This window comes from Vicugna pacos, chromosome 19, assembly GCF_048564905.1.
Source record: "Vicugna pacos chromosome 19, VicPac4, whole genome shotgun sequence".
Taxonomy (NCBI): domain Eukaryota; kingdom Metazoa; phylum Chordata; class Mammalia; order Artiodactyla; family Camelidae; genus Vicugna; species Vicugna pacos.
Genome location: NC_133005.1, coordinates 45,801,217 through 46,075,394, shown reverse-complemented (window position 1 = coordinate 46,075,394; position 274,178 = coordinate 45,801,217). Strand labels below are relative to the sequence as shown.

Below are 274,178 nucleotides of genomic sequence, written 5' to 3'. Positions count from 1 at the left end.
GGTCGGTTCCTCTGGAGGTTCTGTGGGAGGGTCTGTCGGGTGGGGCCCGCGGTCCTGGGGTCCTGGGCTTGTAGGTGTGTCACTGCATCTGGGCCTCTGTCATCCCACGGCTGCTCTTCTCTGTGTGCCTGTCTCTCTCCTCTTCCCACAAGGACACTGGTCGCTGGATGAAGGGTCCACCCCACTCCAGTGTGAGCTCATCTTAACTACTTAACTCTACAACAGCCATACTCCCCTGAAGGGTACACTCTGACGTTCGAGGAGGGACACCGGTCCGGGGGGGACACTGCCTAGTCCGATGTTCGAGGAGGGACACCGGTCCGGGGGGGACACTGCCTAGTCCGATGTTCGAGGAGGGACACCGGTCCGGGGGGGACACTGCCTAGTCCGATGTTCGAGGAGGGACACCGGTCCGGGGGGGACACTGCCTAGTCCGATGTTCGAGGAGGGACACCGGTCCGGGGGGGACACTGCCTAGTCCGATGTTCGAGGAGGGACACCGGTCCGGGGGGGACACTGCCTAGTCCGATGTTCGAGGAGGGACACCGGTCCGGGGGGGACACTGCCTAGTCCGATGTTCGAGGAGGGACACCGGTCCGGGGGGGACACTGCCTAGTCCGATGTTCGAGGAGGGACACCGGTCCGGGGGGGACACTGTCTAGTCCGATGTTCGAGGAGGGACACCGGTCTCGGGGGGACACTGTCCAGGCCAGTACAGGGGCCTCTTAGCACCAGCCCGTGGGGGGCAGGGCGGAGCAAGCAAGAAGTCGGGGGGCAGTGCAGTCCCCACAGAGGCCTCTGTCACCCCACGGGGATCTCTGGAACCTGACAGTCTTTGGGGTTGTCCCAGCCCCCAGGCTGAAAAGTCATCAGATTCAGGCTGACCCTGGGAGAGAGACTCGGCTGAGAGCTGCCAGCAGCCCCGAGGCCCCTGCTCTCTGTGACCCTCCCCGGCCCCCTTCTCCCCACTTCCCTGACCTGCTAACCCTGGACAGCTTCAGGCTCCTTCCTCAAGCCTCCTCTCCAGACCGCCCAGGGCAGGATGCGGGCTCTTGGAGCCGCACCTGGACACCGTACAGCATCCGAAACCCCACAGTCAAAGCCTGCCCTCCATTTCCCCTCAAACCTCAAGGATCAGCAAATCCTTCCAAAGCTGAGGAGTACCCCGCCAGGCCTCAGCTCCACCTCCACCGTGTGGTCCAGGCCAGCCTCGCCACTCACCTGCCGCCAAGCTCCCATCGGGCTTCCAGCCCTTGGTCTACTCTCCGGAAAGGGGACAAATGGGCCTTTTTATCCCTGCTCTGCCCAGAGACCTCCAGCAGAGTCCTGTCAATTTGGAGCAAACTCCACAGGGCTCTGTGGCTCGGGCCCCACGTCGCCCGGCCCCTCTCCTCTCTGCGTCTCCTCTCAGCCCTGCCTCAGGACTTGGCATGTGCGGCTACCTTCCAGGGACAGTTTCTTCCCCCAAATCTCTCGTGACTTTTCCTTCTCCACCCTTAGGTCTCCGCTCAGATGCCGCCTGGCCCGGGCCTCCCTCTCCCCAGCTAGGGGGCACCCTGCCCTCTGCCCGGTCCTCACCTGGCCTCACTGCTCCTCGAGCCGCTGGTGCCGCTCAGGAGTTTGCGTCTATGTGTCTGTCTTCCCTGCTACATGAGCTCCCTGGAGGCAGTGGCTGTGTCTGCTTTGTGGCGAGAAGGGCAGGATTCTACCCTCTGGGATCCACTGACTAGAGGGCAGCTTCCCCAAACGCCCCCGCCCCTGGGGTGAGAGGGCCGTGGAAAGAGGACATGAACCTGGGCGGCCTCGGCAGCCACTCGGGACAGCGGGACTGAGCCACGTCTGCTGCGTTACCAACAGGCCCGGGGAGGCACCGGGCCAGGGACTGACCCCGCGCGTGGCAGCCTCCCCTGCAGCCCTGCCGATTGTGGACGTCGAGGCCCAAGCAGGTGACACAGCACATTCGGCGTCCAGCGGCCTGGCTGCGGGCAGAGGTGATGTTAGAAACATGTTGTTCGGGCTTGTAAATTGAGAAAATGTGATGTGGCTGTTGTTCGGGGCTGTGAATACGGAACGGGTGTCTCCGGGCTATGCCGAGTGGGCTGTCCCTGACCTGGCGCTGGACACTTGCAGGCGTGGACTTTCGTGGTCAGCCCGCTAATTGACATTCAGTGCTTTCTCTGATCAATCAGTCCTCTCCATCATCCCCCAGGTGAAACCCTTGGAAAAAGGATTGGCCCATGATCGGCCCAGGCAGGATGAGCTCTGACTTGAAACCGCCCACAACGCTTTTGCCAGTGGCAAATATGTAACACAGAGCTTTTATTTCGGTTTGAGGTAGGTGACCTCAAATACCAGCCACAACTCCGCAAACCCCGAGATGTCCACTTTCTAACCTGGAAATGGTGCGGCTGGTCTGGGGGCCTCCCTCCGGTGCAGGAAGCCAGGGGCCTGAGCCTCCCCCCAAAACTTGAATTGCATGTGGAGTTATTTGGGACCCTAAGACACCCCTAGTTCAGATGGGGACAGCACACCACCAAGTCTCAGACTCAGCTGGGACTGGGCGGCAGAGGCCTTTCCCCTGGGAGGTTCCCTGGGGCAGGGCAGCCCCCAGGCCAAGCCACCCCGGGGCCAGGCCCTCTCAGCCCTTTCCAGGAGAGCTGCCTTGGAGCTGGCCCTGGTGGGGAGGGGCCCTTCCTGAGCCGCCCTGAAGCCACAATGCCCCATGCTGTCCAAGGGTCTCAGCTCCCCATCCCTGGGCCCCCAGCAGAAGTGGCTCCCTAAGCAGCTAGGGAGAGCAAGCCAGGCTCCCCCAGATTTTGTGGGCCTGCCCCCTGCCCCGGAGACGCCCGCATGCCCGCCCACAGTAGCCGCTCCTCCCGGCTCCCGGGGGCTGACGGGCTGTCTGATGGTCACTGCTCAGAGCCTCTTGCAAAGGAAAAGATCAGCTGCCGGAAACCCCCTGACGCGGCCGCGGGGAGAGCGGCGTGGCCCGAGGTAATCAGCAGGCAACGGTATTATCATTGTGCTGCTAATTAATTCCCAGCTCATTACATTCCCTGCGGCTAATTTGTACTTGGGCTGATTTGATTAAAGTCATCTCTATGCTAATAAATGTGTTTTCCATTTGTTTTAGTGGCTGAAGGAAAAGAGCTCGATATTTACATATTTTGACGTTTATCGGAGAAATTGCAGCACCTGAATTAATTCCTGGCTGGTTTGTAAGTTTGTAGAAAGGATCGTGGGGTCAGGCACTTCCTGCAGGCTGTCCCTCTGCCTGGTGATCCTCAGGCCCAGCCCAGCGCGGGGTCTGCACCCCGTCTCAGCCCACCTGGGCAGGGCCCCCTCCCTGCCCTCCCAGATGCTGTGGTGTCCACGCTCCTCTCTGCTGACCAGCAGCTGCGTTTCTGGGGACAGGGCGAACACCATCTGTCGAATCCCCCCAACCCTGAGCAGCAGGGTGACCAGGAACCATGCTACTTCCCTAAACCAACCTCATCTTGACCTCATTTAACCCCAGTCCCCCCCAACCTCACAGGCCCCTCCAGCCACTGTGTGAGCACCACCCCGCCCCCAGAATGCACGCGCGCACGGGAGCCAGTGGCAGGGCCCTCACCCGCCTCCACTTGTCCTCACGTCTGGTGGGCCTATGTCCTGGGGTCTCGCAGCCCCTCGGTGTCCAGGCCCCTCCTGGTGGAGCCCCTGAAGGCGCTGCTCCACGGGGCCCCTCCCAGCACTGCCCGGGTTGCAGTATCCTGGGCTGGGCCTGGCCTCTGGAGAGTGGAGTGAAACGGCTGCCTCCTGCCTGCCCGGCCTCTCGGAGGTCGGCGGCCCCTCTCCCAGCCCCAGGGCCCTGCGCTGGCTCTCGGCCCCACTTGCTCCACACTGGCTCACCCCTGGTCCGGTCCAGGTCTCCTAACTCAGCCTTTGTTTCTCTTCTGCTGCTGACTGGCCTCCTTCTCTCTCCCCTTAGGGGCCCTGCTCCCCAGGGCTGCCCCTCCCTCTCCTCAGGGGCTTCCCCTTCCTCCTCCCTCTGAGGCCCCCGGGCTGGAAGGGCAGCCAGGACCCCCAACCCACCGGCTCGGGCAGAGCACTTGTAGCAAGCCACCCTGGACCGCATCAGGTCCAACCAGCGGGGCTGGTGGTGGGAGAGCGTCGGTGGGCACAGGTCGGCCCCCACAGGGTCAGGGATCAGGGATGTTGTGGACCCTGCTCCACAGGTCCGGGACCAGCCTCCAACCCGGGCCTCCCTGGAGACGGGCACACCAGCCTTTGCTGCTTGGATGAAATGCTCCAGGATGAGTGTAGCCCAGGGATGCCTGCGTGATGGCCCCGGCAGGACAGTGGACACACCCGGCACAAGCGTGGAGGGGCCAGGTCTGTGCTGACCAACGGCGGTGAGATGGGAGTGCAGTGGGCCTACAGAACAGGGAGGGGCGGGGCCGGGAAGAGGTGAGGGTGGGAGTGGTTGGGGCCTTGGTGTGGGCGGGGCCTCAGCAGAAGGAAACAACTTGCGTTCTGAGGTCCAGTGCCCACACCTATTCTGGACACACCTGCACCGGTCCCCCTCGTGGCAGAGCCAGCACCCTCTCGGGATCATTCCGTAGGGAAACGGGACTTGGGGGCAAATCATGGTTTTGCTCAGGCTCAGCCAGGCTCTGACTCAGTCTATCTTTCCCTACGGTGATGTCCCAGCCCAGGCATCTGTCCAGCCCAGTACTGCTGTGAAGGGCCTGGAGCTGGACAGGGACAGCACATGAGGATGGTGGGCTTGCAGGGAGGGGAGCTGGGGCAAGGAGGCAGGGATGGATGCAGGAGCTCTCTTGCTCAATGGCAGCCAGGATGGGAGATACGGGATGGAGAAGGGGGGAGGGGCGGTGGAGGGGGTGACACAGAGCCAGCTGCCCAGCAGCTCGGCTGACCAGCCCACACAGGGGTAATCTGGAGCCTCCCAGGAGTCCTCCCCGGGGCCCAGCCCAGGGTCTGGACCTGCTGCATGCACTTGTGTGCCACAGTCTCTCGGTGTAAAGGCACCAAGATCCAAATGTGTCAACAGCACTGTTTTATGAAAAATAGGAGCTTCACCCCAAACTCAGTAACAGCCCATGTTGTTTCAGGGCCCTCTTGGCTGCAGGCCAGCAGGTGTCAGTTCCAGATTCCAGATCCCCAGGGTCTGCCCTGGTGATGCTTCCGGCCCCTGTGGGGCCCTGAGTCCTAACCCTTCGTGCAGGGGCCGGTGGGGGAGCCCCCCCCCGGCACTCTGCGAGAGAGAATGCTCCGTCCTGCTTGTCTGGTACAGCACCAGTGTTGCCTGCGTCAGCACAGGCCCTGGGGGCTCATCTATGGTGGTCTGGCCCAAGGGGAAGCCAAAGGCTTCCATGCTGTGTGCCCCCACCACCACACACGCCTCAGAAAACACCACTGGGGCCTCTCCACACTGTCCCTCTCTCATCCACTAGCTTCCCCACCTGCCAATGCAAAGGTGACAGGACAGCCCCTGCTTTCTTGACAGAATGCTGCCCCCTCCCCAGAGAAGGGGCTCTGGTTCTCACCACCCTCCCCTGCACTTGGGTTCTGCAGGGGACGGGACTGAGGGGACCTTGAGAAGACTCTGCCGATCTGCCTGAGCCCCAAACCTCAGGGTTAGGAGAAACTTGAACATTTCCAAATTACTTTTTAAAGGGATCAAGAAGAGGAAGGGTGTCCTTCTCTGTCTCTTTGGGGAATTGCTGTGGGGAGAGGGGGAGGGGAGGAGGGAGGGAAGAGAGGAGGAAGGAAGGGGGAGGGGAGGAGGGATCAGATCAAGGAATGTGGCGGGAAGACTCAAGGTCTGACCAAGGTTAATAAAAAGACACGTTCCCAAAGACACGCAGGCAGAACCCTAACTCACCATGTGTTAAAGCAAGGCCCAGTCCAGCCGGTGTTTGTCAAGGCTGCTCCAAGCTCTCCGAGGTCGGAACGTGGTGTCTTCAGCACCTTGGAGAGTGCCACCAGGCCCAGAGCTGAGTCCTGGCTGGGTCCCAGCACCGCGGACAGCAGGCCAGACCAGCTCGGCGCACTGGGGACTGGTGGGCACAGGGCCCGGCCCTCTCCAGGCCGAGGTAGGGCCGGACGGCTGCCATGGCCCTGCCAACAGCCAGGCCCGTCGCCTGTCCTGCGAGTTGGCTGTCTTCCACGGGGCTCTGACGCGTGCCCCTAACGCGTGATGACAGCTCAGCTCCCTCGGGGCTGCGAGAGCCTCTCTGGGCCAGGCAGTTTGACTGGCCGTAGCCAGTAGGTGTGAAGGCCAGAGATGCTGAACACCCCTAGGAGGGGAGGGGTGTGCAGACCCTTTAGGGCAGGAAAGGGCTGAGGATCCAGTGCCATCTGGCGCCCAGACCCGCTATTTCTGGGGAAATGTTCCATTTTGCCTTTCTTCCCATGCTCCCTGCCCCAGGAGGCCTAGGTGTCTCTGGCCTCCAGGAAGGCAGATGGTTTCAGTGGGGTGGGGCATGGGGCCCAGATCTCTGGAGCTGGGCATCTGCCTCCCGGCCTGGCCGCTGCAGGTCCTGGCCACTGCCTTTTCCCCTCCTGGGCATCGGGAGGGAGCTGGGGGCAAGGGGCTGGAGAGGAGGGAAGGCCAGGCTGTCGTTGCGAACACTTCTTTGTTGTGTCTCTTTGTCTGGGGTCTTCACTACTGCGTGGAGTGGGGGCTGGGCTGTGGGGAGGGGACAGGTGAAGAAAGGAACCCACTCAGGGTGGGGGGAGGAGGCAAGACGGTGAGTCAGCACTAGACCCGGGTTCCCACCTCTGCCCCCGGCTCCGAGCACACCAACCCCTCACCCGTGCCTCCGGCAACCGGTTCCCAGCTGGTCAAGGAAGCTGATCAACGCTTCACAGGGAAGTAGGGAGCCTGCACCCCCGTCTCTCCCACCCACCCACCCAAATAAACAGCAGGTCAGGCTGTTCAAGGAGGGAGGGAGTGAACAAGTGAGTGTCCGAATGAGTGAATGAGCGAGTGGGTGAGTGAGTGAAGGAGAGACCGGGTGCTAGGGAAAGTCAGGGAGCGCTGCTGGGCACTGGGGAGTCAGTGTGAGTGGAGCTGCCGCCCCCTGCACCTGCCGCAGGATTTTTCTAGACTGGAGTCTGGGGCCAGGAGCTGGTGATGGTCTGACTTGGGTGGTCGGACACCCAGGGCCCCCTCTGTCCCCTAGGGCCACGGTCCCCCACCTCCGCCAAGTCTGGGCCCTGCTGTCACTGTCTAGGAGCTCTTCCTGGTCCCCTGCTCAGAGCTGCCACCCTCGTCCCCTCCACACCCCCCACGTCCTCATCACCATCAGGCACCGTGGTCATCCCCTTGCATGTCCCTCCCCTCCCCTATCCCTTCTTAAGCGCTATGGGGAGGGGGTTTCTGGCCACCCCCCCCACTGTCTCTTGGCACCTGACACGTCCTCATCGGTACCCGGTGGGAATTCCTAGGTTCTGCAGGGCCGGACTCCCTCACTTGTGTGCTTCAGCTGGGAGTCCTGGTTTCGTGGAACCGGAGCAGAGGGGACCGTCTTGGCGGCTGCAGTGCTAGTGCTGGCTGGGGTCAGAGCTGGACACGTGCTCCCATGAGAAGTGTCTCCTTCAGGGCAGAGGCCACTTGTTCAAGGCCTGTCTGATGGGGTAGGTGAGGGTCCGGGCCAGTGGACGAACCCTCCCGAAAACAAGCCTGCTCACTCGAGCACGAAGAGGGACCGCCCTCCATCATCGTGGTGGCCCTGCCCCTACGGATGCACTTCTGACCCAGGTGATCTGTTGTCAGCACTCTGGCTCCACGCGGTCTTCCCGGACAACAAGTCGTCTTTATTAGCATTGTAAGCAAACTGTGGAAACCTTAAATACTGTATTTTGTGATCCTCACAAGGTCACAGCACCATTAGGTCAAAGCTTTCCCTCACCTAAAGGACATCCAAGGCCCCATTGTCCCCAGATCGAGGTGAAGGAAGGTTCCATCTGCACCGAAATCGAGACCTCAGCCTGGGCGGTGCCGGTGAGTGAGGAGGAGAATCAGAACACGACCTGGGCAAGCAGAGAGCTTGCAAGTGTCGCAATGCCACCTCTGCTCCAACACTTAAAAGAGCATTTCGCATTACCCAACCTGAGCAAAACATTAGCTGAAAACCACCCTGATGCGAAGCAGGTGTCATCCCACCTAAGAGAAGAGAGCAGCCCCCAGGCCCCCCAGAATGTTCCACGGCCTGTGTGCTGCATCACGTGTGGTCCCTTGGAGGGCTGCTTCTGACCCGGCCCCTAGTGACTGGGAGAGACTTCCGGCCCTGGGGAGGGGATGTCGGGCCTCAGAAGGGTCTGGACTGGAGCCCCTTTCCCAGAGAAGCACAGCACTCACCAGTGGCGGACAGCCAGCGAGGTGGCCGTCACCCTGGCCGGTGCAGACGCTGGCATCAGCACCCGCGAGGTCTGAAGTCCGAGACGGGCAGTGTCCAGGAGCCGCCCAGGGCTAGCCGCCCAGGGGGGCAGCCTGGCAAATGGGGCCCATCCTGGTGATGTTACAGTGCTTTGGCCCCTGCGGGGAGACCTCTCCCAGCCCAGCATAAGCACGTGGGAGCAAAGCTGCTTTAATCTCTTGAGATTCTCCTGAAATGTGCTAGTGAGCGAGGATGGGAAGCAAGGGACTTTTGAGGCAAAAAACCAACCACAGGGATGAAAAGAACTCTGCCCGGCGTTGTGTGTCCATCAGCGACTGGCTCTCCTGGCAAGGAATGGGGGAGCCGGCGGGTACATCTGACCCCGGCCACAGCCTGTGACCTCCCTGAGGTCTGGGAGGACCACCCAGCCTAGTCCCAGAGTCACAGGGCGCACGTCCACCCGGGACAAAGCCAGCCAGAAAGAGAAGGCCTCGGATGCAGAGGAACGGAGCACTCGTCCCAGCCATCAGGCGGGGTCCGTGTCCCACCTTGCGGGCGGCCAGGCCGATGACAGCCCGGCCCACCGCCCAGCAGCCCAGCGGGTTTGCAGGCACGACTGTCTGCCAGCGCCCAAAGCAAACGGCAAGGGCGCACAGCCGTGGCTGCAGCAGCTGCTGGGGGAGCGGGAGCCTGCCCTGCGGGGACGCGCTGCACTCCCTCCAGCGCAAGGTCTCTATTTCTGTCCGTTCTGCCGGCCCTCCTCCTGGCTGGCGTGCTCATTTAGCATCCTCTGCTGACTGTTTAAGGCTTGTTTTTAACCATGAGAAACAGAGCTTGTGATGAACAATAGCTTCTAAAATTATTTCAGTTCTGACAGCTTGGGAAAGAATTAACGCCTTGGCAGAAGATACAAAGATTCTCTTTTTCCCATCTTCCATTCGAGCCGACGCCAGCCTCAGCTGATCCTGGACAAGGAGGGCAATCAGACAGCTCCCAGAGACACCCACGGCGCCCTCGGGGCCGGAGCCAGGGCCGGAGCACAGTCCCTCCCAGGGGCTGAGCCGGGACACACTGGGTGGCGGCGCCCTGACCAGAAGCAGACACAGTGGCCATGGGTGGACACAGACGGCTGGAAGGGGCCTCACCTCCACCAGAGATGGACGGGAACGTGAGGCGGGCTGCAAAGCCCCCTGCATCCTCCCGCCAGCCCAGGGGTCCTGCCGAGCCCGGAGCCTGCGGGGGGCCCTTCCTCCTCCGCAGACCCTTGATGTCTGGGGGCTGATTCACACTCACATCCTCCCTTGCAGGTCAGTTTTCCACCCAACTGGAGACACTGCATGCCCTCGAAGCGTCCTCTCTGAAGGACTTTTAATTCCTGTAAGTTGCCTGTGGCTCCCCCGTGACCGCAGGAAGAGAGGCCCTGCTTCACTGGGTGGACACTGCAAACACTGGAGCAGATAAGAGGTCGCGGGCCCCGTTTTAAAAAACCAAGCATGATCCAGAAACGGTTTCTGGACAGACCCTGATGGCGAGATGCCTTGGGCCCCATGAGGAGGCAGCCCCGCATTCAGGGAACCTGCACCAAAGGAAGAATTTAAAACCGTTCTCGGAATCACTGTTAGTGAAACCAAAATGGGAGTGGAGGGCACGCGTGATCGGCTTCGGCTTCGACAAGACGCACAGCAGGTGGGTGGTGTCTGCTCAGCCCCTCCCTCGGCTGCAGGAAATCCGCACAGGATGTGCCCTTGTCAGGAATGCGGGGCCTGACCAGGATCCTGCCCAGGATCCTGCCCATCCTCGCGGGAAGCCACCGTGGGTTCACAGCTGCGGAGGGTAAGTATCCCCGAGAGGTGCTGGTCTCCCGGGGGCAGGGCCATGCAGCACCTGAAATCAGCCCTGCTCTGTGCTTCTTCCAGAAGCTCCTGCCTGGCCCCAGCACCCTGAGGGTGGCCGCGGTGACGTCCAGCCTTGCCCTCCCAGCCATCCTCTCTGCTCTGAAGAGCTGGCCACCACATTCCCGTCTCCGAGGCAGATTCACCGACCCATTAGGTTGAAGCTGATGCCTCCACCACAACACAGGATCTTCCTCGCGATCCGAGGGCCTCCCCCCAGCACTGACCCCTGTGCAAGTGCCTAGCCCTGTCCAGGTCCAAACTGGCCTGGAGGGTATGTTTGTCACGGTGGAGGAAATGCCCCCTTTGCTTTTACCTGTGGGGAGAGGGGCAGACCCTGCCACTGCTGGAGGGAGAGAGAGCTCCAGCAGGAAGCCCCTCGGGCCAGCCAGGAAGAGCACAGCTTCCCAGCAAGCCCCCGCGTGCGTGTCTCACTGAAGAGCAGCCAGCCCACAATGCTGTGTCAGTCTATGGCGCACAGCACACGCTTCAGCCGCACGTAAGCACACGTACATCCGTCTTCATATTCCTTTTCACCGTAAGTTACCACGAGACGTTGACTGTAGTTCCCTGTGCTGCACAGCATGAACCTGCTGCTTATCTATTTTATGCACACGAGCAAGTGTCTGCAAACCTCAGACTCCCAGTTTGCCCCTTCCCACTCTTCCCTGCCTGGTCACTGCAAGTTTACCTTCTATGTCTGTGAGCCTGTTTCTGTTCTGTAAATAAGCTCGTTTGTCCTTTCTATTTTTTTCGATTCCATATATAAGTGATCTCATCTGGTATTTTTCTTTTTCTGTCTGACTTACTTCGCTCAGAATGACGATCTCCAGGTCCATCCATGTTGCTACAAATGGCGTTATTTCATTCTTCTTTATGGCTGAGTAGTGTTCCATTGTATACATACACCGCAGCTTCTTTATCCAGCCACCTGTCAATGGAACAAGTTCCCAGGCAGCCCACGGAGGGAAGACAGCTGACGGCCATGGAGGTCACGGTCGGATGCTCAGCTGCAGAAGATGCCCCAGAATAATTCACTCTCCTCGGAGGACCGGCTTGGTGGAGACCCAGTGTCAGCTGAGCAGGAGGAGGCCAGTCAATGGGCCACGGTCAGCACAGCTGTTTGATATGCAGATATCATTTCCCCCAGCCTCAGGAAGTAGCTTTCCATCTAAGCTTCAACCCCGCGCCCAGGGGCCCCACTTTGTGCCACCTGCCCAGGACACTGAGCCCTCTTAGGTCCAGGACCCCCCTCAAACAGGGTTCGGAAGCCAGGTGCACCCCCAACCCAGGGCACTGTGACAGACGTGGGCCCCTAGCTGGGTGGGTGACAGGACGCTGTGGAAGCAGCCTGGGGTCAAACCACCCAACCGAGTCTGAGCCGCAGCTCTCCCAAGTGAGCCAGAGACCACAGAGAGCCTTAGCTCCCCCAAGAAGCCAGGTGCCTCCCCAGGGGCGGCTGAAGACACAGCTGCCATCGAGTCAGGAATGTTCAGAGGTTCTGTGGAGCCGGCACACACAGCCCGGCCGCTAATCCGTCCTTAAAACCTGGCGCCGAGAACCAGGTCTGGGTGGCCGCCCTGACACCAGCACCGCTTACCACCAGGACCCCAGCGGGAGAAAGAAGGACCCGGGACAGTGAGGCTGGGGGCGTGTTCCCTCCCCGTCTGTCTGCACACGTGTGCTCACACCTGCCTGCCGCTGGGGCCGGGGGCTTCCATCACCCTGGCCACCACCACGCTCATCCCCGGAGGAGACAGTTGCCCCTCCCCCGAGGAGCGGCCCTTCCCTGAGGTGGGCGACCAGCCCTCCCCTGCCAGCTACTGGCCTCCCTCCTGTCCAGCTGACCCGAGTAGCGCTGAAGGGATCCTCTCGTGGCCTCCTTACCGGGAAGAGGGAACAAGGGGCAGGCAGCCTCCGCACTCCACCTCTGAGGGTCCCCTTGTGGCTGGAGCGGGTCCTGCCTGCAGGACCCAGGGTCAGTGTGCTGAGCACACTCAGGCGTACACGCACGACTGGAGGACAGGGGCACGTACACAAACGCGCACTCCCAGACACGCACCCACACGCGTGCAGATCACACATGTGCGTGCACAGAGATCACATGCGCTCGTGTGTGCACACAGGGCACACAACACAAACACGCGTGCACGAGAGCACTCCCGCTTCATGACGCAGCACACGGGGCAGGTGGTGGCTGGGCGGCAGGCACCTCCTTCGGGGCGCAGGCCCTTCCCTCCTCTGGCAGAGCCCCCTCTCTCTGAAGCTGTGTCCAAGTTGGCCTCCCTCTGGCCACCAGATCCCCAGGGCAGGCTGGAGGGGGTCTCTGAACTGCAGCCCCCAGGGAAGGAAGGCAGTTAACCCATTGTCTCCCAGCCCAGGCCTCGGCTGGGTTTCCAGCTCTCAGCAAAGCTGTGCAGGCCGTTCCCCCCATTTCCAGCTGCGGCCAGCCTGAGGGCTCCGCCCCGCCAGGCCCCTCCTCCTTGCTTTGGACGCCGCGCCCCCTCCCCCGTTCTGCCTGTGCTTTTTTCTTTCTCCACCAGACGAAGTCTTTGGATTGAAAGGTCACAGGAACATTTTGTCTTCCTTGCAGTTAAGACATCAGACTGACTGCAAGGGCGGAGGAAAACTTCAGACAAGGAAAGACAGGCGGCTGGGCCCCCACCTGAGGGGACAGGGGAGGCAGTTAGGCCAAAGTGCCCCCATCTGAAGGAACAGCGGCCCCCGCGGCCCGCCGCAGGGCCCAAGTCCCCACCAGACCAGCAGGCCAGACGCTGCTGCTGGCAGAGGTGTGAGCAGAGCGGAAAGGTGCCTCCCCACCGCCCGCGTCCTTCCGAGTTGAGTGAGTGAGTGAATGAACACATGTGCAAACGAGTGAGCAAGTCCCTGGAGCCCCAGTGGGGCCACACCCGCCAGGCTTCCCTCAGCGCTGTCCCAGGTGCGGGGCTGGGAGTGGCCCGGACACCCTGTCCATCCCTACAGCTGGGCAGAAGGCAAATCCCCCGACGGGCCGAGGACCACACGGGCTATAGAGATGGACACACCCTGTGGACACACCAGGTAGACACGCTGTTAGAGGCTGTCACCTGCCTGCTGCTCTCCACAGGGTGCTGGCCTCCGCATTTGGGTGGGAGACATGGAGACCTCAAAATGTAGGGTTTACTTCCAGCCAGTTACCCCCACCACCCCCGCCAAGGAGCGCCCGGCCCACCACCGCCCTCTGCTGGCCCTGCAGGCCCCTGCGCTCCAGGCTGGGGGCAGGAGAGGGAGGGGACCACAGGCGAATTGGGACGGTGTCAGCTCCAGTCAGCATTACCGAGCTGGTCGCCATGGCAACCAGAGGGTGGGGTGGAGGGGCTGCGGCGGCGAGGGCCTTCTGGAAGGCAGGGAATGTGCATTCCTCCTACCGCTGAGCCAAATTCCTCACGCTCGGCCTCCCCTGCGAAGCCCATGTGCCACCAGGCCTGGGGAGGGGGAGGGGAGGAGGCGTAACTCTGCTTGGACGCTGTCTGCAGCACTGCCCCCTCCTCCCCGCGGGCCAGTGCCCTGAGTGCTCTGCAGGCCACATCCTCAAATGGACCTGGAGGCACTGGCGGTAGTCACCTGGGAGTGGCCACCTGGGGCTCCTCCATCCAGTCATGGAGGAGTCAGTGGGCTCAGCCAAAAGCAGAGGCCAGGGGGCCCTGACACAGAGGGGGCAACCCAGGTCCTCATCCGACCCTGGGCCCCCAGTGCTCACACCCCTCGGGGAGGGTGGCAGCTGGCCCAGCCTGGATGGGGAGGGCAGGCCACAGAGCTGTTTGAAGCCGAGGCCCCAGACCCGCAGCCAGCAGCCCCATTAGTGTGCGGCTCACAGCCTTGGGGAGGGATCCCACCACCACACACATGGGGCCAGGCTGCAGCCCTCGAGCACCCTAACCCCCATACCCCCGTCACCCAGCGGGAGTGGGCAGCTGAGCTTGGGGCAGAGTCGGGAGGGGGCCCAGGAAGCCCCTGCTGGGGGGCTACCCCCTGGGAGGCTTCCTGGGCCCCCCCACCCCAAGCATCAGTGTCCCCCAGATGCTCCCTCACCATGTCATGGCTCCTGGTTCTCCTGTTACCGCTTTATGTAAACAAACAAGAGAGTCACTGGCTCTCAATAGTTATTTGTCGATGTAAATTAATATATCACATTCTCTCCTGAAATGGAGAGAACTATTTGTCTCTGGAGGAATCAGGTTCAAGACTGACACAGGGGAGCGCTGTGCCATGTGCATATGCAGATATGTCTAATTACTCAACTTACAATTAAAGGCTTGGTGTCAGCAAATGAGACTAATTAGATACATTTATCTATGATAATCAGCTTTTAACAAACAAAATAGATCCCCCTTCGCGTCTCAGGGAAGTGGTGCATGAGCGCAGCTGGACGTGGGAAGACCTGCCTGGAGGCTCCCCAGCACTGGAGGGAGAAGGCCGCCTGTCTGGACGGTCCTGAGACAGACCCGCGGGGTCCTGAGTGCAGGACAGCGGAGCGCAGGCTGATGGAGGAGGCACTCTGTCCCTGGAAGGGAAAGGCAGGTGTGTCCCCTCAGGGAGGGAAGGGGAGGGCCTGCAGGGATGCTCAGGACACAAGCACCATACCAGCGTCATCACAGGGCAAGAGAGTGACTGTGGCTGCGGGCCATGTTCTGCTGTCGGTCCTGCGGCCGTGGCAGTGACCTGCTCACTGACCACACTGTTCAGAGTTCACCATTCTCACTGTCTACTTGGGTCCTGGCACCCTAGGGGTTACCTCCAAAAGAAACAAGTTGTCCTCCTGTAATGGGTTGGATAGCAGCCCCCTCAAAATACGTGTACCCAGAACCTCAGAACATGACCTCCTTTGTCATAAGGGTCTTTGCAGGTGTAGTTAAAGTAAGGATCTCCAGACAGATCTTCCTGGCTCTGAATCTAAACCCAGTGACGTGTGTCCTTCTAAGACAAGGAGAAGCAGAAACAGACACAGAAAAAGGGCCGCTTAAAGGCAGAGACAGAGATGGGGTGAGTTTCTAAAGCTCAGGGACCCCAAGGGTCTCCAGCGACACCAGGAGCTGGGGGAGGGGCCCGGAACACTTTCTCCGGAGCCCGGAGGCACCTTGATCTCCGACTCCTGGCCTCCAGAACTGGGGGGGAGTTTGCCTCTGGTGTTTTAAGCGGCCCAGTTTGGAGTCACGTGTTGCAGCAGCCTTGTTTCGAGGTCTGCTTCCAGGGCAGCCCAGCCCGAGCCTGCGGCGGGGGTTTTAGGCTAAACGCGTGGACTGATGCGAATCCCTCTGTTAGCCTCTGACCGTTGCACAAGGACCTGTGAACTCATAGGCCTGCTGTCTGAGCTTAACTTTTCCAAAACTCAGAATAAACACGTGCGATGCCGAGGGTGCTCGTGATGCTGGGGAATCCAGCCTCCGCCGCCAGCGCCTGCCGGGTCTCGGGTGCCTCCGCTCTTGCCAGGTGGTGAGGGGGTCCAGCTTCAAAATGACCCACCTTAGAATGCCTTTCAAGAGCCGTGTCTCTAGAGAATCCAAAACATGACGATTTTCTGCAAGTGCATTTTCAAGACCATCTTGCAGGACCTGCAGTGCTGCCTCAGGCCGGGGACGGGGTGTCGCTGGGACCTGGAGGCAGCAGATCCGGCAGCGGGACAGGACAGTGGGAGGCACAAGGACAGTCAAGGCTGAGGGTGGGGAGTGGCGGGGAGGGCACTGCAGCCCCTTCGAGTTCTAGGGGCGTGGTCTCAGGCAGGCGGGGTCGGGGTGCGGCTCCATCTGCAGCTGGGGACAGGAGGAGACTGGCGCTTCCGGAGCCCAGCTGAGTGCCCCTGAAGGCTGGCCTTTCCGGGCGGTGAGTCCTTCCTACCAGACGCCTGCTGGGGACACATGCACGCTCTTTTGGCCTGGAGCTCCCTGTAGCTGCCTTCAGTGGGTGGGGGAGGCCCTCAGGGAGCGTGGACCACCAGGTGGGGGGACGCTGCAGGTCTCCCCAGACGCATTCCTGGCGGCAGTGCCCTGGCTGATGGGGCCACTAGCCTGGACATTCATGGAAGTTATGCCCCTGGGCTCAGGTGGCACTGGCTTCTTGAGATGGGGGTGCACAGCCCCGCCCCCTACCTCGAGGCAGGACCACCCTGATGCAGTTCACGTCCCAGAGGCACACTGGGATCTGGCCGAGAGCCCTCCTCACACTCCCTCCCAGCAGGCCCTCCTGAGTTCACCTCAACGACCCCATGTCCCCGAGTCACAGTCTGGGGTCTGCTTCGGGAACCCTGCCCGAGATGCTCTGGGACCTCTCCCCCCTTGCCCTGCTCCAGGTGCACTGGGCCAGAAAGAAGACCCCACACCAGGCTTCTCCACCTTGTTGCAGGCAGAGGGAGCAGCAGAAGCACCCCCACCCCTCCACGAGCAGGGCCGTCGGGGCTCAGCTCGGAGCTCCCGTTCTCTGAGACCCCGGCCTCCTTGCCTCGCACCCCTCAGGGCTGCCTTCCTACCGCAAGCCTGCTGTGTGCCAGGCCCGCGGGTGGGGGGCGCAGACGCCGAGGCGCACAGAAGAGCTAAGCTCTGGACAGGAGGGCTGCCCTTGGGCCCGCACCCAGCGAGACCACGGCCAGCACGGCCGTGTCTGGGCACAGGTGCAGCGTCCACGCAGGGAGGGCCGGGGACCCAGAGGCGGCGTCCACACACCACAAACCAGTGTGCTCCCACTTTCTTTGCCTTCCAAACACCTTGTCAGAGCCATCCATCTGGGGGCAGTTAAAGTCTTCATTTAGAAAAGATGGAGCACCAAGTTTCCTCAGCCCAGCAGCATGTCATTAACGCGAGCTTGTCCAGGGAGCCTCCTGTGATGAGGCAGCCCTGCCCCCAGACGCTGCCCCTCGGGGGGACGGAGGAGATGGCCCAGGGGAGGCGAGGCGGAGAGGGGAGCGGCTCGCACGGAGGGGCCGGCGGGGCCGCGGCGGCTCCAGGCAGCCTGTCTCTGTTCACAAAGCCGGCCTCTCTCCTTCTGACGGCTGAGGCTTCTTTAGACTGGATGCTGCCCCACCAGGCCCCCTGGAGTTGATGCAGACCTAACCAGGAGGCAGTCTGGCACCAAGCGTCCTCGTTTCCCAGCGCTCAGGGACGTGAGTGTCTCTTTGCGGCTGTGGCCCAGTCCCACCTGGCCTTCGCCCCATTCTTATTTTCTGAGCCGACCTGTGGCTGTGTCAGGGGACGCCCCTCAGAAACCTGACTGTTTTCAGAACCTCTCATTAATTAGGCCCCGCATCCGAAAGGCACTTAAAATAGCGCCGATGTGACAAAGCAGTTCAGGACCTGAGGGCAGCCGCCAGCGGGGTCCCCGTGGGGGCGAGGGGTCAGCCGCCTCTCCTACGGGAGAGACCCTCGTGAACCTCCGGCTCCCCCCCCCTCAGGGTCCAGAACAAGGAGAAGAGCCGCCACCCATGAGCCTGGAAGAGAAGAAACAGGTCCAGGGCCCAGAAGAGGGACCAGAGCAGCACCCGGTGCCCTCGAGGTCCCCGGGGGCGCCAGCCTCTGGGGGCATCGCAGGTGCCCCTGCTCTGGCTTCTGGGTGGGTTTGGCCAAAAGGGCCCAACAAAGAAGGAGGAGGGGTAGGTCTGGACCTCCCTGTGTCTCTGATGTTGGCTGCGCCTCTCCGAGGGCCGGGGCCCAGAAGCCCAAGCTCTGCCAGCGGCTCTGCCCTGTGCCCTGGACTCCGGGCAGCCACACCCCCTCCCCTGCCCCCTCTCCAGGGCCCTTCTCGGCAGGGCCCCCCAGTGCTCCGGCCGAGGCCCGTCTGCAGGCAGGGCCCAGCTGGCTTATTTGCTTGTTGGTGAACTCGCTCTGTCTCAAACACTTTCTGAGCCCCTAAGCACTAGAGACACGGCAGAGGGGAAGGTGGGACAGGGCCAGGCTGCTGCTGACGCCCAGGGTGCCAGCACGTGGGCAGGGCTGCAGCTTTAAATCGGTGGCCAAGGGTAGCCTCCTGAGAAGGCGGCATTTGGAGGCCTGGAGGGAGCGAGTGTGTGGCTGTCGGATGTGGGGACCCAGGTAGAGGTGGTGCAGGAGCAGGGGACGCAGGGCAGGGATGCATAAGGTCACTGCTGGGGAAAACGTGGCCTCCTGGGCTCAGCAAGATGAGGACCCACCCAAGGCCTCCTGCAGGGGAGGGACCCATCCCAATTCCCAAGTCCATCTCCAGGAGACGACAGCCAAAGAAGGGGGACAAGGGGACAAGGGAACGGGGGACCGTCTGGGAGGGCGTCAGCACTTCTGATGGGAGGTGCTTGTGACGGGGCGGGGCCGGCTGTGGGGGGGTCAGGGGACCAGACTGGAGCGCGGAGGCTCCGGGTTCTGTGGGCCAGTGGTGGGAAGAGGCTGGCGCCGCCTTCCCAAAGCCTGCAGTTAAGCCCACGACACAGGGGACAAGCGGGCAGGCTTCTCTGCAGGTGACTGCGTTCCAAAGACGTTCTCCCCTGATGTGGGTCCCGGCTCTCTCAGTAAACCGTCTCTCCTGCTTCTTCTCTTATAGCTGACCTCGTTATTCCAAGCAATTCACAACATCTGAGTCAGCACCACAGAAGGAGGGGGCTCAGGTGAGAGTCCCGACAGCCAAGTGCTGGATCGAGTGTCCCGACAACGACGCATGATCCCCTGCTGAGTGCAGGACCCCAGCACCCTCCCCTGTCCCAGCTCCTAGTCCAGGACGGGAGCGTTCCTGTCCCTGACAGCAGAATCAGGCCACAGACGGCGTCAACTCAGCAAAGCGGGCAGGGAGGGCACCTGCCGGAGGGGATAGTGCCCATCACCCACGGCCCAGACGAGGTCTGGGGGCGCGGTCTGGGGGTGCGGCCTCCGGCAGGCGTTCAGCTTCTGGGAGCCCCACCTGTTGGGGGGTACGAGAGAAGGGCCCGGGCCCACCTCCTCCACGGTCGCCAGTCCACCACGGGCCAAACACCTCGGATTTCCTGCCCTCACAGGCGCACAGACACACGCGCACCACGCGCTAATCCACGGATCGAGCGACCCCTCCCAGCTGTGGCGTCTTCACCGAGGTGTCCGTCTCTAGCCTGGACACCCGGACAGTGGGTCCACAGCCCTCCCCGCCAGGACGCTGCCCCACAGCTGTCCTCTCACGTTCCCCCTCTCCCCGCGACCCTCCCATCAGCCGGCCCATCACACATGGCCCCCAGGCATTTCCTCAATCCCGTGCTGCCTCCCCCTCACCTCCCCACCTCTTTCCCACCCCACTCCTCCACGTCTGTGTCCCCACCGCCCCCTGAGGCGCTCCTGCCGAGAGGCAGCCCTGGTCAGAAGCACAGACTCTGGGGCCCGGTGGCTGGGCTGGAGTCTGGTGACCTCAGGCCAGGACATCAGGGTGGTTGTGAGAAACGGTCATTGACGGTCCCTTCACATAAAACAGGGGCAGCAAGATGACAGTTCTCAGAGTACGGTGTTGTGTGCACTGGTCGGTGATGGTGACAGTGATGATGGTGATGATGGTGGTGGTGATGATAATGGTGATGGTGGTGATGGTGGCAGTGAGGATAGTGGTGGTGATGGTGATGATGGCAGTGACACCACACCCAGGGACCGAGCAGCCTCAAAGATGCTCTGGTCCTAGAGGAGCGGGCAGAAGGACAGGCAGGGGCCAGCTGAGGGTGCCCTGGATGATGGCCCTTGTGTGTCCCTCCCAGAGCTGGGAGGAGAGAGCCGTCCATGTGGGCAGGTTGGAACACGCCCGGTGCAGCGCCCCAATCAGCGTCTACAGAGTGGGGCTTCGAAGTCAGGGAGGATTTGCATCACCCACTCATGTGAGCATCCTGAGGCTGTGACTCAGTTTGGAGAAGCCCCGTCCTAAATCCTGCTCCTGGTGTGTGGGGTGCCCCGGGGTCCCTGTCACCGGCCCACATGTTCCAAGCATGGGTTCCCTCTGGGATCATGCTTTGCAATCAACCAAGTTAATATGTTACCCCTACATAAGCTAATTATTTTATTACTTTCTGATGCGGCAATCAAGATTTTTGTTTTGATGCTAAATTCAGTAAAACTTTAAATTAGGGTAATTAAATAATTAGCTGTAATTAGACTGGCAAAGAACTTCCCTCTCCCTCTGACACGCCCAGTTGGCCTCATCTTTGTGGAAACTGCCTCGGAGAGCCGCCTGTGGCACCAAAGAGCTGGCGCCAGGAGGTGGCCCCAGGGCTGTGCCGGCCCCACTTCCGCCCGCCCCAGCAGATCAACCATCCAGGGCACTTGTCTGGGGATCAGGCCCAGCAGCCTCTGTGTGTTTGGGACAGGAAAAGCAGGGCTTGGTGTGAGCTGTGCTTTGGGGCCTCCCCGCTCCTTCTGGGGCATCACTGCCGGGACAGTGGTGGGCTCGCTGCTGTTAAGATGGACACGCACTTACAGAGCTGTCCCCGCGGCAAACCGAGTGCTCTGTCCCCACGGAGGTTCCGAGCGCGGCAGAACTACAGAGCAGCTTGGGCGCAGGACCAGGGGACACCCGCGGCCGCCTCACCGCCCCCAGGCCCCCCCACCCCCTCTTCCTGAAAACACGCCCAATGACAGCAGGGCTGCGTGCTCTGGCTGTTTGAAGAGGCATTCAGGTTCTGGGTTAATGTGGCGTTTTTAGGACCTGAACTTCCAAGGAAGCAGTATTCGTGGAGTGTGGCCTCATTTCTCTCCAGGTGAACCCCTGCTGAGACCGGGCGCCAGCTCTGAGTGCGACACTGCTTCCTTCTGCTTCTGGGCTCCACTGGCTTCTGCAGCATCGGGAAGACGTGGGACACTGATCTGCGGTGACCGCGCCCCCCCGCCCCGGCTTGGGGGGGAAACTGCAGGTTTCACGGGCTCCTTGGTTACATGTGCGCATCCTTGCAGCCCACGTCTGGGGGAGGCGAGGATCTACAGCCTGCCCCGCAGGGTGCCGTCAGCAGTACAGACAGCACGCTAGAGAACCGCGGGTTCTCACACGCATCCTGAGTGACCTGTAACCCGGACCTCTGGGGATGGCGCCCCCACGTCCACGATGTCCTGTCCCAGCAGGCACGGCAGCCCCGGTGCCCCCCTCGGCGGGCTGTGGCTTGCCCAAGCCCCTGGCCGTGCTCCGCAGCCCACCCTGCTGCCTTTGGAGTCGGGGAGTCATTCAGTAAATGCAGGTGAGGATGTGCCCCACTCCCCGCCACCTACAGATGCCATGAGGACGCAGGTAGTACAAGGAGAAAGTGGCCCAGATCAAGGCCAGATGACGCCCGGGCTGGGAACCCCTGTGGGGCTGCTCTGCACGCTGGCTCACGAAAGAGACGCTCTCCTCCCACAGGGCAGATGCGCTGCGCATCCTTCCCCTCATCAGGGTCGTCCTGGGGGAGCCACGGCGGGGGGCCGTGACCAGGAAAACAGGGCGCTGGCCGACGGCCCCCCCAGGGCTACGACGGTGGGGGGGCAACACCCCCACCTTACTCTCACTCTTTCCCTTCGCGGCCAAGTCTCTGCTGGCCCTCCTGTCTCCCGGCAGCAAGTCCCCTCGTGAGCTCTTCTTCACAAAGGAGAAGGGGAGGGGGCTGAGGAAAACCCAGGAGGCCGGAGGAGACCCTCCCCAGGAATGCTCAGATGGCAAAGACGGGCCGTCGCTTAATCCATCCCCAGCGGAAGCTCCCAAATGCGGCTTGAGCGTGTCAGGGGCAGGCGAGGGTTGGGGCTGCAGTGAGTGGAGGCGCCTGGGTCAATCGGGCTCCAGTGAAGAGGACAGAGTCTCCCTGGATGTGTAGCTTGGGCCCCAGCTTCAGAGGAGCTGGGAGAGCTGGGCGCCAAGCAGGGGATGGGGTGCTGTGGGGTGGGGGCGGCCACAGGAGCCATCGCCACTCTGAGGGCTGGGGGCCCAGGACACCGGCTCCCCTGATGAGCACACCCCCCCCGGCGACCTCGGGGCCAAGCAGTCTCCTGGCGGAGGGCACATCTGGGCTGGCCTGTCATTAAAGATGTTTGCACAAAATTTGGGGCTTTGCTGTGCGCAGCCACTCTGCACAGTCCTTGTCTGAGGATTGCATTTCTGAGTTTGTTTATGCCTCCTTGAGTTTTCAGAATCCGCACACAGGAATGCCCTTGGTCCCGACAGCACGCTGCTTTCTGGGTCTGAAGGAACACCCATCGTCTAATTCCAAGCCCCCTGCGGGGCTTGCAGCAAAGACGAAGAAGACCAGACGGGGCTGCGTCTGGCTCCGGCTGCAGGATGCTCGGCACCCGGGCTCCAGGCGAGCTGCGGGCCCAGCTGCACGGTAGCGCCAGCGCAGCCTCCCCACTGCCACCGGCTCCCTGCCCATCGAGAGACGAGGTTGGGGGGCATATTTGTTTTTGATTCTTTCCTGCCAATGACCAGATGCAAACGTTCAGTCTAAACACCACGTCCGCGCTTTCCACACCGCTGCCTGCAATGGCTGTGCCAGATTATTAAACACTTCATGAATAATCACGTGGCACCTTCCGATTGGACGTCTGATTAAGTAGCTGTTCTCTGCAGCCTGAGACTGTGGGCAGCGCAGATGGCTGACGTCACTTTAAAGCACAAGTTCAAAGACAAAATTATTAAGAATTTCAAGATTCCAGCAGAGCGTTGAACCGGGGCCTCTCGCTGCCCAGGGCACAGCCCGTGAGGCTGGCCTTGGCCCCCACGAAGATGGACGTGACCCCCACCCTGGGGAAGGGCACCCGCACCCTGGAGGGGAGTCAGGACCAGGAGGCCGGCAGTGCAGGAAGAGGCAGCCCCTGGGGGCGAGAGCCACGTGACACACACGCACACGCAGGCACACACAGCATCTTCTCACCATCAACGTTTCCTTTTTGCGGGTTAACCTCCCCTCACCTACAACATCGTATAAACTCGTGTCCCCAGGAAGGGACTGGGGTCCCTGCTCCCCCAAACTCCTGCTGGGTCTGCTGAGGCCCCTCCCCGCATTGCTTCCTGATTGTATACCCTCGTCCGTGGTGGGCGGAGGGAGAGGCTGCTGGGGAGACCGGGCGCTGTGGAGGCCTGACCCCAGCAGAGACACACTACCTGCAGCGACGGTGCAAACAGGGATTTCTCTCTCCTCCCCACAGCGCCCCCTGTGGCTGGGCCCTGCCCTGAGGGAGGGCGTGGGAAGCCCACCCGACCACACCACGCGCCCCGCCTGCACCGTAAGGACAGCCCCAGAGCCACCTGGGGGGCCAGGAGGGGCTGCCACACCCTCCCCTCTTCCCCAGGAGAGAGCCGGTCCACCTCTTCCCTGAGAGGGGCAGAGGACCCCCCCACAAAGGCTGGGATGGACTCCATGAGGGTGGCTCGGGGTGCCCCGTGCTGCTCCACACAAACCAGCTGCCCAGAAGCAAACCCGGGCCTCTCGACAGCCCTTGCCCTCCACTGCCTGGGCCGTCCAGGCTCCGAGGCCCCCAGCACCTCTGAGCAGCCTGTGTGGGGAGCCCCACGTGCAGTTTACTGAGAGGGGAGCCAGGTGGCCTCACATCTGACCACTGTCCCTGGTCCCGGAATCTCAGTGATGCCGCACAGACCTCACACACACACTGGGCGCCCACCACGAGCCCCCATGTGCAGGGGCTCATTCTGCAGATCCACCCCTTGGGGTGGCCCAGGCTCAGCGAGGCATCACCTGCCCAGCTCCACTTGGCTCCCAAAGCCCGTCAGCCCTCCTGACCTCTCACGCCCAGCTTAAGGGGTGCCTCCTGTGGGAGCCCGGCCTCCCCGGCTGCTCAGGCTCCGCCCACCCACCTCCGGCGTCTTCCCAGCACTGGCCACAGTGGAAGGTGCTGCTGGCTGTAGGATTCCTGCTGGTCACTGGGGCTGTGACCCTGGAGAAGTGGGGCAGGGCAGATGCCAGTGACTTGGCCAGACAGTACATGGCCTTAGAGGAGCCATGGAGCAGGGAGCAGTGGTCCTGACTGAACCTCCTAGAAGGTTCTTCCTCTCAGAGCAGTCGGCAAGGGGCTGGAGGCTGGGCCAGGCCGGGGAGCCCGCTCACCTGCTCAGGGCGCCACCTGTGGGCTGGCCCCCAAGCTGAGGACCAAGCGTTGGCCCTGCAGGGTCTCCAGGTCCCAGGCTGCAGCCTCGACCAGCCCAGGCCTTGCCTCGGGTCCAGCTCCCTCCCCTGCCACGGACAGCCCCCAGCACCGCTCCAGAGGCCCTCGCAAGCTCTCCGTAGGCACCGACTCTGCCCCCAGCTGCAGCTTGGCAGGTTGCAATCTTGCCCTAAAAGGATGAGCAAAACAAGGAAGCAGAAGGCGGACGGGGCCCCATGGCGGGAAGGCCTGCACGAATCACGATGCCACTGTCGACCTCCTCCCGCACTGACTGGTCCAGACCATGAAATACTTACTTCCCTCGTTGCCTCTGTGCTCAAACAGCCTCTGACTGGCTCCCTGCTGCACCAGAGAAAATCGGCAGTATCTCAACAGGATGCACAGACGATGCGGCGGCTGGTGGCTGCAGGGGAACCTGGGCCAGGGGGCGCTTGGCAGAGGGACGGGCCCCACCGGCTGCCCGCGTCCCCGGGCAAGCTCTTGGACGCTGCCCCTCGGGGCGCCATGTCCAGCGGGGTGCGTGGGGGCGGAATCTAAATGTGCCCAGCGGCCCTGTTGTTCAGCCAGGATGGGGAGGTGGCCTGTGCGGGCAGGTCTGTGAGCTTGAACCGCAGAAAAAATGCGAAAGGCTCGGAGAGTGGGAAGCGTCCAGAACCTTCACCAGAGAGGATGGAAACCATCACGGACAGAAAAGCAGCCCCACGCCTCCCGCTCAGATGCTCAGACTAGGGCGGCTGCATCTGTGGGATCCGGTTCCCCCGTTTATTCTGAGAGTCGAGCTTCTTAAAAATGCAGAAGTCATTTTTGAAAGGAGAGCATCCCAGCTCCCCCCCAACCCCGGAGCAGCCCGCAGAGCAGACAGGGGAGCTCGGCCCGTTTTCAGGAAGCTCAGCGGCAGGGCCGACTCCCTCAGGGCAGGCCCAGCCACAGGGGGCCGCACCCCACACCCCACCCCCCAGGGCGAGGCTCCATGGAGCCAGCTCCACCTGGCCAGCCTGCCGGCCCTGCATCTCAGGCGCCAGACTAGGCGAGCTGCTGCCCTGACTCCTGCACCCGGTGGGCATCAGAGGCCCTTGGGAGAGGGGGCGCCCAGAGCAGAGGTCCTGGGGGCGGGGCTGCGGGAGGCAGGGGGTCACAAGCTGCACGTTGACACTTCCATCCCAACACCCCACACCCTGGTCCAGGGGAAGGATGCTGGCCATGCCTCACAGCGGGTTCCGGAGTGTCAGGAGGGAGAGAGGAGGGGAGGTGCCCGACTCCCTCCTCATCAGAGGACACGGTGCTGGGAGAGGAGGACAGAGGAAAACGGGACTCCAGCGGAGCCCCAGAGAGTGGGTGTGCGCGCCAGCCTTGGGGCACTGGCTCACCTGCCCCCCCCACCAGCGTCCTCCGCTAACCGTATGCCTGATCCAATGACATCAAATTAACTCAGTCTGTCTCTGTGCAGCCACACCAGCCACCCCTGTTAAGGGGAGGGGTGCGCACCCCACTGTGGTGCAGGCCTCCCGGTTATGAGCCGAACTGTGCCCCCCAGCGGGGGTTTGCTTCCCACGGGGCAGGGGCCCTGCCGCCAGTGACGCCAGGACGACACCGTGGCTGGCGCTGGCCAGCATTCCAGCAGCCTGGGGACTCCAGAGCCACAGCGCCAGTCCCAGGGGCGTGATCCCCGGGGGTCCCGACCCCACCTGGGACAGACTCAAAGCCTCTTCTCTCTCGTCGGGAGATGCTGTGTGCGTTCGTGTGGCAGTATTTTTTTGCTAATTAACGTCTTTATGCTGCACACTCTAATTTTCACATCATTCTAGAGGCTCACCTTATCCAGAAAATGTGGAATAATTCCGAGCTCCCGTCCGGTGTTGAAAAGTCGCTCACGTTTGCCTGATTTCAAAACTTGGAGGCAGGTCGGCTGTAACTGTCTTCCATCCCCACCAGGTGGCGCCGCCGCGGTGAGCGGATCTGGCCTCTGGGGCCGCGGAGGCGGACGCCGGCGGGGGCGGGGCCCGGCGGCATCCCGCGCGTCTGCGGCGGGGCGGCACCCGGGACAGCGGGCGCTCTGCCGCCGCCGGGCGCTGGCAGGCTCCCTCCGCCCCGGCGCGCAGCCCTCGCGCCCTCCCCGCTGCCCCTTCGCTCCCGACTAAGCCGAGCTCGGGCTGACGGCGTCCCTTCCGCTGGGATGGGCCCAGGGAGGGCAGGCACAGCGGAAGAGTCCCAAGTGCCAGCTGGGCTGGGGCGAGAGGGACCGCGGAGGCCAGACGCTGAGCAGAGCGAAGTCCAAGCCGTGCTGACGAAGGCAGTCGGCCGGGGAGACCGTCCCTCCCTGGGAGCAGGAAGTGACTGTGCGAGCCCACCCGCCCCGGGGTGGGGGGTGGGGGGCACCGAGAGGCGGGGCCTGTCCAGCCCCGGCCCCAGGGGGCAGGGGGGCTGGAAAGGAGGGTGGTGAGTGGAGCGGGCGGGCAGCTCGCAGTGCCCACCAGGCCAGTCCCAGCAAGCCAGCGGACCCCTCGGCGGACCCCCAGACTCCAGCCAACAAACTTGCTCCGACAGATTCCGTTTATTTGCTTTTAATTGTGCCGTCCGTGTTTAGGGGCCTGAATATCACCTTCTTCATTTTCTATGTATTCATATTTAATCTCAGCCAAGTACAAAATCACTTGTGCAGTAACCTGGGAGGGGCGGGAATGAGAACCAGCCACAGATGAATCCATTCTGCTCTCAGTGCGTCTCCAGGTCCCCAGACGCTGCGGCTGGAAAGGGCTCCCGGGGAGGGGAGCGTACAACCCGAAGCCGGAAGGAACACAAGCCGACAGAAACGGCCCCAGAATGCAGAGGGGGCGGCACTGACGCGCTGTCACCCAGCCCCAGCCCCCCAGCGTGCGGGGGGTGGGGGCGGACGCGGGGAGGCGCGCGCCTCCAACAGCCCGCAGTCAGCTCCAGCGAGAAAAACGCCGCGTCCGCAGCCAGGAGCACGGCGGGCAGAATTGACAGCGCGTTAGCCTTTGCAAAGAAAAAAAGGGAAGTTAAAGACCTAGCAATCCAAATATCCAAAAGGAAGCCCAGACAGCAGGGGGAAAAAACTGAACAAAAAAACCAGGATGTCAGTGGCACGTGGCAGAAGACAGAAAAAGAGACCTTAAAAGGCAATGGCTGATTTTCTGAATCTGTAGAAAATCCAGAGACTGAAAGAGCTCCAGGAGCCCTAAGTGGAGGTGACACAACACAACCACTGCCCCACGAGCCTAGTAAAACCTGAAAACCAACAGTAATGAAAAACCTTGAGCTATCGAAGAAAACAGACAAATGACACAAAGATGGACAGAGATGTGAACTACAGCAGAATTCTCGTGAAACCGCACAGGCCGAAGACTGCGCTGGCAAGGCGGGCGGGCACAGCTTGGAGGTGGGGCGTGTGCTCAGCTGGCTCGAGGTCCTGGGTTCAGTCCCCAACAGCTCCATTAAACAAATAAATAAATAAACCGAATTGCCTCCCCCAAGCAAATAAACAAACTAAAAACTTTTTTTAAGTTTAAAAAATGAATAAATACAATATTAAAAAAAGATTTTAAAAAATCTGTGAGTTGACGTGTTTAAGTGCCGACAGAAAAAGGAGATCTGCCTGGAGAAATCTCTCCGCCCGGCAAACACATCCCCACAGATGAAGTTTCTCTAAACCAGCCAACAGAAGCAAAGGCAGGGGACTGACCTCCCCGTGGGCCAGCACAAGACACACTGAGGCTTTTCAGGCAGAAGGAAGGCGGTGCCATCTGGGTCTGCACAAGGGGGAAGTAAGCAGATGTGGAAAATACACGCATAATGTGAACCAGTGTTATGATCACTTTTGATTCTTGAAAGATAATTGACAGTTGAGAGCAAAAATGTTACTGATGCACTGTGGGGTTTACAGCAGCTGTAGGTGTGACAAAAGGTGTGACACGCAGCCCGGTGAGGGAGGGAAACATACGTGGTCACAGGATGAGACTCGCACGTGGCTGTTTAGAGGACGCCGTGGGCACTTGGGGGGTGGGTGCCAAACCCGCCGGTGGTGAAGAAGCAACCTCCAAAAATGTAAAACCCAGATGAATGTCTGAGACACCAACAGTGAAGGTGAAAACGGAGTCGCTGGAAAACTCAATCCAAAATGATAAAGGAAGGGCCTACTGCAGAGCCCAGGGAGCTATATTCAATATCTTATAATAACCTATAATTGAAAAGAATCTGAAAAAAATGTACGTGTACAACTGAATCACCTTGCTGTACCCCTGAAACTAACACACCATTGTAAATCAGCTCTACTTCAATTCAAAAATTAAATTAAAAAAGTAAAAAGCATGCCTGGCCCACACCTCAGACCGTTTACGTCAGACCCCTGGAGGTGGGTCCCACGCTTGGGGAGCAAGGTTTCCATTTTCCCTGGTGGTTCTAGCGAGCAGACAAGGCTGACACCATGTTTTTGCCAATAGGAATACGATCAAGTCTATGGATGTAACTTCTGTTTAGAAATATTTGATAATCTGTATTAGGTAAGTCAAGGGAATGAGTGCCAATTTTGTAAAGTGGGACGATGCATCGCAGTTGTAAAAGTGGCCTTATTTTTAAGACGTGCACAGGAGTGCAATGACATGATGTCTGGAACAAACTCCTAAAACTTTTCAGCAAAGAGTAACAGAGAAGAAAAAGTGATGAATAAAGAAAATGTGGGGAAATCTTCATAACTGGTGAACCTGGGTGTTGGGCATATTGGACTGCATATAGTATGTTCTTTTTTGTGTATTTTAAAATATTTAAATATAAAAAATGGCACAGGAAAAGAGAGACGGGGAACAAGAGATGGGACAGGCAGGAGGAGCTGGTGGCGTCTGTGGAAGAGGTGTGTTCTGAAAACCAAGAAACACCGACAAGAAAAGCCAAGACGTAGGTAAACACAGAGACACCTCAAGACCCTCGCAGATGGAAAGGCGACGGTTCAGGACCCTTGAGAAGGTAAGACCCGTGCTCCCCCACTGACCTGCGCCCCATCGGGAAGCGCTCCAGCCCCCGGAGGACGTCGGGGCGCCGGCCAGAGTCCGCGGTGTGGGCGGCAGACGGTGTGGCTCAGGGGCAGAGCTGGACCGACGCTCTCGCAGCACAGCTGACCCGCAATGGCCCAGTGGAGGCCAAGAAGCCACGTCCTGGCGTCGGCGCAGGGCTTAATGCAAACACTGCAGCAGGCACTGGCGACCACACAGACAGCTGGCAGCCTGCGGCCACCACTCACCAGGGCAGCTCTGGACAGGGAATTCAGACCGCCAGGGACCCAGGACCGTGCGCCTCGAGATGGGCTCTTGGAAGCCAGCGCAGCACCCAACTGCAGGTCTGGGTGCGAGGACCATCCTGACCTCCGGCCCAGTGTCGGGTCCCCACATCTGGATGTGTGCCACGGCATCGGGGCTCAGATGTGTGTCCAGGGCTGAGGGACCAAGGAGAGGGGCACCCAGGGTGGGACCTGACTCCCCCATGGTCTCCCAGGCAACCTCTTGGCCTTGCTCCCCATTTCACAGACTCGGAAACAGTGGGTCTCCCACTCAGGAGGTCCCATGGAAGAGCCAGGCTGGGTCCACGCTGCCCGTGGTCATCCCAGCAGGGCTGACCCACCCGAGTGTGTGCGGCGCCTGGCCAGAGCACGTGAAGGCCTGTCCCTGGACTCGCCTAAGCGCGCAGCCCCCGAGAGGCAGGTGCCACGGCCGGGCCTTGGTTTACCCATTTTACAGGTGAGGAGAGAGTCGAGGGTCCAGCGTGGGCTGCCAGCAGCCTGGCTCTGGGTCCTGGGCCCTGCTCACTGTCCTTCCTAGGCCTAGACCCTCCCTGAGGCCAAGCCACCTTCCTTCTGGCTCCAGGCCAGGCCCCCAGCTGGCATTGCACGAATGCCCCTGCCCTTCCCAGGCCCAGACCGGCTGCTGGTGTCTGCAGCCCCCGCTCCGGAGCTCCCCTGACTCAGAGCTGGGGAGGGCAGGGGACGGGCTTCTGCATCCAGAGCAGGACTGGGGGCGCTGGGGGCCGGGGGAGGACGGCAGACCCACCCCCAAGCCCGTCGCCCCTCTTTCTGGCCCACCGTGCAGGGCCCGGCACTGGTCACCCTCCTGGCTGCGTCCCTGTAGTCTGGCCCAAGGACACACTTGGACACCAGGCTCCTGCTGCCCCCAAACCTTCCTCTGGCCACACAAACCTAGGAGCTTGCTGCCCCCTGGAGGCCAAAAGGCAAACTGCCCCTAAGGGGCCGCCCTCCCCTCCACTCCCCCCCCATGACACCCCTGCTTGGGGGGAGTGGCATGGGGGTGGGGGTCCTGCTCTCTGCCTTAGGCCCTGGACACCCAAGCTGTCCCCTGACTGGCAGCACTGAGGAGCCAGGGCAGAGCTCGCTATAACCCCTCCCCCGTGCAGGCCTGCAGCCCACACAGAGCCCCCTACTCACACCCACGCCTATTCAGTGCTCAGCAGGGAACTCAGGCGACCCCAGCGGGGCTGGGAGGTCACTCTGACCTGCTCTGTGGCCTGCAAAGACGGTGGAGGCCGAGGGCACGGACGGTGGGCGGGGAGGACCAGTACCCGAAGCCGACAGAGAGGAGCAGCCTGGAGAGACACAGGAGGGACGCAGGCCTGGCAGGAAACGCTTCGCCTGCAGGTGTCCCCGAGGCGAGGCAAGGGGACAGGGCAGCAAGGCTGGAGGGTGCTGGGGAGCGGCGGGGGGCCGGCTGGAGCGTGCGGAGCTCACTGGCCCCGGCTGGCGGCGTCACGAGGGCCACGTCGGCCACTCCTTCCCCTGAGCGAGGGGCCCACAGAAGGGCCGCTGTCCGGCACGTGTTTGACATGGGGTGGGGGGTAAACTGCAGGGGAGCAGGGACAGAAACAGGAGACGCTGTCTCGGTTATGACTGCCACTGGCAAACCCCAGAAACTTGCTGTTCGAAACAACTGTGGTTGCAGGGGTCGTGGTCCTGGGGGCTGGGACTGGAGAGGGCTGGGGGCGGGGCGGCCTCGGGCTCCTCACCAGGCAGGACTGTTGTCAGCAGAAGTAGGGGAGGTGACGGGGGCGCAGGTCTGGGGGGAGGACCAGAGCCTAGTCACGACTGTGCCGAGTTTGAGGTGACCCACCAGACCAGCAGGCAGCTGGACTCGTGAGTCTGGAGTTGGGGTCTGGGCAGGACCACGGGAGCCACGGGCACAGAAATGGTGCGGGAGGGGATCCCCAAGGGAGCAGGCGCAGGCAGAGAGGAGGTGAAGGACCCAATCCTTATTCCTCTGAGACAAGATCATCAGGAAAAGAAGGAGCCAAAGGGGCTGAGGGGGTGACCAGGAAGGTCCGAGCAGTAGCTGCGCTCTCACAAGAAAGTGCCCAGGGCTGCCCCCCCGCCGCGCCTCACGACACTCCTGTCCCTTGTCTTCCTGGTGACAGCCATTCGGACAGGTGTCGGGGTCTCCGGTGCTTGTGATCTGCGTTTCCCTGACGATCAGTGGTGCTGAGCCGTGTGTCACGTGCCTGCTGGCCGTCTGTGTTTTTGATTTGGAAAAACAGCTCTTCAGGTCCTCGGCTCAAGTTTTAATTGGTTTGTTTGGGTTTTGTTTTTTGTTTGTTGAGCTGTATGAGTTCTTTATATACCTTGACTAGGAACCCCTCATCAGACACATGATTTACCACTGTGCCCTCCCACTCAGTGGGCTGCCTTCTCCCTTGGCTGATGGCTTCCTGTCCTGCACAGAAGCTCTTCAGTGTGATGTGGTCCCATTTGCTTATTTTTGCTTTTGCTGCCTTTGCTTTCAGTGTCGAATCCAAAAGCTCACCCCCGAGACCCACAACAAGGAGCAGGTGGCTCGTTTTTTCTTCTAGGGTTCCCCGGTTTCGGGCCTCACGTTCACGTCTTTGATTCACCGTGAGCGGGTCTGTGTGTGTGGTGCAAGACAGGGCTCCCGTGTCAGCCTTTGGCACTGGGCTGTCCAGTGTTCCCAACACCGTTCATTGAAGAGACCGCGCCTTCCTCGCTGAATATGCTTGTCTCCTTTGTCGTGAACTAACTGGCCCAAAGAGCATGGGCTTACTCCTGGACGCTCTGCTCCGTTCCGTTGATCCGGGTGTCTGTTGTCATACCGATGCCGCGCTGTTCGGCTTCCAGGGCTTTGCAGCAGTTTCAAGTCAGGAAACATGATGTCTCCAGCTTTGTCCTTGTCTCTCAGGATTGCTTTGGGTATTCAGGGTATTTTGCGGTTCCACGTGGACTTTAGGACTTCTTCCTATTTCTGTGAAAAGTGCCACCAGAATCTTGGTAGGGACCGCGCTGCATCTATAGGTGGCTTCGGACAGCAGGGACATTTTAACAGTAATTCTTCCAACCTGGGAGCGTGACGTGTCTCCACTTCTCGGTGTCTTCTTTGAGTTCTCCCATCAGTGTCTTGCAGGTTTCGGTGCACAGTTCCTTCACCTCCTTGGTTTAATATATTCCTGGGTGTTTTATTCTTTGGGTGCAATTGTAAGTGAGATTGGCTCCTTAATTTCTCTTTCTGACGATTCGTTGCTAGTGGCTAATTTTGTCTCCTGCGTGTTTCCTGAATTCTTTCGTAGTTCTGACAGGTTTCTGGTGGGGTCTGTAGGGTTTTGCATGTATAAGATCATGTTACCTGCAGTAGAGGCGGTTCAGCTCCCCTTCCGGGCCTGGCTGTCTCTGCTCCGTTACCACCAGGGATATTGGCCTGCAACTGTCTTCTGCTTGGCGTCCTTGTCCGGCTTCAGTAGTGGGCAATGCTGGCCTTGTGAAATGAGCTTGGCAGTGTTCCCACCTCTTCAGGTTTTGGGGAGATTTTGAGAAGAATTGGTGTTAATTCTTCTTTAAATGTTTGTCAGAATTTCAGTTTGGGGGCACATGCATGCTGACACACCCACATTTGTCTCCAAGAAATCTGCCTGGACTCCCAGCAGGTACCACCTCCACGGGGACCCGAAGGGCCGGCTGGTGAAACCGACGGGGTCATAAGCAACATTCGGAAGATGGTCAGTACCAGGGGACTGTCCCACATGTACCCCATCCAGAGGCTACAAACCAGTAGCTCATCTTTCACTGAAGCCTCCTCTCCCACAATGTGGATGAACCTTGGAACCCCTCACTCAGTGAGAGAAGCCGGCCACAAAAGACTGTCTGAGTCCATTTATATGAAACATCCAGAACAAGCAAACCCAGAGAGACAGAAAGCAGACAGCTGGTTGCCAAGGGCATCACCAAGGGAGGAGGGGCAGTGATGGCTAGCGCATCCGGGCTTTGGGGGGACGATGGTGTCCTGAAATAGACTGGAAGGGTGCGTGACACTGAATACACCGAAAACCTCTGCATTGTACGCTTTAAGTGGGCTAATTGTGTGGTAAGTAAATTATATCTCAACAAAGCTAGTTTTTTAAAAATAAATAAATAAAACTTCTCACCACCCTGGAATCGCCTGGCACGGTGCCCGCTAGCTGGGTGGGGGGAGAGAGGGGAGGGGGAATAGCGGCCTTTGTAAACTGTCGAGTCCTGTGCAAATGTAGGAGGTGGTGGTTTTGTGGAGCTTCAAACAACAGCTTGAACAAAAGCAGGATCTTGTAAGTGGACTGGGAGCTGTCTTCCTTACCCTCCCCAAGGGGAGTGAAAGGACAGGGAGACGGTGCACAGTCGGACCCCAGAGCCACCACCCGGAGGCTGTGCCGCACGACCCAGAAGACTTTGAGGGCAATTACCAAGCACTGCCCAGAGGAACTCGGCAAGCAGTACCTGGTGACACGTGCCACCTAAAGTGAGCTGACCAGCAGCCCCCAGAGGCGGGGCCTTGGGACCACCCCCCATCACCAGAGACCCACGGAAACCACTGGGGCAGGGGCAGAGCCTCACCCGAAATCCAGGAAGGATGTGGCCCCAGAGGAGCCGCCAAGCCTCTTCCCTGCCTGGCGCGGCCGGAGCTGTCCCGGCTGCCTCAGCACGCTGCCCTCGGCCTCCCCTCAGGGACCTCGCCCCGGAGGAGTTATCCACACCAAACAGCAAAGAGCTGTGACCTCATTTAACCCTCTGCACTTAGGAAATATTGCAGAAATCACAAGCCAAAAGCAAACTTGCTGTTGTAAAACAAAATCAGTAAAAGCACAGAGAGGTTTGGGATCAATATTCCGTAGGCGTCTGTCAGCCAGCTCCCAGGACTGGCCCTGCCTCTTATGTAAAGGACGCTGCTGGTCACTGATGTTTGAAAGGGAACGGCTGAGACGCCAGAAATGATGTAAGGAACCAGGAATATCCCCGAGTACCAGGTGGGAAGCCCAGTGCTCACTTCTGACCCTGGAAAAGTGGGGTCTTCCACCCCAAGGCTGGCGTGACCCTGAAGAAGCCAGCTGGTCTCCGTCCAGGTCTGGCGCAGCGGCCCCGCCTGGGCATCTTCCCTTTATCCAGTCTCAACTCTGTAGCAGGTGCAGGGGGTGACGTGCTGGCCTCCGGAGCCTCCACCCACCAGAGGGGAGAGGCTGGGCTTCCCCCGTTGCCAGTGGTGCTTCCCCGCTGTCCCCAAGGCCACGCAGCAGGGAGCTCCGTGGACCCCAGAGCTGTGTCCTCCCCGTCCCCAACCCAGTCTTCCAGCTGGGCTCCCCAGGTGAGTCCCCTGTGCCCCATGTCAGACGCCTTCCCGGACCCCGACACCACAGCCTAGCAGCAGGGGCAGCCGGTGACATCCACATGGGCCATGTCATCTGATCGTCACACCCCCGAGAGTGAAGGGGCCCAGAGGTGGCAAGTCTGCTGCGTCAGCTGGAACTCTGGATGATGCCCTGGCGGCCTGGTACACTGGGGACCGGGTGGACCCCCAGGGCAGGGCATGGGAGGTTTCTCCACTCCCCACCTGGCGCCTGAGAACGTTCTTAACCAGCAGGGGTCCCCGGGGAGCGCAATCTCCCATGCGGCCAGCAGGTGGCGGCATCTGACCAAAAACCGCTCCTCTCCCTGCGCTGTCCGCCCTTGTGGCTGAGCCCCGCCCAGGTGGGCCCCCGACGGAGGCCACTTAAAGGCCTCCAACCCCAGACCAAGGCCCGCCCCCTGGCCCCACGCCCACCGCTGCCTCCAGCTCTTCTCTGAGTTAAAGTTTCTGGGTTACCTGGCCATTCAGAAACTGGTCCAGAACCTTGGCCCCCTGGCCTGGAGTACAGACATCCCAGTGGGCAGCCGGGACCCGGGCTGCGGGTGTCAGGTCCCCTGGGCGGGGCTGGACCTTGGCTTTAACGTAATCTCCCGGCTATGCCGACCTGCGGCCACAGCCGGGCGCCCGCCACAGCCCTTGTTCTCAAAGCCAGTCTCCTCCATGCCTGTGGCTCCAACTACCGCATATTCCGCTGGCCCCACCTAACATTTCCGTGTCCCCACGTGCGCCTGCCAGACACGCCCTGGGTGGTTAAAATGCCTCCACTCTCAATTTGTCCACAGCATACCCTCCCCCTCAACACGGCCCTCCCCCGAGCCAGCGCTGAGTCCAGAGGCAGGATGGGCTACCTGTCCCCACCAGTGACGCTGGCCTCGGAGTAACTGTGGAGTTGGCCCGCCTCTCTCCACGTCCTCTTTCACCCCGGCAGCTCTGCCCCCCTAACTGCAGCGGGCACACTGCTCTGCAGAAAACCTTCCCTGAGCTCCCTCCGTGACCACCTCTGCTCTACCACCAAAGACCAACCTCTCCACTGTGCCTGCCACCCCCAGGAGTCCCTGGGCCACGCCCTGGCCCCCTGACGCCCCTCCTATGTGCCTATTGCCCCCAGGGTGCTCCCCCGCCCCCATTGTTGGCCTAATTGACACCCACTCACCCTTCAGACCTCAGCAGGCTGCCCCTGCCGCCCTGCCTGTGTCTGACCTCAGCCCAGGGGCTGTCCAGGGGTTCCTTGGAAAGGGCCTCCCCCAGACCCTTCTAGTCCCTGAGTCCATCTTCAATCCCAGCCAGGACGTGCTGGTGGGTGAGGCCTGCCCTCGGGCACACACAGCAGGGCAGAGGCATCAGCCGCCCCCCCCCCAATCTGCAGGGCTCAGAGCACGGGGCAGCCTGATGTTTCCCATGGCTGATTACCCACATGCTTGTTCCTGCCTCAGAAGCTCACATCCAGCCTGGAAGCCCTCGAGAGCTAGGATCCCGTCATTGGGGGATTTCTAGAACCTTCCGGAGTGCACACAGCTCTCATCCATTCACTCCACAAAAGCACCTGGCACCCACTCACTTTCCCCAAGCACCCAACAGCACACAGGTCATCTCTGTGATTCCTCTCCCTGGCGGAACCTGGGGTACAGAGAGGTTAAGCGACTCTGCCAAGGTCACACAGCAGGGCCTGATGAGAGGTTCCCAGGCAGTATGGAGCTGGAGGCCAGGGTGACACCCATCTCCTGACGGAGCGGGGAGCACCCATCCCTCATCAGCTTACGGGCCTCCAGCAGCTTCCCACCTGGGAGAAAGTTTGGGGTCCTTCATCCCCTGCTGGAAGGTGGGTCCCGAGGCTCACAGGATGCCTATCAGATGGAGCTGGATCGGGGAGCAGGAAGCAGCTCTGAAAACTCCGGACAAAGCCCTGCAAGCCAGTGTGCGCTCGCCACACTCGGAACACGGAGGAAGGTTAGGTGGCAGAGCGCTGGCGGTGAGGTGACGCCCTGAACCACCTCATAGCCATCGTGCTAAACAGGGACCCAGGGTTTGAAAAGGAGCAAAGCTGCCCTCCTAGGGCCTTTCAACCTGTGTTAGAAACTCCGTGGTCACCCCACCTCTCCCAACCTTCAGACAGGTCTGGCCTTAATCCTCGTCCCTAATCTCCACGGGGACTCTCCTGGCTGGCCACCCCAGTTGGCCAGCCCCTCACCCTGAGGACAGCTGTGCCCAACGAGCAGCACCCCCCACTCACCCCCACAATCACGCACGGTGCATCCCAGCTGCCACCCCTGCAGAAGCTCAGGCCACATCTCCCTGGTCTGACGCCCCCCTGGGGGCACCACCACAGAGTCCTGGAGAGGTTTCTTGATGGAGACTCAGGCCAGGACACAAGATCCGCCCCCACTCTGGTCTCTCATTGGCCCCAAAGTCCCCACTGTCTTCCTCCAGCAGAGCGGCCATTCTCCCCAACTCCATGGTGGAGCCCTCGCCCCCCTTCCCCAGTAGGAAACCGAGAACATTCTCCCTCTAAGGTAAGACAAGCCGTGGGGAAAGCCTTTTGCGTGAAGTAGCAACTAATTGAACCAAGAGTTTTAGCCTAAACCAGAGGGTTTTGTCCTTGAAACCCGAGCCCTGCTTCAAATGACTATGACTCTGTGGAGCGTGGAAGCAACCTCAGGACGCACTTGTCCCTGGAAACGGTGCGGCCGGGGCTGGCGGCCTAGGAAAGGACCGGCTGCGGGCAAGTCCCAGCCCAGTGGGGCCGCAGGGCGCCCGGAGCACCTCGGGCCGTGCGGCCGTGCGGCCGCTCCGCGAGCGCGTCCACGCAGAGCTGCAAGCCCTCACCCGGGAGGAGGCCCCCGGCGTGCTCTCCGCACCTGCTCCTGCCTCTGGGCGGTCAAAGCGCCCGGGGCTGCTGCGCGCTCCCTGCTCTGACGCCTGCCCGCGCGACGCTGGAGGTGACTCCTGCAAGGGGCATCCAAGGCGAGGACCAGACGGGCTGAGGCGGGTGCCCCAAAGGGTCGAAAGCGTGTTGTGGCGGCCCCCGGGAGTAACAGGAGGCAGCAGCCGGAGACGCCGAGAAACAGGAAAAGTTCTCTCACGTCCCTCTGCCTCCACCCTGTCTCCAGCCAGACCTTCAGCTCCCTCCATTCCGGCGGTGCCCCCCATCCCTGGCCGTCGGTCTGCGCCCTGGTGAAGCCGGGCTCCGGGGAGAGGAGGTCACCAGGTCCTCTCTGATTGGACGGCCGCGAAGTCCCAGCGGGCGCCTCCGCACCTTAAAACAGGAGCGGCGCGAGCTGGAGGTAGCGCCCTCCCCAGCGCAGCCCTGCGCGCGGTGGGAGAGTGGGCGGGGGAGAGGAAAGAGGAGAGAAGGGAGCGGAGGAGGAGGGAAGGAGGAGGAGACGAGCAGGAGGCGGGGCCGAGGCGGGACAGAGAGGCCCCGCGCGGGGAGGCTCGGGGACCGACTGACTGCCGGACGGACGCGCGAGCCGGGAGCCGCACCTCGGAGGACCCCGGGGCGGCGCGGGCCCGGCCGAATGAGCACCTGCGCTCCTGGCGAGCTCTCAGGCCCCGGCGGCGTGGCCATGGCAGAGCTCAAGTCGCTGTCGGGGGACGCGTACCTGGCGCTGAGCCATGGCTACGCGGCGGCGGCGGCGGGCTTCGCCTACGGGGCGGCCCGGGGGCCCGAGGCGGCCCGTGGCTACGGCGCGCCGGGCCCGGGCGGAGACCTCCCAGCGGCGCCCGCGCCCCGAGCCCCGGCCGCGGCGACCGAGAGCAGCGGCGAGCAGAGCGGCGACGAGGACGACGCCTTCGAGCAGCGGCGGCGGCGGCGCGGGCCCGGGGGCGCGGCGGACGGGCGGCGGCGGCCCCGGGAGCAGCGCTCGCTGCGCCTGAGCATCAACGCGCGCGAGCGGCGACGCATGCACGACCTGAACGACGCGCTGGACGGGCTGCGGGCCGTCATCCCCTACGCGCACAGCCCGTCGGTGCGCAAGCTCTCCAAGATCGCCACGCTACTGCTTGCCAAGAACTACATCCTCATGCAGGCGCAGGCCCTGGACGAGATGCGGCGCCTCGTGGCCTACCTCAACCAGGGCCAAGGCCTGGCCGCGCCCGTAGCCGCCGCGCCCTTGACGCACTTCAGCCAGGCCGCCGTGTACCCCTTCTCTGCCGGCGCCGCGCTGCCCTGCCCCGACAAGTGCGCCGCCTTCTCCGGGACGCCCTCGGCGCTTTGCAAACACTGTAACGAGAAGCCGTAAGGGCCCTGGGCCGACCCCTCCTCCGCACGCGTCCTCCATTTTGCCTTGTCCCCAATGACTGTGTCACCCTGCCCCAACCGGACCCCGCCCACTGGGAGAAAGCGGCCCACTGAACAGTTTGGGCCCGCGGGAAGCTCAGACCCCGTTTGGGCGCGGGATTGGGCCGGACGGCGGGGCGCCGGAATCCGTGCTGGAATCCTGGAGCCCTCAGTGCCCACTGGGCACCCTCCCGACTCCCCCAGCCGTCGGCCTTAAGAACCGGGCGGGGGTGACCACCCGTGATCGTCCGGGCCCCGCCGCTCACTCGCCAAAAGGAAAGCAGGGCCGCAGCGAGAGCGGGGACTGGTGCGACCCCGGGCGGGCGTTCCTACCCCGAGCCACCCGAGGGACAGCGCAGCCCGGCTTGGCGAGTCGTGGACCTCACACTGGAGCTCTGGGTGGGCGAGTTCCCGAGAGCGCGCCGCTCCCCCGGCACCTTCCGCCTCTGCGGGCCCACAACCCGCGCGCCGCAGAAGCCGAGACGCGGGATGCCCCGACCCACCCGGCAACGGTCGTTTGCAAAGGAGCTGTACTGCGGACCGGAGAAGACCCCGGGCCAGTAGCTTTTCGGCTTTCCCAAGTCTGAGTTCGCTGTTTATGTTCTTGCCTGCCTAGAGGTGCTAACCTCTAGAGGTAAGCGGACGCCAAAGCCGGCTGCCTCCAAGTCTGCATGATTTGTCCCCTAGACAGCCCCTGAACTCCCCAGCCCCCACTGCCCCGACCGGATCCTTTACACTCTAGTGAGACCTGGGCGGAGCTGGATGGAGACCGTGGTGCGTCCTCTGCTTGAAGGCTGCTGCAGAGGAGAGATCCTGGGGTGGCAGGGGAGGGCCCTGTCTAGCCCTGCTGACCGGCCAAACCCCCTCCCCCCCAACCCCGACTTTTCCAGGAGAGGAGACCAGGACACGGTGAGTACGCTGGTGGGGGCTGCGCCCTGGCCGGTACCAACGGTGATGGGGTCTCTTTTAAAGTCGGTGTGATGATGGGGTCTGTGTGAGTGCGCAGCTCAGAACTCTGCCACCACCCGGGGTCCAGGCGCCGCGCATGGCCGAGCCAGTGCCCTGGGGACCGAGCTGTCCGCGCCGGTTTGTGCCGGTGCAGCTCTGCTACAATATCCAGCTTTATTAACCCAATTTCCTCGGCTGTCCTTAATGCTATGCTAATAGGGAGAAGACCGCGGTCCTACAAAGCGGCCTGTCTGCAGCAGTTAACTTTAATTAATACATTTCAAAAGCCTCTTTTGTATTTGCAAAATGAAGTGTGTGATTAAGTCTCACTCATAAAGACATATGCTTAATACTGGTTTTTGCTAATTTCCGTAGTTATTTCTTGTCTTTTTTTCCCCATAACAGATTAGTTTATCAGTTTTGCACATTCAAAAAGTGAGTGCTGAAAACTATGTTTCAGTCTCTTTTAGATAGCTGTATACCTGTGTCACCAACTTCTAGGGTCATTTCAAAGTGATACCAGATCAGCTTTATAAATCACTTGCTGTAATCTGAAACAGTTTCTTACTGGTGAAAATCACGCATGGTTAGTACATCAGTGATATTCAGAATAAAGTGTTTGATTTTCATAATAATATGATAAAGTTTTACTATCAAATTAAATCATGTTCATTTGTGCCTTGAACTGATAATTTCAATTTTCAAATAGTGTCGACTTGGGCCACATGCTTCTAAATCACAGAGTCTAAAAAAATTTCTAAGATGCAGGAAACTAATCTGTAAACAGCCACTCATCAAATATACAAAATAGTAAGAAAAAGGTGAAGGAAAAAATCTCTCTGCCCCTCGTAGGTGAAAAGCAACAGTTAAAACATTGTTTACTGCTCCATTTAAAGTAGTACTTTATATACTCCTAAATCTCCCTGGTAGCTTTATTTAAGTAAAAGTTAAATTAAATTTAAGCACTTTTTTTTTTGAAGTACAAAGCTGTTTATCAATTGTTCTCCAAAACGTCAGCGTGCTGGTCCCTGGTGTTGAGTGGGTCGTTTTTCAAAGTGAAATTCGGTGCGTTTCCTTACAGCAACCATTGATCACACCATACGGTCTGTCAGAATCAGTCATTCGGCCTCTCCCAAGCTTAGGCCGCAAACTCCTCATTCTCAGACAACCTGAACATTGGAGGAACTTTCCCAGCACGAAAGGTCTGATTCCCTGGGGCCCATGTGCCCCCAAACAACCAATCAAAGGTGTCTGTTGGCACTGCCTGTTTGCAAGCGGGAGACTCTCTGGAAACTTCTGATGGGGGTCCTTGTGTCTTCCCTGAAGGGTTGCTCTGCTACAGGGGTGGCAGGAATTGCTGGGGATCAACTTGAAAAAACCCATCACCCCGCACCTAACCCAGAGCTCTCCTTTCTCCGGCACTGGGAGAAGAATGAAATAGGAAAGGGCTTTCCTTGTAGCTCAGACTGGACAGCCTTTTCAAGGTCCCTCTCAGGCACGGAAGATGCACCTGCTGTGATGAGGTAGAGCACGTGGGCTCCACGCGGGACCAAGATATTAACACAAGCCCTGGAAACTGGGGCTGCCCCCTAGACAGCGTGCAGGCCACGTGCGGAACTTTACATGTTCTCATGGCCACGTACGGAAAGGAAATAGAAGCAGATCAAATTAGTGTTAACTATTTATCCCAGTGTGGCCTTACCTATTATCATTTCAGCATGTGATCAATCTTTTAAAACTATTAGGGAAATAGTTTATATTCCCTTTTTTTCCTAGTCTCCAGAATCAGTGTGTCTTGCACTCAGAGCCTGTCTTGGTTCAGGCAAGTGCCCGGTGGCCGCGTGTGACTCGTGGCTGCCACAGTGGAGAAAACTGCTCTAGGTCATAGAAAAGCCAAGCGCTTGCCACGGGCTTTCACACCAGGCAGGTAACCTCCACCGGTTCAGGGGATACATTTGCAGGCTAGACAGACAGGAAGCACGTGGCCCTAGTCATGCTCTCAGTCCGGGCTCACCAAGTCTAGCCGGGGCAGAGTGGGGGCCGAGAGGAGCCCCCAGGAGTTCTCCACCTGGAGTGGAGGCTGTGTGTCTCCCCAATCGCTGGTCCTAGTGCGTCAGCCTGGCTCGGGCCAACCACACCCACGCCTGGAGCCAGCCTCGAGGTAGCATAGCGACAGTGGGGTCCTCCCCACTGTGGCCGAGGGGTTGTCTTGAGCCAACAGAGCCTCTTCCTCTGTTGACCCCACAGATGAAGGGCTCGGCCACACTGGCTGCTGCCCCAACAGCTTGTAGACCAGGACTCCTGCCAACTCAGGTTAGGAGCCTGTGAAGCCCGGCTCGTGGGGGCTTGGGCTGGCTCCTCAGCCCGGTGGCTCCATAGGGGTCCCTGGCCGGGGTCAGAAGAGGCAAGTTGCTCAGCCAGGGCCCTGGACCCCATCTTCGTCACTGACCTGCGTGACCGGCACGGCCCCAGCGCTCTCGGTTCTGAAGGTGCCCGAAATCTTGAAGCCGACAGGTCTTTGTTTTCCCTGTTTGGAAATTCATGCACCTAAAACAGCATCCTGCTTTCAGTAGTAGGTGGTGGCACCCAAGCCACCAGGACAGGGCCCTTCCCAGACCCAGAGCTGCCCTCAAGGACCGGGAGCTCGGACCACGCAGAGGCCTTCCCGCCCGCGTGCCGGGCTCGTGGCTTCCACTGTTTCGTTCTGTTTATTTCATCCCCAAAGATGGGATTTGTTTGTCACTTATGCAGATGCCACAGAATCCTCGGGGAGCCTGGTTTTACCTGTGAGTGTCCCGCTGCAGACGCTGGCTTTGCCAAACACGCCTGTCTGTCTCCTTGCAGGCTGGAAACGTTAAAAGAAGAGATACCTCCTCAGAAAGGAGAGGTACCGTTTTCCTAAAACGGGAAATGCAGAACCATCGCTCCGACCGGCACAGCCGGCCGTGCCTCTCCCCCGGCCGGCCGCCAGGCAGGACTCCTCCTGCAGCCTCAGGGCCGAGGCTCCTGAGCCCTGGTTAATCCCACGGAGAGTGATTACAGCCATTTTATCATGTGAATTTGCTTGTGATATGTTTTTAGTCTTTAATCGCTTTTGGCATCCCATTTGAAGGGATGGAAATAGAGGGATTTACAATGTATTAAATTATTCCTCCAACAATTACCTCTTTGGGCTCATAACTCTGGACGTCGTGTTCCAACTCCCCATCTGCAGTCTGGTCCATGAAATCAGGAAGTTCGGACACATTTGCAAATTTAACCCCAGAGGAGCCAAGCCCACATTACCATAAATGCAGAAAGGCTGAAATAATTAGCCAAGTTACCTTTGATCGAGTATTTTCTGTTTTGAAAAGTGATGTATGCTGTTTTCTTCCCAGTCTCAAGTGCCCGAGGCATGATTATTCATATAACAGTTTAAAAGCTGCTTTTAAGTGTGGCTGTCCGAGTGGGAAGACAGCCAGAATTATCCTTATCCGGGAGGTCAACATGGAGGGGCTGGGCCCATAAGATGCAGGCGTCTCTGAATAAACTGGCATTCCTGCTCTGTGGCCCACCTTGCAGACCTGTGGCTATGGCCTGCCCTGACCCCAAGGCCTCCTCTGTGTCTCCTGGGGGCACGACTCTCAGACACAGCGCAGAGCCACACATGGGCCTGGCCAGTGGCCTCTGTCCCCCATGACACTCGCGGGCATGGGGTGCCGGCCCCACCTGGTGCAGCCGGCTTGCACACATGGTGGTGCCCCGGGAGGGGAGCCCGGCCCCGGCTCAGGGGACTCTCAGGCGCAGCTGCCTGGGCGTCGGAAACAGCCCAGCCTGCCCAGCCGGCCTGGTTCTGCCTCTGTCTACAGCGATGAGCCCACAGTCATTTGCTCTCCTGGGGGCCCTGATTCGGCCTGACGGGAGCCCAGTCTCCCTAGTTCCACATGGGCGGCTCTTGCTGCCCTAATGAGGCCATAGCCAGCCTGGGAACCTGGCTTCAAACCCTGAGACACAAGCAGGACCCGCGAGGCTCTCCGACAGCCACGAAGCATCTGACAGGACGCGTTTTTGTCGCCTTTGTCACTCGGGGCCCGGCTGGCTCGCAGCCCAGAGCTGTGTCCTGGCCCTCTCAGCGCTTCCCTGCATTTGACCACAGACAGCACCAGCGTTGCCAGGTCCCTGGGACAAGCGACCTCTGCACCTTGTGCGCACAGACAGAGCGGTGGGCACCGGGGCCAAGAGCGAGGGCGGGTCCCAGCCCGCATCTGCCTGGGGGTCTGACGGGAACCAGCTGCCCAGAGAGGGGCTCGCGTGACCCCAACCCACGTCGTCACCCTGCAGGCAGGAGCCAGGTCCCCTCCGCCAGGGTCACTCCGGGTCCCAGGATGGCTTGTGCAGAGCAGCCTGGATACCATCCACTGACCGCAAGCTGGTGAAGGGCCAGCTCATCCCTCAGGAGTGGACCCACCCACAGGTACTAGTAACGGGGATGCAGAAACTCCGCTGGCTGTGAGTCACCGGTGCCAGCGGGCCCGTGGCACCCAGACTGCAAAGGGAGGAGACTGGTCTCAAGACCCTTCCTCCCCTAGCCCGTCACTGACCAGCCCGGCTGCCGAGTGTCCTCGCTGACTCTCAACGCGCTGAGGATTCTAGGAAGGCAGTACCTTCCTTTCAAACATCACAGGCAAATGGGAAGTTGTTTATTTTATATTCAGGAGTCTGGGTTCCGAAAAGAAATGTAGAACCTTTACCTTCTGCTGCTACTTAAAAGTAACTGCTCTCCTCTCCCCTGGAATCATTCCTCGGGCTGTGGGGTCCTTGGTGACACTCAGAACCAGCTGGTTCCTCCAGAGCGTTGTGTCAGCGCCTCCTCTATCTGAGGGACCTGCCGGAGGGGTGAAAAGCGCTGTCCCGAGGGGGGGACAGATGACGCCCCCAGCCCAGCCCCCAGCCCAGCCCCGCCCCGTACCTCTGCCCCTCTCTCTCCTGCAGCCCTCTTCCCCTAACCGTCACACGTGTTCCTTAAAATATCACAAATCTGGGATCTCAAGACCCTGGTCACTGCCCCCAGTGCTGTGCTGGTTGCACGTGGCTCAGGGAAGGCCTGGCTGGTCTGGGAAGGCCGATCCAGGAGGACAGCTGACCGGCCGCCTTCGGCACAGCCTGGAGGCAGGTGGACGCCAGGCAAGCATGCTCTCTGCCTGAGTCACCTGAACTCACATGCGTGTGAGCGTGTGTGAGCACGTGTGTGCCTGTACATGCGTGTCACGCTGTGAACAGGTTCACCCCCTGCCGAGGCCACGTCGGGCCTGCTGCGGGTGGGGGTGGGGCTCCTTGCTGTGTGCAGCTGTTCTGGAAGGTGGGTGAGATGGCCCTACGCGGGCAGCGGGCAGAACCCGAGAGGGGTGGTGTTCACGTGGTCTCAGAGGATGTCCTCACGCTGAGAGCTCCAGGGAGCCTGCACTGCTGAATGTGGCCACAGTCAGGAGTGACTGCAGAGGGGGCACCGCGGGCTACCCAGTGGGGGCGGGGCCGCACTCCCAGCGCTGCAGTCACTTCCTGGGTCGCGCAGCCTGGTTGTCCCCAGCGCCGGCCCCTCCCAACTCAGCCCGCACCCCATCCTGATTTACCAGAGGCAGAGGGGAGGCCCCCCTTGGAGAGTTGCCCCGGGAGTGGCAGGAGCTGGCTGCAGAGGGAGGACAGCCAGCGGCTGCTAATTGAAGACGTAGGAACGAGAGGTAGGCAGGGACCAGCACCTCCTGATGAGCATGTTGTCAGGGTGGCCTCGCTCTAATTTTCTGCTTAATAGGGCTGGTTTAAAAAGCGATTTGGTGCGGCCGCGCATCCCCGGAACCTGTTCGTTATCATGACGGCCTCTCTCCGCTGCAGGGGCCGTGTGATTAATTACCACGGCGTCGGTAAGTGGCTGTGCTGACAGACGAGGGACGCAGACGAACTTTCAAGGATACCGACTTCACTAAGCAGCCTCATTACAGCCCGCGGAGCCGCTAAACACATCGTTAAAAAGGAATCGCTCAGCTTCCAACTGCTCCCCCTTCTCGCCGCCCACCGTGAAGGTGAACCAACATTTCCAAAATAATTACAAATGAACAACCAGGCCAGGGGCCCCAGCAGGGCCAGGATGGCAGAGCCGGCTCCCCCGGTCCCCCCTCCACCCAGGGACCCTGGTGATGCAGCCGCGGGCACGGAGCTGCCCACAGGACTGAGCCGGCGGCCCCAGCACGGGCTTAGGGACGGTGCCTTGTCAGCGCCAGCTATGCTCGGGGCCAGGCGAGGTCAGCGGCTGCACGGCTCCATGCCTGGGACCACAAGCTCGGTGGCACTTTGCCCTGCATCCCAGGCCCCCTGGGGCCGCCCGACAAGCCTGCAGGTGGAGCAGCCGCGGGGCAGCCGACCAGAGGGGCCGTCCGTTCATTCTTCCCGGAGCCACTGCTTCCTCTTTGTTTTCTTTGTGCGGAAACATGCTTCACATAAAATTTGCCGTTTTAACCGTTTTTAACTGTACAGTTCAGGGGCGTTAAACACATTCACAGTGTCTTGCAACCATCCCCACCTTCTACTTCCAGAACTTTGTTATCACCTGTAATTGGACTTTTTTCAAGTCAGGCTTATTGACGGGTAATTTACACAGAAACCCCCCCCACCACGTGCAGTTCCTTGAACGCTGGTAAGCGCCTGCAGCACGAGCCCCTGGCAGTCGGGACGCAGAATCTCCTTCGTGCAAGAAGCCCTCGGGTGCTCGCCTGACCCTGGAGCTGCTGCCTGCTCTCCGGCCTGTAATTTTGCCTTTTCGGGGATGTCTTCTAAATGGGGGCACAGGTCTGGGGCCTGGCCTCTCTCATCAGCCTAGTGAGCTCACCAGGGTTCCCTCTCTGCCTCGATCTTGCCGTCTGCGAGACGGGGCAGTGAGCTCAGGAGCACAGGAGATTTGGGGGCACTGTGTGAGGCCCCCGAGCCTCGGCACTGTGCCTGCCCCCATAGACTGTGTTGCTGTCACCATTGGCCCCTGTGCCCACCATGGGGGCAAACAATCTCTGAAAGTTGTCACGCCCTTTAAGCACTGATCAAATGCTCAAGCACCTTGATTTTTGCACCAGTGATCCTGCGTGAACCGCTGTGGCTTCGGGGGATGAAGTGAGTGGTCCAACCTTGCTCTTTCTGGGAATAGCCCATTGTGTCGAGATTTCCAAAGAGGGCTCCTGGCTGCAGTTCCGGGCAGTCCACAACGCTGAGGATGCCGACTGCTCCGAGACTGTCCCCCTCGTTTCTTCCTCTTTCCACAAACACATCCTCTCAATTAAAGCCGCAGCACCGCACCCCGCCGTCCACAGCGGTTTCCCCGACAGGAAGGGCTGTGAGAGTTCGGACGAGGAGGCACTGAGGCACCCGGGACAGCACGGGTGTGCAGTGGGCGCCCTGTAAGCACTGATTAAATGAAGGTGGCAGCCGTGGTCGGGGCGGGGCCGCGTCAGGGCCTGGCGGGCAGGTGCCCCGTGATATCACTTTCCCATAAGCGCAGCGCCCAGGGCTGCCGCTGAGCTGCCTGTCAGTTACTGTTAACCTGGAGACGCCCAGCCCCTCCTTGGGAACCAGGGGATGGAAACCAGCCAAGGGAAACCGTGGAGCGCCTAGGGAAACAGGAGGCGCTTCTACAAATGAGAAGGGTCCCAGACTGGTGGGTGCAGTCGGTTCATCGCTAGGAGATGCACGGGACGGGGCGTTGTCGCCGCAGAATCAGGACACGGTAGACGGTTTTCTACTCGTCTCATCTCAGCTTTTGCCTCCTGTCACACTTTTTTGACAGAGAAAAATCTGGAGACGTCTTCAATAAGCAAAGTGAGCTGAAAGGGCTGTGGCCAGGGTGAATCGCTGATGCCACGGTGAACCACGGCTGCATGTGACCCCGACCTCCATGCGCCCAGGCCCCAGATGTCAGCGGGAAGCTGACCTCATAAACAGGAGGCATCCGTAATCCCCACGTGGCAGCTCAGTTATCTGTCCGCGGCGAGGGGACGACGTTATAGATGGGGCAGTGATTAAATTTCCTCCTGTAACGACCCTAAGTAAATCTTTGCAATTTTCATTTTGTGGAGATTTACGATAGACCAGGGCCCTGTCATTGGCTCCCATTTTAATCCAAAATCACTCATTAAATGAGACCGGCAGACGTCGGTGGGCGAGGCCTGTGGGCTGAACTGTGGTCTGGAGCCACGGGAGCGCGTTCCAGTTGGACGGCTGCCCCCTCGTTCTGGGGTGAGCACTGATCTGAACCGTGACCTGCTCCCTGCACACTGCATGCACTAATGCACCAAAGCTCCGGGGGCGCCGGGGTCCGCACAGCTCTCCCCCGACACTGCTGGCCCAGAGCCTGACCCCGCCCGCCTGCCCCACTCGGAATGGCCGCCCCGGATGCCAGGTGGTGCCCGAGGACAAACCCCTCCTGGAAACCAGCAGGCTTCCCCGCCCACCTGGCTGGACACCCTAGCTGGGGCTGCCCGATAACAGCAGGCTGTGAGATTTTGCCCCAGATAACTGCCCGGCATGGACTTACACTGAAAACGTGTTTGTTGGTGATCTGAAATCCAGATTTCAGTGGGCGTCCTGGACTGACACTTGCTGCTCTGGCCACTTTCCCAGCTCCTGCACACTTAGCCCTGAGCCTCCCCAAAGCACTGACCAGGTTCGCTCAGACGGCTGCAGACCCTGCCAGACAGCCCTTCCTCTAAAGACTCAGTGGGTTTTCTGGCGCCAGGTGGGTGGACTACAAATTTGCAGTCCCAGTGCAAAATGGAAATATGGGGCCCTAGTTCCAAAATGATTATGAATTACAGGGGAAGGGTACAGTTCAGTGGTCGAGTGTGTGCTTAGCATGCACGAGGTCCTGGGTTCCCAGTACCTCTGTTAAAAAAAAAATCCAGAAATCCAGTGAGTAGAGCTGGCTGGGGACATGGAGCAAGGTGAGAAGCCCCGGGGCAGAGACTGGGGGCTGGGGGCCAGGGGGTTCTCCCCACCACGACCTTAACATTTTCTTCTCACCTGGAGATCAGCCTGGGTCCTCACTGGGTGCATTAGGTATCTGTTGCTGCATAACAAACTAGCCCAAACTTCACAGCCTAAAACCACAACACACATTTGTTCTCGCACGGTTTGTGAGAACCAGGAATTCAAGCATGGCCTGGCCAGGTGGTTCTCACTCAGGGTGTCTGATGAGGGGCAGTCCAGGTGTCAGCAGCGGCTCTGGTCATCTGAAGGCTGGACTAGGGCTGGAGGGTCCCCTTCCAAGTTGCTGGCTTACAAGGCCCTTGGTTGGAACCCTCAGCTCCTCGCCCCTTGGACTGCCCACAGGGCTGCCTGAGCATGCGGCGTGGTCCCCGGGACCACGATGACTGGTAACCTCGTCTTAGCAATCACCACTGTCCCTTCTGCCACACTTTGTCATGAAAAGCACGTCATTAAGTCCAGCCCACACTCAGGAAGAGGGGATGAAACCCCCTCTTGAGGAGAGGATTGTCAAAGAAGTGGAGATGTATTTTAAAACCACCACATTAGCACAGTTCACTTGGGACTGAAAGAAAATGTTCCCACAAACAATCACAGGGCCTGAATTCAGCCTTTAGAAGCTCACTTCTTTGAGTTAAGCGTTGAGTCTCAGGTCCTGTAGTTGGATGTGAGTGTCTCAACAAGGGGTCCCACGTGAGGACCCTCCTTCCTCAGTTCCTCTCAGGGATAAACTGCTATCTTCTCCCTGGGGATCTTGGCTGACCATCCTCTGGGTCAATCTGTTGTCCCCCAGCCCCGTATTTGGTCCCTGGGTCGTTCTCAGAAGCAAGAGGCAGACATGGTTGCACTTTTCAGCTTCGGCAGGACATCTTGCCTTGGACCCCAACAGGGTCCCCAGGCATCTTCCCTGAGTCCCCCGCCCCCGCCCCCCAGTGCCCTGCCCGAGCGCTCAGGAGGGAGACGTGCAGATACACCGGCTCCATCGCTCTCCCGATACTGTCTTTTACTGGCAGGAATAAATGCCTGTGCTAACTAGCAGAATGAGTTTAACTGCAGTAATGACTTTGTATCACAGGAGGGGCCACCCTGGGTCCGATATAAAAACCGCATTAATAAAATTTCCTCTGTGATATTTTCATTAAGTTTCCATTGTCCGTTTCAGTAAAGCAGCGGCTGTGCTAGAACATTCTGGAAGGAGTGCCAGGGCCTCACACCCATGTTCTGCTGGGACGCAGAAGGGGTCCCAGGACGAGAACATGCCTGCCTGCAGGCTCTCTCCCCCCGCGACGCTCCGGGAGGGCTGCAAACAGCCGGCGGGGCTGAACCCCCATTTCACCAAGGCCTGGACCCTCCGCTGGCCGCCCCGAGCCCCAGCATCCTGCTCTGTGAAATGGGGGTAAGAGATGTACCCCTGCGGCCCCTGGGCTGAGCAGACAGGACTGGCAGACACCCAGGTGGGTGTCGCCCTCTTACAACCGGGTCCCCTGAAACCAACCCGTGCACAACCTTCGGAAGAGTAGCGCTGTTCTCCAGGACATGACCCATTTTCTCCCTGAAAGGGATTCACTGGGACCCTCACCTGGTGGCCAGACCCCAGGCGATGACTGTGCCGTCTGACTCCATGCCACAGCGGGGAGGCCACATGGTGGCCAAACCTCTCAGACGCCGGGCGAGAAAGCTGAACCAGGACACGCTGGCCCAAACCAGAGCCCACCCTCCGAGAGGCCTGGGCCCAGCCCCTGACCCTCCTGACCTGGAGGTGACCTGGAGGTGAACAGGTGAGGGATGGGGACCAACAGTTGTCACCAGGTCAGAGCCAGCACATCAGTGGTGCAAACGAGACCAGGATGGACAAGTTGCACCTGGGAGAGCAGGGTCTGCTCCCCTACCCCATCAGTGGAGCCAGCTGTCCCGACTGTCCCAGACTCACTCGGCCAGTCCTTCCGGAAACGGACATGCAACTCTAGGAGCACAGTGCTGGAAACCAAGCGCCAGACTGACGAAGAACAACCAGGACCAGGCCTCCTGCTGATTCAACGTGCTCTCAGCTACATCCCCTCCCCCAGGGCCTCCCTTCCCCCCAGGACCTCCCCCCAGGGCCTCCCCTCCCCCAGGGCCTCCCCCAGGGCCTCCCCTCCCCCAGGGCCTCCTCCCAGGAACCCCCCAGGGCCTCCCCTCCCCCAGGGCCTCCTCCCAGGACCCCCCAGGGCCTCCCCGCCCCCAGGGCCTCCCCTTCCCCCAGGCGTGCCCTTCGCCCTCTCTTCCCATCAGTCTGGGGAGAGGTCAGCATTCACATAGGGCCTGGGCTGACCTCTCCCTCTCCCAGGAGAGGGTCGTGGCTTCCGTGGGTCCCTACCTCTCCGCAGGCTCACAGACTCGGGAGGCAGAGTTACTCTTCCTCAGCCAAAGCCAAGAGCCCCTGCCACGGAGAGGCTGCCACCATCCGGACCGTGAATATTGATGGCTCTTCCTTTGTGCCGAACGTCCCGCCTGAGCTGCCGCAGCGCGGCCACCACTGAGACCCATCCAGCTTTGTTGAGTGTCTCGGTGCGACAGATGGACACTCGCCTTCAGACCCCCGCGCCTGAGCCCCGCGCAGAGGGCCCGGGACGTTTCCAGTGTCGCACACTTGCCTCAGGGCTTGTTTTAAATCCCACTTACCAGGGGCTCCAGCTTTTTATCAGTCAAACGCCTTAAGCACTTTGTCAACTTGGACATCTGGCCTCTCGTTTAAACATTTTTTTATTTGCTCAAATATTTAATAGTGTGGCTGGGGTTTCACCAGGGACCTGGGCTGCCAGGCATTTGTGGACTCCAGCCACTCCAGCAGAGAACCACAGACCCCGCTCGGCCGTCGCCCGGGCGGCCATGATAGCAGGCGCCAGTCAATACGAAAAAGGAGCCAAAACGGGAACTCACCAAGTGCGCACCAGCCAAAGGGGCTCTAGACGTGGGCTATCACACCGCCACACGCTGCAACGTGGGTGCACCTTGAGGACATTATGACCAGCGAGGGAAGCCAGACACAAAGGCCACACAGTGTCCAATTCCACTTGTATGAAATGCCCAGAATAGGCAAATCCAGGGAGAGAGAAAGTGGATTGCGGTTGCCTGAGCTGGGGGTGAAAGCGTCTAGGGGTGACTGCCCGTGGGTACAAGGTATCTTTTGGGGGTGATGAAAACGTTCTGCAACTAGAGGGAGGTGTTGATTGCACAGCATTAAAAATGGTTAAAGGGGTAAATCTGTAGAAGACGCGCTGATCCTGGTGCTGATTGTAATGGCCTTAACCCTGACTGATCACCAAATGTCGCTCGTGATCAAGGGTCCCCTGTGCGCTGGGCACAGCTGTCTGCAGAGGACGTCAATGAGCAAGCACAGCTGGCCTCAGCCCTGGCAGAACGCACAGACCACAACCAGGTGAGTTAGCTTGAGATGGAGAAGAGCTTCTCGGAGGAGGTGACGTTAGGCTGAGCTTGGGAGAATGGGGGTAGGGGGATCCAGGCAGGGGAACAGCATGTGCAGAAGCCTTGAGGCAGCAGCATGGCCCCAGGGATGAGCGAAGTCAGGAGCAGTGCCTGGTGCCTGGCTGAGCAGTGGTCGGGGTGGCGGAGGGAGGACCAGAGTGGGGCTGGGGAGTCTGCTTTCTGCCCGAAGCAGTCGGGCATTGCTGTAGAAAGAAGGCGGGTTCTAGGGCAGCTCTCCTGCCTGTGATCACCCCATTCCCTGAGCCCCTCCCCACACCGCTCCTCTCACAGTGGCCCAGTTTTAGCCATGGTCCCTCACACTTCCCAGAGAGTGACCCTAGCGTCACTGGCGGAGGTCATGCAGCTTCCAGGCAGGGCCTCAGCCCAGGTCTGGGTCCAGAGCTCCTGCCCGGGCTGCAGCGAGTCCTCCGGGTGCCAGCAGAGGGCGGCAGGGCCTGCCAGCTCCAGCTGGACCCCGGGCACGGAAACTCCTAAGGAGTCCCAGGAGGCGGCCAGAGGGCTGGGGCGCGGCAGCCTGGCTCCGGCAGCCGAGGGCTCGCTGTGGGAAGCAGAGGGTTCCCACACCCTCTCCCCAGCCACCTCCAGTTTTCACAGGAGCAGCCAAAACCAGCCGGTGTGTCCAGCGAGGCGCCGCCTCTGCTGTGCAGACCAGACCCGCTTCTCCTGCCCGCTGGGTTCTCTCCCCAAATTCCTGAGCACCAACTCCAGGATGAAGGGGCCGTAAAATGGATTTATGTTTGCCTGTTAAGGACACGTTACCCAGGAGCCCTGGGAAGGTGAGAGCTACAGCCCTAGTTGTGGTCCTGGGGGCTGTGACCTTGGGCTGAGGGGGCTGGGTGGGGTGGGCAAGGGAGGACATCACTTGTTTTCTGACCTAAACATAATTCTTTCTCCAGGCTCATCCTACTGCACCTGGACCAGCGGGGAGGACGCCGGGTGCCAGGACCCAGCCTCAGGTCAGAGATCAAGAGGGTGTTCCGACCACACCCCTTGGGGCTGCCCCAACCTTTGGGTCCTCAGGCTCCCAGTGTCCAGCCTCCAGCGGAGAAGGGCACCCAGCTCTGGGGCTGCACACAGTCTGGCAATCCCATCCCGGAATGCCCAGCCCAGGGCCAGGCCAACAGGAGACGCTGAGATGGACACAGTGTGGACGCCAAGGGGAAACAGCCCTTTCAGGCCTGGAGCAGCCACCTAGCCTCCAGAAGGACACACCTGGGAGGAGACGGGGGTGGGGGGAGACTGGAGGCGGGTGCTGTAGAGCCCAGTCTGAGCAGACGAGCAAGGCAGCTGTGGGTCACACTTCCTGTCCTCAGAGAGGCTGGAGGTCAGTGGGCAGTGCCCCTGCACCCAGACCCCGCTGGCCTTGGATGGGCCACCCTGCTCTCCCCAGCCCCACTGCCTCCGCTCTCGGCCCCTCCATTCCCATGACACCCAGGGCCCTCCGCTACCCCCACCCTGAGTGCAGTCATGGCATCTGCCCACCCCCAGGACCCCCGCCCTCTCTCAGCCTGCCTGCTTCCCCAGTCTCTCACCTGCACCCCCGTCTGCAGGCTCTTGGTGGGTGAGGACCGAGACAGCCCCCAAGAGAACCCACAGCAGGCTGGCCTGGGCACCTCTGCATCCCTGGATCCAACCTCAACCCTTGTGCCAGGACTTTCCGGACAGGAGAGGAGATTCCGGAGGCTTCCAGGCAGCCAAGTCACCCCGACAATCGCTCTGCAAACAGCAGTTTCCCAAGCCGGCAGAGCGAGGCCTTAGCCTGCCCACTCTGAGCCCACCAGAACTTTGCACGCCTGTTTCCGGAGCCTGTCTCATCCACCAGATCCCAGCCGGATGCCACCTCTTCGGGGAAGCCGCCCTGACTTTCCTTGGCCCACAAGCAATCCAGGCCTGTTTGCTGAACTGGTTAGAAGTCAGGGTTGATGCCTCAAGTCAGCACCTTGGACAGGGCTGGGGGCCAGGAGCCCAGCCAGGACTCTGGAAGGGGTTCACACAGTGATCACCCCGAGCCCAGGAAGGGACGACAGCAGGCGTGAGGGTGGCAGCAGGGGCTGAACCTGCTCGTCTTGACCCCGGGAGAGACTTTGGGGCCCTGGGAGGCGGAGGAAGGAGGAGGGGAGTGTGGGCATCGGCATCGCCGTCGCATTGCATGGGGGCCGGGGTGCCCATGCAGCCCCCACTGGAGACACCGTGTCCTCATCACTTCTTCCAAGGGGATGCTGTCCTCCTCTCAAGGAGATCGGCTCTTCCCTCCTCCTCCTCCGGGTGAGCTTTCATGTCCTGGCAAAGGCACCGAGGCAGCATGAAAGGGTCCGCCAGTCTTGCTCTCCTGTGGCCGTGCATCTCAGGCTGACCCCGGGGCACCTGCACCCCGTCCCTGGGGGGCCCCCGCAGGTCTGGGCCCGCGGGCCCCTCTGCCGGCAGCACCCAGCCCGAGCTGGCCTGTTTGGGTCCTCTTGTCTCGCTTACCTTTAGATGTTCAGCAGCATGAATATTCTTATTTTTTATTTAAAACTAATTTGGAGTTCTCGCTCTCCAAGGGGCTTCTAATCACCAAAAGAGTGCCTAAGGCAAGAGCTGATTGACAGGCCAACGCGGCCACTTCTGAAGAACAAATTGGCCATTGGCAGTGCCACATACAAAGGGGGACGCCAAGGGCTTGTGATTCAAGAGCTGTTAGCGGGGCGCAGACAGCAGCTGCTCCCCATGTGGGCACAAACACCTGCCAGACGTCAGGAGGCCATAAAATGCACTAGTTTAATAGTTACTTTGTTTAAAAAGTCATTAAAATTGAATGTCAGCTAAAACTTAGGAAAACATTTATTCTTCAAACCCTTTTGAATCTTGCTGGTGAGCCCGAGACAGGATTGTTTCTGCCCAGGACAAAGACGCGGGTTTGTAAACAGGCAGGCGTGTCCCCAGAACGGCCACAGCCACGGAATGGGCCACGAGAGGCAAAGCATCGCTCGGGGCCCCAGATGAGGCTCCGGGTCCCGGGCTGCCCTGAATGTCCCCACCACCCCTGGCAGAGTCCTCACCCCACGCTGACCATGGAGGAGGGACCTCCATTCACCAAGACGCAGCTGCAGGCCCCTGCCTCTCATCTTGCCCAGAGCTGCCAATTAGGGCCAATTCTGGAGGCGACTCCAGCCCAGGGTCCCAGGCCCAGGATGGGGTCTGAGCAGGGGCGAGGCCCTCGGGGTGCTAATTTGGAAGCCGGAGCAGGGCCGGGGTTGCTCTGACAGGGTCTCCGTGCTGGCAGGTTAAGACAGCTGGCTGCCCCCTTCCCAAGTCCCACTGCTTCCGAACAACAGGCATCTGGCCTGAGGCATCTTGCTGCCCACAGTCATGACTCAACATGGACGGATCGCTGAAGATGAGGAGGGGTTTGCATCAGAGTGGCAGGAACGGGAAGCCCACCAGCACCCCAGCACCGCCGGACTCGGGGTTAATGAGGCCCTGGCTTGCAGGCGCTGCATCCCTGACCAGAGCCGCATGGAGCAGGAGGACGGGGCTGGGGCATCAGACTTGGGTCAGGCGCAGTGACCAGCTGGCTCTGGGGACTTTGGTCCAGCTCTTTTGGCCCCAGGACGTCCATCTTGCCCTTGATGTGGCCGTTCTTTGCCCAGGGCCTGTGTCGTGCTGCTGGGCTCAGTTCAAGGCTGCATTTGGTGTTGACCTAGGGTTGATGGAAGGAAAAGTTCTGCCTGGCAACAGTTAGGCCTTCAGACCTGCCCCGGACAAGCGGCTGAGGTGGACACAGGCCCCAAAGAGATCAGACGTCATAACAGGCCAGTTTTGACGCAGACCACGTAGCCAAGCCTTGTTGTGTGTTTTTCACGTGAAAGAATCAACCCTGGTGAAAACCATTTCAGCAAAGGAAATAGTGTGTGTGGCCACGAGGAAAGATGACTGAGGAATTCGGAAAAGCCCCCAGTTTGTGGAGACTGTCCTGGAGTCGGGGAGGGCGCGGGGGATCTGCAGCTCCGGTGCCCTCACGGTCTGGTGCCTTGGGATCTGTCTGCATTCAGACCATCCACTCGGGGTGAAGGTGCTGGAGGGGGAGGAGGCACGGACACACTTGAGGTCTCATCAGCCTGGGGAGAAGCTCCAGGGAGCCATGGTGCTGAGGGTCCACAGGGGGCCCGAGGCCCTGCAGCACTGCCGCTGCGTCTCCCGCCTCTGCAGCTCCCCACCCCGCAAGCAGAGGGGGGAAGAGGTGCTGCCTGTACCCAGCCCGACAGTCCCGTGGCCGAGGGGGCCCAGGGCTGCCTGGGGGCGCAGCTGTGGAGGCCAAGTGACCCTGAGGGAGTGGAGGAGCCAACTGCGCAGAGGTGTGGGAACACACGGGGCAGTGGGCGGCGTGGAGGGGCGAGTCTTCCTGTTCCCGACGCTCTGACGGTGGAGAGGACATCCCGGCCCCAAAGGGCCCAAATAGCTTCAGGAACGACTTTCGGACCTTGCGCTGTTGGACAGGCCTCTAACCCCAGTCTCTAGGACAGGACCGCTGTCGGCGGGGAGGAAAGAGGAGGCCGTTGGGGTGTCTACAGACGGGAGGAGGGACCCCAAAAGAGGAGGGCAGACCCATCCTCAGTCACCTGGAACTGGGGCGGGGCACCTAGGGCTGGACCCTGGGGCTGGAACGGACTGGAGCGGCCCCTTGGGGAGTATCCACAGGTAGGGGGCCAGGGAGGTACCTGTGAGGGACCCAAGCAAACGGGAGTGACAGGGTCACCGCCCTGGACAGGGGCCACCCGGCTGAGTCCCTGGGCGCAGAGCACGGAGCGGCACCTCGCTGTGGTTTGCTGTGCATGCCCCATCAGCTACTGATGTCCCCAGGGTTTGGTCCTGTGGCCTCCCTGTGGGAGCTGTCATTACTGACCACCGTTCGCTGGGGAGGTGAGAGCGCTTCCTCCGTGCGGCGGTCTCCCAGCCCGCCTTCGGCACATCTCCCTTTTGGCTCAGACGCAGAAGACACGGGTCCCTCCCGAGCTCGGGGGCGCTGCTGGGAGCCCCCAGCCATGGATGCGGGCTTGTCCCAGGCCATGTCCCTGCAGAGGACAGCAGGGTGGAGATTTGCCACAGGAGGTCACAAGGTGGGGGTGTCTCGGCACCAGCCTGGGGGGCAGGACAGGGCAGGGAGGACGTGGGGTGCAGTGTGGTCCCCACAGGGCCCTCCATCGCCCCTCGGGGAGCTCTGGGGCCTGATGGCCTTTGGGGTTGTCCCAGCTGAGGCGGGGGCAGGGCCTCCCTCTGGGGGTCTGAGTGGCCCCCAGCATCCACTGTGGTCTCCAGGGCAGCCTCTCCTGGGCTCAGGGCAGGTGGAAGCAGGGGAGCCACACTGTTAGAGTTGAACTATGTTCCCCAAATTCGTATGTCGAAGTCCTAACCCCCAGGACCTCAGGATGCGACTGCATTTGGAAATAGGGCCTTTACAGGGGTGACTAAGTTAAAATGAGGTCCTTAGGTTGGGCCCTGATCCAACCTGACTGTATCCTTATAAGAAGAGGTGATTAGGACACAGACAGACGCGGAGGGATGACCGTGTGAGGACGCCAGCATCAGACCCGGCCTGCTAGAGCTGCTCCGAGGGGAGGTGCCTGGTTCTGTCACAGGTAGGAGTGGAAGCACGAGATGGGAGGAGAAGGGCCAAACGAGGGGAGGGGTCCCGCTGGGTGTGACGGCGCAGGGAGCAGGTGTCACAGGCTTCCTCCTCCCGGGAAGGGCCTCGCCTCCCAGCCCCCCAGCCCCCCCAGCTCCCCCAGCCCTCCCAACTCCCCAGCTCCCCCAGCCCTCCCAGCTCCCCAGCTCCCCCAGCCCCCCCAGCTCCCCAGCTCCCCCAGCCCTCCCAGCTCCCCAGCTCCCCCAGCCCTCCCAGCTCCCCCAGCTCTCCCAGCTCCCCAGCCCCCCAGCCCTCCCAGCTCCCCAGCCCCCCAGCCCCCCCAGCTCCCCCAGCCCTCCCAGCTCCCCAGCCCCCCAGCCCCCCCAGCTCCCCCAGCCCTCCCAGCTCCCCAGCCCCCCAGCTCCCCCAGCCCTCCCAGCTCCCCAGCCCCCCCAGCCCTCCCAGCTCCCCAGCCCCCCAGCCCCCCCAGCTCCCCCAGCCGGAGTGCTGGCTGCTCGTTCTCCCTGCCGGCCAGAGAGGAAGGAGGGGAAGCGGCAGCCACACGCAGGTTTGCAGGACGGCAGGCCGTGCTGGTGGGTCAGGTGACTCAGGAGGGCGGGCTGTATTTCACATGCGTGTACCTGCGCGTTTAGTGGTGTCTCTGGTGGTCTGTCCTTGGCACTGACTCTCCCTTGCCTCTTTCCTGAAGCAGAAGCTAAGTCCACTGCCCACCTGGCCAAGGCGGGACGCTGCCTGCAGGAGGGGGTCAAATTCTCTCGGAACATCTCGAGAGCCACAGAGCCGTCAGGGACCCTCACCAGAGCCAGCACGCAGGCATCCCCACCATCTGGCGACGCCCCTGCTGCTCAGGGCTCTTCCCTGGGGCTGCTCTCTCAAGCCAACGCCCCCCCCCACCTCAGCTTGCTCCAGACCCCGCCCAAACACACCTGCCCCTGCGCTCCACCTGGACGGGCACCCCTCCTTGAGCCTCCAGCGGGGTCTTCTCTCCGCCTCTGATCGGGTGGCTATTCTGCTCAGCGAACCGCCCTGAAACCTGCCATTTCCCACCCATCACCGTGTGCTCTCCGCCTGTGTCTGTGGGTCTGGCATTTGGGGACAGCTAGTCTGCTCTGTCTGGGGGGATCTCCCACGGTCAGCCAGAAGGCAGCTCCACCCTGTTCCTCCCACGAGGCTTGCCTGGCTGTCCTCACAGCCTCAGGGCGCCTTACCCACAGGACGCGGGGCCAGCAGGGCTGTGTGGGCATCATGGTGCCAGCTCAGGGCCAGCGACCCTAGGGGCTCTCCCGCCCGGGCCCCCCCTGTGCTGGCCTGTGACCCCGTGTGACCACCGCCTCTGGGCTCAGGGAGGAGCAGCCAGAGCCCCCTGCCCGGAGAGCATAAAGGCGAGGGGTCTGCACTGGGAGGAGTCTCCGGTCTGGTGGGCCCTGGTGGCCACTCCCCCCGCCGCCTGCACCAGCCAACCCAGCGGCTTCTTTGGAAGTTGGGAGAGTCTTTTGTATTCCAAAGGTCAAAGGGCCGAGCTTGCCTTTAATTAAAATGCACATCCTTTAATTAAAGGCCCCGTAACGTGTGAAGGGCATCCACTGAAATACGACGTGTGACAGTCATTTTCTTGCTGTTAATTACTAATTAATGAAGCTATTTCAATTAATAGCTTCCCCACCTCGCTCCCCCTTTGACAGGCCCCCTGCTGGGGCGCGTCCCCATCAGGCAAGACTCCGAGCCTCCTCGCTGAATATTCATGCCACAGCTTCAGCGCTGTTCAATTAAGCACAATAAAGTAAATCCGCGTCAGAAGTGCACTCCAACGCGCAGCCCGCCCCTCCTTCTGTGGGAGCCAGTGGCAGGGAAGGTGGCTCCACTGTAGATGTGACAGGAAGTGGCCCATGGCCCCGGGAGGTGCCTCAACCACCCAGCATGGCCCCTGCAAGGCCCCTGGGGACAGATGAGTGGCAGTCCCCGAGGGGGCCAGCGGGGACCCCCCGGCCATTGCCGGCCTACAGCTGAAGGACAAAGCCAGAAATGGGGGGCAGGCAGCCCAGAGAGGTGGCGGGGCCATTAGCATACTAATGTGAGTATTAAGTGGGCTGTTTTAAAGAAATGACAGAAAAGTGTCACTTACGGTGACCAGCAGGGGACAACCCCACATGTGAGCCAGAGATGGGGAGAGGGCATCCAAGGAGGCTGCCACAGGACAGCCCTGCCCCTGTGCCCTTGGGAGGGAATGCAGGGAGGAACACTGCAGCCTCGAACCAAGACGTCCTGGCCGCAGGCCCCTGGGCTTCTCCTTGGAGGGCGACACAGGAAGCCCCACGTGTGTGGGCCCAGCGGCCAGTGGGAGGGACCTGCAGTGTGATCCAGACTGAGGAAGGGATGGGTGGGAGGGGGTCCTTGCCCTTGAAAGTTGCCCCAATACACAAGACCCCCAGACCCGGCCACTCCCCAGGTCCCACTCCCACCCTCCACGGTGTCCAGCCTCGTGCCCTCCCTCCCCACCATCGCCCGCGCCCTCCCTGCCTGGAATGTCCTTCCAACCTCTCCCCTTCTGTGGAGCTGAGGGTCAGGAACCCGGCGGACATGAGCCCTGGTGGCCGAACCCCGTAGCTCCCCGTGTGGCATCCCAGGGAGGATCTGGGACAGCTGCTGGGGGCTGGGGGGACAAAGCCCTGTCGGATGGCGCCCTCTGTCGGCCAGCTGCAGGGAGACAGCGCTCTCGCCCTCCTGAGGCACCTCCTGGTTGTGGGCAATGCAGACACGTGCACAGACACGCCGTACACAAATACACACACGCCATACACAAACGTACACACAAGTGGCCAGAGCCCCTCCTCCTGGGGGTGAAGGAACAGCAGGTTTGGTGTCTGGTGGTGGTGACCCTCCAGACCCCTGCCCTCCCCCCCCCCCCGCCGCTGCTTCATGGACGCAGCTGCTTGGGCTCAGGGTAGGCGCTGGCCCTGGGATTGTGCCAGGGATGCCCAGGGGTGGGGACGTATTTGAGCCTGGCTGCACCAGATAAAAACATGGGCCAGGGCTGCCCTCCCCGCCTCTCCCTGCTGACAGCACCCTCCCCACCAGGGAACACTTCTGCCAGGAGTCTGGGGAGCCACTCCCAACATTGGCCCTGGGAAGGGTTAGGGGGTTATACCCAGCTCCTGGTGACACTGAGGATCAGGACCAGCAGTGATGGGAGAAGGCTGGGCCCAGCCGCCCCACAGCAGGCCCAGTGCCCCCAAATCCCAGCTCCTCCCTCTGTGGCTCTGTGAGGCGGAGGCAAAAGTGTGACCAGACTCCATGTCCCGGAGGCCTGGGATCCCAGTGTACACACATGCCCTAGCCTCCCCTTCTGAGCAGGGCCCACCAGCACCTCCGGGGTCCTACACCCCTTCCGGGCTCAAGGCACCGAGACCCCAGATGACTGGGTTCCCGTGGGAGAGCGCTCTCTTCTCTGACTCTCACCAAGAGTTCACAGTTTGCTGTGGGTTAAAGAGACAGGTGTTACTCTCACACTCAGGCCCACAGCAGCAAATTCACAGCAGCCCAGGAGTCCTGGGCGAATGGACAAAGGAGGAGTGGTCCACCCTTTAACAGAGCGTCATGCACACGGCTGCGTGGATGAGCCTTGAGGACACTTTGCTTAGCGAATCGAACCAGTCACAAAAGGACCAACACTTCCACGAAGTTCCCCACAGAGTCATTGTCATAGAGACCGAAAAAATAGATGGTGGCTGTCTGGGGCTGGGGGTGGGAAACAGGAGTGAGTGTTTAGCCGGGACAGTCTCAGTTTGGGAAGATGAGTCACGGAGATGATGGTGGGGACGGCCGCCCCCACCCCACGTGGGGGGTTTCCTGGCTGGGTTCCCAGCCCAGGACCCAGGACAGCACAGAAGTCCCCCATCCCCTCACCCCAGGCTTCCCATGAAAACACATCGGCCTTTATGATAAATTAACATTCTTGCCGCACCTCTGTAAACAACCAGGCCAAACCCACGGGGGACAGACTCACTCTGTAATCAAGAAACCTTCTTCCAGATTCTTTGTGATCCAAAGTGGGGGGACTGGAGGGGGAAATCTGGGCTTACGTGGAAAATTACGAGCTGGCTGACCCTGGAAGCTGCACAGCCCTGCACACAGCTGACAGCAACGCCGAGCCACTCTGACCCGCGACACGCAGCCAGGGTCCGTCCCAAGCAGCAGCGAGACCCTGCAGCTTCGCTGCGGCTGCGCACTCAGGGAACCAGCCCCCGGAGTCCGCTCTTGGGATTTCCTTTTGACCTGTTTGTAACGCTTTGCTGGTTTCCTCGAATGAGTGAAATAAATCTTTAACGTGCATTTATTCTTTTTATAAAAAGAGTGTTAAATAGTATCATCGTCGTCTCTTTAAATACTTTAATAGTCAGCATTTAAATGAGGCTCTGGTGTAATTTTCCACATTCCCATAGTTTCTTTTGTCTACGTAAACATCTGGCAAAATCTATTATTAATTCACGAGACGACAGCTTCTCTACCGTGAACAGGAAGGGTGAGAGACAGTGCGGAAAGGTGGCTCTGCCCGGGCTCCGGGGTGCGTCCTGGCCCGGAGGGGTGCCCACCCTCCCCTCAGGGCCGGAGGCACCAGGGAAGCAGAATGAATGGCCAGGGCCCAGGGATTCACGGGAGGGGGTCACCGGGGGTGGGGTCGCCAAGGATGGGCAAAGGCTCAAGACCTCACAACCCGTTGAACTGGGGGCCTCAGCCTGACCGTTTGGAGAAGCAGAAATGCCTCCCCACCCTCCATGGCCTTCCTCGGGAGCTGTGGTTCCCACCGGGGGCCGGTCCCTGGGGACACTTGGTGACGTCAGGAGACACTGTTGGCTGTCATGACTGGAGGCTCGTCTAGTGGGTGGGAGCCGGGGGTGCTGCTAAACACCCCGCAGTCCCACCAACCCTGAGAGGGGGGTGCAGTCCCCCACGGGCAAGGAACCAGGCCCCACCCGGGCGGCCCAGGGCCAGCGACGGCCCCACCCTCCCGCCTGACCGAGGCTCACTCCGAGGCTCACTCCGAGGCTCATACACCAGGAGCAAGAGGCTCTTAAACTGGCTCTGCTCCCCAAGGCTGGTGGCGCCGGGTCCTCAGGGGACGATGGGCCAGGGCAGCTAGAGGTCCTCATGGATGGGGCTCAGGTCCACCCGCTGGGCCTTCCCGAACACCAGGAAGGTGCACAGCCCCAGGCTGCTGATGGCGGCCACCAGGTTGAACACAGACGTCCAGGAGCCCGTGGTCTCGATGAGGTAGCCGCCCAGGCACACGCCCACGACACCTGTGTCCGAGAGATGGGACAGGCAGGCTGGGTCACAGGCAGCTCCCCCACCAGAACCCCGAGGACAGTGCAGGAGAGGAGCTGGGGCTGGGGACCTGCAGGAAGGCCGGCAGGTCCTGAGGGAGTGAAACCCCTCATTTCCATGGGAGCCCTCGACCTATGGGGACCCCGGACCTCAGGGCTCTCAGTCACGTCTGTGGATCAGGCTGGTGGGGGTGGTCATTACGTGACATCAGGAGAGAGACCCTGGGGAAGGCTGCTCTGCTCTCTCTGGGGGCCAGCTCTGCGGCCTAGGCCACCCAACCCCACCGCACTAGTCTGACAGTGAGACCCCCCCCCAAAGGGCGCCACGCCCCATCCTGCAAGCCTGAAGCAGCCGGAGCGGGTGGGAGGACATGAAGTGGGGCAGCCAGGCGGCCCCCCAGGGAACTCTGGGCTTGAAACCTGCAGGCAGGGAGCCCTGGCCCACCTCTCACCTGCTAAGGCCCCAGCTGTGTTGGCCACACCTGTGAACAGGACAGAGAGAGAGCAAGGACAGGTCAGAGGAGGCCAGCTGTGACCCTCCCACGGCCACCTGCCTGGGAGCCCAGGAGGGGTGAAGGGGTGAGCACGGCCCGGGGTGGGGGCAGCCACTTCCTATTCAAACAGGGGCCTTGGGCCTCACCAAACAGAAAGCCGGCACAGGATGGGGCCAGATCCTGGATGTTGACGGAAATGCCACTGTGGGAAAGAGGAAAGGAGGCAGGCGAGTGGCCACAGGGCGGCCGCCACCCACTGAGCCCGCGGTCAGTCCTCTGAGCACCTGGATCCCGGAGACCAGCCGCCTGCCAGGCCGGGAGCTCGGCCCCCGCCCAGTGGTGCCACGGCACAGGAGCCCACTCCCGGGACGCAGCAAACAACGGGAAGGCAAGTTTGCTCCAACACACACGTGTCTGCTGTCCACTAACTGGAAAACAACGTCAAGTCGCCGATTCCCAAAACAACGTCAGCGCAGTGCTGGTTAAACACTGAGCTGCTGCGCAGTCAGGAGGACGGCAGACCAGACGGAGGACGAGGACGAGGACGAGGACGGGCCCACGTCTGGTCAGAAGATGCTGCCTGGACTGCAGGCCAGCACCTCCCCTCCTGGCCCCTCCTGAGGCACCGGCTTTGTTTTTCCAAATGGCCCAGGTCCACGCCAGCCTGAAACCCCGACAACCTCACTTTTGGGGACCTGCCGCGTGCCCACCATCCACATGTGTCCTGAGCCAGGTGGCTTTTCCAGTGTGCCCAGGACCTGGAGCCCAAAGGCAGTGTGGGCAGCTCTAGCGGATGGGACACCCAGCCCTCACCTGTGGTTGAAGGTCTGGAGGCCGATGGAGGCCGATGCAAAGACCACAGACATACAAAAGCTCGAGGTGTGACCCAAACACAGGACGAAAACACCGGACAGGCCGAGGCCCATCACCTGCAGGAGAGACGAGTGGGGACGGGGCCCCATCCCCCTTCCCCCTTCCCCCTTCCCTGGCGGCCTGGGCACGGGTCAGTGGGAAACCCCTCATGGGCCTGGGCCTGCCCAGAGGACACGTGGGACGAGGCTGCGCTACTAAGCTGGCCCTGCTGGCAGGAGCCAAAGGGAGGAGGCCCCATTCAACGTGAGCAGTCCCAGGCCCAGAAGACCGGGGCTCAGACAAGGGCCTCAAGTCAGCCAAACCAGGCCCCAGCACTGACCCAGGGTGCCCTCCGGCCGCCGTGGTGCACCAGCCACTGCTAGGTCAGGTGATGGGGGGACACGACCCTCGGGTCCCGGGAACAGAGCAAGGGCATCCAGAGAGTGCCATCCAGGACCCTCCTACCTGCATGAACTTCCGCACGGTAATGGTCCTGTAACCTGAACAGAAGGGAAGCCAGGAGACGTCCCGTTGGCCCATTTGTTCCCCCACCGACGCCCCGGGAGTGGGTCCCTTAGGCACAGCTCGGGGGAGGGGGCGGGGAGAGGAGGGACAGGCCCAGCTAGAGGTGGGGCTCCCTGTGTCGTGGTGAAGTGTGAGCACACGTGTGAGTGCTTGTGACGGCGTCTGCCCTGCAGGACGTGTGTACTCGAAGGGTCCCCAGGGCCGAGGCCGCTCGACGGTGACAAAGTGCTTTCTTTGCGTTTCTGCAAATTTTCTAATTTTTCCACAGTGTGTGGGGTGGCCCTTTTGTAATTAGGACAAGACATTTAAGAAGGACCGCACATGTAATGCAGGGTCATGGGGAGTGTGCGTGTGTGCGAGACGGTCATCCTCGGGGAATGTGCCCTCAGGTCCCAGGCCAGCACCTGACGTGCACAGCCCACCCAGGCCTGCAACTTCTAACCTCCCCAGGTGTCCTTTCCTCCTCTGAAGGGGGTGGTGCTGCATCTAGGCCCCAGGTCGGGGAGCTGCATGGTCACAGCACGACTGTGTCCTAATGCTGGGGGTCCCACTCACAGCCTGGTCCTCCGGGGGCGTGGCCTCTTCCCGTCACTACAGCTGCAGCCCAGGAGGGGTGCCTCCCTACCCCCCAGGGGAGGCAAAGCCCAGGCATGTCCCCCCACCCAGCCCCGCCCCCAGAGCTCACCCTGACTGATGAGACGGTCAGAGAGAAGCCCGCTGAGCAGACCAGCAGGAATGGCCACCAGCCAGGGCACCACGTTGAAGACCCAGCCCTGCAGGAAGGAGGGTGGAGAGCCATGAGGCGGCCACCCAGGACAGGATGAGCAGCCATGCCCACCGCAGCCCAGAGGGGCGCTCAGCCCACAGGCTGGGCCCCTCCAGACCCTAACTCATCCCTCTGGCAGAGCTCTGGGCCCACTAGTGCAGTATCTCCCGTGGGCAGAACCTCCCTCAGGGCTCCCCACATCCCGCCAGGCCGACCTGGGGGGACGCACCCCGTCCCCTGGTCACAGAACCCGGCAGGTGGCCAAGGTGGGGTGGAGTCAGCCTAGCTGACTGGCAGGTGACGTCCACGTCCACATCACGGCCCCCGTGTGGCCCTCGCCGGGAAGGGCCGTCCCGGCTGGGCTGGGCGGACGGGGCAGCAGCTGCGCCCCTCCAGTGCGCACCCAGGCGCCGGCATCGAGCCGCGTGGGGTCAGGGCGGCCAGAGTCCCAGTCCGAGGAGCCCAGGGCCCCTGTGCACGCCTGGCACGTGCTTTGTGGCGCCCCCACCCTGTGAGCCGCCAGCCGCCGGGTGGCCAACCCACCTTGGAGTTGGGGAAGGTCTCCTTAAAGAAGGTCGGCAGCCAGGAGAGGAGGATGAAGAAGGAACAAGCCGCCGAGAGCTGGGAGATGATGGCTGCCCTGGGGGGCGGGCGCCAGGCTCAGGGTCCTCGCCTCCACCCAAGCCCCGTCCCACACCAGGGCGGCCAGGGGCCTGAGGGCGCCTTGCGCGGCCGCTCGCCCTGTGGTCAGTGTCCCCAGGGCCCCAAACCCCATCCATCCCGGCACACCTACTGTGACTGCGACTCATGGCAGCCAGGCTCACCAGACAGAAGACTTCCAGAAGAGCCGTCTCCAGGGCACTTTGGTGTGCCTAGTCACCCGCAGGCCCTGTGCCAGGACGCCCAAGGCCAGGAGGAGATCTGAAGGGAGCAAGGCATTTCCCCGTGAGCGCCATTCGAGTCAGGCCAACGGCTCTGCTCCCAGAGGCCAGCGCTGGGGCAGCTCGTGGGCACCCTGGCTCTGCGTGGGGCCACCCCTTCCTCTCCGTCAGTGCCCGGGGTCGGCAGCGTTTGCCCTTGGGGGCCAACACCAGTGTCTAGTTTGAACAAACTTTCTGTTTGTTCATCTATCCTGCCCACACCCCTTGTCCTCAACCCCCCAGGCTCCTGCCACTAGAAGCCACCACTGGTCCTGCCAACTGCCTCTGCCAGCCGGGCAGCTCCCAGCACACCCCCTCTCATTCAACACGGCTGTCGGGCTGGTCGTGGCCACAACTGGGCTGAGAGCTCCGGGAGCGGCACCTTCTGTGAGGCTCTGTCTGGGGGACCCTTCTCTAAAGAGGGAGGCCGCAGCCCCGGGGTCCCGCTGAGCTGGCCTGCTCTGCGGGCGGTCAGTGGCCCCTCGCCGGAGGGGACGAGGCGCCGGGCCCTGGCCCTTCCCAGCAGCTGCGCGTACCTTTCTCACTCAACAGGCACCTGTACACGTACCACACCCACAGCAGGGTGAGCCCGCCGGAGAAATAGAAGACGCTCTGCCAGCCGCACCAGTCCAGGAGCAGGGAGCCCGCGGCCCCCGTCAGCAGCGTCCTGTTCCAACAGAGGGGCTTTGCTGGGAGGAGACCCACCCGGTGTGAGCCGATTCCCCATAAAAAGGGTGCTTTCGTCGCCCGTAAGGCAAGGGCTCGGGAGCCCCAGTCTCCTCGCAGGCTGCTAGGGACGCAGGCTTCCACGAGACCCCCGGGGCCGCGGGGCTGCGGCGAGGCACAGCGGCCCAGGTGGCCAGGCCTCCACGCTGGCCGACAGCTGTGGTGCGGAGCCTCTCCGAGTGGAAACGGCAGCGGAAAGAAAACGGCGCCCAGAGCACGCTGGCGTAAACCTTCGGGCGGCTCAGCGTCACCGTTGGAGGGGGGACCGTTCAGGAAGGTCTCTCAGTGCAAACGGCCAGGAAACCCAGCCCCCACCCGCCCCCGGCCCTGCTGGCCCCACTGTCCCAGGCACGCCCCGGGGCCCTCCCTCCCGGCCCACCGGTTGGCCTGTCTGTTCAGGGGTCCGCCTGCGGCCCCCCATCTGCTGACATCTGGCCAGGAGACAGTGAAAGGAGGAGAAAAGGAGGAAGCCCCCCACCAAGGCCAGGGGGCCTGTGAAAGGCCACTTGCCCCTCCCAGCCTCCATTTCCCAGTCTGGGAGGCGGGCACAGTCGCTCGCTCGCTGGGCCTTCTGCCCCGTGGGCCCAGGACGCCTGGGCAAACAGGATTTCAGAAGAACAGACACCCTTTCTCAGTGCAAGTGTGCCCCAAACTGCTTATCCGAGGTTCACGTTTCACTGAGAACCTGGGGGTTTCTATTCGGGCTGCTCCCGGCCCACCCACAGGCACCCCTCGGCCCTCCGAATTCCTGCCTAGACCCGGGCAGCAGCGAAGTGAGGGGGAGTCGTGAAGCCCCACAGGTCTCCCCAGGGAGGACCTAGAGCTCTGAGGGTGACGCAGGGAGAAGGGGCACAGCTTTCACATCTGAACGGTGGCAGGTCCCCTCGAGTCGGAATACAGGCCATCTGCCCACCGTCGGGTGGACACCCTGTTCTGTCAGCACAGATGGACGCTCGAGAGCTTGATGCCCAGTCCATGTGCCCGAGCCCCAAAGCCTGTGCCACCTGCCGCTGGCCCTGGGGGGTGGAGCGTGCACAGGGAGAAGCACTTTGCACAGGGACGGGGGGGGGGTGGCGAGTGCCTCCTGGGGCACAGAGCCCACGGTGCATACCTGGATGTGTGTCGCCTGTCCCCGCCCAGACTCCTCAGGGCCGCTGTGCCAGGTGCACGCCCTTTGCCTTCCCCCGACTGCCCCCAGGCTGGGACTCACCCGAACTGGGAGCCGGCCCCCACGGTGCTGTAGGTGAAGGCCCGCTCGCTCTCCCGCACCTTCTGCGACAGCAGGCTGGTCAGCGCAGGGAAGTAGACCCCTGGAGTGGCAGAGAAGGCAGAGGCCCCGTGGAGCTGCGACCCAAGCCGGCACGCAGGCCCAGCCAGGGGGCCAGCGGGAGGTGACAGCCAGGCCCTGAAGCTCTGCTGGGCCATTGGTGGTTATTCAAGTCCGCATGTCCTTCCTGCTTGACTCACCCCAGGGACCAGGGGACCAGCAGGGCTGGGCTTTTCCTAGACACTCAGCTTGGCGGGGGCGTCCTTCCACCAGGACAGCTCCTGGGTCCACGTTGGTGCTCCTACCGCCATTACGTGGGCTCCCAGAGCGCACAGCTCCAGGGTCCTGGCAGGTGCAGGCTCGAGCGCATGCCTGCGACCTGCATACACGCACACGCACGCCTGCGACCTGCATACATGCACACGCACTGACTCAGACTCACACACGGGTCACAGTAGCACACACGCACTGACCCACACAGGGCATGTGCATCAGGTGAGACCTGAATGGCCCCGCGGAGCCACAGTACCAGGTCCTGAATCTGACATCGTCCTGCAGCTACACGAGGTGCCCCCGCGGAGAGGGGGGAGGGCGCGAAGGACTTCCCTGCACCTTTCACTGCAGCGTTCTCCGAATCTATAATTATTTCAAAATCTAGCGTTAAAAAAATCTGCACTGGGGACTGCAGCTTCTGTCGGTTTCATCGCGCTTTTCTCCAAAAGCACTCGGGAAGCTCAGAGGCCAGGGCTCCGGGGCAGGTCTTGGTCCCTGCCCTCCCACTGGGGCCCCAGCTGGGTTCCTGCCCACCCCGAGTGCCAGCCACCCAGGGCGAAAGCTGCCCCTTGAGCCCCAGGCTGTCTGCAATAATGGGCACAGGTCAGCCACAGAGAGAAGTCCTTTCGCCTCCCAGCAGGGGGAGGGCCAACCTGCTGGGGGCCCAGTGACCAGCTCCCCGCTCAGAAATGCCTGGGCCTCGCACAGCTCCGTCCTGGGAGCTTCAGCTGCAGGACAGAGCGCACCAGCCACGGCCACGTGGGAGCTCAGGAGCAGGACTGCCTGGACCACCAGGACCGGCTGCGGGTGGGGCGGGCCAGGAAACAGGCAGGGGTCAGTTGCAGGGTGTCTGGGGTCCCGGGGACTTGGGCTGGAGGCAGGCCCATGTCCTGCACTGGGCTCTGGGAAGGGGGAGAGGGAGAGGCAGGGAGGAAGGGCTCACACCCAGGTCTGGAGGCTGCTGGGTGCCACACTGGAGCAGGGCAGGAGCTCAGGCCATTCCACTCCCTGGAGGGCGGGCCACGCACCCCAGCCACCGGGGACCTTTGGGGGGCTCTCTCCGGAAGTCTAATATCCCCACGCACGGGAGCCAGAGGTCTTGGGAACTTGGCATCCCCTCAGCCTCCTGGCCCGGCCAGCGGCAGGTGTGGCCCTGACTGGCAGCGCACAGAAATTTGGCAGGTCCCCACCATGTGGCCAGTGGAGCCAACGGTTACCACGAGGCAACCTGGCCGCCACCCGGGTGCCTGGAGCAGACTTTCTGGCAGAGAAGGACACGTGACGTTAGACACAGCCAGACTCTGAAGGGAAAATCGGGAAGAGCCTCAGGTGCCGAGGCATCGGCACACCACCAGGCCAGCGGGCAGCCCGCCGGCGGGGACCGTCCTCCCACGCAGCCGGGCCACGCAGCCGGGGGCAGCTGCCCAGCCAGCCGGAGGCACCCTCGCTCTGGTCTGAGGCAGGGTCTGGGGCACAGCACACGCAGGAGCACACGGGAGGACGTGTGCACGCACACGAGCAGCCACCTGAACAGGCACCGTGCACACTTGCACACGCGTGCGCACACCCCTTGCTCCGCACGCCTGGGCCGGAGGGGGAGTGCTGGCGGCGTGAGGGCAGCTGCCGCGGCCCTCCCTACCTTGCAGCAGGCCCGTGAGGATGCGCGAGAAGGTCATGAAGGCCAGGTGGGCGCTGCCCAGGTGGGCAAGCAGCGGGGTGGCGGCGGTGATGAAGCCCCAGGCGGAGGCCGACAGCAAGATGACCTTCTCACCCCCGATCCTGCAGGAAACAGGAGGTCAGCCATGGGGGCCAGGAGGCCAGGAGGCCCTGCCAGGGAGGAGCGGGAGGGGGCCTGCACCACCCCTCGCCTGGGGCAGCCCTCTGGGTTGAGCCTCCGCCACTTCCCTTCTGCAGAGGCGGCCGAGGATGAGCGAGCAGGGTCCAGCCGGGTCCGTCTGCCTCACTGGGAGCCGGTGCTCCCCAGGGCGTCAAGCACCCTAAGACAGCTGCGTGCGGCCCTGGCCCAGCCCCCGTGTGGACCTCGGGTCTCTGCTCTCGGCTTCCTGTGTATGGGGCCTCTCCTCACATTCATCTCCGAGGAGCCACCTCCCCACCGTACATGCAACTCCGAGGAGCCACCTCCTCGCTGTAGCAGCACAGCCCCCTCCCCCAAGAGCAGCCCCAGCCCAGCACAGGGAGCAGGGGAGGGGGTTACCGGTCCCCCAGGTGGCCGCCCACCACCTGGGTCAGGCAGTAGCCCCAAAAGAAGCTGCTGAGCACGAGGCCAGCCTCCTTCTTGTTCCAGCCGAAGTCCTGGCTCATGGAGACGGCGCAGATGGGCATGCTGACGCGGGCGCAGTACAGCAGGCACGTGCCCAGCAGCAGGGTCCCCGTCCACAGCTGGCACTCGGGCCTGCAGGAGAGAAGGGGCTCCGTCAGGCCTGGGAGGGGCGGAGACCTTCTCCACCAGCGTCGGAAGGAAGCAGCTTGGACACCTCTCAGACCGTGCCTCTTGACTCCCAGGAGAACGCGGCAGGCCCTAGGAACGACACCCGCTGTCCCTCAGACAGCGGAGGTGGGAACACGGATGGGGCGAAGGCGGTCGGGGCGCTGCTCCCCAGGACCCAGGGCCTAGAAGGCAGCCAGGCAGAAGCTGGCAGCTAGTCACCCATCCGGGGGGCGGAGGGCCGGGCAGGAGGACCCCTTCTGAGGCAGATGGCGGGGAGGGGGTCCCGCGGCAGCGGTGGGGGCAGCACCCTGGGCCCCTGCCCCTGAGGCAGGCTGTGCTGAGCGGCGGGCAACCCAACACCATGTCTGGGGGGCAGTCGGCCAGACAAACGTCCACATGGGGACAGTGCACAGAATTCCTGGCCAGCAACGCTCTGCAGTCAGTCCCTAAACCAAGGAGAGCCAGGAACCGCCAGAAACGGGAGGAGTCCGGGCGCCGTCCGACTCCGTGCCTGTGGGGTTCTGGCTGGGGTCCCGGCACCAGGTGAAACTGCCGAGATCGGAGCAAAGCCCCGCTCTGGTCAGCCGTGCCTCACGGGCCGGGTCCCGCTCGGCGACAGGGGCCCTAGCCTGCGGCGGGAACGGGGAGCCCGGTGTGGCGCAGATGGAACTGTGTGAAGCTGAGCTGCTCTGAAAGAAAGTTCTGGAGGGTGTGTGTGTGTGTGTGTGTGTGTTCTCTTTCCTTTTCTTTCAGTGGAGGTGCTGGGCCTTGAAGCCAGGGCCTCGCGCGTGCTCAGCATGTGCACTCCCACCGAGCTGTGCCCTCTACCCAGATGTATTCGGCTTTGTTTTAATGAGAGAGGAGCCTCACTGCCTTTTTGGGGGCGGGGGGGATGAGGTGGGCACCAGTGGGGGATGGCCTGGGGGTGGGGCACACTGGTGTCTTGCCAGGTCTTTGTGCAGGGCGGGGACATCCCCTGGGGGGGCCACGACCGGAGGGCAGTGGGCCAGGAGAGTGGAGAGCCCTTGAAGCAGCCTCAGCGGGGGTCTCGGGAGTCCCGCAGGCACCTGGGCTCACCTGCCTGGCTGGGGCGGGGGTTCTCCCCGAGCAGGTGGGGGGTGAAATGCACAAAGGGAGGAAGCTCAGGCTGCGGGGTCAGGGGCTCTGAGCCTGGGGGCCCTGATGCCTAGCCGAAGGGGGCAGAGGTGTTAGGGCCACAGAGCCTCCGGGAGGTCACCAGGCAGGTGTCTAGGAGGTGCGGCCGGCTGGAGCCTCGTGGGCAGTTCTCAGAACAGAGCAGGGAAGGGCATGTCTCACCCAGAGGACGAGCCAGGACACTGGAGTTTCACCCTTGCTCCCCAAACCCCCTTCGCACCCCTGCCTGGATGTGGTGGGGGACTCCCCTGGCTGTCAGAGAACAGTGAGTGGGGCCAAGGGCGGTGGAAGATTGGACACCATCTGCAGACTCAGGGGCGAATTTCCCACCGGCCAGACCCCTCCAGGCTCAGGCTGCGAGGCCGACTTGGCGGGGACAGTTCAGGGGGAGGCCAGGACCACCCCTGGCAGGGCTGGAGCCCTCGTCTGGATGCCTTCCAGGGGCGAGACCTTGGAAGTCCTGAGGGCAACTTCAAGCCTGAAGATTCTGCCAGCTGGGCCGGAGCCAGCAGGAGGCACGCTGGTCAGGAACCTGGTAAGTGGGTGCCACAACAAGTGTCCATTATCGCCAGGGCAAGACCAGGGTGCCAGCAGTGAGCCCGTCGCCCAGCACCCTCCTCCCGCAGCATGGACCACCGAGGCCTGGCGCTGGCTGGACGTGCTGGGGAAGGTGCTGCTGCCCTAGACCTCGTCATGGCCACTGTCACCCTGGGGCAGCTGCAGCCACAAGGCCAGCCATGCTGGGGGCACATGGGATGAGTCACCCGGCCTCCCCGAGCTTCAGTTTCCTCAGTGAAGAAAGGCTTGTGGCCCTGACACCTGCCTGCTTCATGATCAACAAACAGCAAGATGACCTGCTGGTGCCTGGTGCCCAACAGGGAGCCGTTGTGACTGGCCTGTGCTCTGGCCAGCACCTCCGCACGATCCGCTCCCCCCTTGCAAACCACAGTGTACTTTTCCACAGTCGGGGGAGCGAGGCGAGGAGGATATAGCTTGCCCCTTGTCTCAGGCTGCAGAGGTCCTCGCGGGGGTGTCCCGGGGCTGCACCCCCAAGGAGGTGCGGGGCCCAGCAATCCCACTGGCAGAGACAGCTGAGACCATCACTTGTGGGTTTGGGGGCGGATGAGAACAGATCTGTGTTGGCAGGCCGGTGCCTGGCTCGGAGTTCAGGAACGACAGTCCAGGCAACTTGATGAAGTGCGCGTCTCACGCATTGACCGACTCTTCCCAGGGAAGGGACTTGGGTGCTGGTGTGGGCCCTTGCATGACTCGGGGGAGCCCCGTCCCTTCCCTGGGCACCACTGCCCCTGTGAGCTGGTGAAGAGGCTGTACTGACCACAGACCTCGGGCTGCGTCTCTGGGTGTTCAGAGGGGTGCCGGGGTGGGGCTCCAGGGCACCCCTCTGTATTTGGTTTTTATACTGGAACTTCTAATGGGAAACAGGGTCCAGTGCTAGAAACAGACCCTGAGTTCTGCAATTCCAGGAGCTGGCCGCTCGAGCAAGCTTGGCTGAAGCTGGGGGAGGGCGCTCCACTTGGAAAATGCCCAGGGACCCCTCAGTGACCAGCGGAGGGACCCGTCATCATGCCTGCACCCTACTTCCTGCTTCTTAAAATGCTACTGGAATGACTCAGAAGCCAAGACGATGGGACCAGCAGCCGGGCAGCAGACGGGACAGGTCTCAGTGGCCCCACCCACTCCACCCCCCCACCCCTGCTTGAGCGGCCAAGCGGAGGGAGTGGAGCCCCACGGCGCAGCTCACCGGTCCTCCTGGGGCCTGGTGGCCCTGAATGCTAGTTTTCTTTTCAGAATCAGACTGTGAGGTGGGGGTGGGGAGGAGAGCCCCCGAGTGGCGCCTGCTCAGTGCCTGAGCCTGTGTTCGTGACATGGGACCCCTAGGCTGAGGCCGCTACGGGCTCGGGAACCTGGCCCCTGCAGAGTTCCGACCGTGGGGATGCCCCCAGCCCACCCTCCTGCCCCTGGATCCCCGGCCAAGAGCTGCAGGCCTCGCGGGGACACTCTTCCACTGAGCAGACCATCCCACTGGGCCTACTGAGGCGGCGCAGTCCAAACTGCCCAGCAAAATCCGTCCAGCCGGCCACCTGGGCCCCTGGAGTGGGCTGGCAGAGGAGCGGTCGCCACACGGGCCGGCCGGTGAGCCCTCTGCAGACACGCGGGCACAGCTAGGTCTGTGCTGCCTGGGGCGCCAGGGGAGCAGCAGGGGCTGGGGTAACGCTGTCACACACCCCCACCCCGACACCCTGGTCTGACAGTGCCCTCAGGAGGGAGCTTCACATGCTCGACACATTTAGAGACAAACGAGTGGTTCCCAGCAGGCGGGGAGCTGGGGGAGGAGGTCAAAAGGTAATTAGGGGATTACACAAAACCGTGTGCCTGCGGCTTCTGAAAGTTGCAAAGCTCTATAGCAGTAAAGATCTTTCACTCAATTAAAGCAACCAATTAATCAATCAATAAAAGGCAGCTTTATTCCTCTATGGGCTCAAAGCCCGGAAGTGTCACCAGTGTGCGGGCCGGACCGTGCCCCAGCACACCTGCCCTCCCTTGGGTGCGCCTTGCCAGCGCCCCTGAGGGCCTGGCTCTGTTTGCTCTCTGGGTGGGGAGTCCACTGAGAAGTAGGGGGAGGCCAGCTGAGGCTGACCCGCTCTGGAAGGTTGGCTGGGTGCCGGACACAGCGTGGCCCCCCGGCCTCCATGGGGGCACGGGAGGTCAAGAAAGGCCCACGGCTTACAGGCAACCAGTCCGCTCTGAGCTGAAGGTACTGGCTAAGGGAGCTCCTTGGGATGCTGCGAGGGGCCAGGTGCTGGCTGCCTCCACCCTGGGCCCTGGAGGCCCCCGCGGTGCTGTCCCTGAGTTGACGGGCAGTGCTAGCAGGCGGGCAAAGGGACGTCCTCCACAGCCACAGGGGACACAGAACAGGCAAGTGTGGCCGGAGGGGGCTGCCCAGGCCCCCAGCTGCTGGGAGGCTGATGGGGACGCAGACGCAGAGTCCCGGACCTGCAGGCGGCTGCTTAGGACACAGAGGTTCCGGCAGGACAGACACCAGGGGCCTGGAGGGTCTCACCCCGCCCACTTGGCCAGCCCTAAGCCTCTGCCCCCAGCTATTCTGGATGCTTCCTAAGAACCTTCTGGAAACTCCTGCTTCCTGAAAATGGCCCTTGTGCATGAGAAGCATCCACGGCTGGGCAAACTCGTGGTCACATGGCCCCTCGATTCAGAAAAGGGAACTGAGCCTGCACAGAGGGCGGACGGCGATAGCCAGAGAGAACGCGCAGGCCCACAGCTGCTGGAGGCCGAGCCTCCGGGGTCGTCCACATGGAGGCCGCGGGGTCGGTGGCCACACACGGCATCCCTCCTTATGGTCCTCACGACCACTGGCCACTCGGGGGCTGGACCACCTCTTCCCACGGAGCCCCACGCCACCCAGGGCCCTGCAGGCCCCCCCATGACCCGGCCGCCTCGCCCGCAGGTGCTCCTCTCGAAACTGGGTGTGGAAGGAAGTCCAGGGAAAGCCAGGTGGACCCACTGAAGCACAGCCTGAGAGGGAAGTTTGCAGAGCCTCCCAGAGGCCACAACCCTCCGCCCAGCAGGCTGCAAAGCCGGCCTGCCCACCTGGGCCTCGCCTTTAGAGCCGGCAGGGTGTGGAGCGAGGCAGAGCAGGCAGCCGCGGGCGCTCCCTGGTCCGGGCACACCTAGCGTGTGGGGATGCCGGCTGTGATGCTGGCTCTGGGGCTCTGGGGCTCTCCTCCTTGCCCACCCCGCCGGAGTTTCTGTGGTGCAGGGCAGCCTCTCTCCGCCCTCCCTTCTAGCTCTGCCTTCATCTCGGACCCAGACTCAGGGCCTGCCCCTTGTGCTGGAGGCAGGGCAGGCCCCGAGTGCAGGCTCCCCGGGGACTCGGAGCTGGAGGTGGACTAGCCCCGGAATCACAGGGCCTGACTTTGGGCCTGGGGTCCGGCTGGCTTGGCGGGGCCCTCAGCCCACAGAACCCGAGGGAGTGCAGAGGCCCAGGTGGTCTGGGGGCTCGACTGGTCCCATTCCTGAGCAGAGCCGCTGTCCCAGGGCCTTCTGCAGGCGCAGCAGATGGTGGAACAACAACCCGGGACAGCACGGTGACCTCCCTGGGCTGTTCCTCCCCCATCACTGAGCCCCCTCCGTGGGGACCTGGTTCCCATCACGCAGTGCCAGGGCTCAGCCATCTGCTGCAGGTTCGTGTGTGCCCCCCAACCAGCCTAAGGTCTGCCTGTCCCGCTACAGGTTGCCCTCGGGTGGGTGGTCACAGGTGGGGGCTCAGGCCTGCAAGTGTGTTTTCCCATCCAGCAGGGTCACTTCCAGCCCAGGAGGCCATGCCTGTGAGCAGTCCCTCCTTGCTGCCCAGAAGAGGCCCCACCAGGCGGGCCTCCCAGGACGCAGCTCCACCTCACCACCCCCAGGACCCCGGCTCGCCTGCCCGGAGAGAGCGCAGGGAGCCCTGGGACTGGATGGAAGGGAGGAGGGTCCCAGGTCTCTACGCCAGCCAGTGGGCGGGCAGAGGCTGCCCGCAGGGGTGAGTGCACCCAGCGAAGTAAAGGTGGCGGGGCAGGCGGCAGGGAGCTGTCTCCGCCACAGGACGCATCGCTCCCTCCCGACTGTGCTCCCGTCCCGCGCGGCCCCACCTGGACCACTGGACGTCCTCGGCCGCGTCCCTGCGGGTCTCGTCCGGGGGCGGCTGCATTGGGCACCGACGGCCACGGGGGCAGTGTGTCCGGAGTCCGCTCCTGCTCGGCCGACCCACCGGGCAGCGCCGCCCAAGTCCACGTGTCAGTCCCAGCGGCGCTTCCGTCCGGCGCGCGCCCAGGATGTGTCGCCCCCGGACGGCCACCGCGGCGGGCGGGCGGGCAGGCGGGGCGGGGCAAGCAACTCGGGTCCCCGCCCTTCTAACCGCCCTTCTAACCTCCGTCGGGGAGGCCGGTCCTGACGCGCCTGGGGGCAGGGCAGGTCAGATCCTCACGACCTGGGCCGCCTCTGGGGCCGCCTCAGCTGCTCCAAGGACGTGCCCAGTGCAGACATCCGGAAACCGCGGGGGCTTCCCCTGCAGCCCGCAGGCAAGGTGGGGCTTTGGAGGGTCTGAGCCCGGTGGTGATCCGGGCACTGGGTGTGCAAGGGGCCTGCAGGGGGAAGGGGCCTGCGTGTCCCTATCCACAAATCGGGGGATGATGGTAGTCCTCACCTCACGGGGCTGTGTGCTCCCCACATGAGTCAGAGGCAGTCTCATGGGGGGCAGGGGCAGCAAGACTCAAGGGCAACCCCTTTCTAAACAGATCTTTGAAGGTGGGCTCCAGCCTTGGACCTGGGACCAGCCTGGGAAAGCTGAAGGGGCCTGAGGGACCTTCACTCTCTGGGTCTCCACGTGACCTTGAAGCCTCGGCAGCCATGTCCACCTCAGGGCCTTCCCAGGGCTCCATGGGCCGAGCTCCACGCTTGCTTGTCAAGCTGCCATTCTACCATCCACATGGACGTCCAATGGGACAGGAGGATGGTGGTAGAGACGTTTATCCCCCCCCAAACAGACCCCAACTAAGAAAAGCTAGAGAATTGTTGCTCAACTCAGTGCTGCCACCTGTATCCCATTCTCTTCCCGGCAGTTCACTCTCACTCACTCGCTGCACGAGGCTCTTTGATGATTTTTTATGAAGACCTAGAACCACACTTTAGTGGAAATCTGTCAGTTGACCACCCGAAGTCCCGCTCCTCCTGGAGCTGATGTTCTGGGGCACATGAACAAAACAAAAAGGAAACGAAGAGGCAGGGAAGGGTGGTTTCTGCAACAGGATGGGCTGGGCCGTGTTCCTGAAAAGATGTGTGAGTCAAGTCTGAGCGCAGGGAGGGAGCAGGCCACACAGGTGGGGGCAGGAGGGCCAACAGCTCAGGTGCGCGGCTGGAGGCCTGCTCCAGACCACAGGCCCAGTGGGGCTGTGGGGAAGTGGGAAACGGGACAAAGCAGCAGGGGAGGCCCGACCGGCCGCAGAGAGCAGGCAGAGGCCAGCCAGGGCTCAGAGGTGGAAGCGTGCAGAGGGTCACAGGGTCACCCTGGCTGCTGAGTTGTCAGTGCAGGGTGGCCAGGGTAGAGGCAGGGAGGACGAGGCCCCTGAAACAGTCTGGGCTCAAGGTGAGGGGCACTCCCTCCAGGTAGGAGAAGTGGGGCAGAGAAGTGCCAGAGCACGGGCTGTGTGAGGAGACCAATGGGAGGGCGAGCATCTGCCACCGTCCCGAGACATCGAGCTGGGCAGGCCTCCCGTCCTCATGAAGGCGGAAGGTGAGGGTGGCAGCCAGAGCAGCTGAACCGCGTGACACATCCAGAGCCCCCACCTCACGCCCAACCAACCAGCTGCCCTTGAGCTTCGAGGGAAAACAACGGGGCGGTGGACAGAGAACCACTTTCAAGAGGCAGAGGGTGATGCTGGTGACAGCTGCCAGCCTCGCCCACTGCCTTCGAAGCCTTGGTTCCGCCCTATCCAGCCCGTCCACCACCATCTGTTCCACTTCTGGGGCTGCTGTACAGAGACCTGCTGGGATGGCTTTTTAAAGCTAATTCTGGCCTCCCTGCCACGTCATGACCTCACGGTCCGCAGCCGCCAGAGCCACCCCCACTGTGCAGCGCAGACCCGCCGGATCACAGCTGTGTCCTCCGGCACCCACGCCACCTCTGGCCTCTGCGCAGCCCCTAAAGCTGGAGACTCTGCGAGTGGGATGGCCCACCACAGCTCCCCGCTGCTGCTGGCAGGCCGGGAGCGGTCTTGGTCCCAGCAACAGCGCACGCCGCGGCCAGGGAGAGGTGGGCTCACACTTCAAGTGGCAGAGGACAAGGACAAGGACACAGGGAACCAGAAAAAGGAAGCTGTGACACCGAGCGGCGTGAGCACAGTGCAGGGCTACACGTGGAACCTCAGGGCCCTGAACGGCTCCTTCTCAAAGTGCCGGTGAGCTCAGTGTCTGAACCCCACAAACGTCGCTGCTCACCCTTTCTGCCTTATACCAAGAATACAACCGGACACCCGGAGACTAAGGACTCGCCAGTCCCACGAGGCCGGCCCCTCCCCTGGGCAGCGAGGTCAGCGGTCTTCCGTGCGGCCAGCCGACGCCCCAGCCCGGGTGTGGGGCCCTCGGTGATGGCCGGGCTTGCACACGTTCCAGCAGCAGCTGATGAAGTCTCCGCGGCCGGAAGAGCTCGGTTTGGAGGAGAGAAAACCTCGCGGCACAAGCCTGCTGCCGAGTCTGCAGAGCGGGAAGCTCCAGCCGGGGGAGGCCGTGTCCGTCTCTCCTCTCCGGTGGCTCGGCTCCCGCGGGGCAGCCGGGCGCAGTCTGGGCACGGCGGCATCCTTGCCCGACGTCTTCCTCCCCAGGCTCCAAGCGCGCGTCGGGGTCTCACAGGTGCTGCGCCGAGCCTGCTGCTGTGTGCACGGCCGGCAGGGCGGGCCGTGCAGCAGGAACGCCGGCCACTCGGAGGTGCGCGTGGACAAAGCCCCTCAGGCCCGCTCTCGGCTCTCTGCTAACTCTTGGTGAAGGCTGGGTATGAAGGGGCCGGACACACCTTCCTCGGTGCCGCGGCGGACAGGACCCAGACGCCCGGCCTTCCAGCTAGGAGACTAAACCGCAGATGAGCCCAAGCCCCACATTCCTATTTGGCTCCACAGCCCCCGCCACGAGGAAACCTCCGCCCTGACAACTGACCCGCCCAGCCCCCAGCGGCACCCTGCGGAGGCAGGCAGCTCAGGAGGCCCTGCTGCCGCAGCACTGGGGACACAGAGGCGCCGGCACAGCAAGGGATGCCAAGGGTCCAGGCCAGCCCCACAGTCCTCTCAGGGGGAAGGCACAACCTCCCGGACAGGCAGGCCCCATGTGCCGGACACCTCAGTGAAGCCAAGCACTCCCGCACGGTCCCACCGCCCCACTCAGCTCAGGGACGTCACCAAGGTCCCCTTGCCAGCCTGCAAGGAGAGAGGAGAGCGGCGGGACAGCGAAGGAGGGGCCGCCTTCTGTTTCCCACACCAGCGGCACCCACACTCCTTCCTGCGCTCTCCCGGCGTGAGGCACCCTCACTTCTGTCCCCCCATCCTCTCAGCCTCTGCCCAGGGCCTGCACCCTCTTCCACAGTGAAGGCGCTCACGGCCGAGAGCTCAAGAACCCCTTCCCCAGCTGGACCCGCATGAGCACCATGGTGGGAGTCCGGGGGTTCCTCAGAGTAGCAGCTCCTCGACTCTGAAGGTTGGGAGATTTTCATAAGTGAAAAACAATTAGGATATTCCAACCCAGCTTACAGCCGTGGGCGGGCAGCCCAACTCGCTCTGTTTCCTTCACAAGCGTGACACCTGCGTGCGCACCTCCCAAGGGCAGAGGGCGATTTCAGAGGGGGGCGGGGCAACAGCAAAGCACAGAGGTACCTGAGCAGGGCTCCCGCCTGCCCGCCCGCTTCTGACAGGAATGTGCTAGCACGGTGCTGAATTCTGTTCTTTAATTGGAGTAACTTTTTGGGAAGGGAAAAAAGAGCGTTCACATGACCACTCCAAGAAAAAACATGAAAACCTTTACCAGGAAATCAAGAACAGGCAGCGAAAGCAACCTGTTCTGCATCCCCAGATGACGCGGGGCTGCAGCTCGCCCCGCGGGAGCCGAGCGGAAGGACAGGCCACAGGCGCTGGCGCTCCAGAGGGGCCGCGCTCACACCCGGCCCCACGCGGCCGGCGCTCACCAGGCAACTGCCCATAAACCCAAAGCAGCAACACATGCCTCTGGAACAAAAGCACCCCCGTGGCAGGAAACAGCGCCCACAGCGTCAGACTGAAGGCGCCAGAGCGCCCTGCTCCAGGCCCCGACGACACGCACCTGGCCCACGGCTGCAGCCCCCACGGGGCGTCCCGCGGCCACGGCTCAGCGTCTTGGGTCGGCGGGACAGCAGACACCCTGCGTTTACCGGGGCTTCTGATCTGGTCTTTTGCTCAGACTGAGGCTTGGCAACAGCAACCCGGAAGGGAGGCCCTCCATCATCTGAGGACGGACGGCACGGTCTCTGACATAAAAGGAACACGGTTCTCTCTGAGCCCCCGGCTCTGCCTCTCCCCCAGACTAACAGCAAAGGCAGCAGGAGAACACGGACACCGCACAGCGTCAGAAGAGCCGCCCTCCACACGTCTGTCTTCAGAGCGTGCCTGGGCCGCAGCAGCGCCAGCCCCGCGTACCTGGGCGCACAGGGTCCGGGTCCCGCCAACACCAGTCCCAGCAGACAGCTGCCTCTTCTAGAACCTGGAAACCTTCGCAAGACACGTTAGCCTGCAATAACCCCTGTGCTTCAGAAGATTCCAAACTAGGGGTGCAGTTTCCTCACATGGCTTCGTGGTATCAGGAACACAGAGAACCAGAACATTCTCACATTTTATTTCACGGCACTTTTCACAAGAAAGCGCAAAAAGAAGAAACAACTATCCCTGCAAGACACTGCATCGTAACAGACAAAAACGAGACGACACAGAAAAACCAACACACTTAACGGGCACTACCTCCTAACAGCCACTGCAGCTCGCCTGCTGGAAACACGGCTGCAACGAGGTGGAGCAGCGAAGCCGGCAAAGCCTCCTCCGGAGGCTTCCAGCCCTTGGGGAAACGAAGGTCAAGAACCCAAGAGGACCTCTGAATCCTCTGCGTTGCACTGTCACCCAGTTCCCACTGGCTCGCAGCGCTGGCTCGTCTAAGCCACTCACCGGTTGAGCTGGTGAATAGAGCACTGACACTTCCACCAGCGCGCGGCAACGCTCCACGCCCGTGGCGCACCGCGCGCAGCCGCCCGACTTTACGGGCGACCCGCGCTCGGGACCCCCGTTCCTCTCACCCCGTCTCGTGCTAATCACGCACGTAAGGGACCTGACGGGGCCTGACAGTGACGGTGATCAGGAACATGCCGAACTGCCCAGTGCTTCTCAAGAAACGCAGCTTTAGCTCCGCTTCCCTAGTGCTTTCCTTGCAGCTTCTGCTGTATTAACTACTTGAAGACGAAAACCCCCTCCTGGCTACCTTACTTTTAGCGCCAAACCTCAGAGAAAACGGTTCTCAAGAGAGGTCACGTCTGGGGATGACTTCGGGGGTAAGGAGAGGGCCCGCACCCTCACAGGGTCAGAAGGGCCGGTCGAGGGCCTGGACGGTCCACAGGGGCCACGGCGGTTCTACTGTGACTGAATTACAGGAACCACCTGGGGAAGAAAACACGGCCCAAGGCGCTCCCCCCCGGAAAACACTGAGCTCGCACTCTGAGCAGAAGCAGAAAGTGACTGCTGAGTGGAGAGAACAGCTGGTGGCCCAGACACTTAGCAACAAACACTCAAGGTTAGCAGGGGCGCGACTGACAGCCCCAGCGGCCAGAGGCGGACCCCTGACCTGTCTGTGAACCTGCCCAACCTGGGTCATCTCGGCAAACAGGCTCCTCCCAACCCAGGTGCTAGCGGCCTTTCTCCCCACCGGGCCTGTGCCAGGAATCGGCGAGGGAGAACCAAGTCCCCCACCAGGAGCGGAAGCTCCCACCAGAGGCCGCACAGGAGCCAGCCGGCCCAAGAAGAGCCCCGCGCTCTGAGACACCGTCACTCCCCTCCACGGGACTCACCCAGGGGCCAGCAGCTCCCTAAGGACCGACTTCTAGCACCAGCGCCCAGCGGCACCTGCAACGAACCCCACACACGAGTCTGCGCTCGCGTCTCACTGACTGCACCGGGCAGGGGACGCCTCCAGGACTGGCTGACACCGCCAGAGATGCTGGGGAGAAGGGCACCTGGGACCGACTGCGTGGGTGCTCCGCCCGCCCCCTCGGAGGCCCACGTGCACCACCAGGCAAAGTGGCCTCCAGCCACAGGTACAAGAGGCCGTTGCTGCCATCACCGCGGGGATGCCAGCCCCCAAACGAAAGGTGTGTTGGAGATGATTAAACTTTCTAGAGACCATTTTGGTCATTCTTGAAATTAAAGAGAAACCTTTATTTTCAACAAAACTGCCTAGAAGAGATGGTTCATTGATCCACTAGGAAAGAATCTCTCACCACATCCAGCACCAAAATATGTATTTAAAAAATTAAAAACACACAGCCCGCTCCTCACACACACGCATTTCCCCAAAAGCCACCACGCATCCCAGACCAACAGGGTGAACAGATCAATCCAGTACCCTCACACAAAAGGAGTCTGTGAATCAGGATTTACAAATTTATAGTCTTTCCTATGAAAAAACAGAAACAAATGAAAAACCAAGCGGGTAAGGAAAAACCTCTACACGAAGGCCTGACGAGACTCGGGAGAACGAAGAAAGCACACTGTCTGCCTACGCACCCCCAGGAAGCAAGACCCCCAGCGGTGCTGCTCCTGCCCCAGCGGCCCGGCCCTGGGGGCCGGCAAAGCCCTGTAGGAGCCAGGCGCCCCACGCACCCGTGGCGTAGGGCAGGCGCCAGCCTTCCAGGGAGACAGCGTCTTTCACCACGCACTTTCCTGCGCTTCCAAGGGCCGGTTTCCCCTTTAGAGAAGGTGCTGAGTCAGAGAGGAGTGAGGGGGGAAGAGTTCTCTGCTGCGAGAAGGTCCTGGGCCCCGACAGCGCCATGACGAGCTCCGTGCGGGGCTCGCTGCAGACTCTACTTGGGCTCCTCGATCACACCTTTGCTCAGGTCTGTCATTTTGGGGTATTTTACTTTCTTCTGGTCCAGCTCATTCTGAGCCCAGAGGAGGAGTTTCAGTAATTTTGCCAGCTTGGGTGTTGACTCACGGTTTTCATAATCCAGGACAGCTTGGTTAACCTCACTCCACACCTGGAAAGTAAACATATCCAGTAAAGGCAACTGCACACATGGAGCACCAGCAGAGAGGGTGTGGTCACAGCGTGCATTTCACTCCCCTAGGAGACCGTCTTCACACGAGAAGTGTCTTGTTTACTTAAAGACATTGAAGCCCGTGACCATGATGCACTCTGGAGGATGCGAAACACATTCCTTGCCCAGAGGCGCTCACGGTGCAGTCAACAGGTGTCACGTCTCGCCCAGGTGGCGGTTACATGCCAGGAGCTTGGCATGAGAGTCCAGCAGAGAGGAGACCCCAGGGGGTGGTCCTGGTTCCATCCTCACCAGCCTCAAGAGAACACCTGAGGTTGGCCCCAGGGCTGCACCCCTTCCAACACCACGGAGGCCACCGGAGAAGGGGGCTGTGGCCAGGAGGTGACCAGCTGTCCCGTGGCTGGAACCCAGAGAAGCAATAAGGAGAGCAAACATTTGGGAAGCAAATATGGGACCTGAATTAAAAATCTATGAGACGCCTGTTTCTAAACATCTTCAAATATGAGAAAGATTGAGATAAAAGACGAAAATCGGCGAAGCGCCTCAATTACCACATAGTAGAAAAACTTGGGATGCTTTGCGCCCTAGTTTGACAGGATGAGAGTTTAAAAATCAGGCGGAAAAAAATCAGTATCAAACGAGGGAGGAGCTGGGGCCATCCCCACACACCGTCACAGCCATAAGCCACGTTCCCCCGCTGTCCAGCGGCCCCCACCCACCGTGAGCGCCCACCGCAGCAGCGGGGGAAGGCCAGCCCGGGCCCCACCTTCTGCCTCTGCATCATGTTCAGGAGGTCTCCGAAGGGCGACTCCTCTGGGTTGTCGAAGGCCAGCAGTGCCAGCGTGCGCTCCATCTCTGTCAGGCACTCCCGGCTCTCCTCGCCCTGCTCAGCCAGCTGCGTCTGCGCGAACTCCAGCGCAGCCTCCGTCTCCCGCTGGCGGATCAGCTCGATCAGGTGCTGCTGCTGCTCAGCGACAAGGTGGCCGGGTGTGAGTGCGCAGCGGCCAGCACCGCCCAGCGTGGCCGTGCTAGCTTCTAGTCAGAAGGGCATCCAAGGGGCAGAGTTCCCTAGCATCTCTGAGCTATTAAATGTGCATTTTTCAAGCGAGGAATAGCTTCTGAAATACATAAGACAACAGCTAACACAAATCCCTTCCCCACGTAAATCAAAACAGTATTCTATCAATGCAAATCAGCCTCGTTCCTTGGGAATCACCGTAAATCACCTTAACTTATTACTGAGTGTCTGCAAACCAGACACCCCTCAGGCAAAACTCACTTGCAAGTGGAAGTAAAGGTGCCGGTTTGTGTCCAGGAGCTCTGGGTGGAGGCTGTTGATCAGCGCGATGGCCTCCTGAATCTGGCCTTTCAGGATCATCTCCCGGATTTTGATTCGCTCATCAAGTGTTTCGAGATCAACACTAGGTTCGATCCCAGATTCCATTCGAAATTTCTCTGCTGCTTCCTTAAAGCCCTCTGAAAACGAAAACCATCGTCATTGCTCGGAGAGTCAGCAGGACGTGACCCGAAGCCTTTTTCACTCTTGAAAGCCCACTGGCCTGGAGAGTAACCTCAGGTACGAGCTACCCTTCTTCAGGGATGTGATGTTAACGCCTCTGCGACTTGCTAGCTATGCCCCTGAGGTGCAGACATTCGAAAGGCTGCACGTCATCACCGCCCAACCCACTCAAACACTCTGACTCCCCCTGCCCGAGGCGAGGACTTGCGCTGTGGCTCCCTGTAGAGGGCCTGGGGACCTGGCCACGCCCACTCTTAGCGAGTTGACAGCTCTCAACATCAAACCAGCAACCTCGCACACACATACACCCCCCGACACGTGTGCACACAGCTATAGGCCACCATTTCCTCGCCACCTTTCAAAAAAAAATCTTAAAAGAGACTAATGTGAGGCGGAGGGTCGGGGCGCTGGGAACTAGCAGGAAAGAGAGCCACATCTTTTGGAAACAAGACGGTTTTTTCACCCCAGAGTTACCCTCTTCCTTTCTAGAACCAAAGAGAGCTGCGTGTCAGCTGCAGAGCATGCGCTCCCTTCCACACGCTTCTGCCCCACCCCTCTTCTGAGGTGGGCACCCCTTTAGGAACAGTCCAGGACCAGAGTTACTGGGCTGGCCAGAAGACAGCAATTACCCAGGCCTTACACATACTTCAGAGCACTCTTAATTATCTTCATCAACTGTAAAAATGCCAAAGGCCAAGAAACAGGATTATGCCTTAGGTCTCGGATACCTGGAATCATGAGCTCGCCTCCAGAAGAGATACCTCTTTCAAAGGAGAATTACAAGTATGCTAAACCAGCACTGCGTTTTAATGACAGCTGAGCACAACCCAATTTCCCCACTGAACGTTAGTGGTGAAGTCTGACTGTGTGCACTCAGGGAGAACTCTGCCCAGGGGCAGCATCCCTGGCGCAGGCAGTTACCTGTGACCAGGTAGTTCATGATGAGGCGGTTCATGTCTGCTCGCTGGACGTGTAAGTTGTTGAGTTTTTCCATCCACTCATCTTTCGTGATTTCATCGGGTTTTTCTGTGTAACTCATTCTGATTTATTTCTACAGGAAAAAAAATTATATTTTAAGAATTGGTGAGGAATGCTATGACAAGTGTGATCACTTCAGAAAAAAATACAGCGACATAGCAGGAAGTAAAAGGGAATGAGTGAGAAGATACTTAAAATGTGGGAACCAGCAAGTGCAAAGGGTCTGAGACTCAAACACAGGTTCAGGGACCAGAAGGAAGGTGGGGTGTTTAGGAGGCAGGATGAACGCAAGGAAGAGCCACGGGACTCAGAGACAGGAGGGCAGCTGGGGTCAGATTAAGGCCTTCAGGTGACGGAGAAGCTTAGATGGGTTCTCTAAGGACCAAGGACAGCCACGGGGTACAAGCTACAGAATTTCATGCTGTAACGTATGTGCTAAAAGAATCCCACAGTCACACACCCACCAGACTCACAAAATCGTGTGTTAACAGGGACATCGCATTCTCCTGAACTCCCCTACACTGCTGTCAGAAAACACTGCACTGCAAAAGCATTTGGCAGCTGCACATGTGTGCTCCTTGCAGCCAGTTCTACTGCCAGATTGAGACCCTTGAAGACTCACCACAGTGTGCTAGACACAGATAAGCCTGCTCACAGAAACAGCGTTCAAAATGGCAAAGATACGGAGGCATCCCCACCATGTTCATTCATCAACAGCACGGACAAACGAAATGTGGTTCACAGGACCACAATCCCTGGCCCAAAGCCCTTGGGCAGATCGGTTTCAGAATTCAGAACTGTTCAGATCGTACAAAGACTATCTGGCATAATTTACCGTGTGTTGTATGACAGTCTCACTGGAGTCTGGGGCAGCACCCCATAATCAAATATTATTTCTTCAGTGAAATGTATGAGAGTATTCATACCAAGTGGAATAGAGGCCATTAAACAGGCTTTGCCAGGTTAGGTTTTGCCAACAAATAGGATAAAAACAAAAACAAAAACTTGGTTTTCCGAGTTATCTGGATTTTAGGGTAGCTAGGAAATGACTGTGATCATGTTCACGTCACAGAATTTGCTAAAGTAGTTAAAATAAATGAACACAACCGTACGGATGACTCAGAAACCAGCTGGACGAATAAAGCAAACCACAGCACAGGCCCAAGTGGGACAGTTTTGTAAAAAACAAAAACCAAGACAAGGTCTATAATATTTGCTTAGCAGTGAATAACATACGTAACAAAACTGTTTTGTTATTGTTTTAAGTAAGGGCATGAAACAGGAAACTCAGGAGGTGGTTACCATGGAAAAAGGGGCCCTGGGAGCACCCGTTGGGCTCTCAAGATGGGTGGTGAGCCCACCACTGTCCGCTTCAGTTTTACCTTCTGTAACTGACAGACATTCGTGATATTAGTTTATACGTAGCAAAGTACATGCTAAACTGCTTCAATAAATAAAAGCAATTAAAAGATGGCTCTGGTTTCCCAGTGGACATGGGATGACCACGGGGTGGCTGGTGACAGCTGAGCAGGAAGACCATCAAAGAGCTGCCCAGTCCAGAGAGCAGTAGCAGCAGAAGAGCCTGAAGGCACAGTCCCTCAAGGTTCTGTGGACAGAGAGCGAAGGGGCCCTGCTGCTGGACCCAGTGTGGAAGGTAAAAGAACAAGACTCCAGGACAATGGGAGGTTTCAAGCTTGAGACCTTGGAAGATGGAGCCACAAGTGAGGAGGAAGGGCTGGGAGTGGAACAGGTTTGAGGAGCTGGGCAAGTCTGGGCTATTAGACACGCAGCCAGAGAAGTCAAGCAGGCACCTGGATTATAGGTCCCCAGATCAGCACTGGAAACATTAATTAGGGAAATATCCGCCACAAAATGATACTGAAAGCCAAGAGTCTGCCAAAGATCGCACAGGGAGAGAGTGTGGGCAGGGAAGCAAAGCGGTGCAGGACAAAGTCCTGGGTACTTGGCGGATGCCAAACTCCGAGATCAGCAGACCGGAGGTGTAGCAGAAAAAAACTGGCGGCAAGACAAAATCGAGAGGTGTCGCTCATACAAACACCCTCTCTCAGAGCTACGACCAACTGCTAAACTCGCTCAGATCAAGCTCTTATTCTGAGGCAACAGGGCGATATTTGAAAGTAACAGCTTCGGAGAACTGGCCCGTTGTTCTGCGCAAGAAGGATTCAGCAGTTAAATACTCAACAGACACAATTAAATGTCCCAATTCTGAAGCCGAGGAACACTTGCTTGCCAAGCAGCAAGTACGTCCTCACCAGCTCAGTCTGCTCTGAAGCGGTTCTGTATTAAAATAGCTCCCTTCCTAGAGACACCTGTGCGGTGTTTCAGTAACTGTCACTGTTCTAGCTGGCGACCATCTCTGAACACTGCAGCCTTCACTCGAAACGTGCTCCCGTTAAGAGCAAACACCGAATTACACAGCCCGGGCACCGCCACGTTAGGAGTCTACTCCTGCCGGAGGAAAGGGGGCAGTTTGACTTGCAAAACTCGAGGGCGCCGCCTGCACCGAGGACGCGGCCCGACTCTGACACCCACTTGGACCTTCGACCCCGGAAGGCTCCCAGCGCGGGCCCGGCCGGCCCGGCGCACCCGGCGGCGGCGCGGCGACCCGGCCCGGCCCCGTCTCTGGCTCGCCTCCACCCCCTCCCCGCTCCCTCCCCTCCCCGGTCCCGACTCCTGCCCGAGCCCTCCCCCCGCGGGCCCTCCGTCTCGCCGCCCCCGCCTGCCGCGCTCCCGCGGGGCCGCTCGGCCCGGCCGCCTGGGCCCGCCGCGGCCATCTTACCGTGCGGACCCCGCCTGCCGCGCTCGGGTCTGGGGTCTCCGCGGCCGCTCTGGGGGCCGGGCCGGGCGGGGAGGGGGCGGCGGTGCCGGGGAGGGGGAGGCGGCGGCGAGGGCCGCGGCAGAGGCGGGGGCGGGGGCGGGGAACGGGAGGGCAGACGCACCGGCGGCCGCCCCCTCAGCCACTTCCCGCGAGATCGTGAGATCGCAAGCCGGCAGCCAATCAAGTGCCCCCACGAGGGGGCGGGGCGCGGCGGCCGCCCGGAAGCGCGGAACCCTAGCTTCCGTCCTTGCGCAGAACTCCCCTCGCGGCGCCCTCGCTCTACGGATTGGCGCGAGAGTCAAAAGGCGTCGTCCGCCTCTGGGTAAGATGGCTGCCGTGGAGGCGTCATTGTGGGGGAACTTCGCGCCAGGACGGCGACATCTGGACTGAGTCGGAGGCGGAGGTCCCAGCGTCCTTTCTGTCGTTTGTGTGAGTCTGAGGGCAGGGGGCGCGTGCGGGGTCAGGCGCCGGTGCTCCGCGCAGCCCCGAGGCGGGGTCCCTCCCGACCCAGCGCCTGCCTTCGCGCAAAAGCCTGGGAGGATCCGCCCGGGAGCGGCGGGCCGGAGCTCTCGGTTCCGATCGTTGGGGCGGCTCCGGGGCTACGCGACCGGGTCGCAGAACGCGCCTTCGCTCGCTGTCAGATGACTCAACAGGGACGGGCCTGCCCTCGGGGAGCCCCCCGCCGGGAGCCCGGTGGTCCTTCCCGCGCGAGCTCCCCGCGGCCCAGGGCCCGGTGGTCTTTCCGCCCGTGGTTCCTAAGCCGCGCCGGCGTTGGGCAGGGGCTGCAGCCTTATGCGCGGGGCCCCGAGGTGCTGCGTGCGGCCGCAGAGGCGCAGAAATACACATTTGTGCTTTCACATGGTTCTTATTGTCCGTTTGCTGGAGTGGAATGCAGACTCAGAGCAGGGTCTCGTTTTCCTGCTACTGGAGAGTAGAGTTAAAAGATTTTAGAGCTTTTCAGGCAGGAAATTGAGCCCTTTATCGGATGAAATCCGACGTCCTCCTGAATTGGAAGTCAGGGGTTAGATGGCTTCCTGTGATTGCTCAAAAGCGAACTAAATAACGTGAAAGTGGTGGTGGACTTCCGGCAGAAAGTTAAGTGCAACTCGGCAAATGGGTTTGACAATGACGACTGATTACCGACATTTTCCGTTAGTGGAGTGAGTTAAATCTGCAGGTCCAAAGTTTGGGCACAAATCTACTTAAAATGCAGATGCCAGTGTGGTACTTGTCTGTAACATCCTGTTCAAGGACTTAATCCCATAAACAACTTTAGATGCCAACTTCATAGTGCCCGTGGAGGTGCAGATTTTAAAAATTCTTTTCAAGGGCGAGCGAGCAGAAAGCACAGTTCCGGTGCCCTAAGGCGCTAGAATGCTTGCGTCTGAAGGGGCTGCGGCTGTGCCTTCTCTGCGGGTCGGAGGTTGAGGCCTCTCCCCCAGAAAGCCGCTAGTCACCTGGTCCTGCCCATCCTTAATCCTGTCTGGAGACTGGCTGCTGTTTTGTTCCCAGCTCCTCCCTGAAAACGTTGAGGCTGTCCTCTCTGCTTCTTGAGTTGCCCCTCCCAGGGGTCCTGCCAGCTCCTTTCTGAAACCCACCCAGCAGGCAGGGTGATCTCTCCCGGTCCCTGCCCTCTTCACACCCGTCGGAGGACACCCTCCCAAAGTGAGCACGGCTGAGAGCCTCATCGCTCCTACCCTTTCTCTCTCCAACCCAGGTCTCAGATTCTCTCCCCTCTGGGTTCGCAGCACTGCCTGGGCTAACTCCCAGGAGCGGGGAGACCTTCCCTGACGAAGCAGGAGGTAGTGCCTCTCCTTTTGCTCACGTGGTCCCGTAAACTGCCCTTTCGCAGCCCGTTATGTCCCTGATGCCGAACATTGTGGCACAGCTCACCCCAGACGTGGAGATCTGGGACATGGCAGGAGTTCCACAGACACTTGTTGAGAAGATGGAGGAGTAGATGACTGAGTGGTGATGGGGACTTGACTAGAAGCAGTTTCAGCAGAAATGGACGAAGGGGGAACCCTTGGTGGGCTGACAGTTTGTAGGGCAACAGAAGAGAAAGAAGTGGAAGATGAGCTCAATGGTGCAGCCTGGTTGGCGAGGTCGCAGTGGTGGCACCAATGGCAGAAGAACCATGAGGATGAGGAGGGAGAGGAGGGAGAGGAACGGGGAAGAGTTCAGGTCGGCCTCTTGGAGTTTGAGGCACCTGTGGGACTGTCTAAAGCTGGTGGGAAAGGTGAGGCTGGGAGTGAAGGTTTTGTGGTAACACCTTGTGAGGGTTGATGAGCACTCAAAGAAAGTCCGTTGAGAGGAGAAGTGGACCAGGTCCAGAATCCACTGAGGGGATCCACCGGGGAAGCCCCGGGGCAGTTTCTAGCAGATGTGATCAGCAGTGTTGGGGCCAGCAGGCGGGGCACCTGGTGAACTTGGTCAGTGTCTGGTCATCATAGGGCGGTGAGCCCAGAGGGGCGAGGTGCCTGACAGAGGGGACCAGGCTGTGACTGGGCTAGCGGCCGCCGTGGGAGGAGTCAGCGGCTGGGATGATTACAGGCAGCACTGAAGCACAGGAGCTGGTGGCTGAGGCAGAGGGGGGCGTGTCAAGGGGAATATCTGGGGGCAGTTGGGTTTACAGGGTGGGACCATGGCTAGAGGAGGCCTGGATGGATGGGGAGGTTCAGCAGTCAAGAGCTCCTTTTGCATGTCAGGTTTCCAGGTGCATTTGAGGCATTGAGTGGGGAGGTTAGGGGAGCAGGTGGAAAGGTGGTAGAGGCGAGCACAGCACGAGTGCAGGAGGACCCTGGGCCCGAGCCCTGAAGACCCCAGCGCACAGCGAGGGGTTTGGGGCATGTGTCGCTCTTCATCTGGAACAGTGAGCAGGTTGACAAGATTTCAGCCTGTGGGGTCGTGAACTGGCTTCTGGAAGGGAACGAGGTGGGCCTGGGGCAGGGGGAGCAGCCAGACGGCCAGAGCTTCTGCTGTTCTCCAAGCCCAGGGGGAGTTTCATCTTGACAGATGAGCACGTTTTTTTCTCTTATTTTTTATTTGAGGTATAGTTTGAGGTACAATATTATATGAGTTTCTGGTGAACAACATAGTGATTCACAAGTTAGCAGTTCTGTAAAGAGAGATGTTAAAGGCTTATTAGTTTTAAAAGAGCATAAAAGAGTTTTTTAAAACGGGAATGCATTTTGAGAATAAAATACACAGTGCTTCTTTTAAACAAATCCTGGACTGCTCAACAAGCAGGCTACCAGCCGTGTTTCACAGAGCCACAGTATTTGGGGTGGTGTTTCTATCTTTCAAACCCCAAAAGCATAAAATCAAACCCATACCCATTGGAGCCCTGCTTTCAAGGGGAGTTTTGGCAAAATCAAACCTGATTCTTGGGGTTAATGTATAAACTGCTCAGAATCATTACCACGAGTAGGCAATAAACTCCAAAAAGCCAATTTCCATAGCCTTAGTTTTTCACAATATTCTGTCTTGAAATTCTGCGTGAAGATGTTAAAGGGAGTAGGGAGACTTTTATTACTATTTAGTTCTGCCGCGTATATTCAGATGCCATGAGTCTTGGCCTGCGAAGCCCGTGCAGTGGGGTTGGAGACAGTCTCCCTCCCCCGCCCCCCTTGCCTTTCTAGGCTCTACCGCAAAGTCAGGACGCGCTGGTGTGTCACAGGTTTCTTCGGATGGGTAAAAGCAAGAATGATGTTTGTCTTGATCTTTCAACTCCCGCAGAAGTTGCGACATATTGCGACATAAAGTGGGGTAGTGTGGGGGCCGGCCGGGGGAGCACAGGCAGCAGACCTGCCTGGCCGTCCCGGGCCCAGTCAGTGCGCTGTTCGCAACCACTTCCTGTTGAGGTGGTGGTTCCCTTCAGGCCTGGCTGGTGGGGACCTGACACGTATGTTGCTGTAGACGCAGGTACAGACAGATGTGCTCACACATAAACAAAGAGCCCGTACTGTGTAGCTGTGTGACTGTGTGTGCTTTGAGGATTTTTTTTTTTTTTTTTTTTTTTGCTGAGCCTGGCTATTCTGATCAGATGTCAATTTGGGAGGTAGAAGCGTTGAGTGAAAATGAGGCATCCTTTTCAATTGGTAACCACATGTTCCTTTTTAAAAACACACTCTCAAAATTTTGTTTTTGCGTTTTTAACTTTAAAACCTTATGTTTACTCTCTAAGTGCTTTTACTTTCCGTTGGAACAAGAGGAACTTCTGTCTGTCTGACCAGCTCCCAGGATTTTGCATTCCTCCGTACCATCAGAAAGGGCAGCTTTCTTGGGCTCCTGCCTTCTGTGGACAGGTTTGGGAGCTCTTGTTTCTCCTTGGATTTCTGCAGTTGAGAAGCACGTGGTCCAGATGGGACCTCAAGACTGTTTTGGCATTGGAAGGGTGTTTTCTGGGCGTTGGTTTTGCTGAGGTCCGGAGTAGAGGCTTTTGGGCGCCCTGTGGAAACTCCTGGTCGCTCAGCCTCTGCTGTCCTTGTTGGCAGTTCCTTCGGATGCGTTCTTCCTCACTTTCGCCATTTTGTTTTTATGAGTCAGGCAAGAACAGGAATTTATACGTTACGTTTTTTTCTATTTTGGACAAATCCAGAAAGCTACCATTAGACCTGACTTTCAGCAGTCTCTTACTTTTCAAGTATTTCATTTTGGAAAAAATAATCTATTAAATTGTAGCTGGTACGGTTGTAACTGCCCCCTGCCCCTGGGGCCCCGCGGCCCCTGCTCCCAGCTGGCCTCGGAATGGGGACAGGTCTGCGGGACTCGCCCTCGTCCTGGCACCGCTCTGTGAGGAGCGTGTGCAGGTGAACGGTGTGTTCAGGCACAACTATGTTTCTCCTCAACTGCTTTTCTGTCAAAAGCTGTGAAGGCATTGATTTTCCTGCCCTTTTTATTTGGTGTGTTCTTTTGGAGATGGTTAGGAGATGAAGTCAACTAGAAAGGAAATACAATTTTTATGCCTTATATGTGTTAAAATTTCTTCTGAAATTAACTGCATTTACTTTTTTCACTAAACTCACAGGGGACAGAAGACGTCTCAGAGTAGCAGGAACATCCTAAGAGGCATGAGTGACACACTGTGCTCCGTGAGGGTGGTCCCTCTGGTGTAGGTGACAAACCGGGGCTTTCTTACAGGAGAGGCGGCTCCTTGGATTTGTGTTTCTGTCTGAAGGGCTCTGGGAAGCGGTGGACATGGGAAGGACGCATCTAGCCCCGCTTCTTGCCGTCGATCTGGGCCTCCCAGAGGTGGGGCGGCCTCGGAGCCACAGCGCTGCCGCTCCACTCCCGCCGGTCACAGGGCCAGGCTCTGCTGCTGCTGGCGAGCGGTGGCACTCCGTCCGCAGGGCCAGCTGCAGCATCCGTGTAGAGGGTTGCTGGGCACAGCGTGCCTGGGGTGACCCCCTCCTCCCACCCTGTTCCCTTTCCTAATCTTTCGCATTTTCCCGTTTATGTATTCTTTTGTATAAAAGACAGAAGATTAGTATGGTTCTCATTTGCTCCTTTGACTAAGGAGCCCGTCACGTTCCACAGCTGACTTTCAGTAGGTCTTTGGGGTTGGATACAAAGGTTAACTCCTAATTTTCACTCCCCCCCCACTTTTTTGTTTTTTGTTTGTTTGGTGGCCCCTTTTCCATCCTGCCTGTTAGTCCCCCTGCCCTGCCTCAGAGCAGCGCCCAGCAGGATCCACGTAGTCCACGAAGTTGCCTTTCCAGCAGTGACGCACAGGTGTGGGATGGCCCTGGTGGTGGACAAACAAAGGTCTGCTTAGGAATGGGGACCTGTCTCCCTTCGTGGGCAGCACTGGTGGGCCGGTGACTTTACCAAAGGCAAAGGAGAACAGGAAAGGAGTTGCTAGGTTACACTGCCAAAGACAGCAGCGGGCCCCGCAGACGAGAGGGGCCTGGGTGAGCCGCGAGGGCGGGCGGGCAGGGTCTGTCATTGGAGGAGGGGGCTGTGCACACGGGGAGTGGGGGCGGTGTGGTCAGACATGCACAGGTGTCTGACTGGTTGTGAGACCTGTAACAGGCTTCCTGACCGGTAAGGACAGGACGGAGACTTGTCTACCTAGGGTGTTGGGAGGCAGGCTGTTTCCTGCGGCAGTGGGTTTTGTTAGGGTAAACACAGGTCAAGAGATGTTTTTTATTTAATCCTGCAGAAATGCAGGTATGCGGGGTGGTCCTGCAGAGGGGAGTGGGGCACCGAGGGCCCTGGGGTGGGGGTTCTCTAACTTGAAAGCAGCTTCCGAGAGCAGCAGCCAGTTTCGGCTTCACACTTTCCTTAGCGAGGGGCCAAAGCCTGGGACTTAGCTCTGCTCTGCTTGGGGTGGTCTCCAGCTTATGGCGAGACCTTTCAGCACTGGTCAGATGACAGGACTGTGCGTGTGGATGCACCTCCAGTTGGCTGCTAGCTGGCTGTACGTAGTGTAAGAGTGATGCCAATTCATTCATTGCTCAGAAAAAGAAAAAGAAGATACAGTGGTTGATGCTTGTGTTAGTGATAATAAAAAAACACGAGGTTTATCTGTGTTGGGAACCTGCATTCTGTCCCCAGGGAGTGATGGGGGGTGTATTGTGTGATAATCCTTTCGTTCACCTTGATGGTTAGGAGTGCAGCCTCTGGGCGCCCGGCACCCTGGGGCCCTGAAACAGGGCAAGAGCAAAGCTGAGGGGACAGCCGGTTGTCCTGAGAGGGTGGCTCCAGCCTGGTGAGCCCACAGCCTGTGGTTCTCTGGCCTCAGGGACGCCAGGAACCCTGCAGCCCCTGACCACTAGGTCGGGGCCCCTGCAGTAGCCATTCTGGAAGAATCCTGTGGTTTTCCTCCAAACTGCTGGCAGAGGCCAGGGAGGAGGAGCTGAGAGGGTCCGACGTTGACCTTGCCCCTTGGCCTCCCCTCCCCCTCTTGTCTCTCCTGCTCTGCCTCTCCCCTCCACCTCTGGCCTGGGTCTGAGTTTGGGTCCAGGTTCCCTAGGGACCTTGTCCGGGGCCAGGCATCAGACCCACCCTCGACCTTGACCAGCAGGCCACTTCTCTGCCTGCCTGCCTGCCTTTGAATTCCAAATGAGAGGAACAATAAAGGTTTTACATTGTCCCTGCAAAGGGTGGAGCCTGTTGGGTCCTGCCTCACCTCTCACCTCACCTCCAGGAGCGGGCGCCCTGCTTCGGGGGTTTCTCGTTGGGTCAGGTGCTCTGCTCAGGACCCTGCTTTCCAATGGGCTTTAACTCAAGGAGAGGAGGCTGAACACAGGAAGGCAGTTTTTTAAAGGGATCGCTGAGTTTTCTGATGTGCTTTTCCGCTTTGATAAAGTTCCCAAATGTGTCTGTGAGGTGGGGCAGCGGGACCTGGTGTCTACACCTGCTGGTGACGCGCTTTTGTCAGAGACTGAAATCCCCGAGGGTGGAAGCCTGTGCGGCTTCCTGCTCCCTCCTGTTGGCAGCCCTCTGACCTTTGGGATTTGGCTTGCACACCTGGTGTATTTAGGAAAGAATCTGAGACAACCAGAGACTCCTTTTTAGTCTGTTTGCTCCTCTGAGTTCAGCTATGAAAAGTAAGTTTATTAGGAGGGAATATTTCTTAGCTAGTTGAGTTCAGGTGAAATGTACCCAAACTGCGCTTCCAGAAATGCCTTTTTCAGCAAGTGAGAGTGGCTCCCGTGAGGAGTGCAGACAGGTGAACTGGAATTACTTGAGGAGGCCGAGGAGGCCGGAGTAGTGAGAGGGTGGCAGGGACCCCTCAGCCCGCAGGCCCAGGGTCAGAGCCAGCTGCTGCTGAGAGGTTGCAAGCGGGAGGCACAGTTGTTGAGGGGGTGAGCAATTTCCTTTTACTGCGTAAGAGCCATCCTGAGGGTCACTGAGTGCTGTAATGACTGCAGGTGGGGCTTCCTGCAGCTCCTTTCCCTTCTGCCCACTTGCTTTTCCACCCCGAGCTGTCTCCTGCTTCCTCCTCCCGGCAGCTCTGCCTTTGGTGCCTTTCATCCCTCCGAGCACCCACCTGGAGCCGCATCTCAGTGAAAATCTCACTTTGCAGAAGGGCATTGCTACTGGTTTCGCTTCTTTGAAGGATTTTCAGCTGAAGGGGCTGAGTGGGGTGTCCTCACTCCAGCTCCCATTTACGGAGCCCTTTGCAGGGGGTCCCCATGTGAGCTTTCCCCTACGGCCCAGCATGTGAGTCCCATTTTACAGACCACTTGCCCGAGATCACACTGCTTGTTCAAGCCGGTTTCAGCTACTTCTGTCTGGTTTCTAGACTTCTCACTACACCTATCTGGGGCAAACCTGAAGACAGTCAAGGTGGAAGAGCAGTATTCATCCCTGCAAGATTTGATGAAGGTGGTCCTCATGGAATCCCACCAGCAGAGACAAGCCGTACTATGTTCCTTTGAAGGAGAGTCTCTCAGAACCTAGCAGGCTATGGGGTCTTCAAGATGTTTGTCTAAAAGCACAGCCTGAAAGCTGAGAGCTACTTTATTCAGTAGATTTTCTTAGGACTCAAGCCCAGGACTCAGCATCTCAGATCACTCTAAAAGGCTGTTCCAAAGCAGCAAGGTAGAAGCCAGGATATATGAGTCTTTCCAACAAAGACCCCCAGGTAGTCAGAGCATCAAAAGATTACTGTTAATCAAAGAAAACCAGACACCTCCAGTTAAGGAATTTATCACTTTTCTCTATGTATGGGAAGGTGCAAAGGTATGGGCTCCTTGAAATCATTCCTTTGATGTGCACCTAGCTGTCCAGGGCCTGTATGCTGTTCTTTCACATCCTGAGTTCCCTCCAGCTCACTGGGGCGGGAGGTGGAGGGGTGGGGGTGGCAATAGCGGCTGATGACTCCACGGCCTCAGCATTCTTTGTTTACTGATACGGCTGCAATCTTTTTCACTCACACACACCTGCTCCCAGGCCCTGGTTCTCCTGCGTGGAAGCAGCTGGCAGGGCGGGAGTGCAGCTTTACTGCACACAGGGCAGTTTTCTGCTTTTTGCCCAGGGTTCCTGCTTCTAAGGAACGTGAGAGCAGGGAGCTGTAGAGGCAGTGATGGGGACAGAGGCCAGCCCTTGGTCAAGGAGTTAGTGTTCTCAGGGCTGGTGTCTGTAGTGTCCCAAGGAAGCAGGTGATTCCCCTCTGAGGTCCATTTGCTGAGTATTTGGGGGCAGGCAGGTGCTGGGGTGTCACTCGTCAGCACTGAGTGAAGAAAATCCAGGGGGAGGGTTATCATAGCCCTTTCCTTGCAACCCTGGTGGCCCAGTGTGCCCAGTTGTGTGAGCTCACCTCTTTGTAGCCGTGCTTCCGCGGAGGCCCGGCTCGACCGCGGTCTGGTGGGAAAGGAGCGTTGTGCCTTGCTCCTATCTTCCTCCCGGCCCCTTCTGCCACTAAGTGGGCCCAGGGCGACCAGCCAACGGAAGCCCAGGCACTGTGCGCTCCCCTCGGGGTGGCCGGACCCACAGGGGCGCGCGGCGCAGGGCAGGGGCGGGGCCTGGGCCAGTCTCCTTCCTCCGCCCGCCGTGAGGGGGCGCTGCGCGGCGCGCGGCCGGCCCATCTAGCTCCACGTCTCGGTGGCCGACGTCTTCCCTCCGCTCGCAGCGCGGGCGGCTCTTCTAGCCCCGCATCTCGGTGCCGGCGCCGTGCCCGCCCGCCCGCTCTCCTGTCCCCTCGCTCCGCGGCGCTTCGAGGGAATGGCTGCGAAACTCTAGAGGCCTGCTGCCCGCGGTGAGTGGCGGCCGGGGCGGAGGGGCCGGCCGCCGCGGGGCCGCATCCGGACGGGCGGGGGCGGCGGCGCCCGGACCGAGCCCGCCCGGAGCCGCAGGGGCCGCGCCGGGCCGCGCTCCGCCGAGCGGAGAAGATGGCGGCGGCCGCGGGCCGGGGGGAGGGGCGGGCGGCGTGGGGGCGCGGGGCCCACTCCCGGGTCCGGCCGGGCCGCCGCGGGCGGTGCTCGCCGTCGCGTCTCAGCCTGGACGGACCGAAGGGAGCGCGGGCACAGCGCGGCCCGGTGCCCCGCGGCGGCGGCGCGCGACCGGGGAGGGGGAGGGAAGCGCTTTTTCCTGGGAGTTCCGAGTCTGGCTGCTTGGGCGCGGAAGCGATTCTGTTTCAAGTAACGGAGTAACGTAGAGTTGAATTCTCTCTTTAGTCCGGTGAGTTTCTCTAGACATCTTGCAGGAGGTGAAGTTTCATTTTAGCGTTTTTCTATAAGGTGTGGTTCTGTTCGCTTTCAGGTAATTTCAGGCTTCTAGTCGACTGCTCTTGTAAAGGCGAACATTACGTTAGTTGTGTGGTATTCGATGCTGTAGGAAGCAAAAAAGAAGTTTGGAAAGTCGGTTTCGGTTTTTTTTTTAAGACTGTGCCCAGCCGCAAAATACAGAATTTTGGGTTTTATTGCGTGACTTGTCAACTCGATGTGTGACATGAAACCGATTTGTGCTGTGTTGCCCGCTGGTCATCCTGAAAAAGGGAAGGGGCACCTCTCACCTTCGACGGGAGGCGTGCCGGCCCTGCCGTCCGCTGTGCCATTCCCGCCCCACGTTTCGCGCGCTCTGCTCGGTGTCTGCCGCTCCCCCGCCCGCTTGGGAGACCCTGGGGGTCAGGACAGGTTTTCCGCCCTAGATCTGACCCCTCAGACAGTGGGCCTAGAGTTGGGGCCTTGGGACAGCAGCACACGAGGTAGGTTGAGGGTGCTCTGTAATTGGCGGTCAGCCGTAGATGGCAGCATCCGTGTCCTTTGCGCGCTGGTGGAGCGCGATTTGAGCGTGTCGGGCATTTTGAAGGCGAAGAGGCGAATAGTAAGACTTTTCCCCCAGTATGTTCACAAACCTCAGGGCAGCCGTAGATTGGTACAGGGGTTGGGTTGGGGGAAGCAGAGCCTCCAGTGGGCGTTCCACCAAGGTGGACCCTGTTCTGAGCAGTTTATGAGTGCTAATTCGTTTCGACCACTAGGGTGCTCGGTACCATTCTAGCCTCCAGGAAGGTGAAGCACCTGTAAGGAACTTGTCCAGGAACACACAGCTGAGTTCTAACTGGGCTGTTGGGCCAACCCCAGGCAAATGTCCCATGATTTTCCTGGCGTGATGTAGTCCCTGGCTTAAACACGCTTCCAAGAAGGTGCTTTAGGCGTCTGTTTTGAGGAAATAAAATCAAGGACCTTTAAAAAGATTTCTCAGTTTACTCAGTGAATACCAGAAAGGTGGCCTTCTCAGTCCTGGAGACAAGTGAAGTGGGGACTTGTGAGGGCCTCCTAGCTCCTTCATTGAAATCCAGTGTTGGCAGCCTTGTACCCTGGAACCTAGAGCCCTTACTGGCACTTGGGTTTGGCATACACACACGCCATCTCTATGACTAGACCATTATTTTGCCATTTTTAACACAGCATAGACACCCCACATGTCACCTGAGAGGACCCAGCCCCAACCCTGTGGTGAAACTTTCTGCCTAACACATTTCCTAAGTGCTGTTTCCTCCTTGCCTGTGTTCTTGTAGACTTATTTTAATAATGAGTAGGAATAATATGTATTTTTAATTTATTTCTGATTTTCCACCAAGAGTTGTCTTTTATTAGTTTTTGATTGAATTCGGGCCATTTCAAGCAAAGTGAGTTATGCTTTGATAAGAAAAGACATTATAATAGGCCCTATGTGTAATGGGTAGCACTCTGGACTCTGATAAGAAAGGACACATTAAAGGTTGTGAGGTTGACGCCTCCCCTGGATGTCTGCTCGTTCCCACGGCGACCGTGTGGATGTGTGAGCATCACAATGGCTTGCTGAGGAGCTGTGTCACTGGGGCTTGGACACAGGGCACCCAGTGCTTCAAGTGGGCCTTCATGAGGGTAGGGTTAGTCTTCATGGTGGGAGGAGAGGTATTGGAGTGGGGGCTTCGGCGGAGGAGTTTGTAGGTCCTGCTGTTGACGCTGTAAGTCCTCATTGAGTAGAGGCCCCTTCCTGGGCAGCCCACAGACTGGTTCTTTGTAGTATGTGTTTTCTGGATGTTCCAGGTCCTGATTGTTTTCTATTTCTGCAAAGTGCTAATGTTTTACCTTTTTTATACACCTGTCCCATGATACCAGGTGACTTCCATTTGGCCCTTGGGGAGCCAAGATTGAATGTTGACAGGCCAGCTCCCTGTTGTCCTTGAGTCTGCGCTGTTGGCACCATGTCCGATAGAGACCTGATTTCTCGTATACCTGGTGGACTCAGAAAGTCCATTAAGGAAAATTTCCTGAAACAATCTCCTTTTTGCGTTCCTTGTGTAAACGGTGGAGCCCCTCCCAGTGGATATCTGACACTGCCCTCTTTATGGCCAGCACCGAGGGATGTGCGTGAGTTCCTTTCCGGAGGTTCTGTGATTAACAGTGACTTGAGGGGAGGTCACACACTGCCTGCATGGAGCGCACGTGGTCTGAGTGCCCGCACCCCCTTGCTTAGGCCTCACTCTCGTTTTCTGAGCAGTGCAGCTGGCCCTTGAACGGCATGGCTTTGAGCTGCCCGGGCCCACTTACACAGGGCCCTGTTCAGGAGTAAACACTGCGGTGCTGCACAGGCCACAGCGTGCAGAGCCTGGGTGTGAGGTGTGTGCAGGCTTGAAGCCTAACTCCTGTTTGTCTCAAGGGTCAACTCTGATTCTGAGGGTAAGTGATACGAAGTTGAATGGATGATGATCCTGCTTTTGCAGCAGTCCCTGTAAACCTGTTCAGTAAGCAGTGGGATTGTCACGTTTGTAATTTGTAAAGCAGATGCTTGAGTATCAAACTTTGCTGCTGTGGTTTTGCTTTTCTTATGCTAATACAGACTCTTAATGTGGTATTTAATAAACCTTTACAAGAAGGTAAAAGAGGTTTCCCCCCCAATACAAAGATTACTGTGTTTGTTTTGCGAAGATAAATATATATGTAGAAAATCAAGACAATGTAAAAATATAAAGAAGGAAGCAGAAACCCCAGAAACAGCACTGTGTGGAAGCCCAGCGTTAGAGCTGTTGTCCTGTTTGTGAGCCTGGTTGCATGTGTTGGGCAGAGGGTGTTAGGAGGTGGGGCCACTGTGCAGGGCTGACTTGTCTCCCCACTCCCATGTGAGACTCTTTCAGAGGGTGGAGCTTGTCACCCCCTCGTTACATCCTTAAATGATTTCATCGTATGGATGTTTCTTGACTGTTTTTTCAAACCAGTCCCTCGGTGATGGACATTGGTTTGTGTCCCTTAGTATAAAAAAAAAAAAACCTGCTGGGAGCACCCTTATAAACGCACTTGCACTTTCCCGGTTATCTCTGCCGAGTCAAGATGAAGCGGCCCCACCTGGCTGGGGGACAGAGCTACTGCGTGCTCTGTACCGACGTAAAGGGCTCTTGGTAAATGTTTGCAGTCTCTCCTATGGAGTCCTGTTTCCCCAACTGGTCATGTCTGACATTGCCACTCTGTCAAATGACGTGTGCCGTTTATTACACGTTTGCTGTGTATAAGTGCTGACTGGCACTTGACATGGTGTGGTTTCAGATATCCTTTTAGGAAACTGAGGTTACAGTTGTCCCCGTTTCCTGAGCAGCACGTCTAGCTGTTAGGTTTGCAGCTGGGGTTGAAGCCAGGAACATCCTGGCACAACGCCTGCCTTCTTCCACGGTGCTGCCCCTTGAGCCTCCCAGCCCCCAGTCTACTTATCAGAGGACTTACCTGACTCATTAATTTGCCCGGCAGGGGAAGGGTGGCTGCTGGCTGCCTTGATCAGGTCGTGGGTTGCTGGAGGAGTTGATCCCAGCATTCCATCAAGACAGGGCTGGGTCGACACTAGCTGCTGACTCTTCAGGTTTGTTAGATTGTAATTGAAAGTGTTTTCCCCCTAAGGATGTGTGTTTGGCAGTAAGGTGGCTCCTGTCTGCGTGTGCCCCGCCTGTGCAGCCTTGACGAGCCCGAGAGCTGCACCAAGCCCAGCTCTGGTGGGCCTGCAGAGCTGACGCACAGACTCTGCCCCCTATCTCATAGCTTTCTAATGTAAGCTTGGACTTGCCACACCGCCCCTAAAACTAGACATTGGCCTCCGCTAATCTCAGGGAAAGGAAGGACTCCAGCTGAGATACACAGTTCTTGTGTTTTGTATTTCCGCACATTCCTCCAACCATTCTTTTTGCACCTTGACCTGTGGTTTGAGATCCTAATTCCTTTATGAGATGCAGCTCCACTTGGGAAGCGGATCCTTGTGAGAGAGAAGGCCTGTGTTGTTTTCTCCAACCACTTTCCCTTTGAACTGGAGTGGTAGGCACTCTGAATGCTGCAATTTCATGATTGGAAATCGGTGCTTTCTCAGTCATCATGTGAAACTGCGGTGAGGAGAGGCCCAGAGGGGCTGGGAGAGCAGAGTCCTGAAGCATCACTGGCACAGTCCTTCGGTCCTACCGACTGGGAAGTTCTGGGTTGCTTCTGACCCGTCAAGAGCAGCCCTTTAAAGTTTCCCAGTGTCAGGTGTATGCTGCCGGCTGTTCTCAAACTGATGCCGCTACAGAAATTAACCCGGACCACAAACAGCTTTTGTTTGTGTTGTATCTGTTGGTATTTCCCACTTTTGGCATTAGAAATTGACAATTAAGTATACTTTTTCATTTAAAAGTAATAATTAACATTTGCATATTAACACTTTATGAAAGTTGTTCCAAGAGGAAAACAGCTGGGTGAGAGGTGGCATTGCTTTACAGTTTGGCAATCTCTTTAATGTCTGGCTTAAGCAACAGTCGTCAGATTCTCCTGCCTGCTTCTGAATTCCAGCTGTTGTAATCGCATGGTCGTTTAGCATCTGAAAAATACCACGTGCTCCTGAAAGAGGAGTGTTGTGCAAATAGTTTGACCCTGGGGACCTCCTGAAAGACCACACTCCCGTCCCCCCAACATACTTTGAGAACCTCTGCTCTGGGTCATAGTTAGAAATGCTCTTTTGTTGAGAAATGAGACTAAAAAAAGAAAAATAGTTGACTCTAAACTTGAACAACTGGGAAAATGGATTACTTTTAAGAAGATAGGCAGTGTCTTTGAACTTTTTTTTTGAATCAGCCACGTCCTTGCTTTTTGGGAAACGTGTGGAAAATGTGTGTTGTCCCCAGTGAAGAGGTGTCAGTGCGTATCTCTCCCTTGAAGAGGACCACCTGGAACCAGAGGCCCAAGCACAGCCAGGGTGCCTGCTGGGTGAGGAAGCCTCAAGGCTTCTGTTGGCTTTAGGGCACAGTGGCATTTTGCATTTGTTATAGGGTGTCCTTTCCTTATCCACAGCCTCTCGCTGGGTCCTTAACAGCTCTTGCTGCAGTGAAACAAGGTGAGAGTGGCCTGTATAGGGGCCTGGCCCCCGGAGACCACAGGCGGGTGCGGGGATCCGCAACCATGTCCCCGGGGTGCTGGACGGGAGTAGCCCGCACAGGAGGACTTGGGCCAAACAGACCGCTGCGGCTATAAGGCAGTCAAGTGGCTTATCGCAGGAGTGGTCCCTGGAGAATCAGGGTTTTTAATTCACAGCTACGGGACCTAGAGGCTCCGAGGGGAAGCAGCCCCTGGAGTGCTTAGCAGGGGTGACTGTCCTGAGAAGTGACTTACTGCCTGCAGGTCGTCTGTCTGTCACGCGGGCTCTCTCTCGCTCTCTCGGTCTTGGTCGAGGAAAGAGAGGGGAGGCTCCGTTTCGGAACCCATCCCAGTGCTGTCCTTGGGAATTCAGCGGCAGCCAGGCTTGTCCCACACAGCACTCGCTGAGGACGAGAGCCTTCACAGTTCAGAGGGTCGCTAAGCCCCAGGCAGCAGCCTTAAGAGCACCAGTCCTCGGGGGCAGGATTCCAGCAGCCCCTTGCACAGTGTTTGGAACCGTGTTTTCTTGCTCACCGGGAGTCCACTCGGGCTGCTGCACCAGACCGCAGACTTGCAGGCCTCGTATGCAGTAGACGGTTCCTCACAGCGCTGAGGGCTGGGGGCCCGAGGCCAGGGTGCCCGCAGACCGGATGCCTCTCCCTGGCTGCAGGGGCCGAGTGAGCTCTGGGGCCTATTTTTAAGGGCAGTGAGCCCACTCCTGAGGGCTCCAACGTCGTGGACTAGGTACCACCCAAGGGCCCCACCTCCTAGCACCATCACCTCAGGACTGGGTTTCGAGCTGAGTTTGGGCCAGGGGCGCAGGCAGGCAGACCACAGCAGGAGCCCGTTCCAGATGGTCACTTGTGACAGTGCCCAGACTTGAGACAGCTCTCTACATCCCGAAGGCACCAGTGTTCTCTGAAAACCAGCCCACAGTAGCCGGACGGCCCCACACATCTGCAGCAGCAAACACCACACCTGTCCACTAAACACCTTGTCCCCCAGACACAGAGGGGCGGCAGGCCTGGGCTCACGGGGCAGAGGGAGAAGCCCCGCTTCTGTTCACCTGAATATCCTCACAGAACCTGGGCAGGAGACTGCACAGCGCTCAGGACAGAATGGGGAAAGCCTCGTTACCCCCTCCCTAATCTTGATACGTTCAGGTGGCTCTTATGGTCCCTGAAGCTGGTTTGGAGAGTTGCCCATTGAGGGCACAAGCCTGTTATGCACTAGAAACCCTATGGGGGGCCGGTGCACCCCCTGCCCACCCACGACGAGGAGCGGGGGTAGGGGAGGCTGGAGCCCACCGCGGCCCAGCTGAGCACCGGGCCTCAGCAGGTTACGCAGCAAGTTTGCTTTTTATTCCCACGTATTGTAGAGCAGAAGTATATAAGAAGTTCCAAACAGCAGGATTGTTCCTAGGTTTGTCTCTGTTTACCTCTTGAGAACCTTTCTGTGTTGTGAGTGCCTTTGCTTCAGGATAATTGTAATAATGACAATGTTGCTGGGAAAGCAGCAAACTTTGCAGTAGCCGTCTGAGGGACTGAAATGTAACTTAACACGTCTGAGTCAGGTTCTCTGTGGAAATTCAGGTAAAGGAAAGCGGGGCTTCTCCCTCTGCCCCGCGAGCCCAGGCCTGCCGCCTCTCCGTGTCTGGGGGACGTGTTTCGTGGACAGGTGTGGTGTTTGCTGCTTTAGACGTGTGGGGCCGTCCGGCTACTGTGGGCTGGTATTCAGAGAACACTGGTGCCTTCGGGATGTAGAGAGCTGTCTCATGTCTGGGCACTCTCATGAGTGACCATCCCATTAATAAAAACAATTGTGAGAGAGTAAGTGGGAAAGCTTGTCTTTTTGGGGGGAGGGGGTTACTTAAAAACCTTTTAGCCAGCGTCTTCTCAGTCCCTCCTCTTCCACAGCAGAGGATTAGTTGTGAGACAGAAGACCCTTAATAAAAAGTACAAGTAACTGTAAACTTCGGCCTAGTCTTTCAGAAGTAAGTTAGCAGAGGCCAGCATAATGAGATTGTGTTATAGCATTGGATGTAATTTGAGATTGGCAGGTTACCATTGTTGCACAATTAGTGTTAATTTTGATTTTTGCTTTGGGGGGTGGGTATGAGGTTCAGAGAACCACACTGTTTTGCCACCAGGTGGGACAGATACGCATCTGTGTGTTATCTTTTTGAGAAGCTGGAGCTGTTTTCTCGCAGTTCCCGTGCTGTGAAAATAGGACCTTAATTGTGGTTATATATTGTATTTTAAAGTGTCTTAGCAGAATTAGTCTCTAGTGTATAGAACTAAACATCTTTAAATGGGCAAGATGCAGTTACCTCTACCTGTCTGAAGCTTTGTGGAGGTCAAGCATTCAAATTTACAATGGTCATAGAGTCAGGCATCGCTAACATTACTTGGGGAGGGTATTTTTGATCTTGTGTTTAAGAAAATCACTTGTGGCAGCTTAATATTTTTTAGGCGTTGAAGGGAGCATTTATTGGTTGATAACAGTTTTGTGGAAGGAAATGTTTAATCTCTTCTGATGCTAAAGACTCCATGTGTGTGATGGCTTTGCACGCCTTCATCGTGTTCTTAAACTACTAGGTAGGAATGGCATGTTACAGAAGTTCTCAGTCTGTTTCATGTGGGTCCCCAAACCCTTGTAGGGGCTAAGAGGTCAGAACTCTGTCCCCAGTCATAGTTGGCCTGGTGAGTGTTCTCCACCCCACACGGGGCATCACACACACGGTTGTGTTTACAGTGTGCGGGGTGGAGGCACCACTGACAGACTCTGTTTTCCAGGTGGGGTTTCGTTTGGCAGGCATTTTCTTGAAGAGAAGTGGCATGAGTCTCAAGGAAAGCAGCTGACCGTATTTGTTACTTACGATAAAATTCAAGATGTAAGCGAAAATTGGAATGTTGGCAGTGACTAAAGACGTTTCGGGAGGTGGGCGCCAACATTAACCAGCGTGTCCTTGTCCACTAAGCTCTCTGCTGGCACATGGGCTCCGCTGTGTCCGGACCAGGCTTCCAGGTGACCCCCAAGCACGGGAGCAGAGGGTGCATTCAGAGTGGCTTGTAATGTAAGGAGCTGTGGAAAGTTCACAAGCATGGCTTCAGATTCATTTTGTGACTGATTTTTATGGAACTGCTACTCGTCAGGATTTACTGTAATGTCAGCAAATGTGCATAATTCTGAAAATCCTTCTCAGCTTTAATTTTGGAAATACCGATATATCCCACATAAAAACAGCTCTTTGGGGGTCCTCAAATTTTAAAAGTATAAAGGGGCCCTGACAGCAAAAAGTTGGAGAGTGCCTTTCAAGAACTTGGAAGGTGGGCTGTGGCCTGTTCATGAATGGCCTTTGGCACTGCAGATGAGAACTGTTGGCTTGTGGAAAAGTAAGATTTCATGGTATTATTCCTACTTCTCATTAGTAGGAAATGGAAAAATTTGCACTTAGAAACTTAGGACAGTAATAGTGAATTATTTCAGTACGTTCAGTGTTCACCTCCAGTTTTTCTCTTTCCCATTGTCCTCTTCCTGGGGAGCGTTTGTTACCAACATGGTGTGATCAGGTGTGTTGGCTTGCTGTCGTGTGTGGACCTGTACACTCTAAGTTGTGTTTGGAACATAACACAGTTTTTTTTTTTAACTTTCGCCTTGATCATAGATGTTTTGTTTGTCTTTTGTCTTGATAGACCTGCTTTTGTTTCATGAGCTGAAATTTTATATTAGAATTTCTGTGTTAGAAATTACAAAATCAGTTTTGTAAATTAAAGTCAAGATAAATGAACCAAATTATTTTAAATGATCTGATCTATTTTGAATAAAGTACTTTACCTCATTGCATGTAACAGAAATAACTGGATTCTCCTATTCTGATTGATTATTCAAAACTCAAATCCAAAAACTTTTTCCAGAGGTAAACTTTAAAAACTTCATTCCTGAAAACATCCAAATTCCTTTGCTTTTGTCGATGTTCACTGTTGTGGAATGTGAAAGTTTATTTCAAGATCCTTCTGAGAAGCAGTTTCTTGTTTTGACATGGGTTCATGATGATGTGGGTGGCTGGTCAGGGTGAAGTGGTCACTGTCTCTTTAAAAGGAGGTGCCGCGGAATGTTTGTTCTGTTGCTAAGGCGACCTCAGTTACTAAGTTCTCTCCTGGAAGGAGAGGCAGTTGGCCTGAGTCAGAGAAGGAGGTGAGGTGCTGGCAGAGGGTCTTGGGTCTAGAATGTGAAACGCGTTGAATGCCTGATACTCAGGACCAAAGACATGTTCGCTAATAAACTAAGTGAAGTGGTTTGAACGAGGGAGCGAAGTGGTGTTTAGATGCACGTGGACGCGGTACCACGTCCTGTTCAGTCATCCTAACATCCGTCTTCTGAAACCTTTCTTGGGTTTTTAACTAGAACAATGACAGAGCTACAGTGGTAAGAATTCCTGAATAGTTTACTCTCGTGTGTAGTTTTGTTTTTCATCTTTGCACATTGTGTTCGTATTTCTCTCTGGGGTTTTACTGAGCTGTGTCCATCTCCAAAGGAGGATGGTAGATTGGAAAGCAGCTGACACCTGATGACTGGTCATGAAACCCTCTGTCCCCGAGGCCCCTGGGCTCTTCCCACCAGCGCCCTGGCCTTGGCCTGTCCCAGCCCCCTGCTTTCAGAGTGTGGACAGAGTACCTTCCCTTCTTTTAGAAGTCCTTAGGGAAAGGAACCGTGTTTTGGAGGCTAGTTGGTTGGTTTTTCCACTCCCTGGATGTCTTTGCAGGTCATGTGACCTACACTCAAATAAGAGAGTGCTTGGAAAGTTTGATGCTTTTTTTTAAACATGGTTTTAGCTATATTTACTTAAGACCTATAAACTATTTTCTTCATTTTAGGGGCTTACTCCATGGGCGCAGTCTCGAGATAACCTGTGCTGTTACTTGTGAACAGTGACCAGCAGCAGCAGTGTTTCCGGCCTGGCGCTGTCCCCGCACCCCGTGGCTGCATCAGCCAGGTGGTGTGTTCAGCAAGTCAGGAAACTTCGTATCCAAGCTTTCCATTTGGGACAGGTAACGCGTCAATAAGATTAAAAGTCAACCGCAAAATCTTAAGGCTCGATAACATGTTTTCTGTGTCTAAAGTGGCATTATATGCAAAGAAACTGATATAACATTAATACTTTATTGAAATACTCTAGCCTCTAGCCCCAGTTTTTAGATGAATGTTAATTGTGTGCTGAGGGGTTGACCTTGATTGTCCCCTTTATTTTTACTGTCGTGGTTTTAGTGGTGCGTTTACGATGATGTTGTCTAGTCCCTTTGGCGAGAACCGGGTTTTGTAGAGAATTTTTCCTGCAGAAGAACTTGGGAGACAAGAAAAGTGGTGTGGTATGGTGGCACAGCTGATGTCACAGCTACTCCTGCAGGCTTCTGAGTGACCTGGGAGTGTCACAGGCTGACACAGGGTGGAGGAGCTGCAGAATTGGGCAGGTGAATGGGGGGTGGCAGCACTCATTGGGAAGCAAAGGATTAGGTTGTGTGTGATTTGAATTTTGTTTATGTTTTGAAGGTTTTCATTCCATACCAGTCATCCTCTAGGATGGAACGTGGCATAAAGTCTGAGTCATCGTTAGCAGTTAAATGTGATTAAAGCCTGCCAGCTTGGGGAAAAAAATTCTCAAGGTATATACTGTTTCAAGTCTTCTTCGCTTTAAGTAAGAATAAAGTTTTCCCAAACGTGACCCTTTAATAATCCATTAGAAAGAAAGTGAAAAGGTAAGGAGAGAGAGAAGAAATCCACATTCAAGGTACCGTCTGGTTGTGTACTTCCTTTGTCCCGGTGTTAACGCCTGTCCCTGGAGCCCACTGGACCCAAGCAGCACCCACCTCGTGTCCACGTGGTCATGGCTCCTGAGTCTGGGCAGGGTTCCCCTGCAGGGCGACCACAGGGCTCACTCACCACTCAGCCCACAGCAGGGCTGGGGTTCGGGCCAACACCACGCCATCTCCCCATGGTTGCTCTGTGTGAGGTGTGCACAGGGTGGCTGCACATCTCATGCAGCTCAGGGCCTCAGAGCCCAGGACCGGAGTGTCGAAGGCCAGCCTGACTCCAGGGGAGGGAGGTGGACCCCGTCCTGTCCTCACGCACATGCTGCTCCTCGACGCCTTCCCCACCACCTGTTTTAGAAATCCTTGTCCCGAGCAGTTAGCCAGCAAACTAAATCTGTGTTGCTGGCTGTGTTTTTCTGCTGAACATTAGATATATGACAGTTAAAATTTTCTTCAAGAATCACCTTGAATGGTCTCATGTACCGCACTTTAGGAAGCCCCTTCACTTGCGTAGGTGGAGGAGTGTTGGGTCACCATGTTTCCCACGTGGGTGCTGCTCCCTTGTGGGTGCTCCTGTCACCGGTGGCTCCTGGTCCTTGGAGGGAGCAGGGCCCTGGCTGACGCCGTCGTGGTCTGCTTGTGTCTGCCCGGCAGGTATGGACGAGAAGGGCGATCCGAGCGGGGAGGATGCGCCCAGGGCCGTCAAGCCCACCAGCAAAGAGTTCAGGAAGACGTGGGGGTTCCGGAGAACCACCATCGCCAAGCGCGAGGGCGTGGGGGAGGTGGAGTTGGACTCCCTGGAGCCGCAGCCGCAGCAGCAGAGCCTCTCCCTGCGGCGCAGCGGGCGGCAGCCAAAGCGGACGGAGCGGGTGGAGGAGTTCCTCACCACTGTCCGCCGCAGAGGCAGGAGGAGCGCCCCTGTCTCCCTGGAGGACCCCGGCGAGCCCACTTCGTGCCCCGTCACAGACGCCGAAACCGCCTCTGAAGGGAGCGTGGAGAGCGCCTCCGATGTGAAGAGCGGGCCCAAGGCCAGCTCTGCGGGCGCCAGGGGCCGCCCGGCCCCTGCAAAGGCCAGAGGGGGCGGCGGTGAGGACGACACCTCTGACAGCGACAGCGACGGCTTGACCTTGAAGGAGCTTCAGAACCGGCTGCGGAGGAAGCGAGCGCAGGAGCCAGCCGACGGGCCCGCCAAGGGCCCGCAGAGCCGGCTGAGGAAGAAGCGCCGGGGCGACGAGCCTCCCGAGTCTGTGGACGGCCAGGCGGGCGGCCCCGCGGAGGGCTCACTGCCTGGCCAGCAGGAGCCCGAGGCTGAGCAGGGGGCCACGCCCCAGGTGGCAAGAGAGGCCAGGGAGAGCCGGCCAGAGGGGAGGGCGGCCCCGGGGCTTAAGGACGAAGAGGCTGGGGACGTGGTCAGACCCAAGCCCGAGTGTGAGGGCTACGACCCCAGTGCCCTGTACTGCATCTGCCGGCAGCCCCACAACAACAGGTGGGTTGAGGTGTGGCCCCGGGGCTGGGTGCCCGAGCTGTCCAGAAAGGCCAGGCCCTGGACACCTGAGATTTGCCACTGTTGAAATGTAAAGAGCCCTTGGTTGGCCTGGAGGAGCCACTTGTTCAGTTTAAATAGACAAACCAGTCCTTGTCCAAGAAGCAGCAAGTGGAGCGGGTGGGGACCGTCCAGTGGTGGCAGGTGGCCTTGGGTGTCTGTGCCTCACTCACACCAGCCATGTGCAGCCAGAGGTCAGCATGCCGGGCGGTGTGGTCTGGGAGAGCTCTTTGGGTTAACACTCTGAGCTGTCCTGGACGGTGGCATGAATGTAGGGGCAGCTCAGAGTCTGGCTTTGACTGGGTGCCCGGAGTGTTTGGTGACTAGTTTTAGTTCGTCAGGAGAGTGGTGGTAAAGGCATTGTTGCCATTTCATGGGCAAGCACTGTGGTGTTCAGGGCAGGACGCCCCCCACAAAGATGATTGAAGCAAATTTAGTTGAATGTTAGTAAAGTCAAGAAAAGGCCACGTGGATGTTGTGTGTGTTTGCACATTTTTCATAATAGAATGTTGAAACCCATTTGATTTGTTTCTCATTTTCTGTTCCTAATATTTTATAATCTCAGGTTTATGATTTGCTGTGACCGATGCGAAGAATGGTTTCATGGCGACTGTGTGGGCATTTCTGAGGCTCGAGGGAGGCTCTTGGAGAGGAATGGGGAAGACTATATCTGCCCAAATTGCACCATCCTGCAGGTGCAGGACGAGAACAGCTCAGAGACTGCAGACCCGCAGGACGTGCGGGTGAGAGCTGCTGATGCTGACGGCACCGACTTTACCAGTATAGGAACCATAGAGCAGAAATCGAGTGAAGACCAAGGAATAAAGGGCAGAATTGAGAAAGCTGCGAACCCAAGTGGCAAGAAAAAACTCAAGATATTCCAGCCCGTAAGTACCTGTCTCTTGAGGTCAGCGGTGGGGTCGCCTTCGAGATCTCAGACTGCGGTTGACAGAACCGTCCAGACCAGCAGTTGTTTCTTCTGAGATGAGTTGATCTCCCTGGAGCGGCGCCGTGCGAGGCTGGGCCCGGGGCAGGGCAGTGGCCTCCCCATGGGCTCCGTGCCCCTGTGTGATGCCGGCACTGCCGTTCTTTTTTTCTTTTTTCTTTTTTTTTTTTAGTTATATCTTCCTTCTGTGCTGTTTTTACTGGCTGAACGTTTTCCTTAAATGGACTCACTTTTAAAAACTTTATTAAGTGTTCTTGTGAATGGGATCTTGAGTTTAAAGTTCATGTTAAGTAAGGAAATTATTTTTCATCACCAAAGAATGTGTGTGCCTGAACCACCTGCCACCACCCTGAGCGAGCCGGTGGTCTTCCACCCACCCCGCCTTCCTGGCTCGCCTCCATCCTCCGAGCGGTGGCGCTTCGAGGGCGCCCTCTGCTGAGGGGACACCCTTGCGTGCTCCCTGGCGCCCGCCAGTGCTTGCGCGGGCTCTGTGCTCCCTCCCCGGCTCTGTTTACCTCTGTCTTCTGTCGGCTGGTTTCTAGGCCCCTTCCCGTCCGTGGTTCTTTCTCGCGGTTTGCATGCATCTTGCTCTCCCGGTCGGCCTGCCCAGAGCATGTTTTCGCTCCAGGCCTCTGGTGGGGGCACCCCGCCGCCCGTCCGTCAGCAGGTGTTGGGCACACAGGAGGCTCTGAGGTGGGCTTGTCGGCACCCCTGCCATAACCCTGTGTCCTGTGTCGGCCTCGAGGGCTGGACCGTGTAAATTGTACCATACTGCCATGGAAGTGTGACAGTAAATGGTAATTTTTTTTGATTAATGGAAATTGAATTAGTGGGGAAAGTCTTCCTATTGCTGGTGTGTTTGAGACTATGTAGCTTAAATATTTTTGAGTAAAACTTGGATTCTTTGGAGGAAAGACAGTTAAGTACCTCCCTTGAGAAGTAAGACTTGGCTCCAGTACGTCCGAGGGGTCTGTGCTTGCACATGTGTCGTGAGCGTCAGAACGTGCTTCCGTCGTAAACAGCAGCGGCTGCACTCGGTCCTTGCAGTGCCCTCCATCCCTGCCACGGCGTGACAGGGTGCCACAGACTTAGCAGCTTAAAACAAAGTCATGAGCTGCTTTCTGTGGGTCAGAAACCTGGGCCTGGCTTAGCAAGGCCCTCTGCTCTGGGTCTCTCGGGCTGCACACTGGGGGTAGGTGGGGGCTGGGGAAAGAGCCACTTTCCAAAGCTCTCACGTGATTTAGCAAATACCTATGTCCTGTGTGATGTTCGTGGCGCACATGGCTACAAAGTTACCTTTTTCTGAGACAGATTGAGTTGGCCATCCTGGATGCTGTCTGGCAGTCTTGCCCTCAGTGCCCTGCCACGGCCCTCTCCCAGCCAGGCCCTCTCAAGGGCTTTCATTGGATTAAATCAGACCCTTTGAGCCTCCTGGGAATCCTTCTATTTGGGACCTTAATTACATGTGCAAAATCCCTGCCCCTGTGCCCAATGATGGAACCTTAATTGTGGGTGTGAAATCCCATTCTATTCAGAGGTGAGTCCTGAAGTCCCCTGAGACCTCTGCCCTCCACGCCTGACGTGAGGGCCGCATACGGCAGGGGTGGGGGGGGGAGGCGGGCTGTGTGCTCTGGATGACCAGAGGCGCTCCTTTACTCATGGTCGTCCACCGTTAAGAAGCGGTCTCAGTACTGTGAGGCGTGGTTTTACAAAGCGCCATGCCTGCTGAAGGTGGAAGTAGGTTGTTTGAAGTCCTGTTTTTTTCCTGCAGGTGGTAGAGGCTCCTGGCGCCTCCAGGTGCATCGGGCCTGGTTGCTCTAGCGTGGCGCAGCCCGACTCAGTTTACTGCAGCAATGACTGCATCCTGAAGCATGCTGCCGCCACCATGAGGTTTCTGAGTGCGGGGAAAGAGCAGAAGCCGAAGCCTAGAGAGAAAGCCAAGGCAAAGCCCGAGAAGCTCGTTCTTCAGAAATGCAGCGCTCAGGTAAGCTGAGCAAGACCAGCCATCCGAGGAGGGAGCTGGGGGCGCCACAGACTGGGCTGGCACGGCGGGCGCGGCGGCCCGGGTGTGTGCTGTGCTGCCACCCGTGCCCTGGCCCCCACCGCCTCCAGTTTTCTGTCAGAATTACAAAGAAGCGTCTGTTCCAGTGTTGCTCTGGCCAGGGCTTCATCGGCATAAACTCAGGAGCTGGCTGCTGCGCAGAAGCAGCTTCTCATCCACAGGCCAGCCTTCTTGGGAGAAGCGCTGGCAGCTGTTGTGTGGAAACACAGGGCAGCAGGGGCAGGGGTGGGATCTCTGGCGGGGCCCCGTGCTCTGCCCCCTCTGAGACTTAGCCTCGGCCTCGGCCCCCTGCACTGCTTGTGCTTTTGGAAGAGCTGGGATGTTTTCAAGATCACAGGCCCTTGCTGACTCGAGTTTTGTCTCAGTTTGATGTGGCTGTGTCACGGCCTCACATCAAAGCGTAACTACTGCTTTTCTGGGAGTTTTTTTGATGCTTAAAATGCTTATTTAGGATTAGGGGGCTTACTCTTCAAGGCTGAGAAGTTTGAATCATGGAACTCCCGAAGAAGCAGTTGTTGCTTCCATGGTTAAGGGGTGCCGGCACGAGTGCGGGGGAATTAGGGGACGGGCTCGGAGCTGTCCTTGGTGCCCCTGGTGTGTGTGTCTGCCTGCCTGCCTGCCTGCCTGCCTGCCTGCCTGTCTCCACTGGCCCTTGCGTTCGTTGTCATCTTCTCGCGTGGAGGCCTGCCTGTACCGCAGGATCGTGCGCTGTGCTGTCACGTCTCTCCGACGCTGAAGTCCTGGGCATGATGTGGGAGGTGGGCCAGGCCCTCGCGCTGAGCGGATGCCGTGCACGCACAAGCTCAGGGCGCTGTGGGGCTTGACTGGACACCGGGAATAGGGCATGGCCCGACTGTGATTGGAAAGTGAAATGTAGGAAGGTAATTCTGACCTCATTAATGATTGGGGTTTTACTGATTATCCAGGCAGGCATTAAAATCTCTTCTGTGCACAAGAGGCCAGCCGCAGACAAGAAGGAAGACACGTTGAAGAAGGCGGTGGCCGCCCCTCCCAGGAGTGAGGGCCTTACCCAGGAGGCCACTTGCGAGAGCAGCAGCACACCGTCCTGGGCGAGTGACCACAATTACAATGCAGTAAAGCCAGAAAGGACTGCTGCCCCCTGGCCGCCTCTGTTGTGTAAATGTATGTATCACCCAGGGGGAGCTCTGGACCCTTCCCGGGCTGTCTGGACAGCCATCCGCTCAGGCCTGTCCAGAGCTGGGAGTTGTAGCTGTGTTTCGTGCTGCCCTTCCAAAGATGGACGCGCACGCCTGACCCAAGCCACCTCAGAGCCCCGTGTGCCCGCCCTTAGTCTGTCGGGACTTCTGTCTGTTTTCCAAACAGCTGTACCAGCCTCATTGCTGAATGTTTCACCTCTGAAAGTTGCTGTCTTTAATCTCTTTTTTATTCTTAGGCTCTGGTAAGTATTCGCGTGACCTCACAGTGCCTGGTTGAGCAGGCGCACTGCCCAGCACGAGCGCCCGTCGTCCAGACACGCGCTGTGGGCCCAGCCTTGGAGCCGCACGAGTGCCCGCGAGCCTCGCTTCTCTGTCGTGGGGGCTCTCACACAGTAGTGCTGTGTCTCATGTTCCACTGAAGTATGATTCTCAGGAGTTAAGCTGCTTTCGGCCAGACAGGGATTTTCTTTTCATGTCCAATTCACACACCACACACCACATAGACACACAAGCCAGTTTGAACGGCCGTTGACCGCCGCTTCATAAGCACGAAGGTAAGTGAGCACGGTGTCTCTCCACTCTGCAGCACCCAGACGGGGGACCCCGTGTCCCGGCTCCACACTGGAGTGTGGCCCTGTTGGGTCCCCTCACTCCAGATTGCAGGTGAGCAGGATCCAGATAATTCAGAGAGAACTTTGAGAGCCTAGATGAGGTTATGCAACTTGAATTTTTCCTCTTTGTTCTTGTTTCTCAGCTTCATTTGCCAAAATTGAATTTTGGGAATTTAAATTGACCCATAACCCACATCTTATTATTTTTATTCAGTTTTTTTTGTGCTATGTTTTATACTCTTGTGACTTTTTAAAAAGCACCACAAAGTAGCCCTAAATCTCAAAATTACAGAGGTGGGCTGCCTTCTTTCAGCCAGCTTTTTAAGCAGTCCCCTGAGGGAAGCCTCATGGGTAATGGTAAATCCAGAGTGGTTAGAAAAATGCGTAACTAAATACTCATTCTAAGAATGTAGTGGCCCAAGACCCAAGAAAAGGAGTTGCAAATAATTTGCAAAGCATTACTGCATATATATATATATGTTTTTAATTTTGGATTTTAGGAGTGAACTCTAAGTACAGAATTAAGCAATTGCTGTGTTAGAATGAGTCTTGATACACTTAGGTTTGAGCTAAGAACTGCGTGCTAACGACATGTCTCAAATTTCCATCGAATTGCAGCACCTCTCCATTTTAGCTAACGGGGGCTATGAACAGGCCTGAAAATGGGCATCACCCAGCTGTGCGCAGGTGGGGAGCAGTCACTTTGGAAGATTGTGCAGAAGTGCTCTAAATTGGTGATAGGCACGTGTCAGAATAAAAGGACAACTGGGGTATAGCCACAGCGCCCTGAGCAACTGATCTCAGCTCAGTTATTCTCCATCCCTGTCGACCGGACCTGGGAACCTGCCCAGAGACCCCCAGGGTGGGGTTAGTCTAGGTGCACTGGGCTGGCGCGTGATACGGGGGGAAGGTTGGGGCTGTGCTCACAGGCTGGCTTTCCCTCCTCTCCCCTGCCCCTCTTCTCTGCAGTCAGCTCCTCACTGAAGCTGGGGATGGATCTGTTGATGGGAAGTTGGGACAAATTAATGACTGCCCTTCCCAGCACGGTCACCGCTCAGAAGTAAATGAGTGGATAGCCACAATTCATAGTGTACGTCAGGAACATATTTTTGAGCTAGTTGCTTCTGATCATTTTTTGTTATCCCAGAAATGTCATCTTCCCAAAAGATGATTGGGAGGAGAGTAAAGGTCGCTGGTAAAGCGCCGACTGCAGCCTTGGTGAGTAGCAGTGCCTCTCTCTCTGCCCCAAGCCGTCACCTCGCAGGTGCAGGGGCCCCTCCCGACAGGCCAGTGGGAGGGGGCACTCTGCGCACACTTGGCAGAGCCCTGCATCCCCACCAGGACCCCTGGCTGCGGAGCATAACGTGGGGGGGCAGGGATGAGATCTGGGGTGTAGGTCATGCTGGGGACGGTTCTCAGGAGGAGACGCTCTCTGCATTGACCTGGGTCCAGTCAGGCGTTGGATCCTTGGGCAGCCAGCTCCCTGCTCCAGGAGGTGCTCTGGACCTTGCTCCTCCCAGGCCTGGCACTGGCCTTGGGTTGCAGGAAGGGGAGGGGCTGCTTTTCAGTGACCATGGCAGGCAAGACCTTGCTATGCATGGAAGCTCTTCCCTGCTTTTCCCATGAAAGTGTCAACTCCTTTGTGTTCCCGGGGTGAGGGGTTAACTTACACTTGTTCTCTGGTGAGTTTTTAAAAATTGTTTTTGACAATTTCTGTATAGTTTCTTTAACCTGTAATTGTTTTATTTATTTCTCTTCACAGTATGTTTGTGTTTTTACAGTCTTACTCCTTATTCTTCATTTCACTGTTTCTTTCTCATTACTGTCAAGGCATAAAGAGGGCTGAAAATGTTTTTCTAAATTGTCCCTGGTTTATTAGAATTCAGAAGTGAAATTCTGAGTCAGGCACAGCTACTAGTATTTGGACTCCCTAAATGACTCATAAGTGACTTAAAACACTGGATTTTGACTGGAAAATGAGACTTCTACAGTTTCATCTAGTTTTGAGAATTAAAATGGAAACCCTGACAGAACTGTACACCCAAATCCAGCAATGTTTTGAGCATCTTACCCAGATAAAAGCATTTCCCAGTGGCTCGTGTGTGTGCCACACAGACTGGTCCCCATGCCATGTGAAGCAGGTCCCGGGGCACGGGTTCCATGGGGACAGCTGGTGTGGGCTCCAGGAGCACATTCCACAGGCCGTCACGGGAGGAGACAAGTCTCCTAGAGTCACGTGGGGTTGTGAGGGACGTTGGAGGGGAAGGGCACAGCTTGGGGGAGTTGCACTTTATCAGTCGTGTGAGCCATTTTTATCTGCTCTTCCTGAATTGTCAGTGGCAAAAAAAATTTGGGAGACAAAGCAGCCTTTGTACATCTGAACCGGTTTCCTCCCCCCAGTTGGAGGGAAGACCAGAACTTGTCCCGGTAAAGGTTCACCGTGACAGCTGACTTTACTTTTACCCACGTGGTTGCAGTTCCCTTGGTTGTCACTGGTGTTCTTTGATATTTTTAAGTGTTTACTTTCTACACTTTAAAAAAGAATATCCAGCTGTTGAGTAAATGAGGGCAGGAAAGGCTTCACATGTACATGCACTTTAACCTCCTAACGCAGACCTGCAGCCACTGCGGGGGGGTGGGGCTAGAGGTCCCCACAGCACTGGTCCTGCTCGCCTCCTGCCGCTCTGTGCTTTCGTGCAGCCTGTGGGGCTCCGCACCTGCTGTAGCGGGGCTTACGGAGAGTCCCCGAGGCGGTGTTGGGCCCAGGGGCCCCTCTGAAGACGCTGCTGTGCACCCCCCACACGGCTCCCGAGCTCCGGGGGTGTGCGAAGTTGCGAGGGGACAGTCTTGCCTGTGTGTGCTGCAGGTCACCACGCACATAGTTCTATTCTTAGCTTCTGAAAATTAAAGAAGTAGACGTAGAAGATCGATAAGACATTTTACACTTTGACTCATGTAAGTGAAGGCTGGGCGACTTGCATCGCCGCACACTCGGAGGCGGCCAGCACGGAGCGCACACAGGTAACTGCCGCGTAGCCCGCCGGGCCCCAGGCTGCTGCCAGCCGCAGGCCCCTCTGCTGAGCCTGGCCCTTTGGGACTGCGGCCTGGGGGGGTCGTAAACGAAATCTTAACACACCCTCGCCCCATCATGTTGCTTGAAGTAGACAATTCGGGCACAAATAACAGTTAAAATGTAGCCTCATCAAACTGGTGAGGCTGCCTGTTGACAGGTCTCAAGAGATCTCTCCTCCCGAAGGAGTCTGGCCTGGTCCCCGTGGTCCCAGTAGCCTAGACAGGAAGGGCGAAATGCCTGCCTCCCTGTGTGGCCCCCATCCTGTCCTGCTGCGTTCTCGGGCTCACGTGGAAGGATGGCTTGACCATTTCATGTATTACCAATCCAACATAAATCAGGTTTGGGGTTAACTTTCAAAATATTGTATGTCACACTATTAAAACTAGGAAGGGTAATTTGCCTCCAGGTGTGTACTTGCTTTTTGCAAGTTTATTATGGACAGTTCTCTGCCCCTCTCTAAAAAGGTGTAGGTCACTCAAATACTGGACACCAGTAAGAAGAAATCAGTCTTGAAAAACTTGTAGCCCCAAAGCAGGACAGTCTGCTGTGGACCTACATAAAGCCCCCCAGTGCTGAAGAGCAGCCCGGGCCGCCCCCAGTCTCGTTTGGGGAGTGCGTGTGTTTTCTGATGTGAAAGCAAGCAGTACTTTACTTCTAGAAGAATGATTGACTTCGGGATACTTAAGCAAAGGCACAAGAGCAAAATGGTTTTCTCTTGCCACTTGATTTTTCACCCTGAGAAAAATCTTGACAGTGAAGGAGCAGCTGAAATGGGGAGCTTCACTCTGCCCTTGTCCCGCTGAGCTGAAAAAGGCTGATGTCACAGCAGCACCCCCAGCTACTCCACGTGCGTCTTCTGAGCCCTCAGTCCCCACGACACTGTCCTTGCCACAGTAGCTGCCTGGTCTTAGCGCCGAGTGGGTTGGGGACCCAGTGGCAGTGGGGTGGCTCCAGAGAGGGTGACCCATGGGGCCACTCTGACCAGCGACCTGCAGGATGCTTCCCTGCACCCCGTGGAGGGCTCGCCGCCTCTCCAGGGGCTCACTGTGACTTTTCTAGCTTCAACAGCTGATCGTTCTTAAGCAGTGGGCCCACCCCAGGTGTCAGTGTGACAGAAAGCTGCCTGCCTGGGCATTTTGGGAGTGAACTGGACAGGACGAGAGGCAAAGCAGTCTGCAGTCACTCGGTTTCTCACCAGCCCCCGTGAGGAGCCATCTGCATGGACCATCTTGGCAGGGGCAGCATGGTGCTGGGCGGGCTGCTCATCCTGGGGTGACTTCCCGTGGGCCGAGGGCTGCACAGCTGCTGTCTTCCCTGAGCATCATGGCCCCCGTCCCGTGTCCTCCCGTCTCCGCTTAGGCCCGCCAGTGCCACCCAGTGGTCGGCGATGCCCCAGCGCCACGGCTCCTTGCAGCGTGACAGGGCCCCGAGCTTCATGCTTACTGGGAAATTGGCCAATTAGAGTGTTGCTGGTCCCTGAGCACACCAGCCAGCTTAGTGCTCCACCAGGCTTCACCGCAGCCCGACAGACTGCCAGACTCAGCAGAAAAGCTCCTTCTGTGGCGGTGGTCTGGTCCTCTGGAGCCCCAGGACAACTCTGGGCCTGGAACTCAGGCACCTCTTCCTCCTCACAAGTAGGCCCCCAGGATGCAGACACTGAAGGAGGCTGTGCCACCGGAGGGGCAGATTGGTACCCACTCCCAAAAGCAGTCAGCGTCCAGCCCGGTGGGCAGGAGCAGGTGGGAGACCACCATGCAGTTCCTGGGCTCCATGTGTGCTGCAGCTTAGGGGTTGCTGACCAGCGAGGGGTTCGGCATCCCTGGGGGAGTCTGCTATACCCTGAAGCCACTCGAACGTGCTGGCCTGCTGCTTCCCTAGGACCGTTTTTTTCTGGTTGGTTAGTTATCCCTTGCTCTTCTGTGAGTTTATACTCAACAAGTGAATTTGGATGAAGAATTTGTGGTTTTGATTTTAGCTCTACTCAACATTTGTCTCCCTGTCGGACACTGGCCCTGCACAGTGGTCACTGTCATTCCACAGCAGCTAACCCACGTCCAGCTCACCATGGGACCAAATGTAACTTCTGTTTTTAAGCATTTTCCTTCAGAGTAGAAGAGGGACGTGGCCAACTTGCTGTTGCTGTCCGCCAGTTTCAACATTTTACCAATGATTTTTTAATTTACCTAACTACACTTAAATACTCTCAGGGGTGTAGGTAAGGGTTAATGAAAGTTGACTTTAAAAAGTTAGAAGAAACTGATTTTATATTTATGAAGAGCACTGAGTCTTTAAGGAAAGCCCTCCTCTGCTTTTTGAGGAGATGACGTCCATTTCCTGCTACCACTTTCGGATTAGGTCGTTTTAATCACGTACTGGAAGTGTCCTAAAAGTGATCTGGCTTGGGTTGTCCCTGCGTGAGTGAGCACACACCAGTTGGGCCTGCGGGATTACTGATCTTAGGGAGCAGATGTCACCTGAAACCATGTAGATGTCGCATGGCAAGGTCTGCGGCCATCACGGACCTTGCGTTTACGCTCAGGCGCCTCGATGAGGGTTCTGGAAGCAGAGTTACTTGAAAGTGCGCCATGAAAATCGTCTCAGCAGGATTTGTGTTTGTAAGACACTGACTGGGTTGGCTTTAGGTCTCGATCGCAGTCCGGACAAGTTTGCTGCTCATCCCCTGCTGGAGCTCATGTCTCGCACCACGTCCTGCCGTGCCCCTGCGCTCGTCCCTTCCCCAAGGAAAGGGGCCTCTGTCCATCTGACGTAACCTGAACTCTGGCGGTCCCGTGGGTTCGATGCTGCGGACCTCGTTAGCCAGATCCAAGTTGGTAAAAATAAATTTACATACACTGAAGTACGGTACCTCCTTAGGTTTATAAACTTGATCTGATGAAACGATTTATGTAGAAATGTAGTTCTTAGTCTCAGTTCCTATTACGTCCCTATTTTTTGCTTTGTCGGACTTTGTCATGTTCTCATTCTGTGCTTTATTCAGACATTCAGCTCCCAAGGGAAGGAGGCCTTTAGAGCCGTGACTGTTGGTGACTGGGGATATTGATCGGCAGGGCCACTCAGCAGCGGGACGGGTAGCACGGGCCCAGGGGACGCCTGCGAGCACTGGGGTCCAGTGTTGGGACACCGTGGGCAAGGGGACTTGAGCTTGGGGGCTTTGTGGAATGGAAATAGGAGACGCGGGTTCAGCTGGTGGTGAAGTGCTTGTAGTGCCGTCCCGAGCTCTGGATGTGTGTGGTGCTGGTGCAGACTGTAAAGCTGGGAAAAGCTTGAGGCCCCTGGCCTTCCAGTACCCGTGCCTTGGCGGCCGCTCTGGCCCTCTGCCAGCATGGCCACGCCAGCCGTTGGCAGCGCGGGGCCCCAGGCTGTGAACACGGGGGAGCTGTTTTGGGGTCAGGCCATACCTGTTGGCGGGGGCTCAGCTCCCCCCGGATTTCAGGCTCCGTCCCTGGCCCGCTGGGACGATTACAGGAAGCCCTAGCACTGACCGGCTTTGAGCTCGGGAGGTTCGAAGGCCGCTGGAGCACCTGTCAAGTTTCCCGTTTAGGTTTCGGGGGATTTTGAGGCTTAGTGAGAAAAGCCGGCTCTAGGGAGGCAGTTTCTCTGTTGGTCCTGTGGGACTGAACCTCCTTGCCCTCGCTCATGACTGGACCCCCCGTTCCTCCGTTTCACCCCTCTGGACCCCTGCCTTTCTGTGCAGTGTGTCAGCAGGGGCCACCAGTGCACATGCTGCCTGCGGCCCCCAGCAGCTCGGGCCAAGCCCTGGGGCCAAGGGTCGCAACACTGGCCTTAGAGCTTCCCTGCTTCTGAGAGCGTCATTCTGAAGGTCTGGTACAGGACCAAGTGTTACCCGGTCTGTCAGCGGGAGGTATCGGCGTGGCATTAAAAACCTGTGCAAGCCGGGGTTTTGATACTGTGCCTGCCATTTTAGAGTGAAGCAGAGTGACCCGGGGAGGCGCACACTCTGCAGAGCGCCGGCTGCCCCAGGGCAAGAGGCGGCGGTGCTGTTTTGTTTTAGTTCTGGACTCCAGTCCTTGTTGGGATTAAACGGGCTGCCCCATCTTACCCAGTGATCAACTAACGGGATGTAAATGGGAACTCTGGGGACAGCATTTTGTACTCCTGTCCCCTGCTTTCCCCCAAAGTGTAGGGTACCTGACCGCTGGTGCTGCAGGTCCCCACCGGCTTCCTCTGTTTTACTGACATCATCACATCCAGTTGGCTTTTGTCTGAAAGAATGAGGGCCTGTGGGGTTGGTCCCCCCCCCCCCCCCCGAGAGTGGACTGTTGCTCCTCCTTTCACACCCCAGGGTCCCCAAGGCGGGTGAATATGCATTTAAAGAGAATGCGTCTGGTCCATCTTGGTAAGGTTTTCTAAGTTCCTGTTTACCAAAACTTGCAGGTGTGAAATTCATCCCTTCAGTTTTCAAGCTTAGCTAATGATTTCAGTCAAGCCTTTGATAACTAAGAGTTATTTGGTTGAAATAAAAGTTTTAATAATAAAGCATTTCTTCCTGAAACAAAGTATGGTCACGATCATGAATGTTGCTGGTAGCCCTTTTTACACACACTCCTTTTCTGAATTTCGCGGTTATTTTAACAGTCTTCCAAACCTGTCTCAGCGATGCCTGGGATGCCTTTGATGGTCTGGGGCGCGTGCTGTGTGGGGTCCCCGCGCCCTCACCAAGCCTTCTTGTCTCCTTTGCAGCAGGGAAGGAGGACAGGCGCACGGAGGAGAAGACGGTGGTGGCGGCGGCTGCAGTGCCGAAGAGAACGGGTCCTCTGGGCTCCTTGGGGGGCGGCAAACAGCCCTCGCCCAGAAATCTCGTCCCAAAGAAGTCCCCTCCTTTTGCTGGCACAGCAGCGGGCAAAGCAGCCATCAGAAAGCTTCCCTTGGGCCTCAAGGGCGCCAGCCCCAAGAGGCGGTGGCTCTCAGCCGCCCCTGCAGGCAGTGCTCCTGCCACCAAGCCTGCAGGGCTGGCGCCCAGCACCGCCACATCTGCCCCCAGACAGTTCCCCGGCTCTGCTGCTTCAGTGGGGGCAGCCAGGAAGCCTGGGGCTGCTGCTGTCCCCCTGGCCTCCCCGGCCCCTGGACGTCTAGGCACCTCAAGCGCCGCCCCATCACAGCCAAATTCACAGATTCGGCAAAACATACGACGCTCCTTGAAGGAGATTTTGTGGAAAAGGTGGGCTGTTCTACTCCGTTCTTACCTGTTAAAGTGGAAGGTTTTCCATTTAAGTTATGGCTGCTTCTCAGCTGTCCTTTGTCCTATTTAAAAACACCACACGTGTGTGCAGCAGCTCACGCAGGGCCTCTTGTTCCTCCTAGAGTCAGCGACAGTGATGACCTAGTCATGACCGAAAACGAGGTTGGGAAAATTGCACTGCACATCGAGAAGGAGATGTTTAACTTGTTCCGAGTGACAGACAACCGGTACAAGAGCAAGTACCGCAGCATCATGTTCAACCTCAAGGACCCCAAGAACCAGGTGTGTGCGGTTGTTGGGGCGCTGCTGGCCCGGCCGGGCTGCAGCCTCGCTCCTCGGAGCTGCATCTCACAGTCATAAGCCAAACGCAGCAGTTGGAAGCAGAAGCATGTGTGTCCTTTCTGCGAAAGCTGAGAGCTGTTTGTCCTCTGCCGGGTGCCAGGGGCTGCATGTCGTTGGTGTGGAGGCTGGTCATTTATCCTGCCCACCCTCCCCAGGAGCCCCAGGGCCTTGCCGGCTCCCTGACGTCCATTGTCATCACACTGGATCAGTCTCTTCAAACATGGGTGTAAATCACTTTCCCGTTCATTTCGTGGGCCCCAGGAATGTCTCTACCTAGTATGTGGGTATTGCCCCACTTGGGCTTCTGACAGCCTTTTCCTCCTTGTGGTCCCCGTCACCCGAGCGAGCCTGCCAGTTTGGGCTTCCTTGGCTAAGCAGTGAGTGATGAGAAGTGCTCACTGCAGGGCCTCACCCCACACCACGTCCCCTGGCACTGTGGCCGAGCAGTGTGTTCCATTGGCATCACTGAATATAAAGGCTCGAAAAGATTAGCCACGTGCCCAGTGAGGTTGCTCTGCCTCCTGCCCCCCCCCCCCAGTGTGGCCTGGCCTTCTCCGCCTGTGCTTTAGGAGCTGGTTGCACCCAGACTTACCGTTGGCTCTGTTGGCCCCCCTGCCTTCATCCCTGGCCTGTGCCTGTGTCTGCTGACCGTGTTCCTGCAGGCCTGGGTCCCCGGGCCCCTGCTGACTCACAGGGGGTCGGGCCCCCACCCCGGCCTTCGGACCAGGACTCGTGCTTCTCTCTCCGTGTCGTCTCTGGTAGCTTAGGGTCTGACTTGCAGAGAAGCGTTTTGAACGAAAGATGCTTGTTTGTAGGGGCTCTTCCACCGTGTTCTGCGCGAAGAAATCTCCTTGGCAAAACTTGTGAGGATGAAGCCAGAGGAACTTGTATCTAAAGAGCTCTCTGTGTGGAAGGAGAGGCCGACAAAATCTGTGAGTGCTGGCGGCGGCGGCTCGAGGCGTGGGATGTGCAGCCCCGGAAGCAAGCAACTCAGTGGGCTGTGGTGGGAGCAAGTCCCCCTGCGAGAGAAGGCTTAGGGCTTGGGTCTGTCTTTTTCCTCTTAGGTGATGGAGTCCAGAACTAAGTTGCATAATGAAAGTAAGAAGCCTGCTGCGAAACAGGAGGCTGCCCCCGACCTGGAGGATTCTCCACCCGTGTCAGACACAGAGGTGAGCCTTTGGGGCTTCCAGTGCTCACAGGAATCGGCTAAAACGAATCCATTCCATGTCTTTACTGGGCAGACCCTGAGCTCAAGCACACGCAGTCGCACTCTGGAGCACGTGTGCTCAGAGCCCTCCCCTCCATCACGCGGTGTTGCGTGATGTGCTGCCGGCGCGGCTGCGGGGTGACCCGCCTTGTCTCTGGTGCTCTAGGAGCAGCAGGAGTCGGCGCGGGCAGCCCCCGAGAGGAGCCCGGCGCCCCCCCTGGACGTCTTCAGCAGCATGTTGAAGGACACGACCAGCCAGCACCGGGCGCATCTCTTTGACCTGAACTGTAAGATCTGCACAGGTGAGTGTGACCTGGGGTGAGACTTTGGAGAGTCGTCTTATGACAGCTGTGTCCGAGCCGATTTTTAAAAATGAACTTAGTTTTCTGAAGTTGATGGAGTCAGCCCCCACCTTTGCAGTGCTGCTTTTTGGGAGAGGTCGTCTGCCCGCGGGCAGGCTTTGCCCTTGAGGGGGTCGGACTCCTCACCAAAGCTCTCCTCTTGTTCCAGGCCAGGCTCCCGTGGCTGAGGATGAGCCGGCCCCTAAGAAGCAAAGGCTGTCCGCTTCTGCTGGGAAGGAGGAGCCCAAGCCCAAGCACGCCAGCGCTCCGTCTGAGCCGGCCCTCAGCTCGGCTGGCGAGGCAGCTCCAGAGGCCCTGCCTGACAGCACCTCGGAGCCGGGCCTGCAGGGAGAGTGGCTCCCAGCGCCTCCAGGGGACGGCCACCTCGAGGCCTCCACCCTGGGAGACACCCCCTGCCCTGTCTCCTGTGGTGGCGGTGTGCTCACCACGGTCACAGTGTCCGGCAGAGACCCCAGAACCGCCCCGGGCGGGCCGTGCGCCATCTCAGCTCCCGCAGCAGCCCGCCCAGACAGCGCCCCCCCGGTGGAACCCCGGCAAGACATCCTGAAGCCTGCAGTGGCCTCCGTGACAGTGCCCAAGTCCATCCTGGCCAAGCCGTCCGCGTCCCCGGAGCCCAGATACCTCTTGTCAGTCACTCCGTCCCCGAGCGTCAGGTGCGGCCTCTGGGCGTGGCCTGGCGAGCTGGGCAGCGTCCCATATCTGGTGAACAGAAGACACACTGACGAGCGATTCAGCTCTGAGATCTCCCCAGAGATACAGTGTTCCTGTTTTATACAGGCTTTTTTTAAAGCTTCAGTTTTAGGATACCTAGTTATCTGTCATCACGATCAAAGTAGTTAATTTGATAAAGTAAACTATCAAACCGTGCAGGAATTCACTTTGCTTTATAACTGTGTAGTCTTTGTACCTTGGAAGCCCTTTGTGCAGAGAGAAAGACTCGCTCATTTGCTGTGGCTTTGTTTTACAGCACCTCAGAGTCACGGTCCCCTCCAGAAGGAGATACAAGCCTCTTCTTGTCTCGACTCAGCACCATTTGGAAAGGATTTATTAACATGCAGAGTGTAGCAAAATTTGTCACAAAGGCGTATCCTGTCTCTGGATGTTTTGATTATCTCAGTGAGGTTAGAACCGAGTGTGTGTGCGTGTGTGCATGTGTGTGCGCGCACCTGTCTCTCAAGACACTCTGATCTGGGTGCTGGAGTCGGCCTTGTGCCAGCGTCCCGCTGAGCGGACGCACGAGCGCCCCTAGAGGCCAGAGTTGAGACTGTGGGACCGAGTCGGCAGGCCCAGCAGTTAGGACGGTGGCAGAAATTCAGATGAGAAATCAGACCTTTCGACTTTCCAGAAAAGCTGAAGCTCGGCTTCCTCCTACCTCTGTTGCCCAGGGGCTCGTGCGCACCCTGGGTGTCGAGGGCCCGGTCGTAGCTGTGACCATGCAGGTCCTCCTGCCTGGCGTGCGTGGTCTAGAAGGCTGCCGTCAGTCCTGCCTAGCAGGTGGTGCGCGTCGCAGCAGCCTTGTGGCCGGTCGCTTGTGCCCTGGTGCTCGCCAGCTCGGTGGCGTTAGTGCGGCCGCTGCTGTTCTCGTTGGAGTAGCTGTAGTTTCCTGAGTGAGTGCTTGTGAGTCATGGGGAGCTTGGTGCCTGGAAATGACCGCGTCAGTCTCTCTGTGAACGCCACGGTTTTATTGGTCATTTACTCAAAAGTGCGTTTTGTTTAGGACCTGCCCGACACAATTCACATCGGTGGGAGGATCGCCCCGAGGACGGTTTGGGATTATGTCGGCAAACTCAAGTCTTCTGTGTCTAAGGTACCTGCTCACAGTCTAACCTCTGCACCCACGGAAGAGGGGTTTGTTCACACAGCTCTTTCTCTCCCTTCTCATCTCAGTGGGTCAATACTTGAAAGGTCTATAGCTTTTGAAGTATTTCCTGGCGAATGTTTAAAATTGAATGTAGCGCTGGCTAGCCGTGTGAGAATGTGTTTGGTGATGTCCGTGCAGTTCAGTGCGAGTAGAAGTACTGTCGCTTGGTGGTATCTGGCTGCTGAAGTGGAGGTGGGGCAGGAGACAGCCTGGCTGGGGCGTGGGACTGGGCTCCCGATGGCCTCGGGCTCCTGTGACCCTGCTGGCTTCCACGCAGCTGTGCCTATGTGTGCGGTGCTCTTTGGGGATGGGGCTGCGGTTTTTGCGGGGGTCACAGGAGGGCGACGACCCTCCCTCTCGAGGTCAGCCCTCCCATTTAGAGTCGCAGACGGCTCTCATGGGTCGGTCACCACGCCTCTGGCGCATACTCGCTCTGTGTCAGACACCCTTATAGATCATGTGGTCGTGCGAGAACTCTGCGAGGCAGGCTCGGTTTTGAAGACACTGGGGCCATAAGTAGAAGTGATTTTAAAGGGGTTCCTGCCAAGGCCAAGACCGGACCCCGCAGGCCAGAGACTGGGGCCTGCGTCCTCTTTACCGCTCCGTCACTCGGACGCACTGAACAGCAGGACTGTGAAAGCCAGAGCCAGAGGCCCCGCTGGCGCGCTCGCCTCGGGCTGCTTTTGGGGCTCAGCGCAGAGTGCCAGCCGGGCCTGCAGAGCGGCCGCGAGTCAGCGCCCCTCTGTCCTGTCTGCCGCAGGAGCTGTGTCTGATCCGCTTTCACCCCGCGACGGAGGAGGAGGAGGTGGCCTACATCTCTCTGTACTCCTATTTCAGCAGCCGCGGCCGCTTCGGTGTGGTCGCCAACAACAGCAGGCACGTCAAGGACCTCTACCTGATCCCGCTGAGCGCCAGGGACCCCATCCCGTCCAAGCTCTTGCCTTTTGAGGGGCCAGGTAAGCACTGACTTTCTGGTCCCTCACATCCCCCCCCACCGTGACACCGGGTCCTCAGACCGTGCCACTGGGCAGACCTGCTGCCTGGCCCAGCCGCGGCACTCGGGGCAGGACTGGGGTTCGGGGGCAGCAGCATTAGCCACAGAACTCAGCTTCAGGGGTGTTTGAGGCTGGCACCAGAGCACCCGTATTATCAGCATAGACTGTCTTAGAGAAGTGCCCTGCAGCAGAAGGACTTGCAGCATCCAGGCCAGCTGCCTGTCGGAGCCTCAGTTCACACACAGCAGAGCAGGGACAGGTGAGGCCTGGCGGGTCCCCGCCTTCCCTCCTCCTGTTCATGGGGGTTCATTTCAAGGAGATGCAAGAAACAGCAGTGAAATAGAAAGGAGTTCTAGCAACAGTCACGCTTGCACCTGCCCTCGAGAGCTTCTCTCTGGCAGGCCTCTTTCTAGTTGCGCATTCCTTAGAAAGCACTGACTCCGAAGGTTTACTCAGGGGTCAGCCTGAAAGCACACGCAGGCTTGTCCGGGGCTGGGGGAGACTCCGGGGGAACGCGGTCTCCGGGGGCCCAGTTCCTCTCAGCCCCTCAGGAGAGGCTGATGCGACTTAAGTTGCATGGAAAGCTGCCCAGGCGGAAGCGTCTCCACGGCCCCAAGGACTGACGACCCCTGAAGGCACGCCTGACTCGCGGGCAATGCTCTCGGAGGCGTTCTGTTCTTCTAGCAGAGGGGCTGCCACCCAGAGCATTGCTCACGCTGCCGGCGGCTCCGTGTCCTCGGCACGCGCTCAGTCACACGGCACCTGGACCAGCTAGGTGCCTCCCCGGGTCCCGACCATGGCACATTCTTAACACGTGTGGGGCTGCGCTCTTCATGCCCACGACGTCCAGTGTTCACCATGCGACACACACAGTTACTTTAATGCCAGTGCCCTGGGAGCCAAGCGCACTGCTGTGCCCCACACCCCAGCCAGGAGGTGCCACCCAATGGGTGGCAGAGGGGCCTCAGCAGAGGCTCTGGGCGGGCAGCCCCCTGGACACCTGCTCCTGATGGCACCAGCGGTGAGGACGGAGCCGCCTCCTGACACCGCGAAGAGCGTCTGGTCAGTCACGAGGGCAGCGGCCGGTGTGGGGACCCAGGGTGAGCGTAGGTCCCCTGGGACGCACACACTGTGACGTCCAGAGACTGGAACTGGGAGGTGATGAGAGCACCTTGAGCTTATCTGTGCCCTCATCACTGCACCTGCAGACTCCGTCCTGGTGCAGCCTGCCAGGTGAGCAGGGGCCCGCCAGGCCCTGCGGGGAGAGGGGCGGACAAGGTCAGGCCTGATGAGGCGGGGACAGGAGGGACCGGGGGCCACCCAGGGAGATCCCCCCACTGGAGCTGCAGCAGGAGCTGGCGTGTTGTGGGTGCACTGCTGGGCGATGGCCCGGCTGGTGGGGGAGGGGCTGCATGGGGCACTCCCTGGGTGACACAGAGGGCTGGGCAGGGACACTCGCCTCATCCGCCAGGCGTGATGGGCACTGACCACCTGGACACACTCAGTGACCAGTGGAGTGGACATCACTCTTGTCCCCCACATTCCTGAGCCTGACGCTTCCAAAAGCCTGCGGATTTTCATCCACCATCAGGAACAGATGGGTTTCATTAAAATAAAGTAGGAAGAAGGGTTTTAGATACACAATTATACAGAAATTTCCCCATAAGCTTTTAAAAGACGTTTTCCAATTTAGGGGTTTCCAGGTCTGCGCTTGCGTGACCTGGTGGGTGTGTGTCTGCTCCTCTTGCTGTCAGGGTTTGACGCTGACACCTGTATTCTCTGCACACTTGTACGCCAGCCTTGACCCCACCCAGGGTACCTACCTGAACCACTTCACATACTCACAGCATGACTTGGTGCCCCCTGGGTACAAGCGTTGGGGTGTCTGGGCCGGGTGGGGGGTGTGTCGTGTGCGTGCATGAGCGTGTGCAAGGCTGGGCGTGTGTCCTGGATTCGTGGTGTGCGTGTGTGGGGAAGGTGAGCCAGGGAGTGTCTCTCCCATCTCCACACAGCACCCTTGAAGGCACTGGCCCAGCCTGAGGGTGGTGGATCCCTCGGCCAGGTGGCCAGCGGGTTTGAGCACGTGCTGCCCGGCAAGCACTGGCCCCACAGCCCGGCAGGAGTGCCCTGCCCCCACGGCAGCCCTGCAGGAGGGAGCAGCCTGCCCTGCCCAAGGCAGCCTCTCGCCCGAGGTCACGTGCCCAGTAAGTGTTGCCAGGGTCCACACCCTCTGTTCCCCTCAGTTCTCTGTGCAGCGCACAAGGCTCAGGCCTGAGTGGGCATGGAGCTCTGGCTTCAAGGGGCTGCCAGTCCACTGGAGGGGCTGACGGGTCGGCCACTGTGGGAGTGTGTGGAGGAGAAGATGCTCACGCTGGAGTAGAGAGCGGATCGTAGAGGCGAGAGACCAGCACACCCCAGGCCTGGAAGCCGTTTTATACCTGTGAGATCTCACAGGTGTCCCTCACCTCCTGAACATTGGACAGAATGAGTCACACTTGAGAAGCAGGTGAAGACACAGGTGTTTAAACCGTGCCCTGAGCCAGGGAGCCCCCGTGGGCTGCCCTCGGTCAGTGTCTCCACAGCGCTGTCATGGGTCAGCGCAGGGAGCCGTGTCCAGGCGGAGCCCCAGCCCCAGCCCAGTCCCCTTCTGCGCTCAGCGCGCATCCAGAGCCGCTCAGGCTCGGGGGACCTTCTGTCCTTGTGTGTCTTTATGACTTGTCCCCAGAGAGGCTAGGGCACTGTCCTGTCACAGGCCTGGCAGTGTTATTTCAGAGGCCAGGAGAAAGCCTGGGTCCCCTGACCCAGCTGACCATCTTTTCCACTTTGGACATGAGCTCAGCGCAGGGCCGTGGGGGCTGACAGCTGCACTCCTGGGGACTTGGGGTCTCAGCTGGTCCGATGTCCTAGGGCCTTACTCGTGGAAGGAAGACCCGTCAGGCTGGACGCTGGCCCTGAGCACCCCACCCTTCCCTAGTGAATCGGCGGGGCTCTGCTTCTCCGACTGGGAAGCCTGCTGAATGCCCTCAAAGTCCAAGGCGTAGGCCGCGCTGCGCAGGGGGCAGGGTCACTGCCTTCTGAGGCGCTGCTGTGCAGGGGCCATCTTAGAAGAGCTTAAATCCGTGGCGTATTCTTTCTGCACTCACTGTTACCTGCTTTCCAGATTAGCTGGAAATTGCTGTGACTTGAAATGTCAGGTAAGCATGTCTTCGGTCCCCGTGTGCGTGTGGACCTGTGTGTAGGTGTTGTCTTCAAAGTCAAAATGGTATCGAATGTGCTTGTCTTTCTCCTTTGAAATCAATAAAATTATTTCATGGAAACTGGTCATTGTTTGTTTGAATCTGAACCATTTGGTAGGTTTTGGTCCCTGTCCCAGGTCCACTGTGATGGAGGACCGTCTCCCACTTTGCTTTTCATAAGCCGACGCCTCGTGCTTCTGGCTGTGAAGGCCAGTGGGCACTGCCCTGGCTCCTGGATGGAGGTGGACGCCGCTGTCCTTCCCCTGAGAGGCGTGGACCCCGTGCCGTATGCAGGTCTCGGGGCAGGAGGGGCAAGGTCTGCGTGTGCGGGTGTGCGTGCGGGGGTGGGAGGTGCTTCCCTGTCTCCCCCAAGTCTCTCTCCCCAGATCGTACTTGAGGGCTGTCGCTGCTAACTCCAACACAGTTCTGTTCCCGCAGGTGCGGAAGTTTGTCGGATTCAGACCATAAGAAGGTTCTCATTTTAAATAACAAATAGTGGAGCGTGCAGGTAGATTTAGGGGTAGAAGCATCATTTGGATAGTTTTGGGTTTCAGCTGGTTTATTTAAATTAATGAAAACTAAATCTTCCCCCGCACTGCGTCACTTTGGAGGTGCACGGGGAGCCCCTGGGCGCTGCTGCTCGGCCATTTCTCCAGCCCTGTGCTGACGCCTGGACACAGATCTTGGTTGCAGTCTTGGCCCCGGAAATCAGCACACTTTCCCAGATGCCCTGGTCCTGGGGTTCATCCCTTTCTTCCTCTGTAGGGTCTGGTGGTAACCACTGGGGCCTGCATGCAGCTGAAAAGGCTCATTTCACCCATACGGGACATTGGACACGTCTGCGCTCACACATGGTGGGGCCGGCAGGGGCCCCAGCTACCTTGTGCTGTCTTGTCGACACCCCTTGTCTGGAAATGGAGGCTGGCACGTTGAGCTGCCGCTGGCATTTCAACACCCAGCCCACATAGTTTTCGTCGACTTTGTGAATTGTAAGCCTCACAGCAACCCCCACAGGGAGGTGGGTAAGTGAGCGCCCCGCTTCTAGCAGCTGGAGAAGGGGGGACTTAGCAAGTCCGGAGCCGTCCCCACGCCCTTGGCCGGAGCCCTGCGTCTCCACACGCAGCTAGCGTGCTCACGGCTTCTGCGTCCCTCTCTGGGGCCCTGCTCGACAGTGGGAGCCCGCAGAGGCCCCAGGCTGGCCCCCTGCCACCGCCCCAGGGTGGCCTTGCCAGACATCTGCCTGTGGCCTTGTGGAGCCTAGGGCCCCACCGGGGTAGCTCAGTGAGTGGCAATGTTTCTTCCACGAGTGCAGGTTATTTCCAGGGTGCTGGTTAGTTTCAGATACTCATGCAGCCGTAGCATGAATTGTGAACCGATGAGATTTAACTGCTTCAAAATGGGCGTGCATTTTGAAGCAGCCCGATTTACATGGACAGTCTTGGGGAAGAGGAGTTGGAAGTTCGAGACTAGTGTGCAGGTAAGGCAGCGGAGAGCTGAGGGCGTTTAAGAAAACTAGCTGCGTGATTAGGTGGCCGTCACCCGGGAGTGCTGTTCCCAGGACAGACGTGCATATTAAGCAACTTGGAGCCTTACCTGCAATGAGCAGGACAGAGGGCAGAGTCGAGGAAGCCTGCCGAGCCTGGGCTGTGTTGTTGCTGTCAGGAAGCATGCTGAGCTGTTGGGGGTTGTGGCTGGAGGGGCACACCTCACGAGGACCAGAGACCACGTGTCCCCGGATTTGACCCAGCGACTTACCCGTCACATACAGTGTGCTGGACCGTGATTCGGTGAAGCTCGGGCCATGCCACCAGCCCTAGTGGTGGCACTTTAGAAGGTTAGCTCTTAGGAGATGGCCTGGCCCGTCTGCGTCGAGGACAAGTGGGCACTGGGCTGCTCGAGGGCCCCTTCACCAAGGCTCCCAGCCCTCCCCACCCCCACCCCCTCCCTGACCGCACATTCCTTCACTCTTCCTGGACGCCCACTTCCTCAGGGAGAGCCTTGTGTCTCGGCTCGCAAACCTGTTCTGCGAGCTCTGGGACACTTGGTCCAGAAGGGTCACAAGAGCCAATTTAACAATTGACTGCACCCACATAGGTCAGAATAAGCTGTAAGCTGCTCAGCAGGTAGCTGCTGTAGAGAGGCATACTATTTTAAGTTAGAACAATCCTAATTTGTGTTGATTAGAAAGTGAACTTGATAGGCTACCTTTCACGCCTGCTGAGCAGAAACATTTGGATGTGCTGCTCAGTCCAGTCTGCCCGGCCTCCGGTCTCTGTTCCCTCCTCTGCCCAGCACTTCCTTCCCTGGGGCACCTGCACCATGAGGGCAGGGAGAGGACGGCCTCAGTGGTCATCTCGCCCCTCGAACGTCAGGGCTGTGACGCCTTCCGTGAGACGGGGGCCCTTCGGACACTGTTGGGAGGGTAGCGGGACACTGTCGATCTGTGCAGGCGCTGGGCCAGGCCAGCCCACCCTGCCGTGCCTGGGCCTCCGGTGGGATGGGACACCCACCACGCTCACACACAGCTTGGCATCCCCTCTCTGCTGGAATTTAGGAAGGGTGGCGCGTTTCAGAACTACGTAACAGTGTCCAGAAACAGCTATTCGAAGTGATTTGTGATCAGCTTAAAATCAGAGAAAGAATACGGAAAACAGCGCTGCTTTTCTCTCTTAGTGAGAACACGTGGCTGTCTTTATGCACAGTAGTGTTAAATAACCTGTAAATTGAGTTTATGCAATTTGATTAATTTTAAATATCTTCTGCTATTGAAACAAAATTTCTGTCCTGTGTTTATCATTTCTCCCTAAATTACAGTTTTGTGACGGGTTTTCCTGTTTCCCTTTTGGTATTCTGGATTTGTGTTGAGTGTCGGGGTGGGGTAGTGGCATTCCTGGTATGATATACCATAATTCAGAATATTTTGACTAAGGCTTTTATAAGGAATTATTTTTAAGGCCTGTGCGATGCTCTGAAATTCCCAGCGTGTTCTCCACGTGGCCTGCTCTCTGCTGCCACTCTTCTGAACATCTTAGCGCTTTCTTTAAGGACCATGTCTTCTGTTTGCAAAGACCTGAGCATTACATAGCTCTTGATAAGGAAATGATCACTGAATTTCTTTCTAAACCGAAAAGAACACTTATTTTAGCCTCATTTTTCCCATTAATTGTAATTTTGACAGCAGTGACTAAGGAACGTACCTGGTGGTGTGTGTGCTCTATTGATCATTGTAATTTTACTGATTATTACAGTTGAGTTGTGGGATTCGTCCCAAACGACTTATATGAGTATAAATAGCTAAACTTATGTATCGCAACTCATAAGGTACAATCAGAAGAGGGTATTACCTTCCTGGTTTGTAGCAAGAGGCAAATGAAAGAACGCACTTGGATCTTGTAAGTCCAGACCTCCCTCTGGAGCACTTGCCTAGTGGCCGTCCCTACCTCCGCCGCCGCACGTCTGTGTCAGCGTCGTGTGTGACTTAAACTCTGTAACCACTGTAACCGCCAGGGCGAGGTGACGCCCGCACTGGGCCCTGGGTTTCCTGGTCTGCGACCCCATCAGGCTGGGCAGGCGCGTGGTGCAGTCTGAGTCTTTTGCAATAAGCTCTTCAAACACTTGATCTTATTTTGCCACAGAATTTCCTCCTCCCCAGGAAAACATTCCCCAGGCTGCCCTTAATTAAGTTGGCCTCTGAAGAACAAAGGCTGAATCTTGAGACTAAAATTTGCACAAACATTTTGTTTTCCAGGTCTTGAGACACCACGTCCAAACATCATCCTTGGGTTAGTGATCTGTCAGAAGATCAAACGCCCCACAAGTGCTGGCGAAGCAGACAAGAGGCTCCAGACACCAGAGGAAACGGACGTTGCCGTCTACCCCAAGGTGCCCACGGCCCTGCTGCCTGAGAAGAAACCCCCCAAGTACCAGCTCTGCTCTGGGGACACAGCTGGCAGCACCACACCCCCGGGTTCTCCCCCACCCCCGCCCCCTCTTCCAGAAGCATCAGGGGCGCCAGCTTCATCTTCAGTGTTAAAAGTACTGTCATCCCTCAAACCAGGAGCTACCAGCTCCTTGACAGCACCACCTGTGCCGGCGGCGGTCACCTCAGCCGCCGCCTCTGTGGCTTCCTCTGCTTCCAAAACGGCGTCGCCTTTGGAACACATCCTGCAGACTCTCTTTGGGAAGAAGAAGTCGTTTGACCCGCCCACCAAGGAGCCCGCCGAGTCCGCCCCGGCCTCCCACCAAGACTCCAGGGCCAAGGCCGACGGGCTGCCGGCAGCACCTCTGCTAGATCCGATCGTACAGCAGTTTGGTCAGTTCTCTAAAGACAAAGCTCTGGAGGAAGAGGAGGATGACAGACCGTACGACCCCGAGGAGGAGTATGGTCCCGAGAGGGCCTTCGACACTCAGCTGGGCGCGGAGAAGGCCTCGGAGTCGGCGGAGCGGGAGGAGGTGGCCTACGACCCAGAGGATGAGACCATTTTAGAGGAGGCCAAAGTGACCATCGACGACCTGCCCAACAGAATGTGTGTGGACGCACACGGCGGGTGCGCGGAGAGGCCCGCGGGCTTCACTGCGAGCACCTCGGCGCCCTCCCTGGTTGAGCAGCAGAAGATGATAGAGGAGCTCAACAAGCAGATCGAGGAGCAGAAAAGGCAAGTGGAGGAGCAGGAAGCCGCTCTCCGGCAGCAGAGGGCCGCCGTCGGGGCCTCCATGGCCCACTTCTCCGTGTCGGACGCCCTCATGTCGCCGCCCCCGAAGGCCTCGCTGCCCAGGGCCCAGCTGTTTGAGCAGGAGCAGCAGACTGCGGGCCGGCCAGCTGCACCCCCCTCCACCAGCCAGGGGCCCGGCCCGAGCACCGAGGCGCGGCAGAGCCGGGACCCCCGGCAGGCCCGACGGCTGGCCGCAGAGAACAGCGAGAGCGAGGCCGCCCCAAAGCCCACCGCCACCCCACCAGCCAGAGAAACACCCGGAGGGGCCGAGCCAGCCCAGGAGCAACCGGAGTCGGCCCCTCTGCCGTGGGCTCCAGGCGGAGAGGCCCCGCTGCCAGCCAAGCAGGACGGCCCCACGTGCGAGCACTCAGACAGTCCGGGCCCGCAGCCCACCGAGAGCGTGCAGCCCACGGCTGGGGGTGACAGCGTGGCCCGGCCAGCCCGCAAGGTGCTGCTGCCCACGCCCCCGGGCGCCTCCTTCCAGCCTCACTTCCCCCCGCAGAGCGAGGGCCAGAACTTCCACCCCCTCGGGGGAAGGGATCCTTTCTCCAGTTCAGTACTCTCTCAGGAAAGGCCTCTTGGCTCCTCCCCGTATGAGGATCTAAGAAATGCTCAGTTTGCTGAAAAAAGTGACCCGCCGGCAGCTGACTCTGAGGGAGACAGAGAGCCACAGCCCAGGCCTGGCGAGGGGGCCGGCGTCTTCCCCCCACCTGCCCCAAAAGGAGGGCCGCCTCTGCCCCAGTTCCAGGGCCAGCGGGAGCCCGCACCGCGCGCCTTCGGGCTGTCGGGCCTTCATGGCCCCGGCTTCCCGGGACCACGGGGGCCAGCCCCTCCATTTTCAGAAGAGGCTATCATTTCTGGTAACGACGGGCCAAGAGGAGGGCCCCCGCCAGCCAGATTCGGGCCCCAGAAGGGGCCCATCCCTTCCTTGTTCTCAGGGCCACACGGGCCACCTCCCTACGGGGACAGCAGGGGCCCCTCCCCCTCTCACCTTGGTGGGCCCAGAGGGGCGGCACCACCTCCATTCGAAGAACGCAAAGACCCCCACGGGGAGAAAAGGGAACTCCAGGACCCCCCATACAGCGAGGCCGCAGGCCCTCCTGCTCAGTTTGAAGGGCCAGAGCAAGCCCAGTTTGTGGGGAACAGGGGCGCGGCCCCTTTCCAGTTTGGAGGCCAAAGAAGACCTCTGCTGTCTCAGTTTAAAGGACCCCGAGGCGGCCCTCCTCCCTCTCAGTTCGGAGGCCAGAGAGGACCACCCCCCGGCCACTTTGTGGGCCCAAGGGGGCCACATCCGAGCCAGTTCGAAGCTGCCCGGGGTCCCCATCCCAATCAGTTTGAAGGGCCCAGAGGCCAAGCACCGAATTTCATGCCAGGACCCAGAGGCATGCAGCCGCAGCAGTTTGAGGAGCAGAGGGTCAGTTCACCGCCCAGGTTTGCCAACCAGAGGGCACCAGCACCCCTCCAGTTTGGGGGGCCACGGGGGTCCGCCCCTTTTCCTGAGAAGAGTGAGTCGGCGCCCCCGCGGTTCCACTTCCAGGGCCAGGCCGCCCCCGGCGTGAAGCCCGGGCCCCGGCCGCTGCTGGAGCTGCCCAGCCACCCGCCGCAGCACCGGAAGGACAGGTGGGACGAGGCCGGGCCGCCCCCCGCCCTGCCCGCCGGTGCGCCGGGGCCGGGCCCCGAGGCCGAGGGCGCGTGGGCCGCGGCCGACTTCCGCGAGGGCAAGGGCCACGAGTACCGGGGCCCGGCGTTCGAAGGGCGGCCGAGGGAGCGCTTCGAGGCCGGGCCCAAGGAGAAGCCCCAGGAGGAGCCCGAGGCTCCGCTGCCCGACAGTCGGCCCGGCCGGGCCCTCGAGGACCGCAGGCGGGAGCGCGAGCGCGGGAAGCCCTGGGAGCGGGAGCGCGGCCGGACCTGGAGCCGCGAGCGGGACTGGGACCGCGGCCGCGAGTGGGACCGGGGCCGCGACAAGGACGCCGGCCGCGAGTGGGACCGCGGCCGCGAGCGCAGCGCGGGCAGGGACAAGGGGCGCGAGTGGGACCGCGGCCGCGAGCGGAGCCGGAACCGAGAGCGCGACCGCAGACGCGACCGGGACAGGTCCCGCAGCCGGGAGCGCGACCGCGACAAGGCCCGTGATCGCGAGCGCGGCCGCGAGCGCAGGGGCCGCAGCCGCAGCCAGGAGCGCGCCCGCGACCCCCGCGCCGAGGCCCCGCGGGCCGCCGAGCCCGCCGCGCAGACCTAGGCCCGGGCTCAGCGCGGGCGCCGAGGGCGCTCGGAACTCGCGCAGCACAGAACGCTCTGGGCCACAGAAATGACTGTACTTTTGTGTATAATGGTTTCTTACAGAATTTCACACCTTTGCCATTCAGATGCTTTTTTAAAAAAGAACTAAGAACTTTTAACCTTTCCGTTTAAAATTACCGAAATGGAAAGTGTCTACAAAAAGCATATTGCTTTTTCAGATTATAGTTATCTTTTCTAATAACTTGACTCCTGTAAATTTTAAGGGAACTTGAATGGACCTCAGAGCCATACCTTTCCTGACGCCTCTCCCGCGTTTCTGCTCCCAGAGGCCGCTGTCAGCCTCCCGGCGGGCGCGCCGCGTGCCTGGGCCCGGCTGCGGGCGCGGTGTTAGCTCCTCTCTGGAAGGTCGAGAAACGCAGAACTCGCTCATACGTCTTTCGTCGTCAAGAAATTTGAATTACAAATTTCAGCTAGGAAACAAACGCGTTTCTGAGCAAAAGCTCAGTTTTTATATATCGCCTTACACATTTGGTTTCAAAAACAATTAAAAGCAACATCTGAGTAGAAATTGTTAATTTTAAATAAGTTTATTTTAAAAAGGTTTAAATTTTACCAGCCTAAAGAAAGTGAGAAAACAAACCAATTAAGTGTACTTTAAACGGTGGGGGAGGGGGGAGTTCTTTGATTTGAATGATCAGGAACATGCTGTTTGCTGAACTTCACCGTCTGAGCATTTCTCTCTGTGTCCCAGGGAGAGCGCCCTAGCTCCGGACTGTCGTGTTTGTCAGGGGATAAACTTCAGCGTCCGTCACTGAGGTGGAACAGTAGCTGTGTGAAGCCTGAAGTGGGAGGTAGTGCTGTCAGCTCAAGAACGGCAGGCAGGAAAGCTGCTCGCCGTGAAAGGCAGCGCACCGCTCGTCCTGTTTTCCACGTACTTCTGGGGTGTGAAATAGAGAAAACCTTGCTAATTTATTTGACTGTACAAATACACTTTGATAATTTTTTTATATTTTCATAAACTTACTTTTGCAAATATAAAATTAGAGAATTTTATTTGCTCTTTGGAGTCTGTTCCATTGTACGTCACTACAGATTTTTCACTTTCTAGCACAAACGTTTTGAGTTACTAGAGCAGGGAGAACGTATTAGCCACTTGGGGTGATTGGTTACAGATCAGAGTCAGTGGGTTAAACTGCATCAAAGTGGCGTCAAGTCCCAACAGCTGATGTGATGTGAAGGTTTTTTTACACGTAAAACAAATTTTTCTAATTTAAACACAACAAATGTAAAAATCAAGCGTGTTTCTTTAGGTTTACTTGATAGAAATTTCTGTAAATTGTATTTTATATTGCAGAGTATTATATCACTGTACATTAAAACATGGACTTCATAGGTTTGTTACTTGAAGTAGAATAAACGTCTACAAGGGTTTTCTGTCTCGTGTGTCCTCACTCGGCGGCTGGAGGGGAAGGTGGGCGTGGGCCTTGCCCTTGAAAGTCAGCCACGCACCTGGCCCTCACCCGGTGACCCTCGTGCCAGCATTTCACCTCAGGACAACCTCAGGCTCCCCCGGTACTGGCGCTGTGAGCCGAAACTGCCAAGAAACATGTTCCTCGGGCAAGACAGGCTCGACCCCTGGGCAGTGGAGAGTTCGAAACTGACCGTCTGGTTTCCTGGCTGCGCACACAGCAAACCGGGGGAGAACCCAGGACGTGCATGTCACACAGTGGGGGTTCCATGGGGGGGACCTGGCCTGGGGCCGCCGCTGCCCCTGCGTCTCAGGAAGGCGTCAGGTCGGGGGCGCCCCGTGACCTACAAGGGTCCCAGGAGGCGGCCGCTTATCTGTGGTCGCCCCGCACCAGCCTGACCTCGGAGAAGAGCGCGCTACCAAGAGCTGCTGGGAGCCGAAGCTCCCTCAAGGAGCAAAGCCCGGATCCTGCAGGACACGCGCTAAACAGTGCTGGGCGCTGGGCCGGGCCGGCGGGGCTGCAGGCTGCTGTTCCAGCAGTTTCCCCAGAACGTCGGGGAAAGTGTGCCCGCGACTGGACATCCTCTGTCCTCCCAGAGCCCATCCTGTACACGTGCCACAAAACCCTCGCCCAGCCAGGCTCCCCCGTCACCCCCACTCCCACCCCTTCAGGACTAGCCCCGGCGGCTCCACCCATGACCCCCTTCACCGACGTCACCCACCGTCCTGTGCTGGGCTCCCCGGAGACCTGACAGTGGGGAGTCCCGCTTGAGCCCCCAGCAGCCACGCATGCCTCTGAGACATCCCTGGGGCTAGAGGGCTGCGGTGCTTGGCGGGGGCTGCCGTGTGGCTTCAACTCCTGGTCCAGAGGCCCCATCCGTCTCCACGGGGCAGCTGTGAGGGAGGATGAAAGGGCCTCCCAGGACGGTGGGCCAGTCGCTCTCCCGCCCCCACCCATACCAGCCCCGGGGCGGGTCATAGCACGGGTCCAGACTGGCTGTGCCCGTGAAAGGGGCCTGAGCAGGAGGGGAGGAGAGGCAGGGGATGGGTGTATGAGCCCCTCGGAGGCGGGGTTCGGAGCTGGTAGCTACTGGGTCTCAGGGCTTCGAATAGCTGTGCTGCGTACTTCCTGCAGGACATTCGGGAAAGGAGAGGGTCCCGAGGCCACCCGTTGCACCCAGCAGTTACTGCTGGTAATGTTTTGTATATCAGTTTCTCTTAATCTCTTTTTCCCTCTATTCTTTTACGAAGTCGGGATGCTACGCATTCTGGTATATTTCACCTCTGTCTCCTGGGCGACTCCCAAAGCTGTCAGGAATTCATCAGAAGCATTTACATTTTTCACGTTGCTCAAAAGGTTTTTATCTTCTATCAAGAGAACACGTGCTCCCTGTGGATCTGAGGGGTCCTCCGTGTCCACTGTGGAGAATGTGGGAGATGAAAGAAGTGTACTAAGGAAATTAGGTTCCCCCAGATGCTGCCATCCAGAGACAGGCGTTCCTAATGGCATTTCTGGCCCACTTTTCTCCCGAGCTTCACAAGGCAGCCCCAGCCTGACGTCACAGAGGGTCCCCTGCCCTGCCATCCCTTGTGACTTCTGTCCTCGGGTTTGTAAGAAGGCTGCCCTTGCAAGCACACTCTCATCACCTCACCGCTCACGGAGCCTGCAGGGCTGTCCACGCCCATCCCCCTTCAAAGCGTGTGGTGTCACCCCTTGGGCCAGATTGGCTCCTGGCCGCCCAGGCTGCAAGGGAGCGAATCAGGGATCAGGGTCTGCTAGCAAAACAGAAGGCACGGTGGAGCCACCGTGAGAACCACCGCGGGTACATCACACCCCACGGGTCAGAAAACTGGCCATGACAAGTGCAGGCAAGGGCGCAGGGCAGCTGGCACGGCCCGGGGGTGGGTGGGACGGTGGCACCGTCTGGAGAAGAGCTTCCGGGTTCCAATCAGTGACATGTCAGGGTCAACTCCACACCACCCAGAACCCCCACTACCCCGCGAGACATTACCCCAAGGCATGCACCAGCACTGCACTGGGGACAGTGTCACCCCGGGGGCAGGTCTTAGGTGCTGGGATGGTTCAGGGTCTCCAGAGAGCCCAGCAAGCCTAGAGGCAGCACAGAAGACGCAGAGACGCAGAGGAGGGCCCTCCTGGGAAGTGAGTCTAACAGGCTCCCTGGGGGACAGACTTCAGATGGTGGCGAAACTCCCCAAAGATGCAGGGGTGGGCACAGCTCAGGGGTGACGTGACTGCGTGGCGCGCACGGGTCCTGGGTTCAGTCCCCAGTACCTCCATTAAAATAAATAAATAAACCTAGCTACCTCCTCCCTAAGAGAAATAGGATAAATTAAAAACAACAACAACGATTCATGCTCACACAAAAATCTGTAAGCAAATACTTACAGTGCTTTCTGCACCACTGCCCAAACCACAAAACCACCCAGATGCCCTCCAGGCAATGCCCAGACGCACCACGCTGGCCACCTGGAGCAGGCGAGCGCAGGTGCAGACCCTGGTGGGGAGGGGGCTCGGGGCGTCCAGCGGGGACAGGCGCCAGACCACGGCCACCGGCGGCAGGGCCCCACAGGTGACAGGCTGGATAAGGCAAACCCGGGGGGCAGGCAGCAGACCAGGTGGGAGTGGGGCACCTCTAAGGGCCGCACAAGGGAGGCAGTTTGGGGGGCAGGAGTGGTCTGCCCAGGGTCTGCTGGATGTTTGTGCTTGTGACTTCAACTGCATGTGAGTGACAACCAGTCCCCCAGACACCCAGGATGGGGAGACGGTTTTTATGCTGGAGCTCCCGAGGGGAGTCCTACCTCCCACACCGGCACATGCACGCACACTCACAGGTACGCATGCACGCACGCAAGCACGCATCAGGAACAAAGAGAAACCAGCTCAAGTCAGAAGGTGACTCGGCTGCGGTCACACTTATCTGCCCTGGACCACGGCAGTGACAGATTCTTCGTTTCAAAGACCCTCAGGGACATCTGAGATTACATGCAGATGAGTAACAGGTGAACACTTCCCTTTGGTTTAAAAACCAAGATCCCAGAGGCAGGAGGTGGGCCGGAGGGAGGGAGGGAAACCGCGCTGAGGGGCTACAGGCCCTTCTGCTGGGGTCTCCCCTTCGTTCTCTCTGCTCGAGGTCACCCCGGTACTCGGGCGCCCTGCAGGTCCCCTGCCGCCCTGTCCTCTGGCTTCCCCGCACTGCCTGTTCCCAGGCCTGTCCTGGAACCCCCCGCCCGCCCTGGGCGCTCTGACCCAGTCTCTTCAGCTCTGGGTCGACCACTTTCTGCTTCTCAGGTGTTGCCTTTTACCAGTTTGCATCGAAGACCCAGCCTCCGCCCGCTTCTGATCCCCCACGTCCCCTCACCACGCACCAGGGGAGTGTTGGTCTCGTGCTTGTGAGCGTGCCCCCCGCTGGGGTTTCCTTGGGAGTTCAAATCTGTTGCCCCCACTTTTCTTTGTGTGGGTGTGTGTGTGTGATTAATTAGTACTTTAACAGCCGAGGAACTTCCGAGCAAGCAGAGGGAGACTCATAGTTTGCTGTGTCCTATTTCTTAGTCCCATAAATCTATCAAACAATGTTTTTAAAAAATATTTAAATACCGACTATCAGACACTTCAACATCCAATTAAGCATTTAACAAATTTCATTTTTCCAAATATTTTGAAATCAGTCACAAAGGTACTCAAATTCTCCTAAGCAGCTAATTGAGATCCCATCTCTGACAAAGGTGGGCCCAATTCTCTTTCTCCTTAAGAAGCAGACGAAACTCACGAGTCACAGCACTAGCAAGCAGCGTGGAGAACGGTCCCCCGAGGCCGGGGCGTGGGTTTCACGCCTCTCTACCCCTCTCCTTACTGGGGTCAGAGAGAGACAGGGAGACACAGAAAGGCAGACAGGCAGGGCCGGGGAGAGGCATCAGGACTTTGGGGACAGAGTTGGCCCAGCTGTTGCGGGAGCCAGTGGTAGTCTCTGCTGGAGGCGGGGGGCTGGAGGGCCAGGTCGGGCAGAGGGGAGGGGCGGGAAGGGGCCGGAAGGGGAGGGAGGACAGGCTGGGCCCTCGAGGGTGGACTAGCCTCACGTGGCCCTGTCTGCCTGCCACCTCGAGGGGGTGGGTGTCCGGCCTGAGAAGCTGGCGCACTTTGTCGTAAAGGTAGGTGCAACCCTGGCCCAAAACAGACTGAGCGGATCCTGGGGAGGTGACATTCATGTGTGAGACCCTGGCCCAGCCCTCTGAGTAGGAAAAGTGGAATGGCTGTCACTTCTCTCCTGGCCTTCAGATCTCACGCAGAACTGTCCCTGCTGGTGCCCTTCACCAGGAACATGCAGGGGAGGGGCTTCTAAGAAAAGGGGCCCGGCCAGCGCCAGTCACCGGCACCAGCCCCGTCATGGTGGCCCCAGCACACCTCCAACCTTGCCTACAGCTGCCCTTTGAGCCATAATTCCCAAACACAGGCACCAACTCTGGTCCCCACCTGGCATGACACCACCACCCTGTCCCCTGGCAGAGGAGACAGTCCCTTCGTTCACCCCCGTGATGCTCAGTCTTCTGGCCGACTCGCACTTCCAGGTGCTGCCCGGTCCCGCAAACTCTGGGAAGGGGGTCAGCCACCCTGAACCAGTCTCACCTTAGATGATCGGGGACAAGAGAAGAGAAGAAAATGGACATTCGTGGGTAATAAACACACAGGACTCAGCTATCTCGGGCCTCCCCGCTGCCCCAGTCACAGTGGTGTCGCTGTGTTTAGAATAACCTTCCTCTGCTACCCAGTCCAGGCCCCCCTGGAGGCTCCTCGCCTGTGGGTGACCCAAACCTTCATCCTGACGGGTCTGAACTGCGGCTGCCCTGCCTGAGTGCTGCTCCTCCTGGGCCTCCGGCCCCATCACTCCTGCTTTGCCAGCTGATTCACTGGCCTGAAGAGTCCAAAGTGGCCGGACAGGAGTCTCGACTGGTGGCCCAGTGACACTGTCACTATGCCCCCGAGAGGGAGCGCTGCTCCCCTGGGACTGAGCCCTCCAGAACCGAAAGTTGCAGGAACAGGAAGCACAGACTTTGCTGGCAGCTCAGTGGAGGGAACAGCAGCCACCCACTTCCACCCCTTGATTCCAGTCCCGCAAATGCTGGAGAAACAGCCCCACTGGTGGCTGACTCAGAGCCCGCCCCACGTCCCCGAAGACGTCGTCGCAGCCCTGCGTGGTGTTGCCGCCTAGCTGGCACTGTAACCGAGGCTCCAAAGCGCCACCGAGCACACCTCTTAGACTGTCCAAAAAGTGCAGCGCTGACAGCACTGGCGAGGGTGTGGAGCAACGGGACTCCCTCTCTGGTGCAGCCACGTTGGAAGACAGTTGGCAGTTTCTTCTGAAACTAAATGTACTCTGACCATACCCTCCAGCGGTCCCCTCGGCATTTACCCAGAGGAACTGAAAGCTCACATCCACACAAAAACCTGCACACAGACATTTGCAGCAGCTCAATTCACAACTGTCAAAACTTGGAAGCAACCCCGATGTCCTTCAGCAGGTGAATAGGTAAAAATACTGGAGTCCATCCAGACACGGCGTATTATTCAGCACCAAAAAGAAATGAGCTGTCAGGTCATGAAAATACGTCAAGGAAACTTCAATGCATGTTACTAGTGAAAAAGCCAATCTGGAAAAGCCTACGTTATTGTTGATTCCAACTCTATGACTTTCTGGAAGAGGCAGAACTATGGAGACGGGGAAAGGACGAGCGGCTCCCAGGGAGGAGGCGGGGCGGGGGGCAGGCCGGGCACCTAGGCCGGACGGCCTCCGACGGGCGCCTTCTGTGCGTGTCCCGTGAAGCTTGCTCTTGAGCGTGTTTCTGAGTCATTGTACGTGGTGTTTGTGCTTCAGCCGCAGTGCCACGTGTCCAGCACTCACGGTTGGTGTTTGTACGCTGTGGTCTTGCTGAGCTCGCTTCCTGGCTTGTTTATAGAGTCCTGGGATTTTCTGCCCAGAGTACCGTGCTGTCTGCAAGCCAAGACAGGCCTGCTTCCTGCCTCGCCGTCTGACGGCCCTTCCTGCCCTCGCTCTGTCGCGCTGAGCAGGTCCTCGGGGCAGTGCTGAGCCGGAGCAGAGGGAGGGGGTGTCTTCCCTTTCTTCCTCGTCAAGGGAAAGCTGCCTGTCTTTCACCATTAAGGACGGGCAGCCGTAGGTACTTCACTCTGCCCTTTATCGAGCGTGGGCTCCCCCCGCCCTTGGCTGACAGAGATTTATCAGGAATGGATGTTGGATTGGCTTTTGTTCTGCATTTTTGAGGTAATCATACCGCTTTTCTCTCTGGTCTGTGAATAGAGTTGTTCACGTTTGTTGACTTTCAAATGTAAACAAAACATGCGTCCCTGGAATAAACCCCTCTGGGTTGTGATGAGTTATTTTTTTCGAAGAAACCTTGTTGGATTCCATGTGCCAAGACGTGGTTCAGAATTTGTGCGCATCTCTCCGCGTCATCGCTCTGCAGTTTTGCTTTCCTGTCCTGCCGGTTTCACAGGGTGCACGTGTTGCTACAACTTCACGCCCAACACACGTGTTCTCGGGACACCAGGTTCCCATGGATGCTGTGCTTGGGGATCCAGCTGTAGGTCCAGAGCTGAACCTGCCCCCACGGGGTCTCCCCTGTGGCTCCTCCCGGTCCTTGAAAGCTGGCCCCACTTCAGGGCCCTCTCAAATCTGCCATCCATCCATGATGCTCTTTACTGTTTCTTCTTGCAGGTTCGGGGCAGGGGCTGCTCTTTGCCTGCCCTGCTCCCTGGGGCTCTCCCTGACTCCTCAGCAGGGTTCCCCAGCCAAGGGGGACTGCCTCCCCAGGGCTAGACCAGAACCACAGGGAGCCGTGTTCAGAGTTTGAAAAAAGCTTGTTTGACATTTTCTTCACGTTTTATTTGTAAAGCAGACCCCACTGAAGCCAGATCGTCCTCATGTGCCATATCTAAACAAAAGAGGTCTCAGAAATTAACACCTGCAAACGCCACCCAAATCAAGAAACACAAAAACAGTGCAGGTGCCGATGGTCTTCATTTCCAATGAACAAAAAGCCAGGTCAGATATAATCTTGATTTTATTTTCCCGTTTAAACACTGTAAATTTCACTCTGATTTTGCTGCCCACAGTGGGGTCCACCAATCAGCACACACATCAGCGGGGGCTCCGTAGAAAGGGGGGAGTCTGGGCCCACCCAGGCGTGCCGACCACCCAGGCGGGCCGAGTTAGAATCTGCTTGTAAACAAGATCCCGGGCGTGAATCTGTGCACTTCACCGCCTGTGTTGGCATCATGCTTAGAATCGTCTCAAAGATTTTATCGCTATCCTATATATTCGGTGGTTGCATAATTTTGCTTTTTAAATTTAGGTATTTCAATGATCTGAAACTAATTTTTACCTCAGGTGTGTGGGGGGAAAATACCCTTATTTTTTTTCTAAAAGATTAATCATTTGTCCGGTTATCTTTTTGTGAGTAGTCCGTCATTTCCCTCCCAGGGACGTATTAAGTGGGAAAAAAAGAAAAGCAAATTATAAAACCATAGTATGATCTTATATTGTTCAAAGAAAAGACACTGCAAAATAAAAAAATAGCACTGCAAAGATAAACGTCTGAGCTGTGACAGAATGAGCAAGAGGTTCAGAGCCTGCTTGTTAGAAAACTGTGCCTAAATCACAAGCCTTTCTTTAAATGACCTGGTTTCTCTACAGAAAACAACCACTGGTTGAGACCGGGGTACTGGTGAGAGGGGTACAGTAAGTATTTTGAGCCTGCGAGAGTAATTCTTTCAAAGACCACGTATTGTATGGTACCATTTCTGCGCAGTGCCGGGGGTTAGCAAACCCACGGGCCCAGAGAGTGGAGTGCTAGTGGTGAGGGATTCTCTTTAGGGTGAAGATGTTCTGAACTGACTGTGGCTTTGGGATGTGAATATGCTACCGCCAAAGGGCACGCTTTAAACGGACGAACCCACGTGACATGTGCGTTATAGTTCAAAAAAGCTTCTAAAAATCTCTCAGGTCGCTGGCCAGTGCTTGTCGGGTGCATCGATCACACCGGCCCTGGCCCGTTCTAGGATGAACTCGTGCACCACGTGTTTACCTGACTGAGCCTCCACCTGCGCACAGACGGCCTGGTCGCACCGGTGCTGGGGGCAGCTGTCTCACCTGTCTACTGTCGGGGCGCACGCAGCCCTCACGGCCCCACGCGCGGAGAAGGCGGACGGCACTGCGCCCCGTGGCTGCGTGAACTCGTGGTGGAGTCACTCCCATGGGGCCTCCTGCCTGCGCCCCGACTCCCAGCCAGGCCCGGGAAGGCCTGGCCCCGCGGACTCCCGCGCCCCCCAGCGCCCCGCGCCCCGACCTGCGCGCGCAGGCTGCGTGCAGGCCGGGGCGGGGCCGGGGGCGGGGCGGGCGGTTGGCGCGGCCGGCCCGCGGGGCGGGGCCGCGGGCCGGGGCGGGGCCGCGCCGGGGTGGGGCTGCCGTTGCGGGCGGGCGGCGCAGGCGCGCTGTGGCCGGCGGTTTCCGCGCCCCCGCCCCGCCCGGCCTGGCCCCGCCGGCCCGCCCGCCCGCGCGCCCCCCGCCGTTGGCGCCGGCATGTCGGGCCCCGGGCCGCGGGAGCCGCCGCAGGCGGGCGGGCCGGCGGGCCCCGAGGGCGCGGACGCGGCGCTGGGCGAGGCGGGGCTGAGCTTCACGACCACCGACCTGAGCCTGGTGGAGATGACGGAGATCGAGTACACGCAGCTGCAGCACATCCTCTACTCGCACATGGAGGCGGCGGCGGCCGACGGGGAGCTCGAGACGCGCCTCAACTCGGCCTTCCTGGCGGCGGCGGCGCCGGGCGCGGCGACGGCGGCGGGGGGCTTCGCGGCGACGGGGGGCGCGGCGGCGGCAGGAGGCGCGGCGCCCGTGTACCCGGTGCTGTGCCCGCCCGCGCTGGCCGACGGCGGCTTCGCGGGCGCCAACCCGTGCCTGGGCCACATCGACTTCCAGGAGCTGCGCATGCTTCTGCTGAGCGAGGCGGGCGCGCCCCCCGCCGCCGAGAAGACGCCGGGCGCCGACGGCCCGGGCCCCGGCGCGCCCCGGCCCAAGGCGCCCGACGGCGCCGGCAAGGAGAGCGCGGAGGGCGCGTCCGAGGCGCGGGCCAAGTCGGCCGTGCGCGTCCGCCTGGAGGACCGCTTCAACAGCATCCCCGCCGAGCCCCCGCCTGCCCCGCGCGGCGCCGAGCCCCCCGAGCCCGGCGTGGCGCTCAACAAGTGGGTGCATCTCCCGGGGAGCAGGCCCCGCGGGGTCTGGGTGTAGGCCTGGGGTCCTACAGAGAAGCGTTAGCCTCCGTCTGAGTGTAGACCAGGATCTTGTGCAGAGAAGCAGCGGCCTCACTGCAGCCTGCATCTTAACAGGGAGTGGGTCCTACTGGGTCTCGGGGCGGCTGACCTGAAAGTTTGTGTGCTCCGTGCAGGCACAGCGAGCAAGCAGGTGTTAAGTGCATAACCCAGAGCATTACCTTTTGTGGTTTGCACTCTGCGTCAGCACCTGCGTGTGGAAGAGATGCGTTAAGATAACTGTACAGGTGCTCCTGAGGACCAGAGGTTTGCCCCAAAGGTCAGGAGAGGGTTCTGCCCCCCACCCCCACATTGACTGGGGTTAGGGCTGACCTCCCTGCGCACGCACAGATGCAGGAGCAAAAGATGCCATATTGTGAGGCTTTGAGTGTGTAACACAGCTTCATTCTGCAGCCAGCCCGCCAGCCCACAAGTGATCTCTCTCCAACAGCTGCTGGGAGGAGAAGCCTGTCCGCTGGGATGCCGCCTCAGTTTTCTGTCTGTCCCCACTCTAGTTTCCCCATTTTGTCCGTAGTCAGCAGATTTTGGAGGCTGGCCAGAAAAAGATTGGTGTCAGAGGTGTGATGGGAAGGGAGCTAACCAAGAGGGGCCACAGCCCCCGCTTCCAGGGTGAGGAAGAAGAAAGTTTGAACTCGTCCCCTGCAACCGTGGTTGAGTTTTGTTTTGCGAGGTTCCCATGATGAGGGTGTGTTCATCGGGCATATTGGAGGTCCTAGCGAGAAAATCGAATGTCAGCGTTAGCGAGTGATAGTGACTGCAGTGTTTCAGGGGAACTTACCTGCCACACACGCATCATGTGTTTCTGGGTCTCTTTTGTCTTGGCAGTTTGGTAACTCTTATTCGACATCCGTCTGAATTAATGAATGTTCCTCTTCATCAGCAACAAAACAAATGTACGACCTTAGTGAAAAATAAAACTGCTGCTGCGACGACTGCTCTGCAGTTTACGTGCCCGCTGTTCACTGCGAACGCGTGCTCTGCTGGTGGGAACTCTAACCTCTCACAAACGCAGGTAGGGAAGACGATCAGCGAAGCTTTGCTCATCTGTATTAAATGGATGAATTTTCTTTTAGGTAGGTCCCTCTCAAGGATTTTTTTTTCCATTCATTGAGCTCAGTAACTTTTTAAAACCGAGAATGTGTGGTTTGGCGATGTTGTAAAATCCTCAGTGCACCCAAAGTTCTGCAGATTCGTATTAATAGCTTTGATGTTACTTCTGTTCACGTGCGTTTTACTTGTGCGATAAAGAGGAGATGAAGTCGAGTGTTGATGAAGTTCCTGTCGCTTCATTTTTTCCAGAGTTCTGGTAACTCCTGTTCTGTACTTGAAGCTGCCAAGCATCAGGATGCTGGATTGCCCCGGGCGTTTTCTTTCTGTTACCAGCAAGAAATTGAATCCACTAAACAGACTTTGGGCGGTAGAAACAAAGCTTTGCCGGAGCAGGTCTGGATTAAAGTAGGAGGTAAGCGGATACAGCGGGAGCCAGCCGGAGCCAGCCGCGCTCCCCCCCCCCCCCCCCGCCTGAGTTCTGCCCTCGGGGTCCTTCTGGCCGCTGGTGGAGAGGGCCAGGAGGTTTGTAAACACATGCGAATGTCTCGGGAGGCCTTTTACATCTTGGGGACCCTTCATCCCACCCGCCGGTCACCTCACTTTGAACACTGTTAGGAATTGGGAACGTCATAGTTATTTATTCATTTTTAGTTGAAGTGCAGTCGTTACAGCGTGCCACTTCCTTGTGCGCAGCACAACGTCCCAGTCATGCAGAGACACACTCGTTTTCATATTCTTTTTCATTAAAGGCTATTACAAGGTACTGAATGTAGTTCTCGAACATCATATTTACACTCGGCATGAAAATGTTGAATTTAGGGGCTGCTTTTTCTTTACAGTCCGCTCCGGAAACAGGAAAATGGTAGATTTCCATACGTTTTCAGTTGCCTTCAAGTTACTGAGAGCACTTACCTTCTTTTTTTTTTAATACGTCGTGAATGGGGCAGGAGTCTGAACTCTGCGAAAAGCTTTAGGGGACAGTCTGCACACAGGCAGAGGACTGAGTTGGTAGCAAGAGGCCATAAGGTGACTCAGAAAGTTTTAGAGGTAAAGAAACTGCTGAAGGCAAAGTTTGCTTACCTCTGAAAGATCAACTCTCAATCCCTTTGTCCCTGAAAACATTCTTTTTCAAGTTATCCAACAAAGTAACACAGCTTACGCTAAGCTTTCGAGAGCTAGTGAAGACAGGATACGGGTGGAGTGCCTCTGCTTTCTCCCACGTCAGAAATTAACTTTTCCTTGTTACACAACAGTGACGTGCGCAGAAGTACACGTAACCGTTTGTAAAAGGTTTGTGAAGGTTGATATTGAAGTAGTCCCCGTACAGACTACTCAGCTTAGGAAATAAAATATTACCAATACTTGTGAATTCCCCTCAGCGTCTCTTGCAAAGTTGTCCCCATTCTGAAATTTGTGTTGAGCAATCTTGCTGTAGAGAATCTGGCTTCGAGTGGCACCTTGGGGCTGCACGTCACCGCACGTGCTAACTAGAGGCCTGCTGTGCTTTGATGGAAATTTGACGTATTTCTGTAGCGTAAGTCAAGCGATGACGTGACTCCTCCTTCTGCGGGGAGAATCTCACTTGTGAGGTGAGGGCAGATTTAATCCTGAGCCACTGAGGTTTTGCCCTCTTCTGGGCGTCATGGTTAGAACAGCAGTTGTGTTAGAATCGCTGTGTGTAAAGAAGATCTTTTGGAGAAGGTGTTTCCAGCTTTCGTTTTCATTCTGTGGACCAGAATAATCAGACCGCTTCTTGGTTCCTCTGTTCACTGACGAGAGTTAAGATGCAGGTTGATTTAAGAGGGGGACTGTCGACAAGACGGGTTGATTTCGTGGTACTTGGGCATTAAAATTTGGTTTCTGTTCAGTTGTGTTGTTTGAGCCTAGAGCTTTGTGCTGACGCCCACATGGAATTGCTGCCTGTTTCCTGCTCTGTTCCGTGTGCTCCTTGCCTCTTAACGTTTGTATCTGAGGTTGTAAATACCAAGAAATATAATGGGGCGAGTTAAGAAAAACAGAAGAACTAAAATACCACTTTTCTCTTCTTTTGCAAAGAAGAAGCGCTATGTAAACAAGCGATAAATAAGAGGAATCGGAGTCGGATGCGTCAGCCGGACACGAGCGTGGAGCGGAGAGCCCTCGGGGAGATCCAGAACGTGGGCGAGGGCCCCACGGTGGCCCCGGGCGCCTGGCAGGCCGCGGAGTCCTCCCAGCCCCACCTCGGCGAGCAGGCCCCGGGCGGGCCCCAGGGCGGGCGGTCGCAGCGGCGGGAGAGGCACAACCGCATGGAGAGAGACAGAAGGTAGGGCGGCCGCGGCCCTGAGCCACCGCGCAGGCCGGCTTCCACGTTCAGAGGGAGGCCAGCTGGCGAGAGCCAACAGTCACTTGGTTTTGCTAAGTGACTGGGGGGCCCAAGGCCTCCCCCAGGTCTGATGACCCGTTAGGAGGACTCATGGCTCTGATCTGTGGCCCAGCAGAGTCAGCAGAGGTGCGTGGGGAGGAGTCCAGGGGACCAGGCCCCTCAGAGACCCGGCTCCCCGGGACCTCACGGGGCTGATGATGTGGTCGTGGTGGTTCCCGCCCTGGCACACAGCCAAATCCAGAGCCCGGGGGGAAGCTGGTGTCTGACAGCGCTCTGTGCACAAAGGGCTGAGGCGCCGGAGCCCCTGACTGCCGGCGAGGGGAACCCTCCCGAAGCCCAGGTTCTCGGGTGCAGGTCAGGGCAGCCTCCCGAGGAGGGGCCCGCCCGCCGGCCGGGGCGCCCAGCTGTGCTGGGTCCTCTTACGGACGCTGGCGAAGGACAAGTTGTTTTATCTGCGCCGTTCTTGCAGAGTCCGAAGGTGGCTGGCCCTCCTAGTGCAGCTGGGTGTCCACACGAGGCTCCCCTGACGTAGAGCTGGCTGACTTAATCATTTATCGAGGACTTTGTGCTGGCTTGTATTTGAGGCTCAGGAAATGTAACGCTGAGCGAGACCGATCTCATCTCTGCAACTGCAGTGTTGAACTAAAGCACTTCTTTCTTCTCTCAGGGAGGGACGGATTTAGGTCTGTCTATTTAGTTGTTTTTAATGGCGGGGCTGGGGATTGAACCCAGGGCCTCGCTCGTGCCTGCTGGGCTGCCCTCTGCCGCTGCGCTGTGCCCTCCCCCAGCGATTTCTTTCTTTTCAAAGGGCTGTATTAGAGCCGGCCGGCCACATACCTTTCCTAGACACGCGTCTGCACACACTCTAACTGAACTCACCGTGAACTAGAACAGCCACTGTTCCTACTCCGCCATTTGTTTAAGAGATGTTTACTGAATACCCACTATCTGGACAAAAGAAGCCTTGTACGCGGTTATGGTGAGAGTGCATATTCTCACTCTGCCGCTTCTTAGTTTGACGCCTTCCACAGATTCTCTGCCTCCTCCTGAGTGTCTCGTCTGTGAAGTAGGGCATCACGTCCTGCACAGGCTGGGGACGAGGACGAACGGGCGGGTGCCCGTGGGGCCCAGGGCCCACGGTTACAGAGGGTCCAGGCGACGCCCATGTCATTGTTACCTTAAAAGTTGCCCTGAAATTCTGGGTGTACAGTCGGGCAGATGAGAAGCAAGGGCCACGTTGTATAAGCTGTTCAGGGTCAGCTCACGTGGGGCTGTGCGTGTCACCGAGTGTCGTATGTAAACGTTAAAAAGGGCCTAATAAAAAGACTCCTGCTGTGATTTAAATCATCTCTAAAAAGACCAGGTTCTGAGATACTGACACACGAGTGGTCTGTGGTCCTTTCTGAACTGGGGCCCCTTGGAGAATCAAAGCTGAGAATCCTCCTTGGTCTGGAGACTTGACCTGGGGGCCGCTGTGTGGCGGGAGGGGGGTCCCAGGGCGGGAGGGCCCCGTCTGAGCTCTCGGCCGCCCGCTGTATTCCTCTGGGCTGCCTCGGCTTCGCCATGTGACACCCTTGGGTTTGACTGTAGGCGCAGAATCCGCATTTGCTGTGACGAGTTGAACCTTTTGGTCCCGTTCTGCAACGCCGAGACGGACAAGGCCACGACTCTGCAGTGGACCACGGCATTCCTGAAGTACATTCAGGAAAGACACGGAGATTCTCTGAAAAAGGTCAGTGTTCGGGCCACGTAGATTTTCAGAGTCTGAAAGCCTATCAGTGTTGCTTTTGTCCTTTCCCCCCTGAGATCCCCCAAACTGCCCTGTGTCCCCTGGAACCTCACGTCAGAGCTGAGTCCGCTGTGAGCCAGGCCTGCTCCTCGTGCTGCGCCTCGGACTCACCGGGGCGCCAGCCGCAGCCTGGCTCTGCTCACTGACCGCCGAGTGTGAAGGCCGAAGCTGTCAGGGGACAGGTGAGGCACCTGCTGTAAGTAGTGGGTTGTCCTGGGGCTTGAAGAGACCTGTAGGGTGTGGGTTTCTTGCCCTCAGAAAATTTTGTGAAAGGGCTAAAGCATGAATAGAAAAAAAAAAGAGGCAGGTGAATGTCAAAGAAATAGTCTGGACTTCACACGTGTTCAGAAGGCAGAGAAGAGCGTGTGCAGACTGGGCGACTGGGGCCGGGCCCGCACTCCTCGGTTCCTTAGCACAGCTGCCTGCTTGACCCCACTGTCTGGTCCGGGGCGTGGTTCCTGGGAGCCAGGCTGGCTCCCGGTGGGACCGGACGCTCGGTGTGAGCGAGAGTCCAGTCGTCCCCTCCCTAGGGCTCAGAGGCGAGAGCAGAGGCCTTCCCAGCACCGGCTCCTGTGCTCGGCCTTGGGGGTCCCTCGGCTCCAGGTCCCGGCCTCCGGGTTCGGGTGGTCAGGATGAGCAGTGGTGAGGCCTTAGTTAAGAGGGTCTGATTTTGTCCCTCGTCCGAGCTGTCGTGCAGTCGCTGCTGTTGGCCGCAGCTCGAGTCTGATCAGAGCCCCGAGCTGGCGTTGGCAGAGTAAGCCTGGAACCGCTTTAGAAAGAGCCTCCTGTGTCTGGAACCTGTGCCCGGCCCTCCCGGGCTGAGGGCTGAGGGTCCGTCTTCTGGTCCCTTTTCTGGGCCCATGTGTGTTTCCATCTTGTGAGTGACACAGTTTCACTGAGTCCCTGGCTTTCATTGTCCATTTTATTGCGTTTTAAAGCAATACCTGTGTCAGACTGGTTCTCATTGGATCATTTACGGTGATGTATAATGTGGTTACTCTTGAACGTTCATTTTTAGCGGTAGACTTGGTTTATTTTAATAAAATAAAGCTTTACTATTCAAAAAATGATATAGTGTTTGGCTTTGTGTATCTAGTAGTGGTAAATTACTATTTATGTAATTCATTCAAATGTGTTGAAGGTGTTTCCAACAACTGAAAAACTTAACTGTCTCCGTATAAACCCAAAGATTAAACAGATTAAAAACTTAGGGATACTAATATTTATGTACTATACTTCCTAGATATTTCTGAATTACATTGAATTTATAGATTGTTTCTGGGTCGGGTTCTAGGACCCCCCCGGCAATGGGCTGAGGTGACGTGAGCAGCGGTCCGCCGGAGTGCTGGGGTGTGCGCGGCCTCAGCCCTGTGTGCTTGCTGCTTCCGGAGCCACGGCCCTCTCTTACCTGCCTAAGCAGTTTGGTTCTTAAAGATACGATACACACAAGTCTTACATGGTTTTCCCAAAATATTTTAGTACACATTTCATCCCGCAGGTCTTTCCGCCTCTGACCAGGCTTCTGTCCCGGACGCTGGGGGCACTTTGGATAAGACAGACCCCGGGGCGGAGGGTGCACAGGCCACCTCCCTCCCGCCATGCGGGTCTGCTTGGCGCTTGCTTGGCGCTTGGCGAGGACCGCTCTCGCTGCTGTGTGGAGACCCGCTCCAGGAGGGAGAGGCTGGGGAGGGGGCAGGAGTGGAGGCGCGGACCCTGGTCAGAGGCTGTGGCCTCTGCTGAGACTGGCCAGGGGCCTACCGGCCAGCGGTACCAGATGTGGAACGTCTGGGAAGAGGAAGTGGGGCCCTGGGGGTTCTGGCTCCGGCATCTGAGTGGATGGTGCTGTTTACAGGGGTGGGGAGGCGTGGGGAGAAACAGGGCGGGCGGAACCCCCCGCCGAGTGACAGGCTAGGTTTTCTTTGGCCTGGAGCCCGGGTGGAGCAGCTCAGGAGGGAGGCCTGCCTGGGCGACTGCGGGCCGTTGTCAGCAAGTGGGTGCTTCCCCCTTCGTGTAATTTTCCTCCTGCACAGAGTCTGTGAGCACCTGTCCAGCCCTCACCTAGTCTCATCCGTTGACAGTGACCGTGTAGAACATGTGCACACACTTCCTGCGCAGTTTCAGAGACGTGACAGACGCCGTGAACCTTCACTCCTGCGTATTCCTGTGTGCACCTCCCACGTAGCCCCGCGGCCCCTTCCGTGCCTCGCAGGGTTGACGGTGGTTCTTGAACTTCATCTAATACCCAGTCCATATTCACGTTCCCCACAAAGTTGACTCTAACGTCTGCTTTTCCGCAAACCAGCACGCAGCCTTGGTCACGCACGGCATTCAGGTATGTTTTTCAGTAACACGCTGTGACAGTCCCACCACCCCGCCCGACAGCTTTTCTTACGGCCGGCCGTGAGACTGAAGGGATCAGGCCAGGTGTCTGTAGAATCTTGGATTTAGATGACTCATCGTATGTAATTATGGTAATTTAAAAATCGTATATAATTTGAACTGGCAGAAAGATTCCAAGGATAGTACCAAGAGCCCCTCGTACCCCCACCCCGCTCTGCGCAAACCTCCAGTTGTGAACGTCTTGCCCCGCTTGCTCCGTCTCAGCAGTCTGAGCCGCTTGCCTGTCACCTGCAGGCACCGTGCCGCTTCGTGCCCGAGCACTTCAGCCTGCGATCGTGAGAGCAGCACGTTACCTTGCAGCGTGCTTACATGGCGGTCAGCATCGGGGCACTTGACGCTGCTGTCATGTTATTACCTCATTCAAGTTTGACATTCAGATTTTGTCTCTTTTCCCAGTAATAGTCTCTGCAGCGTTTTCCCAGTCCAGACCCAACCCAGGATCACTGGTTACATGCAGTTGTTGCCAGGTGACAGTTCAGGGTGGTGACCTTGAGCCCCAGTCCCCCATGCCTCCCCCTCCCTGCCTGTCCCCAGCCCGGCCCCCGGGTGATCAAAGAAGATGGTAGTTTTTAAGAGTTTGTTGAGATGCCTGCTGTGACCTCTGGTGTGGTCAGCGTCTCAAGTTCTGTGTTTATGTGGAAGGAGTGCGCATCCTCTGGCGAATTCTGTTCATTAGGCGGAGATCACGAGTTGTGATTCAGGCCTTTCCTCTCTGTCTCTTGTCTGTCAGACCCGTTGTTCCGAGACCCCACGTGGCGCCTCCCACTGCCGCGGGCCTTGCCGCGGCTGCTCAGGGCTGCCCCAGCGCTGGCTGGGTGTCGGCTGCGCGCGCCTGCGCCTGCACCCGTGCCCGAGGTTTGTGGTCCCTCTCGGTTCCGTTAACCCGCTGCCTGTAATTCTCTCCTCTCTGTCCAGACAACACCAGGCTTCTTCCTCTTCCTAACTTCCTGATTAATTTCTTAACGTGTATTTTTTGACACGTGTAATTTCTTGATAGTCTCTTTCAAAAAAGAACCGTCTTTCTTTTTCCTACTGGAAATGTAATTTTTATTATTGGCATTCTCATATTTACAAATCTAAGGTGAATACCAACTACGGCCAGCCAGCATCTCAAGGTGTTTGATGAGTTGTAAAAATCCCCTAAAAATCGATTATTTTTCTTGGGTCTTATTGAAACAGATGCTGGTTGGGAGAGTAGAGTGACAGAGACCACCTCACCTTGGCACAGCTGAGGGCTGGCGTCCACGTGTCCCCCTCTTCCATGGTCACCCCAAGTCCCTGTGAATTGAGTTCCAGGGACCTCGTGGGAGTCTAGATTGAGCTACAGCTTTTTTGTTGCTGTTCATCGTACTGGGGATTGAACCCAGGACCTTGTGCTTGCTGGGCACGCGCTCCGCCCCTGAGCTCTGCCCCCACCTCCCACGCCACCACTTTGCCCCACCTCTGGCAGAGCCGTTCCAAGTAAAGCCAGGCGTCCAGGGCTGTCCTTCTCATCCGAAGATGGTTTAGAAACTCTCAAAGCACTTTCTTACATCTGAGAAATGAGTTTCTTCTCTCTGGCTTCTACTTAGTTATTCTCAGAGGTAAATTCTGCTTCTCAAATGTAGCCAGATATTTTCTATTTGGGCTTTGGGTGTCAGAATATGGGGAGTGGTCAAACCAGAGTTCATCTTATGTTGCTTGAGACCCACTGAAAACCTTTAATGTTCGGGAGGAAAGTAGTGCATGTTACACGCAGGCCCCGCTTCCGAGCAGAGGGCAGGCGGCCCCGGGCGGACGGCGCCTTGAGTGCAGGCAGGGGGAGCGCCCCAGCCTCCCCAGGAGACTCGGAAGTCAGAGCAGAGACGGCAGGGCGCATTTACTGCCGTTCCTGGACTCGAATTGAATAGAAACCTACTGAAGTCCAGCAACAGAAGGACAGACAACACAATTCAGAAATGAGCAAAGGACCTGAATAGACATTTCTCCAAAGAAGGTAAACAAATGCCCGATAAGCACACGGAAAGATGCTCAGCGTCACTGACGCTCAGACAGCGGACTGTGTTTCGCCATCAAAGGGAGTGAAGTTCCGGCACCTGCTGCACGACGTGGATGCACCTCAAAGCAGGATGCAGGTCGGTCACATCAGCTGCATCATCTGTTGTCTTTCGTTTTGTTGATGGTTCTCCTTTGACTGATGAGGGGTTAATACCTAAAATATATGAACAGCTCATACAACTCAACTTAAAAAAAAAACAACCCAATTAAAAACTGGACAAAAGAACTGAATAGACATATTTCCAGAGAGAGGAAGTGCAGCTGGCCGAGAGGCACGGCCACTAGGCATCAGGGAAGAGCAAATCAGAACCACCATGAGGCAGCACCTCGCACCTGTCAGACTGGCCACCATCAAAAGAGCACAAATAACAAATGTTGGCAAGAATGTGGAGAAAAGGGAACCCTCCCACACTGTTGGTGGGAATATAAATTGGTGCAGCCACTGTGCAAAACAGTATGGAGGTTTTTCGAAAAAAATAAAATTGGAACTACCATATGACCCAGCAGTTCCACTTCTGGGTAAATATCTGAAAAAACAAAAACACTAATCAGAAATATACATGCACCCCAGTGTTCATAGCAACATTATTTACAATGGCCAAGACATGGAAGCAACCTAAGTGACCATCAACCGATGACTGGATAAGGAAAAGGTGGCATATATATATATACCACATACGTAGTGGAATATTACTCAGCCATAAAAAAGAACGAAAGTTTGTAAGTCAGGCTGAGAAAGACAAATGCTGTGTGATATCACTTATATGTGGAATCTAAAAGATACAACAAACTAGCGAACATAGCAGAAGCCGCGGGGCGGGTACAGCTCAGTGTGGAGCATGTGCTTCGCTGCATGAGGACCTGGGTTCGGTCCTCACCACCGCCATTAAATAAATAAACAAATAAACCTAATTCCCTCCCCTCCAAAAAACGTCCAAAATAAGATTTTCAAGTAAGCTAAAACAAAACAAAACAAACCCAAAAAACAGAAACAAAAAGTAGACTCAGATACAGAGAATAAACTAGTGGTTAGCAGTGGCAGAGGGCGCCGTGTTGGGGTGCGCGGGCGAGGACAAACTATTGGCTGTAAGACCGGCTCAAGGATGTACTGCACAGCACAGGGAATTGGCCAATACTTTGTAATAACTGCAAATGGAAAATAACCCTTTAAAATTGTATAAAAATAAAAAAAATTTAACTGGAATAATAACAAAGCCCACTTTGCAATGTTAGTGGATAAATACCGAACAACCAAACAGGCAGGATGCTGAGCGAGAAAGGCAGACACGAGAGGACAAGCACTGTGACTCTGCTTACCTGAAGTCCTCGGAGTCCTGAGACTCCTAGTCAGAAAGGAGCACGGTGGGTCCAGCGGCTGGCACGGCAGATGCAGTTAGTCTTCAACGGGGACGGAGTCTGAGTTTGGGAAGATGAAGATGTCCTGGAGACAGATGGTGGTGGTGATTACACAACATCGTGGATGTACCTAAGCCACTGAATTGCACATTTACAAACGAACGATAAAAGTGGCAAATTTTATGTTGTATGTATTTTATCATAAAAAAACACGTAAACCTAGACTTAATTGTGTGAGGCTGCTGTGCTTATAAAAACAACTTACAGAAACGTATGCGCGCACAAAACCAGAGACTGGAATGATGACCTCCTGGGTCCCGTGTCTCACAGCTTCAGGCGTCTCTCTGTTTCATCTCTACCTCCTCACCCTCCCACCATCGGTGAATTATTTTAAAGCACTTCCAGACATCTCATCATCTCATCGTTTCATTCGCACATGAATCTCTAAAAAGAAAAGGGCCATTTAAAAGCACAGCCGCAGCACTGGCATCCTCCTCCTCCATCTCCACCCCTGCCTGGGTTTCTCTTTTGACAGTTGACTTACGTGAATCAGTATCCAAACAGTGTATTTCATTGATAGCTTTAATTTTTTTATTAAAAAAATTTAGGTAGGGAGGTAATTAGGTTTATTTATTTAATGAAAGTACTAGGGATCGAACCCAGGACCTCATGCGTGCTAAGCACGTGCTCTGCCCCGGAGCTATACCCTTCCCCCGGTTGATGGCTTTTAAATAGTTTTTAATCTGTATTAGCTCCCCTGTCCTATTTTCCTTGCGATGTATCGACAAGGCTGAATGTTACTGAGCCAAATGTGGGTCCACTTGTCTGCATGCAGCAGAGCCATCACTGACACCTGGTTGTGGTGCAGAAGAGCGCAGTGTGTGTTGCAGGCAGCCAACAAGGAGCCTCGAGTGGCTGTTGCTCAGAAGACTCAAACTCCTCACTGGCACCTGTGATAAACACTGCGCTTGCCTTCACCACAACCTGGTGTCAGTAGATTGACTTTACCGCGCAGGGGCAGGCAGACCCAGGTTCCATTTGGTAACAATTTTTGGCAACCCTGGTGGGACTCCCATCCCATCTAGGCTGCCAGAATTGTTACCAAACTGAACTGGGATCCGCTCGCCTGCGCGCTCTGTTACGTGTCGTGAGCAGTTATGCTCTCTAATAACTTTACATGTATGTTTCTCGAGTAAATTAACATGCTAAATAATCTTAATTAGTCTAATATTTCTTTCTGAGATGCCTCAGGAGCCCTCTGGAAAACTCAGAGTTACCTAGAGAAATAAACTTACAATTTGTTACCAAAAGCAGCTCAACATTCCAGGAAAACTTGGTTCTCTTAATAGAGAAAACCAAGCCCTGTCTTACACCTCCTTTTTTTAATAGCAGAATTCATTTACTTAATTAAATTCAATCTAATCTTGGCTGGTCTTAACCACACCCAAGACTCTTTTCTCAAGGTTCCTTTTACACAAACCTTCCAGCACTTTCTGTGTCCATTTTTTTCCCGTCCAGAAACAACCAGCTCTAGGACAAAATCATTCTTTTTTTCCCCTTCACAAAGGTATTTCCATTTTTTATGCCTCCTCTCACAGACAGCATGGGTCCTGCTTGTTTACACTCTGAAATGCTTCCTTTGCTACACTTAGTAGCTTTTTTTTAACTTTTTAAATTGAGTTATAGTCATTTTACAATGTTGTGTCAAATTCCAGTGTAGAGCACAATTTTTCAGTTATACATGAACATATATATATTCATTGTCACATTTTTTTTCTCTGTGAGCTACCACAAGAGCTTGTGTATATTTCCCTGTGCTATACAGTGTAATCTTGCTTATCTATTCTGCATATGCTGGTCAATATCTACAGATTTTGAACTCCCAGTCTGTCCCTTCCCACCCCCCGCCCCCTTGGCAACCACAAGTTTGTATTCTGTGTCTATGAGTCTGTTTCTATTTTGTATTTATGTTCTTTTTTTTTTTTTTAGATTCCACATATGAGCGATCTCATATGGTATTTTTCTTTCTCTTTCTGGCTTACTTCACTTAGAATGACATTCTCCAGGGACACCCATGTTGCTGCAAATGGCATTATGTTGTCGGGTTTTATGGCTGAGTAGTATTCCATTGTATAAATATACCGCATCTTCTTTATCCAGTCACCTGTTGATGGACATTTAGGCTGTTTCCATGTCTTGGCTATTGTAAATAATGCTGCTGTGAACATTGGGGTGCAGATGTCATCCTGAAGTAGGGTTCCTTCTGGATACAAGCCCAAGAGCGGAATTCCTGGGTCATACGGTAAGTCTGTTCCTAGTCTTTTGAGGAATCTCCACACTGTTTTCCACAGTGGCTGCACCAACCTGCATTCCCACCAGCAGTGTGGGAGGGTTCCCTTTTCTCGACAGCCTCTCCAGCATTTGTCATTTTTGGATTTTTGAATGATGGCCATTCTGACTGGTGTGCGGTGATACTTCACTGTAGTTTTGATTTGCATTTCTCTGATAATTAGTGATACTGAGCATTTTTTATGTGCCTATTGATCATTTGTATGTCTTCCTTGGAGAATGGCTTGTTTAGGTCTTCTGCCCATTTTTGGATTGGGTTGTTTGTTTTTTTCTTATTAAGTCGTATGAGCTGCTTGTATATTCTGGAGATCAAGCCTTTGTTGGTTTCGTTTGCAAAATGTTCTCCCATTCTGTAGGTTGTCGTTTTGTTTTACTTACGGTTTCCTTTGCTGTGCAGAAGCTTGTAAGTTTCATTAGGTCCCATTTGTTTGTTCTTGCTTTTATTTCTATTGCTTGGGTAGTAGTTAGTAGCTTAATTACATACGTGTACAGTTTTTACCCTTAAAAACTTTAATCTCTGGCAGAAACCAAGGAACAAGTAATTGAACCATTTTTTATGCCGGCATTTTGATTGGCAAACTTACGAACACATTCTCTAACTCTAAAAACACGTTTTCCTATAGCACGGCTTTTCTCTTTAGTGTGGTACAAGACGTGTGTCTAATAAACCGAGACATCTTTAGCTTTGTCTCTCTCTCAAAACATGCCAACGAGCTCTAGGAGCCTGCCCGCACCTGCACCCGCACCTGCCTTCTCCTTTGTGAGGCTGGGCCTGACCCGCATGCTCAGAGCCTGTCAGTCTGACCCAGCTGGTAGAACAGGGGCCTTTTGAAAAGTCTGTAGAGATGAAGCGGCCTGAGCTGGACCCATGGCCTGCAGGTGCCCGTGGTGGACATGGTGTGTAACTGGTCCAGTGTCTGTGTGGGGTGGTGGAATGTTCTGGAAGTGGATGGTGGTGACGGTTGCACAGCAGCATGAACATACTTAATGCCACTGAACTGCATGCTTGCAAATGGTCAAAATGGTAAAGGTGATGTATGTAAAAGTAAAATACATGGCTGTCTTTCAATACAAGAAGGGTGTACAGGATGGTCGGGCATCTGAGAAGCTGTTGGAAATGAAAATACATGCAGATGTAACTTTCTGAGTGAAATGTCTGAAGCCTCATTTTTATCATCTGTATCCCCTTACCAGATGTGATGTGTGTTTGTGAATGGTGACACCTTAATTTAACTATAGATTTTGAAGTAGTTTAGCTCTTGTTTTATGTTTTTTACTGAAGTGCAGTCAGCCACAATGTGTCCATTCCTGGTGTCCAGCACAGGGTCCCAGTCATGCATACACAGACACGTACTCGTTTTCATGTTCTTTTTCATGAAAGGTAATTACAAGATGTTGAATATAGTTCCCTGTGATGTACAGAAGGTATTTTGTTTTTTATGTTTTTATATACAGTGGTTAATATTTGCAAATCTCGAACTCCCAGTTTATGCCTTCCCCACCCCCTTTTCCCCATCAGATTGTTTACCATGCGAGTCTGTTTCTGTTCTGTAAATGAGTCCATTAGCGCCCTCTTTTTTCCTCTCAAGAGTCCACATCTTAATGAGGGATGTCGTACGGCATCTGTCTTTCTCTTTCTGGCTCATGAAGTGGCTTGGCTCTTAGCTTCAGCCTCTTGTTTCTGACGCCAGCCGTGTCCATGTCTGTGAACATGGTACATTGATGACCATTTCTTGACTTTAGGAATTTGAGACTGTGTTTTGCGGTAAAACTGGTAGAAGGCTAAAGCTGACCAGACCAGACTCCCTGGTGACGTGTCCCGCACAGGAGAGCCTGCAGAGCAGCCCCACTATGGAGACCAAGTGACCAGGCGTGGATGGGACACCTGGGGAAGTACGTGGCCGTCCCTTCGTGACCCGCAGACGCTCTCCTCCAGACCTGGGACTCCGCTCGGCAGTCTAACGCTCCAGGGACACGGCTCAGCTGATGGGACTCCGGTGGGGACTTTGAAAGCACATTTTGTAAAAATATTTAAGACAAAACATCCATTAATGTCCTCTTAGACATTTTGGGGACAAAGACATCTTGACAATTTGTAAGTAATTTTCAATTATCTGTCTGATTCTATCATGTTTTCTTAACATGATAACGTCAAGAAATTAACATCCTTTGTAATTGCTTTGGTCTTAAAGGGTACATAGCTTTTTACTTATTTCATTTACATTTTAAATATGCCCCTTAGCAACTGGAACAAATTAGCTGTTCGTAACTGTAAGTAGTTTGGAATTTGTATTTCACTTGTTTATCGCTTGCCCTTGCAGTGATTTCCAGCCACACGGAGCTGCACTGCAAAACGCAGTCCTGTGTTAAACCGCTCTGCTGGAAGCTTTCCAGAGACCCCCTTTACAGGTGCTTTTGCCCATAAGTGAAACGCTGTCACAGCGGTTGCTTCAGTGCCCTCGCTCCACATTGAGTCATTACTTTCTGTGTAATAAACTGTAGTGTTTGGAACGGAGGTTTCAAATGAGTGGCTTTATTTATGAGAACAGATAATACCAACAGCCTTTAGTGCAATGCAGTCACCTTCAATAAATACTGTCAACAGGAGATGATTCGAAGTTTGTACACAGAAGCAGGAGGCAAATCAGACTAGACCTTTGTGTGGAAGGGCGTCAGACATTAAATTCTTTATTTTTTGTAACACTGTGGCCAGTCTTAATCTGAAAACCTCATATATCGATTTACTGGGATTATATCTTAGTCTTTACACAAATGCTCGTAAACAAGTTGGATGTTTTTCTCTCGTGGAATTGTACAGAACTTCCTGTGTGTACGCACTGTGTTCCTCTCAAACTCTGGGCTGACGACTTATTACACAGGCCTGAGTCTGAGGTATGATGCTACAGCCGAATAGACTGTCGTGGACACACGTAGTCAGAATGCTCTTGACCACGGCTCAGTGGGGATGCTCTCGGGGACCCAGTGTCTGGCGGCAGCCACCAAGGACGTGGAGGAGCAGCGGGAAGGCCTGGCTGGCGGCAGGGCCTCGCGTCGTCTGCTCCTGAATCCCAGAATGGACCCCCGTGGCGCCCCTCCAGAGCTCGCTGCTTCAGCTGACACCACTTTCTCACTCTCGTCCTTAAGTTGTGTTTCAGGAACTCCGGGGACCGGATTTCTCCACGCCCCCTGCCATAACGGCTCCTTGGCAGGCAGAGGTGTCGCATATGCCGGGGGTCCCCTGAGCACCAACAGCTCCGGGGAGCCCGGGATCGCCGGGGAGGCCAGGCTCGCCGGGGGCCCCGTCCCGGCCGTCCTTGCTGATGCCAGGCACGCCTTGTGGTCCTTGAGACAGACCAGGGAGGTGAGTGTAGACACGGGAGGAGGAGGGAGTGGCCCGTCCCTTCAGCATGCCATCCCAGCCCTTGGGTGTCCCTAGCTTGTCCCTTAATTCTGGGGGCGGCCCAGGGGCGGCGCGCTTGGGCTAAGACACCAGTGAGGACAGAGGCCTGACGGGGGCGACGTGGCAGCTGCGGCAAGAGGCCACGGGGGCGAGCCGCAGGGTGCGGGAGTCGGGATTGGTCCTGAGTACGGCCGCCTGGCGGTGCCGTGTGAAGGGTGGGTCTGGGGTGAGCGAGAGGGCGTGCCTGGGGGTGGCGTGGTGACGAAGACGGTGGCCACCACAGGGGAGCACTGAGTGTGAGCGAGGCAGGAGGCCCCTGCGAGGTGGTGGCCCTGAGCAGGTAGACGGCAGGAGAAGCCGAGAACCTGGGGAACAACCTCAGGGCCCAGGTGTTTGGAGCCGAGGAGGTGGAACGGGGCGGCGAAGGCGCTGGGCTGATGGGCGGGAGCGGCCCCGCTGGGCCTGGCCTCCTCCCTCTCGGCAGAGCATTTCTATTCCGCGTTAAAAATTTAAACATCAAGGCAGGTGTAGGTCAGTTAGGAGAAAATTCGGTTAGAATTTAGCTGAAATAGATACTAAATGGCTTTACTTGACTAGAATTGAACTGAGTCTACTTAACTGCAGCCGACACGGGTCGATCTGTTCATGGGTGAAACTTTACATATTCAAGCGGCTATGAAAGCAGCTCCTAACCTCGCCTCTAAGAGTGCCTTGCCAGGTGGCAGCGGCTGTGCCTCGGACAGCGAGACACGCTTAGCGACAAGGTGTCAGGACGGAAGCGCGCGCACGAGGCCAGGCCAGGGTAGGGGCTGGGGGTCAGGACAGAAGCGCTCACGTGGCCGGGGGGGAGGTGTCAGGATGGAAGCGCGCGCGTGGCCAGGGCCTCGTACCTCGGAGCCCTTGCTCTCCGTCGGGCCCGTCCAGGCCCTCGCCAGCCGAGCCTTTGTCTCCTCTGTCACCTGGGCTTCCTGTCAAAGGCACAGGACACACACTTAGAAGACCCGATTCAACTTTCCAGAAAGACTTCTGCGGGGAGCACCCTCCCAGCTTTTTACAGGTAGGGCGCCTGCTTTTTGCTGAATTGAGACTCTTAGAAGAAGACACAGCAGAGTGTGGGCTCGATGGAGGTTGACCATGACCCTCATCCCCCAGGCTCCGGGTATCAGAGCAGCACTTCTGATGGACTTCTGGTTTGTTGGAAATATTTATGCCTGAGGTAGCACACCCTCTACACAGGGTCAGGAGCCCAGGCCCTGGGCCGGGCTGGGAGCAGGTCCCTGACCTGCCTTGGCCCTGGGGGAGAGGGATGCCCAGCGGTGACGGTGGCTTCCAATTCAGACAAGGCCCTTGGGCGTCCCTGGGCCGCTGGACTGATAGAAGGACCGACCGTGGGGGCAAGTGCCCCAGGGGACACACCTGACCCTGGGCTGGAGTGTGGCTGCACTTAATGCCGACCTGCAGTTTTTCTGAGCGCCAGTAAAGGTGATTAATGCTATTTTTGGATTTTATTTTCAAAAGTCTTAAAGGCATTCAGATCCCTACTTAGGGATAACTTGCCCTGTTTGGTCCCTTGAAGGCCGCCCTCGCTGACATGCTGTGTACTGGCACAGACGGCTGGAGACACTTGGGACTCAGACTCTCCAAGGAGACAGGAGGCTGCCTGATGGTCAATTGGGGGCGAACGTCGCATCTGGGATGAGAAGGTGTGTTTGACACCTTTGCCCCTGGTGCTGACGCGTCTCTAAGTGTCTTCAGAGTAACGAAACGGAATCCCTAGTTACGGAAGGACTCCCACCTGCTGAAGTGTTTGAATTTAACCTCACAGATGAAGACGCCCACATAAGTCAGTTTCCCTTGGGAGCTTTTTGCTTAAGCTATTTTTGAGAAACAGAAAATTATCCGGTCAACAGTTTGGAGTGAGCCGGAAGCAGGAGCTTTAAATCCCTCACTTGGGCCCTGAGTCTAGCTGGCTGGACGCAGGCTGGCGGTGGTGGCCAACTTAGAATTCGAAACCGAAGTAAACGTCAGCCATTTGGGAAGCGGTCTGTGGCCAGCTGTTCCCAGCTGTGCTGTCTGGACAGCCGCACGGACGGCACCGCACGTGGGTCGAGACCTCCGCCTCGTTTCTAAGTTACTTACCCTAGTTCTGCATGGTCCTCACCGCGGCCTTCTGAATTTTACAATTTTTGCCTTTTGCCACAAGTATTCCTATGTGCCAACCTTCATCAAGGTACGTGCGTGCTCCGTATAAATAGGGCTCCTGCTGACTCACCCCTCACAGTTTTATCCACCCTGCCTCCCCCGAATGGTGTTCTAGTGGTGTTTGAGGAAAGCGTCACATTTCGAAAGGTGCTGTCATCCCTGGGGCCTGGCAAGGAGTGAACGGAGCGGGCCCCATGCACGAAGGGCTTCGACCGGAGGTGGCTTCTCGCAGTAGCTTGACCCCCCACTTTTCTAGGGGAGCCGCGGGGACAAGAGGAGCACTGAGGCCACTCAGATGCGGGTCAGACACAGATGGTCAAGGACGGAAGGCCCCTGGCTCGTGTCCAGGTGACTTCAAGCCAGTTTCCCCTCAGGTCCTCTTCCGTCCCTTGTCCCCGAGGGGGGGCAGCATCTCTATGTGGAGGGGGTGGGTTTCATGATGTGGCCTGGGGGCTGCCCCCAGTGGATTAGCCACTTGGGGGGGGCCAATGGCACTCACCTCTGGGGCCGGGGTCTCCCAGCTCTCCGGTGGGACCCCGATATCCAGGGGGCCCTCGAGCACCAGGGTGACCAATGGAGCCAGGGGGGCCGGGGGGGCCAGGGGGACCAGCGGGACCAGGCCGACCGATGGAGCCCGGTGCTAAGGGCTTCCTCAGGTGAGCAGCCAGCTGTGCAATTTGCTCTTTTGGGAAAAGAAAGATAAAGCATTTGTTCAGCGGAAGAACGTTCCGTGCAGCACAGAGGTACTGCCTTCCAAAGGAAGTTTCTCCACCGATTCAAAAAGGCTTTGACGGATTCAGGTGCATAATAAACGTGCTTAGGGGCTTGGTGTATCAGCGTGAACCACGGGCCCAGAAGGAGCTCTTTAAAGGCCTGTGACTCGGGGACCAGGAGCTGCCCAGCTGGTCAGCCAGAGTCCAAAGGGCACGATTATTTGCCCCTTGTGACTGCACCCAGGGGACCCTGAGAAGTCCGCCGGGCACCAGCCCCGCAGTAACCCTGCGGGGAGGGAGCCTTACCCGGTGCGGGGAGGGAGCCTTACCCGGTGTGGACAGACCCCCGAGGACCACAAGTGTGAGTCAGCCCAGGGCTCAGCTGGTCCGGAAAGGGGGGCGGGCAGGGGGCCGGGCCAGGGCCGCCCATGCCCAGGATGCCCAGGACGCCCAAGATGCCCAGGACGGGAGCGCTTACCGCTGACGGCGCCCGCGCACAGCTCCCGGATGTGCTGCTCACTGGCTGCTTTCCCCTGGAATTCACCCCAAAGCGTGTCAGCCTATGGGGGCGCCCCCACTGTCACGCTCTGAAAAGTAACCTGATTGTCCCGCAAAAAGCACGACCTAAACCCAGTGAAAGCCCGAGGCCGGCGGCACGGGCTCAGGAGAGGGAAGGAGAGACGTACCGGGACGCCCGGTTTCCCCGTGATGCCAGGCACGCCTCGAACGCCCTGGAAGCCCACGGGGCCGGGAGGGCCTGGGACACCTTCTGCGCCGCTGGTGCCGTTGGGACCTTGGATGCCTTTGGGGCCCGGCTCCCCTCGACTGCCAGACTGGGGAGAAAACGCGGGGAGAGATGGGCGGGGGCCGAGCCACCCCCACGGGCCGCACCCCCCAGGCCAGGGATGTCTGACTTCTGGGCAGAGCAGGCCTCTGTGATGTGCACATCTGTCAGGCCCGAGGCCGGCCCAGCAGCCAGAGGCGCCCGAGAAGCCAACGGGCTCCTTGGGATTTTGTCGTTGGAATGTCTGCCGGGCACTCACCTCTCCTTTGGGTCCAACAGGGCCACTGGGACCCTGCAAAAGAGAAGTTGCTCATTTTAATTGCTCTCACATCATTAGTCAGGTGGGCACTGCTTCCCAAGGTACCAGTCTAGCACATTGTCAGCCAGGGATGAGGGAAAAACCAAGTGGCCCGTGCAGCTGCTCATTGACGGCGTCCAGCATCCCCAGGGCCGCTTCCTGTGCCCGAGGTCTGGGTCTTAGGTTCTGAGATTGCGGTGTGGCTACCGACTCTTTAGACTTCGCTCCCCTAAGGAGCGTGAGCCGCAGCCGCGCGGTGCCTTCTCCTGTCCACATTCACCATGTCTTGCTGTCACACACAAGGCAGCGCTGCCAGCGCCTGTGCCTAAGGCCCCCTCCTCCAGCTGTGTCCTCAGGAAGCTGCCTGGCGGGAGGTAAACGGGGACACGGCCCCAGCCAGACAGCAGACGGCCCAGGGCCACTTGTCCGTATCGCAGTCACTGCCTGGTGGGAGAGCCCAGGCTGCCCCGGCTTTCCAGCTCGCAGGGCCTGAGGGGTAAGTCGCTCCCAGGTCTCTGCATGGTCCACCCCACAGCAGATCAGCAGGAGGTGGGTTCCCTGGGTCCCGTGTGTCAGGGCTGTCTGGGAATCACCGAAATAAATCACACACACACGACTGCGATGGTCTTGGCTAGAGATGTGGAAGTCCGCACTGGACTACAGTCCTGCCGGAGACGAGGGTCCCTGGGGCCGAGCCATCTCCGTCTCGTCCAGACTCGAGGAAAGGCTCAGTGACAGAACTAGAAACCCGGGCCATGTGGGAGCCAGGTCTTTCCTCCGAGGAGCAGGAGAGGGAGACACCCCGCTGCAGGCCGGGGCCGCCTCTCCTGAGGACGGCACGGGTCCCACCCTCTGCCTCGGGGGCCGGTCAGCGGCCAGGGCCTTGGCTGGCCCCGGACACTGGGCTTGCCACTCCCACCCTCTTCGGAGTCTCTGGATCTGCAGTCTGCCCTTCTCCCCCACCTTCCAACACAGCGGTTCATTCTGCCATTAACAAAAGTGAGGTCAGCTCAGTCACACTTACCGGTTCTCCCTTCTCCCCAGGAAGACCGTCCGAGCCCGCAATGCCCTGAAACGACACCCTAACATTGAAGAACTGTCCACGCCAACGTCCCCAGTCTTGGTGGGAGCTGGCGCCTGAGACCCAGGCCCGGGTGGGCACAGAGCAGAGCCTTGGTGGGCGTAGATTGTTCTAGAGCCTCTGGGCGCTACCGGGAGGTCAGACGCAGAGCTGCAACAGTGCAGGCCCCCACCCCTGGGCCTTTCCAGAGAGAGAAACGAATTTCTAATCTGTTCCTGCAAACGGACGCCTGGAACCCAGACCGATCAGCAGGTGATACACTCCCACCCCCCACCTCTGAGGGCCCCCGATGCGCCACCCAGGCGAGGCAGCCACTCTCGCACCCAGGAGCCAATCAGTGACATCAGGCTGGTGGCCCTGCCGTTTACACCCAGGAAGGCTGCACGCAGTGTCCGGGGCTGGGTGCCCAGAGTTGTCAACTTGGAGGGAGCAGGAGGGAGCCAACGACAAAGTCAGAAGGAGGGAGAGGGGAGAGGGATGTGGAGGGAGCGGGGAGGGGGGTGATGGGGGAGGGGGATTTGGGGGGACATAGGGGAGGGAGAGCCCAGCAGACACAGCTGACCCACACCTCACCTGACCACCCGCTCACCTGGTCTCCCTTAGGGCCTGTGGCTCCTCCAGGGCCCTGAGCAGAGAAAGGTCAGCATTACAGAGGTCACAGGTGTCCCTGAAGTGACCTGCAGCCCGGCTTGGAGCCAGGACGGGGCCAGGCTCCCGTGGACACAGCTTCCCACCAGGATGCTGCCTGGGGCCTGTCCCGAGTGCTGCAGGATCTCCTGGTAGAAGCCCTGTCTTCCTAGGGGCTCCTAGCACTGCCCGCGTGCAGCGCCACAGTGGTTCATGGGCCCTGCCGGGGGCAGCGAGGCCTCTAAGCTCGGCCGTGTTGGCGACAGTGGTCATTGTGTGGCCCTGTCACTCACACGGCCCTGGGGTGACCTCAGGGTACGCAGGGGAGCTGCTGAGTCAGGGCCAAGAGTTCCTGCGAGTCATCTTCCCCGTGGACTGGGGGATTAGTGACGTGGCTGGGTACTGCCAGGATCTCCCGTGGAACATTAAAAATCGTCTATTTGCTCAGATAGCAGCGCAAGTGAGAACCCACCCAAAGGGCAAAAGGTGTGGAACTCTCCTGTGATCTCAAACCGTGGGTGAGGGTGGGGGCTGGGGGATCCAGTACCTGGCCCCGCACCCCCACGGGGCCAGGCACAGTGCCCAGGGCCTCCCTCTCCACCTTTTGGAGGCCCTGGTGTCATTGGCATGTCCCCGACCCCTGGAATTTCCTGGCTGGAGGTTAATGAAGGGCCCACTGTCCCAGCCCCAGGCTGGTGGTTTCCATGGCCTCGCCAGTGCCCTGGATGAAGGGGTGCCTGGGCCCCTGTCGCTGCTGATGGGGCGGACAGGCAGGCAGCCAAGCTAGACTCTTGGGTTCCCAGGGGCCTGGTGCCACGTGGCTGGGTGGGAGCAGAGATGCGGACCCATGGCCTCCTCCTGGAGGCCCCTCGGCTGCCTGGTCACATGGTGACCACCACCCGGTCCAGGCCCACCACGTCCTGAACGTTACAGGACAACGGGGACCCCACAGTGAACCTGCCGGCTGTGGGAAGACCGCAAGGAGAGTCTCGGAAGGTGAGAAGCAGGCACAGTGACGGTAGTTCTGAGCAAGGTAACCTGTGCCAAGTCAGCCCCCAGCTGAAACCTGCCTACAGGGCGCGGTGTCCCTGCGTGGCCCCCAGGGCTGTGGGTGGTGGGGTGCAGGGGCAGGACACTCCCGCTGGGACAGCCACTTACCCGGTCACCCACATCGCCTCGCAGGCCTTGAGGGCCTGGCAGGCCGAGGTCTCCTATGCTGCCTTTCCGGCCCTACAGACAAGGATGCAGCTCGTCAGCACCCACAAGGGAACCCAGCGGAGACCCTCCCAGCCCCGCTGGCCCACCGGGGCACATACCCCAGCCCCAACCTCACCCACCTGGAAACCTCGGACTCCAGGGGCCCCCGGAGGGCCTTGTGGGCCCAGAGCCCCCTGAAAGACAGAAGGAGAGCGTGAGTCCAGGTCTGCCTCCCCCGCAGGGGGCTGGGCAGACACGGGAGCTGGTCCTCAGCCATCGGCCCCGCTGCTGGGGAGAGAGGTGAGGGCACACCCTCGGACCCCATGCGTCAGCCAGACTTGGTGCCAGGCAGCAGTGCCCTGGGCCTCCCGAGGCTCTGGGGCTACCCGGGGCCATGAGGCTTGGGGCGTCTCCACGGCGCCTCCCGGGGCTGAGGCTGCTCCCTCAGCATGAAGGTCTCCAGGGCAGGACACTCAGGGTGGCTGGCACCGTGTCCCAGCTTTTGTGGTTTCAGTCCTTCCCGCATCCAAAACCACCCCAGCCTGCACAGAAACAGGCCCCTCAGCCATGGCCCTGTGCCCACCGACCCCCAGACTCCACTCCCCACTCACCGCTGAGCCCCTGTGGCCAGCCTCGCCACGCTCCCCGGGCACGCCAACGTCTCCCTGCACGTGGGGACAGACATGTCAGCAGGGCCTGCACACTCGGGCTGGGGACGAGGGCTGTGGATACTTACAGGGACACCGGGCTCTCCTGAAGGGCCAGCCTCACCCAGCTCTCCAGCTCTGCCCTACAGGGGAAGGGAGAGCCCTGAGTGTCTGCCCGCGTGTCCCCTTCAGCCAGGAGCCAGGCTGTGGCCACCCTCCTCCCGCTCCCTCGGGAGAAAGAAGCCACGTACCAGTTCTCCTTTCTCACCCTTGGACCCTGCTCGTCCAGGGAGACCCTGCAGGACAGGGGACAGAGGACAGGGGTACGAGCTGCCGGGCACCCTTCGAGGGTGAGGGGCACCTACAGCTTCCCTGGCCTGGGTGCAGAGCCCTGCACACACCCCCGCTCAGGGACCCGCAGGAGACCACCACGGGCAGGGAGTCCCTGGGCCATGTGCACTCACCGGCAGCCCACTGGGACCCTTCTCTCCTGGGGCACCGTTGCGCCCAGCTTCTCCCTGTGTGAGATTGGGGGGAAATGGGAGGCTGAGGGCCCAAGGCTGAATGCTCCTCAGACCCCTTCTCTGCAGCCCGCCAGCCAATACCAACCTTCTCGCCATCGAGTCCTGGCATGCCGTCCCGGCCGTCCTTGCCCGGCATGCCCTGGGGGTGGGGTGGGGTGAGGCCTGGCAGGCAGTGTGTGCCCCTCCCCCCAGTCTGGTCGCCCTCCAGGCCACCTCCTCCAGGCAGCTCCCTGCTCTGTCTCCCTGAACTGGCTCTGCCCCTCCTCCCAGGCCAGCGGACCCTGCGTGGTCCTGTGGGGTGTCTGTGGCCTCATGGCTCAGCAGGCAGGTGGACCTGTGTGCCCTCAGACAGCGCAGGGGAGGGTGGTGAGATGCATCCAGACCACACGCTGCCCTCTACATCCACCCAGATTTTTCACAGCGCCCCAGGGGAGTTCTGTTGTGCCCACTTTACAGATGGGGAAACAGGCTTGGGAACCAGGATTCCAGCTCAGGGCTACCTAATCCCAGTCTCCACTGATTTTGGAACTGGGGACAAAGCCACGTGCAGGGAAGGCAGCAGAGCAGCCAGGTTCCCTCATCCCCTGCCTTCTGCCCTGCCTCCCCGCTGCCGCAGCAAGGGGGGTGCCCCTAGGGCTGAGGTGGGGAGGGAACCGACGGTCCAGGGGGAAGTGTGGATCTGGGCGGAGCAGGGACAAATGGCAGGGACATGCAGCAGAGACGAAGGGACCCAGGTGCAAAGGGCCAGGACCCAGGACCCCCAGAATGCCCCCCTCCCTTGTGTGCCGCTGGAATACAGATGAGCTCCAACCAAGACCCTCTACCTCTGTGCAGACTGGACAGCAAAAGGCCCTGCAGCCTCAGGCAAGACGGAAACGTGGGTAGGGGCCGTTGCAGACGTGCAGTGGGGCAGTGAGACAAGTGAGGGCCAGCCGCCTGCACGTAGTGCCCCCCCACCAAGGGGGAGGCCAGGGATTCTCGGGGGTAGGGGGAGCAATCACAGAGGGCAGGAAGCAAAGGGAGTGGCCACGGGCACTCACCGGCTCTCCGCCTGGCCCAGACATGCCTGGGACACCTTTAAGACCAGGTCTGCCCTAAAAGACACACAAGTGTCCACAGTCAGGACCGTGGGGACCGCGCTCCCCCAGCTTACCTCACTAGGTCCTGGGGAATGGGGATCAGACCCGAGCCATTGATGTGCGGAGCGCCCCACCCCACTTTCTAGACAGGGGCGGAGCAGGGACAGCTGCGATGGCCAATCCCGACCTCTGGGGGAAAAGGCCCATCAACCGGGAGCTATCTTAGGCTCCTGTGGACGCTGTGGCATCTTGTGGCCACCTCCTGGGCCTCCAGCCACTAGGCTCACGTGGGGAGAAGAGACGAGGCTGGCTTGGAGGCATCCATAGCCAAGTGCCAGCTCGGAGACGTCACTTCATTTCAGGAGCTGCTTTAACCATCTCGGCTTCACTTATGCTCCCTTAACCCCAGCCATTCTCCCTGTTTCTCTGCTTCACAGGTGGGCAGCCTTGGCACAAGGTCAGGCCCCACCGCCCAGGGCCCCTTGACAGTGGTGTCAGAGGCCACACCTGGGAGTGTGGTCTGGTCCTCTGGCCCCGGCCCGGCCACTCCAGAGAGGAGCTTGCTAGGTGACAGTGGCTTCAAAGAGCCACAGGGGCTGCGAGGCTGGAGGGCTCCTGGGAGGGCTGCCTGGGCCCCCAACCCGCCTGGCACTGTCCTGGCTCACTGCCCCCACTCTCAGGGAAAGGCAGCTGCCCACGTCCCTGGACACGCCATCCGCATGCCCTCCCCATCCCCGTGCCAGGGCCTCCTGAGGAAGGACCCAGAGCAGACAGGTTCTCGCACTTACAAGGTCGCCCTTGGGGCCGCGGAACCCCTCTGGGCCCCTCTCGCCTCTGTCACCCTGAAATGACAAGGGGGGACAGGGAGAGAGTTAACTCAAGAAGGTGGGAGAGCAAGACCAAGGGTGCTGGCAGGGGTCAGCGTCAGAAGGGCAGGACTGACAGCGCTGAGGGCCGCAGAAGCCAGAGGGGCGCTCCCCACACCTCCCTTCACGTCTGGAAAAAGAAAGAATGCACATCTCCCACGAAGGACATACTGACTGTTCTGGCCGACTTGACCCCCAGGTGTGCCCACGGGACGGGAAGGGACGGTTTCGCCCCGGGAAGGGCTGGCACAGCCCAGTGGGGCTGGGGGAAGCTTCTGAGTGAGGGAGGGGGGAAGGGATTGGAGAGCCTGGGCCCTCCCAGGGCCACCCCCCTACTCCCAGACACACACGCACCACTTTCCCAGGGGCTCCTGGGATCCCGGGGGGCCCTCGGAGCCCAATGGGACCCTGTGGAGGAGAAAAGGACATCTGAGGCCTCTCGTCTGACACTCTGGCCCCCAGAGTAGCTGGCGCAATCTGTCGAGGCCCTCCTGGGAGCCCCCCACTGGAGCCCCCAGCAGGCCCCTCCCTAATTACCCACCCAGTGGTCCCCAAGTCACTTCCCCCTCCCACATTTGTCAAGGCCCCCCCCCACTGGCCCCCATTTGCCCCCCATCCCCCTGGGCCTAAGGCACTGAAGCCTTCACAGGCCCCAGTCTAGGGGACGGTCAAGTGAACGGAGGACCAGAGGCAGCCCTGCTGATGTCACACAGCCCACCCACGGCCCTCGCTGAGGACTCACGCTCATGGGGCCCATGTGACATCTGGAGGTGGCCCCCCAACCACCTGACCTCAGACTGGCCCACAGCCCCTCAAGGGCCAGGTGCTTGTGGGCTGCAGACTTACCCGGTCCCCGGGGGGTCCCAGCGGCCCTGGAAGTCCCTGCAGCCCCCGCAGACCCTGCAGGGAGAGAGCTGGAGCTGTAAGACCTGGGCCAGCAGCCCCTCCGAGGGCCCTGGGATCTTCCCTACCAACACTGGGCCCAACTCAGGCCCTGAAGCGGCCAGAGGACCACAACACCTGGGACCAGCAACACGGCAGAGGCGGGACCCCAACCTGGTTCCCATTGTGGGACTCGGTGGACCGTCCCTTACAGCCCTGATCTGCCCAAGGGGCTCCCATCCCACATCCCCACCCGTCCCACCCCTCCCCTGCTCACCTGCAGCCCCACGGTGCCCGGGAGGCCAGGGGGCCCAGGAGGCCCGGGGTCACCCTACGAGAGAGGAGGAGAAAGTGGAGGTGATGACCACTGCCCCCCACCTCCCGCCAGAGCCCTTGCTGTGGAGGGCGTTGTCCCCTTCACAGCTGAACCCCCAAGGCTAAGAGAGCACTGGCCCTCCTCCACAGAGGATGCACTGTGTCCTCCACCCCAGCGAGGACTCCGGCCCTTCCCAGACCCCTCCTCCTGGCTGGGGAGGCCCCTCCATCCTTGCTAGGGCGCACCCAGCCTGTGAGTAAGGACTGACAGATGCCCTCTGCAGGCAGGAGCCCTGGGGGGAGGGTGGCAGGGGCTACTGGGCTGAAGCCCACCTTCTGCAGCCCGCAGTGTGGCTCCTGAGCTCAGGGAGCTTCCACGTAAGGCCAGATGGGGAGTCTGGACAGAGACCCTGCCCCAGGTCACCTGGCTCCGCCAGCCAGGCCCCGCAGGAGGCGTGACGCGTCGCTGCTCCATCAGGGCGTGTCCCCGGAGCGGCCAGCACCTCCTCACGCCTCCCGACCAACTAGGCCAGAGTCCCAGGCCCCCCGCCACGTGCCTGCTCCCCACTGCTGCCACCCCAGGGGCGCTGCCCAGCCTCCAGCCTTCACCTTCTCGCCATCCTTGCCGACTTCTCCTTGCTCCCCTTTGTAGCCAGTGGGTCCCTGAAAGTCAGTGGTGGGTGAGCAGTCACAGACCCACCCCACAAGCAGCCCCACACTAATGAAGGCCTGCACGGCCCACCAGCCCAAGTGGGGAAACTGAGGCCCAGCTGGGAGGAGCAGGGCTGAGCCAGGGCAGGGGGTTGGGGGCCCCAGGCCGGCTTGCCCCCATACCCTCTCTCAGTGCCCCCTGGTCCTGGCAGCCAGGCTAGCACCTAGCAGCTCACCAGTGCTGCGGAGGGACGGGGACAGAGCAAGGCCCCCAGGCGGGGCAGGACGCTGATCCCCCTTCCTGCCTGCATCAACCCTGGAACCAGGGCGGGCTTTCTGAGTCCCCCCAGCTCCAAACCCCCTCCAACCCCCCCATGGGGGGCCCGCTCCCTCCTGCTGGGGTCTGAGTCAACCCTTGGGGGTCGCTCACCTTGAACCCTGGCATTCCTGGGGGCCCCGGGGGGCCTGGTGGGCAGACGGCTGGGCACTGTTGGGAAACAGAGTGGTCAGACCCCTCCCGGACAAACAGGGTCCCTGAGATGGGCCATCCCACATGGGTGAGAGGGACCTTGGGCTACATGGGGGCCTCCTGGGGAGCCCAGAAGGGGCCTCATTCAGGGCTGGCCCCGGGGTGCGGGGACGCGCTGCACTGCCAGGCCACGGGCCGCCTCCTCCCAGCCCGGCTCGTTTCTCAGCCCCGGCGCAGACCAGGGTTCAAAGCAGCTGCTTATTCAGCGTGGCGGGCTGCCGGCTCACAAAGAGGCCTTCGTCACGTGCCCGCCCCCAGCGGCGGCTCAGCTGAGCTGGGTTCCCTCGGGTGCACAGAGGTGCTTTAGGGAGGGAAGTGTGGCCCACCAGGAAGGGCTGGATGCCCCACACCTGGGTCTCTGCAAACCCAGGGACGGCGCAGCGTCAGGGTTTCTGGATTATTCCACAACTGGCCTGACGCACAGCTGGTGCCATCAACCTCCACACCAGCTTCAGGGGCCCAGCCACCCTCCTCTTTCCAGAAGATCTCCAAGCCCTCCCTCAGGGACACCAGCAATCAGGCGCTTGGACGGGGGCTGGAGGCAGGAAGAGCCGGCAGGTGCACGGTGGCCGGGCGGGGCCGGGCTCTGCATTTAAGGGCTCACAGCCGCTCCTCAGTGGAGGCAGGGGCTGGCCCGGCCCGCGAACAGCTGTGCCCACGAGGCCCGTGAACTCCAGCACTCCGAAGTCAGTTTTTCTTTTCACACGAGCGGTAAAGCTCAACAACCAAGATAAAGTGGGTCCCAAACTCTAGTCTGGAACCTTCCATGATGGGGAAGTATTCTGTCTATCCCCAAGTGCTGCCCAACTCACCCCGTGCGGCTGACATCACTCCAAGTGCAGCTGTGCCCAAGAGGAGTGGGTCTGTGTAGCATTTGATTCTGCTTAATTTAGATCCACACTACTGCGCATGTGGGGCAGGGCAGGGGTGGGGGGGCGCCGGTGCAGGGCTGGACCAGCAGAGGGGGAGGAGGATGCAGGGGAAGCTGCACCCAGAGCTGTGCTACCTGCATGGAGCCCCCACATCCCTGCCTTCCTGCGCTGTCCAGAGGGGCCCCAAGGTGGTGGATCGGGCCAGAGCCCCCTCCCACCAAGAAAGGCACCTCGACAAAAGGCTTCACAAAAGGTGCACGTGCCCACCTGAAGGTCAGTAGCGCCTTCGGGGAGGACCCCTGGGTGACCCTGGAACACAGAGACAGCAACTTTGACATGGCCCGTCCACCCCTCCTACCCGTCACTTCCTGCCACCCACCACTCAGGACCACCAGGGGACTCGGGGGCCCTTCCTCCCTCGGTGGTCAGTGCTAGATGCTGCTGGCCAACCTGCAGGGCACGTGACAATGACAGAAACCACCTGCCCTTGGGGTGGGGTGGCCACTAGTCCCGAGCCCTGGACCAGCCTCAGGTCGGCGGACTCAGCCCCAGCCACTGCCTGGTGTGCTGCTGAAATCTGCGGGTGGGCGTGGGTCCTGGGGCTGAGGGGCCAGGGGGCAGGGAGTCATGCCCACCATGCCGTCATTCATGCCTGAGACTTCCTCCGAGGAGCTCTGGGGCCCCTGCCCAGTACTCACAGGGGGTCCAGGAGGTCCCGGGGGACCAGGGAGGCCTGGGAGTCCAGAGGGTCCCTGTGGGGGAATTATGACTTAGACGGAGCAAGGCCAGCCCCCACCTGAGTGCGGTGACCAGCTCCTTCTCCTGCCCCGAAGATGCCTTCATAGGGACACTCCCGGCACTGCCCACCTCCCCTGCCCTGGCCTTGCTCTGAGTCCTCTGTGTGTCCGGAGAGAGGGTCTGCCCTGTCCCAGAAAGTCAGCCAGCAAGGCTCACCAGAAAAGGAAGTGGGGGGGGCAGAGGAAAAGGGAGGAGGAGGGGCAGGGCAAAGGGAAGGAAAGCCCCCTGACGGTCAAATTTGGGGGAATCCTGACAGCCACTTACCGGAGCACCCCGGAGGCCAATTCCACCGGGGGGGCCACTCACTCCTGCCTCTCCCTGAGGGAGGTAAATGAGAGATGGGGGGTCTGCACCCAAGGAGCTCTGAGGATCCAGGGGGAGTTCAGACCCAGCTCCCGTGTCCCCACACAGGGTGGGGGGTCAGGTCACTGTCACCCCCAGAAGCCCCACCCCCAGCCATGGTTTGGGACCTGGCGGCCATGTTGGCTCTGGGTATGGTGTGCCCACTTGGGTGGGGGCTGCAAGGGTTGTCGGTACTCACGGGGGGTCCAGGGAGGCCTTTGCCCTGCAACACCAAGCATGGGATCAGAACTTGCTGGGGATGGGAGGGGGCTGCCCACCACCCACCACTTCCCCCTGAGCTGATCAGGTGTGTCATGGGGGAGGAATGCTTGGGGGGCGAGGGCACAGCCCAGGAGCACCCCAGACCGCAGCCCCGGGGACAGTCCCCAGGAGAAGCTGCAGAGGGACCACAGACAGAGGGCTGTGCACGACCTCCTGCGGCAACTCCAGCTCCATGGGGAGCAGACAATACTCACCCCCAGCCCAGGTGGCCCCGGGGGTCCCAGGCTTCCCTGCAGAAGGAAACAGCGTGTTGGGAGTGGGCTGGGCCCAGGCACCCTCGCCTAGGTTTGCAGACCTGTTCCCTTCCCTCGCAAGTCCATCTCCTTAGAGGAAGGGATCCCCATTTTACAGGAGACTGGAAGGGGGGATCTCTGATGCCCCAGTGGCCTGGGACCAGTCCTTTGCCAACAATCCTGCTGAGGAAAAGCCAGAAAAGGTCTCTTCTTAAGAGCGCTGTGTCTGGATGGGCCACCAGGAAGGCCCACACCAGGTGTGACCTGAGCCACACAGAAGAGCCCGACGCCCATCTCTGCTAGGAAGCCCTCCGGCCTCCTCGGCCCACAGTGGGGAGCCCTGAACCTCCAGCAGCTGCCTTGTCCACCCAGGGCCCTCCTGGTCCTCTTGCTGCCTTGCATCCCCAGGAAGAGGTCCTTGTACGGGAGGCCCCACCCCCCACCCCAGGCTGCCCCACCTCCCCCAGCCCTCCACCCCCTCAGCACCACCAAAGGACATGCGGCCACAGGCGGCCACTCACTCCCTTGTCTCCGACTCCTACAGCCGAGTTCCCCAAAGCAGGGCTACGTCCTGGCTCCCCCGACTCCCGCCTGGCCCCCCACCCTGTGCACCCCAGGGCTGGGGGACAGCCACTTCTCCAAAGGGGGAAGGAGAGGGACCATTGCACTTGGAAGCCAGAGAGGGGAAAGAAAGCTTTCCTGAAGAGGAGTCGGTGCATCAGGAAGAGGGGGTGCACCAAAGGACAATGGTCAGAATTAGGGGGCAGGCTGGGTGACCGCGGGCCCCTCGGGTGGGCACAGAGGGAGAAGCAGCAGTTTACCTGGAGGAGAGCACGTGGGGCGGTCACTCCCCAACCACACCAGCCTGCCCTACAAAGTCTGAACGCTCCGACAACTCTGACCAGCAAGGGGCGCAGGACAGGAGAAGGCACCAGCCACCCTGTGCCCACCTGCCCTCCTGCCCACCCGCCCCACGGTGGGGGCCGGGCCCGGCCAGTCCAGTCATGGCAGCTGCCCTCAGGACCACCAGACCCACACCTTGTGGACAGATGGTGCTCAGACTGGCCACCCCTGGCAGGGACCTCGCCCCTGAGCTGAAGCCACTGGACGTGGTGCCTGCCTTACCCGTTCTCCGGGGGCGCCCTTGGGTCCAGGAGGTCCATCCTGCCCAGTCAGGCCCTGGGAAAGGAGGAGGCAGGTCGGCTTGGTGAGGCCACGTGGGAAGGACCAGCCATAGGCCCTTCCCTAACTAAAAGCGGTCCAGAGATCACAGAGACCCTCGGGCTGGCACCTTCCTCTCCTGGCCCCATCCGCTGTCCACTTGGTGTGCTGGGGGAGCGGGGAGGTGGGGGCATACGTGGGAAGCCAGCAAGGGGAACACCTGCTGGAGCTGGCAAGCCCAGCAGGCAGAAGAGCCACCTCTCAGGTCCCCCCGCCCCCCCCCCCCAGTGCGAGCAAAGCTCCATGTCCTGGGGCCAGGCCTTGAGTCCCTGATGACAGACCGACGCTGCTGGCCGGGCTCAGACGGGACGGATAATGGGCGTTTGTTCCCAGATAAGCAGGAGCTGGCGGGACCTTCACCTCTGCTGTGCACTGGCTCTGTCTGCTGGCTGACTAGACACTAACGGTCTGGGACAAAGGCCAGGGGACTCCTGCTGGGGGACGTCCGGAGACCCTCCTGGGACTGCTTGGGACCTCTTGTTTCCTGCTTGAGCAAGCCCAGCTGGAGAACAGCAATTAAACCTGACTCCTGGGCGCTGGGATGGAGCCCTTCCAGGCTGGGCGGGGCTCATGGGAGGAGGCGGCAGCGAGGGAGCACGAATGGGAGGGGGAGGGGAAGGAGGCCCAGGAGAGGGGCCGCCACACTCACGTCCACACCGGGAAGCCCCGGGAGCCCGGACTCTCCTGGTTTCCCAGGCTTGCCTGGGGCCCCTTTCGGTCCCTGTAAGGGGAAAGGCAGAGGCGTGAGGAAAGCTCTGGCCAGAGCCTTGACCTTCACCAAGAAGAAAAGTGTTTTCCAGCTGGGAAGCACCCAGCAATCCGAGATGGGCCCCTCTCTGCCGGAGGCCTGGCCCTCCCTGCTGCCCCGCGGCCCCTGAACCAGCTAGGGCTCACCTGCCCACCCCTTGCTGGCCCGGGGAGGGCTGCCCTCTCCAGCTGCCTCCCACCCTTATTCTGTATGATGCCCCCCTGGCCACTTCAGCCTCCCCAGCGAAGGGCCAGTGGGTCACTCTGTGGGACCTTCAGTGAGCCTGGAACCCTCAGCTCCTAGCTGGGCCTGAACAGCTTCGTTAGGGCTCCCTCGTGGGATGGACAGGCAGGGAAACAGACCCCTCCCCTGGCCTGCCGGGACACTGGTCCAAAGAAGCTTCAAGGCCAGACTGCCCAGAGACACAGTCCCACATACCCTCTCCCACCCCGTCCCTTCTGCCTCTGCTCGGAGGCCTCCCCTTTGGTGACCCAGGGCCCAGCGTGGTGTGAAGCAGTGTCAATGAGCCCTCTGTTCTGGGCCCACCCCTCCCCTCCAGACTGGAAGTAGATCGCCACCCCCACGCCCCGTCTCAGCCAGGACACTCACCGAGGGCCCGGGCAGACCCGGAGGACCAACTTCTCCCTGCAGAAGGGGAGACATCCACACGTGACCAAGTGTCCCCTGGAAACTCCACCCCAGGGGAGCAGAGCTGGGCCCTGGAGGCTAGCCCCAGGAGGCGAGATGGGAGCCCCTCACCCCGTCACCCACACCTGGGGGCACCTCCGCTCTAGGGCCAGGCGCAGAGGCAGGGGCCGGGGGAGGGACGAGCTGCACTGGGGCTCACACAGCTTTGGGGGCCCAGGAAGACAACACCCCAGAGATGATGGGACCTGTCATGAAGCCCCCACCCCTCCAACTGCCTGAGAAACTTCAGAACCCTGGCCGGAGATGGCAGACCCTCAGACACGCAGAGAACCAGGAAGGCACCCCAGCACCCCCTCCACCCTCGATGACCACTAGGTCTGAGACCTTTTAACCAAGGCTTCCAGGCCAGGTTTCAAGTAGAAGTGTCCCCAGAAGAAACTACCAGATGCCCAGGAGTAGGGAGGGGCCTGGGGAGGCCACCTGGGTCCAGGGTTCAACATGGTGGCACTGAGCAACAGCCCTGTGGAGGGGGTGGCGGGACGGAGACTCAAGGCCATCAGGGGCCAGGCAGGGGCCCTGGGGACTGAGCAGGCAGCAGAGGGCTGGCCAAGGGGGGCTCCACCCGGGGACGGTACCTGGGGGAGAGGCCTGGAAGGCCTGGATTTCGTGGAGGTGGGTCGGCTGGGGACTTTCACCCAAGTCAGGTGGGAGCTACCGGACTTCATCTGTCTCCCATGCTGCCTGGGCCACACTGAGCCTGGGCACCCTTTGGGAGGACGCCATTTCTGGGGCAGAGCTAGCCCCCACGCTCCCTCCAAGGCTGGCTCCAGCTCCTGGCAGCCCCCAACAAGACCCCCTGGGGGGGCAGGCCCCAAGTCTTCATCCCCAGAAAACAGGAGCACGGGCCCCTCCAGGGACCTGGAGACACACACCCCAGTGCCCACATTTCCAGTCCAAAGAGCACTGCGGAGCCCCCCCACCGGCTCTGGGGAGGCCATCCCTGGGGCAGGGGTGGGGGGCCTTCCCCAAGGAGGAGCAAGGATTGGCCATGTCCTGCTTCACATCCCACAGAGACACCCCCCAGCCCTGGGAGGTGCAGTTCACTTCCTCACTGGGCCTCAGGGAGGCTGGGGCCACAGCAAGAACCCCCAGGACCCCTGCCCTCCCCACCCCTGAACTCACGTCAATGCCGTCCTTCCCCGGCTTCCCAGGTGGCCCTTGGGGCCCGGGAGGGCCTCGAAGCCCCATTTTCTGAAAAAGAAAAATGCCATCAGACAGCTGCACCCCACTGTCTCGCATGGGGTGGGGCCCCCTGGTTGGCCCTTTGGTCAGCCTGAAGAGCGTCCCCTCGTCCCAGTCTGGAGAAATGCTGCAGCCGGTGCCCCGGGCACCCCGGCTCCCCTCAGAGACCCCAGGGCCTCGGCTCTGTCCCCTGCCTTGGCCTATCCTCTCTTGGCCAGGAGGGCTGCGCCCTGGACTGAGCCCCGCCAGGAACAAAGGCGACATTGTGCCTCTCCGGTGGAGGTGCAGTGCGAGCAGAGGCTGGACTCCACCTGGCGAGGCCGGGAGGCCCCCTGGGCTCAACTCTGAGGTGTCCAAGCATCCGTGGGGCTCAGCTGGGCAACGGACAGTCTGTGTCCAGCTTGGGGGTGGCTGGGGGGTGATAAGGCTGGCCCCAAGCCCCCTGGGCTTCCCGGCTCCCTCAGGAAGCTGGGGTGGGGGCTTGTCCCCGGCAGAAGCACTGCTCCACGTCGGACTGCAGAGCTACAGCCCCCCAGCCCAAGCCGCGCTCGCTCGCGAGCCCGGTGCGCCTGCAGCCCCGCGCTCACCTGCGCCTCGGTCACGGTTACGGTGGCGGCCAGGAGCGGCCCGAGCAGGAGCAGGGCCAGGGTGGGGGCTCCGGCCATCGCTGCACTCACGGTCTGAGCGACGCTGGCGGCGGCCGGCCAGCCTCGAGCTCGGCGGGGCGGGCGGGGCGGGCGGTGGGCCGGATGCCAGTTCCCGCCCCAGCGGCCCTCACACAAGCCCCCCATTCAGCCGGGCCCACCTTGGGGGGCGGGGGCTTCGGCGCCTCGGCGCGCCTCCCTGCCGAGCCAGCCAGGGGGAAGAAAAAGAAACCCAGTGGCATTTTTTTGGCCAGCTCCTGAGTTTAAAATTATCCTGGGACTGCTGAGCTACACACATATACCTTTTAGCAAAAAGAAAGAGACTCTTTTCCCTTCTTGGTCCTCAACCAGGGTGCGGAGAGGGAGAAGCCTGTACTGAAGGGCTCCTTTGGAGAAGGGGCCGTCCTCGTCCTGTAGCTGGGGTGGGCGAGTCTCGTTCTCCTCCCCAGTGCCCTGAGAGGGAGGGGCCCTGGCTACCCAAGGCCCAGGAGAACCCCGGAGAGCGTGAGCGTGCCGGTGCCAGGGGCCAGACAGGGCCCACCGCGACCCTGGTTCCCACTGCGGGCCCTGCCGTGGGACACAGCCCAGGCCCTGCAGGGTTGGAAGGTCTGCCTCTCCCACCGCCCTTACCGTAACTTTGTACTGAGTGGTCTGTCCACATGAACCAGCACTGGAGAAGGCCAGGCTCTCAGCGGCACCCCCGCCCCCAGGAGCAAAGTGGTGGCAGAGGAGGAACGTGCGGCCATGCCCCCGGGGGCCTGAGGGAACTTGGGACGACCAGGGCTCGGAGGCCCATGTTGGCTGTTCACGTGTCTCACGAGCCTTGACAGCTCAGGGGTCTAAAGACTTGGACAAGGTCGCTTCACCCTGGAAAGGCACGGGAACAGCAGGGTCGGGGGCAACTCCTGGGCCTGGGAGACCTAGGGGACACTCAAACATCCAGGCCACCTACAGAGTCCACTGAGTGCTCAGAGCCCGGCCCTGCCCCAGGACCTGAGCCTTCAGAACTCCCAGAGAAACGCTGCCTTCAGCTTCACTGCACCTATCTGAGCTTGACTTCTGCAGGCTGGAACTCAAGACTTCTGACACGATGCGACTTAACCACGAGGGAGTGGGATGACAGGGATGTGCAGGGAGCAAAACCTCCCTGCTTTGCTGGGTGAGGCCGTGGGCGACTCCGCAGGCCCAGCCACTCCCTCCAGCAGAAAGGTGAACTAAATCAGGAAGGGCCAAGAGCGTCTCAGAGTGTCCCCACTCCCTTCTGAGTCATCCCAGGACAACCTCAGAGGCAGCAGGGTGGGGCTGGGGGCGGGCGAGTTGCCCCACCCCACCCCTGCCCCCGAGGCCTCCTGCCTGGTCACACAGCCCAGCCCTGCCCCTCTTGCCTTCTGTGCTCACACGTCTCCCACGTGGACAGAGCTCCTGCTGGACCGGACTCGGCGGGAGCCTAGCCGGCCTTCACGTTGCTCAGGGGAGCGACCTGGTGCCTGGGAGCCCTCTCCCAGCTCCATGCAGACTCTCCCACCTGCTGCCAGGAAACGCCCTCCCTCTGGAGAGCAACCACAGTGGCGTAGAGGGGAGGGGGCTCACACCTACCTGTCAGAGGCCGGTGTCACTGCCCACCTGCTTTGGGCCATCAGTCTCCCCGAAGCTTGGGGGTCAGGAGCGCCCAAGCTGCCTGTGGCTCCTCAAGTTCCCGCTGCTGGGCACAGGCCCCCCTCCCCCAGGGCTATGCCAATGGGGTCTACTTCTCACTTCAGGCGCCAAGCTTCTCCATCTGAACCTGAGCCCCATAACGGTCTGGACAAGGACCCTGACCACTGGGGTCACTGGGACCTGCTGGAGACTCAGTGCTGGACACCCAGCACCCATCCCAGTCTCTGGATTTCTCTTCTGTGGCGGAAACTCCACCTCTGGGCCAAACCCGAGTTCAGACACCTGGGGTCCCACCCCTTCCAGCCGGCCTGGGGTGGGCAGTGGGGAAGGTGAGCTGGCGGCAAAGGGCAGAACCCCACCCATGCCAGTGCTGATGAAAGTTAACTCAGGGTCTCTCCTTCCAAAGTGACTCCCAGCGTACCCATCCCTCTCCCTGCAGGACAGGAGCTAACCGACCATCAACCTCGTCACAGCCCCGAGCCCCCAGAATGAACTCCACTCCCCCCTCCTTCCCCTGGGGAGGTGTGACCTCCAGCTCCCCCAAGTCTCTCCCCCCAGCTGGCTCAGGGGACAAGGTCATGCTGACAGTCAACATGCCCTGCAGGGAGGGGGCTGCAGGGAGGGCGGAGCACTGTTCCCACACCAGGTAGCCAAGTCTGAGGGCCCCGGGGATCCTGGGAAGGCTGCGCCTTGGTGTGGAGGGCTGATGGGCTGACGGGCAGCTGTGGCTGCCAGGCCAGGGACAGAGGGGACGGAGCACAGCTGAGCTTGCTCCCACAGGGACATCACTGAACCCCAAGTCAGGGCACACCCAAATACTGCTTCCCTACCCAGCCCCCAAGGGACCAGTACACAAATCCCCAGACTCTTGAATCGGTGACAAAAGGTAGCTAAGGGACCAAATGTCCAGCCCCAGAGGCTCTGGGAAACCGTGGGGGCAGGGTGCATTCCTCCAGGGGCATACGTGTGCCGGGGAGGGCTGCATCCCGGCGACTGCAGGGGCAAAGTGGTGCCACAGCTGGGCCACTGGAAGGGAGTCCAGACAGCATCACTCACGGAACCAGCCCTCTTCCGCCCCGAACACTCAAAGTCAAACAAGTTTTATTCAGAAAAGACCTCGGCACCAGACTAAGAAAATGAGCCCCCACTCCCCACCCCCGACCATTAGGGGCCTGTTTATAAAGATGGGGAGCAGCGGCACAAGATGGAGGAGGCGGGGAGTGTAGTCGAGGTAAGGAGGATCCTGAAGTCCTTGGCCTTCCCCGAGGGCGGGGTCCGTCCTTCCGGCGCTGCCGCAGCTGCCGCAGTGACCACCTGGGAGAAGCCAGCACAGCTGGGCGCAGGGGACAGCCGGCAACCTGGCGCCTGGGCCTGGCGCCGGGCCGAGCTGAGTCGCCTGTGCATGTCCCATCCCCTTAAGGCTTCCCAGGTTGCACAGAAGGCCCCGCCTCCGCTGCCAGCTCAGCCCCGTCACCCACCGGGGGTCCTGCAGGAGTGGGGCTCCCGGGGGCACCCTGCTCTGGCCCTGCTGGGCCTTCTGCTTCCTCTCTGACCCCATTCTCACCCTCTTCGGCCTCAGGACATGCTGGGGAGGCAGGGGGCCAGGTGGGGGCCAGAGTAAGGGGACCACCACTGGCTGCCACTCCAGTGCCATCCCTGGCACCCTGGTCCACCTTCCTTCTCTTCCTCACATCGTCGGCTACCTTGGCCCCCTCGGGCTGTGGGCAGGGCTGCTCGGCCTCCCTCGGGGCCTGGCTGTCCAATTCCTCGGTCCCCGCACTGAGGCTGCCCGGGCTGAGGGCACAGCCCTCCAGGTTCAGGGCGATCTTCTCCACCTCCGAGGCGCTTGGGCCCGGCTGCACTGGGGCCTGCTCCCGCAGGTTCACCTCCAACTTCCTCTTCTTGCTCTCCTTGAGGTTTGGAGACTCGGGCCCCTCCTCCACGCCGGCCTCATCTACCTGGTCCCTCTCCAAGGCTCCGGCCTCCTGGGACTCTGTGCTGAGCGGCTGGGGGCCCTCAGCCACATGATCCCCCTCTTCACCCCTCCGCGGCCCACAGATCTGCCCTTGGGCGTTGGCCTCGGGGAGGGGGTCCCCCGGGCTGTCCTCCCCCTTGGCCTGTCGGCGGCCAGCTGGCAGGGGTGAGCAGGGCGGAGAGCATGGCCTGAACTTCTGCAGCTTGTCGTGGGGCCCCCAGACGAACTTGTAGCGGGGCTGGAAGTGCTCCCAGGCGAAGTGCAGCAGCTCGCGGCGCTGGTGGCGGCAGCGCACGGTGAACACGAAGTAATCCAGGGCGCTCTGCCGCACGCCCGGCAGCTGCTGGCGCACCAGTGTCTCCTCCAGGAAGAAGCGGGCCAGGGGTGCCTTGTAGTGCTCTAGGCCCAGCTCACCCAGGGACTTGAGGATGCGGGTGATGCGCAGGTTGTTGTGGCTGTGCCTGGCGGGGGCACAGAGGGGTGCCAGCAGGGCTGTACGTCAGGGTGGGCGGTTCTCAGCCAAAGCCCACCCTCCTCACCCGCGCCACGCCACGCATCGCCATCCTTGCCCCAGGATCCTCATGGCCACTAACACAGACATTGGCCCACAGAGCCAGTCTCCACCCACCCCTGCTCACCCCCAGGGCCTCGCCCCAGTCCCCAAGGCAAGGGCCCACGGGCCTGAACTGTGTAGGTGAGGCTGTGATGAACCCTCTAGAAGGGTGACTGTCCTCTGGCCCCACGGAATACCCACCTCCAGCATCACTGGGGGAGGTCCACAAGGGGACCCTCTAGAGGAGGGGGCCCAGCACAGGGGCCTCAGTTATCCACAGGCAAGGGCGGCTGTGCTGTCAGTGGATTCGTGCCCTGTGCCTCCTCCCAGCCAGTCAGGAGTGAGGCTCAGAGCCGCTGGGAAGCTGATGGAGCCCCACTGGCAATCTGACCCATGCCCACGTGGCAGGTGGGCACGGCCAAGAAGCCTTTCTTCATCAGGCAGGGACCACCCCCAGGAAGATGCTCAGAGCCATAAGCACCAGCCCTAGAGTCCTTTTCCCTGGAAGTGCTCCCTGCCCTGCACCTGCCTGAACCTGAGACAGGCTGTGCTGACCGCCACGCTGCCAGGTGAGGTGGGGCCCAGCGCGGGAGGGGCATCCTCACCAGCTGAGGTTCTGGAAGCGTTTCTGGTAGTTCTGCGCCCGGCACACTCTGCCCGTGGCTCGGTCCTGGAGCTGGATCCCATAGAAACCCAGCATGAGCTCGTAGGCCTGAACCAGCCGCTCCCTGACCTCCTCGCAGTTTTGAAATGCCTGAAAAACACCCCCGAGAGTGGCTGAGAGCTCAGCGGCCAGCACAGCCAGGACGCCTCCCTCAGGGCCCGGGTCATCCCAAAGCCTCAGCTCGGACTCTCAGCGGAAAATGACCCCAGGGATGCAGGGACGCATTGATGTATTTCTCTCTTTACTCCGAGCCGCTGCAAGGTATCCCCGGGGCTGAGGCCTCCCTCTGCTGTATCCTGGGGAGGAATTCCTTGAGCCAAAGGAAAAGCTCAGGGACTCCCAGGACTGGGCATGGGGCAGGAAGCACCCACCCTGTCCCCTTGGTGCACCTGCTCTGCCTCCTTTGTGTGTTCCTGGCTCCTGGAGCCCCTCCTGACCCTCGAGGGCATCCCTGCTCCAACCCACACCAGGGCTGACCAAGATAAAGCCCACTCATGCTGGCTCTGCTCGTGGCCCCTGTCCTGTACCCCTGGACGTGGGCAACCCTCGCACAGTCAGATCTCTCTGCAAGGAGCACTGGGGGCCAGAGGCAAGGACCACTTGGGAGGGAAGGTCATTACACTAGGGGCTCCTCTGGCTCCTGCACTCCAAGCAGACACCTGTGTCCTGCTGTGACCCCTCCCTGGATGGCGGCCTCCTGCCTTCAGAGCTCACCTCAGCCTCCTGGACTGTGAGGGGCTTGGCATGCCAGTTCACCCCTGGCTCTCGCAGGGGAAACAGCCTGCGAGGGAAGAGATGACAGAGGCCCAGTCAGTGGCAGACGTGGGCGCCCAGCCACTCCATACTCACTGGCTGAGCAGCCTAGGGCAGCCCTCCGCAACTTGGGCTGGCTGGACCACACGTGCCACGCGCGCTGCAGGCTTTCATGAGTCAATAAAGCAAAGGGGTGAGGGCGGGAGAGCTCCAGGGAGGGCCCCGACAAGGCCCCAGAGCAGGCGAGGGGACAGAAGCCCCAGCCTGCGCGCTCAGCTGTAAGGGCACCTGCCAGCCACCCTGCGGCCCTGCGTGCCTTTCTGTTATTCTGCACGCCTTTCCCTCCCACCATCAGTGCCGCAGAATTATCCTCCGGGACACCCTGTGCCCCCGGGAGGCCCCCTGCGAGCCGTCCTCAAAGGATGCTGCATTTGTGGGGCTTCGAACCCTCTGTGGTCAGAGTGGCTCCGCGGACAGGCCCCTGGGGCCCCTTGCCGCACCGTCGCCTCCAGAGAACCAGCTTGTCTGCTGCTCTCCCTGACCGGCAAGTCCAGTGCCGGTTCTCGGCGACAGAGGCTGTTTACAGCTGAAGAACCCTGACTGCGAGACGGGGTCTCCCCGCCCCCGCCCCGCAGTTCCCGGGACTGGGCCCTGAGCGCAGCGTGCGCATGCTCAGAAAGCGGGCGCCTGGGCGGGGCCTCGAGGGCCGCCCAGAGCCACGCCCACGGCCACGCCCACTCACCACTGGATGTAGTGGTGATTGTCCTCCAGGAGTTCGTACTCCTCCCTCCAGTTCTGAAGAATGTCTTCAATGAAACAGCCTGTGAGCCGCATGGGGACAAGTCAGCGGGGGCTGCAGAAAGCCCCTCCCTCCGCTTTCTTGAGGACCTCGGGGTTTGGTAGCTTCAGGACGGCCCAATTTAGGCCGCCTGTCCCTCTGCAATCTGAAAAGCAGACCCTCACTGCTGACTGAGGGCAGACCCGAGTGGGCAGAGCATGCTGGGCACTCTGGGCGGGAGGGCCCGGGAGAAGAACAAGTGGGCCCAGATCCACACCTGTCTTTGCAGAAGGGGGGCCTGACTGCACTCCCCAAACCACAGCCTGCTACCTGGAACTCGGCCCTCAAACAGAACCTGCAGCCAAGCCCCACTCTGCAGTCTGGTCTCCTGCAGGGTAGCCCCTGTTTCTGCAAAGGGCCAGGAGGGGGATATTTAAGGCTGTGCAGCCATGTGGCCGGTGCTGTGGTGGGAACACAGCCACAGACAATGTGTAAGTGGACGGGCGAGGAAGGGTTCCAATAAAAGCTCACTTATGAACACAGAAATTTGAATTGCACATGATTTTCACATGTCAGAAAATATATCTTTAGTTTTCCCCAAGCATTTAAAAATGTAAAAGCCATTCTCTCTTGTCAGTTCACACGTGGGGCTTTCCCACTACAGCGGGAGGGCTAAGTTGTGACAGAGACCATGGGGCCTGCAGAGTCACCAACATTCACTGCCTGGCCCTTTGGAGCACATTGCCCAAGGGGTCCAGGACAAGGGCCGGGGCCTGGGTGGCCCCTCAGCAGCTTCCAGGGGTCACCGTGGGGCGATCAGAAAGCCACGTGTCCAAACTAGGTCCCAGCCAGGCAGAGGGCAGAGGATGGAGGGGAGCGCCCCAAGGACGGAGCTGCCAGCAGGCACTCACCGTTGGGCAGGAACCGGATCTCATTTCTGTAGAAACTCAGGTTGGGCATGTCACCATTGCCATCTTGTTCCACCAAATCCTGAAGAGCCAGAGAGGCGACAGTCAGTACACCATCAAAACCAGGCTGCCTCCAAGGGCCCCTCAGACCAAAGCATTCCCGGGGGGTGAGGGGGGCCTCTGCTCTCAGCCCACAAACCTCCAGACATCCTGAAGTCTGGTGAGGACCCCGAGTGCCCAGCCTGGGCCCCTCACCCCTCAGGTGAGGACCAGCATCCACCCGTGGGGGACAGCAGCCTCCTCTAACCGTCAGCAACTACCTTCCCCTCCTCACCATTGTGGGCCAGGGCTGGGAAAAGTCCCCTTCATCTGCACCCCGAAGAGAGCCCAGGGGTTGCCTGGGACTCCTGGGTACAGAGGACAGGGGTTGAGGACCAGGAGACCATGAGATGGGTTAGGGGTGCCGGCCTCAGGTGGGCGCACTGCCAGCTGGCCCTGCAATGCATTCTAAAGGCAAGGGCACTGAGGTCGGAGTTAGGGCACCACGCTGTCACCCCACAACGAGGAGACAGAGCAGTAGCCCAGGCGGGGTTTCCGTTTGCCAGAGAAGAGGGGCCGATGGGACATCGTCCAGCTGGCCTTCTCTGGGAGGACCTGGTCCTGGGTGGGCTGCGGGGTGTGAGGGTGCTGCAGGCAGCTACGTACCGGGTAGTGGTGCCGGTACCTGCGCGTGTCCCGCGCAGCTCGCCAGTTTCTGGACCCCGTCACCCCAAACTGGGAAGAGAGGAGACTGGATGAGACCGCCAGGGGAGACCCTCCCCACTTCCTGAGGCAGCCAGCAAGCAGGACCCACCCTAGGGAGCCCCCATCCTGGGCCAGCTGTCAGCAAACTCAGAGGGGGCTGGAGCAGTTGGAGTGAGGCTGGCCCACTGCCACCCACTCCAGACCTCAGGACCCCTAGGCCAATGTGCATCCTTGGGGTGCAGTGCCCCCAAACTCATTTCACTTCTTCCTCCCGTGTTTGCTGGTCACCCTGGCTGAAGCACACCCCAGGACCTTCCTCTGGTAACCGCCTTCCCCAGCACTTCCTCCTTGCACTCTGTGTGCTCTAAGTGGTCACCACCAGGCTGTGTCCCCAAGGGCAGTGGCATTGTCACTTATAGCCCCAGGAGGGGTCCCATATGCTTCCCACAGGGGCGCTTCTCAGCAAGATGCCAGCTGGGCCAGCAGATGAAACCGAACTCGGCAGAAGTGGGCCCCGCCCCTCCATCAGTTTCCACCTCTGCTCCACCCCGGTGCCGGCCAGGCACCTCCCTCAGCTCAAGGCTACAGGTCCTGACCAGATGCTGGCCATGGGAACGACTCAGAGCAAGACCAGCCCCACAGGTGCACATGTGACACAGCCTGGATGAAGCGCTGAACAGCCTCACTAGGACCCAGTGTGGGGCAGGCAGAGAGGACCACAGGGCTCCTGGGGGAAGGGGAAAGGATTGAGACTTTGTAGAGGTACAGAAGCCACAGCAGAAGGGAGATAGGAAGAGGTCAGATTCCTGCACTGTGAACCTGCCCGCTGCCCACCCTACCTCCTGGACGAAACTGTGCCTGCCTGAAATACTGTAAATGTGCCAAGGCCGCGGGCCTTCCAGGCAGGCCCAGGAGCCCCTTGGGGTCCCCCTTGCTGGCCACTCCAAGACACAGAGAGAAACCTGAAAACCAGAGCTCTCCTCCACTTCAGGGAGAATCCATACTGGACACAGGCTGGAATCCAAACCTCTCTACACATGGTGCCAAGACACCTTTGTCCCAAAGCAAGTGGGACACAGGGTGACAGCTATCACTCAGGGCCCTCCCTCTCACCTGGAATCACAGCAGGAATGCAATGCCCAGAGAGTTTTAGTAACAGCTGGTAATGGTGAATAACCATGGTCACGACAAGTAACTAGTGGCGACAAAAGTAACCACTGGTTACAAGTAATCAGAGGTAACAAAGTAATAACCAATAATGACAAGCAACCAGTGGTAACAGTGCATAACCAGTGGTGACAAGAGTAACTGGTGGGCATGGCCAGCCCCCCTGGCTCAGGTAGGCCACCTCCAAGACAACATGAGGTCAGCTCCAGCAAGAGCGGGTGGGAACTGCACCCAGTGCGGGTCAGCGGGGGTGGGGCAGACGGGGGGCTCCTTGGCCTGAGCCAGCCTGGAGCCTTGGGTAGGGTCAGGGTGGAGAAGGGAGCGCCAGGAGGCTGAGAGGCTGGCGAGAGCAGTGGAGGTGGCCAGCGAGGAGGGCTGGGATCTATTTAGAGGACACAGCCAAGGGGCTGAGAATGGCATGTGACACACATGGATGAGCCCGGGCCATCCTCTTGAGGAAGTGTCATCATGCAGATCTGGTCCTGGGGACGCGCGTCTGAGGGTGGCCCTGGAATCCCTGCAAGATGCCCTGGTTGGGGGTGGGGCGCGGGTTGGGACAGATCTCAGGGTGTCCTGGGGATCATCACCGGAGCAGGAGGAGGAGGTGACCGGGAAGAGGTCCACAGCTGGGGAGGAAGAGCCGGGCCCCCAGCCGGGTCTCCGAGAGGTGCCTCTGCACCCGGCCGCAGGGTGGAGGGGGACGGCTCCCCAGAGCAAGGCCTCGCCCTCTCTTCCGCCGCGGCGCCGGGCCGGCTTCCCCAGGGGCGCGGGGTCCCCAGCGCGCGGGGGCGGCACCTGGAGCGCGCTAGGCCGCGCTTCTTCCTCGGCCTTGGCCTTGGCCTGGTCCTCCGCGTCCCCCGGAGAGCCGGCCTCGCCATCCTCAGTGGCCGCGGCGCTCGAGCCCTCGCCGTCCTCCTCCTCGTCCTCCTCCCAGGTCGAGTCGCAGTCAGGGTCGTCCATGCTCGCGCGGCTGCGGGACCCGCTCAGGCGGAAGCGAAAGTGAAAGAGGGAGGAAGCGCGGGGGCGGGCCGGGGGCGGGCCGAGGGGCGGGCCTGGGGCTGGCGTCCGACCCGCCCGGAGGATGCCCGTCCCCAGGCTGTCCCTCCGGAAGGATGTCCCCCTGGAGGATACCTGTCCCCTCTGAGAATACCCCTTCTCCCCTGAAAGTCCCTCCGGAGAATGCTCGCCCCTGCCCCCCGAGCCTGCCCCCATGCCACCTTGGCGACTTCTCCCTGGAGAGGGGACCCCCTTTAAGATGCTCGCCTGAAGGATGTTCCTGCGAGGATCCCCTAGAATAGGATGTCCCCCTGGAGGATGTCTGTGCCCCCGCAAACCCACCAACCAGAAAATCTCTCTCCCCTTGCCCCAGAACCTCCCCCTGGAGGACGCCTCTCTGCCCCAAGGTCCCCACCCTGTAGGGCTCTCTCTCCGAGGATGCCTGCCCCCTCCATGGCCAGAACTGTTGCCTGAAGAAGGCCCTTCTCTGGAGGGGGTCCTCCTCAGAAGAATGTAGCCCCGGATGCCCTCTGGAGGATGCTTCTGGAGGACCCCTGCCCCCAGGAGAACACCGCACAATATCACCTACCACGATGCCCCCCACCCAGGATGAGCTCAGCGAGAATGTCCCTCTGAAGGGTGCCCCCCGGATGTTGTCCATAGCAGATGTCCCCCGCTAAGGACCGCCCCCGGCAGGATGCCCTCCAGCTGTCGCCTGGGGCTGCTGTCTCCTCAGATTTCCTTGGGGGAGCTACCTGCCTCCAAGCTCCCTCGGACTGTCAGCAGAACTCCTCTTCCTGGGGCAGCAGGACGGAGGTACGTGTCCCCCAAAGGCTCACAGCCGGGCACTTTGTTTCTTCGAGGCCAGCAGCAGTCTCTTCCAGACTGAGAGTCCCACAGTGCCACGTCTCCACGGGCCTGACCTCCTGCCCCTTGGCCGCATTCTAACGGTTACAAGAAAGCAGGAGTCACCTGCACTGAGGGCGAGGCCCCTCACAAAGGCTAAACATGGAGACAGAAATGCCTGGACGTCCTCTTCAGGTGACCCAGGCCAGTTAAACACCCCCGAGGGGCTCTCTCTGGGCCTGTGAAGTGGCTGCTGGCACTCCCTCTTCACGTACAGGGACCAGCTTCAGACACACTTCAGCTGCATGTTCCCCAGCAACTGTGGGTCTCGCACTCACCCTCTGCCTTTGACGCCGGCTGGGTGGCGATAGGAAGCCAGCAAAGCTGGTGCCCCACCACTGGAAACGAAAGTTGAGAGTGGCCACTCCAGCTAAAATTCTTCTTCTGTAACTACTATACCACTTTGTTTCAAAAAAGCATACCTGGAATCTAGGTCTGGGTTTCAGATTGGGCCACGAGGATGGCTCCTGGGAGAGCCGCCTGCGGGGTGATGAGTGAGATGGCCCGGCCCTCCCCGCAGGACGCTGCCCTCTCCCCGCCCGGCAAGCCAGCGAACAGGCCTCAGGCTGCCCATGCCCGGGGACGTGGCTTTCCTCGAGCTGTGCAGCTGTCGGCAGCCCAGAGCTGACGGGAACCCTCCCACCTTGGCCGTGGGTGTGGCTGAAGACCTCTCTTGGTGCTGACGCTCACTCCCTGTGGGCTCATCCACCTCCAGCACCGCCCCGGGCACAGTCTCACCTGGGTGGAAACTGCGTGTCCTGCTATCTTGCTTTGTGAAAGGACAGTGGTGACTCCCCCAAAGGTACGGAGTTCTGGGCATTTCTGCCAGTTGTGGCCAAGGTAGGTTTCCTGAGGAGCGAGGAACAGAGTAGCTGTGGGCAGCCAGCGGGGCTGGCCCTCTGCAGACTGCGCCGTCGGCCTGGCCTGCTCCCGGGCCGATTTGCAGCCAGCCTTGGAGAACCCGCAGTGAGATCCAGGAGGCTGGGCGCCTCTGAGGAAGGCGTTGATGGGCTCTGGGGGCGCTCTGCAGGGTTAAGCCACCCCCAGAGCGCTTGGGTGGGCAGGCCCTGCCCGCCTCTGCCCCAGGTAACAGACACGTGTGCGGTATAGGTGAGGCTGCCACAGCCCCAGCCTGGCCGCGCTCAGAGCACAGGCTTCCCACTGCTGCCTGCTGCCAGGGCCAGAGCCACCAGCCCCTCCTCCACCAGGGTTTTCTGAGACATCACCCAGCATTACAAGCGACAGTCACACCCAACTGCACCTTTAGCTGCTTCTGTGCATGGTCTGCCCAGAGCTCATCTCTGGGGCTTAGCCCAGGTCTTCCCTCTGCAGCCTGGGACGCCAGCTATGGGCTCTGCACTCCGGACGGCTCGCTGCTGCGCTGGGCAGGGGGTGGAGGGTGAGGGCAGTGAGAGGGAGGCCCGGGGTGGGGGTGTGTTCTCTCTGTGACGCTGCCGACTTTCGCTCCTCTTCCTTCTAACGCACTCAGGCCATGGTGCCTGCCACGCAGCGGGGAAAGGTGACAGAACCCTGTGTCTGGGCACCTGGGGGGAGTGTGGTGTCCCCTGAGCTTGTCTGGCGGCAGAGCTCATGGGTTCCACCTAGGAATGGAGAGGAGAGGCCAGGGTGCGCAGGGGCAGTGGTGGCCACAGACTCCTTCCTGGGTGCCGTCCAGATTCTCCTCCACGCAGCAGGAGGTGACCGCTGAGGGCGTGATCTTCTGTTGAAGACCCTCCCTGGGGCCCCCAAGCAGTGGGTCTAACCATGGGGTACAAGCTACTGCCCTAGGTTCCAGCACAGGACGGTGGAGCAGGAGGGCCGGCGGCCGTGCAGGATCAGCGGCTCCGACGAGACGTGCTGTGCCAGCTGTCGGGGGCCCGGATGGGGAACCAGGACGCCAGCCACGTGCTCAGGGCCCCGAGGTGGGCTCCTGGCCTGGCCTCATGGGCTCAGCGAGTTCTGACCTCCTGCTCCCAGGGGTGGGGGGGCAGCTGTCTTCAGTCTCCTTGGTTCCTCAGATTGAGCCGGCGGCGCAGTGTCTGGCTGAAGGGAGAGTGCCTCCTCTCACTTGGCAGGTCCGGTCCCTCCTTTGTGAAGACGATCCCAGGCCGAAGACCCGCGTCCAGTCGGGAGGAGACGCCAGCTCCGCCTCGTCTCCACGTGGAGGGCTGGCCACAGGCAACAACGTAACGCCTGGACCTGTTCCTAGTTTGTACGCACATTGTATCAAGTGAGCCAAGTACATCGAAGTACAGCTCCAGTTATAAATCTTGGAAAAATAAAACTCCTCATTATAGAAAAAGTTAACTTAGTTTGGTATCAAAATCACACAACTCCAAGTTGCTTTTTTGTGCTTTAATATCCCTCAGTCAAACAAAAGCGGATTTCAGTCAACTCCCGGCCCGGACTGCGACAGCCCCACCGTCCTGCCAGCCCTCCACTCATTTGGTCTGTTTGCAAGTTACTCGTTAATACAAAAATAACCGCTACAAATTCTCTGTATCTGGCGTATAAAAACTGAGCAGAAAGGATCTCAGTAGTCGTTACATTAAAACAAAACAGCTCAGAAAAAATACAACACGAGTTTAACTTTTGCAGTATTTTTTTCATATAAAACACTAGTAAAATAGGCTCCTTAAAAATTAAATAGTGAAATACCAACCAAATTATATACATCGTTACAGTACAAGTGAATGAGGCAAAATATCCAGTTCTCAGTCTCTTGGGTGGTGGAGGGGCCGTGGCCTGCGGCCTGATGCTCTCCCGAGGTCACAGTCAGTTGAGAGAGCGTCGCGGACATATGGACAGACGGGAAGGCCAGTGCCCCTCAGAGCAGGGGGAGGTCGATGTTTTATTGCTTGCTGTGCCAGGTCTCTGTCTCCCCGCCTGCACTGTGCCTGGTCCTCAGGCTGTGCCAGTGTGTGGGCACAGGCGTGGCCAAGCCGATGTCACAGGAGCCACATGTGTCCAGAGAAGACATGGCCCGGGCTCACCCCCTTGGCTCCGGGCATCTGAGCAGGCCCATCCCGGTCGCTGGGGCCTCCGAGCCCAGATAGTCTGAACGGCACCACAGGGGCCTCTGGCACCCGAGGGCAGGCAGCAGGGCTGGTGGCACGTGGCCCCACTGACCGCTGATGACCAGGGTGCCCACCCGCCCTCCCCTGCCGCCCGCTGCGAGCGTCTACGTCCGGCGCCGCTTGGCTGCGCTGGGGCTGGAGGGGTTGCTGTTGGCGGTCAGGACTTTGTCGGTGACCCGGCTGCGCTTCCGCTTGTCCGACCCCTCTTTGGACCCCAAGTCTGAGTTGTTCTTGTCTTTGTCTTTGCTGGACTTTTCTGTTGCTTTCCCCAAGCTTCCTGAAGATGAAAAAACTGGGAGACAAAATCATTTGGCTGAAAACAGAATATCCAAAATTTTATTTCATCTTCCTGTTCGGTTAAAAAAATCGGCACCTACACACATGACACTGACCCCAAAAGGCTTCTCCTGAGCTGAGGGCGCCCGTGTGGCCTGAAGGATTGGCCGCCAACGCGCCTACCCCCGAGAGGAACGAGGCCCAGCCTCGCCGTCTGCTCTCCAGAGCTCACCTGCGCCGAGACGCGGCGTTCCCTTCACCCTTCACTGCACGTCCACCTCCCAGGCCCCCGGCCCAGGGCCGCCCTGGTCCCTCCACCTGCTGGCCACGTGCGTGACTTCCCCGCGTGAGGCTCTGCAGACGGAAGCTGCCTTCTCATCTGCTGAGCCAGACAGGGGGGCCCTGGCTGCGTGTGCACGGGCGTGTGGCTGTGCCCTGCGGGAAGGCCTTGCCAGGTGGGGTGCTGTGCCTCCCGGGGCCCCAGGGAGGGGAGCGCTCCGCACTTACCATCATCGGCCCCGTTGTGGGGGTCCACGTCTTCCTTCATTTCTTCTTTCATTTCCTCCTCAATGATCACTTTTCCTGTGGGGGAGACGGCTGTGACCTAAAGCCCGCGGTGGTGGGAAAGCGGCCCCGCCCGGCCCGTGGTGGCTCAGGCCAGGGACTGCTCCCGACTTGGGGGGCGTGTACGGGTCTCAGCTGCCACCAGGACGCTTTTAAAAGAAGGCCAACTGTTCTCGAACAAGTCCTCCCGAATCCCAGAAGCTCCCCAGGCCTCCCAGTCCGAGGACCCAGCACCACCCAGCCAGTGACCCTTACCACCCCCAGCACCACTGCCCTCGGCCTCACCCAGCTCCCAAATCTGACCTCGCCCAATCTCACCTTCTCGGACTTCCTGGATGATTTCTTCTGGAAGGACAAAGTTCCTCTCTGGATTTGGGAATGGAAGAATCTCAGACTCGTGCTGATGGCAAACAGGGCATTTTGTTTTTTAGGGAACAAAGAAGAAGTGATTTTAGCAAGTCACTCAAGATGTGTAAGAGCCAACTCAGAAGCACCCAGCGACACAGGTGAGTGTCTCAGGGGCTGCAGGGGCAGGTACGTGCTGGGGGTGGGGGAGACTGTCTGCTTTTTCTCTGGTAAGGTCTACGAGGGGCTGGGTTTGTCACACAGACCAGACAAGGCAAAACCACAGCACGAGCCACAGGCAAGGGTCATGAGGGGAGAAGATGGGCTTCGTGTCACCTGAGGTGACACTGGGCAGCCCCACCTGCTGGCCCCGCCCCCAGGGGCAGAATCAGGCAGCAGCTGTCTTGCTGGCCCGCCTGGCCACGTGGGCTCTCGCTCCAGGAGAGTGCATTCGGAGACTGGGACAGCCCTGAGGGAAGGCCACGGTACCTCTGGTCCTGTCTGCGAGGACAGGAGCCAGGGTGTCGGGAGGGAGAGCCACTCCCGTGGAAACGAGATAAGCAAAGCAAAATGGAGGAAGGCACACTGAACGCCTGTCGGGGGGGTTCCACCGGTCCTGCAGGTCACACATGCAGGGGACAGAGCCCCGAAATCCGAACACTGGACAAAGGGAAAGGTGACCTGGTGGGAAGGGTCCCAGAGTTGGGAGGGAGATTCCGAAGATGGGGCTTCCAGTTGGCTACCTGGGAGCTGCGTTTATAAGCCAGGTGGTCAGCGTGTAAACATGCGGACCAACATCTGGGAGCTTCAAAAACCCTGAGAGCTCGTGGGCCCACTGGTCACCTTGTGGGTAGGGCCCAGGGACTCGTATTTGCAAGACCCCAGGTGACTCTGGCATCAGCCCCGCAGCAGTGCAGGGGTCTAAGGAAAAGAAGGGCCGCTTTTCCTGGGCTGATACCCCTGCAAAGGGGGCACCCTGCAGCTCCCTGAGTGTCACAAGGGTCCTGTGCAGGCCCCCGGGCTCCTCTGAGCCAGCCTCCGTGTTGTCTGTCTGTCTCTCCTATTGCACCAGGGGCTCCCCCAGGACAGGCCCCTGCGACACTCATCTCTGTATCCAGCTTCTGACTCCCAACCTGGAGTCTACACACACGAAGTGCTTGGGGACCAGGTGAGCCCACAACATGACAGGCGTGGGAGCCAGTCAAGCAGCTAGACGTGGAGGGAGGCCTGACTGGTGGGCACAACCCCTCTGGAGGCCTGCTTTAGTTAAGTGGCTTGTCCTTGAGTTGCCAGGGTGCTGACTGGGGACCAGGCAGTCAGCTCCAGGGCACAGCTGTCATCTTTATCCCTTTTCTATGCTATGACAAGGAGCTGCAAAAGACTGGACGGAGGAGAGCTAGGGCTTCACTCCCTGCCACAGTGATACGCACCAGGTCTTGGCTGGGGGTGCTGGTGGAGCCCCCAGTCCAGCAGGGAGGCAGGAGCTTCCCTAAGCCCAGCACAGACACCCACTTGCTGGTCACCTGACACCCCCACTCCCACGCACTCTCCAGACACTCTGGTCTTCTCTGCACCCCAGCGCCTGCTGCCACAGGGCCTTGACACCTGCTGTTCTGCCAGGGGTGCCCGCTTGTCTCTTCAGGCCATCCTGGTGACCAAGTTAACCTGCTCGTCCTCAGACACGGCTAGCTGGGGATTCCGTGAAGCCTGGGATGTCTGGTTCTCACAGAAGCCATCATATTCACCTTAACGTGACTCAGATCTGGTCACCTTCCTGCTTGCAGCATGTGGGAACCTCCCATAAGACTGACAATGGCCTAAGAGCCCCCTCCCACAGGCCTCAGCTCCCCGACTAAACCCAGCTAGATCTTAACTAACTGGCCACCCAGTCTCAAGTAGGGTCCATGTGATACTCACCTACCAGCACCAGGCTTGTGTTTTCTGTAAAACTACTCAGAGCTACCTTGTTTAATGACTAACCTCCCTAGGGACACCCCAGACATCACCCTCCCCGAGGACAGGGCCTGGCACAGACCTAAAAAGGAGGCATGGAGGGGGCTCTGTCTGGGGGAGGGAGGAGCTCTGGCCTCGGGAGGATTGGGGAGGGGGGATCCAACTCACCAGCGCCTGCATGTCGTACATGGTGCTCAGATGGTCCCAGATGACCTTGGATGGGACCTGCCGACCGATGTTCTGGCTGAACTTGTCTCGGATACAGATCATGTGGAAGTGTCGGTTCACACCTGCAAAAGGAAGGGGTCAGCTTGTGGGCGAGGGCTGGGCCAGCAGGTAGGGTGGGGGGCAAGGGAGAGAAGGGCGACAGAAGGGAGAGAGGGAGCGGGAGAGAGGGCGCTGTGGTTGGAGGGGGAGGGGTGGGGTGTGGGGGGCCGGAGAGGAGGGCGGGGAGGGAGGGGGAGAGGTGGAGAGAGGAAGAGGAAGGGGTCAGAAGGGGGAGACTAAAGAGGAGTTGGGGGCGGGGCTGCAGGGGGGCGGGGTGGGGGGCGCAGGTGGGAGCAGGGGTCGGCGGGGAGCGGGCGCAGGTGGCCCCGCCCCGCCCGGCCCGCGCGCCCCCGGCCGTTGCCGGCCGCCCCGCCCCCACGCGGGTGCGCGGCCTCGGCGCGGCGCTCCGCTCACCGACGGGCTTGTGGCCCAGCATGGCGTGGAAGAGGCACACCTCCACCTCGGGGCTCCACACCACCGTCTCCTCGGCCGGGCTGGTGGCCGCCTCCCCCGGCCCCTTGTCGCCCGCCGCGCCGCCGCCGCCCACCTCGGCCTCCCCCATGGCCCGGCCGCCCAGCGACGAGCCCCCGGCGGGAGCGGGCGCGGCCACGGGCTCCACGCAGGCGCACTGGCGGGGCGGGCGCGCGCGCTCGGGGGGCTCGCTCTCAGGCTCGCGCGGGGTGCCGGCGCAAGCGCAGCTGAAGGCTGGGTCGCAGCGCCCCCTGGCGGCCCGGTCCCGCAGCGCAGCGCCGTCAAAGCCCGCGGATGACCGGAAAGAGTGGGTTTGGGGAGGGGATGGAAATGCCCTAAATTAGATTGTGGCGACGGCTGCGCAGCTCTGGGTAAACCCCGCTGAACTGTACGCTTTAAATGGCAGAATTGCAAGTTACACCTCAGTAAAGCAGCTAAGAAGAAAAAGAACGGGCAACTGACAATGCCTGCGAGTGTGGGCTCCAAGGGCTTCAATTGCTCGAGGCTGACCCCTGGCTCGGGGCTGACCGTTCTGGCCCAGCCGCCCAGCCTGCGGGCCTCCAGGGTGACCGGTAGGTGGGCCCTGGGGTGCCAACCCGGGTCGCGCCTGGGCGGAGTCTGGCCCGGGGGCGGGGCCAAGGCGGGGCAGCCAGCCTGGGGGAGGGACCCGATGAGCTCAAAGCGGTGCCCAATCAAGGCCTCAGGTTCCGCCCCACCACGCCCTATCTCCGCCCCTTCCCGCCAGACCACGCCCGCCCGGTTCCCGGGCGGATGCCCAACTCCCGGACGATCTTCGCCTCCCGCCGGCCGTAGACTCTCCCCTCGGGCTTCCGGCTCCCCTTCCGGCTCTGCGACCTGCCAGCTGTGCGAGCCGGGCAAGGCGCTGCGCCTCTTCAGGCCGCAGTTTCCGCCTCCGTGCAGTGGGACCTTTCCGGGGGTGCTACCGGGGCTGGGTTTCCCCGGCTTCATACAGCAAACCTTTGGACCCACACTGGTGAGCGATGCCCCTTGGCCGTGCAGCCTCCTGCCAGCCTCACCCCCTGGGGCGGCTCGGTGGACCCAGAGCTTCCTGTCTGTGAAGGGGGCTGCTGGCGATGCGGGTCCCCACAAAGCGAGGAGGCATGGCCCAGAGAGGATTCCACAGCGGCCCAGGGCCACCAGACGTCAAGTGAGCCACGATGTGGCTGGACGTTGTGATTCCGGCTGGGCTGTGCGCCTTTCCTCTCTCGGACCCACAAGAGGGGCTCGCCTCAGGCCGGAAACAAGCATGGCCCAAAGCCACTTAACACAAGCTCCGTCACACAGTACCTGCTAACTGACGGCGCCCCCACCCCTCAGGCACCTCATGGTCCCTGCTGCTCCACCAGGTTCGCCTTCTCATCCTCCACCCCAGCCCTGCCTTCTCCAATCTGGAGAGCCTCGTCCCCCAGGAAGCCCCCCTCCCAAGCCCCACAGGGCAGTTTTGTCCCCTCTTTGTGCCTCTCTCACTGCACTCAGCCTCGTCCACCCAGCCCGGGGTCACGTGTCCCTGTTTATGCCCCTTGCCGGGAGGCGTGGAGGCTAGGCCGAGTCTCAGTCCTCTCTGGTGGCTGCTGCTCCTGCAGCGGTTCAGCCCGGGGCTGTGGTCTGCAGAGACAGGGTTCCTTCCCTTACAGGCATATCCTGGAATGTGTATCTGGCAGTCAGACTTGATGCAGACAGACAGGTTGGATGAATTGGTGCCAGTGGAGGAGGGTGCTGACTCTGAGACCCTGCTCCTGATCTCAGTGCACCACCCAGTGGCTCAGACACCACTCCCCGACCCACTCTGGGTCCTCGAAGGCCTGGACACGCATTGGCAGGGGCAGGCTAAGACCCGGGGCTTCCCTGGATGTTCTGGGCACCTAGAGCTCAGGGCCTGGGAGGGGTGGGGGATGGGCAGCCCCTCTCCCAGTAGAAAAGACGTTGAGTTTCCACTCCATCTGACAGCGGGTGCTCGGAGCCAGATCCCACCTGCATAGAGCAAGGAGAGTAATGGGACAAGTGTCATGGCCAAATCCCTCTGGCCCGTGTGTGTGAGATGCTGGGTGCGTAGCAGACCTGGTGGCTTCACTGCCCTTCCCGTGTAAAATGAGGGAGGGGCTAGGTGGGCACACCCTGTGGGCTGAGTGAGGAAGCGCCCAGAGAGGCTCCTGGGGAGAGAAGTCGGCATGATGTGCGTGGTGGGGGAGGGGTGAGTGTGTGCGCATGTGCAAGTGTGTGTGCACACGTGTGTGGTGAGGAGGGAGCAGGCCCCGGGAGAGGGAAATAAGAATTGACAGATAATGAATAAAGAGCTTAAAGTGCCTTGTATTAAAAAAAACAAAAACAAAAACTTTGCAATCAAACTATCATGTACCTCTCTCTGTCTCCGGAGGTAAGAGACAACAGTAGTGGCAGATGGGGGAGGGGTGTGGAGAGACCTTTCCCCATGTGTCCTTTTGTACACAAGGGTTTTTGACCTACAGGAAATGAGCCGCCTATTCAAAAACTTAAATGAAAAAATCTAACATGCGATATATTATTTGCAATCATTGAGAAATCATAAATCTAATTACTTTTTATGAGCTATAACCTATAACATTCTGTTAACTTCAGGTGCACAGCATAATGGTTTGATATTCACATACATTGTGAGATTGTCTGCTTCTTGAGAAAAGATGGTGTATTCCTCATTCGTAAAAGAAGGAGGCGAAAGGCCAGGGGAAGGGCTCCGGGGAGAGGAGACCTGTGGAGGGCGGAACCCCAGGTGTCCCCTGGCCCACACTGAGACCCAGGCTGGGCAGAAACCTGGGCTCTGTGCTATGCTCTTGTCACGAATTAACCACTTTGCCACTACAGCCCCATACATGCTACAAAGTCTCCTTCTAAGCAACCTTGCCGTGGTCCACAGTCGGGGACAGGGCCAGCAACTGACCTCCAGAAGCCACCTGCCTGTGACCCCGCCCCCCAGCCCACCAGGCCTGGCCTGTTCTGGGCCCCACGTGCCCTCACCTGGACTTCCTCTCGCAAGCACCCTCCAGCCCCCGGGGCCACAGATACCTGCCCCTACCTTTGCCTGTGTCTCCCCTGCCCAGATCTCAGCTCTTGGGTCTATGATCACCACCCCAGGGGCTCCTCTGACTCTTGGACAAGAGGGTCCATTTGGTCCCCAACAGTCAAGTGCTTTATGGCACCCACATCACCTGCTTGTTGTCCCAAGTCACTGGTGACCAATCATTCAATGTCCACCTTCCCTGCCAGGCCATCAGTCGGCTCCAGGGGGCCAGAGCTGGTCTGCTTTTGCAGCATTGACCCCACCCAGCACACAGCAGGGCCCAGCACCCAGCAGCTTGACAGGGCTGTTTGTTGGTGAACTGACCAAACACTGACCTAGGCACTCCCTTAGTAACTGGGGTGGATTAACCACCCCAATCTGTGTTGCCCAAATCTTCAAAAGATGCACTTGGCCTCCCAAGTGTCTTGATCCCAGGAATGGGGGCTTGGATCCCTGGTAGGAAACACCTAGGCCCTGGAAAGGGATCTCTCTTATGGTCAATAAAGGGGTAAGCCTCTGGTTTATACATCAGTCTTGTATGAGTTGGGCCAGTGTGAATCATTCCCCAGATCAGGTCTGTGTTCTGACCAACTGGAGTTTCTTGCCTGGGGAACAGATGCCATCTCTGGAAGGTGGTATCCACCACTCATCAGAGGGCACGTATTCCCCATACCTGGGGGGACACTTGGTTCTTGGTCATGAGCATCAGGTCCAGTGGAAGGACCTGTCTCTGCATATACAAACAACTGTCCCAGTCTGTCCCCCATCCCTGTATATACAACTGCCCCTGCGTGTCCTTCGTCCCCATGTGTACAACTGCCCCGTGTGTCCCTCTGCCCTTGGACACACTGTCTTTTCCCTCTGACTGAGTCTCTGGCGGAGGTGGACTCCGCCCCTGCATGACTGGCACCGCCCTGCGGGCTGCTTCTCTCCAGTGCACACGTCAAGACGTGGGAGGGAATCACTGACTCGGGAGGGAGATGCCGCCTTTGGCGCTGGGAGGCCGGCTCTGGGTCCCACTCTCCCACGTCCACCTGCTCAACCAGGGCCTGTCCTCGGGCCTCGCCCGGACACCTGGACGTGGAGGACAGCTGAGGGCTGGGGCGGGCGGGAAGGTGATTTCCCATCTGGCGCCTTCCTCGGCCTGCAGCCCTCATATCACACCCCTAGGGGGCGCATTCCACCCACTGTTTGGACCTAAATGGGGCGCCTGTCTCAGAAAGCTGCAGGCAGAAACCAAGGGAAGGTGTTTCCTGTTCCTTGGGAGCTGGCCCACCACGAAGGGACCAGTCACGGCGTTTTGAAAAGAAAGTCTGATTCACCAGACCGGGCACATGAGGAACAGCTGTGGTGACCCTAGGGATGTTGATCCTGCCACTGGGTGAGACTCTGTGGGCCGCACCTGTCCTGGTGCCGTTACTGTCCCCATCACATCACCTACAGGGCTAAGCAGGGCTCAGGGAAAGTGGGGAGCCCCGGGGAGACAGGCTCAGCGGCTGGCCACCCCTGACTCCTTGAGGGGTTTGGCTCCTTTGGGGGAGTTGCCAGATTTAAGATGTAAAAATAGAGGATGCTCCGTTAAATTTGAGTTTCAGAAAAACAATGAACGATTTTGCAGTATAAGTACGTCCCAAATATCGCACATACTTATATCCAAAACTACTCAGTGTTTGTTTGAAGTTCAAGTTTAACTGGGCGTCCTGCATTTAATCTGACCATCCTACTCCTTCTGCTCGAATCACCGCCTGGTCAACAGCTTGATTTGTCTTGAAACGTGGGCCCTGCCGAATCCCTGGCATCCCGTCTGCCTCCCGCTGAGGTGAGCTGGGTGCCCGAGGGGCAGGGTGGTCCTGTCACTGCCGGGGGCTGACTCGGACGTGCGGAGGGACTGAGGGGCTTGGGCTGTGGTGGTCCAGGGGAGCCCAGGCTCTGGCTCTCCAGCCCTGGTTCTGTGGGTGCAGGGGGACCCCAAGAAGGGTGCACAGCAGTCGGTCCATTACCTCTTGCCTTGATGGACGGACTCTGTGCACCTGTGCTACAAAGAGCCACGCTGTCCACCTGTGCACCTTACGGCCTCAGGCCTGTGGGAGGGGCCGAGGAGAGGAGGAGGGTTAAGTCCTGACGGACCCTGGCTTCCGGGGGCAGCCCCTCCTCAGCAGCCTCAGCATCACGGGGACTTGTCAGGAAAGCAGATTCTCCCCACGTGGCCCTGCGCACAGGTGCGCATCCTCAGCCCTCCGAGCCAGTCTCTGGGGCGGGCGTCTCCGCGTGGGGACCGCGGAGGGAGATGCCGCGCATGCGCCTCCCACGCCCCCTCCAGTGGCCTGGCAGGGGGGCGGGGCCAGGCTGAGCTGCGTTTTATCCTCTTCATTTCCCAGTCTCTTGGGGGAGATGACCTCACGTTTCCTGCCTGTCCTGGGATGTGCAGCCATCAAGCCCTCAGTCCCAAACCTTTGTCATCAGAGCCAGGCCCTGCTGCAAGGACCTTTGTGCAGAGGCAGATGGTGGCTGTGAGCTGGCAGCGTCAGCTGTGACGGCGGGGACTTAGCCGTCAGGAAGTGGGTGGGGGTCTCTCGAGCAGTTGCTGTAACTACCTCCTCTGTGGTGGGGAAGCCGAGGCACGGGAACGCTGGGTAACTGGTCTGCTCTGCCAAGTGTGGGGCCAGGCTTTGCACGGGTGGGCGTGGCATGGCGGTGCTGGCGGCCTTGATTGGATGCTGCTTTGAGCTGTCCCGCCTTGGCCCCGCCCCTGGACCAGACTCTCCCTCTTCTCCTGCGGCCCCGGGGAGCCTGTGGACCCCTTTGCAGGAGTGCCCTTCAAGGGGAGCAGTGGAGAGTGGGGTTTGAGATGTGGGAAGGTGCCCTGCCATGGGCAGGATGTCCTGCCCTCCGCAAGAAAACAGCTCTGGGGTTTGACCTTGGACAATGCAGACAGTGAACCTTATTCTTAGCTTCTCTGTGTGGTGTGACCCTGCTCTGGAGAGGGGGGAAGCAGGGGCAAGGAGCAGACCCTCGATCTCGAGAGGCTGGAGTTTTGTTGACGTCGGCTTTGAAGACCCCTGTCCCCGGGACGACTGGTTGCCACTCCCAGCAGCCCGCCCGTCCCAGAGGGGCCCTGCCCTGCCCCCTGCCCCATGCCCCGTTCTGTTTTTTTTTAACGAGGCTTTTACAGGCTGTCTGATGGCGAGTCATGCATCATTTCCCACTGTTATTCTCATCTCCTGGGATCTCCTAGAGACCTGGGACAATGACGACCTCAGAAACGCCGCAGGATGCTGATGTGACAGTCTGGAAATGCGCCTGGGTTACCAATCATTCTGGCTCTCAAGTCGGTTTCAGCGGGACTCACCAGGGCTGAATTTATTTAAAAAGATGGAATCTGCCCCCATTAATCCAGCTTCCGAAGGCCAGCTCTGCTTCCTTGCGCACGAGGGACAGAAGGAAACGATTCTTTGGGTCAACGTGGAGACTGGCTGTCGTTGCCTTTGTGAGAAAGGAGCAAGTCTTTTCACAGGCAAGAAAAGTCGTTCTGAATTAAAGTCCCCTCTGCCCTGCCCTCCCCTGGAGCCAGACTCCGTGGCATGGGGGCCTCGGCAGGAGGGAAGACGTGGGCTCTGAGGGTCGTCAGCACGTGCCCCAGGTGCATACAGACCGGGGCTCAGATATGGACACGAGGAAAGGAGACGAAGAACTCGGCACTGGGCTCACGTGCACCGCCAGGACTGACACCAGAGGGCTCCCCGGTGACATCTCAGAGCCTGGGGCGAGGAGAACACCCCAGAGCTCAGGGAGAGGAACGGGTTTGGCCCGTAGACACTCACAGCCAGCGAGACGGCTGCCTCGGATCAGCAGCTTTCACGAGGAAAGCGGTGCTGGGTCAGAGCCCCGGCCAGCCCGCGTCTCCTCTGAGCCTGAGGACAAGGCACTGTGGGGCTCGGGCTCCCCTGGGCCCGTCAGCTCACGGGAAGGAGGCCACTCAGGACACACAGGCAAACGTGACACCCAGAGGGAGTGCGGGCGCTGGCACCTCATGGGGGGGTCATGGTGGAATCACGTCCCCTCCCCTGGAGCCCAGACACAACCCTGGGCTTCTCAAAAAATAATGCTTCTGTCATCATAACATTGAAATGCTGCTGGTTAGCGTTACCAGGTTAGAATCACGATGGACCCAAGGGAAAGTCTTGACTGTTGTGGAGCGGAAGGCAAAAGTTCCAGATCTGACCCCGCGTAGGGATGAAATGACAGGCAGGGAAGGGGGGGTCACACCATCCTCAGTGGGGGCAGGCGGAGCGGACGGCCAAGAAACAGGTTTCACCGTGTTCCGGAAAGTGAGCAAGGCATCCACTGAAAGACAGCAGACAGTGCTGCAGCCGAGGGGAATCGGGGGGGGGGGTTCGGGAGGGAGCACAGACGCCCCAGGTCTCCCATCTTTCAGAGCCTGGGGGTGTTGAAACATCAAGAAGCAAAGGTGTCAGCTGATCCAAGGGTCTCACAGTCACCCTGTGTCTTAGCTTGCACTGCAGAACAAAGACCCCAGACTGCGGGCTAACGCCTCACAGCTCTGGAAGCCGAGGACTGAGATCCTGGCGCCGGCACAGTCGGGGCCTGGGGAGCCTCTCCCGGGTGTAGACAGCGGTCTTCTCCCGTGTGTCCTCACAAGGCAGACCGGGCCACAGAGCTGTTCATGGTCCCTTGTATCAGGGCACTAATCCCACCATGGGGGCCCCACCCTCACGACCTCCTCACCTCCCAGAGCCCCCACTTCCTAACATACCACCTTGGGCATTAGGTTTTCAGCACATGAATTCTGGGGGACACACAGCACTCAGACCATAGCACCCCAGAAGAACTAGGAGGAAGCTCTGAGACAGAGCCCCCTGGGGAGTGGGCCAGGGCAACGGAGGACCCGAGCAGGGCCTGGACCACCGGCATCCCGTGCTGCAGTGAGGACATGCTGCCCAGGATGGAGCCTGGCACAGAGCCAGGTGCTGCCAGGAGGGGCTGTCACCATGTCACCCTCTGCTCTGCGCCCTCTGTACTGTCTAAACTTTCTCCCACCAGCAACTCTCTTTCTACTTTTCTGTTTTTGTTTGTTTTTGTTTTTGGAGGGGGCAAGTAATTAGGTTTATTTATTTTTTTATATTATTTATTTTTAAATGGAGGCACTGGGGATTGAGCCAGGACCTTGTGCATGCTAAGCATGTGCTCTACCACTGAGCTACACTCTCCCCGCTATTTTTATTTTAAAAAAATGAAAAGACACAAAAGCAATTATCTCTGGTGGTCCAGGAAGAGGATCCAGAGAGAAAGGAACTGCAGAGCAAACACAGAAGACGAGGCGAGCTGTGGGGTCTGGGAGGTGAGAGGGGCTCCCGTGTGAGTCCTTTCTGGTTCCATTTGAAGTTATTCCAAAATAAAATTTAAAAACATAGAGAGATTGGAAAGGAAAAAAAAAGATGTGGCAAGAACTCCTACCACAGCAGTGGGTTTTTTAAGGTAGCATTTCATACACGGTCGATTCCCAAATCCTGGCCTTACTCTGTGCCCCAGAGCAGGCGTTTCTGATTAAACTGATTACCCGAACCTGCTTCAGAAAATGAAATCGTTTCTATTTCACTCTAAGTCCACAGCGTCCAGGGATGGGAGTGGTCAGTGTACATGTGGCGAGGGGATGGCTTTCAGGGCCAACCTCTGAAAGATCTCACGGGGTCACCCTTGCACAATGGGGTATCTGACAAGGCCGCGAGACTGCATAGCTCCAAAGATGGAGTAGGGGTTCCTGGGGGTAGGGGCCACTCCAGGTTCCTGGGAACTCATGTAGAAACAGGTTCTGGTGCTTCTGGACTGTTCCAGCACTGGTTGAAGGAAACCCAGTCATGAAGACCCACCTGTCCCTAGGTTTTGCATAGGAGGGGAAGGAGCCCTGAGCCTTGTCCTGGGCACAGCTGAGGACCCCAGGGCTCCTGGCATGAGCAGAAACCCCCATGTGATCCTGGGCCACCGGTCCCCCAGGACGCACAGTCCTGGTCATGGTCTGTCCTGGGATGGAGTGTTTGGCTGGAGCTGTCCGGAAATGCTCACGCATCGTCTGCCACATCCGGGGCCCTGGCTGTGACTTCCACCTGCCTCTGGGCGCTCAGCTCCCATGGGCATCTGCCAGGGCGGCTCTTACCCAGGGCAGGCTGGGGACACCGGGGGAGACCCGATGCAGGACTTGACCATAGATTTTCAAGGATGGCAGTCGCTTCTTTGAAAGTCCTCAGTGTGAGGCCTCACGCCTGTCCTGCTGGAAGGCGCATTCTCCCCACGGGATTTCCTTGCTTCCAGAGGGTTCTCCCTCGTTCTGTGTCAGTGGGGTCTGGGTGGCAAGCGAGTGGCAGAAGGGACCCTGGCTGGCTCCGGGGGTGGGGCCTGCAGAGCTGACAGGGTGTAGGGGCGCCGGGAGGCGGGGCCTGCAGCAGGAACCCCGGAGGGCTGGGGTAGACGAGGTGCCCGTTCTCTGACTGCTCCTCCAGTCCCGCATGCTGGGAAGGGGGAGTTCACGCTGATTGTCACCCAGCTGGATGGGCCTCAGTGGGTGGGAGGGCGGCCCTCGAGGAAGGCTGAGATGCTGCCAGGAAGAGGCACGCCCGCTGGGCCCCACTGCACCTACAGGACTGCAGGTTGATGGGAGAGGGTCTCCCTGCTGCCTTCGTGCTGGCTCATGGGGCAGGGGAGATGGTGGTTTTGGGGACCCCGACCCAGACAAGCCACGCTACGCGGCTCCTGTCTAAGAGCCCTCGGGCCTGGGCTCCGATTCTGTCACTGGGTCTTGGAGATGCCCGCACATGCCCGGAGGTCCACATGGTCAGGCTGCACTGTGGCGGCCGCTTGTGCGTAATGGGGTTAAGGTGGAACAGATGGCGGTGATGGCCTTTCCTGGGGCTGAGGTGAGGGCTGGGCTTGGAGCACTGTGACTCTTGGCGTCCATCTGTTCGAGCCGGGCCATCCTGCCTGTCAAAGACCCCTCTCGTCCCCTAGCTGTTGGAACTGCACTCAGAGCCTCAGGCGGGCAAGGTCGAGGGCTCTCCTCAGTCCCCTGGGTTCCAGGCCGGGTGGAGGGCTGCACAGTCTGCTCCCCCGACGGTGACATGAGCTGTTTCCTGTGTGCTGGGAGCAGGACCCAGTCTCCCTCGTCCGTCCGGATGACTGTGCTCGCCGGGGTGCTGTGGAAGGGCAGGCGCTGCCTTCGTCCGAAACATCCAGGTGATTAAGGAGAATCTATTTCCCGGTAATTGAGCCGGTTTTGCTGCTGTGTGAGGCCCCGGGAGGGCTGCTGGGAGTTTATGTGCAGGGCCTCGGTGGGCAGAGGACCCTTGGTGCTCCCACCACGGTCCAAGCCTGGCGACAGGGTGGTCTCCGGGTCGGACCAAAGCCCAAAGGAGCCTCTCCTAGTCCCCCTGTGGTGCACGGGGCCAGAGGGGAGGGCTCAGGGAAGAAGCCAGCCATTCCTGGCCGGCTGCTCTCCTGGGCTTGGCGCTCTGAGACCCTCTGGACCCCCCTCCCTGATCCTGAAATTCCCAGCGCGTGAGGACACCGAGCCCCTTCCCTCTGCCATGTCCCGTGCACCTGCTGCCCCTCCTCTGGGATGAGATCACAGCACTTAGCACGTTTCACCGAACTCGACACGTTGCAACTGACTCGTGAAATCAACAGACGTCCTCACCCCCAGGCGCCTCTGCGGGCTGCGGGGAGGCGCCTCTGTTTCCTGAGTTAGGAGCTGCTCCAGAGAAGCAGCAGCGAGGAAGGGGCCAACCTGGGGTCTGCCCGCTGCCCAGGGCTGGGTGTGGCTGCACTGGACAGGGAGCTGCCCCCTCCTGCCTCCTCACCTGGCCCCAGGCCGGAGTGTGGGGGGCTGCCGCCCACCCTGTCCCACCCCAGTCACCCCCCTTCCACCCGCACCAGTCCTCCCTCCCACCCCCGCTCACCCCCGTCTCCTCCACCCCACCCAGACCCAGGTTCCTCTCCTGCTGTCCGGGCTGTGCCCTCATCTTTGACCTCCTGGAAAGCCCAAAAGAAAATGTAGGTTTTCTTCCTTAACGATCGTTGAGGCTAGAAGGTTGACAGCCAGGTGCCCACTGTCCTGTTCACTCAGCTTTTCTGTATGTTTGACACTTTTCATAATAAAAAATTGGAGAATGTAAACACTGTCTCTGTGCTGATGAAGATGGTTATTATGAAACCTGAACGAGTGGTCACTGCATGGGAGAGGGCATTCTGGCTACAAACAGCCCACCAGGCCCTGTGCCCAGAAGCGTGGTTTGCCATCTGTAATTCACCTAATTAAAAAAAAGGGAAGCCCACTCTGCCTGCTGCAGGTTCTTCGCTTTGTTTTCAACACGACAGCGTTAGACTCCATTTCAGCCACACAGATTCACCTCATTTGACAAATACTTGCTGAGTCTGTTGGTGGCCAGGCCTGCTCACACCTGGAGGGGCTTGCAGGTGAGCCGGGTCCACGCAGGCGCCGCCTCGGCACCGCCCAGGGGAGAGGGCGAACTCAGGGCTCACAGGCGGGTTTACCTCCCCAGCATGCGCCCCAGACGGACCTGCAGGGGTGGTTACCGCGAAGCTTTCTTACGGCAAGACTGAAAAGGAGGCAGGCTGGCACCAACAGGGCACGGGCGGCCGGGTGTAGCTTCCCTGAGGGGCCACAACACATCACCGGTGTAGCCGCGGCCAGCAGCACCATTCGCCGACTCGACTCTCACGGTGCAAAGCAGACGAGACCCCTGGGCGGGGCTGGGCCGCCCCCCCCCCCACCCCGTCCTCTGCTCCTTCTGGAGGCTCCGCGGGGGGGCTGCTGCTTGTTCGCCCAGGTGGTGCTCGTGCAGCCACGTTGGGCCCACCTGCGAATCCAGGATGCGCTCCCTTCCTGAGTCACATCTGCCAGGTCCCTCTGCCCTGTCACACGACACGGCTCTGGGGCTTGGGGCGGGCATTCTGCTCCCGAGGGCAAGGCAGACCTGTGTGTGAGTCTGATGTGGAAGGACCCACAACCACAGTTACAGGGGGAGGGCTTGGTGCTAACAGAAGGGCCCCGCCAGCCGTGTCCCTGTGCTGCGACTTCTCCCTCGGGGAGAGCAGAGACGTCCTGGGGGGCTGCCTCTGGGGAGGACCAGGGGGCAGAGGGGCAGGGGCAGTGGGGCTTCTCTGCATCAGTTTCGCGCCTCCTTTGTGCTGCCCTGTGTGCTGATATTCCCCATCTGAAAAATTGTACATACGTGCATGAAAATGATGTATTTAAAAAAAAAAACGATAAAAAGACAAGGTGCAGAATCAGGCCTGGGTCAGGGCTCGCACAGAGACTTGTACGTTTGGAAAGCGATGAGGGGAAAGCCATTTAAAGCCGCCCACCGGCATGCCCTGCCACGGAGCCCCGAGCTCAGCCCCGTGTTTGCGGCCAGCAGCAGCAGGGCTGTCGGAGCTGCTCCTTGTGTTAGATGCGGGGTTGGCTTTCTGGTTGGATGACAAAGCAACTGCACCCCAGCTCAGCCGGCTCGAGCCTCCCACTGCCCCAGACGGCAGGGTGTCTGCTGAGCTGGGCTGAGTGCGTCCTGGAGAGGCAGGGGTCGGGCCGGGTTTGCCTTCTGTCCTCAGGAGTGCCAGCGTCTCGGCAGTATGCTCCATTCTCTCCCGGCACGTGGGCTCTTCTCTGAGAAGAAGCCACGTCTCTGGGTATGAAAGTCAAGCAGCTTCAAACTGGAAAATAGCCATGTAACGTGAAGGGGACATGGCAGCGGGAGCACGGTGGCCCTTGGAGTCAGGCGGAGTCACGCAGGGTCACGCGGAGCTGGGGTGTGGGGAGAAAGAAGTAGAGGGAACCTGCCAACCCGAGAAAACTCTCCACAAAGGTAGAGAAGAAAGAAAACAGGTTCCCTCTCGAGCGAGCACAAACCGGGATGGGACGTGCATCCCGGGCCATCTGCTAAGAGATGCAAAGACAGGAGGAAATCACACCTTTTCAAGAGCCAAGGAGACACACCCACTGCCCACATGTCTTCCAGGTGCACACATGCTCGTCCTCACGTCTCGGGGCTTGGCGGCACCATTTGTCACATATATTTCATCCTAAAGCCACCTGCCAATGGGGATGACCATCTGTGTTAGCCGATCGGCTTTACCCGAAGGAAAAACCTCCCCCCACATCCCTAATGACAGGAGGGGCTCGGGGTCAGACTCCTGCCCCTGCAGGGGCTGGGAGGCGGCGCCGTCTCCCCGGTGGCTGCAGTTCCCAGGTCCCTGAGAAAGACAGGCCTGGGCTGGAAGCCGGCTGGAGGCTTATTTAGGCTTTAAAAAGATGTATGTTCCTCTCGAAGGGACGTGTAATCCATGCTTTCTAGCCTAAACCCTGAAAGAGAAAGGGAGGGGACTCTTTTCCTCTTCGCACCAGGGGAGAGTCTTGTTCTGTTTTCGGAGTCTGTCGACCTGTACGGGCCCGGGCTTGGGAAGGGCGACGCCCAGGCTCGCTGGAATCCCTCCTGCGATGAGCACCCGAGCCCTGGGGGGCTGTGTCTGCTCTTTCCTTCCCGGCGCCCCTCTGGCGCACCCTGTGGGCGGCTGCAGTGGCTGAGGGCTTGGTGCCACAGCATCCCCCGTTTACTGACGTGGCAGGCGACATTCTCAGTCCACAGGGGGCTGCGCTGAGGGGGCCTGGACGGGGCTGTGGAGTGCTCTCCCCCTGAACACGAGATGAGCCGCTGCCCCCTGGCTGGGTGCATACAGCAGGTGCTCATTAAACCTGTTGAGTGATGGAGACAGATGCAGATGAGTGGAAGGCCCACAGGGACTGCAGACGGATGTGGGGGACTGTGTGGACAGCTCCCGGCCTCCTTCAGCCCTGGGGTCACCTCTGGTGGGTGGGGTCCGTGCCGGCAGACGGGAGGTAGGGCCCTGCTTTGCAGCGTTACTGGTTGGTGCCGCCTTTCCCAGTCCCTGCTGGAAGCGTCACTTTGTAATGTGGATGAATGACGAGGTCACGCAGAGGAGCCGGACTGACTGCCCAGGGAAGGAACTAGGTGATTAAGGGCAGTCTGGGTCCAGGAGAGGTGACTGATGTGGACCAACAGAGCCAGCAGTGCTGGCTCCCTGCTGGCACGGCTCTGCCGGGCCCCAGGGTCCCAACTGCTGGGCTGGGCCAGCTCCGGGATGGGGGTGACTCTCGGGGGTCTGTATTGTGTACCCTCACGTCCCCAAGGAGCTGGGAATAAAGCCAGGTCTGAGGTCCAGCCCTGCCACCTGTCCTCCTACTGCCCTTGGCACCCCGGCTCCGACCACACGGGTGTCACCATCCCAGCCCCCGAGAGACGCCTGCTCCTCCCAGCCACTGTCTCCATCTGCCCCCCAAGAGCCCGTTTGTGACTGTTTTCCTCATTCTCGTCTGTCCTGCCCATCCCTCCAGCCCCAGGGCCCCGCCCTGCTCACCACGGGGCCCTGAACAGCCCAGGCCTGGCACTCACGGGGGGCTCAGGTACACCTGCTGTGGGAATCTCCACCCACTCGGTGGGCTCCGGGGGAGAGCAGTCAAGGCTGCCCCTCGCTGCCTCCTCCGAGCAGCCTCCCGGGAGTGCGGCCACGTTGGGCCTGGAGGGTGGGGAATCCGCTGCTTCTTGGGCAGGAGGTGGGCAGAGTCTAACGCTTTTTGGGGGGGCTCCTTCCCTGCAGCCACTGAGGCACCACAGGTGGTGCTGGCGACTTTGAAATAAGTTTTCACGCCTTCATCAGGCTCCTCAGATGACGCTGGCCCTCAGCTGGCCCCGGCTCCTCGATGCGGCCCCGCAGGCTGCAGAGGCTGTGACCCATGTGCTCGTCAGTCTTCTGGGGAAAAGCCCATTTGGAGGAATAAGGGACAGTAAAGGGACTCTTGGTGTGGGGGCAGGTGGGCTGAGCGACTGCCCAGGGGCCGGTAGTCCTGTGGCCAGGGGTACAGTCGGGGAAGGAGTCCTGGTGGAAAGAGGGCTGGGCCGGAGCTGCGAGACCCACGTGTCCTCTGCCTTGCCGCCGGGCAGAGCCTCCCCCAGGCCCCAGTTTCCTCATCAGGAAAGGAGCCATCCCCTGCCCTGTTTGGGGCCCAGGGGCCCAGGGGCTGCTGTGAGGTCGCACAACCCGAGAGAGGGCAGCAGAGGGGGTTCCGCGTCCCTTCCCTGCCATCCCCCTCCTCCCTGTCCCCGCCCCCTCTTTGGCGCCCCCTCCCCCGCCTCCCCTGGGCTGCATCCTGTGAGGCTGAATAAAGGAAGAGGGAGGGGAGCAAGAGGCCCCGCACCCCAGGCCCCCTGAAGGGCCATCTCTGGGCTCCCAGGGGGTCAGCTGAGGCCTGTTGAGACACGATACATCCTCTGCTTGGCTGCTCTGGGGACAGGGACCTCACACTGCATAGGACAGGTATTTGCTTTTGGAAATACCGGGATGTCAGGAATTTAACTTTGTGTCTAAAACATGGCTTTCCAAGTGCACACAAAGGAAGTGGGGAATCCTGTGTGCACTGACGGCCTCAGACGTGTGTGCGTGTGTGCACGTGTAAGTGTGTGCCAGCGTGAGCTCGTGTGCCGCTCGAGGCTGGAGTGTTTTCATGGCAGCAGCTGGCGGTGCCCACAGCCCCGGGCAGGCTGCTCGCCCGCCTGCCGGCAGCTCTCACCTGGGGGGGGGGGCCAGGCACGACGCCGAGACTCTGCCCTGCGCTTTGTACTCTTTCATGTTATTTAAATTTTTCACAAGGGAATGAATCACTTTTATAATAAAAGATGAAGGTTTTGCATTTTGAAGATGAATGCGCACACAGCAAGCTAGACAGGCGGGGACCCCGGGTGGGGGACCAGGTCCGGGCGCTCCTTCCGCAGCCCCGCCCACCCTGGGGCCTCGTTCCCTTTCCATCCACCCCTGGTCCCAATTCCCTCCCTGAACAACCTAGCAGGTGGATTCGGAGGGAAGTTAAAACTTGAAGGACAACCAAAACGGCCAGTATGGGCTTCTGGGTTAATGTCTTTCTTTATTCTCTGGCTCGGACCCCCACTTACAATCAGCAACTGGGCCCTTGGGACTCATCCCCATATCCCACCCCGGGGGGGCTATTTCCCAGGACCACCCTGAGATGAGGACTTGAGTCCTGGTCAACTCTCTGGGAGGTAGTCCCTGGAAGGGCCAGGACAGTTTTGGCCTGGGGTCTGGGGACACGGTCAGGGCAGGACACTCTCTCGGGGTTACCCACAGCTGCCGGGCAGGGGATCGATCCTCCAACCCTTGTGAGGGGGTGGAGGGCAGGTCTAGGGGAAGCATCAGTCCCCACAACACGTGCTCCCAGCTCGGTGACTGCAGGTGGAGCCTGCAGACACCCCGGCTCCCCCGTCACAGCCGCCCCCCGGGATGTCTGCCCGGCAGCCCCGGAGTGGCCAGTGTGACGTGACTTATAAGGTACGTCTGTGGGTCCTGCGGGGGCAGAGGTGGTGGGGCTTGGGTCTTTAAACTGATGGAACAGCTGGCAACACGGCTCGAGCAGGATGTCCCTCTGGAAGTTCTGTTCAGATTGTACACTAGGAGGCAGAGCCCAGGAACACGCCCGTCCTCCCAAGAGACAGGGGGCCTGGGAGCCCATCGGGCCTTCATCCACCTTGCGGGGCCCCCTGAGCGGTGGCGGCGGGGCCGGGGGGGCGATGAAATGGTGCCACTTCTTGGGGGAGACCCCTGGGGGAGGAGGACAGGTGGTCTCATGCCCCCCTTTTCTGGCGTTGGTCCCGCTCCGAGATGCACCCACACCTGCCGCTTCCCTCTGGGGCTCCGTCCATCCCAACCCTCAGGGCCGCTTCCTCACAGAAAGCCAGGCATGGTCACCTGGCCCCGGGCTGTGCCCGCAGGCAGTGGCGCTGCTGTCAGCTCTCCCTCTGCTGAGCAGCGCAGGTGGCCGCACATTTAAGGACATCAGTGTCATCCCAGGGGACACCACAGGCTGGCCGGCTCTCCAGGCGTCCTGCTGTAGCAGTGACCGGCCGGCAGGCCTGCCCTAGGCCAGAGCATCCTGGTCACCTGTTTGGGGCCCAGCTCCACGTGCGCCCCAGGACAGGGACCCTGCCGCGTCTCCAGCAAGAACTGGCTAGGGCGGTGGACATGTGTCAGCTTGTTCGCTAGAGTTTTGAGTGCCTTTTCAATGCCGGGCCCCGTGCAGTCAAAATGAGCAGATTGCGGGGTCACGGGGGGCGACTGCTCGGCTGGCTGGTCCTCAGAAGTAGCCGTCAGGGGGCTTGTCTTCTCACTGCACCCCGTTCCACTGGCACCGTGACAGGCAGTCCAGTGTCAGCAGCTCAGCCGCCCCCGGGCTGGGGAGCGGAGCCCTGTGTGGGGAACTGGATGAGCTGGCGGAGCCTGGCGCCCGGGGCAGGGGGCCCTCAGGGCGGAGGGAGGCAGGCACCTCTCTGCAGGGTCCCTGACCTGGCCACTGCCGGCAGGCTCCAAACCCAAGGCCCTGGGGTGCAGAGTGGGGCCTGAGCCCCAGTCTGTGCTACAGCCCTCCCGCAAGGAACCCCGTCATTCTTGAAACAGGTCGGGGATGGCAGGAACTGAGGGGAGGGGCTCTTGCTTTGGGCCCTGATTCTGGGCCTGGCTGGGGCTCCCGGGGGGGTTCTGGGAGCAGGATGAGTCCCCCACATCTCTCTCTTCACCCCAGAGGGAGGAGGGGAGGTGGGGCGGGGCGGGGCCCAGGCAGACAGGAGGGCGGTGTCTGGGCGCCCAGGGGCTGGCTGACCCCCTCGTGAGCTGGCCCGCAGGCTGAGAACTGGCGCCCTCTCTGACCCGGGGAGCAGGCCGGCGGGCCGGGAGGGTTAGGGTGAGGGTGAGGATTAGGGTTAGGGTGAGGGTTAGGGTTAGGGTTAGGGTCAGGGTGCAGGCTGGGCGTGTCCGCGGGCCCCAGCTCTGGGTCTCCCCTTCCCCAGTGGCTCCTGGCCCCGCCTTGCCCCGTTCTCTCCACGCGGAGTCATTCCCTTCGTGAATTCAGCCTGGACGTGGTTTCCATGGTGTTCTGATAAAAACTGGAATTCAAATCATAATTGTGGGAAGCGGTGGGGGGCAGTGAGAGGAAGGTGGGGTGGGGAGGGGAGAGGGAGGGAGGGAAGGAGGGGTTTTTTCTGTACTCAGGCTCCGGAGCCAGCTACTGGCTTTTTTTTTCTTTCTTCAAATGTATTTTAAAATGTATGGAATTCTCTCCCAAGTCCTCCCCCTGTTGCCTAGCGACAGCGATGGGGCCAGAGGTGCCTTCCTGTAGGAGAGTGGATTCCTCTCCTGTCCCTGTGCTGCTGGAACAGGGCCCGGAGCTCAGAAAACCTGCAGGAGGCCAGAGGGGCTTATCCAGAGCTCTGGCCTCATGGGACTGTGGCACTGAGGTGCGACTAGGGTCTGGGACTGCCTGCCACTGCCCCAAATTTCTTTCTCCATGATGAGCCTGAAATTCCTGTGTTAGAGTTTTATTTCTTTGGATATTCTCGTAAAATGTCAGTGCACCTACTGGAGTGGGAGTCCTGGGACTTCCTTGCTGATGAGGCCGGTGACTCGTAAGTGCAGAGGCCGGGAGCCTCAGCCCTCGCCCCGTGCCCATCAGAATGGGACGTCGAGTCACTTGATGAAGGGGCACCTGGCAGGTGAATGAATGAGTGAAGGGGGACCGCGGGGAAGACTGCCAAGGAGGCTCACGGGGGGAGGACGGGAGCCTGCAGTCTAGAAGGACGCTTCCCTCCTCATCCCCCAGGCTGGGGGCCATCAGGAGCCCTGCTGTGGGGGCTGAAGGTGGAGCAGGGGAAGAGCAGAGCGGAGGGGCACTCCCCGATGCAGAAGGCATCTCCGGGTGGGAGGGTCCAGGCGGGGTGGCTGAGCCAGGGGGCAGGCTTAGTGCTGCCCTGCCCCGCGTCCCCACCTGCTGGCCCCCGGGGAGAAGCTGCCTTGGTCCCTCAGGTCCCTAGGCTGGTTGAGGGGCCTTGGAGACCAGAGTCAAACAGTCACAGGACCCTGCACCCCCTCTCCATTGGGCCTCCCCTGTGCCCAGGCCGCAGATCAGGACACTGAGAGGCAGGATGTTGCCACGTGGCCAGTGTGGATCCAGGTCTCCCCAGCTCCAGGCCCCACGGGACCCCGTGGCTCAGGAGGGGCCTGCCCCTGCACAAGTGGCTTCTTAAAGCTCTGGGTGGGGGCAGGACCCGAGCTGGGGGACCCGGTCCCCGGCCCCCAGCCTTTGAGAGATGGGCCCAGAGCCAAGATGTTTTCGGTGAAAGAGCCCAGCGCAGGGCCGTCTGCGCGCCAGTGAACGTCTGATGAGGAATGAGTGAGTGCTGGCCCCCTCAGGGGGCAGGTCGCGGGGTCCACAGTCTCCTTTACTCCTTTCCTGAGAGGCAGGGGTTGTCCCTGTCGCTGCAGGACGTGTGATGCGGCGGGGCCAGCGCATACCGTGGGGGTTTGCCATCACTGTTGACCGGTCACGTGGGCACTGGGCTCTGAGACCACGTGCACGGCACACAGAGCCGGCCTCTGAGGTTGAAAGGAGATGTGGCCAGAACTGGGGCAGACACGGGTCCCCTCCTGTGCCGTGAAGTGGGCACAGCAAAGGGGACTCGGGGCTCAGCTGCAGGCCCCACCCACTTGCCCCCCACGGCGCCTGGGGCTGTGGGCACCTCATCCCGCGTCCGCTCCGCTCCCACCTCAGGGAACCGTCCCCTCCGTCCACTCCAGGCTGGGGCCTCCGGGGCCGTCACATCCAGTCGTGGCTGGGTGGGTGGGAAGAGCGCGCCCACGCCCAGGGCTCAGGGGACTCGCTGGGTCTGAAGGGGGCCCGAGGCCCAGGGATGTCGGGGCGGCCTGGGGACCTGTTCACAGAACCCAGGCCCTCCTCTTGGAGGCTGATGCCCGGGCCTGGACTTGATCTTTGCTGAACTCAGATGCCCACTTGCCGGGCCGGGCTGGGGGCTGCAATGACCTTGGGCCTGTCTGCTGGGCTCCCCCCGGCGACAGTGGCCACTGAGTCATGGGAGGGCTGCCTGGCCTGGGGACCAGCTGGTGGCCCTGTTCTTGGTGAATAGCTCGGAGGAGGATTTTGTGGGGCTCAAGTCATACATTGATTCACAGCAGAGTGTCCAGATCCGAAGTGACACTGGACAATGCAGCCTCCAACTCGCCGTGCTTGTGGGTGGGGAGGCTGAGTCCTGGCTGACCCTGACTCTGATCCCAAGTCAGGGCTGACCCCGTGGGTTGTCTGCCTGTCCAACCGTCTGCCTGCTCCCAGGCCCAGGGAAAACCTGCTTCAAAGGGCCTGCGTGTCACTCTCAGGGCCTTTCTGCCACTCGAGGTCCCAGCTGGTCCAGGGCAGCTTCCCTGGGATCCGCTTTCCCCTGGCGCAGGGCACCTTCCTGGGGCCAGGCCATTCTGTCTGGAGACTGGCTCCCAGACACCAAGGAGGTGCCTGTGCTGCTGGGCACCCGAAGCTGGGGCTGGGCCTGCCTGGTGGCCGTGACAGACAGGTCTGGGCCTCAGCCTGGCTGCTGGCCAGCGGGCTGCCTGTACCCATGGCTCCTCCTCCTCACCTGCGGCCCAGTCCCCAGGGCTGGCATCTCTTGGAGCCCAGCTGAGACTCCCCTCTGCCTTGGGACGAACACCCGGAGGCAGCTCGGAGCCAGGCTGCAGGAGCTCAGCTTGACAGCGGCTGTGAGAGGGCACGGGGACGTCCCTGTCATGGCCTGGGCCACTGGGACTGCACTGACCCGGCCTTGATTCTGCAGAGCCGGGATGGAGGGGCTTGAGGCCGAGCTGCCCTGCGGTGTCCCTGCAGAGCCTCGCGTCCTCTGACCACAGGCGAGACGGGGAGGGCTGGGTCGGGGTAATACCAGGCTGGCCCCTTCATTGTCCTCTTGAGATGTCAAAGCCTTCTGGGACTCGTCCTCGGAGAGGTGTGGGGACAGGTGCCTGCGGCGTGTGGGGCTGACTCGCTTCTGAGCTGAGGAGGTGCAATGGGGGTCTTCTCTGCGGCACCAGGACAGTGGTGGTCCTGCCGGCAGGGCTCCTTCCAGCGCCAGCTCTCGGGGTCACCGCCCTCCCCACGCCGGCCTGGCTGCCGGGGAGCCTGGCCCCAACTGCTCCTTTCTTTCTCTCCCGACATCCATTAGTCCGAGAACAAAGAAGCCTGCCTTCCACCCAACACTAATTTCTCTTCATTCAAGGCCCTTTTTGGATCTGGATCAACCTCTCTCTGGCTTTCAAAGAAGAGAGGAGGCGGGGGAGAGGGAACGGGAGAGAGGAGGTGTGGAGAAGAAGCGGGGGCCCCTGGAGTGCGGGCCCCCCCCCAGCAGCAGCGCCCACTTGGGCCACCCCCCTGCTGAGTCAGGGGCGGAGGCTGAGTGGCAGCCCCTCCCGCCCGTCCCAGCCCTGCCGCCCTAGTACAGCGCTTCCCGGGTGACGTTGCTGGAGAAGGTGTGGTTGCTGGACACGCTGTTAGCCTTCCTCGAGAAGGTCGGCCTCTTCCTCCTGCGCCCCCACAGGGGACAGAGGCAGGCCAGGGTGGACAGGAAGGTCTGGCGGAAGCTGGCGGAGACGAGGTTGTAGAGGATGGGGTTGATGGTGGAGCTGACGTAGAAGAGGGCGTTGGTCAGCATGTAGAAGTAGTGGTAGAAGTCGTAGAGGAACCTGTGGCCGGGAGAGGGTGCTCAGAACCCGCTGGGGCCGCGGGGCCGCGGGGCCTGCGAGCGGCAGCCCCTGGCTGATGGCGGCTGCAGGCATGGGGGTGTGGGGCAATAATGCAAAAGCACTGGTACATTTTCTGATGTGGGGGTATTTCCTAATAAATTCCAGGGTTCTGGCTTCTCTTGAGGAGCTGGAAGTCCTGACCACACTCCCGCCTGGCACCAGTCAGCTGAGCTGCTGAGCCGAGTTGCAGCCGCCTCCTGGGGCAGGGTGGGCCTCTCCACTTTGCTGCAGTCTCCACCTCTCGCTGCAGCCCGCCTGGCCTGCCCTTCCTTGTGCAGAGTCCCAGCCAGGGCTGCAGGGCTAGGCTGGAGCCTGCCCTCAACTGAATAGCCAGGGCAGGAACCCAGTCCAAACCTCCCAGCAGCTGTGCACCTCATCCCCGGCTTGCTTGCCTCCACCCACAGGGACCTCACTCCCTCACCAGGCAGCTCCCTTCACCACCAGGCTGCCCTGAGTTTCTGAAATCCTTCATTTTAACTTGTGCTCCACACCCTGTAACTTCTCTTCCTTCCCAGACTTGCTCTCCCCAGGGGCTCCCCATCACTTGGAAGAACCCATGACCCTTGGATCTGGCAGCCTTGCTGTGCAGAAGAGCTCACACAGTGGGATCCAGAAAGGCTGCCGTCTCAGGGAGGCCCCACTGGCCAGGCCGGCCTCGCTGGTGTCCACGTGTCATATGGCCTCACCGGCACACGTCACAGCATGGGCGTGATGCTCTTGGAGCCTGGGGGTCCTCTGAGCAGCTCCTCCAGGCTGAGGGTGGCCTGGGAGCCCTGGCAGGCACCGTCCCTTCTCCCACACAGCAGAGCCATCCTTGCCTTGTCACTCTCCAGGCGCCCCAAGCCTGTCTCATTCGGGGACTGTCTTACCATCTGCTTCTGTTCTCTGGCAGCAGCTTCCTTGAGAGTCTGTGTCTCCACCGCCTTCTGCCCCCAGCCCAGTCACAGTCCCACCTGGGGGCCCACTGGGGGACACCTGACCCGCGGCTGAGCCGCTCCTCCCAGCGTCCCCCCTGCACCCTCCTGCTCTGGGGGGCACGCCCCGCCCCAGCCTCCCGGTACTCACGGGGTCCACTGCTCGTCCGAGATGTAGCAGAACATAAGGCGCCGCACGTGGTAAGGCAGCCAGCAGACCACGAAGGCGATGACCACGGCACCTGCGACACAGACACGGGCCTCAGGGAGGTGGACGGACACGTCCCGTGTCCATGGGTTGAAAGACTTAATCCTGTTAGGATGACAAGGCTGCCCAAAGCGATCTACGGATTCAATGCAATATCGATTGAAATGCTGATGACATCTTGGGCAGAAGTAGGAGAATTCACTTGGAATCTCAAGGGACCCTGAACAGCCAAAACATCTTGAGAAAGAAGAACAAAGCTGGAGGAATCACACCTCCCGACTTCAAACCTACCACAAAGCTACAGTCATCAAAACAGTGCGGTGCTGGCATCAGGACAGACATGCAGACCAACAGCCTAGAACAGAGGACCTGGAATGACTCCCTGACACATATGGTCAGATGACCTCCTGCAGGACACCAAGGCCATTCACTGGGGAAGGCTGTCTTTTCAACAAATGTGCTAGGAAAACCGGACACTGACAAGCAAAAGAATGGAGCTGGACCCTTACCTCACACCATGTGCAAAAATGAACTCAAAATGGATCGAAGATCCAGACATAATAGCTAAGCATATGAAACACTCAGAAGAAAACACAGCACAAAATTTTCACAATATTTAATTTGAAAGTGACTTCTTAGTGCACCAAACGTACAGATGAAAGAACAAGTAAATAATCTGGGCTGCACGAAAATGAGAACCCGCGTATTAAAGGACACAGTTAACAGACTGAAAAGGCAGCACATTCGCATCACATCTCAGACAAGGGGTTAGCATCCTGGGTTGGCAGTGCGCTAAACGCAGCAACAAAAAGCAACAGCCCTGTTCAAAAGTGGGCAATGAGCAGTCGTTTCTCTGAAGATCTGCGAATGGCCTAAAAGCCCCTGAAAAGGTGCTCGGCGTGGCTGATCACCAGGGAAAGGCCAGTCAAAGCTGCAGCAGGATACCGCCTCGCACACAGTAGGAAGGCAACCGCCAAGAGAACAAAAGCAGAACAGAAAACAGCAATTTGGGGGAAGGCATGGAAACACTGGAACACTTGTGCACTGTTGGTGGGAATGTAAAATGGTGCAGCCACTTCAGAAAACTGTGTGGCTGTTTAAAAATATTTTTTAATTCAAAAAGTCAAAAATGGAATTAGCATATGATTCAGCAACTCTACCCCCGGGCAAATGCCCCCAAAGAACGGAAAGCCGGAGCGCAGACGGGCTCCAGCGCCTCAGCACAGCAGCTCCTGGCACAGAGGCCACACGGTGGACGCAGCCCAGGCGTCCACCGGCGGATGATGGAGAAACAAAACGCGGCCCCTCCCTACCGTGGAATGCTATTCAGTCTTGAAAAGGAAGGGCATCCTGACACCTGCGACCGCATGGATGAGACTTGAGGACGTTGTTACTCACGTGAATAAACAGTCAGAAACAGCACAAATACCGTGGGATTCCGCCTACAGTCGGCACTGAGCGTTGTCAAATTCGTAGGCTCAGGAAGTAGAACGATGGTTACCAGGGGCTGGCGGTGGGGAGGGGACTCGCGGTCTAGTGGCCTTGGCCCCGACATGCTCCACTACCCGGATCTCTAAGCCTCCCTGGTTTGTTGGTGGGGAGCTCACTGCGTTGCCGGCCCCTGGCCACCACCCACCCCTGTGGGGCCCAGCTGTTACGTACGTAAGACCTGGACGCCGTGCCGCAGGGCCTGGGCCCTGCCGGGCTCGATGGACATGCTGAAGTTGCTGTGCTGGTCCCCAGCCGTGCACACCCGGCCCTGCTCGGCCGCCTGGCGGACCATCACAGTCAGCTTGTTGGCGATGATGGTGTTCAAGATGGAGATGACCACCATGGGGAAGATGAAGGACATGAAGGTGTTGATCTGCAGAGGGACGGGGAAGGGCGCATCGGACACTTGCCAGCGGGGGTCGAGGGCCTGGAGTGTGGGTGGCGTTTGGCCCGCCCATCACCCGACCGACTCTCTGCCTGCTCTCCCACCCTAGCTCTGAGGAGGTTCGCAGACTCTCCGCCACCTTGGGGAGCCCCTGGGTGCGGGGTCCAGCCTGTAGATGGGGTGGAGAGAGACCTTGAGGCGTCCTGGCTGCAGTGAAGGGCTGGGGCTCCATGTTCCCAGGTCTGGATGTGGATGTGGCTCCACCTGACTGCTCTCCAGGACCGCCAGGCCGGGCCAGCATCCCTCACCCCGCACGCGGACAGTTAGGAGTCAAAGGGAAGCCCCTTTCCCCGCCCCACCTCACGGCACAGCCTCTCAGAGCGTTGAAAAGTGCTTCCCTTTGGCACCTCTAGCTGGGGCAGCAGTCTGCCTCCAGGGAAGCTGAGTCTCGGGGCACTGTGGGGCCTGCCAAAGTCACTGGCTCAGAGATGGCTGGACCTGGACTTGAGCCAGAGCCTGGTCCTTTGTGCTCAGCCTGAGCGGCCACGGCCTCCTCCAGCTGGCGCCGCGGCTCAGGACAGGCCGTGTGATAACAGCCTCGCGGCGTCTGCTGGGCACGCGGGTCCTCACCGCGTATTCCGAGGCCTGTGCTTTCAGGCGCTCACAGCCTGAGGCTTCCTGCCGCGGCCCGGAGCTTCTCTGTCCCTGCCGCGCTGCCCTTGACACTCTCTGAACTTCAGACTGGAGGAGGCTTTAGGCTGCTCCTGGGCAGACACCTGCGCTGGCCTGGCCTGGCAGCTGCGGTTCCTTACAAGGTCTCAGGTGCTGCCCTGGGGGCTCCCTGGGCCCTACGCTGACTCCTCGCGATGCCTCCTCCCCCGGGCTTGCCTGCAGCCCTGAGAGCAGAGCTGCGGGTCCTGCGCGGAGGCCCCCTCGATGGTACAGCTGTGATGGTCTCACCAGGGTGAGGACAGTCCAGCTGGGTCCTGCTAATACGGGCAGCGGCCATGGAGGACAAGGCAGCCAAGAAGGGCCGGAGGTTCTGGCAGGTGGGTGGGTTTGCTCCCCGGACCCCCTGAGGTCAGGTGTCTGTCCAGCAGCTCACACCCGCTCTCTCTGGGGTGCTGGCCGAGGCCTCCGCAGATCCTGCCCGCCCTGTGGCGCTCCAGAGCCCGCTTGGGAGGACGCCAGGCCTCCGGGAGAGAGCGGCTGGGGTTGCCGGCAGCTCCCTTTGAAAAAGACTCCGCTGAACTAGAGGACAAACACTCCGGAGATGGGCCGCCGGGCCCTCGAGTGGGGCCTTTTCCACAGCTGGGACCCTACTGGGTCCCGGGAGCATCTCTGCCAGGCACCCTTCTCTCCTGTGTCTACAGGTCCAGAGACGGGGGCCCACCCCACCTTCCTCGGTTTCTCCACTCCCCGCTTGGAGTCCACCTTCCGAGGGACACTGAGGGGCTGGCGCGGCCGAGGGGCAGCTCTGGGCCAGGGGCTGGGCAGGGGTGCAGGGGACGCCGGGCCCCGGCCCAGGAGACAAACTGATTCCTTGTGAGTCACCACTGCTGGATATAATTTAAACAGAACGAGTGTCTCCAACACAGACTTTAAATGTCAAAACATTTGAAATACCATACTTCGCCGTGCACGGGCAGCAAAACAGCCACCTCTGGGGGCCGTGAGCAGTGGACCAGGCTGGCAGGTTGTGGGGTCCGGTCTGAGGCCCCCAGTGGCTCCTCCAGTTAGAAGTCCAGGCCCGGGATCCTGTGGTCCCAGAGCAGGGAGACGGCCCCCCGAAGAGGCTCGGGCCAGCACTGGCTTCCAGAGTGGGGGTGACTTCCCTTGGTCACCCTGTGCCTTCTGGCCTGGAGACGAGGAGTGAATCTGGACTGTAGGGGTGCCAGGGGCCCACCCCTCTCCTGGGGTCCGCCTTCTCTCGCCAAGGCTCACAGCTCGGAGGAGGGAGCCTGTGCCCTCTTTCCGCTCTCTGCCCCCTGCTTCTGGGAACAGGGGAGGAGCCCACCCCTGCACAAAGTCCCCAGGAGACACGGCAAGTGTCGTCGCAGGAGAGACAGAAGGGTTAGGAGGGCAGCCACGGCCCTCCTGGGACATAGACACGTGGACACGGACTAGCTGTGCTGCCTCTGTGCGTCTGCTCCAGTTACAGGTGAGAACACTTGTGAACAGACAGGCTGACTCTAAAATTCAAGTGGAAAAAAACAATCTAAGACTAGCCAGGAAACTTCTGGAAAGGAAGGGTGACAGGTCAGTAGGGGACGGGGTGGCATCGGCCTTACCAGCTACCAGAAAGACGTTAATGAGAACAGTTTGGCACGAAGAAATCAGAGGAGCAGGAGAGAGGCCAGAAATCGCTCCCGATGAGGCAAACGCGGAACGTGGTAGGGGTGGCGTCTGAGCCAGCGGGAGAAGGTGGGCGACGGCCGGCACAGCCCGGGGCCTGGACACTCAGGACCTGCTGTCTCTGTGCGCCCAGCACCCACCGCCCCTTCCCAGGACCTCCCTTGCGCTTCCCCGGGACTGTCCGCCCCCTTGCAGACCTGGCCAATGAGCACATTCCAAAAGGCCCAAGTGGGCTCTCATTGGACAAATGCCGGCCACGTGTTCAACCCTGCACCAATCATGTTTGTCGTGTGAGGGTCAGCCCCAGGAAAGAGAACCACCTTTGGAAGGGGGGAGGGTGCCGCTGAGCTGGAAAACTGTTTCCGTGTCCATTAGTGCCATTTTCCCAAGGGCCTGCTTAATAATGGAGCCAGCACAGCCTAAAGGACAGCTCCCTGATGACATCATTCGAGCTCCTGGATCCAGCTATGCCTGCAGCCATCACTCCTAGACTTGAAGTTTTTCTTGAGCAAAATAAATATTCCTTTATTCCCCTTAAGACAATCTGAGTGAGTTCCTGGAACTTTTACCCCTAACTCACAGAGATCTCACACTAAAAAAATGGAGCAAAGATGAAAACATAGAAATAAAAGCTCTAAGACTGCTAGAAGAAATCATAGAACTTTTGCTTTTCACTATGTATGTTGGAATTTAAAAGATGAAGTGGCTTAGGCATTGCTGTAAATGTTTGCTATAAAACTAATTGATGGAAAAAAATAAATTCTTTCTATCCTGGGAGGAATTCCTGTCCCTCCTTGCCCTCCAAACATACCTGTAACTATGACCCTGGGCCCTCCTGTCTCATTCACTCAGACTGTAGGATGTCGAGGGCAGGGACCCGGCCCTGGGCCCCAGGTTGCCCAGGGGGACACAGATCCCAGAGCTGGAGCCTCGAGAATCCAGGTCCTGGCATTGGGCAGATACAGATCTCACCTCAGAGCCCATCTTTCTGTCCCTGAGACAGTGGCCAGGCATGCTCCATCTCTGTCTGGACTGACCACTCGGCAAGGTCTGACCGTACCAGGCAGCCTGCCTGGGGGAGGATAGGTCTTCTGAGGGCCAGGTGACATGTTTAGATGCCTCCCTGCCTCCCTCCCACTCCCTGACCTGAGCTGAAAACTTCTGAGATGGGTAGGACCACCAGGAAGTTCCAGGATGCCTGGGGTTGGGGAACCTGGGGGTGAGGGTGTCTGTGGGTTGAGGAACCTGGGGCTTTTAGCGCCTGGGGGCTGGGGACTTTGGCTTCACACAGACGGGAGCCCTGGCCTGTCTGCTGACCAGCTGTGCCCTCAGGCAGTTCCAGAGGGGCCTGTCGGCCTCAGCGTTCTCATCACTAACAGGGGGACGATGATGGTGCTGACAGAAGGGTTCATGCCCGCTGGCACACAGGATCAGTACTTCGGCCTGGGAGCTGGGGTGGTGCTCTGAGGGCACTGCCAGTGGCCAGTCCTGCTGGAGACTCAGGGCCTGGTCTCTGCCCTCCAGTATTTGTAATGTTTCGAAGGAGAGAAAGTGAAATGATTGAACAACAAAAAGAGTGGACAGGGACACAGGTGTGCCTGGGAGGGAGGGCTGGCCTCGACTGTGTCTGCAGACAGGTGCGGGTGCCAGTGGGATGCACACAGCTGGCCCAGCCCCGGCCCGCAGCCGGGGGTGGGGGTCCTCATGCCTGGATAACGCTCTGCCGCCTCCTTCCTTCACGGCTGTCGTCCCATCTACCCTTCCTCTGAGGAGCGATCGCTTGTTTTGTACTGGCCTGTCTCTCTAATTGATCCCATTGTGTTTAAGAGAAGAGACGGCCCCCGGGCTCGCTGAGCATCTCGGCTCAACAATCAGCCCCCGGTGAGTGGGAAGGTGCAAAATATCAAAACACCGCTCAGGGTGTTCGCAAAACCCAGAGGCTTATACAGTAGCTCCAGAGGCTTCCGGGGGCGGGGGTAGCGGAGAGGAGGGGCTTCCTGTCCAAACTCTCCCCTGTGGAGCCACTGGGACAACCCCGCTGGCCAGGCCCCCCAGAAGACCACCAACCCCAGCCAGGCCCAGGCCTTAGGGGCCACCTCCCTCTAACCCCCAGCTGAAAAGCCCCCTCCCTCCTGGCCACTACTGGTGACAGAGCAGCAATGTGAGTCACTCCAGAGCCCCTGAGTGTCACCGTCACTCTTTGCAGACTTGCTCAAAAAGCAGAACTCCAGTAACGGCTCTGACACTCACCCCTCGGGCTGGTTTATAAGTTACGACGCATCCACACATGGAGAATGACCGAAAGGCAGGCCAAGGTCATGGTCTAGTGAAAAGAACAAGCAGAGAGCAGCTGGCAGGTCCGTGAAGCAAGGAGACAGCTCTATGCCCAGGGTGGCCCTCTGAAGAGAAGCCTAGCTGAGGCCGGCACAGGCCGACTCAGGGAGAGGCTGGGGGGCTGGGAGGCTACTGGCGCGTCCTCCTGAAGCCAGAGCACCTGGATGGAACACATGTGCGTCCTCTGACAAGTGCCCAAGTCCCTGCCCCCACGGTTACAGGAGGGCCACGTGCCCCACCCTGCCGCCCTGGGACCAGAGCTCAGTGCATCCACCCTCGTTTCAGAGGTGGAACACCAGGGCTGGGAGGCAGGAAAGGCCCTTCAAGGTGACAGGTCCCAGAATTCCCCAGGGCTGACATCGTCCGGAGGACCCTCTGTCCTCCAGCACCCCCATCTCATGAGAACCTCAACCCTCTGGATGCTGCTGGGGTCTAGCATTCAAAGCTCGGCCACCCAGCAGGGTACACATGGTCCAGGGCGGACAGGCACCTGGGAAAGAGGACAGACCAGCGTCGAGGGCCCCGGGGGCTGTGGGTCAGCCCTGACTGCAGACCCGAGCATGTGCGGAGAAGCCCACCCAGCGTGTGCCTCCGGGAGGGGCCCCAAACTTCCCCCAGAACTGCCTGCATTTCTGAGGCACCTCGTGAGTCACCTTAGCGCCTGCAAGGTCACCACGGGGAGGGGGCTCCATGGACTGTGTGCAGCTGGGGGCCCAGCCTGCTGCCCTGGGACACAGTCTCCGCTCCTCACAACGCAGCCCATCCCACCATTAGGTGGCGTTAGTGCTGGGTCTTGGCTCAATACGGAAAAGGGCATTTTAAGTCCCCCTAACTTCCACTCTCTAGTTGACGCAACTTTAGCTGACTCTTGGCAGAGCACGTTCTGCGGGCAGCGCTCTGCACTCGTCACCTCATGGAATCCCTGCGTCAGATCTATGACGTAGTGGCTGTTCTCGCTCTACAGGGGGAAAAGTCCAGATCCGGTCTGACCACAGCCCGGCACCCGCTTCCCATGTCGTGAGGCCGCTCTGCGAGCAGACAGCAGACGAGTGGGGCACCCGCTGACCGTGGGCGAGAGCAGGGGGACCTTGTCCTCACCGGTGAAGCTTCGGTGGGTGCGTGCCCCACCCACAGCTTCCCAGAGGGGACACTTTGGGTGACTGCAAATTCATGAGAACGACTTCTAATCCAAAGGCCACGACTCCTTGGTGATCTCCCAAGACCGAACGTCTGTCCATCTCGCTCTCCTTCTTTTGATCTCCCTTCTGCCCCCCCTGTCCCCGAGCTCCTCTTCTGGCTTGGAATTTCTGGGAGAGGACGGACCAGGGACTTTCAGGGTGGAGAGAAGCCGCGAGCCCCAGGGCGCCTGGAGTTCAGCACCACGGACAGTATCCGGCGAAGGGAAGGGCTGCCCCGATGGGGAGAGGGCCTGGGCTCGGGAAGAACGGGGGTTGGGGAGTGGGGTGGGGACCCCCCCAGCCAGGTGGGGGCAGGGGCCATCATGAATACTCCATTCTTCCCCAGACCCCTCTTGTCCTCTGATGAGGGGCAGGTGAGCAGCTTGTAGCCTCAGCAGGAGGACCCTGCCCACAGCCCCACTGCCTGTGCAGCCAGCAGCCCTGTACGCGGGAGCCTCTTCCCTGCTGGAGCCACAGAGGCCGCAGTCTGAGCATGAACTTGGTGAAACAGAAGCCCCCCCCCCCCAGTCCCCGCAGCCACATCCTGTCTGCTCCCGGCTCTGCTGCAGCCCTGGCACCAGCCAGGCTGCTGGGAGACCCTCAATTGGATTAGGGAAATGGCCTTCCCAACGTGCCTGCCCCTCCACCTGTGCTGGGGTTGCCGTCCTCCTCGAGGGACAGGATGCGACCCCTCCCCTCGGCAGCACACAGGGCAAGTGCGGGGGGCCTGACCTCGGCATGAGCTGGAGGTGGAGGGCTAGTTAACTGCCCTGGGCACGGCAACTGGGGTGGTGAGTCATGTTTCAGGCGTGCCAGCCCCTCTCAGAACTGCACTGAAGCCATCTGTGCGGCACAGAAGCCTCAGGGTATGGGCTGAAGGCCTGTTTGCCGTGTTTCCAAGTATCTTCTGGCTAAAAAGCCCATGAGAACTTTCAAATCAGTGGGACATCTGCTCAGTCACAATAAATGGGGTTTTAAAAACCCTTGGCAAGGACAGGCACAGGATGGGGGCGGAAGTCCGATCCCGGGCGTGGGCCCCACCTCTGGCCCCGTAGAATTGGGGCAGGAAGCCCCCTGAGTGGTCACCTAGCGTGGAGACCACAGCCCGCAGGTGATGCCCCCAGTTCTCACCCCAACTGCCCCTCACATGGCGACAGTGGCTGCCTTCTTGCTTGTGGCCAAGCCTGCCTTGCAGGGCAGCTTCGGGTTGGTAGGAACTGGCCACTGCTTATCCCACTGTCCAAACCTGAGCCCGTGTGGTCAGGTCGCCGACTCCTGTTTCTGTTTTTCTAACATGTAGGTGCTGATTTGAGTCAGGATTAAAACTGGTGCCGACTCACCACAGGGTTCTGGAGGCTCTGCCTGTGCCCCGGAATTCAAGCCATCAAAGAATGTTCTCTGCTCTGTGCCAGGTAAACCTGGGGACCTGGTCTTAATCAAGGGCCCCAGGGCCGCGGATTGGGTGTGGATTTCCAGGGAACTGTGCGAATCCCTGCCGTACCCCAGAGTGAGACTTGCAAGACTGGACCCCACATGCTTTGGGATCGAGAGGTCTAAGCCAGTGTTGATTGCGATTCAGAAAGTGCTTGGAAAAGAACTGTGCCCCCGGCCACAGCTTGAAGTCCGGGGGCCTGTCCCGCACCTCCAGGGGCGGCAGGGGGCAGCCCCATCGCATGTTCCTGTCACCCCTGGAAGATGAATCTCCAGCCCCACAATTTTCAGCGTTTTCTTGCCATGTCGTGTGGGCAGCTAAGCAAATATCCTGTTCCCTGCCGATTTCAAATGGCCGTCCATTGGCAGGTGGTCCCCGTGCTCCTGAGGACCTCTGGCTCTGGACACAGACTTAGAGCTCCTTGCCTGCTTTAGGCGAATCTGATTACGGCTGGCCCAGAGCCAAGCGGCCGGTGAGAGGGAAGGGGGCTGGGAGCGGCCACCCTTGTGCCCCAGGCCCCCAAGCAGGATGGGACTCATTCCGCTCGGCCAGCGTTTGGCTCTAGTTTCTTCCCAGGCTGACCAGCCCCTGTGTTTGGAGGGGACCCTGTGCTCTAGGCTGAGCCTGGGAAGTGACACTTGGTGCTCCTCCGGCTGGGCCTCCTGGGGCTTCCGCCCAGAATGGCTGTGCTTATGGGCAAGTGTGCCTTAGAGAGAGGGCGGGTCCTGCACGACCGCCCCCGCTCAGCCCCCGCCAGTGAGGGGGGCCAGGCTGCCCTTCTCCCTCAGACAAAGTCAATCAGTAAAGAGGGCACGCTGGTGGCTGCCCCGCGTCTCCCAAACCCACTCCCCAGTGACCGGATCTATTCAAGACCATCCGTCCCCTGTCCCGAGACCGCGGGCCTCAGCGCGGCCAGCGGCGCTCCCCTCCGCTCTTGTCCGGCCGCGCAGGGGCCTCTGCAGGAGACGGCGGTCTGCACGTGTTATGAACGGCACGGGGTCTGCGAGGCTTGCCGTTCTCCACACACGCGTGAGAGGCGGGCCATGTGGGCTGACCTCTGTTTCTAGAACTGGAGAGAAGAGCAGAGCAGCCCGGGCTGGGGTCTTGCCACGTGACCAGGGTGTGTCCTCGCCTCATGCTGGGCCTGTCTCCTGCCTACAGCGCGGGGGTGGGCTGGGCCACCTTGAAGGCCCCGACCCCCGGGGCCTCGCGAGGCCGAGGCAGACGTGCTCCTGGCCCCCAGCCCGGTTCCGCCCTGCCTGCTCCCCCACCGGAGGGCCCTGGGCGCCTGGCGCGCTGTGACAGCCTGAGCTGAGGGCCAGAGGGGGCTGACGGGCCCGGGGAGGCCTCGCTGTCTTGAGAGCCAGGACGGCGGCTCCACTCAAGGCTCACTAGCCCTTCCTGTCCTGCGGGAACTTGGGGGCAGCCCAGGCAATTCCAGAAATGAGGCTGCGCTGCGCAGGCCTCCTGTGACTCAGGCCCTGGAGACAGGCCCAGGGCAGCCGGCTTCCTCCCCGCACAGCCGGGGAGCCTCAGACTTGAGCACGGACAGGCTCTGCGTCCCTTCTGGAATGTTCCTGCACTTACTGGCTGCACCTTCCCTTCTGCTTATCCCCACTGCCACTGGCCCACCAGCCTCCACGCTCCATCCGCTGCCTGCACCAGGCACCGACCCTCCTCGCCTAAACTTCATAAGCATTTACCGAGCACCTGCTGTGTGCAGGGCTCCCTGCACAGGCACTGAGCTGAGTGTACAGGACAGGTGCGCCAACGCGGCACCGAGGTGAGCGCGAGGTGCAGCCTGTGGGGGAAGGGGGCCGTTTCCTGGAGGAGGGGCCTCTATGTGGAGACCTGAGGGCTGAGGGGCACCCACGGGCCTGAGAAGGGAGGGGAGCCCGGGCAGGTTCAGATCACAGGGCAGGCAGTTTCCTCCTGGTCTTGGAAGCGGGGCAGGGGTGAAGCAGGAAGGGTTGCACATTTGCATTTAGGGAGAGCTCTGCTGGCGCAGTGGGCAGGCCCTGGGGGCAGGGGGACCAGGGAAGCCCCAGGCCCAGGGGAGACGTGAAGCAGCCTGTACTAGGATGGTGCCTGCGGGGATGGACATGTGGAGGGTTGGGAGGGCCTGGGGGGGCCTGGGAATAGGAGGATGTGGGGGCGAGGGCAGGCAGAAGGCGGCGAGGGTGACACCTAGAGGAGGTGCCCCGGACCCTCGGCTGTGCGGGCGGCTCCTGGCCGCGGCGCGGCTCCTGTCCCTGGGAGCCCCATGTGGCTGTCTTTGCTGCTAATGACCCCCTGGGTCAGAGGGTCCTCCTTGTGTCTTTCCTCCAACAACTGAGGCTCTTTTCGCTGGAAATGTCCTGCGCAGAGAGGCTTTCCTGAGTCATTGGACAAGTCCATCTGCCTGGGGTCACCAGCACCCTGATTTCCACCGGAGCCACCGTGAGTTGCCAGCCCCTCCCCACCCACAATGACTCCCTGTGGAGCACGTATGGGGCATCCCTGAAATGGGGCTTTTCCCCTGCAGCAGAATCACAGGGTGAACTCAGGTGGGGGCATCTCCGGGCTGCCCTCCCAGCCAAATGCAGACCTGTGGGGAGTTGCTGCGGGGGTGGGCGGGAACTCGGGGCCCCCATTCCCCCTTGAGGTGGGTGCGTGAGTCCCCGCAAACTGGGGTCACCTGTCAGCTCTGGCCACGCTGGAGGCCAGTCCTTTCTTCCTGTGGTGCTAACATGTGTCTCCCACCGTCAGCCTGGGCGCTAATCACTGCGTCTGGACGGTCCCAGGTGTGTGATGATGTGACTTCACTGACCGAGGCTCATTCAGCCTAACTCTGTCCCCTCCTCCCGTCAATACCCTCTCTCTGCGGCGAGAAGAGTCTTCTGACGGCTTTGCAGTGGGCGCTTGCAGGCACACGGGCCTCGGCCGCCCTGTGTGGGCCCGGTCCCTGCGTGGCCGAGCCGGCACCGAGCCAGCGGGCGGGTCCGCTGCTGGGAAACAAGCCGCACCTAAACTTCCGTGCGCTTAAAATATTATGTTCACACTTGCTTGCTTCAAACGCACATGCTTGCTCTGTTTTAATGCTTTACGCAGGAAATGACCTACAGCACGGACCACGCTAAAGACAATCTGTGGAGAGCTGCCCTGAGACTGACCATCAGGGCACGAGGGAGGGCACATGATGCACGGTCCTGGAAAGCCGGGTCATCCATTGACAGAACATTGTTCTGGTGTGAAAGCACGCGGTTTGACCCAGAGGAGATGTTTGCTATCGCGCGGTGTCCCGGAGGCAGTAACACGATGCGCTCATAAATCTTACATACCCGGGGAGGGCGACAGTTCCTGGAGGGGATCGGCTTGGATTTAACCAACCCCTTCGCAAGCAGAGCTCAGTGCTTGCCGCAGGGAACATCTAAAGCCCCCCGCCCCAAGCTTTTCTGAGCCGTATACTCCTAATAAACATGATGCCGACCAGGCTTCCGGCGCTCTCGATCCACGAGCTCTCGAGTCCCCTGGCCCCATCTTTGCTCTTTACTTTGTCTCTTTGTTTCTTAAGCCTCGCGTCTCCTGTCCTCAGACACGGTCCCGAGCCGCGCTGGACGCAGCCGTCCGCCGCTCGCAGGCTCCAGTGGTTGGTGGTGTCTCGGTCGGTGCCGGGAGGTCTCTGGTTCTTCTGGCCCGTCTGCCGTCCTCCCCGCAAACTCAGCAACAAGGAGACAAGTTCTCAGCAACGCAGAGGCTCCAGGGTGAGGCCCACAGCGCTGCCGCGGACTGAGCGGGGATGGAGCTTTCCTGTGATGGGAAAAGCAGCTTCCAGGTCACCCCTTGGGCCGGGAGACATCTGATCGATGTGGCCGCTTTCCCCTGAGACCGCGCTAGGCTCTGGCCCCTTGTGCCTGCTCTGTCCCTGGCTCAGCTACCACCGGCCACCACATGCCACTAAGTGGCATGCTTGCCCTCGGACAGAACCGTGATGACCCGCAGTCACCAGGACCTCCCAGGGGCTGAGCCTGTCTAATCAGCATGGAGAGCCCCGGAGCTGTGCGGCGTAATCTGAGGGCCGAGGTGCTAACCCCAGACATCCCAGATTGCGGTGCAACTCCTTCCAGAACTCTCCTGAACAAGACTTGGCTGCTCCTCTCAAAAAGCGGTGGGGCCTGCCCCCCCCCCCCCACCGCCCGGGCTGGCTCTGACCGGTGAAACGCAGTGGAAGAGTCGATGTGTGCCTCCCAGGCCAGGCCCCAGCCCTGCTGCCCTCACTCTCGGATGTGGCTGCCCCAACGTGAGGAAACCTTGATTAGCCTGGAGAGAGAGGCCCAGCCCCACCCTCCACACAGGTGAATGAGGCCATCTCAGACCCATCCAGGACCGGTGAAGCCACAGGATGACCAAAGCCACATGAGTGACTCCAGCTGAGACTGGCTGAGCCAGCCCAAGTTGCAATCCAATGGATCACGAGCAAATAAATAGCTGTTGTTTTAAGCCAGTTAGTTTGGGGCTGTTCTGTTATGTGGCAGAGTCTAGCTGATACACTGTCTTATGGAGCACTGTATTTTTTAATTTAACTGCCCCACTACTACATTTTCTTTTTGGAGGGGAACACCTCTTGCTTAAATAAAATACACCCCCCCACTGCAAGCACTGACAAGAAGCCCTGAGGGGGCAGGAGGGCACAGTGGGGGTGGCGGGGAGGGGTGGTCTGTGTGGCTGGCTGGGCTATCCTGCCCCTGCAACTTGGGGACTGCTTTTCTTCACCTCTTATAGACTCTGGTTCTAGGGGCAGTTTGCTGTGGCTGGCTGTGGGGGGGGGACTGGTGTCATAAAGGCAGCTGGGCACCACTTTGGTGGCCCACCCCCCCCTCCAGACGGCAGAGCAGGGTACGGAGCACGGGGAGGGGCCGGGCGGTGTTATTTCTTACTTCCTGTAAAGAGAGTCCCATCAGAGAGTCTGACCTGTGAGTCTAACTCCTTGAAGAACCAGCAGCGTGCGGTTGCACCTGAAAAGAGAAGAGCTGCTCTGCGCCGCTGGCTCAGACTCAGGCGGGTGTGACGTCAAACGCAAGTGGGCCCTGGGCAGCCGAGCCCAGGTGCCGGCGGGGCCTGGCGTCCTTCACGGGGCCTGCGGCTTGACGTGTCCGGGGGCCCTCCCTCGAGCCCCCAGACGTCGGCCGTGCTGCGGCTGGCTTACTGTGCGCGTGTGTTTGTGTGTCTCTGTGTGCGTGTGCCCGAGGGGCTGTGTGTGTTTGTGTGTGAGCGCGCCTGGCCACGTGTGCACGCGCTTGGCGCCGGGTCCCGTCCGTTTGCTCTTGGCTCACAGAGAACCCGGGCGGTCACTTGAACGAGGGAAGGGCCTCACGGTGGAGAGAGGCCTGGGGGCCTCAGCCTCCCACAAAGTGGCCAGTGAGGAGGCTGCTGGGATCTGGGCTGTCCCGCTGCCACACCCCAGATTCAGAGCAGACCCCACGCCTCCTGATGGGTCTGCTGCCACCGAGGGTCGTGCTTCTGCACAACTGCCCCTCAGCTGACACCCAGGCTTCGTGGCCACTACGCACTGGTCTCTGCGCTGGGATGAACGTTAGCAGGCTCAGACGACAGTTACAGCCTGGAAAGTTAGACTCTGAAGGAAGCGTGGTTGAACACAGCGCAAATTTGGCGTTCAGACCAGACCCCTCTGAAAAAAGCTCCGAACCAGAAACAGAGATCAACTGGGCTCCCAGCCCCCCGCCCCCCAGCCTCACAGGCTCGCCGGCTCCGGGCGAAGCTCCCTGTCACCATGCATTTACCTCATGTCACTTCTTTTACCCTCACTCCCCCTGAGGAGGGGGACTTGCCTCACATTACACAGAGGGGGCGACTCTCCTGCACGGAATGTGTGTCCCCAAAGTCACGTGTCGAATCCTAACGGCAAGACGAGGTGTTAGGAGGTGGGGCCTCTGGGAGGTGATCAGGTCTTGAGGGTGGGGTCTCAGGATGGGATCAGAGGCCCCAGGGAGAGCCTGCCCCACCCCCCAAGGCACGTGAGGACACGGTCATTGCTGGTGCCTGGCTCTGGACTTCCCGCCCAGGGCTGTGAGATGCCCCCAGCTTGGTTGTCCAGAGCATCCAGGGCAGGAGTTGGGGAACGGAGACAGCTCCTGGGGGTTATCCGCCCCCAGGGAGCCATGGGCAGAGTGGCCGCCCACCTGGGGAGGCACCTGGACTGGTGGCCACCATCCGGCATAAAGGAGGGAGGGGGCCGTTCCCTGCAGCGGGCATCTGGTCCTGGGCCACTTCCTCTGCATCATTTTTCCACCCACGAAAGGAACTTAATCTCCCTCCTGACACTGTGTTTGTCACAAAGACGTAATGTGTTCATTTGTTAGACCGGGAGTGTGTGGAGCCGCCGACGCCGGGCTTTCGCTGCAGAAGTGGGATCCCGCTGAACCATGAGCAGCCTGCGCGGAGCCAAGGAGGCGCCGGTCCCCTCCCGCCACCCGGCTTCCAACGGCCCCGCCCCCGTAATGGCAGTGACGGTGATTTGCATAACTGTGAATGGGGCCAGTCTGGGCGCCAGGTGCACCTCATGGGGGCAGGCCGCCCTCCTCCCCTCCCCCTCCCCCCTAGAGCCGTGCTGCCCTCTGCCCCCCACCCCCGGGGGCCCAGCGCAGCCGGTGAGGCCGGAGGGAGAGCTCCCGGTCCTGGGTTCCCTTCCGCTGGCACACGTGATGGTGTGTTTGTCTCTTGGTTGCTGTCCCCAGCCACCACCCCTCACCCCGTGGGCTGCCTGGGAGCAGAGCCTGGTGCCCCCCACTCACTCACATGCTGACTGTGTGAATGAGCGAGTGAAGGGACATCCAGCTGAGTGGACTGAGCGGCGGGTAAACGGTAGCACCTGTTTCTCACAGCTCTGGACGCTGAGGGTCGGCGGGCCAGGCGTGGATGGGCTCTGCTGAGGCCGCCTCTGTCCTCACGCAGCTGAAAGAGGCTGCGGGGCCCTCTGGCCTCTTCCTACAAGAGGACTAATCCCAAAGCGGGTCCACCCTCCTGACCCAACCCCCCACAAAGGCCCCACCTCTTAATACCGTCACCTCGGGGGTGTTCAACACATAAATGGGGGGCACATTTCCGTCCAGAACAGCTGGCAAACCGACAGATGAGCTGTCCCAGTATAGGGGCCCCCAACCTGGGGGAAAACTCGGGGGGCACTGGAGAACGGCCCCAATGCACAAAAGAACTGCGCGCACAGACAGGCCCAGCCTCCCCGGAGGCGGTGCAGTTTGCGCCAGTGGTGAGAGAAACTCTTCTAGCCACCGGAGAACAGCAGAAACAGGTGAACATAACATCATTAATGTATTTTGTTGAGCTCAATCTGTGCAAAATATTGTCGCTCCAACATGCAGCCAGTATAAAAAGCATTCAGGAGAGACTGGGCCTGCGTCCCTTCCTACGAGCACTCTTGAATCACAGGTGCGTGGTTCAAGATCCCGTGGATTCGGCCCGGTCCCCGCACGCACAGGGCAGCCGGAGTTCTAAGGAGAAGCCCTGCAGAATGGTTTCCAGGTGGCGTCCATCCCACAGCCCGCGTGGAGGCATCGGGCTGGCTCCCTGGTAGCCACTCTGGTCAGCAGGGGTCAGCAGCCCCCGGGCCCCCAGGTCGTCGCCCAGACAGGGTGCGTGAGAATCTGCACGAGGTCAAGGAGGGGTCTTTCCTAATAAAACAAGCTGTGAGAACAGCTGGGCTGATTAATGCAGGAGGCCCCTCCGAGAACGCCGCAGGAGTGCCAGGGCCCCCGGGCAGCCTGCGCTTGGGGTCACAGCTTCCGGAAGCAGACCTTCCCCTTCTCGGCATCCCTGCGAAGCATGCTGGTGCACCGAGATGTGAGTGAACAGATCCGCTGCCCCGCAGGGAAGGCTCCAGGGAAGGCCCCCTCCTCTCTTGCTCTGTCACCTGCCAGGACTCAGAAGTGAACCAGTCACCCCAAGCAGCTAAGCCCCGAGGACGAGATGCCGGGATGGGTGGGGGCAGCCAGGACAAGAGGTGGACAGGGTCCCATGGCTGCCAGGAGGGGCGTGCTGAGCTGGTGGCCTCCCCACCCGAACCTGTCTTCTCACCCACAAACAGGGACGGTGGAGGGTCCCCAGCCCAGAAGGTGGCTGTGGGGGTCAGAGCTGGCTCTCAACACTGTCCTTAGGGACATGGGCAAGCACGTCTGGGCTGTCACCACGCGTCACTCGGCCCACACAGCAATTACGTCTTCGGTACTAGCCCAGCGTGTGAGGCCTGCTCACCCAGCCCAGAACCTTCTCCCTCATCAGCTGAGATCCTCAGATCAAGAGCGGCCATTGGAGGGTGGCGTGCCCCTCTGTCTCAAAGGCTAGACCACCACGCTGAGCCCTCCCCAAGCCTCCCCCAGCGCCCGCATCACTGGGCAGAGGCTCTGGGCCGGTCAGCAGCAGCCACGTGCTCTAGGACTTCTCTTCCCAGCCTGGGGCACTGGAGTGGACGCTGGCTGGCCCTACGTGGGGAGCCTGGAGTGTCCCTGCCCGAGAGATACCACTGCCCCCACAGGGTGCTCACAGCCCGCGGGGAGGAGTGTGGGCAAGCGTGTGAGCCCACGGCTCCTGCGGGAACTCACAGCTTCCCCTCTGCAGATCAGCACTCATTTCCAGCCCCCGCCCCCCAAGCTGAGCCTTTGAAGGATGGTCACACGATGTGCCTCCAGGCGGCCGCCTTGCGAGGACAGGGATGCGGACCAGGACGTGGGGGCTGTTTCCCTGTTGTGACTGGTAATCAAGATTCATTTTCTCTGACAGATCTTATCCCGAAAAGACATCCACACACTGTTGATGACATTTAAATGACTTGGGATTTGCAAGTCACATGCTGGCATGAATACTCACAGCACGTGACTCCCCTGCAGGCTGTCCTTTCCACGGCTCCCGGGACACAGCCCGGCTGGGCCACCACGTCTCTTTCAGGGACCTGGCAGGGCCAGCAGACGCCCACGAGCCCGACGTCAGCAGCCAGGGACCCCGGCCGCCACCCCGCCCCCACCCCCGTGATCCCAGCGGGCGGGCGGGGAGGAGGGGAGAAGCTGCTGGAGAACTCCGGAGGAGCGGGGACGGGGAGGAGCAGGGCCGCCCACGTCCTGTCTGATTGCCCTACTCCTCCTGAGCCAAAGGTGGCTGCGTGCGGCTCGGACCCAGACCGAGGGCTTCCTTGGCCTCGGCCGGGCCGTGGGAGCAGGACGAGGCCCCGGGCCCCCGGGACACCTCACACACACCCGCCACCTGCCCATCACCCGACACGGAGCGGGGGCACCGGGAGCTCTCCCCACGGGCCCCGGGCACTGACGGAGGGCCTCGGTGGCCTGTCTGTGAGCTGGACCATCGGAGGGAGCCTGGGGTCCACACCGGGAGGGGCGTCTGGAGTTCTGTGGCAGCTGAATGGCCTGGCCGGCCCTTGCGTGACCCGCCCCGTGATGGGCCCCAGGCAGACTTCCTGTTTAAACGGTCTAACTGCTAACGCCAGTCGAAGAAGGAAGTTTGGAAATTTTCGGCGTGAAGAGCCGGGGGCCACGGCCTTTACTTCCAAATCCCGACACAGGGTCTTCCCCTGTCCTCCAGACGTCCGCGCACCCGGCCCCGACAGGAAGCGAGGCAAAGCAAGTGCAGGGGGGAGCATGCATCCGGCCGCCCTGCCCGGCCCCACGTGCAGCCAGCAGCACAGATGAAGTCCTTCAGGTGTAACTCTAACAAAGAACACACAGGGTGCACAGGGGGCAGGCCACACAGCTCTAGCGGAAAAATAAAAGGGCGAGCGAGCGGAGAGGGAGCCCGCGCTCCTGGGCTGGGAGACTCAATGTCGCTATGACTTCATTCTCTTCAAGTTCACTTACAGGTTCAACTCGCTCGCAGTCAAAATCGCCACAAGCTACTTCGCAGATACCGACAAGCTGATTCTAAGATTTACACGGAGAGGAGGCCGAAGACCAGAATGGCCAACACAGCCCTGAGGGTGAAGGGAGCTGGAGGACCGCCAGCCGACGCCAGGACCTACGGCGCCGTAGCGCGCAGTCCAGCGCGTGATGGCGAAGGAGGCGGCGACAGGCGGGCGGAGCAGACCGGGAGCGCAGGACCAGGCCCTTGCGCGCACAGCCGCCGGCCTTTGGCGGAGGCGCACAGCGGCTCAGCGCAGAGAGGACAGCCTTTCAACAAACGGTGCGGGAACAGCTGGGGCTTAAATCTTAAAAAAATTAACTCAGAATGGCCGGAAACTTCTACATAATAACACACGAGAAAAATCCAGGTGCCCCTGAGTTTGGTGACGAGTTTTTGGATCTTCCATAAAAGAAAAAAAGCAGATGAGTTGGCTTGATCAGAATTAGAGCTTCTGCTCTGCAAAGGCACTGCCAAGAGAATGAGAAGCGACAGGCTGGGAGGAAATACCTGCGTGGGAGCCGTGAGGTTGCGGGATGGAGGGCTTCATGGAGGAGGCAACCCTGGGCCCCAACGGAGCAGGAGGGGACTGTGGTCATGGCGGGGAGGTGAGAGCATCAAAGCCAAGAAGCCCAGGCCTCCCTCCTATAGGATCAAAGCTCAGGTGCTTGGAGAGCCTGGGGGAGAGCAAACCAGCCCCTCCCCCAGACTGAAAAGCCTCTCAGCCCCTCCTCCAGGAAGCCTTCGCTGCTTCAGGAAGCCTGACGCTGCTCGTAAGGCAATGTCGCTCCTCCTTGTCCTCACAAGGGGCCCTGGCAGGGATGCCAGGAGTCGGATTGGCCCTATTTTGGCCCCACGTCACCGTGGGCTTTGGGCAATCTGAGGCCGTGCTGCGCCTGGCACTGTCTGCTGTGACACGAAGTGAGCCACGCAGGAAGCTGGGAGCTGGGTTGGTCCCACCCAGGACACAGCTGTTCTGTCCCGTGGCCCGCTCTGCTGGCCCTTGCCCAGGAGCCTCTCCCCTCAGACTCCTGGGAAGCACTCAGGTGCACTGAGCGGTACCTCGGGACAGCTTTTGGGCACCCATGCCTGCCCACCCTGGGGCAGTGCCTCAGCTCCCCGCTGGCCCTCTGGAAGCTCCTGCAGACTGGGGTCTGCCCTGGGCGGTTGGCCTGGATTCCCGAGGTCCAGGAGCCATTTTCCATAAAAGCTTTCAGCCAGAGATGACCACTGGTCCAAGGTCCACTTCTTCCCACCCGAGGTGCTCCCTCCAGCCACCCTGGACACATGTCCTTGAGGAAACCCACGTCCAGCTGCCCCGTCTGTGCTGCCTGCCACAGTCGCTCCGCTGCCAGCCGGGGCTCCAGGCCACTGCTCAGTGGCCAGCCTCAGGGATGCTCATCAGAGCCGCTTCTGCTGAGCGTGGCAGCCCTGCTTAGCGCAGAAGCTGGCTCCAACCCAGCCTGCTGGACGGGCCCGGTCACAGGGAAGGAAGCCGCGGTTCCAGGCAGTGACAGCCTTGTTTATTTTCGGGGGCAGAGGCAAGCTGTTTGTGCCTCACTGCGCTCCAGCACGTGGACTCACCTGTTCCCAGCAAATGCCTGGCTGGGACTCCCCAGGGTCCCCCTCTCTCCTAGCCCTGGTTTCAGCTGCAGAGAGGGTCCACAACATGCACGGTTGCCCACGGTGACAAGTCTGTGGGGCAGTGTGTGTACACGGAGGCCCTGCACCTGACCATGGGCTGACGGGGCCTGCACGACTCCTGGGAGGGGACCAACGTGACCTGACCTGGCTTCATGAAATAATGTTTCCCCATTGAACTCAATGGTCTCTCCAGGACTCCAGGAGCACCTGGAGCCTTTGGGACCAATGAACACAGGTGACACCAAAATCCTCTCCTCACTACCAGGCACTCCTGACGAACTGGAGCCCACGCCTCCAGCCCCGCTGATGGACCCAGCCTCCCGACTGGACACAGCATCTGGCCTTCAAAGCAATCCCAGAGCTGATGGCGTGGCCCTTGAGCCCTGGCAGGGATGCATGAGGGTCACGAGCATCATACGGGGTTGGGAGTAGTTAGGTTCCAGCGTCTGTCACCTCATTCAGTGGTTAAGGGACGAGCAGACATCCGGCTTTGCACTGTAGGTGGTCCCCCCTTATTTGTGGAGACAGCCCCACTTGAGCCCCGAATCAGTAAACAAACTCCTCAACGTTCGTACAGTGTTCCCCTTTGCTCTAAAAGCCAGCACCTCAGGGGACCGTCAGGGGTCCCCCCAGGCCCCCGTGCAGTGGTGGGGGCTGCCGGCTGCATCTCACGGGAGGGCCACAGAGTGTGGAGAAAGGGGGCACCTGGGGCCTGCCGAATTCCGGCACCCCTGTGGTTTCCTTCCTGAACAGCCCGCCCTCCTGGGCTCCACTCTCTGACAGTGGCTGTTTGTCCAGAGCAGCAGGAACGAAAATAAGTTTAATTTATTGGCAGTAGAAGTGGAAGTTCCCAGGCAGCTGTGGCCTGAGTGGCCGCTCCTGGAGACCAGGCCTCCCTGGAGATCCGCTTCTGTCTGATTCCTGGCACAAAGGTGCTTGGGTTTTACCTGTGGTTCCTGCACCATGACCCCAGCTCACAGCATCTGGAAGAATGTCGGGGAGTCGACCCAGGGGTGCCCCATCTGTTTTGTGAATTAATTAAAAAGGTCAGGGAAGGATTCCATTAAAACTCAGCAGAAGCCGGCCCAGGCAGGGCAGGGGTCGGCTCTAAATGCTTTAAATGTCAACCAGACACTCCCCGTTGGGCTGCCACGAGGCTGCCGGTGACCCCAGCCCCTGGGCGGCTGCCCAGCAGCTCCTCTGGGCCCCTGTCTGGGGGCAGGACAGGGAGGGGAGCTCCTGGTTCTTTCCGGAACCACCAGGGTTCTGGCAGACGGAGCAGGGATTTGGGGTCTTAAGGCAGAGCCACCAGGAGCCCTCCTGCGCCTGGGCCAAGGAGCTCCAGTCAGGGGCCAGGGCACCCATGCGCCTGGGAATTGCCTGCAGCCCAGCCTCCCTGCCCGTCACCCCCTTCCCGGCCCATCCTGCGGCCAGTGCAGCCTCTTGACCAGGGTCCCGCATCCACACCAGCCACTCAGATCAGAGCCATCTCAGCTGCCGGGTCCCAGGAGGAAGTCCAGGCCTGTTCTGCACACGAGTCCCCTCGGCCTTCCCGGGGCACTAGGGGCCACCTTCGTGGCTCAGAGACCCCACGGGTGTGCTCAAGGTTTCTGGCTGGGAGTAGAAAACATGGCCCCGGGAGCCACAGACCTCGCCACACCATCCCTGCCGCAGCTGCTCCCCCCTCTCACCCCCCTTGACTGTCACAGGCACCTGTCCCCCTACAGGGGGCTCATGTGTGGTCAGCACATCCACCTGAGCTCAACTTTGGCTCATCACAGCGTTGGGCAGGACCCAGCAGGAACCAGCCAGCAGGAACCAGCCAGCACACTCCCACAGGCAACTGGAGAGCTTCCAGCCAAGGGACAGCCTGACCAGGTGTGGGCCAGGGGACAGCTGGCCAGGGCAAGGCAGGATTCTGAGGGTCACCCTGGGGAGCCCGAGGGGCAGAGGGAGCTGCAGGGATGAAACCCACGGCCGTGCAGGGCGATGGCGCCCGCCGCGCAGCAGGGCCGAGACGGGGCAGCACGGGCCCCGAGTTCACCCCCGCCCTCTGCCCCTCCGGCGCCTCCCATGGGCTTCGCCTGGCTGGGGCAGGGCCAGCAACGTGGACAGCTGGGCTCGGCGTCTCCGGCAGGACAGAGAGGGCGGAGGGGATCTGGGAGAGGGGACAGAAAGCTGCCGCCTAACACCAGCCCCTCTGCGCCTCGGCGCAAAGATGGGCTCATTGTTCCTGCCTCACAGGGTCACCACAGGGTCAAGTGGGATTATGTGGGAAAGGGGCTCCTCAGCCTGCCTGGCCGCGTCCCCCTTCCTCCCCCAGCCCCACCCCTACCCGGGCCGCATCCTGGCAGCAGGTTCAGGGGCGTTTCCTGGACTGAGGACATGGAAGGCCTCGTCTTGGCCGGCCCTGAGGCTGTCCCGTGCAGTCTCGCTGGAGGCTGCGAGGTCTGCATCCGGCCCCTTTCTGCTCCTCCTCCAGCATTTCCAGGGGCCCCCGCGCTGGCTCCTGCCTGGAACCGGGGAACCGGCTAGTGCTCAGGAGAGAGCTCAGTGTCTGTGCCCGGGGCGAGACGGCCCAGGCAGGCAGCTCGCCAGGGGCAGCCTTCTGTCGGGGAGAGCCGGCCCTGGTCCCTTGCAGCATGGACTACCGGGGTTGCTGGAGGTCCCCAAGAGATACGTCCAGACTAACCCTCAGAACCTGTGAACATGACCTTATTTGGAAAAAGGGTCTCTGTGGATGCAGTTAAGGCTCTTAAGACGAGGCCGTCCTGGACTGGGGTGGCCCCGCATCCAATGACAGTGCCCTTAGGAAGACCCAAAGAGGGGAGAAGCCATGTGACAACAGAGGCAGAGGAGGGAGGCAGGTGGCCACCAGACAGAGATGCCTGGGGCCCCATAAGCTGGAAGAGGCAGGAAGCACTGTCCCCCGTGCCTCCAGAGAGAGCCTGGCCCTGCTCACATCCTGCCTTTGCAGTCTGGCCTCCAGAGCTGAGAGAGAATAGATTTCTGTCATTTTGAGTGGCCTGGTCTGTGGTCCTCTGTTGCCATGACCCCAGGATTCATCTGTTCACGAGACCCATGGCCTTTGTGACAAACAGAAGTACAAGAGGTGTTTGGGGTTAGAGCTTTTCCAAACACGAGCACCTGCTCCTGGGGGTTTTAACGGGAAGCTTTCTGGGCAGCTTCCAGCCGATCTCCAGATCTGACACAAACGTAGGTATTTTTAATACATTAAACGGGAGTCTCTTAAACAAGCTGTCAGGCAAATGAACTGCAGGAAGTCTAACGGGTGTTACCCTTGTCTAAGTGCCCTGCAATTATCCGCGTCGAGTCTGCAGGCGAGTGTGACAGGGTGGGGGCCTCGGAGGCGCCTTGCTGTTTAGAAATCTTCCCTCGGCTGGGGTGCCTGACTGTTTCGGCAGCTCGCTGTGGCTGGCTGGTGTTTCCTCCCAATCTTCCGGGTCTCTGAGGGTGTGAAGAGCCTGCTGTCCTCAGAGCCCCCAGGAGACCTGCCCCTTCCAGGCCCTCAAACACCGTCCAGCCTCGGGCAGAGCAGATATCTCCCCGGGTGTGGCTCAGGTCCACCTTGGCAAAATGGGCCTTGGGGCTGGGCAGAACTGGGGACCCAGGCATACTGCCAGCCTCTGCGGACAGAAGGGCCTCAGGGCTGGCCGCTCTCCCTCCCACCTCCTGCAGAGTCCACGTGGGCAACACCGCAGACGTCAGCACGGGACCTGCCATGACTCAGCTGCTTGACCCAGGCTCACGGGCCTCTCTATTCTACCTCCTGCCCTGGCCAGTGGTGCCCGTGCTCCTGACCTGCTGTGATGGGGAGACGGGCAGACACGGAGGCCACCGGAGAGAGCGCTTTGCTGAGCCTTGGACCTGCCTCCCCCCCGCCCATCACTGGGGTGGGGAAAGCGAAGGGGTGATGTGACGGGCTTCCCGCACTGTGGACAGTCTTCGGGGGAGCTGTCTCTGGACTGTATGTCCAAGAGGGTCCCTGGGAGGGAAGGACTTCTGCCCCAACTTGTGCATCTTCCTTTTAGGGGTTCCTGGGAGGGACCGGTAGTGACGGGAGTGGCTCGGGGCCAAGATCAGGAGACGGGGTCAGCACGGATGCAACGGCTTCTGCCTCATCCCCGGGCAATAAATAGTGACCCTCGACAGGCGCTTCCGACGGTGCACATCCTGTCAGGCACAGGGCCCGAAGCTGACCGGTTCACAGATGAGCGAGTCTTTGGCTCCAGACCAGCATGTCCTGGATGGCTCGACGTGCGGGGCTCCCAAGTGACATGGCCCAGATGCACCGGCCCTCCCTCCTGACCCTTGGGAGCTGGAGGTCTGTGGTCCTGCCGAACAACTGGGACATTACACTCCAGACAACACGCCCCGCAGCCCGCGCTGGGCAGTTGCAGCTTAATAATCCCTAAACAGGACTTTCTGTGTGCAAGAGTGTGAAAAAGGTTTACAGTTTAAATATTCCCAGATAACCACAAGACTCTCCGAACTTCAGGAGGTTGGAAGTGGCGTGATTTTGTTTTGTTTTGTTTTTTAATAGAACTGCTTTTGAGTTACAAGAGCACAGAACTGGCTGAAGAATGCTCTTAACCTTTAAATATGTCAGGGGAGAGCTATTGAAGTTTACGATAGACCCACCTTGTAGCAGACAGTAAGCTAAAAATGTTTAAGTGCAAATAACGTGGCACTTTTTCCTAAGCGCTGGCACGAGATTTACTCAAACACGGCGGCTGTCTTCAACTTTGTTTCTAGGATAGCTGTGTTTGTTTTTATGTATTCTTTTGCAACATTGTTTTAATAATCCCTTTGAACCAAGTCCTTTGTCATAAGCTGCTTCAGATATTTTTGAAAGTAGGCAGTGTTTAAAATCCACTGCTGACTTCCACTTGGGGTCCTGGACTAGCTCTCTTGTCATAAACAACCATAGAACTGGGCACAATTTATCAGGCCATTGTTTTCAGACACTGGACAAGCCACAGGGCGACTGCCGTCTCTGAGAGACAGGAAGTCGCGAGCTGAGCCCCACTGTCACCCAGCTTTCTTCTTGGGGACACCATCCTGATCGTGACATTAGGAGCTGGGGTCTGGGTGGAGCGTGGCTACTCCAGCTAAAGAGGCAGAAGTCAGAGCCTGGAGCTGCAGGAGGGGCTTCCAGCTGCAGAACAAGGCACTGGGGAGGGGGGCCCGCCTGGTGGGGCCTCAGACGCCGGCAAGGGGCCCTCCCTGGGCCGCCTGGGCCGTGTGCGCAGACCGGACCCTTGACGGGCTTGTGGGAGGGCAGCTGGCACTCCGGCAGAGCTGGAGGGGGGAGGAGGGGCCTCCGTGACACACTGAGCACCCGCCAAGGCGCCCGCGAGCCCACACCTGAGGCGTGAGGGCCACGCCCTAGAGGGAGGCTGAGCCTAGGCCCGCCCTCACTAAGACCAACCGCAAACGGACAAAAGCCCCGCAGGAGGCTCAGCCCAGACGCGGGTCCTTCTAGGGTAGGACGGCTGGGGTGTGAAAACCGGGCCTGCACAGGTTCAAGATGATCTGTCTTGCGGGGAGGGTACAGCTCAGCGGTTGAGTGTGCACCCAGCCTGCACAAGGTCCTGGGTTCAACCCGCAGGACCTCTACTAAAAATAAAGAAAAACACACTTACCCCCCCACAAAAGGTTGTCAGTCTGCAACTGAGCAGCCTGCTAAAGTAAGAGCTGACACCCTTCAAAGGGGGGTAAGAGTGTCCAGTCTCTTCAGTGTGTCGTCCACAGGGTCCGGTGTAAGTGAAAAAGCACTAGGGAGGCAGAGAGCTAGGATGAGACCCGCCGATAAGAAAAAAAGACACGGGAAGTCGGCCTCGAGGTGGGCAGCGAGCAAGAGAAGCGTCAGGTGTGTGAGTATTGGTGGGCGTGTCCACTGGGGCAGCCGCTACGGAGAGCGGTACGGAGGGTCCCTAAAATACTAAAACTAGAGTTACCACATGATCCAGCAGCCCCACTCCTGGGCATACATCCGGAAAAGATGAAAACTCTAATTCAAAAAGACACATGCACCTCAGTGCTCACAGCAGCGCTGTTTACAACAGCCAAGACATGGCAGCAACCTGAGGGCCCATCAACAGATGGCTGGGTAAAGAAGCTGCGGCGTATATTTATATGATGGAATACTACTCAGCCATGAAAAAGACTGAAATAATGCCATTTGCAGTAACATGGATGGAACTAGAGATGATCATACTAAGTGAAGTCAGACAGAGAAAGCCAAATACCACATGATATCTTTTATATGTGGACTCTCAGAAATGATACAAATGAACTTATTTACAAAACAGAAACAGACTCACTGACATAGAAAACAAACTTATGGTTACCGGGGGGAAAGGGGTGGGGAGGGATGACTTGGGAGTTTGAGATTTGCAGACACTATTATACGTAAAATAGATAAACAACAGGGACCCACTGTACAGCACAGGGAACCCTATTCAGTGCCTTGCAACAGCCTATGATGAAAAAGAACATGAAGAGGAATATCCATGTATATAGCTGAATCACTACGCTGGACAACAAAAACTAACACAACATTGTAAATCAACTATTTTTAAAGTTGAAATACAGCTGATTAACATTTTTTTAAAAATACAATAAGACAGTAAAAGGAAATTAAAGGTATGCAGCGCGGAAGGGATAAAATAAAACTTCCTCTATTCACAGACAACATCACTGTCTACGTAAAAAAATCCCAGGGAACCCACAAGGGAAGCTCTAGAGTGAGTAAGTGTGTGTGTCATGGTTGTAAGCTACCAGGTCAGTAACTAAACATCGATCAGGGCTAGACAAGCTGCCGTGAGAAACTGGGAACAGAAAAGAATTTTCGAAGTGCACGCACAGTAACTCCCCAAATACAAATGCTTAGATACAGATGTATCAAAACACGTGGTGTAGGGTCTGCACACAGAAGACTACCACGGATGGGAGAAACCAGAGACCTGCGTAAGCGGAGAGACGCGGTGTCCGCGTGGGTTGGAAGGCTCGGTGTTGAGACGCCACCTTGGTCTCCCCACGTTGATCTTCAGATGAACACAATCCCAATCAAAACCCACGCAGGCTCTTCTGTCGATACTGGAAACCTAATTCCAAAATCCACACAGAAAGCGGAGGACCTAGAGTGGCCAAAGCGATTTTGGAAAAGAAGGACAAAATCGAAGGACTCATGGTACTTGGAAGACTTCCTACAAATCTACAGAAATCAAGGCAGCGGGGACTGGGGACGGCAGAGGCACGGGGGCCAAAGGGGCCGGTGAGAGCCTGGATGCAGCCCCGCACACGCGGTCAGGCGGCTTCTGATTAAGATGCAAACAAACTTCAAAGGAGAGAAGACCATCTTTCCGCAAGTGGCTTTGATCCTTTGGACATGTTTATGCAGAGAAAGCGCCCGTCTCTCACACCCCATCACAAAGAGACTCAAAACAGGTCGTAAGCCTGAGTATACAGCATAGAACTATAGCGGTTCTAGAGCAGGAGAGAGGAAAACAGCCCTGTGCCCTGGGGTTAGGCACAACTCCAAAAGCATGGCCCACGGCTTTTTTGATGAGCCGGATGTCATCAAAGTTCCCACTTTTGCTCTGTGACACGCAGTGTTAGGAAAACGCAAAGGAGAGCCATCGAGGGGAGAAGGCACTTGCTGATCACCCATCCGGCAAAGGGTTTGTGTGCAGAATCTAAGGACTCCCCAGAGTCAACAGTATGAAAACAACCCAGTGTAAAAAACACGCAAACCTCTGGAACAGGCAGCTTTGCCGAAGAACATACACAGGTGTCAAGTAAGCGCCTGAAGAGACACTTCGTCATGAGCCATCCAGGAAATGCAAACTCAAACCACAACGAGACGCCACTGCACACCCACCAGGACGGGTAAATGAAAACAAAAAACCTGACCAGGAACTGAAGCCCCGGCGCCGGCCGGGAGGCAGAGAACAGGCCCTTCCGCGTCGCTGGCGGGCCGTCAAAAGGGCACACCCACTTTGGAATTTCCCCCCGAGTTAAACACACTCTAGGACAACCCAGCGATCCGACTCCTAAGTGGTCACGCGAGAGGAACGAAAGTGTGCGCTCACACGCAGTCCCGCGCGTGAACACTGGCAGCTGCTTTGTTCGTAATCGCTCTAAACTGGAAGCAACCCAAGCGTCCTTCAGCCAGTGAATGGATAAACACATGGCGGGCCATCGGTGCAACGGACTCCTGCTCCACGCAGAAAAGGAGCTGCTGGCCCGGGCACGGCACGGATGAGCCTCAAGGCATTACATAAGCGAAGGACGCCAGGGCCCTCTTACGTGGCCCTGAGTCAGGCCCGGGGCTGGCGGTGGTGGGGGGAGCAGAGCACGGCTGCTAGGGGCCGGGGCGGGGGTGGGGGGTACGCACTGACTCCACCAGGCGACAGGACGGGGCTGTGTCTTTGGAGGTGGTGGTTACAGGACTGCGGATTTGTCAAAGCTCATGGATGCAAACAAAAGTCACATGGAGAGTGACTTTTACTGGATGGAAACTTAAAAATAAACCTAAGGAAAAAGAAAAGTGTGTATCTAGTCTCCAGTCATCCTTCCACCGTCCCCATAAGCACAAGTCTGGGTCACCTCGATCGCGCACCTGGAGCACGATGGCGCCTCCCCAGCCACCCTCCCCGGCCTGCCCCCAGCAATGCACTCTCAACAAGGCAGGCAGGACCCCCTCAAAGTAAGCCATGTGGCCTCTTGCACAGAGCCTCCCATGGTGCCCATTTTCCTCCAGGACGAGATGACGCGTATTCACTGAGGCCCTCCTGTTACTCCTCGCACGCCCGGTGCTCACCCGGCCACGCTCGCTCTGCCCCGTGTGTCCAGTTCCCCCGGCCATCCCTCTCCTGGAATCTTCTTCCCCCAGACCTGGCACACCTGCCTCTTAACTGCCTCCGAGAGACCCTCAGGGACCTGCCGGAGACTGCGTCCCCGCCCCCTCCCGTGGACTCTGTCACCCTTGTTGCCACAGGCCAAGCGTGTGTTGCACGTGTTTGTTTCGCTGATTGTCGGACTTCTCTGCTGGGATGTGCGCTTCGTGGGGTGGAAGCCTTTGCCAGCCCCGTCCTGCTGTGCTACTGCACCTGGCACGTGGTGCTCGGTCAGCGAGGAGGGCGGAAGGGAGGGGCGTCATCACACTGGAAGAGGGTTCGTCACACACACGGTGCTGGGGAGACCTCGCCTTTGGGCAGCAAACGTTTCTCAGAGGAGCTGGACAGATGCTGCCCAGCTGTGGGCGGCCCCCGTCCCCACAGGCGTGGGAACAGCGCCAGGCTCGGGGGTTCCCGCAGGGCCCCACCGCGGTCGCGCGGACCCCCGGAGTGGGCAGGGCCGTGGGCGGCAGGAACGGCTTCCGGCTCTGGAGGGGGGCCCTGTTGGGAGGCGCCAGCTCTTGTTACCCTAAAACAACAGATCAGGGCCCGTCTCTCCTTGAATCACCATTGATCTGTGTGGGTAACTGAGACCTTCCAGGCTCCTGGCCAGTGGACCACAGAGGAATTGTTACCTCCACCTGGCAGGTGAGGAAACTGGGGCACAGAAGGTCACATCACTTGCCCGGGCCCCATAGCTGGCCAGTGGTGAGGCTGGGATTTGATTTGGGGTCCTGGGGCTGCCACCGTCAGGAAACTCCAGACTGACTGCCCGTCTCTGCCCAGCTCCCAGGCCTTCCTTCCCTCTCCAGCACTGGCCCTGGGGGGACAAGACTTCTCCTGTGGGGGAGAAGTCTCCGAAGGGGGCAGGGCGCAGGGCAGGTGGGCGGCTCCATCCCAGCCCCTTGCTGGAGCAGCGACAGACAGACAGACTGGACAGACAGGCGGGTGTGGGCTGGCTCGGGTGTCCCCATCCTCTCTGGGCCTTGGTTTCCTCTTCAGACCTGAGGACCCTGGCGGGTTCCTCTCAGGGGCTATGCCTTCACCAGGGACAGCAGTTGGTAGGTCAAATGCCAGGGTGTTGCCGGGTTAAAGCAGAGGTCTCGGGGGCCAGGCGGTCCCCACAGCTGTGAGCTCAGCAGCACTGTCCCCCACCAGGTGCGGGCTCAGGCCCTCCCCACCCGCCTCCTGGCTGCTGAGCACCTGCCTGGTTCCCAGCGGCGGTGGCAAGGTGGGAGCGGCCGGGGGGCAGGGAGGGGCGTTCAGGGGCTGCCCAGGGCCTTTGCGCTCCCCAGGAACATCCCCAGGACCCCCCTGGTCCTTTCCTGCCCGGAGCCCCCCAGGGGGAGGACCTGGCACCCCACAGCCTCACAGGCTCCTGCTCCTTCGAGGCTGAGACTCAGGGAGACACAGTTCACACTCCCTGAAATCACCCTCGGTCTAAGTTCCGGGAGTCCTGATAAACGCTCAGTCGTGCAACCAGCCCACGGCCGAGCGCAGAGCATCCGTCACCCACCGCCCACCCCACCCTCCCGCCCGGCTGCCGCTGGTCCCCTGTTCCCGTCACGCTCCTTTCCCAGAACACCTTGTCACTGCAGTCGCACGGTTGGAGGCCTTCGGGGGCTGGCTTCTTTCTCCAGGCGGAGAGCATTCACTCGTGAGCACCACGTCCCCCCGACCAAGGAAGGCCTGACAGCCCCTCAGACGGAAACATGGAAAGATGAGACAGAAAGCCGAGGCTGGGGGGAGGGGCAGCTGGTGTTCAGTGGGAACGACAGGAGCGTTCTGGAGACGGGTGGGGTGGTGGTCCACATCAAGACGGCGGAAGTGGTACATTTTGTATCTGTCTCATCATAATGCAGCAAAGAAAGGCTTGCGATTCCTTCCTCCCTCGAAACACAAACCACTAGGAAACCAGGTGGGAAGTCTGGCCGTGCTTCTCGGGAGGAGGGGACGAGGGCCCCAGCACTGCGAGCAGGTTGGCCCCTCTCCTCGCAGGCGCCCGCCCCGGCCTCTCTTTCCTCTGGTGCCCGAGGGCGAGCGTCCTGTGCTGGCACCAAAGCTCATGGCCGAAGTCCTCCTCTTCCCACAGCGGAGGCTCTAGACTCAGCTGACGGCTGCGTCCCCGAGCCCATGGGCGTCACCTGGGATGGCCACTCGTGGGGGTCCCTTCCCTACTCACCGCCCTAGAAGCCTCAGGACGGACTCCGTCCTCGGACAGGACGTTCTCCCACAGAACCGCAGCACGGGCGCCCACATCAGGGCGTCCCACTGGGCGTCGGTACAGTGTCACCACGTAACCCTTGGGCTGAACCTGGCCACTGCCTCGACCACGTCCTCACAGTGGTTCTCCTTTCCGGCCCAGGGTCTGCTGGGAAACCACACCTGCGCTCAGCTGCGGCTCTTTAATCCCCGTTAATACAGAACAGCCCCGCCCTGTCTCTGCCTTACGACCTGGTGGGCAGGGTGCAGGTCCTCGGTGCATACAGCAGGAGCCACATGGTGGTACAAGCCCTGGGGGTGTCTGCTCCAGGGTCTGCCACGTCTCCCCGACGTAACAGCGCTCTTGTGGGGACCCTGTGACTTAAACTTCAGCCCTGAGTGTCAGCATCACTGAGGCTGAGCCGGCTCAGGAAGGAAAAGAGGATCAGCGAATGGGGAGTGGGCAGGTGGACGGATGGGCGGAGGAGGTCACCGGGCTTGGCTGGTGACAGGGGCAGAAACTCTGGGGAAATGATCCGTGTCCTGATTTTATTGGAACCAATTTTCTTGCACTTTGCAGAGACAGGTCTCAGTTGCCTCTGCCTCCGTGGAAGCACGTCAGACTTTAATGGCCTGGGCGTCCAGGACGCTGCCTGGGGTCCATGTGCCCATGGACACGAGCGTCTCCTGAGTGACAGCCATTTTGATTGGCCAACATCTCTACCCTCCCACACATGGTCCACAAGAGGGAGACACACAGATACAGGCACCCAGCCCCTGTCTGGACAGATGTCACTGTTCAAAAACAGTGGAAGTGGGCCCAGGTCTGCCAAGTGGCCCAGAAGCCCGGGTAGGGAAGGAAAAATCCCCTGGGAACCCTCTCCTGGGATGGCGGATGGCAGATGGTGGATGGCGGCGCAGAAGGGAGGGGGGCAGCAAGGCCGGGGCCTAGCTGGCCCAAAAGGAATGTTCTTGCAGGCACACGGAGCAGCCGGTTCACAGAGCAAAGAGCGTCTCTCATAATCAGCCCATCCGTCTCTCCCAAGTGTGTCTCCCAAGCACGTGCCGTGACCTTCAAAGAAAAATGGCACCTCCGCTCTCCGAGGGCGCCCGGAAGCCAGCGAGCACTCAGCAAACGCTCAGGCGGCCCTAGCCGCGGGCGCTGAAGCCGACCTTCTGCAGCACGCGCTCAAAAGACACCTGCCAAGTGGACAAATGACCAGGATGCGCCCTGGACCGTACCGGTGTCACAGCCTCTGACCAAGAGGACTCAGACCGCGTCACGGTGGTGCCTGAGTCTGCGGCACCAGCGGGGCGGCCACGGGGTCAAGGCCGAGGGTGCTGTGGAGGGGTCATGCCCCTCTGCGGCCACTGTTGTCCTTGATCCCAACCCAGGCTGCTCCTGGCTGAGCCCACAGCGGGGTCTCTGGGGTGGGCAGCGAGTGCCCCGGCCCCGAGCCACTGACCTGGACCTGCCACGTCACTCCTTTGAAGGCAGGTGTCGTGGTTGCTGGCCCCCAACCAGGGCACAGCCCATCAAGCACTCAAAGGAAGCAAGAAGGTAATTCTCACTGTTTACCGCACACACCCTGTTTGCCTTCACCTCCAGGGCAGGGAAGGCGTCAGCGCAGAGGCACGGCCTCCAGCTCCCTGCTGCGTGTGGCTGCCAGGACCACTCCACGCGGGGACACCTGTAGGCACGAGTTTCCAGCGCAGGCAAGGGAGGCCTGGAGCCTAATTCTGCCCACTCGGTCTACACTGGTGGTGGCCTGTGCAGGGTCAGCTGCAGCCCAGGGTGGTCGTGCGGACGACAGCTCCGCCCACCCCGGCCCGCCCACCCCGGCTCACCAGCCCCTCCTTTCCCAGCACCGCTGTCAGACTTGGGCTTCCGAGGCAGCGGCACAAGTTCTGCGCTGGGAGGCTGCTGGCGGCTGGGGTATGAAAGGACAGCCAGCGGGGACAGCCAGCCGCTCTGGCACACCCCGCCCCTACCACGCAGGGGTGTGGAGGTCCCGCCCAGACGCTCCTTCCCTCTCCCACCCTGGGATGGAGGAAGCCCCTTCACCTCCACCTCTGCCCACGTCCTCGGCCACGATGCCATTCAAAGTGGTATCTCTTCCAGCACTAGCTTCGGTGGACACCCTCCTCCCACTTCAGGGCCCTGCCTGATAAGACCTCTTTCTCTCCAGGACCAGAAGCCCCCTACCCTGCCAGGCTGCCTCAGCCAAGCCGATTCCCAGGGAGGGCTCCCACCTGGGTTCCCACCAGACCCTCGGAGAGCCATTGGTCACCCGGCTCCAGGGTCGTTCACCTCACATGGGCCCACCGCCAGCCACCATGCCCAAATACCTCGGAATCTCCCAGCAGGAACAATGTTGTCACCACCATCACCAATAAGAACACCTTGAGTGCTTCTGCAAGCGGGGAACCGCGAGGGCCCTTCCCCAACACTCTCTCTTGAACTTCTGCCTTCTGAGGTTGGAGCTCTGATGACCACAGTTCACAGACGGGAAAATGGGAGACTAAACTCAGTGTAGGACCTGGCCGGAGACAGCTTCAGGTCGAGCTCCACTTCCCATATGTGGGCTGGGGCAGGCAGCCAGGAGGCTCTGGGGAGCGGCCTGGGGGCAGCCCTGCTGCAGAGGACAGGGACCTGGCCTCGGGGACCACGTGCCTTCTGAGATGCTGATGGAAGGGATTCTCTTCAGAAGGAGGCTGGTGCCAGCACACATTTCCCTTCCAGCTCAGGGAGTGGACATACCTGAGGCCTGTCCATGGACCCCCACCCACCCCTGGAGAAGTCACTGATCTGGGTTCCAGTCCACTCTGATGGCAGAAAGGGATGAGACGGGGGTGGGGGGAGCTGAGACCTGGCAACCCTGAAGCGGAAGGAGGGAAGAAGTGGGGCTCAGGCTGTTCTCAAGCCCCTCGCCCCTCCTCCCCTGCCCCCGGCCCCTTTCAGCTTCCCAGGAGTAAAATTTCTTTGTGACCTTTTCCCAACTTCCCGCACTCAGGGTGTATACAGACCAGAAACTACTTTTGGGGAGAGGGGAAGAGAAGCACCGAGGCCTCCCGGGGTGTGCCTTCAACCCTCGCCCCCAGGCCAGACTCCAGCCTGGTGCCCTCACACTCCCGCCCCCATCCCCGCCCCGCGCCCCTGAAGAGGCTGCTCACCTGGATGACGACCTTGATGGTGGCGGTGCCCACGATGGGCGTGCACACCAGGCCGCCGGGGTGCTGGCCGTCGGTGCTGCGGTTCTGCTGGCCCATGGTGAAGAGCATGGGCACGGCTAGCAGGCCGGAGGCCAGCCAGATGGCACTGATGAACTTCTTGGTGCGGCTGCGGGACATGAGGGTCTTGGCCTTGAAGGGGTGGCAGAGAGCCAGGTAGCGCTCCACACTCAGGCTGGCCACGTTGAGGGCCGTGGCGTGGGTGCAGGCGTCACGCAGGAAGTAGTAGCCGCGGCACACGGAGTCGCCGAAGGCCCAGGGGTGGTGTACCCAGATGAAGTTGTACAGCTCGACAGGCATGGCCAGCAGGAGGATGAGCAGGTCGGAGAGCGCCAGGCTGCCCAGGTGGTAGTGCACCGTGCTCTGCAGGTTCTGCAGGGACCTCTTGCGCGCCAGCGTGAACGCCGTCACAGAGTTGCCCGCTGTGCCCACCACGAAGAGCGCCAGGTACACGGTGGTCACCAGCACCTTGGAGTAAATGTCCGTGTTCACATCCAGGTCGCTGCTGGGCGCTGCTTGGACGGGCTCCGACACGTTGCCCGAGCTGTTGCCGAAGCCCGAGGTCAGGGGCGCCCCCTCCGGCCCCGACGACGGCAGCGGCAGCAGCGAGAAGGGGTCGCTGCCCTGTGCGACCCGGGGGCCCGGCGCCGAGCTGTTGAGGCGCATGGTGGAGGCGCCGGGCGGGCGGGGTGCCTCGCTCCCCGGGGTCCGAGGCTGCGTCCGGCGCCTCCGCGGCTGGAAGCCGGGGCGAAGAGTGGGCGCGTCGCAGGCAGGGGCAGCGTAGAGGGAGCCCGCGGGGAGGGCGTGAGAGGGCGGTGGGCGCGCCGTCCAGCCAGCAAGCGCCCGACGCGGACCGTGACACCTGCGGCGCTTGGGGCTCGCGCTCACCGGGGATGCCGGATCCCTCCGGGCTCCTCCGTGCTCCGGGCTCCGCTCCTCCTCCGGACTCGCGGCTCCGGGCGGCGCGCTCGCCGGGCTGCCTCCGAACACCAGACCCCGCGGTTCCTCGGGCTCCGGGGCGACAGCGCCGTCTCCCCCGGAGAGCGACCGCCGGCTCGGCTGTGCGGGGCGAGCCTGCGGCGCCGCGCGGAGCGCACGCCCGGTGCCCGGCGCGCTCACTCCTCCCCGCGCTCTCGGCGCACACCCGCCCCGCACACCGCCCGCCGCGCCCGCGCCCTCCCGGGCTCCGCGCCTCCACTGAGCCAGCGGCGGCGGGCGCGCCCAGCCGTGGGGGGCGGTGGAGGGGACGGGAGGCGGCCCCTGCCGCTGTCCCCGCCCCACGAGAGAGCAGGGCTGGCCGGTCCCCCTCGTGCGCTCCCTGGTTGGGGTGGGGAGGGGAGCAATCCAGGCTGGGGTGAGCGCCCCGGGGAACTGGGAATCCAGCGGGGTGCGTGGAGAATATTGGCCCTTTCCAGGTACCCTCAGGCAGCACAGCCTCCTTTCCCGGGTCTTCTCAACTTCTTACCCACTCCTTCAAGGGGAGCTGCCCCCAGGTCCCCTCTGGTGGGGGAGAAGAGGTTATGGAGGGCAGGGCCCAAAGAGGAGGCTTCCCGCGGGATGGCTGGGTCGCCTCTCATTCCTGGGGTGCCCACAGGCTGCTGGAAGCACAACTGAGTGTGGGGGGAGGGGGGATAAGGGGAGCAGAAAGCAGAGAACAAAGCAGTGCCCGACCCCCTGCAGGCTGGGTCCTGTACCTGGCATCCGGGGGTGGCTTGTGCCACTGTGGACACGTGTGATATGCTCCGGCTCCCTCATCACCTCCTGGACGTGGTCATCAGACATCACCCGCAGAGCCCAGTTCTCAGGGTTTGGGAGGGATGGCCCTGGGGTCATAGCCCCAGGGTCTGTGCCTGTCCCTGCCGTGAACCTGGCTGGCTGCAGGGGTATACTGGGACATCAGAAGCCGGAGCCTGCTGTGGGGAGTGAGGAGCCCTGCCCAGACCCCGGCCCCACCCAGGGGGAGAAGTTCAGGCTCAGTACTTCTTAATCTCTTCTGTTCCCGGCTGACTCTGGGCTTGCCTGCTCCCCAAACCTCACGTTCTCACCACGCATGGAGTCTTGCAGAGAAAGTATGTGCTTAAAAATTTAGCTTTCAAAGGAAACACCAACGTCCCTTTGCTGGAAGCCAGCACGCGGGCTCAGAGCGACACGCATGGTTTGAACCTGCTGCTAATATCTGGGAGAGTGTTTTAGCTTCTCTGTACTTGATTGAGTCGTCTGTAAAATGGGAACATAGGTGGAATGGATGCTCCCAGGGGCCAGGCTGCTCCGGACGCTGTCAGTGCTGCAGCCGCAGGCCCTTGGGCGGTGAAGGCTGTTGAGTGGGTTGTGCGGGGACTTCAGAGGGTGAGGGGTCAAGAGCCCAGGGCAACAAAAGTTGCTTTAAATCCACCAAATTAGCCCAGGTTTGCTCTCTGGAAGACAAGCCCACCAGTTCAGTGAACAGGTCTTGGGACTGGGACCTGAGTGTCCAGGTCGCAGAAGGAAGTGATGATGGCTCTGGACTGTGTTGGACCCTCAGGGGCTCATCCTTGCACCCACAGGAACGGCGGGTCCCACCACGGACCATGCCATGTGCTCGCCTCCGCGCGGAGCAGCAGGGGGAGGCAGCAGCTAGCGGCCCCCGGGGCCTCTTTGCCGACCAGCCGCAGAAGCCATTTAGGACGCCGCCAGCGGAAACGTGCTCCCCCTGGAGCGCTTTAAGCCCGCTGTTTGGTTTCCAGCCCCTTGACCTTTCCACTAAGCTGGCCTTCTTTTCAAAGATTTTGAGACAGCCTAGGAGCTTTAAAAAATCATAAAAGGCAACTTAGTGCAAATATTATGACAAGGCATTTGCTTAAAACCACAGAGGAAAAGTCACTCAGAAGGCCTTACTTTACAAAGTGGGCAGCAGGCCCTCGTCCAGGGTTCCCGGTGGCTTTGAACCCCTCTGTGCACAGAGGAGCCCGGGCGACGCGGCAGCCGGAACCTTCCAGCTCCGAGACGTTTGCTCCTTTCTCTTCTGATTTCCCGAGACACGGGTGCTTCCCAAACAGCTGGGACCCTTTAAGGAAAGCTCCAGTGAGGCGCTGGAGACAGGCCGAGCTTGTCCGGCTGTGTCCACCAGGGAAAGGACCGCACCCTTGGCCGGGCCCTGCGCGGGAGCTGCCCCAGGCCAGCCCGAGAGCCTGGGGGCCTGCTGCCCCGCTCCCGCCACTCCAAATGCCGCATGTCAGCGGGGAGCTGGCCCGTCCCTGCAGGTCAGGGGCTGAGATCCGCCAACGAGGTGCCTGCGTTTCTGGGGGAAGCAGGTGTGACGGCTGAGAGGATGGCAGGCACCTGGGTGGCTCCGGCTTCCGGGGACTCCCTGTGATGCAGGCGGGATGGCTGCTGGCCAGGGTGATCACCTGGGCCCCGGACGAAGATCGCTGGGACACCAGAGGAAGGATGAGCCTGGATGTCCACCGCCACGGCGAGGGCGGTAGGGGTCCTGCTTTGCTTTACTTGCTAACAACTCCCAAGCCCCTGCAAGGCTGCCTAGTAGGGAGTTGGTGCTCCATGGACCTTTGCTGAACTAGTAGACAGTGAGACAGGAATGTGCAACGGCCTTTGTCTTTTTCCAACAAGCTTCCAAATGCATGGGGTGTCGCTGAGGAGCCCAGGACAGACCCCTCTGGGCTGCACCCCCGGGCCTAGAGCTGTGGGAGGACTAGGGGCCTTTAATCATCTCAGGAGAACGGTTGGCCAGGAAGAGAGGCAGCCGCTGTGAAAAGGGCTTTGCTTTCCTGGCTACAAGAATTCAGTCCTTGGAGCCACATGTCATGGGGTCCCTCCCCTCTTGGAGATGTGTCCTTAGGACATGGTTCCTCTCTTTCCTGTGGTCCCCATACCACTGTCAGGCCACTCTTGCTAGAGAAGAAGAAGGCTTCTTCCCAAATTAAAAAATAAATAAGTTCACAGCAATACCTGTATCAGTTATCTATTTACCTATTGCTGCGTAACAAAGAAGCCCAAACTTAGCGACTTAGCAGCAAAACAAGCATTTTAGTGTTACTATTATTACTGTTTTTTCTCCTATGAGGCTACAGGTGGGTGGGGAGAAGTGTACGTTTATTTAGAGTCATTGGGAACACGTAATATGCATAGTTTGTAGAGCTTAGCCATGGCTTTTCCCACTCACAGCATGGAGATTGCACACGTCAGAACGTACAGCATCTCAGGGAGGATTTAAAAACAGAGCAATGCTTGTGCGAGTGTCACCAGCTGAGCAGCAGCCCTGGGGCCTCCTTCCAGCCTGGGAACCAGTCTCTACCATCACATCCTTGTCCCTCACGTGCCCAGATCGTCCTCGACCCTTAGCCCCTGGCCAGCTTTCTGGAAACGGGAGCTGTGTTCACAGGGAAGAGCCGGAAGAAGGGAGAGTGTGGCTGCCGGGAGGGCCTCCTGCGGCCTGGGGTGGCAGGCTGTGTAGGAAGGAGTGGCTTTGAGTCCTGGGCCCACCAGGCCCTGACCACGTGCTCTAGGAGAAGGTAAATCAACCGACCCGGCCTCGGTTTCCTTACCTGTGAAGTGAGACCACATCACTGGGTTGCTGTGGGCACCATGTGAAGGTGCGTGGCCTCCTGCCACGTGGAGGTCCCTGCGCCATAAACACTAGCTTCATAGCTGCTGGGCGCACCCCATCCTGGGCCAGAGGCTGCTCAGGGAGGAGGCTGGCCCAGCATGGGGCACACAGGTCCCCAGCACAGTGCCTGACTGTGGCGAGCATGTGGCCAGGGACGGAAGGTTAGCCACCAGCGGGACAGGGAGGCCCTGTCCAGCTGCACAGACACTAGGGCGGTCCTGCCCCAGCCCAAAGTGAGCAGGGTGCTGGGCTGGGAGGGCCAGGGTACAACGACCATCCTGGTTTTCCTGGAATTCTCTCAGTTTTAGGTGTGAGACGTGGAGCCCCTCGGTCCCAGGCTGCAGGAGGCGGCACCGGGTGCTGGCGGGGGTTCCTGGGCCTGAGGACCGCCCCTGCCTCTTCTCAAGCCAGCTCCTGAGCAGCTTTGCCGTCCTGCCTCCACCGCCTGCCCCCAGGTCGGGCGGGTCCCCTGCGGGGACCGTTTCCCTCCTCTCCCTCCAAATCCTCAGTCACCGGAGGGTTCCTTCACCTCCTGTGGCTTAAATGCCAAGAATCTTCTAATTCAAACCCTGACACTAGCTCAAAGGAGAGGGACTGCTCTGCCTGAGGGCCCACGTGTAACCCACGTGTCCCTCCAAGCTCTGATTCTGCTCAGTGGTCTGACTCGAGGAGCCACCGATCAGTTACCACTATGTGTATCTTTGCCGTCTGCCTGGAACCCACAGAGGCACCCGTCTCTCCCTCCACCAGCCAGGAGCGCTTTGCCAAGGGCAGGCAAAAGCAGCCTTGTCCCTGAATTTCTCATGCCCCAGAGCCATGACCATGCCCTGCTTCCAGAACCCGGAGTCCACTTGGCTATGTGGCAGGCCGATCTTAAAGGAGGGAGATGACCCCGGATTCTCCGTGGGTGTCCAAAGTTTCAGGGGTGACACAGGCCCTCAGATGGGGAAGGAGGGTGGAGAGACCACAGTGGGAGAAGACCTGGCAGGCCACTGTGGGCGCTGGAGATGAGGCAGGGGCCACGCACTGGGGATTTGGGTACCTCTGAAAGCTGGAAGGGCCAGGAAACGGATTCTCCCCTGGAGCCTCCAGAAGGAAGCAGCTCTGCCCACACCTGGGTTTTAGCCCAGGGGGACGTGTGCAAGCTGGGGGTCTGGGACGAGCATGGAGGACCAGAGGAGCTCAGCCCCCAGGACCCGGCGAGTTGCAGGGTCCGGTGGGGAACGCACACGGAAGGCTGAGTTCAGGGTCAGGGGCTGGTCCTTCTGGAGCCCCACCCCCAAAACAGGCAGGGAGAAGGTGGGGGCGGGGGCGGGCCCTGGGGTCACCGTTGTCACAACTGTCATTTCGCCTGCTGCAGAACCGCTGCCCCTTCTCCTAAGCGATCCAGACGGTCTTGCTGTGCACTGTCTCGGATTTGCTTGAGCAGAACCTCTGGTAAGAGCGACCGCCCCGGACAGTCCCGGCAGAGGAGGGCTTGGTGGAGCCCGGTGACTGTGGACGCCGCTTGGGACGTTGACGGTTTCAGCAAAGAGACGTGCCACGGGAGGTGACGTTTTAGAGGAAACGGGGCACGTTAGACAGCCCGTCTCCTAAGGAGAAAGAGAAAATCCGCTCTCCGAGGCCGCTCCAGCGCCGCCCAGCTTCCTGAACACGGCTCTAGGGAAGGCCTTGCTTAGCGTTCGCTTCAGTTGGTCAACACGAGGGATGCTGATGGGAACTTCAAAGCTGCACCCTGACTTTGCGGACTGGGTTTGAAGCTGACAGAATGACCCCCCACCCAAGGCCATGGCCTTGCCCCCTCGTACCCCCCCCCCGACCCAGGTCAGGCTGGAAGGAGGGCCCCTAACTTCCTGCCCCCAGGAAAGGCATTTTCTCTTTGAAATTTGCTCTTGGGCAGAAAGACAACCTGCGAACAGCACATCCACTGCAGAAGGACAAGCAGTCCCATCTGCCCAGTTCGCAGAGAAAGCAGTGTTTTGTCAGCTCTCACCCTGGGAAGCTGAGTTTGTGCCTCTTACAAATTCACCGATTTGTGGGTAAATTTCCCAGGCGTGCTCATGAACGCTCTTGCGACTTAAGCGGAAAGGGTCACATTCGGCCGATATCTGTCTCCATTTATTGTCAGGAGGCGTGGGGATGGGAAGTTCCTGGATTTGACAGAATGGCCTCTCTTGACTGCTGGCCACGGGCCGCAGGCTCTGGGAGCCGGTGCTGGGGGCGTGGGGGCTGGGAGGGGACCCGCAGCCGCCAGGACCCCGCCCCACGCCCTCCTGGCCCTTGGGCGCCCGTGGCTTTGCCCGGCGGCCCCTCTGTTGAGGCGGGATGGGGCGGCAGCCGTGTGTCCACACCTCTCTCCTGGGCTCCCCCCCAGGGGGAGCTGGCGTTTGCATAAACATGACTCCTGTAGGCTCCAGCTCCTCTGCCGTGATCAGGGGCTGCTCCCTTTGTCTGCAATCAGCAGTTGTAGTTGCCTGGGAATATTTAACTAGGAAACGCGCCTCCCATTTCCTAGTGACTCCATGTGAGTTCCAGAAAAGCAACCTGAGTGGGAGCCTCCTTAGTGGTTCCTGCCTTGCTGCCCCCACGGCTGGTCAGCGGACACCCTGGGAAGCAAGCCGGGGCCAGGAGGGCTGAGGGCGGGCCACCCGCTCTCCCAGAACCGCCCTGCTCTGTGACACACGGGGCCTTAGCAGGAGGAAGGGGTCCTGCAGAGGCGCCCAGCAGGCCTGGTGGCCCTTGGATTCAAGGTGCAGTCCTCGTGGCAAGTCCGGGGCTCTGGTGAGGAATGACCAGGCCGGGGCTGGGCCAAGTGGAGTCAGTCACCACCCCTTGTCCCCTCTCCCCTCCACCTTGCAGGCAGGTATGTCTTGGGAGTAAGTTCTGGTGCACAGTCCAGGTGTGTGGAGAAGGGGTGCCCCTCCCATCAGGCCCGGGTCCTCCTCTGGCTTCTACCGCTGCGGGGGTGGGGGTGGGGAGACACCAGCAACAAGAGAGGGAGCCACTGCCTTGTGCCGGCGGTGCCCCCAGGGCCCCTGCCTCCCTGGGACCTTTGCCCCTCTAGGAACCCCACCTCCCTGGACCCCCCTCCCTGGGAGGCCCCGTTCCCCTGAGACCATCTCTGGAGTGAACTGGAGCCCGCAGCTCTGGACGCCAAGGTCTGAGGCCCTGGATCTGCCCCAGCTCTTCCTCTGGACATTTTGGTCCCATGAGCCCTTTCTGCCCTCAAGCTGGTGAGACTTGGGTCTTTGCCACTTGCCCCCGAAGTGACCTGGGACAGTCGCCTGTGATCTTATCAGACGCCTCCATCATTTATTCACCCACCGGACGAGGCGGCCTGGAGGTCTGGGACGGAGCAGGCAGAGCTGGCTGAGCAGTTACCACACACTGGGGCCTCCAGGTGACCAGCTCTTGGGCCAGAGGTGCAGTGGGCTGGCCAAGATGTCACCTGCCAGGCTCTTGCCAGGGCTCTGGGGAGAATCCCTTTGGCCCCCCCAGGCCCCTGTGGCCGTAGGACTGAGATCGTGTCCTGTTTGGCGGTCAGCGAGCGGGGCTGCCCCGGCTCCTAGAGGCCCCCGTCCAGCCAGCAATGGCACTCTGGAAACTTCTCTTGCTTCCTACTGCCCGGCTCCCCGCTCCATGCCTCCAGGCCTGCTGTTGGTCAGAGCACCTTCTCTGCTCTCGAGGACCCGCGACGAGACCGGACCACCCACTAATAGTATCGGCGAAGTCCTCTTTGCTGCGGTTCATGACAAACCACAGTTCAGGGACCAAGGCTGGGACTGGGGGTTTCAGCTGAGAGCTTCTTCAAAGATCTGACCCTGGACTCTCCCCTTCCCGGCCCACTGCGCCAGCCGGACGGAAGTGCCTGGGGCTGCAGCCCCTGGGCAGACTGCCTCCGCCGCCCCACCGGTGGGGGTCCCTTGACCCTGAGATGCAAAGTGCACTCCAGAGCTTCCCGTGGGGTTGTGGCCCGGCTTGCACAGGGTCTGACTCTGGGACCGGCGCTGACACAGCAGCCTTTCAGAAGCTGCCAGGCGGCCTTGCTCAGGGTGGGCGAGGGGCACCCTGGTCCTTGCGGTGGCAACAGGATGGTGAGGATGATGCTGTTTTGTTGGATGGAACCAAAATGTCTGAAGGGCTGGAAGATTCCAAGGCCCCCTCGGCTGAGCCAGACCCAAATGCAGACGCCTCCCCGAAACTCAGAGCAGCGGAGGGGTCGGGTGGGCAGGGCTGGCCGGCGCCGGCCCAGGACGCTCACGGGGACTTCCACGGGGACCTCCTTCTTTTGGAGCTGCTTGCTCGTGGCGGTTGGAGCTCCTCTTTGGGCCACCAACGACCACGGCCTGGGGGCTGCAGCCTCTCTGTGGGCAAGTGCAGGGTGTGCACAAAGCCCCCCTTCTCCAGCAGCTCGACGCAGGCGGCAGTGACACACGGCCACTCTCGGCCCTGCTTGCCGGCACCCCCGCGGGCACTCGGGGCTGACCCGGCTGTTGAGGGTGAGGGCCTGCGGTGGGGCCCCCTCCTGAGAAAGCGCCTTCCTGTGGCAGGGCCGACGCTCTGTCCCCCATCATGGATGTGACTCCCGGGGGGAGTGTGATGTCCGCACACGGAGGGCTGGTTGTTTTCGCCTCGGAAATCTTCACCAGTGCCGCTCTGCAATCTGGTTTTTAAAAATATCATCGTTGCGGGGGGAGAATGAGCATTTAGCACGTTTGAGGGAAATGTGTTCTGGTGTAAACCAGCAGCTGAGAAGTAGTGAGATTATGCATGCGAGCAAGCTCTCCCGTGTCCATAAATACCGCTCTCGCCTGCGCACACGCGTTGCCTCAAGCCGTCAGAGCCGAGGTCTGCTGCCGCCTTGCTCTGGGCTCCCTACGGGCACCGTCTCCCTGAGCCTGCATGCTCCCCACCCCCCCATGCACACACACGCACACGCACGCACACGCGTGCGCGCACACACACACAGCCGTAGAGCGTACGTGAAACACACACTCGAATGTAAGGGGTGTGATGGCTGAGAAAGACGATGTGTTACTCTGTTTCTCTTTTAAGACAGGCTGTGTCTGCTGGGTGTCGCCAAGTGAGCGATCTTGCTGTCGACATTCTTCACGGCCCTCGAATTGCAGTCTGGCTTCTGCCATTTCTTTTTCCGATGCCATTTTCGCGGAACAGGACTGTCTTGTGGCTGGGAAGCCTGTCGCTCCCTGTCAGGCTCCACCAGGGGCTAACAGTGCTGCTCTGCCCTGACGCTGGCGCTGACGCAGGAGGGGGCATCGTTGTCCAGACCCGCGGCGCCCCCGCCCGGCCTGCCCTTCTGCGGGGACCCAGGGGCCGTGCTCCCGAGAGCGCCCTGCACGGCTGGGGCAGGGGGCTGGCCCTGTCCTCCCTGCCCCGGCCCCAGAGGCCCCAGCCCACGGCCCCGGGACGCCCCGGGGCCCTCAGAATCCTTCCTGCTTGTGGGGAAGGGCCCTGTCCTGGGTGCCAGGCTGGCTCCAGCAGAGCTGAGGGAGGACAGTCTTAGAGCCCTGGTGGCC

At 59.4% G+C, this 274,178-nt stretch overlaps 9 protein-coding genes and 2 long non-coding RNA genes across 18 annotated transcripts; 4 read left to right on the top strand and 7 right to left on the bottom strand.

The window, feature by feature from the left end:
* Window positions 1-38,452: 38,452 nt before the first annotated feature.
* BHLHE23 (basic helix-loop-helix family member e23) lies at window positions 38,453-39,262 on the top strand. The gene has a single exon (XM_072943612.1). The coding sequence runs from the start codon at window positions 38,540-38,542 to the stop codon at window positions 39,260-39,262; it is 723 nt and encodes a 240-aa protein (XP_072799713.1). The 5' UTR covers window positions 38,453-38,539.
* A 549-nt stretch (window positions 39,263-39,811) lies between these two features.
* On the top strand, window positions 39,812-43,180 carry LOC140687336 (uncharacterized). The gene is made up of 3 exons (XR_012061548.1): window positions 39,812-40,209; window positions 41,330-41,450; window positions 43,093-43,180. It is a non-coding gene; the product is annotated as an uncharacterized lncRNA (long non-coding RNA).
* A 19,549-nt stretch (window positions 43,181-62,729) lies between these two features.
* SLC17A9 (solute carrier family 17 member 9) lies at window positions 62,730-77,902 on the bottom strand. The gene is made up of 13 exons (XM_006209669.4): window positions 77,776-77,902; window positions 71,717-71,914; window positions 71,141-71,280; window positions 69,172-69,271; window positions 67,772-67,902; window positions 67,140-67,236; window positions 66,859-66,955; window positions 66,235-66,322; window positions 65,490-65,524; window positions 64,986-65,101; window positions 64,319-64,374; window positions 64,131-64,160; window positions 62,730-63,654 (listed from the first exon to the last, which is right to left on the bottom strand). The coding sequence occupies exons 1-13, from the start codon at window positions 77,832-77,834 to the stop codon at window positions 63,491-63,493; spliced, it is 1,311 nt and encodes a 436-aa protein (XP_006209731.1). The 5' UTR covers window positions 77,835-77,902; the 3' UTR covers window positions 62,730-63,490.
* Window positions 77,903-84,325: 6,423 nt separating this feature from the next.
* GID8 (GID complex subunit 8 homolog) lies at window positions 84,326-90,491 on the bottom strand. 2 transcript variants are annotated; one of them, XM_072944560.1, is made up of 5 exons: window positions 90,411-90,491; window positions 87,394-87,523; window positions 86,233-86,429; window positions 85,720-85,917; window positions 84,326-84,932 (listed from the first exon to the last, which is right to left on the bottom strand). In XM_072944560.1, the coding sequence occupies exons 2-5, from the start codon at window positions 87,509-87,511 to the stop codon at window positions 84,759-84,761; spliced, it is 687 nt and encodes a 228-aa protein (XP_072800661.1). In that variant the 5' UTR covers window positions 87,512-87,523; window positions 90,411-90,491; the 3' UTR covers window positions 84,326-84,758. The 2 variants fall into 2 exon arrangements, with proteins under 2 accessions (XP_072800661.1, XP_072800660.1); XM_072944559.1 differs by lacking the exon at window positions 90,411-90,491 and adding an exon at window positions 90,251-90,381.
* Window positions 90,492-90,565: 74 nt separating this feature from the next.
* DIDO1 (death inducer-obliterator 1) lies at window positions 90,566-142,412 on the top strand. 6 transcript variants are annotated; one of them, XM_072944554.1, is made up of 17 exons: window positions 90,566-90,718; window positions 110,463-110,636; window positions 111,136-111,248; window positions 112,050-112,881; window positions 113,504-113,825; window positions 115,656-115,868; window positions 116,873-117,089; window positions 125,534-126,008; window positions 126,152-126,311; window positions 127,187-127,303; window positions 127,436-127,540; window positions 127,745-127,880; window positions 128,089-128,593; window positions 128,908-129,061; window positions 129,658-129,747; window positions 130,562-130,757; window positions 137,781-142,412. In XM_072944554.1, exons 4-17 carry the CDS (start codon window positions 112,052-112,054, stop codon window positions 140,978-140,980), a joined length of 6,720 nt encoding a protein of 2,239 aa, XP_072800655.1. In that variant the 5' UTR covers window positions 90,566-90,718; window positions 110,463-110,636; window positions 111,136-111,248; window positions 112,050-112,051; the 3' UTR covers window positions 140,981-142,412. The 6 variants fall into 6 exon arrangements, with proteins under 6 accessions (XP_072800655.1, XP_072800651.1, XP_072800656.1 ...); XM_072944550.1 differs by having other exon boundaries at window positions 125,531-126,008; XM_072944551.1 differs by lacking the exon at window positions 90,566-90,718 and adding an exon at window positions 99,865-99,995 and having other exon boundaries at window positions 125,531-126,008.
* On the bottom strand, window positions 141,557-151,332 carry LOC140687496 (uncharacterized). The gene is made up of 2 exons (XR_012061894.1): window positions 151,168-151,332; window positions 141,557-141,919 (listed from the first exon to the last, which is right to left on the bottom strand). It is a non-coding gene; the product is annotated as an uncharacterized lncRNA (long non-coding RNA).
* On the top strand, window positions 150,995-167,663 carry TCFL5 (transcription factor like 5). 2 transcript variants are annotated; one of them, XM_072944558.1, is made up of 6 exons: window positions 150,995-151,718; window positions 152,631-152,817; window positions 153,105-153,267; window positions 154,914-155,157; window positions 156,808-156,949; window positions 166,892-167,663. In XM_072944558.1, the coding sequence occupies exons 1-6, from the start codon at window positions 151,060-151,062 to the stop codon at window positions 167,012-167,014; spliced, it is 1,518 nt and encodes a 505-aa protein (XP_072800659.1). In that variant the 5' UTR covers window positions 150,995-151,059; the 3' UTR covers window positions 167,015-167,663. The 2 variants fall into 2 exon arrangements, with proteins under 2 accessions (XP_072800659.1, XP_072800658.1); XM_072944557.1 differs by having other exon boundaries at window positions 154,911-155,157.
* Window positions 167,664-167,665: 2 nt separating this feature from the next.
* Window positions 167,666-188,344, bottom strand: COL9A3 (collagen type IX alpha 3 chain). Its single transcript, XM_072944556.1, has 33 exons — window positions 188,276-188,344; window positions 187,917-188,172; window positions 187,270-187,338; window positions 186,049-186,084; window positions 185,341-185,412; window positions 184,596-184,649; window positions 183,432-183,467; window positions 183,155-183,178; window positions 182,878-182,931; window positions 182,514-182,567; window positions 182,083-182,124; window positions 180,845-180,901; window positions 180,373-180,426; window positions 179,726-179,779; window positions 179,413-179,466; window positions 178,921-178,974; window positions 178,489-178,542; window positions 177,662-177,715; window positions 176,707-176,760; window positions 176,562-176,615; window positions 176,349-176,393; window positions 176,187-176,240; window positions 176,062-176,115; window positions 175,591-175,644; window positions 175,412-175,483; window positions 174,216-174,251; window positions 173,570-173,614; window positions 172,507-172,539; window positions 172,150-172,296; window positions 171,942-171,996; window positions 171,250-171,432; window positions 169,439-169,516; window positions 167,666-168,490 (listed from the first exon to the last, which is right to left on the bottom strand). Exons 2-33 carry the CDS (start codon window positions 188,118-188,120, stop codon window positions 168,300-168,302), a joined length of 2,181 nt encoding a protein of 726 aa, XP_072800657.1. The 5' UTR covers window positions 188,121-188,172; window positions 188,276-188,344; the 3' UTR covers window positions 167,666-168,299.
* Window positions 188,345-190,713: 2,369 nt separating this feature from the next.
* Window positions 190,714-198,181, bottom strand: OGFR (opioid growth factor receptor). Its single transcript, XM_072944548.1, has 7 exons — window positions 197,967-198,181; window positions 195,966-196,034; window positions 195,264-195,342; window positions 194,317-194,395; window positions 193,536-193,602; window positions 192,763-192,911; window positions 190,714-192,065 (listed from the first exon to the last, which is right to left on the bottom strand). The coding sequence occupies exons 1-7, from the start codon at window positions 198,129-198,131 to the stop codon at window positions 191,045-191,047; spliced, it is 1,629 nt and encodes a 542-aa protein (XP_072800649.1). The 5' UTR covers window positions 198,132-198,181; the 3' UTR covers window positions 190,714-191,044.
* Window positions 198,182-201,413: 3,232 nt separating this feature from the next.
* On the bottom strand, window positions 201,414-206,183 carry MRGBP (MRG domain binding protein). The gene is made up of 5 exons (XM_072944549.1): window positions 205,970-206,183; window positions 205,457-205,578; window positions 203,309-203,390; window positions 202,934-203,008; window positions 201,414-202,442 (listed from the first exon to the last, which is right to left on the bottom strand). Exons 1-5 carry the CDS (start codon window positions 206,115-206,117, stop codon window positions 202,255-202,257), a joined length of 615 nt encoding a protein of 204 aa, XP_072800650.1. The 5' UTR covers window positions 206,118-206,183; the 3' UTR covers window positions 201,414-202,254.
* A 21,332-nt stretch (window positions 206,184-227,515) lies between these two features.
* Window positions 227,516-264,704, bottom strand: NTSR1 (neurotensin receptor 1). Its single transcript, XM_006209724.4, has 4 exons — window positions 263,982-264,704; window positions 230,610-230,811; window positions 228,891-228,981; window positions 227,516-227,765 (listed from the first exon to the last, which is right to left on the bottom strand). Exons 1-4 carry the CDS (start codon window positions 264,702-264,704, stop codon window positions 227,516-227,518), a joined length of 1,266 nt encoding a protein of 421 aa, XP_006209786.2.
* Between the last annotated feature and the right edge of the window lie 9,474 nt (window positions 264,705-274,178).

Excerpts from the sequence above, each read along its gene's own strand:
- BHLHE23 (XM_072943612.1), top strand. The coding sequence starts at position 38,540 with ATGAGCACCTGCGCTCCTGGCGAGCTCTCAGGCCCCGGCGGCGTGGCC.
- SLC17A9 (XM_006209669.4), bottom strand. The coding sequence starts at position 77,834 with ATGCAGCCGCCCCCGGACGAGACCCGCAGGGACGCGGCCGAGGACGTC. Across the intron at positions 71,915-77,775 it reads GAGGACGTCCAGTGGTCCAG|GCCCGAGTGCCAGCTGTGGA; the intron begins GTGGGGCCGCGC and ends TCTCTCCTGCAG. Across the intron at positions 65,525-66,234 it reads TGACCGTCTCATCAGTCAGG|GTTACAGGACCATTACCGTG; the intron begins GTGAGCTCTGGG and ends CCTTCTGTTCAG.
- GID8 (XM_072944560.1), bottom strand. The coding sequence starts at position 87,511 with ATGAGTTACACAGAAAAACCCGATGAAATCACGAAAGATGAGTGGATG. Across the intron at positions 86,430-87,393 it reads CATGAACTACCTGGTCACAG|AGGGCTTTAAGGAAGCAGCA; the intron begins GTAACTGCCTGC and ends TTTCGTTTTCAG. Across the intron at positions 85,918-86,232 it reads ACCTTTACTTCCACTTGCAA|CAGCAGCACCTGATCGAGCT; the intron begins GTGAGTTTTGCC and ends GTCGCTGAGCAG.
- DIDO1 (XM_072944550.1), top strand. The coding sequence starts at position 112,052 with ATGGACGAGAAGGGCGATCCGAGCGGGGAGGATGCGCCCAGGGCCGTC. Across the intron at positions 126,312-127,186 it reads TCAAGGACCCCAAGAACCAG|GGGCTCTTCCACCGTGTTCT; the intron begins GTGTGTGCGGTT and ends GCTTGTTTGTAG. Across the intron at positions 127,881-128,088 it reads GAACTGTAAGATCTGCACAG|GCCAGGCTCCCGTGGCTGAG; the intron begins GTGAGTGTGACC and ends CTCTTGTTCCAG.
- TCFL5 (XM_072944557.1), top strand. The coding sequence starts at position 151,060 with ATGTCGGGCCCCGGGCCGCGGGAGCCGCCGCAGGCGGGCGGGCCGGCG. Across the intron at positions 152,818-153,104 it reads CTAACCTCTCACAAACGCAG|AGTTCTGGTAACTCCTGTTC; the intron begins GTAGGGAAGACG and ends CATTTTTTCCAG. Across the intron at positions 153,268-154,910 it reads GGTCTGGATTAAAGTAGGAG|AAGAAGCGCTATGTAAACAA; the intron begins GTAAGCGGATAC and ends TCTTTTGCAAAG.
- COL9A3 (XM_072944556.1), bottom strand. The coding sequence starts at position 188,120 with ATGGGGGGCTTGTGTGAGGGCCGCTGGGGCGGGAACTGGCATCCGGCC. Across the intron at positions 180,427-180,844 it reads CAGGAATGCCAGGGTTCAAG|GGACCCACTGGCTACAAAGG; the intron begins GTGAGCGACCCC and ends ACTGACTTTCAG. Across the intron at positions 175,484-175,590 it reads CTGGAGTCCGAGGTTTCCAG|GGCCGGAAAGGCAGCATAGG; the intron begins GTGGGTGAGGTT and ends CCTTGTCTGTAG.
- OGFR (XM_072944548.1), bottom strand. The coding sequence starts at position 198,131 with ATGGACGACCCTGACTGCGACTCGACCTGGGAGGAGGACGAGGAGGAG. Across the intron at positions 192,912-193,535 it reads TCACAGTCCAGGAGGCTGAG|GCATTTCAAAACTGCGAGGA; the intron begins GTGAGCTCTGAA and ends GGTGTTTTTCAG. Across the intron at positions 192,066-192,762 it reads CGCTTCCAGAACCTCAGCTG|GCACAGCCACAACAACCTGC; the intron begins GTGAGGATGCCC and ends TGCCCCCGCCAG.
- MRGBP (XM_072944549.1), bottom strand. The coding sequence starts at position 206,117 with ATGGGGGAGGCCGAGGTGGGCGGCGGCGGCGCGGCGGGCGACAAGGGG. Across the intron at positions 203,391-205,456 it reads TGTACGACATGCAGGCGCTG|CACGAGTCTGAGATTCTTCC; the intron begins GTGAGTTGGATC and ends GTTTGCCATCAG. Across the intron at positions 202,443-202,933 it reads CCACAACGGGGCCGATGATG|TTTTTTCATCTTCAGGAAGC; the intron begins GTAAGTGCGGAG and ends TTTGTCTCCCAG.
- NTSR1 (XM_006209724.4), bottom strand. The coding sequence starts at position 264,704 with ATGCGCCTCAACAGCTCGGCGCCGGGCCCCCGGGTCGCACAGGGCAGC. Across the intron at positions 228,982-230,609 it reads GCACGGCGTCCAGGTCTTAC|GTGCCGTGGTCATCGCCTTC; the intron begins GTACGTAACAGC and ends TCTGTGTCGCAG. Across the intron at positions 227,766-228,890 it reads TCGGACGAGCAGTGGACCCC|GTTCCTCTACGACTTCTACC; the intron begins GTGAGTACCGGG and ends TCCCGGCCACAG.